The sequence below is a fragment of the Dendrobates tinctorius genome, unplaced genomic scaffold, assembly GCF_039654945.1.
Source record: "Dendrobates tinctorius isolate UK_male_01 unplaced genomic scaffold, ASM3965494v1 ptg000019l, whole genome shotgun sequence".
NCBI lineage: Eukaryota > Metazoa > Chordata > Amphibia > Anura > Dendrobatidae > Dendrobates > Dendrobates tinctorius.
The window spans coordinates 77,703,026-77,991,383 of record NW_027361687.1 but is presented as its reverse complement, the minus strand read 5'-3'; the positions used below and the strand labels follow the sequence as shown (position 1 = coordinate 77,991,383).

The 288,358-nt window shown below is 47.3% G+C and overlaps 1 protein-coding gene across 2 annotated transcripts; it reads right to left on the bottom strand.

The window, feature by feature from the left end:
- Window positions 1-45,634: 45,634 nt before the first annotated feature.
- On the bottom strand, window positions 45,635-286,320 carry LOC141083071 (receptor-interacting serine/threonine-protein kinase 3-like). 2 transcript variants are annotated; one of them, XM_073567244.1, is made up of 11 exons: window positions 286,023-286,084; window positions 229,127-229,328; window positions 212,004-212,334; window positions 211,044-211,183; window positions 193,788-193,837; window positions 193,507-193,665; window positions 77,646-77,752; window positions 77,196-77,256; window positions 76,466-76,560; window positions 75,469-75,523; window positions 45,635-47,581 (listed from the first exon to the last, which is right to left on the bottom strand). In XM_073567244.1, exons 3-11 carry the CDS (start codon window positions 212,283-212,285, stop codon window positions 47,424-47,426), a joined length of 1,107 nt encoding a protein of 368 aa, XP_073423345.1. In that variant the 5' UTR covers window positions 212,286-212,334; window positions 229,127-229,328; window positions 286,023-286,084; the 3' UTR covers window positions 45,635-47,423. The 2 variants fall into 2 exon arrangements, with proteins under 2 accessions (XP_073423345.1, XP_073423344.1); XM_073567243.1 differs by lacking the exon at window positions 229,127-229,328 and having other exon boundaries at window positions 286,023-286,320.
- Window positions 286,321-288,358: the final 2,038 nt, after the last annotated feature.

Genomic DNA, 288,358 nt, shown 5'->3' with positions numbered 1-288,358 from the left:
CCGCTGATAGGGATTGGGAGCACAGGCTGGCGAGTAACGCTATCCGCCATTGTTTATATAGAGATTCGTGTTCACATCCCTCAGACACATCTCATCCACATATATCGGTGGCAGAATAGTGGGCCTGCTATCAGAATATACTGGTTCTACCAATGCCTGGTAATCCTTCCCTCTGAGGCCTATGGCTGCCCGACACCAGATCAACGTTTCACATCTGGGGGGTATTGCAATGGGGAAAGCATCACTCACTCTGACACTACCAATTTCTCGCCAGAGAGTTCTACCTGTTGTCTTTGCATCAGGGCCTTGATCTCCTTCTGCAGGACTCATTGTTCACTGGAGCCAGCAGTCTCAGCCACCTGTTGCAACAAGACAATAACCTCGGAAAGACAATTTTCAATTACATTTGTACCAAGAGTCATCATGGGATTACATTCACGTCGATCAATATCCACAACTATCAGACCTTGAGATTTTAGCTCTACCCAACCCACTTTAACAGTAATCTCTTTACATCCAATCTGCGGCAAAGACTGACCATTACTGGCAACTACTGTCAGTTCATCAGTTGGGCCACGGGTGAGTTCAGAGTCATCCCAATACCACTTGTAGAGGATATAGGGCATAGTGGTCACCTGGGAGCCAGTGTCCAGCAAAACGTTCATGGGGATGCCGTCAATCACCACAGGAAGGATCGGTATCCCTCCCACATACTTGGCTCGCCAGTTCCTTGAGCCTTGTGATCCTACTCCTGGGGGTTGGCCCTCTGCCCCAGGGGTTGCTCGTTTAAAGGACAAAATCTTGCAAGATGACCTGCCTTGTAGCAGCGACGACAGATGGGACGTCCGTCCTGGTCATAGCGATCGTTGTTCCTTCCTAGGAGTGGCGGGGCTCTCCTCCTCCGTAGCCACGGGACATCATCTGGACTGGAAGCAAGCTGGATCTTTTCTTTGGAGGACACCTGCAGGGACTGCATGGTTTTAGTAAGTGCAGCCATCCCTTTGGTCAACTCCTGGACCTGAAGACGCAGCTCTTCTGTAGGGTCTTTATCCAGAGTCTGTGCATCAGCCTCCACAGGGATGGAAGGGAAAGATGTTGCTTCCTGGTGGTAGGTGATCGCTGGTCGCCTAGGGGGCGCTGGATGGCTGTCAGTTGATTCTTGCAGTACCCGAATAGCCCTGTCCTTAAAATCAGCAAAGTCCAGATCAGGGTTTTGCAGGGTTATAATACGCAACTGTCCTCTGTGGGTACTGGAGAGGAGTCCTTCAATGAAATGCTCCTTTAACAGTTTATCTTCCTCCTTCACACTTTCAGGATCAACTTGCTTAATTGCTCGCAGCGCCACCTGCAGGTTAAGAGCATAGTCCCTTATACTGTCCTGCGCTTTCTGTTTACATCCAGAGAATCGCATCTTGATTTCAGCTGCAGTGCGGGTGTCAAAGGTGCTTCTCAGCTTGGCTAGAATCTTTTTAACAGTCTCTTTGTCAGTGTCCTGCCAGGCTTCCACCTCTCTCTGTGCTGCACCCGTTAGCTGTCCAATAAGGATATTCACTTTTTGGCTTTCATACAGAGGGTATACTTTAATCAAACTGCACAGTCTCTCTTTAAATTCACTCAGGGTATGTGACTCACCCGAGTACTGCGGTAGCCAGGCCGCTCCCGGTATATAGGGCATAGACAGCGGTATTATGGAGACCGCTGCGGCGGGCGCTCCTCCCTGCGGTGCTGCAGGGTTGGCAACGGTGTCCACCGCTGCATTGTTGCTCAGTGCAGACATTCTCTTCCCCCCCAGTTAACGCTAGCCAGGGCCGTGGGTTGTGTGAGCTTACCAGCGGCCGCTTCGCAAGGCCCGACACTCCGGGCTCTAGGCCTCAGCTCCTCCCCTTCTCACGCCCTGTCCTCTCTTCCCACGCGGCACTTCACTTCTTCGTGCTCTGCGGCAGGCTCCACCCATGAAGGCCCGCCCCTCTTTCTTCCCGCACGTGCCAAGCAGCATGGCAATGGCGGCAATTGGCGCCAATTTCACACACAGTCTTTTACACAAGCACAGTCTATGGCACACAGGACCCGGGGGGTACCAGGCTCCGTAATCCTATTCGTGACGCCAAATTTATTCGCCCTCCCAGGGCTGTGGGGTACTCGGTACCGGGCAGGTGTCAACGGGATGTGTCACAGTAGTGGTGACCCAGTCCGTGGCCCTGGGCACCCAGGTAATGGGGGAATGGAAATCTTGGATTATAGTTAATGGAATAGTTCGGCAAGTGAGATGTTAAGCCGACGCTGCATGCAGATCCACTGGGACTGATAGTATGGTTCAGCAACGATGTAAAAGCTCCCCACAGGTGAAGCTATAGTCCCAGGGCAGTGTAGATGTGGTTGGCACAGGGATGTAACAGTGCCGGAAGGGTAGGAAGCAGACAAAGACATAGTGGGGTGCAGTTTCTGTACCTTTACTTGATAAATGCAGTCCAGGGTCCTGATTACAGATGGTACAGGAGCAGGCTAGCCTGGAAGTAGCTCAGGATTCTCTCTCAGCAGAAGGGCTGTGTAGTCTCCTTCCTAGCGCTTATTTCAATGAAGTACTCCTAGTACTGAGTTACACTGAAGTTCCTCCTAATTCTCTTCTACTAGCACGCCTCGTATGGCAGACAGCTGTAGCTGAATTCCTCTCTTGGCTCACTCCGTGCTGTTGTGCCTCCGAGTCTTAGATGAGAGTAGGGCATTTACAGCCTCCAACTCCTCTGGTTTCTGGTGCAGGACCGTCAGTATCCATACACCCGTGGAGACCAGGCTCCAGTTCATGCGCTCTCACTGGGAGGGAGAGCTCTTTCCTAGCTCAACCTCCAGCTTCTCTCCACATGTCTGCACACTTCACCCTCCGTATACTAACTGCCCACTCCTTCCTCTTGGCCCTCAGAGAGCACTCCTCCCTTCAATTCCGGTTCAGAGTCCCCCCTGCTGGCCTGGAGTGGAACTGTATTGCATGTATAGTTTAACTACGAGAAAGACCCTTCACTGCTTCCAAGCCAGGCATTACCCTCCCTGGAGGAAGGCAAAGCCACTGTGGGGGCCATACTCCTGGGGGTGCCAGAAGAGCAGCTCTGTAAGGCAGCAGTTCCAGCTGGCACCAAAAACAGCTGACTGGCAGGGGTGCTAGGTTTCGCACCACCCACTGATCAGACAGACATTGCTGACCTATTCTAAAGTTAGCCAGTGTTAGTGATTTATCTGCATCCGTATTTTTTCTGCAAATGGATGCAAATGCATGGAACTGCATCCTGATAAGGTTTTGGTTGAAAATTTGAAATTCTGACTTCTGGGGCAGAGGAGAGAGAGGGGAGGAGAGAGGGGAAAAAGTGAAAGAAAAAAAAATGGGGCTCCGAGTCTGCGCCGTATGAAATCCGCATGCAGATTGGACGCAGTCATCCTGATTCGGGTGCATCTACACTGACAATCATATGTTTTTTGACGCGTCGCCGCTGCCACGTATCAAGATGTCTGCATATTTTTTTAACACCCAAAATTTGCAACAAGCTGCGTTTAGGGAGGACATGAAAAATCCTGATGCATGCTGATGCAAACGCAGGTCCGTGCGTCCCTATGTTAAATATAGGGATGCAATCTGGATCAGGATGCATCAGGATTGCTACGCATCACAACGCACCGTACCAAAACACTAGTGTGAAAGCAGAGCCACTCGTGCAGCCCCTAACCAGGTGCCCCCATGTTATATACATGCTCCCAATACATTTTATTATCATTACCACACTGTAACACAGGGCACAAGCCCTTCTAGTGAGGTGGGAAAGATCACTGTATGACAGAGCAGCATGCGGACATAGTCTATATTATGACCAACAAACCCAATGAATATAATTAAGGCAAAAACTCAAAATACAAGTAATACACCAAAAGACATGAGTCTAAATTGCCAAATGTACAAATTTTATTAAATGCAATAGCATGATATACATCACTCAATAAAGAACATAAATAAAATAGGAACATTGCTATCCAAATAGGGAGCCTATATTGCACAATTGCCCAAAACAGTATGTACTAATAGAGTAAGTGCATAAAGACTTCATACATATGCTAAACAGAGGTTACAACCATGAAAAATACATCTGAACTGAAAAGGACTTTCCACAGTGGAAACAGGCATAACCAATCAGCAGGTTCATATGGATTCCAGGTATACATATTGTACAACTCAGCTATCACTAAGTACCTCGACCATATAGCATTACGATATGAACCCAATCAAAGTTTAGTAGATAAAAGGTATTTAAACCAAGGCACTTACATAGTTAAAGTGTGTGGCACTGGCTTCCCTGTCGCCCCAACGCGCGTTTCGCTTCTTCGTTCTTTTCAGGGATAAAAATTCTCCATTAAATGTCACCTGCTTAACCCAGCAGGAAGTACGGCGGCGTCTACAAATCTCTAAAATTGACAAATCCCCGGGCCCGGATGGGATACACCCCCGAGTACTGCAGGAATTAAGCACAGTCATAGATAGACCACTATTTTTAATCTTTAAAGATTCCATAATAACAGGGTCTGTACCACAGGACTGGCGTATAGCAAATGTGGTGCCAATATTCAAAAAGGGGATAAAAACTGAACTTGGAAATTATAGGCCAGTAAGTTTAACCTCAACTGTGGGTAAAATCCTGGAGGGTTTTCTAAGAGATACTATACTGGAGTATCTGAAGAAGAATAACCTCATGACCCAATATCAACATGGGTTTACAAGGGACCGTTCCTGTCAGACTAATCTGATAAGCTTTTATGAAGAGGTAAGTTCCGGACTCGACCAAGGGAATGCAGTGGACGTGGTGTACATGGACTTTTCAAAAGCTTTTGATAGGGTGCCACACAAAAGGTTGATACATAAAATGAGAACAATGGGGATAGGGGAAAATATTTGTAGGTGGGTTAAGAGCTGGCTCAGGGATAGGAAACAAAGGGTGGTTATTAATGGAGCACACTCGGACTGGGTCACGGTTAGCAGTGGGGTACCACAGGGGTCAGTTTTGGGCCCGCTTATTTTTAACATATTTATTAATGACCTTGTAGGGGGCATAGAGAGTAGAATTTCAATATTTGCAGATGACACTAAACTCTGCAGGGTAATTAATACAGAGGAGGACAATTTTATATTACAGGAGAATTTATGTAAACTAGAAGCTTGGGCTGATAAATGGCAAATGAGCTTTAATGGGGATAAATGTAAGGTCATGCACTTGGGAAGAACGAACAAGATGTATAATTATGTGCTTAATTGTAAAACACTGGGCAAAACAGTCACTGAAAAAGACCTGGGTGTATGGGTGGACGACAAACTCACATTTAGTGGCCAGAGTCAAGCAGCTGCTGCAAAGGCAAATAAAATAATGGGATGCATTAAAAGAGGCATAGATGCTCATGAGGAGAACATAATTTTACCTCTATATAAGTAACTAGTGCGACCACACTTAGAATACTGTGTACAGTTCTGGTCTCCGGTGTATAAGAAAGACATAGCTGAACTGGAGCGGGTGCAGAGAAGAGCGACCAAGGTTATTAGGGAACTAGGGGGTCTGCAATACCAAGACAGGTTATTACACTTGGGGTTATTTAGTTTGGAGAATCGAAGGCTTAGGGGTGATCTTATTACAATGTATAAATATATGCGGGGACAATACCAAGACCTTTCTAATGATCTTTTTACTCTTAGACCTGTGACGGGGACAAGGGGGCATCCTCTACGTCTGGAGGAAAGAAGGTTTAAGCATACTCACAGACGCGGATTCTTTACTGTAAGAGCAGTGAGACTATGGAACTCTCTGCCATATGATGTTGTAATGAGTGATTCACTACTAAAATTTAAGAAGGGACCGGATGCCTTTCTTGAAAAGTATAATATTACAGGGTATATACACTAGTCTCCTTAATATTGTGTTGATCCAGGGAGCTAGTCTGATTGCCGTATGTGGAGTCGGGAAGGAATTTTTTTCCCCAATGTGAAGCTTACTGTTGCCACATGGGTTTTTTTTGCCTTCCTCTGGATCAACATGTTAGGGCAAGTTAGGATAGGATATGGGTTGAACTAGATGGACTTAAAGTCTCCCTTCAACCTTAATAACTATGTTACTATGTTACTATGTTACTATGTTTATGCACTTACTCTATTAGTACATACTGTTTTGGGCAATTGTGCAATATAGGCTCCCTATTTGGATAGCAGTGTTCCTATTTTATTTATGTTCTTTATTGAGTGATGTATATCATGCTATTGCATTTAATAGACTATATTATGTCTGCATACTGGTCCCAAACAGCACATCCCTCGCTTCCGAGCATGCTCAGTGCCGCAGAACGGATTCCTGCACACGGAAGCACATGGATCCGTGTTCTCCTGGATCCGCGCTCCATAGAACTCCATGTTAATTCCAGATGTGTAGCCGCGGATCCGTGCATCTCCCTGTGCCTGCGTGTTTATCAGACGACACAAAACTGCAACAAATTGCGTTTTTGTGCGTCTGATAAAATATGCAGAGACACGGATCCATGGGAAAACAGTGACAACTGGACGCACACGCAAGTCCCATCTGTCACCACAGAAAGTCAATGGAGACGAAAACAGATCCATGTGTTTGCATAGTTTATTAGATGCACAAAATGCAACTTGTTGCAGTTTTGTGTTGCCTGAAAAACAACACAAGACATGGATGAAGCCAGCATATCTTTACATGGGACTCAATGTAACTCAGTCACATGCATTTATTTCCATTTCACATTTACTTGTCTCCTGACTGCTCCTCCCAGATGCGGCAGAGGCACAGTCAGGCTTCAAAGCTGAATCTGCTAAGGCCTCTTTCACACTTCCGTTTTTGACCATCAGTCAAAATCCGCCAGTTTTTGAAAAAAACGGATCTGCCATTTTTTTGGGCGGATCCGTTTTTTTTCCCCATTGAGTTGCATTACTGGCGGATCTTGACGGATGGCCATCCGTTGGATCCGTTTTTTTTCGGATCCGCCGAAATGTTTGCGTCCGCCAACATGCCTGGACGGACCCTGCAACATTTTTTTGGCTGTAGGATCCGTATTTTACAGTGCGCATGCCCGGAGAAAGGAAGTCAGCCGGGAATTTAACCCTGAAATCCTTTCTGGCGATGGAAACAAAAATTCTCTCTCTCTCTCTCATCCGTTTCCATCAGTTACAAACGGATCCGCTTTCCGCCATTTTGGCGGATTTTAATTGACAAGAAAAAATGGAAGTGTGAAAGAGGCCTAAGCTGCTGCTGCCACCTGCCAGGCACAGAAAAAAAAACTGGGCTCACTCTCACTGCAGAGCCAGCTGCTGTGTCCTGTCATTCACAGCAGGGAGCCAGCTCTTTATATCAGGGAGGAATGACACATCACTACAGAGCTGCAGCAGGCAGGAATATGTCAGGAGACCATGTTTACCTAACCTTCTGCTGTGTCCCAGGGAGCAGGAAGGACACTGCCACTGCAGCTCAGCCACCCCCAGGAACTAGTAAGTTGATAACAGTTACCTGGGCTGCTTCCAGGATGATATGGGGAGACAACATTAGGTGCTGTCTACACAGGCGGAGTGTGTCAATAGAGCACCAGAGCAGGGATTAAGGAGAGTCTGCCCAACATGTTCTGAGTGCCACTCTGCTGCCCCCTAGCATCAGGGAGGGAGGACTACCTGAGGCAGAGGACTCAAATTGCCTTATGGACAGTGCAGCCCTGCCTGCAGCTGCACAGCAGGAATCCAGAGCCGTGCATCCAGTGGTCTCCCATTCTCCACTGACCATTCAGGAGCCTGCACAGCAATCTCAGCATCCCAGATGCTCTCCTCAGACCAGCTCCGTAGGACTGGTTGTTGCTGCCACCTCTGGGTCAGCAATAGCAGCGCAGGCTGTCTTGCAGCAAGCCACTCCAGAGGCTAAGTCCTCTCGCCCCGCTACTAGGCATGCTCACGAGACGATCTCCCATTGGAGATCGGGAGTCACGTGCTCAGGTCCTTCTCCTGATCTGATTGGTCCATCTCAGAGATCTGGAAGGTCCCGGCAGCACACGGCTATAAAAGGCTCGCACGGCCGCTCGGCCATGCGCTAGTATAGACTCTTCTTGCTAGATGTGTGAATGGTGATGGATGTATGATTCTGGTGACTGACTTATTAAGATTCCCCTCCCTCTGATATTACGCATTTGGATAGAGAACTATAGAAAAAGTCAGCGCCATTCAGTGGCAAACCTTAGGCCACTGTTGCACACCGTACCTCTACACTAGGGTCCGGTGGTGTCATGTCTCTCACGGCACTATCGCATAGCGGCTGTGTCTGCCGCCGCGCTGCATTCAGCAGCACTTACCGGCATCCACAGTAGCGCCGCCGCACGCACGGTAGGTCTAGATGGACACCGTCCCCTGTCTTGGACCTGTGTCCAGATACCGTGCGTGCAATTTCGCTGAGACCTGTGAGTCTAACAGGCTCGGTGTTTATGTTTAAGTTACAGCGCCTCTGTGAGTCAACAGAGTCCGCTCTGCGCACATCAGGTGACGTTGAACCTGTGCGCATTATACCGCCATATAGCGCATCTGCCATTGTCTAGCAGCGGTTTTAACACCTACTGCACGGTGGACCCCGGGCGGCGAACGCACTTTCTATTATTTAATATTTAGTGTGTTCCGCCATCCCTAACACTTACATGGAAACCTGGATAACGCATTTGCATGGGTGTTTCAGCCCCACATTTGTAGGCTATTTTGTAGCAGTATTTAGCCACTCCAGTAACCCAGCATTGCTCCAGAGCCCCTAACTTCACGTTCTCAAAGTGGGCCAGTGGGTTGTTGTCTGTGCGCACCAGTACCTCAGACCCGAATAGGTATTTCGCAAACTTTTCTGTCATGACCCATACCAGTGCCAACAATTCTAGTTTGAATGAGCTGTAGTTGTTTGGATTCCATTCAGAGTCATGGAGGGAACAACTTGCATAGGCAATCACCCTCTCTTTTCCACCTTGAATCTGCGACAGTATGGCTCCGAGCCCATGTAAGCTCCCATTTGCCGTATGTGGAGTCGGGAAGGAATTTTTTCCCCAATGTGAAGCTTACTGTTTGCCACATGGGTTTTTTTTGCCTTCCTCTGGATCAACATGTTAGGGCAAGTTAGGATAGGATATGGGTTGAACTAGATGGACTTAAAGTCTCCCTTCAACCTTAATAACTATGTTACTATGTTACTATGTTACTATGTTTATGCACTTACTCTATTAGTACATACTGTTTTGGGCAATTGTGCAATATAGGCTCTAGATGGGTTAACTAGATGGACTTAAAGTCTCCCTTCAACCTTAATAGCTATGTTTCTATGTTACTATGTTACTATCTGTATGGAGAATGAAAAGTTGAGAAAAATTAGCATAGGCCAGGATTGGGGCTTCTGTCAGAGCCATTTTTAAGGCTTGGAACACTTTTTCCTGGTGCTCTCACTGAACCTTCCATTCTAATAATAGATTCATAATGTGGGTGAAGTCTTTCACGAACCGTCGATAATACCCAGTCAGCCCTTTGAAGGCCGCAAATGTTCTCATAGGACGGACGTATCTCTTCTGAGGAGACCACATGCCCCAAGTACTCAAAATGGGTGCGGAACAGGTGACATTTAGATAGTTTCACTCGCAGCCCATGTTTCTGGAGTCGGCTGAGTACTTTCTCAAGGCCCTGTAAGTGCTCTTCGAACGTGGGGGCGAACGATACTGTAGTGGTCGCCCACGTTGCGGGCAGGGCCGGGCCATATGTCCTAATTCTCCACAGATGTAACACATTGGGGGCTCTTTCCGACGAGATCCTCTTCCACCCCGTCGTGGTTCGGAGAGGGTTTTGCTTCCGGGGGTACGTAACGAGGTCACCTTCCTTTAAGTTTTGGTCAGTTCCTCCCTCATGGATTGGATCTCTTTCCATAAATCTTCCATCCATCCTGGTTCAGCAGCTGCATTTACGGCCACCACCCCACTCCGGACCTTCGCTGCCGGGACTGTCACCCCCTGCTCCTGTTCACGTGCACGCGCCTCGCTTCCCACCTCTGCAAAGGTCATATGTGGGTTCACGCGCAAACGTTCTCACAGGGCCTGCTTAAGCAACGCATTTCTCATCCCGGTCACTGATTGGTCTCGTAACACCACATCAGTCCCCTACCTGTGCCATCAGTCACTGCTTCCCCATTGCAATTCCAGCTACGCCTGTGACCGCAATGCATTCCCATAGCCTCAGTATGCCTCCATGCGCATCCTGGGGAGAACATGCAGCGCCCCCTAGCTGTAACAGAGGTCACTGACTCACAAACCCCACCATAGATTTTAACACTGTGTGTCTGAAAAATGGCCTGAAATTATAAAATAGTTCACAATAACAAAAGACTTCCAACAGGTCATCCTGAAAAACAAGTGTTCAGACTTAATTAACCCCTTTCCTACATTAGACGTACTATTCCGTCCATGTGACCTGGGACCTAAGTCCCAAGGACAGAATAGTACGTCTAGTGTAATCAGCTGTGCTCACGGGGGAGCGCAGCTGATCGCGGCCGGGTGTCAGCTGATTATCACAGCTGACACCCGGCACTATGTGTCAGGGGCGGTCACGGGGGGTTAAAGGAAGCATCGGCAGGGAGGGGGCTCCCTCCGTGCTTCCCTGCGACCCCCCACAGCAGCGCAATGTGCAGCGCTGCTGCGGGGGCCTCCCTTCCTGCAGGTCCCCAGATCCAATATGGCAACGGGGGCCTGCAGGGAGCTGGCTTCCACACTGCCTGCAGAGCGCAGGCATGAGGAAGCCTGCAGCACTGCCTGTGACAGATCGTTGATCTGTCACAGCGATCTGTGATGTGACAGATCAGCAATCTGTCACATGACAGTGATGTCCCCCCTGACACATTATAATAAAGTAAAAAAAAGTGTAAAAATAATTTTTAAAAAATCGCTAAATAAATAAAAAAAAAATTCCCTATTAAATTCATTTTTTGAAAATAAAACAAACAAACAATAAAAGTACACATATTTGGTGTTGCCGCGTCCGGAATGACCCACCCTATAAAACTGTCCCATTAGTTAACTCCTTTAGCGAACCCCTTAAAAAATAAAAATAAAAAACAAAGCAAAAAATAATGATTTATTATCATACAGCCGAACAAAAAATGCAATACCGCGCGATCAAAAAGACGCATATAAATATCCATGGTACCGCTGAAAACGTCATCTTGTCCCGCAAAAAACGAGTCACCACACAGCATCATCAGCGAAAAAATAAAAAAGTTATTGCTCGCAGACTAAAGTGATGCAAAAATAATTATTTTTGCTATAAAATTGTTTTCATTGCATAAAAGCGCCAAAACATAAAAAAAGAAATAGATGAGGTATCACTGTAACCGGACTGACCCAAAGAATAAAACCGCCTTATCAATTTTACCGCACGCGGAACGGTGTAAACGCACCCCCCAAAAGAAATTCTTGAAATGCTGGTTTTTGTTCATTCTGCGTCCCAAAAATCGGAAAAAAAAAATGTCACGTGCCCGAAAATGATACCAATAAAAACATCAACTCGTCCCGCAAAAAATAAGACCTCACATGACTTAGTGGGTCAAAATATGGAAAAATTATGGCTCTCAAAATGTGGTCATGCATAAACTATTTTTACAATAAAAAGCGTCTTTTAGCATATGACAGCTGCCAAACATAAAAACCCGCCATAAATAGTAAATCAAACCCCCCGTTATCACCCCCTTAGTTAGGGAAAAATAATAAAATATATTTTTTTTTTATTTCCATTTTCCCATTAGGGCTAGGGCTAGGGTTAGGGCTAGGGTTAGGGTTGGAGTTAGAATTGGGGGGTTTCCACTGTTTTGGCACATCAGGGGCTTTCCAAACGCGACCTGGCGCCCGATCTCAATTCCAGTCAAAAAAGTTAAATGGCGCTGCTTCCCTTCCGAGCTCTGCCATGTGCCCAAATAGTGGTTTACCCCCATATATGGGGTATCAGCGTACTTAGGACAAATTGCACAATAACTTTTGGGGTTGGGTTACTCTGGGAAAAATAAAATTTGGGGGTGAAAAGATCATCTTTGTGGAAAAAATATGATTTTTTTCAATTGTATGGCTGTACGTTATAAACTTCTGTGAAGCCCTTGGGGGTTCAAAATGCTCACCACATATCTAGATAAGTTCCTTGGGGGTCTAGTTTCCAAAATGAGGTCACTTGTGGGGGGTTTCCACTGTTTAGGTACATCAGGAGCTCTCCAAACGTGACATGGCATCCGATCTGAATTCCAGCCAAATTTGCAGTGAAAAAGTCAAACGGTGCTCCTTCCGTTCCGAGCTCTGCCATGCGCCCAAACAGTGGTTCCCCCCACATATCACGTATCAGCATACTCAGGACAAATTGCACAATAACTTTTCCAGTCCAATTTCTCCTGATACCCTTGGTAAAATAAAAAAATTGAACGTGAAGTAATTTTTTTTGTGAAAAAAAGTTAAATGTTCATTTTTTTTAAACATTAAAAAAAATTCCTGTGAAGCACCTGAAGGGTTAATAAACTTCTTGAATATGGTTTTGAGCACCTTGAGTAATGCATTTTTTAGAATGCTGTCACTTTTGGGTATTTTCTATATATAGACCCCTCAAAGTGACTTCAAATGTGACGTGGTCCTTAAAAATAAAATGGTGTTGTAAAAATGAGAAATCGCTGGTCAACTTTTAACCCTTATAACTTCCTAACCAAAAAAAATGTTGGTTTCCAAATTGTGCTAATGTAAAGTAAACATGTGGGAAATGTTATTTATTAAGTTTTTTTGTGCCATATCTCTGTGATTTAAGAGCATAAAAATTCAAAGTTGGAAAGTTGCGAGATTTTCAAAATTTTCGCCAAATTTCCGTTTTTTTCAAAAATAAACGCAAGTTATATGAATGAAATTTTACCACTAACATGAAGTTCAATGTGTCATGAGAAAACAGTGTCAGAATCACTGGGATCCATGGAAGCATTCCAGAGTTATTACCTCATAAAGGGACAGTGGTCAGAATTGTAAAAATTGGCCCGGGAATTAACATGCAAACCACGCTTGGGAGTAAAAGGGTTAAAAGTACAGTATTTGCATTGTGCAAAAAATAATAGACATAAAAATATAAAAAACTGAAGTCTGAACGAAAGTAAGTTAATGTGTATGCACAATGTGAGTGCATATTAACACATGACCATTAACCAGAGAAAACAAAAAGCAAAAAACACAAATATCCTAAAATAAAAAAGTAAAAAAATAAACTGCAAATAATGCATAAAGGTAATAATAATAATAAGGGTATTTAGTAAACATAATTTTGATCAAAATAATGTACAAGCCATCCCGCCACGTCACGGCAACCCTTGTGGGACAGTCCTACTCTAGAATTTAAAACCTTTTCACTTGCCAAGTGACGTGAATGTGAACAAGGATTGAGCGACTGAACCACTCATAAAAGCATAGGCCAGACGGGATGGTTTTCCCAGCTCAGAAAGAGGGCGGTCACACCCATATATGCACAGAATGCACAATGAAATGAATAAAAATATGAGTCTGAACTGAGAAAGTAAGTTAATGTGTATGCACAATGTAAGTGCATATCAACACATGACCATTAACCAGAGAAAACAAAAAGCAAAAAACGCAAATATCCTAACGTGGCGGGATGGCTTGGAAATAACACAATTTATTACCGTATGTATGTATGTATGTCTGGAATTGGCATCCGCACCGTCGCATTTACAGCCACAAAATTTGGCACAGTCACACGTGTGGACCCCCTGCGCGTTCCAATTCACCAAAAAAATTTGCCCCTATCTACATAATGGGGAAAAAGTGTATGTATGTATTGGCATCTGCACCGTCGTAGCTAACAGCCACAACATTTTTCACAGTCACAGACGTAAGTTCATTTATGTCCAACCTTGTTTCGGGAATCTACAGAATTTTGTCAAAAATTTGAGCATATACATAATAAGTGCTCATTTGATTTAATGACTTTGACTATTGAACATTTACAACGGGCTATAACAATATCCAAGGAGTCCATCAACAATATTGAGTCTCAGTTGAACACTATAGGTACTGTTGAAGAGCTCTCTGAACTTAAAACCCGTATAAAAACAGTGACTGATCAACATAGGAGAGATACAGAAAGCAGGAAGAGGGATAAATTCCAGCGTGATACGGACGATTACAAACAGGGCCGGGTATATCGGTGGCAATTCAGCTCTAATCCTCGTCCCTTTCGTAACAGGTTTACATTCAGGTCTTCAACTGATCAATCATCATCCGGCTCAGAGATAGAACAACAAGAATACCCCAACAAGCAGAGTCGTTTTTTAGGACAGAGACGAAGAAGACAACGGGGAAGAGGATCCGCAGGGGCAGAGGAAAGAAGAGATCCCGACTCCAGCAGAATAACCCGATCACAGGTACTAACCCGCTGGTGATAAATATTTCCTCCGGAGTTCTAAGTATAGCCGAACATTCTCTACTGCTGAAGGGTCTACCATTCTGTCCATCATACAAACTCGATACGTTCAAGATGGATATGGAGCTACAAAGGTTCTACTGCTCACTCAGATTAAAAGTGCATTTCTCTAAGGGTGACTCGTTAGGACCTCCACCCTTACCATCTCACATAGACCAATGTGTTATATCTGCTGCCAGTGTAGGTTTACGACCAAAGAGTTCATATATCCCCCCACATGGGTCACATGCCTTAGAGACTTTTATCGATTTTGTCAATAAGTCCTTCATTAAATTGAAGCAGGATATTACCAACAACAGACTCCATTATCCTTCTAACCTAGACTCCACTGATTTTCAGGCTCTACAAAGCCTACAATCTGATAAGAATATAATAATCAAACCAGCAGATAAAGGCGGGGCTATTGTAGTTATGAATAGATCGGATTATATGAGGGAAGTTTACCGCCAACTTAATGACCCTACAGTTTATATAAAACTAGAGAAAGATCCCTTACAGGACACAAGGGATTTAATTAGGGAAGCTCTAACTGAATTTTGCCATCATAAAAATATCGACATTAAAATGGTTGAATTCCTAACAAATTCACATCCTACAACCCCTGTGTTCTATGTCCAACCAAAGGTTCACAAGAGTCTGGATAACCCCCCCTGGACGCCCTATAGTGGCATCCACTGATTCCGTCCTGTCTCCCCTATCTGTTTTTATTGAGAAAATACTTACCCCCCTAATTAAGGACACATCTTCCTTCCTTCAAGATACGGGCGATTTTCTTAAGAAAATTAATGAATTGGACCCCTTACCAACTGGAGCTATACTGGCGTCCTTTGACGTGAAGGACCTTTACACCTCCATTCCGCATGACAACGGCATGCATTGTGTTCACAGCTTACTCATACGAGCCAATATACACAAAGACATAATCAACTTAACTTTGCGTCTCCTCAGGATAGTTTTGACACGTAATTATTTTATGTTTGAGGAGAATTTTTTCCTTCAGACCAAGGGTACTGCCATGGGATCGAACATGGCGCCTTCGTACGCCAACAGCTACATGGCCATATTTGAGGAGGAAGTGGTATACACTAATGTCCTTTTCCAAACCCATTGCTCTGTTTGGAAACATTACATTGATGACGTGTTTTGCGTCTGGACGGGTTCTCCTGAATCCTTAGAGATATTCTTTAATAGTCTGAATACAGCCTGGACAGGCCTTTCTTTTACCATCATGAGTAGTGAGTCACAGGTCAGCTTCTTGGATACCATGATTATAAAAGACGATCAGGGCAATTTGAGCTCTGATCTCTACACAAAACCAACGGATAGGAATAGCCTCCTTCATTATTCTAGCTTACATCCTCCCGCAGTGAAAAAGACAATTCCTAAATCTCAGTTTAGGAGAGTGCAGAGGATAGTTTTGGATCCTGAGAAACGTGAAACGCGATTACAACAAATGAATTCTAAGTTTATGGAACGTGGCTATCCTCAAAACATCTTAACAGAAGCCTTAGACTCACATATGATCACCCGTACAGAAATAACCTCTCGGTTACCATTTGTTCATACTTACCATCCATATGTCAATATTCTACACAAAACCATAAGGAAGCATTGGAACCTCTTATCTACTGCTTACCCTGATGTTCCAGAATTTTGCAACCCTTTTCTTCCATGGTACAAGAGACCCAATAACATACGTGATTCGCTTATTAGAGCGAACATTGGCCCTAGACAAAGAGTCTCTACCCAGAGATTTGTAAAAAAACCCCACACTGGTACGTACCCTTGTTTACATTGTCATCAATGCAATAACGTGCAAAAAGGAGATGCATTTTTTCATCCACACTCAGGCAAAAAATATCCCATCAAAGACTTTTCTACTTGTGACACTAATTATGTAATTTATCTCATTAAATGCCCATGTGGGCTCCACTACGTAGGCGAAACAACTCAGGCCATAAGAGATAGGATTAGTAAGCACAAATCCACTATCAGATGTAAGAATTTGCTTCTCCCTTTGCCCCACCATTTTCACACAAATGGACATAATGTTACACAATTAAAATTCCAGGTCATTGAACATGTCCCAAACCCTAGACGTGGGAGTGACCGGATTAGGATATTGAAACGAAGTGAATCCTATTGGATTCATGAGTTACAAACATTGACCCCCAAGGGATTAAACAGGGATTATGATCTATTGTCCATTATGTGATACTACTATATATTATTAACTATGATGCCTTGTAACACTATTCTCCCCTTCTTTCAAAGGGCTATAAGTTGGAGTATACCAAGATATAGGAACACAATATTTCCTATCATTGCATGGCTGATATCTTGAATATTAATACTGGTTTTCTTTTCATTTTAGAGTAGTCTCTACTGATTTCAAATTGGCTATCTTCACGTGTCACGTCCGTCTGGACCTCACTGTACCACTATTCTCACCCAACTGCAAATATTATTATTGGTATCAGCATTTTGGTTTCTCTTTCAGTACACCCGACTGTGTAATTATTTGAGAGATAATGATATCATATTTCCTTTAGAGATATTATGCATTTCTTCTCCACTCCACCATTTGTAAGCTCTTGTAAACAAAAAAATAATAAAATAATAAAAAAATGTTTTTCTAAAAAGTTTTTTCTTATATTAGATACATAACATATATAGTGACTTATAAATATAACCTAAGGGTGACATTAATAGGACTCATTTTTGGAGCCTCTCAAATCTGTCTAATTTTAGCATACATTACAATACAAGAGCGCTACATGTTTATCTTTTTTTTCTGTAATGCTACATTCTACCCTTGTTTATCTAACAGTTAATAGCCAGCTCTGTCACAGAACTCACTAGCTCCTCCCATCTTCCACACATGACCCACATTCATTCATTCCATTGGAGCAGGGCAGCTCCTATCTGCCTCTATAGTATAGGATGGCTCGCAAGTTGATGGTCATCTCTGACCGGGCATTTCCGGTTTCCCATTTCCTATTGGTGCGGACTTAGTCCCGCCTTCATGTTATTTAGATCTGCCAGTTTAGTGAACAGGGCTACCAAACGGCGGCATATACCGCGTTCAGCTCTGCACACCTGAAACCTACTTCTACATGGTAAGTGCTCTCACAGCAGCCCACTCTCTGTTACCGGTCACCACCACCATTATTCTATGGTTCATGATGTTTTTCTTCATTCACAGCCCCATATGGGCCTTTGGCTACCGGTCTTTGTACAGACATCACCTACAGGTATAAATTCATATAATATTATATATGCCTTGCTCACAGCGGTTAGCTGATTTTTAAAAAAAAAATTTTAAACAAAACGTTTCAGGCAAACTGCTTCAGCAATCCAGTGAAACCTCCCCTTTCCCCCCATGGAACATATTCTTTTAAACGCAACTTATATGGTTTACAATTGATTTACCAGGTATATATTTACTATCTTCTTTCCTTTCTCCCCCACTTTTTATGCCTCACAATTCATTATTTAATGTTCCTTGCTTTACTGCAGCACAGCACACCTCAAGGGTAGCTGGAAGCTCAACATATACCTGCACCACATTTTGAAGCAGGTATAATCATGGTATCATTCTCTCTAATAAAAATATCACTGTTATATGACACAATATTCTAATATCATTCCACTTACCTTGTTATAGAAATCCACACAGAATACTTTGTTTGTGGTCTTATGTTTAGTCATTTTACCGTGTTAGCAGTCGGGTATGTCCTTTTTTTCACAACCTTTTTTTTCACAATTTTTTTTCACAGTTTTTTTCACAGATTATCTCACTTATTTTCTCCTCCACTTTGTTCTTCTGACACATGGTTATTTATGTTCTGCAACATATTCTCTATGAAATTGTCTATATTATGTAGAGATTTATATTAATGTTAGATATCGACTGTAGAACATATGCTTGTCATTTTGTATTTGTCATGAGGACTTGTTATGACTTTATGCTTTTGTTTCATATTTGTCATGGCAGACTGACGAAGGCCAATTGTAGGCCGAAACGTCTTTTTCTAAGACTGCACACAAATAAAAACTTAATTTATAAAGGATCATTCAGTTGAGTGCCAAGTTACATTATTATCTACAAAATTTTGCCCAGTCACACGTCTGGACCCAGAGAGTGTCATAGCCTATGTTGTAAGGCAAAATTTTAACCCCGCGTGTTCCAATTCACCAAACAATTTTTCCCCTAGGTACATAATGGGGAAAAAATGTATATATGTATGTGTGTGGGCATGTCCGGGATTGGCATCTGCACTGTCGTATCTACAGCCACAACATTTTGCAGAGTCACACGTCTGGACCCCGAGAGCGTCATAGGCTATGTTGTGAGGGGAAATTTTAACCCAGCACGTTCCAATTCACCAAACAATTTTGCCCCTATCTACATAATAGGGAAAAAGTGAAAGGAAAAGTGTTGGAGGCAAATTCACAGCTGTCAGATGTGAACAAGGGGGACTTAAAGAATGAGAGCGATGGCGCCAAAGACTATATACCGGACAGTTGCTAAGGTGGGGCCCTGACATGGGATACTCACCACACTACCACGTGCTTCAACACATATACTACCCTCGGCACACATTTCACCACACATACACCAACCTCGCCACTAGAGTTGAGCGAAACGGGTCGAAAAAATTGAAAAGTCGCTGACTTTCGCCAAAGTCAGGTTTCATGAAACGAAACCCGACCTTAGCGTGAGGTCGGCCACGAGTTCGGCGACTTTAGCGCCAAAGTCACGTTTCAAAAGATGCTTGAGCGCCCTTTTCGCAGCCAATCAGGAAGAACGGACACTGTGGGCAACGTGATGACATAGGCAGCGGTCACCACCATCTTGGAGAAGGGCATGCAAGTGATTGGCTTGCTTTGTGGGGCGTAGCAGGGGGTATAAAAGGGCGGGGACGCCGACCGCCATGTTACTCATGCTGATCTCAGAATAGGGAGAGCTGCTGCTGATTCTGTAGGGAGAGTGTTAGGCAGGGAAGAAGATACCAAAAACTGATTCTGCTGCTAGCGATTTTGCCTGTACAACACACCAGTCACTGTGCAGTGCAAGGGGAGGCTATATTTTGGTGCATCAGCTCTGTTGGTTATTAGGCTGCCTTTTAAGGCTACCTGGTAGCTGCATTGCTGTGTGCCCACTGCTGCGCAAACTGCTTTTTTCAAAGCAATCCAGATTTTATTGTTTTGTCCTTGTGAGTTACTGAGCGTTCATTTTTCACACACCGTACAGTGGCGTACGCTCCTCTCTCAGTGTCGTAATGGCTGTTATCATGGCCACAGTGAAGCTATCTGTGTGTGACTCTGTAAGGATAAGTCGAGGAGTTGTTCCGTTCTTACAGACCTCTACCTTATAGTTTTGTCTGGTTTTCAAACAGTTTAGTATATTTGCTGCTTGATTACATTCAAAACTATAGAGAGCAGAGTGTGTCAGTCCGTATACTAAAACATGGAGCTTGACAATTTTACATACACTGGACAGCGGTGTACGTGCACGCTCCTCTCAGTGCCATGTAACGGCTGTTATCACGGTCACAGTGAAGCTATCTGTGTGAGACTCTGTAAGGATAAGTCGAGGAGTTGTTCCGTTCTTACAGACCTCCACCTTATAGTTTTGTCTGGTTTTCAAACAGTTTAGTATATTTGCTGTTTGATTACATTCAAAGCTATAGAGAGACAGCGTGTGTCAGTTCGTATACTAAAACACGAAGCTTGACAATTTTACATACACTGGACAGCGGTGTACATGCACGCTCCTCTCTCAGTACCGTGTAACGGCTGTTATCATGGCCACAGTGAAGCTATCTGTGTGTGACTCTGTAAGGATAAGTCGAGGAGTTGCTCCGTTCTTACAGACCTACACTGTAGGGAGATTCCTGTTCTGCCCAATTCTATATACACCTTGTAGTTTGTCATACACTAGGCAATTTCTGCCGGTCACATTGCGGTGTTAAATAAACAGGGCCTGACTGAATCCCACAGTGTCCTGAAGTGTAGAGACATTCCAATTCTCCACAGTCCTCTATACACCCTTCTAACAGCATAGAGAATCTGCCTGTCATATTGCGGTGTTAAATAAACAGGGCCTGACTGAATCCCACTGTGTCCTGAAGTGTAGAGACATTCCAATTCTCCACAGTCCTCTATACACCCTTCTAACAGCATAGAGAATCTGCCTGTCATATTGCGGTGTTAAATAAACAGGGCCTGACTGAATCCCACAGTGTCCTGAAGTGTAGAGACATTCCAATTCTACACAGTCCTCTATACACCCTTCTAACAGCATAGAGAATCTGCCTGTCATATTGCGGTTTTAAATAAACAGGGCCTGACTGAATCCCACAGTGTCCTGAAGTGTAGAGACATTCCAATTCTACACAGTCCTCTATACACCCTTCTAACAGCATAGAGTATCTGCCTGTCATATTGCGGTGTTAAATAAGCAGGGCCTGACTGAATCTCAGTGTCCTGAAGTGTAGAGACATTCCAATTCTCCCCAGTACTATATACACCTTGTACCTTGTTTTACAGTACCAGAGAGTTGGTGTAAATTTGGGTAAATTTTTCCAAAAAATGAGGACGTGTGGTGGAAGAGTCCGTGGAAGAGGTTGGGGGTTGGCAGCTGGTAATGATGGTGTTGGTGTTGGTGGTGGATCTGCTGGTAGTGGCAAAAGCAAAATAGCACCTAATACTGGAGGTGTTGAGGCTGTGCCATCGTCTGGCTCCACAAGGCCATGAAGGCTCCCTTTTCTTGGAGTAGGTAAACCGCTTCTAAAGCCGGAGCTTCAAGAGCAAGTTTTGGCTTACATTGCTGACTCAGCCTCCAGCTCTATTGCCTCCTCTTCTGAAGTTTTAAAAAATAAAAGCACTGAGTCGTCATTGGAGGCTCATGGTCATGAACCACACCTTTCCTTGTGTCCTTCACCCCTACCAAATTGAAGGATGCGGTAGGCCACACTACAGATTACTCCATGGAGCTGTTTTCACATACCATGCCTGGGTTATCAAGTCAAATCATGAATTACCCAGGCCAAGATGAATCTGACATGGAGTGCACTGATGCACAGCCACTGCTAGATTTATCTGCTGGTACATTCACTCAGAGCACTACATTGTCCTCGCAGTGTACTGAGCCAGAATCTGACCCTGATGAAACTCAGTTGCCCCTTCCCGCATACTATACCACCATACACGTTGACACAGAGGAAGGTGCACATGACAGTGAAGAGGAGGTGATGGATGACCCAGTTGTTGACCCAGATTGGCATCCATTGGGGGTAGAGTGTGCCGCTGCCAATAGCTCAGTAGAGGAGGAGGAGCATCCACAGCGGGCATTGACATCGCAACAGTTGTTATCTGGCAGGCCCGGAGCAGTCCAAAAACGGGTTACAAAAACCAAAAAAATTGCAGGACAGCTTGGCCAGACAGTCAAAAAAGCACAGCGTGCAAGGCCTCAAACTGTCTTCCCTAGTACGAAGAGTGCAGTGTGGCACTTTATTGAACAAAATCCTAATGATCAGGCAAAGGTAATCTGTAAGAAGTGTGCAAAGACCTTTAGCCGAGGGAAAAATCTGAGAAATTTGAATACCAGTTGCATGCTAAGACATTTAACCACCATGCACTTGCAAGCGAGGATGGACTACCAAAACTCACGTACCACATGTGCTACTGCTCCCAAAGAAGGTAGTCAGCAACGCAACATTGTTTCCCCCACTGTAAGTCCACCGGTTAAGCACACCACCAGCAGCAAATGTTGAGTAGTCGTCGCAAGGGCAAATCATTCAGGGAATCACACTGTTATTGCAACGAAAGACTGAATCTAGGCCATCAGAAAGAACACCAACTCCATCACCATCATCAACCCTCTCTCAGTCCACCATGTCCACCGCTACATCCACCATATCCAGCGCTCAAGTCCAGCTCACCCTACCAGAGACTATGAGTAGGACAAAAAAGTACTCATCCTCTCATCTGTGTACACTGGCTTTGAACACCCACATTGCCAAACTAATCTCGTTAGAGATGATGCCCTATCGGTTGGTTGAAAGCGCAGCTTTCCGTGAACTAATGGCCTACGCAGTTCCACGCTATGAACTACCCAGTCGCCACTTCTTTTCTCGCAAAGCCATCCCAGCCCTCCACCTTCATGTGAAAGACCGCATTGTCCATGCACTCAAGCTGTCAGTGAGTGGAAAGATGCACCTCAAAACTGATGCATGGTCCAGTAGGCATGGCCAGGGCCGTTATGTGTCCATCACTGCGCACTTGGTTAATGTGGTGGATGCAGGGTCCACAGGGGACAGCGGTGGTGGCACAGTGCTGCCTAGCCCACGGTATAGGAAACAGTTGGCTGTAGGCGTTTGACCCTCCTCCTCCTCCTTCTCCTCCAGTAGCGAAAGCTGGTCCACAGAGCGCAGTCGCACGAGCACTGCATCCGCAGTTGACAGTGTTGCAAACGAGGTGTCCCCCTATCGATCAGCTAGTGGAAAGCGTCAGCAGGCTATGTTACAGATGATGTGTTTGGACGACAGACACACCGCAGAGGTACTGGCCGACTACTTTCAGCGACAAACTGAGTCATGGCTGGGCAGTCTACATCTTGAGGCAGGCAAGGTAGTTAGTGATAACGGCCGGAATTTTGTGGCAGCCATAGCCCTTTCAAAACTCAGACACATACCTTGCTTGGCTCACACCTTGAACCTCGTGGTGCAGTGTTTCCTCACTAATTGTCCGGATTTAACAGGCCTGCTCCTTAAGGTTCGAAGACTGTGCTCGCACATCCGCCGGTCGCCGGTACACTCCAGTCGTATGCAGAAGCTGCAGTGATTGCTCCACCTTCCCAAGCACCGCCTAATTATCAACGTTGCAACAAGGTGGAACTCCACCCTGCACATGGTTGAGCGGCTGTGCGAACAAAGGCAGGCCGTAATGCATTTGTGGGAGGATACACGGGCAGGCACTTTGAGGGCAGACATGGAGTTGACAGGTGTGCAGTGGTCAAAGCTGAAAGACCTGTGTAAAGTCCTTCAGTGTTTTGAGGAATGCACACGGCTGGTAAGCGCTGACGACGCCATCATAAGCATGAACATCCAACTTATGCGTCTACTCAGGCAAACTTTGACGCACGATAAGGAGCAGGCGTCTGCAGCCGAGGCTGATGAGGAGGAAGAGGAGGAGGGAAGCCTTGATGACAGTCAGCCATTGTCTGGTCAGGGAACTGTCGTGGACGAGGTGGAGGAAGAAGAGGAAGAGGAGGAGGATGATGATGGGGATGATTATTTAGGGGAGGAGGATGCTTCTCGTGGGGCAAGAGAAAATGTTGGCTTTGCAAGGTCTGGTACAGGGTTTGTGCGTGACTGGAGGGATGTGGCTTTGCCAGAAAGTGCTCCTCCACCCAGCACTCGCAGTGCATCATTGACACCGGGAACATTGGCCCACATGTCAGATTATGCCTTGCAGATCCTAAAAAGGGACCCCCGCATAGCCAAAATGATGAACGATGACGACTACTGGTTGGCCAGCATCCTGGATCCATGCTATAAAGGCAAATTCCAAAACATAATGCCACAGGAGAACCTTGCCCTAATATTGGCTAACAACAAGCAACTCTGGTAAACAGATTGGTTGAGGCATTCCCAGCACACAGCAGCGGTGATGGTTCTCACATGAACCGTAGGGGCCGGGGGCAACTTGGAAGAGGTGTTGGTGGTGCAAACATCAGAAGTGGCGTTGGAGACAGGGGTTTCATGACCATGTTGTGGACTGATTTTTCAAGTCCCGCTCACACGACTGGTAATACTGCATCGATTGAAAGTGACAGGAGACAGCACTTGTCAAGTATGGTTACAAACTACTTTTCCTCCCATATCGATGTTCTCCCTCACAGGTCATTCCCATTTGACTACTGGGCAGCTAAACTGGACACCTGGCCTGAATTGGCACATTATGCCTTACAGGAGCTCGCATGCCCAGCTGCAAGTGTGCTATCGGAAAAAGTCTTCAGTGCTGCTGGATCAATACTGACAGAAAAAAGGATCCGTCTGTCAACCCAAAATATGGATGATCTAACCTTCATTAAAATGAACCATGCATGAGTTTCCAAGGATTTTGTCCCACCTTACCCTGATGACACATAGGTTGCCAGAAAAATTGTTTTCTTTGGTCCGCCTGTTCCTGGGACTTGACCAATTTTGCCTTTAGCAGCAGGAGAATATCCCACATCAACATATGCCATTTTGTAAACCTCCTTAACTGGGCAGCCTCCTCCCCCCAATGGCCGGGGTCACCACTGAGCGCACGCAACCGTGCGAGTGCCATTGCCCTGGACAGGTGGGTGGGCCGACTTGTGGGCGCAGGCACTGGCACAGGGTCCCTCATAGTGCAATCAAGTGTCTCTGACGGTGGTGGTGCATACCCGCCATCAGACACACCGCCGTACTATATGAGGGGCCCAGTGCCAGTGCCGACGCCCACGAGTGGGCCCCCTTGCTTGGGCAGGGCCCCAGCATTTGCAATGTTTACCTCTCCCTGCTCCTCTGCTGTGTAGTCTGGGCTGTCAAATCCATCACTGGGACTGGCACTTCAAATTTGGTGAACTGATAGAAGATGATGGTTAAGACATAGCTATGCCCTGTCCCGCTGGCCGGGATCCAGCTTCAGATGATCAATGGCTTCCATTTCTTATGGACGTCGACTCACAAGGAGATGCAGTGGTGGTTTCTCATCAGCTTTAACAGTTTTCCTACCCACAGACGTGTGACATTCCAGCGCGCAATTTTAAATGTGCCCTCCCTCTCATGCCAATCCAATTGAATCGCCTGTGGCTTCTGTGTTTTGCACTCCAAAGTTACGTGACAGATCATGATAGGCAGTGAGCACCATGTTTACATCTCTCCCTGTGATCAAAATTGGATGGATATGAGTAACGGCGATGGGATCAACGGTACTGCGATACAGCAACACTTTCTTCACAAAGAAAGGTTTTTGCTGTGTCCACACACTAATTAATTGAGGGTCAGCATCGCCTCTGAGAATTGTGACTGAAGTTGTTCCCGTGAATAGTAATTCGCAGATTTCTGCAATCACTAGACTTTAGGTAAATAATTGTATGCATCTAATTTCCTATTGCAGAGAGTATGGGCTGTCTTACTGAGACAGAAATATAAATGAAGATTTAAAAATACCAACAAAAGTGTATCATGAAATACATTTCCTTTTTTCTAGCTTTTAGATTGTTGTGTAATCCATGCAGAGAACATGGAGATTTTAAATGTTTAAACTATGCTCTATATACCTGCTGTTAGGCGTCGGATTCCTGGCACTGCACAGTGGGAATCCAGAGCCAGACATCCTGCGGTCTCCCATTCTCCGACCGCTCGGACTCCTGCTCAGCAATCACGGCGAGCCAGGTATTCTCCTCAGACTCGTTCTGTGAGCCTGGATGTTGCTGCCACCTCCGGTGCAGCAATGGTAGCGCAACCTGCTTTGCACTTAGCGCTCCAGAGGCTAAGTCCTCGTGCCGTGCTACTGGGCATGGCCGCAACGTGCCCTCTCAGTGGAGAGCAGGGGTCACATGTGCAGGTCCTGTGTCGGATCTGATTGGTCCTTCCCAAAGTATTGGAAGGTCCCGGAAGCGCATGGCTATAAAAGCCCCGCATGGCGGCTCAGCCATGCGCTAGTGTAGCATATTATTCTGTGTGTGTGTATGGTGATGGATGCATGGACTGGTGTCTGACTCATTATGAAACCCCTACCCTCTGATATTACGAGTGGTGACCGAGTGTGTATAGTCAGCTCCAGGGTTGTGGCAAGCTACACGCCACGTGCTCCACGCCTACACTAGCGTCCATCGGCGCCCGGTCCCAGGCGCCGACGCTTGCGGCTTTCTCTGCCGCTGCGCTGTAGTAACAGCAGCTATTGGTGTTCGCGGCTGCAACGCCACACGCAGGCCTCTGTGACGCTAACAGGGCCCGCGCCTTTGCGTTAGTGTTCGCCAAGCGACTCTGTGTTTGTACAGAGCCGCCCTTAGCGTTTGGGTGACGTTAACCCAAGTGCAGTACCACACCTACTAGGTGCATCTGCCATTGTTCAGCAGCGGTCTTGTCACCTACCGCACGGTGGACCCCGGGCGGCAAACGCACCTCCTATTATATATATTTGGTGCGTTCCGCCGACCCTAACATTACACTAGCGCCAGGGTCTGGCTGGCAATGGCAGACGTGCAGCAGCTGCAGCGCTACATTCGGCAGCTGGAGAGCAGGTTGGCGGCTATTGAGAGCACCAACTCAGCTGCGAATGCTGCGCTAGCTGTTGCTCAGACAGTCGCCGAGGCTGTCTCACGTGCGCCCACACTTTTGCCCTCGCCGACAATATCTCGCCTCCCGCTTCCCGATAAGTTTTCGGGTGACAGCGCCACCTGTAGGGGATTCGTTAGCCAGTGCTCCATTCAGCTGGAGTTGCTGGCTGCATGGTTTCCTGCAGAGCGGGCTAAGGTGGGGTTTGTCTCCTTGTTGTCTGGCCGGGCTTTACAGTGGGTCACGCCATTGTGGGAACGTGATGATCCCGTGGTTCAGGGACCTGCTCAGTTCCTCGCGGCTCTGAAGCAAGTCTTCTTGGGACCACGGGTCACACACGATACGGCTCTCCAACTGTTATCCCTAACACAAGGCTCACTCTCGGTTAGCCATTATGCTGTCCGGTTTCGGACACTGGCTTCCGAATTAGAGTGGCCGGACAAAGTCTTAGTCCCGGTGTTTTGGAGAGGCCTGGCTGAGCACGTCAAGGATGCTCTAGCCATTAGGGAGATTCCCACAAGTCTGGAGGAATTGATCGCCGTTTCCACCCGCATCGATCTCCGCTACACGGAGCGCGGGTTGGAACGAGCGCAATCCAGACGTAGGGTTAATTTGGCCCCCACCTTTACCGTGCCGCTGGAGGACTCCGCACAAGAGCTCTCTTCCTCTGAGCCTATGGAGGTGTCTCGCACTGGCACTAAGCCGCGTCCGATGCGAAGCTCTGTGCGCTGTTATCAGTGCCGATAGTTTGGCCATTCGGCTGGCACATGTCCTCAGCGACCGAAAAGACGACCACGTCCAGTGATCGTAGGTGGTGGTCAATCCAAAATGGGACCCTTTTCACCCAAACCGGTGTTCCGGGGTACTTTAGATAGTGGGTCCTCCACCTGGGAGGCAGAGGTCACCCTGGATTCCGGGGCCGAGGGGAACTTTATGTCCTCGACTTTTGCCCAGAGTCACGCTATCCCTCTGGTGTTACTCTCGCAACCTCTGTCCATTAGGGTGGTAAATGGGGCACCGTTATCGTCTCAGTTGACCCATCAGACAGTCCCACTCGGACTCTCTATTTCACCCTCACATCAGGAGACTCTGTCCCTGCTTATCATGCCCAATGGCATCGATCTGGTGCTCCTCGGAGTTCCCTGGCTTCGTTGCCACTCCCCTCACGTTGACTGGGTTTCGGGGAGGATACTGGGCTGGGGCAAGAACTGTGAGGGAAGGTGTCTAAGGGGTAGTGTTCAGGTGGCTTCCACTGAAGTGCCTGCGGATCTCTCCGCGCTCCCCAGGTCCTACCACCAGTACGCGGACGTCTTCTCTAAGAAGTCTGCGGAGACGCTCCCGCCACACCGTTCCTATGATTGCCCGATCGATCTCCTGCCAGGTACAGAGCCTCCCCGAGGCTGTGTTTATCCGTTATCACTCCCTGAGACGGAGGCGATGTCTCAATATATCCGGGAGAACCTGGCTAGGGGTTTTATCAGGAAATCTGTGTCACCGGCTGGTGCAGGGTTTTTCTTCGTACAGAAGAAGAATGGAGAGTTACATCCCTGCATTGACTACAGAGGTCTCAATGCTATCACGGTTAAAAACAAATACCCCCTACCGTTGATCGCGGAGTTATTTGACAGGTTGCGGGGGGCCCGGATCTTTACTAAATTAGATCTGCGGGGGGCATACAACCTGATCTGCATTCGCGAAGGAGACGAATGGAAGACGGCTTTTAATACCAGGGATGGCCACTACGAATACCTGGTTATGCCCTTTGGCCTTTGTAATGCGCCAGCTGTCTTCCAAGATTTTGTCAACGACGTCTTCCGCGACATGCTCTCTACCTCGGTGGTGGTCTATCTGGATGACATGCTCATCTTTTCGCCAGATTTGACCACCCACCGGAGAGACGTCTGCAGGGTCTTCGACCGTCTGCGGGCGAACTCGCTATTCGCCAAGCTGGAGAAGTGCCAGTTTGAGCAGGAGTCCTTGCCGTTCCTGGGCTATATCATCTCGGCCCTGGGGCTGGCCATGGATCCTGCCAAACTACAAGCGGTAATGGACTGGCAAGAACCCCATTCCCTTAAAGCGGTGCAGCGCTTTTTGGGGTTCGTGAATTACTACCGCCAGTTCATACCACACTTTTCCACACTGGTGGCTCCTTTGGTTGCTCTCACCAAGAAAGGAGCTAACCCCAGTGCTTGGTCGGAACACGTCTCCAAAGCCTTCTCGGCTATAAAATCGCATTTTACTGGCGCTCCCATATTACATCGTCCCGATGTGGATAAGCCGTTTATCCTTGAGGTAGACGCTTCTTCCGTCGGTGCAGGAGCAGTCCTTTATCAAAAGGATGCTCAAGGTCGAAAGCATCCCTGCTTCTTCTATTCCAAGACCTTCTCACCAGCGGAGAAAAATTACTCCATTGGCGACAGGGAGCTGCTAGCCATGAAGTTGGCTTTTTCCGAGTGGAGACATCTCCTGGAAGGAGCCCGGTTCCCCTTTCAGGTATATACAGACCATAAAAACCTGGTCTACCTACAGACGGCCCAACGCCTGAATTCCCGTCAGGCCAGGTGGTCGCTCTTCTTTTCCCGATTCCGCTTCACCCTGCACTACCTCTCTGGAGAGAAGAACGTCCATGCGGATGCTCTCTCACGCTCGGTGGTCTCAGCGGAAGAAGGAGAAGCTGAGCCTCGGTTAATTCTTCCGCCGGAGAGTTTTACGACCGTGGCTCCAGTCGCTCTCGAGTCAGTACCACCGGGCAATACCTTGGTGCCTCCTCAGCTACGGCCGGAGGTCCTCACCTGGGCACATGCCTCCAGGGTGGGTGGCCATTTTGGCAATAAACGGACCACCAAACTCCTGGCAAGGTCAAATTGATGGCCAAATATGGCTCGAGATGTCAAGGAATACGTGCAAGCATGCGTCTGGTGTGCTCGGAACAGACCCTCTAGACAGAGGCCGGCGGGGTTGTTGTTTCCCCTGCCAGTGGCAGATAGACCATGGGAGATGGCTGGCATGGATTTCATAGTTGGCCTGCCCAAGTCTGGTGGCAGTACGGTCATCTGGGTGGTCACCGACCATTTTTCCAAAATGGTGCATCTGGTGCCACTCGCACGCCTGCCTTCCGCTCGAGGTCTGGCCACCTTGTTCATTAAGCATGTATTCCGTTTACATGGCATGCCAGACAAAATCGTGAGTGACCGAGGTCCTCAGTTTGTTTCTCGGTTTTGGAGGGAGCTCTGCAGTTTACTTAGCATCGAGCTAAATCTATCCTCCGCCTATCATCCCGAGACGAATGGCTCTCTCGACCAAGCCAATCAGACCTTGGTCACCTATTTACGGCATTTTGTCTCTGCCAGGCAGGATGACTGGGCATCCTTGCTACCTTGGGCTGAATTTGCCCTAAACAATGCGGTGGCTGATTCCACTGGTCAGACGCCCTTTCTCCTAAACTATGGTCAACATCCACGCGTCCCTGTCCCGATGCCAGTGTCCTCCACTGACTCCAGGGTGGCAGACTGGGCAGTGGAGGCCCGGGACATTTGGGTTCGCACTCAGGATGCTATCCGGGCATCTAAAGAAAGGATGAGGGCGTCCGCCGACACGCCACAGCGGCCCGCGCCAAGCTTCTCCCCTGGCGACATGGTATGGCTCTCTACCCGAAATATTAAACTGCGGGTCGAGTCTCCCAAGTTCGCACCGCGATACATTGGACCATTCAAGGTCCTCGAGCGACTTAGCTCGGTGGTCTACCGCCTGGCTCTTCCTCCACATTTGGCCATTTCGGACGTGTTCCATGTGTCCCTCCTCAAACCAGTTCACATGATCCGGTTTTCTGAATCATCTGCCGGGTCATCAGACTTATCGTCTGACGAGTTTGAGGTTAACGCCATCGTGGGGCGCAGGTTTGTCCGTGGCAAAAATTTTTATTTGGTGGGCTGGAAGGGTCATGGTCCCGAGGCTCGGACCTGGGAGCAGGTGGAAAACATTCATGCATCGCTCCTGATCGCGGCCTTTGAGCGCAGTGAGGCTCAGAGGGGGGGGTAATGTTATTCATCGGATTCCTGGCACTGCACAGTGGGAATCCAGAGCCAGACATCCTGCGGTCTCCCATTCTCCTCCAACCGCTCGGACTCCTGCTCAGCAATCACGGCAAGCCAGGCATTCTCCTCAGACTCATCCTGTGAGCCTGGATGTTGCTGCCACCTCCGGTACAGCAATAGTAGCGCAACCTGCTTTGCAGGGAACCGCTCCAGAGGCTAAGTCCTCGTGCCGTGCTACTGGGCATGGCCGCAACGTGCCCTCTCAGTGGAGAGCAGGGGTCACATGTGCAGGTCCTGTGTCGGATCTGATTGGTCCTTCCCAAAGTATTGGAAGGTCCCGGAAGCGCATGGCTATAAAAGCCCCGCATGGCGGCTCGGCCATGCGCTAGTGTAGCATATTATTCTGTGTGTGTATGGTGATGGATGCATGGACTGGTGTCTGACTCATTATGAAACCCCTACCCTCTGACCTGATATTATGAGTGGTGACTGAGTGTGTATAGTCAGCTCCAGGGTTGTGGCAAGCTACACGCCGCTTGCTCCACGCCTACACTAGCGTCCGTCGGCGACCGGTCCCCGGCGCCGACGCTTGCGGCTTTCTCTGCCGCTGCGCTGTAGTAACAGCAGCTATTGGTGTTCGCGGCTGCGATGCCACACGCAGGCCTCTGTGACACTAACAGGGCCCGCGCCTTTGCTTTAGTGTTCGCCAAGCGACTCTGTGTTTGTACGGAGCCGCCCTTAGCGTTCGGGTGACGTTAACCCGAGCGCAGTACCGCACCTACTAGGTGCACGTGCCGTTGTTCAGCAGCGGTCTTGTCACCTACCGCACGGTGGACCCCGGGCGGCGAACGCACCTACTATTATTTATATTTGGTGCGTTCCGCCGACCCTATCTCAACTTTGTACAATCTGGTCTAATCCATACTGGGCCTGAGACCATCTGAGCCTGCCTCCTGATCGATACACATAGGTTTTTAATGTGTAAACTATGCAACATATATATGTGTTATCCGGTGAAACTGTACCCTTTATCAACTTTCTCGAATCTTGTTGAATCCATGCTGGGCCTGAGAACGGCTGCAGAGCTGTTAAGCAAGCTTCAGCACCTGTGGTTTGGACATGTAATGTTTTGCATTTTTTCTGGAATGGCGGTTAGGCCGAAATCAGGAATTGCTGTTGACCTGCACTTACTGGGAAATCATCGTTCACGGCGAATTATTGGAATCTCAGATCCCCATCACTAACGGTGTTCAGCGGGTTATCTGAACCTGTAAGCGACAAAAGATGGTCCTTTCAGTGTAGCGCCCATATAGCCCCGGACATGGAAGGCCATGATAGCCCTGTTATTGCTCGATCGCGCATGCCAGAGCCTCGCGTATCCCTCTAGTAAGCTTTACGCGTACTGCAGGGGCATTCCGGAGTCTCGTTCTTTAACGGAATAAAGCTGACAAATCGCTAGCACAACTACAAATGGACATACCACACCACACACACACAATCGACAAAGCTTTCAATGTGTGCATCCTTTTTTGAGGTGGCATGGTTGTGGTTTCCCGGGTGGAGTCCAATTAAGCCTCAGGCTCCACTCCTGGTGGTACTCTTTTGGACATTCCTTTAAGGTTCAGCTTTGCAATCATACTGCCCCCGGAAAGCAAACACTTTGGCTTCATGGACGCTGTTTGGAGGTTCATGGGAATAACGCCGCCCAATCGCCAGTTGCCATAATTTATTGGTGGGAAGTACGACGGTATATGATCGTATTCGTTTTCAGATTTTGTTTTTTTGGGTTTGATTTTTACATATTTAGTCCAGACTTTCTTCACTTCATAAGGGCATGACAAGCCTTGATCTGTGTCTCCTCCACCTCCTCCTTTTACTCCTCCACCTCTTTTGTAAATGTAGTTGCCCTTTTCCATATGTTATTTTTGGCTTCTGAGCATTTTGTCGGCTTTGGGACACCAAAATTGTAATTGTTTTGTATGTGTTAGTATGTGTTTGTGTTTGCCTGCCATTGTTTTCAGTGTGGTTCGACGAACATTCGACGAACTTGCCTCCTGTGCAACGAACCAAAACACTAGCGGGGTGGCTCAACACTACTCATGATATATAGACGTACATTGTTAATGTTTAAACTATGCTATATATACCTGCTATCTGATGATACTGTACACTTTATCTACTTTTTATACTCTTGTCTAATCCATACTGAGCCTGGGAGTGTCTCTGTGTGACTGATGAAATATATATGGAGATTGACAATTATCCTTTGACTGAATAGAGCTGTATGCTTCTTTTGTGCTACATTTTGAGTTTGGTGAAAGAGGACGTGGGCGTGGGGGGGCAGCTGGTGCTGATGGTGGTGGTGCATCTGCTGGTAGTGGCAAAAGCACAATAGCAGCTAAGGCAGGAGGTGTTGAGCCTGCGTCATGGTCTGTCTATGGAACGGCTGGAAGGCTACCTTTTCTGGGAGTAGGTTAATCGTTTTTAAAGCCGGAGCATGAGGAACTGGCTTGGGCTTACATTGCCGAAACAGACTCCAGCAAATATGCCATCCTCTTCTGAAGTTTCAAAAAATGCAAGGACTGAGTCATCAAGTGCTGGCTCCTGGTCAGGAAGAACTCCTTTCCTTGTCTCCTGCACCCCCACCCAAAGTGAATGATGCAGCAGGCCACACTTCACATTAGTTCATGTAGCTCTTTCTATCATACCATGCATGGGTTATCAAGTCAAATCGTGAATTCCCCAGTCCAAGATGAATCTGACATGGAGTGTGGGTGGCCAGGCAGGGCAGTGGGGTTAATCGGTACTGGGACGGTGTCTCCCTGGGATGTGTCCCAGTGGTGGTGACCCGTTCCGTGGCCCTGGGCGTCCATGCAAAGGGGTGAATTACGTTTATAGGTGAATGATACGTGACGCCACCTGTGGTTTCTGAGTAGATTGACCAGCGCTGCAGTGGCGCTTCTCTGGGACAGAAGTTGTGGTGCAGCTAAGATGTAGATGCCCTGCACAGGTATGGCCATTGTCGCAGGGCACATGAAAGAGTTGGTAGATGGTGTGCAGTGCAGGATGTGGCAGAGCTGTGAGCCAGGCACAGGAGAAAGAGGACAGACACAGTCGTGCAGTTCCTTTACCTGTACTTGGTAAGTGCCATCCAGGACCCAGAGTACAGATGGAGAAGGAGTTGGTCAGCCTGGAAGCCAATTTGGAATTCTATCTCTGCAGATAGGTAGTGTGGCCTCCGTTCTAGCGCTTATCTGAGGTACTCGCAGTGCTGAGTTCATTGAAGTTCCCCCTGTTGACCCTCTCTTGGAACTTTCTTGTATGTCAGGCAGTCGTAACCTTTTCCTCTTGTCTCCCACATGTCGCTGCTGGGGCCTCCGAGCCTTAGTTGGGTTCAGAGCATTTACAGCTGCTACTTCCTCCGGTTTCTGCTGCAGGAACGTCAGTGTCCCTACAAACTCAGAGACCGGAATCCGGACCATGCACTCAAGTTAGGAGTGAGCCTTAACTCTGCTCATCCTCCAGCTCCCCTTCTCACATCCACACACTTCCCCTTCCCTTCACAGACTGCCCTAACTTACCTCCTCCTGACCACAGACAGCAGCTCCTCAGCTGTCAGGTTCAGAGGTCTCCCTGCTGGCCTGGAGTGGGAAATGTGTTGTGTGTTGGTTTAACTGCTAGAGAGATCCTTCGTTGCTCCCAAGCATGACATCACACTCCTTAGGAGGAAGGTAATGCCACTGTGGCGACCGTACTCCTGGGGGCGCCACAAGTGCACTGAGATCCAGCCACTGCTAGATGATTCTGCTGGTACATTGACCCAGACCACTACATTCCCCTCGCACTCTACACAGCCTGAATGTGACCCAAATGAAACTCAGGTTACCCTTCCCATATACTGTACCACCTTACACGGTGACAAAAAGGAAGGTGCATCTGAAAGTGCAGGTTCGGCCCACCCGCCGTCAGACACACCGCCGTACTATGAGGGGCCCTGTGCCAATGCCGTCGTCAACGAGTGGGCCCCCCCTGCTTGCTCTGGATCTGTCATGTCGGACGCTATTCACTCCACAGCGTCCGGCAGGCAGCGGTAGTTCCATCTCCGTCCACTATAGCCTCAGTGGCGCCGGCTTGATTTTATTCAGGTTATCTGGGGTTAATCTAGCTGGAAATCAGGTGGGATGTTTGGTCACGCCCACGGTCTTTAAATAGTCATGGTGGCCTGTGGGCGTCGCCGATTATAGCTTGTGTTTTATGCCAAGTGGTTCCGGTCTGGAGAGGAGGTGTTGGAGAGAGAAATTCATATCTGGTGGCGTATGATCCGTTGTTACCTTTTCCCCTTCCTATATTTGTGCTTTGTTTTGCCCTGTTCACATTACAGTATTGTCCTGTGTGTTTGCGGCTCGGTGTGGTTTAAGTTCTCCCTGTCTGTCATTACTGTGTGGGCTTTGGTGGTTTGACAACTCACTGGGTGGAGGGTGGAGGTTTCAGCTTAGGGCTGAGCAGGAGATAAGGAAAGGTTGGAGGCTCAGGCATTTGCACCATTAGCAAAAACCCTGGGTTGAGGGTCAGACAGGGTTTTCCCTAGCTTGAGGGTCTCCGCAGGGGCCCCGGGTATTTCCGCCTCCTTGGACCTAAGCCCCGCATAACATTATAATCGGCCCAACATTTTTCCATGGATTCCATGACTTCCATAAACCGCCAGTTGGCGGCGCTGTCCTTACAGGTCACCGAGTTGAAGGGGGCAGTTCAGCAGCAGGGCCTGGTTATAGCTAATGTGCAAGTGGCTTCTGCTGGTGCAGGTGCAGAGCCTAAGATTCCGCTGCCTGAACGATTTTCTGGGGAACGCAGCAAATTTGTCATCTTTCGGGAGGCCTGCAAGTTATACTTTCGCATGCGCCCGGTCTCCTCAGGTAATGAGGCTCAGCGGGTGGGTCTGGTGTTATCATTACTGAGTGGGGACCCCCAAGCATGGGCGTTTTCCTTACCAGCCGACTCTGCTACGTTTCATTCGGTTGAGAATGTTTTTTCAGCACTCGGGCTCATTTATGATGATCCCGACAGATTGGCTTTGGCGGAATCTAAAATCCGCGCCCTCCGTCAGGCGGAACGTATGGCGGAAGACTATTGTTCAGAATTTCGCCGTTGGGCAGTAGACACACAGTGGAACGACCCAGCGCTGCGGAGTCAGTTTATTCAGGGGGTTTCAGAAAGAGTTAAACAGGCTCTCCTGATGTATGAGACTCCTGCATCGTTAGAGTCTGTCATGAGTATGGTTATTCGTATTGATCGCCGTTTGCGTCAAGGGGCGCAGGAGACGCTGCCCCTGGGGGAAAGCAGGGGTGCAAGTGTAGCTACTGCAGGTGAGCCCACGGAGCCTATGAAAATCGCTGGGGTATCACATGTGCAGCGTCGCGTTCCTGGGTTCAAGAAGCATGGAGCATGTTTTTACTGTGGTAAAAGAGATCATTATGTAAATGCTTGTCCTGTGCTACCAAAGAAAGTCGCACCGGCGGAAAACTGGTAAGCTCAGAGGGTATGGAGGAGGTCCAACTGAGCGTATGCATATCCTCCATGATGGTATCTCAATGTATGCTCCCTGCCAGGGTTATTATTGCGGGCAGAGAGCTACCCATATCAGTGTTTGTGGATAGCGGTTCCACCACCAATCTCATGGATGAGGAGTTTGCACGCATGACAGGTTTTTAGATTGGAAAACTCCCTCAACCTATTCGCGTGGTTACCATTAATGCCGCTCCCCTCCCACAGGGGGAGATTACGGAGTTTGTAGCTGAGGTTAAACTCCACATTGGGGTCCTACATTCTGAGTGGGTTACATGTAGGATACTCAATAATCTCCCAGCACAAATGGTCCTGGGTTTCCCATGGTTGTCCAAGCACAACCCGGTGATTGACTGGAGAACCCAGGACATAGTCCAGTGGAGTGGTTTCTGCCAGGAAAATTGCTTGGCCACATGTGTGTCCGCCGTGAAGTCCAGCCTGCTGGAGGCATTGCTGGATTTTGCGGACGTATTCTCTGAGAGGGGTTGCTCAGAACTACCTCCACATCAAGCCTATGACTGTGAGATTAGGTTAAAACCCGGGGCTAAATTGCCAAAGGCGAGGATGTTTAGTATTTCTGGTCCGGAGAGACAAGCTCTTAAAGACTACATCGCGAAGAGTTTAAGTAAAGGGCACATCCGGCCTTCATCCTCACCTGTAGCAGCGGGGTTTTTCTTCATTAAGAAAAAAGATGGGGGGTTACACCCGTGTCTGGATTTCCGGGAGTTAAACCAGATTACGGTCCGTGATCCCTACCCGATGCCTCTGATCCCTGATTTGTTCAACCAGGTGGCTGGTGCAAAGTGGTTTTCCAAACTTGACCTCAGGGGGGCATATAACCTCATAAGGGTCCGTCAGGGGGATGAGTGGAAGACGGCATTTAATACCCCTGAGGGTCATTTTGAAAGCCTAATTATGCCATTTGGGTTGACAACCGTGCCTGCTGTTTTTCAACATTTCATAAATGATGTATTCGCTCATGTGCTGGGGAAATTTGTGATTGTGTACCTGGATGATATGCTCATTTATTCGAGCGACCAGGACACTCATTTAGAGCATGTCAGGCAGGTGTTACAGTTGCTCCGTGAGAATAAGCTCTATGCTAAGCATGAAAATGCGTATTTTTTGTTCAGGAGTTGCCTTTTTTGGGATATATTGTATCCGCCGCAGGGTTTAAAATGGACGCTGCGAAGGTGCAAGCGGTGCTGCGATGGGAACGGCCTGATAATCTAAAAGCGCTCCAGCGGTTCCTTGGGTTTGCCAACTATTATAGGAAGTTTATTAAGAATTCCTCTACTATAGCCAAACCGCTCACGGACATGACGAAAAAAGGTACCAATCTCGCTATCTGGTCTGAGGATGCGGTGCATGCATTTGAGCTTCTGAAGAACCGTTTTGCTTCAGCCCCCATTCTGGTGCAACCGGACGTATCTAAACCTTTTACGATGGAGGTCGATGCGTCTGAGGTGGGAGTGGGGGCAGTACTGTCACAGGGCTCGTCCTTGAGCAATATGCGTCCATGCGCCTACTTCTCCAAGAAGCTGTCGCCTGCCGAACGGAATTACGACATCGGCAACAGGGAGTTGTTGGCCATCAAATTGGCTTTTGAGGAATGGCGACACTTCCTGGAGGGGGTGGCCCACCAGGTCACAGTCATCACCGACCATAAAAACCTGCTCTATCTGGAGTCGGCCAAGCGTCTGTCTCCAGGCAGGCTCGCTGGGCATTGTTTTTTACACGTTTTAACTTTCTGGTGACTTACCGTCCTGGGGCTAAAAACACCAAGGCGGATGCCTTGTCCAGGTGTTTTCCGGGGGGAGAACCTCGGGAGGATCCAGTACCCATCCTCCAGGAAGGTGTAGTGGTTTCGGCTCTCACGACTGAGGTAGAGGCGGAGATTGCCGAGGCCCAGGAGGAGGTACCGCCAGGACGTCCCGCTAATAAGTCATTCGTACCCCTTCATCTTCGTCTTGAAGTGTTTGGGGAACACCACGACTCTGTCCTGGCCGGTCATCCAGGGGTCAGGGGCACCTTGGAACTGGTATCGTGCCGCTTCTGGTGGCCAAAAATCCGGCAGGACATGGTCTCGTACGTGACAGCTTGCATCACGTGCGCCAGGGCCAAGTCGCCCAGAACCCGTCCTGCTGGCACTCTACAGCCTCTGGGGATACCTAGTAGGCCATGGACAGAAATCTCCATGGACTTTATCACGGACTTGCCTGCCTCGGCAGGGAACACGGTCATCCTGGTGGTTGATCGATTTTCGAAGATGGCGCATTTTGTGTCGTTGCCTTCTTTGCCCAACGCGAAGACGTTGGCTCAGGTCTTTGTGCAGGAGGTGGTCAGACTGCACGGAGTTCCGTCGGACATAGTGTCTGATAGGGGTACCCAGTTTGTGGCGAAGTTTTGGAAAGCTTTTTGCTCACGATTGGGGATCAAGTTGTCTCATTCGTCGGCGTTTCATCCGCAGTCAAATGGTCAAACTGAGCGCATGAACCAAAATCTGGAGCAGTATTTGCGATGTTTTGTGTCTGACAACCAAGAGGAGTGATCGACGTTCCTTCCCTTGGCCGAGTTCGCATTAAATAATCACCGCCAAGAATCATTGGGAGAGTCTCCGTTCTTTTGTGTTTATGGGCACCATCCTCAATTTTGTACCTTGCGTCAGGGGGGCTCTGGGAGCGTCCCAGAGGAGGACCGGTTAGGAGTTCAACTATCCTCGGTCTGGAGGAGTGTGAAACAGCGATTGCTGAGCATGAGTGCAAGGTACAAACGTTTGGCTGACACTAGACGCGTGCCAGGTCCGGACCTGTGTGTGGGTGATTGGGTGTGGTGAGCTACTAAAAACATAAAACTCAAAATTCCATCATTGAAATTGGGTCCAAGGTTTATTGGCCCTTTTAAGATTGCTGCCATCATTAACCCGGTTGCTTATCAGTTGGAACTTCCTGCGGTATACAGGATACACAACGTGTTTCACAGGGCTTTATTGAAAAAGGTGGTAGGCTCTGTGGACACGACGCCGATGCCACCTCCAGTCATGGTGGATGGCGATTTAGAGTTTGAAGTCTCCAAGGTGGTGGACTCTCGAGTACTGCGCCGTTCTCTTCAGTATTTGGTACACTGGCGGGGGTATGGTCCGGAGGAGAGGTCTTGGGTACCAGCCTCGGACGTACATGCGGTTCGGCTGGTCAGTTCCTTTCACCGCCGTCATCCAGACAAGCCGGGTCCTATGAGTCTTGAAGGCCCTGGGGTCCCTCGTAGAAGACGGGGTAATGTCATGTCGGACGCTATTCACACCACAGCTTCCGGCAGGCAGTGATAGTTCCATCTCCGTCCACTATAGCCTCAGTGGCTTGATTTTATTCAGGTTATCTGGGGTTAATCTAGCTGGAAATCATGTGGGATGTTTGGTCACGCCCACGGTCTTTGAATAGTCGTGCTGGCCTGTGGGCGTCGCCGATTATAGCCAAGTGGTTCCGGTCTGGAGAGGAGGTGTTGGAGAGAGAAATTCATATCTGGTGACATATGATCCATTGTTACCTTTTCTCCTTCCTATATTTGTGCTTTGTTTTGCCCTGTTCACATTACAGTATTGTCCTGTGTTTTTTCGGTGTGGTTTAAGTTCTCCCTGTCTGTCATTACTGTGTGGGCTTTGGTGGTTTGACAACTCACTGGGTGGAGGGTGGAGGGTTCAGCTTAGGGCTGAGCAGGAGATAAGGAAAGGTTGGAGGCTCAGGCATTTGCACCATTAGCAAAAACCCTGGGTTGAGGGTCAGACAGGGTTTTCCCTAGTTTGAGGGTCTCCGCAGGGGCCCCGGGTATTTCCGCCTCCTTGGACCTAAGCCCCGCATAACAGGATCACAGCACTTGCAAAGTTGAAATACTTACCTCTCCCTGCTCCACCGCCATGACGTCTTCCGCGTTTCCTGACAGTGATATTCTGATCAGAGAGCGCAATGACATCACATCTGTACGCCCAGACTAGTACAGGGATTCCCTAGCGAGGAGACTTATTTGAAGAGACTTATTTAATTGTTTTCAATGTTGGGACAGCAATTTTTGGGGAGCACTATACTCTGGAGAATGATATATGAGGCCCACCATACACTGGAGCATTCCAAAGGTGGACATCAGACTCTGGAGCAGCATTTACAGGGCCCATTATACACTAGAGCATTATAAATGGGGCCCATTATATGTAGAGCATTATTTGGGCCCATAAGACAGTGCAGCTTCATCCATGGGGACCAACATATACTGTAGCATTATGTGGAGCTCATCATATACTGTTTCAAACATTATATGGGACCAATGATTCTGTATGGTGAAATATATGGGCCTCATTACTCTGTATAGCGCATTATGCGCTGGCCATAATACTGTATGGAGTAAGATACTGTCCGTTTTTGGAGCTATTGGAGAATTTAAAATGGATATCAGTCATGAGATGTAAAAAGTGAATTATTTTTCATTGTACTATACCGCTATTTCTCTGCCGTATCGGACCATCATGAGTTGTGGTATGTGTTAAAGGGGCGCTCTTTGGCCCAGGGCACATGAAAACCTGGAGCCAGCCCTACCCCCCCACAAATTTAGCCAAATAACCCCCATTTTTCAGTACGTAACTAGTATTATGAAGTAAATTAAGGTTGAAAAGCTTCAGTAATAAGATTTGATGTTTTTGGCATTCAAAAGGGCACTGTAGGTGTTTCCTGGCCTCCACTCCCTGGCGACTTTGCTTCCCCATTGACTTGCATTGGGTTTCGTGTTTCAGTCGGCCTTCGACTTTTCACAAAAATCGTCCGATTTCGTTCAACCTGACTTTTGCGAAAGTCGGGTTTCATGAAACCCGAGTCGACCCAAAAATAGGCAAGGTTGCTCAACTCTGCTCGCCACATAAAAGTCGAAACCCAAAAGTTGCCACTCAAAACTCACCACGCTGTCCCAGAGCTGTTTAAAAGATGAAAAATGAGCTGTGATTGGTTGCTATCAGCACCAGTTTTCTTTGTAGACAGTTGTGGTAACTGAGGCCTATTATTCTTATCATTTCTATGGTGTTATCGTCCTTCTGTAAAGCTGGAAATAACACAATTTATTACCGTGCCAACAGACCACCCTCTGACACAGACTGCAGGGGGAGCCCAGTATCACACAGGATAGGATTAGATATACTGCTCAGCAGTCAGTATCACACAGGATAGGATTAGATACACAGCTTAGCAGTCAGTATGACACAGGATAGGATTAGACACATGGCTCAGCAGTCAGTATCACACAGGATAGGAATAGATACGCAGCTTAGCACACAGTATCACTCAGAATAGGATTAGATACACGGCTCAGCAGTCAGTATCACACAGAATAGGATTAGATACACGGCTGAGCAGTCAGTAACACACATGATAGGATTAGCTACACGGCTAAGCAGTCAGTATCACACAGGATAGGGTTAGATACACTGCTCAGCAGATGGTATCACACAGGATAGGATTAGATACACTGCTCAGCAGTCAGTATCACACAGGATAGCATTAGATACATGACTGAGCAGTCAGTAACACACGATAGGACTAGGTACACAGCTCAGCAGAAATTATCACACAGGAAAGGATTAGGTATACAGCTCAGCAGACATTATCACACAGGATAGGGTTAGATACACAGCTCAGAAACAGGATGTGCCAAAGGAGAGGACATTTTCATTCCAAGAATTCCACTCATTCCATCTGATTTGTTTTTTTATTTTAAACGCCTCCAGTTTCCAGTTCATCTGCTATTTGCAATGTCCATTAACAATGCTCAGGAACAGTCCTTGAAAGTAGTAGGGATCGATTTGCAATCTCCATGCTTTTCTCATGGTCAGCTTTACGTGATCTGTTCAAGAGTTGGAACTGCCAAAAATCTGTTCATCTTTGCACCGAAAGGAAAAACCAAAAATGTATTTTATCAAAAGGCTCTTGAATGAGTTTAAAGTAAAATACTATCAATACTTGGGTAATCGTTTAGTTAATTTGTGTTGCAAATCTGTAGTGTTGAATATATGATGTGAAATTTTTTTATGTGCAATATAATCATTATAATTTGTTATAACTAACCACAGTTGGTTACTCTGCCCAGGCAATGCTGGGCTCTTCAGCTAGTATATACTATATACGGTACCATCCCTTACATATTGGATTATATAGAGCCCTGTTTTTTATAACATACTGTCCTGTCTTGTTAGCTGTATAATACAATGATGGCTGATGGAGCATGGGAAAGCTTCCTTTCTAATGGAGGAGCTGATGGACTGGTAGTCTGGTCACCGGCTCCTCGATCAGCAGTCATTTTATATCTGAAAAGAGAGGGGACTGTGTAATAAAAGAGGGCGCTGTGAATAACAAAATTAACAAGAATACACTATGTAAGCGACAGCACTATACATAACAGCAGAGGAAGCTATATAATAATGGACGGCACCATATATATCTAGAGAGGATGGTACGTAATAAGGGACTGTGTTATACATAATAAAAGAGGAAACTATTTAACTAAGGAAGGTGTTATACAGAATTAGTGAGTATGCTATATGCTAAGGGACTGTGTTATACATGAGTACATACACTATATACTAATGGACTGTGTTAGATATAGTAAGCAATAATGTCTTCCTCCACCTCCCCTCTGTTCCTAAGGCCATTATAAGTCCCCCTTCCTCCCATCCCAATCACCCATACCCCTCATTGTCCTCCCCCCGCATCCAATTATTGTCCTCTCCTTACCCCATCCTTGCCCTCCTTGCACCACCTCCATAATTTTCTTCTCCCCCACCACTATCTTTGCTTTCTCCCACACCACTCCCATCATTGCCTATTCCACTACCTCCATCATTTCCTCCTCCACCACCATCTTTGCACTCTCCCCCACCACCCACATCATCATTTCTTTTCCCCCCACCACCCCATCATTGCCCTTTCCACCACCTCCATCATTGCCTTCTTCCCTACCACCCCATCATTGCCCTCTCCATCACCTCCATCATTGCCTTCCCCATCACCCCATCATTGCCTTCTCCCCATCACTCCCATCATAGCCTTCTCCCCATCACTCCCATCATTGCCTTCTCCATCACCCCGATCATTGCCTTATCCCCATCACTCCCATCATTGCCTTCTCCTTCACCCCATCATTGCCTTCTCTCCATCACTCCCATCATAGCCTTCTCTCCATCACTCCCATCATTGCCCTCTCCATCACTCCCATCATTGCCTTCTCCATCACCCCGATCATTGCCTTATCCCCATCACTCCCATCATTGCCTTCTCCCCATCACTCCCATCATTGCCTTCTCAATCACCCCATCACTGCCTTCTCCCCATCACTCCCATCATTGCCTTCTCCCCATCACTCCCATCATTGCCTTCTCCCCATCACTCCCATCATTGCCTTCTCCATCACCCCATCATTGCCTTCTCCCCATCACCCCTAACATTGCATCCTCCCCCATCACCCCATCATTGCCTTCTCACCATCACCCCCATCATCATGGCTTTCTCCCCATCACCCCCATCATGGCATTCTCCCCATCACCCCATCATGGCCTTCTCCTCATCACCCCCATCATGGCCTTCTCCCCATCACTCCTATCACCACCATCATGGCCTTCTCCCCATCACCCCATCATGGCCTTCTCCCCATCACCCCCATCGTGGCCTTCTCCCCATCAACCCCATCATAGCCTTCTCCTCCACTTATACACACACACATACACACACACACATACACAAATATATACATACATACACACACATACACACATACATATATACACACACAGCACCTCTCACCTGTCTGCAGCATCACTGGCACCTGCACTTCCTCGCTCTGGCACAAGAGCCGCTGAATGATGATGTCATCCAGCGGCGCTGATCTCTGTGTCAGAGACAGGAAGCGTTGGCGCTGGGGAGGAAGCAGGACGGATCCTTGCAGCTCCGGTCCTGCTATTTTCTCTTGCAGGCAGCGGAGCTGCTGTGATCACTCCCTGCTCGCCGCATATGAGGGCAATTTAGCCAGGGGCCCCCCGGAGCCTTGGGCCCAGAGAAACCAGCCAGATTGCCCTCATCATTAGCCACCCTGCAGGGGCCACCTGGAGCCTCTGGGCCCCGGTGCAGTCGCACCGGTTGAACCGGTGGTGTGTCTGCCCATGTCTATTGTACTATATATTGCAATACTTCTGGAGCAACTTAATGCTGCTGTGAAAGATGTCTGATTGAATCCGTCATATTGGATAACACTATCTGCCGATATAGGGTTAAGCTGCAGATAAATAGCATAAGAAAGGTTCCTGGCCTCAGTACTGAAAGCATTGCTCCCGGGGGGAAAATTAACTTTTATTACACCTGTGAGCCATCCAGCTTTCAGCCAGAAAGGCATGCTGGGGCGAGTCCAGTCACAACTCACTGTGACCAGCTAGAAGCACTTCCAGACACTGACAGCCGGCTCTGCATTGATGCGCTGTCAAGCAAAGCGCCGTGGCATGATTTTATCAAAACTGCAGCAGACACCCCAGTAAGGGACTCATCCCTAGACAAATAGTCACTACCCCCACATCATGCTGCTCTCAGATAGGGTAGCAAAAACCTGGTGACCGATTCCCTTTAAGAGAAAAAAATTGCCCTCAGTGTTGATAGAGAGCGTGAGCGTCCTGCTTTGGTATTGGAGCACTGGCTAAAGAGATCTGTTCTAGTCGGGCTGTCTTTTTTGAGGAATGGTGGACTCCTTTTTAAGGAAAAAAAAAATTAACTGTTAAAAGTTGATAAATTCTATATGTAGACTATTTAGATCTATTGTATTTCCTTTTTCTTTCAGTGTTGTGGTGGGGCATGAGGGGTGGATTTATAAAGCTGTTTTCATTCTTCTTGAGTACTACTAATTACTATTTGTATACTTATATCTTCTTTTTTATGATGTATTTCTAAAATAAAGATAAATAATAAGGAAATTAAAGAAAATAAATATTCCATTCATACTTTCATGTTTAGGACCAGCCCTATAGCGAACAATCATTTTTCATGCAATTTGTGAATGTCTTTATGTTTGCGATCTTTATATATATTTTCAACCAATCTTAGTTGTCCTTCGATTTCTTGTAGACTGCTTAGGATCCTGTGTTTGCTATGAAGATTAACATGATGGTGTCAATGTTTTCACTCTTAACTTGATAATAAGGTTTTAATTACATTTCAACATAAACAATTTACGAAAATTCATAAAAATTGTCCCAAAAGCAAAAAGCAGTAAACACTAAGAAAAAAAAAGTACATAATATAACAAGATGCAAAATCAAGGACCTTATTTTGGCCATATATGGTGCTGGTCTTCCACCCGATATCAAAATTAGTCTAGGAACTGCTCTCTGAATGGAGAGATATTCAGAACATTATAGAAAACAAGAACAGTTTGTATCTGAAAATAATGCTAACTAAACTGCTCTCCACAAAAGGCAAGTGATAAGTATAATAAAGAGCTGTACACATCAAACGTGTAATGAAAATGGGTGCAGCAGTTGCCATTACACCTGGTTCTTGGATCCTATTGAGGCCAAAATATCCTTTTGCCCATGCTGGATGACTAGTTCTACTAAAGGCTAATAGATAAAGATATTGCATAGCGACCCACAACCTTTAAGTTACACTTTCTGATACAGTACTAAAGTACTATGTTTACCAACAAGCTGCAAAAACAAAACGCTACCGCTCATTGACCTAGTAACAGAACAGTCCAGCTGACATATGCTATCTATAGAAGCAAAAAAAAATTTGAGCAACCATAATCGAAAGAAATGAGATGTAGATAATTTGCAAAGACTTTGCTCAATGTAGAAAATAACTGAAAACGGAAATAAAAAAAAAACAATTTTTTCAGTATAATCGACTTTTGAAAGAGGCAGTTCTGTAAGTTAAAACTAGAGTCCCAAAATCTGAAAGATGCCAACAAAGAGACACGGGGAGGTCAATGTCGAATTTGCTCACATTTGAAACACTTTGAAAGCACTCGTCAAATTTGGAGAGGCCCAATCTCGGAAAAGGCAGGCAGAAGTGAGATAATCAGTTCATTATGATGGATGAACTTGAATTATGTAAGCATGTTTTCAGTGGGATTGGTATTAAAGGCGTCCATGATCTTCTTAGCAGTGGCTATGGCTATCTTCCAAACTGTTATGCACCCTAAAGAATAATTTCACAGCTTTGTTGTAGCGAATGGTGATGGCCTTAGTTCTAGAACCCCATCTTTATGACATTTGAGAATTTTCCTGTGCCAAGTGGCTTGGTGTCTGAAGCAAGGCCTGCAGTGAAGATGGCTCAGTAGTGGGCTAAGCAATGTGAAATTGTGTCACAAAATTATGGCATTGCTGAAAATACTGGAACTATTCAGTTCTTGGTATACAAAAGCGTAGAAAAGTGGGTGGCAGGTGGTTCAGTCTGGTGGGTCTGTGGAAATGTAGAGCTCTTGCATAAGGGAGTATTAGAGGAATGTGGTATTGGCGCTAGTAAGACATTTGATCTACCTTTCTCTACTGAGGAGAACCAATCTTGCCCCAAGGTCTTACATAAATGTGAGGTGATTATAAAAATCATCTCTTCTTGGATCTGATTGACACCAGTACATGTTTCATAAAAATCAGCATCCACGATGGCTAAGTTCTTGTTTTCTTTCCTTGTAGGATAGGTGAATGAATGAAAGAGTTCTATTTCTTGGAACGCTGGCATCTATTTTGAATGTTTGGGGCCATCCTATCTCTTTCAAGGCTCTATGATATGTAGACTCTTGTCTTCTTTGTGTTTTGCCATTTGATATTGGTCATTATGTAACAGCACACCAAGATCTATAGGGCTTAATTAATACAGTACAGCAGTAATCAAACTCCCATTAAAATGGTTCCTTGGGATTGTCAGTGGTCAGTATATGCTTGAATTTTAATTAAGTCATGGTTTACAATTTCTTCAGAAAGGATAAAATCTTGTCAACATCCTTTCGATATTTGTTCAGTTCCGTTATTCCTTTAGGAATTTCATTATTAATAAACATCATCATCTTGTTATATCCTCCAAATCCCTTCATGATTGGCCAAATGTGATTTATTGCAAGCTCTGAAACAAAGACCAGACATTAGCACATAAATATATATAATATAATATAATATATACAGTTGTGCTCAAAAGTTTACATACCCCAACAGAATTTTTGCTTTCTTGCTTTTTTAGAGAATATGAATGATAACACCAAAACATTTTCTCCACTCATGGTTAGTGGTTGGGTGAAGCCATTTATTGTCATACTGTGTTTTCTCTTTTTAAATCATAATGACAACCCAAAACATCCAAATGACCCTGATAAAAAGTTCAAATACCCTGGTGATTTTGGCCTGAGAACATGCACAGAAGTTGAGACAAATGGGTTTGAATGGCTACGAAAGGTAACATCGTCAACTGTGACCTGTTTGCTTGTAATCAATGTGTGTGCATAAAAGCTGAGTGAATTTCTGGGATCCAAACAGACTCTTGCAACTTTCATCCAGCCACTGACGTTTCTGTGTTGTGAGTCATGGAGAAAGCAAAGAAATTGTCAACGGATCTACAGGAAAAGGAAGTTTAACTGTATAAAACAGGAAAAGGATACAACAAGATATCCAATTGTCAGGAAAATATGAGTTATTTCCTAATATCCCAGGTACAAATCTATAGATGAATTACTGCCCTTCCTCCCATTGGTTTGTAAAGAACAAGCTTCACAAGCGATTCCCACTTGCAGCTGCAGCCCCCCCAGGTCTGTGAAACACTAGCCACTCTTTCCCCCCTCCCTTCAGCAACTGGTCACTTTTATTGCTCTGGACAGTTACAGGCAGATTTTCCCTCCATATTTCCTTTGGCCATTCCAGGTCGAATTTAATAACACACAATAATCATAGAGACAAGAAAAAATTATGTCCGGAGTTGGTAGAATTAGGGCTACGCACGGCAGCATTTTGCAGCCAGTGCCCATCAGAATCCCGGAGAACAGTTTCTGCCTCCCAGTAGCACGAAGACATGTCATATTTGGTCTCACAGGAATGGTCACGTCGCAGGGGAAAAGGTAATGCCCCTGTCATCACCCTGTGGGCACTCCAACCAAAGTTATGGAAAGATAGGACTTTAAATAACTCGTCAAAAGGGGCAAGTGTCCTCTAACACAGCCCACAAGTGAGGTCAGCAAGGGAGAAGCATAAAGCTGAAATGCTCGATTGGGGAGGTGTCAGGTGCCCGGAGAGCCAGCTAACAAGACGCTGTGCTGATGAACCATTTTCCCTTGGGGAAGGCTCTCCTCTCCTTATCAACACATCATACCTGTGACTGAGATGTAGTAAGTTTCTTATTTGAATCCCTTTTATTTGTAATTGATTGTACATACTGTATTTTGTCTCATTTTGTAATATCTTTTGTATTTTTGTAAACACTGCCTATATTTTCTGGAGTAAACATATACATTTAATAGTTTCGTTCTCCGTGCTCTATGATTGAATCAACATGTAGCATGTTTTGGCACGGAGTACCTGTGGGTCGGTTCCTGACCCGATATAGGCTTTAGTATCAAACGAGGAACTGGTGGCAGCCTAGCATCCTGGTGGTATTGGGAAACCCTGGCAGTGACGGATCGGAGGTTTATGCATTTATTACCTGCCTGGGACTGGTGATACTCACACCGCCCTCATTACAGAGTGCCCAACAGCCAGTACGCAACAAGGCAGCCCTTCCGGCGACTAATTGTCCTAGGTATAAGTTTTCCCAAAACAAGGAATCACAAATTCATGAAATAACTCAGCTGTTCAACAAACACAAAAACTGCACCTAGCACAAGTAACACAAAAAAACCTTCAGATTGTGTGAATGACAAGAAAAGGTTAAAGTGTATAAAATATATTGAAGTTTATTAATCAAATAATATTGTTATAAAATTATATCAAATCAGAGTAGCACAAAAAAACATGGCTTAGGGGTAATAAATACATGAGCATAGCAGTATTATATATTTCTTTCTAGTAGAACAACCAGGCCAATATAAAAATTATATATATTACCCATCATAATCAATTGGTATATCACCCAGTTGCATTAATATATCAAGCTTTCCCACATGGGATCATGTGTTAAAAAAAGTTATAGTAACTTTTTACGAAGACTGGCGAAACACGGGTTGAGGTGGCAGTCATAGCTTCTACATATGCATTTAGATCTTTATCTGCTTATTTACACAGTGCGCACTGCTGCACTTTATGCTACATGTCTGCTACACTTTCCACAGCTCTCTCTCCTATGCATGACCCCCTATGGGACAGCTTTATATAAATAATATAATTAGGAAGTATTCTCACTCTGTTAATTTTTGCACATACATTTACATTTTTTTTGCCTAATTGCATAAGTGCGCATTACTGCATCTCATATTACACCCTTACTATAACTTTTTTTAACATGTAGGAGGAGAGGCCTCCGCTGAGTAGCCGGGCCGGAACCGAGGGGACCGTCTTCTGGGTTCCAGGGGTATCTGTTTCCAGGGAGCAGAGCTAGGGGATGGACCGCGGAGACTGACAGAGCAGTTGGGGAAGGAGCCCAGAGAGGGGGAGGTCGACAGGACAAGAGAGGAGGAGGTGGAGACTTGGTGAGGGCAAAAGAGTGGAAGTGACGAGCAGCGTCCGGAGGGGAGCACAGCAACAGGAGGGAGACTCTCGTTGGACCGCAGAGAGACGGCGCCGAGCTTACCGACAAAGAGAGATTGCTGCCTCACGCCAGCTATCGGCCGCGGTCTATCCTTAGCCACCTGCGGCCGACACCACCTCACTTCAGCTTGCGGCTGCGGCCCCCTCGCTGCTGCCTGCAGCCATTGCCGCTTCCCTCCTGGCCACGGCGGTGACTTCTCCTTCTCCGCCCGCAGCCGCCACCGCCCTGCTCCAGTCTGTGGCAGAGGCTGAGCTGGCACCCGCCACAGATCCTCCAGTGCACCCGCAGGCGGCGCCTCTGGCCTACCAACCATCACTGATCACTGCTGCTGTCAGCCCCTGTGAGGGAGTTGCGACCACCACTCTCCCACTCCCAGGCGGTATCCCACTGCCTCCGCTGAAGGAATCCCACCAAAGAACTCTCCATGGGCCTGTTGTGCCCCTACTTCCCCTGGGCACCGGAATGCCCAAAGACTACTCCAAATCTTCAGCAGCTGGGCCCAGTGGCTGCGACGCCGACACACCGCTGAACTGGACATCGAGGGTCGTCAGGATGGATAAGTGACATATAGTAACTAAGGACCCATAGCCGGCCATTCCACGGCCCCATAGTGACCGGTATATACCGGAGTAGTCGTGTTCTCCCGACCCTTGTTTACGTGTATTGGCTCCCTGCGAGGACAACTAGTGTTACTCTATTGCTTTACTTGAATTAGCCCTAACGGCAGTTAGATATAAAAGTTACTGTTCAAAGCCTTATCTGTCTCTCGTCTCGTCACTGCATCCTGCGTACCTGCTAATACTACAAACGCATGACCCCATGTGGGAAAGCTTAATATACAGTCATATGTAAAAGTTTGGGCACCCCTATTAATGTTAACCTTTTTTCTTTATAACAATTGTGGTTTTTGCAACAGCTATTTCAGTTTCATATATCTAATAACTGATGGACTCAGTTATATTTCTGGATTCAAATGAGGTTTATTGTACTAACAGAAAATGTGCAATCTGCATTTTAACAAAATTTGACCGGTGCAAAAGTATGGGCACCCTTATCATTTTCTTGATTTGAACACTCCTAACTACTTTTTACTGACTTCCTGAAGCACTAAATTGGTTTTGTAACCTCATTGAGCTTTGAACTTCATAGCCAGGTGTATCAAATCATGAGAAAAGGTATTTAAAGTGGCCACTTGCAAGTAGTTCTCCTATTTGATTCTCCTATGAAGAGTGGCATCATGGGCTCCTCAAAACAACTCTCAAATGATCTGAAAACAAAGATTATTCAACATAGCTTTTCAGGGGAAGGATACAAAAAGTTGTCTCAGAGATTTAACCTGTCAGTTTCCACTGTGAGGAACATAGTAAGGAAATGGAAGAATACAGGTACAGTTCTTGTTAAGCCCAGTAGCGTGGCTACGGACCATATATGGTGGCCAGGGTAGGTCACAGGTGGTGAATGCAGGGACCCGATTGGTCCAGAGCGGAAGGTCTCGTGCAATGAGATGTATGTCTTCCTAACAGAACGTGTGGACGCTGTGTTTAATGGCTGCAAGTGTCGGACAGTTCCCAGGGAAAGGGAATGAACGTCTACCATATGGATGAAGCAGCCATGAGGTAAAACCCTGACGGGGTGAGAACTGTGAGGCTAGAAAGCCTGCGCATTGGACATTTGCATAACCTGTGTGAGTACAGGATAACCAGAGTGAAGCTCTGTAATGGACGCTAAGCTGTTGTATATTGCTGCTGTGGGTTCATGATGGAGGAATAAACCGCATGGACTATGTTATGGTTTATGAAAACCCGGTGCCGGATGTGTTTTATTCGCTGCCAAGCGATTGGTCCCCTATCTGAATGACAACGCTACCTCACAAATGATGGAGAATTGCAAAGGGCAACATTGTAGCCTTGTTGCTGGGAGCAACGGAAGAGGACTGCAAAGTTCGGTGGCTAAGGGCAACACTGAGCCAGGATGGCTGATGGTTGTGGAAACTGTGTGATGTGCTGCTCACATGTGTGAGCAGAGGCTGTGACGGCCTGCAATTGGGGAAGCTACTGTCCGGCTGTGGTTCTGGAACTGTGGGGGGCCAAGCGAGTAAGGCACTGTCGGGATCGGTGAGCCCAGTGTGGCCGCTTCCCCAAAAGAAAGAGACTGGTGATTGCTAGGGTGCCTCTGCGGAGAAGAGGTACCCGAGGACCTGTGTGGCCGACACAGGTAACGGACAGGTGTTCGTGTTGTACTGACCTGGGTCAGTGGGAAAGACTGTGTACCTGGAGGATTCAGTTTTTTTCTTCTTTTCTCAACTCAGCCTGCGGTGGCTCAGTGGGAGTCAAGAAGGTGACAAGTGGCTTGCTGTAACTCGGCGGGGTTACGAAGGGGACAAGCGGCTTCCTGTAACTCGGCGGGGTTACGAAGACAACACCAGCAGCTGTGTGGGAACAGCAACCGGTGGTATCAGTGATTGGTGACAGCAGGAGCTGTGGTGGTGCCAGCAAGGACTTGTGTGGTATCGTGAGAGACACAAACTGTGTGGTGTGAACTGTGGTCTGAGAAGATTGGTATAACGGACATGGGGAGATCCCGAAAGTGGGTGGAGTCCCAGAAGGGGGCGGTGACCCAAATTGGGGTGGTAGTCCAAAAGGGGGGGGGAGTCCCAAATTGGGGTGGTAACCCATAAAGAGGTGGAGTCCCAGAAGGGGGCAGTGACCAAAATCAGGGTGGTAGCCCAAAAGGGGGTGGAGGCCCAAATTGGGGTGGTAGCCCAAAAAGAGGTGGAGTCCCAGAGGGGAGCAGTGACCCAAATTGGGGTGGTGACCCAAATTGGGGTGGTGACCCAAAAAGGGGTGGAGTCCCAGGAGGGGGCAGTGACCCAAAATGGTGTGGTGGTCCAGAAAGGGGCCGTGTTTGAAGAAATTACAGCACTGGGTACCTCAGCTAGTATGCCTGGGGAACTGCAGTTTGTGTGTATGACTTGGTCAGAATGTGGGATATCCTTTTTGGATAGTAACGATGGGCCGCAGGTGTGTACTGTGATGTTGCGCTGGAAAAGTCTCTGGTCGGCTGGACTCAAAGAGTCAGGTGACTCTGACAGGAACTTCGCTCACTTTCTGGCTGACTGAGAAAATGGTCCAGGTTCGCTGTAAACTCAGGGTCATGGTGAACTATGTGGTAGATAGAGTAATGTTTGACCCGTCCCATAGCGTTGAGTGCCAAGGGGGCGGGATACCACGGGACTTAGTCTATGCCTTGTAGTAGAGGGGCCGGGACTTTGTTTTAGAATCATAGAATCGTAGAGTTGGAAGGGACCTCCTGGGCCATCTGGTCCAACCCCCTGCTCAAAGCAGGATTCGCTAAATCATCCCAGTCAGATGTCTGTCCAGCCTCTGTTTGAAGACTTCCATTGAAGGAGAACTCGCCACTTCTCGTGGCAGCCTGTTCCACTCATTGATCACTCTGTCAAAAAGTTTTTTCTAATATCTAATCTGTGTCTCCTCCCATTCAGTTTCATCCCATTGCTTCTAGTCTTTCCTTGTGCAAATGAGAATAAAGTTGATCCTTCTACAATGTGACAGCCCTTTAGATATTTGTAGACAGCTATTAAGTCTCCTCTCAGTCTTCTCTTTTGCAAACTAAACATTCCCAAATCCTGCAACCTTTCCTCATAAGACAGGGTTTGCAGACCGGTCACCATTCTGGTCGCTCTTTTCTGAACTTGCTCCAGTTTGTTGATGTCTTTTTTAAAATGTGGTGCCCAAAACTGGACGCAATATTCCAGATGAGGTCTGACCAAAGAGGAGTAGAGGGAAATAATGACTTCACGTGATCTAGACTGTATGCTTCTGTTAATACATCCTAGAATTGCATTTGCCTTTTTTGCTGCTGCATCACACTGTTGACTCATATTCAGTCTGTGATCTATTAGTATACCCAAGTCTTTTTCACATGTGCTGTCACTTAGCCCTATTCCTCCCATTCTATATATGCTTTTTTCATTTTTATTGCCCAGATGTAGTACTTTGCATTTCTCCCTGTTAAAAACCATTCTGTTAGTTGCTGCCCACTTCTCCAGTTTATTTAAATCTTTTTGAATCCTCTCTCTCTCTTCTCTAGTATTAGCTATCCCTCCTAGCTTTGTGTCATCAGCAAATTTAATCAGTTTACCCTCAATTCCTTCATCTAAATCGTTGATAAAGATGTTGAACAATACAGGGCCCAGGACAGAGCCCTGTGGTACCCCACTTGAGACATTCTTCCAACTGGATGTGCAGCCATTTACGACTCTTTGGGTCCGATCACTAAGCCAGTTATGAATCCACCTAACAGTTGCCTTGTCCATTCCATACTTAGTCATTTTTTCAATAAGGATTGTATGAGAGACTTTGTCAAATGCTTTGCTGAAGTCAAGATATACTATATCTACAGCATTTCCTTGATCCACCCAATCAGTGATACCATCATAGAAGGAAATTAAGTTAGTCTGACATGACTTATTAGCTACAAACCCATGCTGACTCTGTTTAATCACTTCATTCTTATCCAGGTATTGACATACATGTTGTTTATAATTTGTTCAAAGATCTTTCCTGGTATAGAAGTCAGACTCACCGGCCTATAGTTGCCTGGGTCCACCTTCTTCCCCTTTTTGAAGATAGGAACAACATTTGCTCTTCTCCAGTCTTCTGGCACTTCTCCTGTTCTCCAAGAATTTTCAAAGATTATGGAGAGGGGTTCAAAAATTTCTCCTGCTATCTCCTTCAGTACTCTGGGGTGTAATTCATCTGGACCTGGAGACTTGAATTCATTTAGGTTAGCTAAGTGTTTCCTCACTATCTTTCTGTTTATAGATATCCTGGATTCTTCTATTCCCTTAATAGGACAGTGAATAACAGTTGATGTTACATTTCCTTTCTGAGAGAAAACAGATGCAAAATAGGAATTTAATAGTTCAGCCTTCTCAACAACCTGTCTTACCATTTCATCATTTTCATCCTGTAAAAATCCTATAGCATCTTTGACTTTTCTTTTACTTTTGACATATCCCCAAAATCCTTTATTATTGCTTTTGACATCTCTTGCAAGCCTCAATTCATTTTCAGCTTTAGATAATCTGATTTGTGCCCTGCAGGTTCTGCAGACAGCATTATATTCTTCTTTAGATATGCCTCCCTCTTTCCATTTTATAAACATTTTTTTCTTCCTTTTTAGCATGTGCTTAAGTTCTGTGTTCATCCATCCTGGTTTCCTTAAATGCTTCCTATTCTTCCCTCTTTTCGGAATTGTTAACAACTGTGCTTTGAGAATTTCATTTTTCAAGATTTCCCATCCTTCCTGGACATTTTTGTCTTTAAGGATATCCAGCCATTGGATCCCTCCAATTCTCTTTCTGAATCCCTTAAAATCTGCCTTTCTGAAATCTAACCTTGACGTCTGAGTCTTCACAGGTCTTCCGCCTCTAGTTATCCAAAATTCTAAAATAGCATGGTCGCTACCTCCTAGGGTCCCAGCCACTTTTACCTCCTCAACCATTTCCTCCCTGTTTATAAGGATTAGATCCAAGGTAGCAGTTCCCCTTGTTTTCTCCCTTACCTTTTGGAAGCTAAAGTTGTCAGCAAGAGAGGATAAGAATTTCCTTGACCTGTTAGTTTTGCCTGAGAGAGATTCCCAACAAATGTCTGGATAGTTGAAATCTCCCATGACAACTATGTCATATTTTTTGGAGAACTTGGCCATTTGATGCATAAAGAGTTCATCCATATCTTCAGCTTGCACAGGCGGCCTGTAGTAAATGCCTACAATGGTGTCCTTTCCATTGTTCTGTCCTTGTATTCTTACCCAAACAGTTTCCACAGAACTCCCAGTCTCTGAAGCTTCAATCTCTGTGCAGATATACGCGTTTCTAACATACAATGCGACACCCCCTCCTCGTTTATCAAGTCTGTTTCTTGCAAATAAGTTGTAGCCTTCTAGTCTTGTATTCCAATCATGTGTATTGTCCCACCAAGTTTCAGTGATTCCAATGACATCATATTTCTTTTCCTGTGTTAGTAGTTCCAATTCTCCTTGTTTGTTGCCCATGCTTTGTGCATTAGTATAGAAACATTTTAGTTTGTGATTGGTTTCTCTTTCTCCAATATTTTTATTAATTAGATTCTTTCGTCTTTGTTCTTCCTTTCCACTTCTAATAGCAGAGTTCTCAATAGCATTTGTCAGGTGTATGGCTTTTTCTGGTCTTTTGCTTCCCTTCCCATGTTGTTCTAGTTTAAAGCTCTCCTTACAAGTGTAGCAAGGCGACTTCCAAATACATGCTTTCCAGTCTTCGTAAGGTGCACCCCATCTCTAGCAAGTAGTCCATCGTATAAGTAGTTCATTCCGTGATCCAGAAATCCAAATCGTTGCTGACGGCACCATCGACGTAGCCAGTTGTTCACCTGCAGAATCTTATTCCACCTCCTTGTTCCATGACCATCCACTGGGAGGATGGAAGAGAAGACCACCTGCGCTCCCAGTTCTTTCACTTTCTTGCCAAAGTCTTCAAAGTCTCTGCAGATGGTTTCCAGGTCATTTCTTGCGGTGTCATTTGTCCCCACATGTAGTAGCAGGAATGGGTAGTCATCTGTAGGTCTGAAGAGTCCTGATATCCTGTCAGACACATCTTTAATTTTTGCACCTTGAAGACAGCACATTTCTCTTGAAGTTATATCCGGTCTGCAGATAGCGGCCTCTGTTCCTCTCAACAGGGAATCCCCCATGACCACCACTCTCCGTTTCTTCTTCACAACATTTTTCTTTCTCTATCTCCATCCATTTGTTTGATGTAGGGTCGGACGATGGAGACGTTTCGACTGTGGGGCCAGCAGACATTGAGACGGTGACGGCTCCTGACATGGACAGGTCAGAGGTAGAACTGACTGGAAGAAGAGGTACATCTGCCCAACGTATGGACCTGACGTCTCATGACATGACGGATGATGGGCTGAGAGATGAGACGACTTGACTAGACACACGGTCAGAGGGTGACTGGAGGGTCTACTCGACTGATAGGGCTGACCCAGTGGTACCCATTGAACATATAATTAGAGAAGTGGTGGTGCAACACGTGATAGCCAAAAAAGAACAAGACCATGAGATACAGTTGATAAAAGAGACAGTGGAAGAACATCTCGAACGAGAAAGGGTCCTGAGACAAATGGCCGAGCACAGGGTGCAGGGGCTTGAGAAAGAAGTCTTGGAGCTCAGAGGTCACCTGTCAACATGGCAAAACGTGAACAAGACCCTAAGGTAAGAGATGGAAGAACTCAGAGGAGTAGTAAAAGGTCTTCGGCAAAAGAGGAAGTTGGACGAAGACTTACCGCGGGTGAGCGCAAGTGATAACAAGATGGAACTGCCAGTTTCCATCTTGGCAAAGGGTCGTGAAGAGATAAAATCTTGTGAAGTTGGTGAGCAACGAACGGAAGAAGACAATCACCCGGTCGGGTCAACTGTAGTGAGGGAAGTGTCCATGGTAAAGCCAGAGTCTTCTGTCCAGGAAGAGAGCAAGGCCACGACCTTCAAATCTGTCATCGAGGTACCCGAAGACATGCAAGAAGCCTGTGCGGAGGAAGGTGTACATGAGGCTTTCAAAGAGGCGGTCAAGGCGTGTAAGGTGCACTGGGCACTTGAGACTCGGCAGTTGGTGATAATATCAGCCAGAGAAGATACCGCATACCAGGTAGCTGTCCTGAAAGAGATGCATTTACAATGTCTCCATGCCAAACAGCTGGTCAGGCGGAGTAATATGAAGGCTGCTCAACGCCTAGAGTTAGCGAAGGAGGCTATGGATCGGCTGGGTTTGTGAAAACATGTGGTTCCGGTACCCAAAGGTCTGATTGGGAGAATCATTGGAAGATCCGGGAAGGTAATGCAAGACCTTGTAAATATCTCCGGAGTGGTGAGGGTAAGGATCCCTCCTGATGATGTGGTGAGGGTAAGGATCCCTCCTGATGATGAAGACCAGGTATCCAGTGGAGAGGGTAGGATTCCCATCATGGTGGTTGGCTCCCTGGAAAATCTGAGAGACTTTTGGATGCTCGTAGAGTATCGAGTGGGGTACCTGTAAGAGATTGAGCAGTTGAGGCACGACCATCAGCAAATCAATAAAGAAGCACGGAACACCAGGTGGCGGCCGCCTTCAACCCAAGATGTAAGGACCCGAACGGTTCCTCCAAGAAGTGACATGGCAGATGGGCAAAGAATGTCAGCAGGTGGTAGTTCGACTGGCAGGATAACGTTGAGAGACCGTAGTTCCTGTGAAACGCTGAATGAGTCAGACTCAGGCCAGAAAGTAGGCTTAATTAAGACTTATGACCGTACCAACCGAGGGAGCTGGTCGGGGAACGGAACAGACAGGAATGGGATGACTAAACAGTGTCTGATGACGCAGACAGACTGTAACTGGAGGGTCAAAGATCGAGGCCGATTTTCTGAGCTCTGGGGGCGGGGGAGGCCTAACGCAGAGATGAGGCCGTATGACAGATGGAGACAGTTATTTTGACCTGAGGGGCAAAGTGTAGTGAGTGCCTGGTCTCGAGACCCTGGGGTGATGCTGCGTGTTCAACCCCACAGGTTTGAACAAAGGGGGAGGTATATGGTGTAGTGACCACTGTGTCCGCTAGGGGCACTGTGTGGGTGTCCCAGGACAGGCGTATAAGCATTTCCATTGTCCTAATAGGTGTAGGATGCTGAATGATCATAATGTATCTCAAGGTGGGTGGCCTTGAGATGGAGACTGATGCGTGTGTTGAGCTGCAGTGATACTGCTGAGGTGCAGTGGTAATGTGTGAGGGAGAAGTCTCCAGGTAACTAGGGAGACGGGCTAGCCTAGTTACCTACAAACCCACCCAGGGGGTGTGTTTAGTACACTATAGTAAAAGACTGTGAGTGTGTGAAGGACCTGTGATTAGGTCATAGCATGTGACCCGGTGGGCGTGGCTACGGACCATATATGGTGGCCAGGGTAGGTCACAGGTGGTGAATGCAGGGACCCGATTGGTCCAGAGCGGAAGGTCTCGTGCAAAGAGACGTCTGTCTTCCTAACAGCACATGTGGACGCTGTGTTTAATAGCTGCAAGTGTCGGACAGTTCCCAGGGAGAGGGAATGAACGTCTGCCATATGGATGAAGCAGCCATGAGATAAAACCCTGACGGGGTGAGAACTGTGAGGCTAGAAAGCCTGCGCATTGGACATTTGCATAACCTGAGTGAGTACAGGTAACCAGAGTGAAGCTCTGTAATGGACGCTAAGCTGTTGTTTATTGCTGCTGTGGGTTTATGATGGAGGAATAAACCGCATGGACTATGTTATGGTTTATGAAAACCCGATGCCGGATGTGTTTTATTCGCTGCCAAGTGAGTGATCCCCTATCTGAATGACAGTGCTACCTAACAAAATATATATATATATATATATATATAAAATTGTTTTCTTGGCAATTGGTGGAAGAGCGGTGGGATCATACAGCATTAGTGATCTGGTTTGAGCAATTATTCCTCTCACTAACAACTTGCATGGTTCTTGACAGGACCCTGAGCAAAAAGTTTGGAAGATCGTACTCAGTGTTTATTAGATCTGAGACAGTACTGTGTGTAGCAGTTACTCCCTCCCCTTCTCTTGGTTTTTCTGTCCTATCTTTTATTTGGCAATTATGGCTACGAAGGGAGAGCTCTGGTACACCCGGCAGAAAAAGGACACTCTTGCTGGAATATGTACGTACAGAGGCATTGACCCCTATCGCAAAAACTAAGACCAAATGGTCGCAGAACTGGTGCAACTTGAAGCAGATGAAGACCGTTAATAATAATAATAAATTTTATTTCTATAGTGCCAACATATTCGGCAGCACTTTACATTTCATAGGGGACTTGTACACATGATAGACATTACAGCATAACAATAATCACATATATCATAACAGATACCAAGAGGAATGAGGGCCCTGCTCGCAAGCTTACAATCTATGAGGAGAAAAGGTAGACACGAAAGGTGGGTGGTAACAATTGCCCTGATTGTTTGGACCAGCCATAATGTTAAGTGTGTAGCAGTACAGACACAGAGCGCTAATAGATGCATAAAGCATGTGGGAACATGATGCGGGGAACCTGGTTATGGTCAAACTTTTGACTGTGCCACACAGTGATAGTTAGGTTAATGTGTTGAGGCGGTGGGCCAGTCTGAATAATTGCGTTTACTAATCGTATTGACCTGGGAAGTGCATTCCAAAGAATTGTCACAGCACGTGTATAGTCTAGGAGACGGGAGTGGGAGGTTCTGATTATTGAGGATGCTAACCTCACGTCATCAGAAGAACAGAGGGCACGGGTAGGGTGGTAGACTGAATCGAGGGAGGAGATGTCGGGTGGTGCTGAGCCATGGAGAGCTTTGTGGGTGAGGGTAGTAAGTTTATACTGAATTCTGGAGTGGATGGGTAGCCAGTGTAATGACTGGCACAAGGTAGAGGCATCGGTGTAAAGATTGGCGAGGAATATGATCCTGGCTGCAGCATTCAAGACAGACTGGAGGGGGGAGAGTTTGGTAAGAGGGAGACCAATTAGAAGAGAGTTACAATAGTCTAGACTAGAATGAATAAGAGAAACAGTAAGAGTTTTTGCAGAATCAAAATTAAAAAAAGGTCAAATTCTAGAAATGCTTTTGAGGTGCAGATAACAAGAGAGAGCCAGTGATCAGATGTGGGGGGGCGAATGAAAGTTCGGAGTCAAGTATGACCCCAAGACAGCGGGCATGTTGCTGGGGAGTAATAGTGGATCCACACACAGAAATGGCAATTTCGGATATAGGTACATTAGTAGAGGGAGCAAACACAAGGAATTCAGTCTTTGACAGGTTCAGTTTCAGATATAGTGAGGACATCATGTGAGACACAGCGTTTAGACAATCGCTGGTATTTTCTAAAAAGTCAGGCGTGATATTAGGAGAAGAAGTGTATAATTGAGTGTCATCAGCATAGAGATGGTACTTGAAACCAAATCTACTGATTATTTGACCAATAGGGGCAGTATACAAAGAGAAGAGGAGGGGGCCTAGGACTGATCCTTGAGGAACCCCAACAGTAAGGGGAAGATGAGAGGAGGAGGACCGTTCCCAGAGCTCAGTGGAGGCAAGGGTCAGCCAAAGCATGCACGATACTGATCCAGAGGTCCAACTGGTGAATGCCAGCCCTACTAGCATCCAGGGAAGAGGGAACCACTGTGGTTAGCCTTGGAGCAACTCCCTGCAGACGATCATCAGAAACAGCTGAAGTTGATCCAGCAATACCAAGAGGCCGAGATAGCTAAGCGGCAAGCCCAAGCCCAGCTAGAGGCCAAGCAGGAAGAGAGACAGTATCAGCTGGAATTAACCCAAATCCAGGGGCAGAGGTATACCCAGCCCAGCAGTGAGTCCAGAAATGCTCATTTCCTCAAACGCCGGCCTGAGCATTTTCCTCTAATGGAGAAGGATGGGGACTTGGACATAGATCTGCGAGGATTTGAAAAAGTATACGGACAGTATCAGCTGCCTGAGAACCAATGGGCCTGATATTTAACCCCAGGGATAAAAGGAAAAGCTCTGGAGACGTTTGCTTCTCTCCACCAAGACCAAGATGGAGACTAAGAGGTCACCAAGCAGGCCCTGATACCAACTACCACCTGAGGTTTAACGTAAAAAGTTCTGGAACCTCCAACTTGGCCCACATGACAGCTACAGTGATGTGTTGTGTGGACTCAGAACCCATTTTGACCAGTGGGTCCAAGGACTGTCAGTGATCACCTTTGAGCAGCTGAAGGTAAAAGACCAGTTTCTACATCTCTGCCCAGCTGAGGTGCGACAGTTCGTAATGGACCGGGAGCCAAAAGACATGGACAAAGTAGCGCAGATCGTCGACACTTACAAGGCCAAATGTAAACTGGAGGTGCGGAAGCCAGTCACCACAAGTTGGAAAGGGGGTAAGCCATCAACCAACCCCAGTACCCTTACCAGCCGACCCACCGGAGGCCTTGTCTCCTTTGCCAGCGCCAGGCCTACAACCAATTCCTACATGTGATATTTTTGCAGTCGGACTGGACATCTCAGTGCCACTTGTCCGGAAAAGCAGAAGAGCCAAGGCCTCAGGGTCTAAAGCAGCAGTTCTTTTTGTGGGTGGGGCAGTTGGGAGGGCCTGTGAAAATTTGCAGAAAGTCACCGTGAGGCACACTGTCGCTATAGGCTTCAAGGACGCCAGGGCCGAACGAACCCTCATCCGACCCGAACTCGTGACCCGTGAAGAGATTATCCTGGGGAAAACCCTGACTGTCACTGGGATTGGGGGCGTCTGCTGTCCTTTGCTGATGGTCTGGGTTTTTATCGATTGGGGTGCCGGGAGCGAGGTGAAGGAAGTGGGGGTGTCCAAAAACTTGCCCACACTTGTTTTGTTGGGAACTGATTTAGGGAGGATGTTTGAATATTATGTCCTTGACATCCCTCCCCGATCTGATACTAAGGGTAATGTTCATGCTAATGATGTGAATATGCATGCTTTACCTGATAATGATGATGTATATGGAGGTACAGGAGTTCTCACCCACGTCACACTGCGGGGTGATATGGCTGAGGACAGGAGCATGTGTCGGTGCTAAAGGAAATGGGGAGAGGCACGGAACCATGAAGAAGGTGATGCCGTGCAACTGACCAGTGCCTCAAAGGAAGGTGACCTGGCCAAAGGTAACTGCCCCATATATAGCACTGCTCCTGAGGTAATGGAGGAGGATGGGGAGGTGGTACCCATAGCCGAGCAGGCTGATGGGACTGTGGTAGTCCCCAGGGAGATGGCCTACATGTCACCCGCAGTAAGAGTGCCCAGAATGCAGGTAACACCCTGCCTTCTGGACCCTCCTCAGTCAAAGGGATGACTGAACCAGAGATGGACCCAGAGCAGGTCCCAGAAGGTCCCGTGAGGAAGGGACCTTAACGTCACTTCTGGCTGCCTCCAGCCAGAAGTTCCAGACTGCTCTGCACTCCAATGCTAGCCTGGAGACCCTGAGAAACCTTGCCGAGAAGCTAACCTCCAAGACTGATAAGGAGAGGGTATTCTGGGAACAAGGGAGGTTGTACCGGGAGACTGTTCCCAGTAAAGCCCAACAGGAATGGTTAAGGAAAAGACAGTTGGTCATACCCTAACAATTTAGGGGTTAGTTGCTATGGATTGCCCATGAGATTCCACTCACTGGACACTTGGAGATCAGCAAAACTAAGGCCCGGCTGTCTCATCACTTCTATTGGCCCAAGATGGGGTCAGATGTAACCAACTTCGGCCTCTCCTGTATCACATGTCAGAGTGGGGAAGTCAGGGCCTGCTCCCAAGGCTCCCCTGATGTCTTTGCCAGTGATAGAGGAGCCTTTCCAGAGTATTGCTGTAGATATTGTGGGACCACTGGCCATACCCAGCAGCTCTACCCGGTGTCCGGAGGCAGTGGCTCTGTCCTCAACTAGGGCGGATAAGGTGATGGCTGCTCTGTTGGCCATCCTTTCCAGAGTAGTATTTCCCAGGGAGATGCTCACCGACAAGGGGACTCTATTCATGTCTCGTCTAATGGAGGCTCTCTGTAAGAAAATGCAGGTGAAGTGTCTGGTATCGAGCGCATATCACCTCCAAACCAATGGTTTGTGTGAGCACTTCAACGGTACCCTCCAACAGATGCTAAAAAAGCTGGTTGAGACCCAGGGACGTGACTGGGAGCTGTATCTCCCACACCTGCTATTTGCATACCGAGAGGTTCCACAGGTCTCGATGGGGTTCTCCCCCTTCGATCTCCTGTAGGGTAGGCTAGTCCGGTGACCCCTTGGGTTAATAAGGAAATCCTAGGAAGAAGAGCCGAGCCCCTCAGAAGTGTCCATCGTGGAGTATGTCATGCGCTTCCGTGACAAGATGCAGACCTTGACGCAGTTGGTGCATGACAGCATAGCGCAAGCCCAGGCTGACCGGAAGCACTGGTACAACCAGAATGCCCGGGAACGGACCTACCAGGAGGGTGAGAAGGTGTGGGTGCTGGTCCCCATACCAAAAGATAAGTTCAGAAGGCCTGGGAGGGCCGTACGTTGTACACCAACTGCTCAACTCAGTCACCTACGTGGCCACTCTTGACCACGCTCGGGGTAGGTGGAAGGCCTTCCACATCAATATGATGAAGGCTCATCAAGAACGTGGAGCCTGCGTCCTACCAGTTTGAAACTTGCCCGAGGATGGGGAGGAAGACCCTACTGGACATGGCCCAAGCAAATGCCAGTGGGTCCACAGAAAATGTGGATGTTAGCGCCTTGCTATCTGCCCTCCAGCGGTCACAGCTGCGAGCCACACTGGAATCCTTCCGGGCCATGTTTACCAACAGACCTGGAAGGACTGAGGTATTGGTGTACGAGGTGGACACCGGTAATCATGCACCAATCCGGCGGACATCCTATCGGATCTTAGATGAGATGCAGCGCGTCATGCGCCACAAGATTGATGAGATGTTACAGCTGGGGGTGATTAAGCAGTCCAAGTGTGCCTGGGCCTCACCTGTTGTCCTGATGCCAAAGAATGATTGGACCACCCGGTTCTGTTTGGACTACAGGGGGCTCAACGCTAAACAGCCTCCGACGCGTACCCAATGCCGTGCATCGAGGAGCTGCTTGAGCAGTCAGCTGGCACTCGCTCTCGATCCATTATGGATCTGAGCTGGGAATATTGGCAGATTCCACTGAAGCACAGTAGAAGTTCGCCTTTATCACCCCATTTGGACTGTACAAGTCCACGGTCATGCCTTTTGACATGAAGAATGCCCCTACGACATTCCAGCAGATGATCAACCACCTGCTCCAGGGACTGGAGAGGTGCACGGTGGCGTACCTGGATGACATTGCCGTCTTCAGTTCAACCTGGGAGGATCACCTCGAGCATCTCCAGGAGGTGCTTGGGCGCATCCAACAAGCAGGCCTGACCCCAGGCCAGTGCCAGAAAGGCATGAGTGAGGTCCACTACCCGGGGAACTGGGTAGGCGGTGTTACTATGAGGCCAGAGCCTGGGAAAGTGGATGCTATTACATCCTGGCACACCCTCAGGACCAAGAAGCAGGTGATGTCCTTTTTGGGCACTGCAGGGTACTATAGGCGTTTTGTACAAAACTATAGTAGCCTCGTGAAGCCCTTGATTTCATAGAATCATAGAATCATAGAATCGTAGAGTTGGAAGGGACCTCCTGGGCCATCTGGTCCAACCCCCTGCTCAAAGCAGGATTCGCTAAATCATCCCAGTTAGATGTCTGTCCAGCCTCTGTTTGAAGACTTCCATTGAAGGAGAACTCACCACTTCTCGTGGCAGCCTGTTCCACTCATTGATCACTCTAACTGTCAAAAAGTTTTTTCTAATATCTAATCTGTGTCTCCTCCCATTCAGCTTCATCCCATTGCTTCTAGTCTTTCCTTGTGCAAATGAGAAATTTGATGGACCTCACCAAGAAAAACCTACTCCATACAGTCGATTGGACAAACAACTGTGCGGGGGCCTTTTGGGCATTAAAACAGCCCTGAGCAGGTCTCCTGTGGTAAGGGCAGTCGACAGCAGTCGGCCGTTCTTAGTAGAGACTGATGTGCGCGAGTTTGGCCTCGGTGCTGTGCTCAGCAAGGTCGACTCAGGGAACCAAGATCACCCTGTGTTGTACCTATAATTAATAGCCAGAAAAGGCTATGCAGACAGCTGCAGGCTGATATTCATAGCCTAGAAAGGGGCCTTGGATATTGCCCCCCCCCGGCTACAAACGCCAGCCCGCAGCCACCCCAAAAATGGCGCATCTCTAAGATATGCCAATTCCGGCGCTTAGCCTCTCTCCACTGCCGTGTAGTGGTGGCACATGGAGTAATAAGGGATTAATGTCACCTTTGATTGTAAGGTGACATTAAGCCCGGTTAATAATGGAGAGGCGTCAATAAGACGTCTTTCCATTATTAAACCTATGAAAGGGTTAAAAAAAAGCCAGAAAAAAGTATTTTAGTGAAATAAAACACAACACAGTTTTACCATTTTATTATAATCCTAATCCGAGTGAAGCCATCGATCTCCTGTAAAAAAAAAAAAGAAAAAACAAACCAACTATATACTCCCTGATCCGACGTAGTCTATATACGAGTGTCCCACGATGAGTCCAGCTCTACTACATCTGGATGCATGACATCCAGATATAGCAGAGCTAGGTGACCACCGGAGATGTCTCCGGAGATGTCTCCTTGGAAGATCCATGGGTATTACCCCCTTCCCAGGCTATAAATATCAGCCCCCGGCCATCGGCTTTCCCACTCTAGACTTGAAAATTGTGCAGGAGCCCACGCAATTTTTTTTCCACTTGTTTTTTAAATTAAACATATTGCGTTTAACACTTGCTACACTTGCGAGAAACTCGCACAAGTCTCGCACCTCAATGCCCGGCACTCGGGATCGGTGTGTGCGGCTGCATGTATTTCTATGCAGTCGTATGCTTCGGTCCGAGTGCCAGCGGCGGTGCCAGGTATTGAGGTGAGAGACTCGTGCGAGTGTCTCGTAAAGTGTGACCCCGGTCTAACACAGATTTTTTTCTTTATATACTGTAGATCCATCTATGTATAGATATTTCTATCCATCTATGTATAGATATTTCTATCTATCTATAGTCCAAAAGAACGAAGGCAGCACTCGAATAGAAAAAATAAGTGTGAATTGTTTGCCCATGTGCGACTGTTATGAATGAGTCACCGTAGGAGGCAAAAACAGAAATACTAGCTAAGTCCAGAAAACCAGAGAAGTTGGCAGCTATCGGATTGCAGACCCCTGAACCTATCAACAAAAACTAGCAGTAGCTGTGGGGGGTTTCTACGGTGCAATAAATCTAGGTTTAAACTTAGGAGAAGCCACCTTCATAGCGATATTTTTTGATGATAACCAAACCATATCACCAACCTTAAACTGGGGACCAATGGTCCTATGTCAGTTGGAAAACCGCTGGGCCTTTTTCTGGGAGAGAGATAACTTATCCACCACTTGGTCCCAGATCTGGTGCATTCTCTCCACCACAGTGTCAACACCTGGGCAGGCAGAGGGCTCCACCTGCCCTGAAGAAAATTGAGGATGAAACCCAAAGTTACAAAAAAAAGGTGACATCAAAGTGGCAGAACTAGCTCTATTATTTAAAGCAAATTCAGCCAAGGGCAAAAATGAAACCCAATCATCCTGATCAGCGGAAATAAAACATCTCAAATACGACTCCAAGGTCTGGTTTGTTCTCTCCGTCTGCCCATTGGTCTGAGGGTGAAAAGCAGAGGAGAAGGACAACTGAATTCCCAGCTTGGAACAGAAAGTCCTCCAAAATCTAGACACAAACTGAACTCCTCTGTCAGATGCAATGTTCTCAGGAATCCCGTGCAAGTGAACCACCTCTTGCAAAAATAGGGGGACCAACTCAGAGGAAGATGGCAGCTTAGGGAGTGGTACAAGATGAACCATCTTAGAGAACCTATCACAAATCACCCAAATAACAGTCATTCTCTGAGAGACAGGCATATCAGAGATGAAATCCATTGAAATATGGGTCCATGGCCTCCTGGGGACTGGCAAAGGCATCAACAACCCACTAGAGCGAGAACAAGGTTTAGACCGGGAGCAAGTCCCACAGGACTGCACAAAATTCCTGACATCACGAGACAAGGCGGGCCACCAAGAAGACCGACTCACCAGATCTCTAGTACCAAAAATACCTGGATGACCAGCCAATGCAGAGCAATGAACTTCAGACATCACTCTCTTCTTCCACTGGTCAGGAACATACAACTTTCCACTGGGACAATGCTAAGATTTGTCCTCCTGGAACTCTTCCAGAGCAAGTCTCAAATCAGGCGAGATGGCAGAAAGAACTACCCCTTCGCCTAAGATGGTAGCAGGCTTGGTCACCACAGGAGAATCAGCAAAGAAGTTCCTAGAGAGAGCGTCTGCCTTGACATTCTTAGTGCCAGGAGAAAAGAGACCACAAAATCAAAACGTGTAAAAAACAAGGCCCACCTAGCCTGTCTAGGGTTCAAACGTTTGGCCGACTCCAGGTAAATCAAATTCTTGTGGTCAGTGAGGACCACGACTTGATGTTTAGCTCCCTCCAACCAATGTCTCTACTCCTCAAATGCCCATTTCATGGCTAACAGTTCCCGATTCCCCACATCATAGTTACGTTCAGATGGAGAGAACTTTCGGGAAAAGAAAGCACAGGGATTCATTTTAGATGTTACAGGATCCTTTTGGGACAAAACAGCTCCTGCACCAATCTCAGAAGCGTCCACCTCTACCTGGAACGGGAGTGAGACATCAGGTTGCCGCAAAACCGGAGCAGAAGTGAATCTTCGCTTCAGCTCCTGAAAGGAAGAAACAGCCTCCGGAGACCAATTCAACACATCAGCATCCTTCTTAGTCAGATCAGTCAATGGCTTGGCAATACTAGAAAATTTTGCTATAAATTTCCGATAAAAATTAGCAAAACCCAAAAACTTCTGGGGGGCCTTCAAAGTGGGCTGAACCCAATCATAAATGGCCTGTACCTTGGCCGGGTCCATTTCAATAGTTGACGGAGACAAAATAAATCCCAAAAATGAAATCCTCTGTACCCCAAAAAGGCATTTCGATCCTTTGACATACAGGGAATTCTCCCTCAAGATCCGGAACACAGTCCGAACATGTTCCACATGACAATCCCAATCCTTGGAGAAGATCAAAATATCTTCCAGATAGATGATCAAAAATTTATTGACAAAGTCTCGGAAAATGTCGTTCATGAAGCACTGGAAGACAGAAGGGGCATTAGTGAGCCCAAAAGGCATCACCAGGTACTCAAAATGTCCCTCCGGAGTATTAAACGCCGTCTTCCATTCATCCCCATGCTTAATGCGGATAAGATTATATGCCCCCCTGAGGTCAAGCTTGGTAAACCAGCAAGCACCTTTAACTCTGGAGAATAGATCTGAAATCAGGGGTAATGGATACTGATATTTAATAGTAATTTTGTTGAGGGCACGATAATCAATACAAGGCCTTAATGAACCATCCTTTTTGGCCACGAAAAAAAAACCAGCACCTAAGGGTGAAGAGGATGGTCTAATATGACCCTTCTCCAACGCCTCCTTAATATAGGATCGCATAGCCTCGTGCTCGGGTACAGATAAATTGAAGAGCCGACCCTTGGGAAATTTACACCCCGGGCTCAGTTCAATTGCACAGTCATATCTCCTATGAGGAGGCAAAGACGCAGACTCATTCTCACTAAATACATCATAAAAGTCCGCCAAATAGTCAGGAACATCATGCGACTGAGGAGAGGTGGAAAAAAACGGGGCCTCACTAAGGGCACACCGACAACCCCAACTCACTACAGACACAGATTTCCAATCCATAACTGGATTATGAATTTGCAACCAGGGAAACCCCAGAACAATGGTATCATGCAAATTATGCAACACCAAAAATCTGCAATTTTCTTGATGGTCTGGGGCGACCCGCATTACCACCTGGGTCCAAAACTGAGGTTTATTTTTCGCCAAAGGAGTAGCATCAATCCCCCTCAAAGGGATAGGCGTCCGCAGAGGTGTCATCGGAAATCCACAACGTTTAGCAAAATCCAAGTCCATTAGGTTCAGGGCTGCTCCCGAATCCACAAAAGCCTTGGCGGAAAATGTGGACAGGGAACAGATCAGAGTAATTGCCAGAAGAAACTTAGGTTGAACACCACCCACAGAAAACGTGTGTGCAAAACGTTTCTCTCGTTTAGCACAGACAGAAATAATATGCGAGGCATCTCCACAAAAAAAACACAGCTTATTATGCCTTCTGAACTCCTGACGTTGCTCCCCGGACAAAACTCTATCACATTGCATAGGTTCAGACACTTGTTCAACAGGTGGCAACACCTCTCGTGCAGTCTTGCATTCACGTAAACGCCGATCAACCTGAATGGCTAATGACATAGAATCGTCAAGACCAGCGGGAACAGGAAATCCCACCATAGTATCTTTTACGGCTTCTGACAAACCCTTCCGGAAGAGAGCTGCCAAGGCATTATCATTCCAGGTAGTAAGGACCGCCCACTTTCAGAATTTTTGACAGTACAATTCTGCAGAATCTCGACCCTGGCTCAATGCCAACAGGGTCTTTTCAGCCTGATCAATAGCATTAGGTTCGTCATACAACAACCCCAAGGCTTGAAAAAAAGCGTTCACATTAGTCAGAATAGGATCATCTGGTTTCAAAGAAAACGCCCAATCCTGGGGATCGCCACGCAGCAAAGAGATGACAATTTTAACCTGCTGCGCGGAGCTCCCTGACGAGTTAGGCTTCAAGGCAAAAAATAATTTACAATTATTTTTGAAATTCAAAAATTTATACCAATCCCCAAAAAACACATCAGGAGTAGAGATGTTTGGTTCAGCAGCATGTGAATTAGCAAGGTAGGCGGAAATTCCCGACCTGCGCCAAACGCAACCTGCTGCATTTTGGTTGCATCGGCGCACCGTCAAAAAGGCGCATGCGCCGCCAAACGCATACTGCGCACGGCCTGCGCCCCCTGTGATAAAGATAGGGGACGCAGGGCGCATGCGCCGGTGGGCGGAGCTACCGGCGGGGACGCGGCAGGGGGCGGGGCTTAGCGGCGGCCGTGCGCAGGCCGTCGCTGCGCTCCAAAACGCTAGTGTGAAACTAGCCTTAGCATATAAATGAGCATGAATCACCCCATAGTGACCATTGTAATCGCGCCAACATCAGTAGTAATCAATTAAAGAAATCACGTTCTAGCTCCTATGATAAAGATCGTCTAGATCGAAACGCATCACTTTTCTCTGACTTGGCAATCTTTTTTGGAGCATTTTCCGCCATAAATATTGTTTTTAATGGATCAATAAAGTACAAGACTTTTATAGGAGCTGGAACGTGACTTCTTTAACTGTTTGTACATACTGTATTTTGTCTCCTATTGTAATATCTTTTGCATTTTTGTAAACAATGCCTATATTTTCTAGAGTAAACATATAAATTTGCTAGTTTCGTTCTCCTTGCTCTATGATCAAACCGACACGTACTCTTTGCCAAATCTTGCAACCTGTGAGGCAGTTCCTGACCGGATGCAGGATTTAGTATCAAACGAGGAACTGGTAGCAGCCTTGCATCCTGTTGGTATTGGGGAACCCCGGCAGTGATGGATTAGAGGTTTATGCGTGTATTACCTCCCTGGGACTGGTGATACCCACACCGCCATCACTGCAGAGTGCTCAATAGCCAGTACACAACAAGGCAGCCCTTCTGATGATTACTCAACCTAGGTGCAGTTCCCTGACTGACCTGAGGATAAGGGGGGCACCAGAGAGCTGCAAGTTCCTAACTGGAACAGAAAGTGGGACCAAAAGTTGTGGGGTGATATAGCTTCTGACAAATTGTTTAATAATTCCTCTATATATATATAACTATTTTCTTGACACCAATGAATTGATAATGCCAGTCAGAATCGTTCAAACTGTGCTTAGCAAATGCAAAATCAGGGGCTCTGTAAGATCAAAACCACAGTCAGGTAGACCAGCAAAAATGGCATCCACAACTGCCAGGAAAATTGTTTGGCATGAAAAGAAAAACCCACAAACAACATCAGAGGTCAACAAGACCTATGTTGAAAGGAACACCATTCCTACTGTAAAGCATGGAGGTGTATTGCTGATGTTTTGGGGATGTGTGAACTATAAAGGCACAGGAAACTTGGTCAAAGTTGAAGGAAAGATGAATGCAGCATGTTATCAACCAATACTGGAGGCAAATTTGCACTCATCTGCCTGGAAGCTGCATATGGGACGTACTTGGACATCCCAACATGAGAACAATCTAAAGCACAAGGCCAAGTCGACCTGTCATTGGCTACAGCAGAACAAAGTGAGCAAAGTGAAGCTTCTGGAGTGGACAACTCAGTCTCCTGACCTCCATATCATTGAGCCACTCTGGGGAGATCTCAAGCGCTCAGTTCATGCTAGAGAGCCCAGGAATTTACAGGAACTGGAGGCTTTTTGCCAAGAAGAGAGGGCAACTTTGCCATCTGAGAAAATAAAGAACCTCATCCTGATTGATGTTAGAGGGGGCAATACACAGTATTAAGAAATGGGGTATGTGAAATTTTGATCAGGGTCATTTGGATGTTTTCAGTTGTCATGATTTAAAGAGAGAAAACACAGTAGCTTTACAATAAATGGCATAAACTTTTGATCAGGGTCATTTGAATGGTTTCGGTTGTCATTATGATTTAAAAAGAGGAAACACAGTAGTTTGACAATAAATGGCTTCACCCAACCACTAACCATGAGTGGAGAAAAAGTTTTGGCGTTATCATTCATATTCTCTCAAAAAAAGCCAAGAAAGCAAAATTTCTTCCGGGGTATGTAAACTTTTGTGCACAAATATATACACTGCTCAAAAAAATAAAGGGAACACTAAAATACCACATCCTAGATATCTCTGAATGAAATATTCCAGTTGCAAATTTTTATTCATTGCATAGTGGAATGTGTTCAGAACAATAAAACATAGCAATTATCAATGTAAAATGAATATCCCATGGAGGTCTGGATTTGGAATGATACTCAAAATCAAAGTGGACAATCAAATTACAGGCTGATCCAACTTCAGTGAAAATGCCTCATGAAAAGATGCTCAGTATTGTGTGTGGCCTCCACATGCCTGTATGACCTCCCTACTGTTCATCGCCTCGGCATGCTCCTGATGAGCTGGCAGATGGTCTCCTGAGGGATTTCCTCCCAGACAGGACTAAAGCATCCACCAACTCCTGGACAGTCTGTGGTGCAGCGTGACATTGGTTGATGGAGCGAGACATGATGTCCCAGATGTGCTCAATCGGATTCAGGTCTGGAGAACGGGTGGGTCAGTCCATAGATTCAATGCCTTCAACTTGCAGAAACTGCTGACACACTCCAGCCACATGAGATCTGGCATTGTCCAGCATTAGGAGGAACCCAGGGCCAAAAGCACCAGCATGTGGTCTCACAAGGGGTCTGAGACTCTCATCTCAGTACCCAATGGCAGTCAGGCTACCTCTGGCGAGCATATGGAGGGCTGTGCGGCTCTCCAATGAAATGCCACCCCACACCATTACTGACCCACTGCCAAACCGGTCATGCTGAAGGATGTTGCAGGCAGCAGATCACTCTCCATGGCGTCTCCAGACTCTGTCACGTCTGTCACATGTGCTCAGTGTGAACCTGCTTTCATCTGTGAAGAGCACAGGGAGCCAGTGGTGAATTTGCCAATCCTGGTGTTCTGTGGCAGATGCCAAGCGTCCTGCACGGTGTTGGACTGTGAGCACAACCCCCATCTGTGGACATCGGGCCCTCAGACCATCCTCATGGAGTTGGTTTCTAACCGCTTGTGCAGACACATGCACATTTGTGGCCTGCTGGAGGTCATTTTGTAGGGCTCTGGCAGTGTTCCTCCTGTTCCTCCTTGCACAAAGGTGGAGGTAGCTGTCCTGCTGCTGAGTTTTTGTCCTCCTATGACCCTCTCCATGTCTCCTGGTGTACTGGCCTGTCTCCTGGTAGCGCCTCTAGCCTCTGAACACTACACTGACAGACACAGCAGACCTTCTTGCCACAGCTCGCATTGATGTGCCATCCTGGATGAGCTGTACTGCCTGAGCCACTTGTGTGGGTTGTAGAGGCCATCTCATGCTACCACGAGTGTGAAAGCACAACCAACATTCAAAATTGACCAAAAAATCAGCCAGAAAGCATTGGTACTGAGATGTGGTCTGTGGTCCCCACCTGCAGAACCACTCCTTTATTGAGGGTGTCTTAATTGATGTACTTGGAGATATATTCTGTTGTATAAGTGTTCCCTTTATTTTTTTTTAGCAGTGTGTGTGTATATATATATATATATATATATATATATATATATATATATATATATATATATATATATCTGCATCTTGTTACCGAACTCTGGATTTTTTAAATTATCTGCAATAAAAATTCTTGGATTTTATTATACCACCTGAAGTTTCCGCTTGCTGGACTTTTCTGCCTTGATTTCTATATATATATATACATATATATATACACCACATATAATGTCTACGAGCTTTTTGGAGCAAACCTAGAGACATCCATGACAGGTTGCACAGTGAGACTATATAGTAATATCTGTCAACACATCACATATCACATATCACATAATATAGTGAAACCTCATTGGGATGACCTCCCATATTAAGTCAATAGTGGTCTTCCCTATGTGTCCTTTTAAAGAGAAAAGCCAAAATTCATGGTACATTAAGACATTGAATATTTTGTCTATATCTTCTGAAACGGGATGTCTTTTGAAGAGATTCTCTGTCATGCCAGCGACTCGCACAGGCGCTAAGCGCAGCTCTACTCACTGTGGACATTGTTTTGCTCTTCCCAGTTGCTGGTTGTCTCACTGAACTGCCTCTTGTAGCATTTCTAACACTGCTGCATCCTCCCTGCTGATGGTGAATCTCCACCTGGCTATAAGAAGGTGTGGCCACTTCCTGCAGGCTCCTGCAGGTATTTAACCCATCCTGTGCTGCAGAGGTGAGATGCTCTGGCCTATCCCCAAGCAGCAGGGGGTTTATTAGGCAGCTTCTCCCACCACTACTTGCATAATCTAAGATTCTAATTCAGTCTCTGTCTAGTTTCCTGTAAGGTACTGTCTTGTATTGTCTAACCTGCTATATGACTCGTCTTGCCTTCCCGTTTATTTTGACCTTTCCTCTCCTGACCTTAGCTACGTATATTAAACCTGTGCTGCCTGCCTTGACCCCAGATTGTCTAACTATATTTTTGACTCTGTCTGCCTGTAGCTCGTATCCATGTCTCTGACCATCTAGTCAGCTGCTGCAGACTCAGGGAGTTTCCTGAAGTGGCAACTGGTGTCTACTGGCAGCCTAGACTATCCTCACCATCAGAGGCTCTACAGAATGCCCAGTAGGTATGCCACTTAAGTGTATGCCTGGCCTGTGGTGCAGTGGGTCCACACCCACCAACGTTACCTTCTCCATAAATAGTCTTGACTCCTTATATGTTATGTATAGTCTTCCATGACTATCTTAGGCTTGTAGTCACACAGTGATTGTTTCACCATAGCTTAGTGATTTTGATGGAAGATACCTATTCTTGAACTTTAGCTCTTGGCTTTAGATTTGATCTATGATATAAGATTGATAATAACCTGTTGATGAATTGTTTTTGTTCTCATGTATGACTTCTGGAGGCTTGGAAGGGTCCTAAAAAAGAAAAAAGCTAGAGTAAGCATCTGCTAATATTTTTTATAAAAATTTATTAGCACATTTTAGAAGAGATTAAAACAAAAATGTGGAGAACAAAATTATGTTTTTGATATCCAAAATGGATTAAATCAATACATTATAGGCCGTAGTGATAGCATATTGAAAAATATCAGATTATATATCTGTTATCCCCAAAAATCTACTAGAAGTAAATGGGGGTAGGGATTGGAAGTAGAGTGTTTGCATGTCATATAGAATAAATGATGTGCCTTCCACTAGAGATGAGTGAATAAATAGAGTTGAATTCTTCTCAAGCATTACAAAAATCTGAATTTGCCAAATACTGATTTTTTTTGGAATTCGCTTCTATGAGGCTTCTGCAAAACAGTGCCGTTTAATGGTTAAAAAGAAAAATAAATTATACTCACTTTACCCATCACCTCTCCTGCCCTTCAGCACCACACCATCTCTTGTTTGATCCTCATATCGTATTCTTATCACCGCCGCTCACATTGATATCTCTAAGTCTCTTCATACTGACCTGGGAACTTCTGGCTCTAATGAGGCCCAGGATGTTTCCACACAAAGCTGCGGGACATGTCTTGATGCAGAACCATCTCAAACCTCATCAGAGCTAAAAGTTCCAGTCCAGCATGAAGAGGCTCCAGAAAGTAGTGCTAGTAGCAGTGATAAGAAGAAGTAATAAGGACTGTACGCGAGACAGTGAAGAGTGGAGGGGTCTTACATATTACTGATATTAGACCTTAGGGCATAATAAGAGGCATTCTAGTTGTGGAGAAACATTTATCTAAATTGAATATTCCTTGAAATTCTGTGCAGACAATTTCGAATGTTGCCTGATCAGTTCATCTCTATCTACCATCCATCCTGTAGCAGACCTCCCCTACTATAAAAGCTCTAGTGCCACAGAGAACGTGCCATATTGTCTTTCTCAGGTTCTTCATCTTTTGCTTTTTCGTCTCCCGATCTTGGCTCCTCAATTGCTTGCTTATTTGGAAGATCACCTCTGAGAGCTAAAAAAGGTAACCTATTATTAGCAGAACACAGCACATAATATTTGGGTGTTGTAGCACAATAGTAGATTTTACAATGAAGTTCTTAATACATGCAATGAATGGACAGGACTTTGATACCAGGATACAGCCGAGGCCTAGATGCATAATTTTTAGAGAAAAAAATTTGTAGAACTCAGATGCTAGCATTCTGGACACTTCTTGTGATCAAATGACACAAACAGCATTATGATGTCACAAGAGGCTTTATAGACTTGGCCTTATTTGACGTCATGTCATCAATTAGTCACGATGTGCTCAGGATGTCAGCATTCAAGTGCCAGCCGAGGATGTTTGAACCACCAGAATCCTCGTAATATTTTTACACAAAGGTCGTGGTGTTCTTTTAGTGCACTTCCTTACAGTATGATAAGTAGACTTTAGAGGGGTAATCACATACATATCAATGTATGGGACCTCTTGGAAGAACACTTGCTTATGAACCTCATCAGCTGATCCTAGCCCATCCTGGCAGACAGTTTCCACATTGGAATTAGGGGGAGATAGTTAGGTTTTGGCGCATTTATCTCCATATTATAAGAGTTAAAGAACCAAGTAAAGTGTTCTCCATTGGCTCCAAAAGTAGTTGAACTGACCTCTGATGAAACATTCGCCAGGAACACTGGGATGTGTTAATGTTTTAACTGGTTCTAGTAACTAAAACAAAAGAAATGAGATTAGAGGACTTTTTTTTACCCATTTGTAATTACGTTATAGTTCGCAATTTATCTATACATTAATGTATCCACTTCCAAAAGAGTATTATCTGTATATAAAACCAAAAGGAACTAGTCTAGACTAGTAGGTGTAGATTTACTTGATCCTACAACCATCTATAACATATGTGTGCCTATAGTCTACAGTTGTAAAATAATATATGAATTTATTTCCATTAGTAAAATATCAATAGATGATGAGTCTTTATCAAACCTAGCTTCTATCAACCTTGATGTAAATCAGACGGTCCAACAAAAATGTACAAATTGAAAGAAACCACCACTTGGTGAAAAGTTGACAGATACAACTGAACCAACAGTAGATTGTACCTTATCTTGGGAAGGCTTCTTATTGAGAAGATTTTCAACACTTCGAACAGCATCAATAACTTCATCTTTATATTCATCAAACATCATTGCAGTGAACACAGTACATTCTTAGGGGGAAAAAAAAACCATGGATGGAAGATTACAAAATAATAAATACCATAGCAGCAAGTTGTAAAAAGGGCTAATTACATGGAAAGTGCCCAGAACAGATACAAATTCAATTAGGAAAACAGTATTTCAATGGATAAAAATAAATAACAATGATATTCAATTCCATAACTGAATATTGAAGGAGAGAGTAAATCCAGAGTGAGCACTAACAGCTGAAAATTCAGGGTGAATAATGCAATGAAGTGCTAGATATACAGTGGGTACGGTAAGTATTCAAACCCCTTTAAATTTTTCACTCTTTGTTTCATTGCAGCCATTTGGTAAATTCAAAAAAGTTCATTTTTTTCTCATTAATGTACCCCGAAAAAAAGAGAAATGTAGACATTTTTGCAAATTTATTAAAAAAGAGAAACTGAAATATCACATGGTCGTAAGTATTCAGACCCTTGGCTCAGTATTGAGTAGAAGTACCCTTTTGAGCTTGTATAGCCATGAGTCTTCTTTGGAATGGTGCAACAAGTTTTTCACACCTGGATTTGGGGATTGTCTGCCATTCTTCCTTGCAGATCCTGTCCAGTTCCGTCACATTGGATGGTGAACGTTGGTGGACAGCCATTTTCTGGTCTCTCCAGAGATGCTCATTTGGGTTTAGGTCCGGGTTCTGGCTGGCTCAGTCAAGAATGGTCACAGAGTTGTTCTGAAGCCATTACTTTGTTATTTTAGCTGTGTGCTTAGGGTCATTGTCTTGTTGGAAGGTGAACCTTCGGCCAAGTCTGAGGTCCAGAGCACTCTGCAAGGGGTTTTCATCCATGATATCTCTGTACTTGGCCACATTCCTTCAATGTTTCCTTCAATTTTCAACCAGTCAGTCCTATCCCTGCAGCTGAAAAACAGACCCATAACATGATGCTGCCACCACCATGTTTCACTACTTGGATTGTATTGCGCAGGTGATGAGCAGTGCCTGGTTTTCTCCACATATACTGCTTATAATTATCATCAAAAAGTTCTATCTTCATCTCATCAGACCAGAGAATCATATTTCTCATAGTCTGGGGGTCCTTCATGTGTTTTTTAGCAAACTCTATGCAGGCTTTCATATGTTTTGCACTGAGGAGAGGCCTCCGTTGGGCCAGTCTGCCATAAAGGCCCTACTGGTGAAGGGCTGCAGTGATAGTTGACTTTGTGGAACTTTCTCCCATCTCCCTACTGCATCTGTGGAGCTCAGCCACAGTGATCTTGGGGTTCTTCTTTACCTCTCTCACCAAGGCCCTTTTCCCACGATTGCTCAATTTGGCTGGATGGCCAGGTCTAGGAAGACTTCTGGTTGTCCCAAACTTCTTCCATTTAAGAATTATAGAGGCCACTGTGCTGTTAGGAAGCTTGAGTACTGCAGAAATTTTTTTATAACCTTGGCCAGATCTATGCCTTGCCACAATTCTGTCTCTGAGCTCATTGGCCAGTTCCTTTGACCTCATGATACTCATTTTGTCCGACATGCACTGTGAGCTGTGAGCTCTTTTATAGACAGGTGTGTGCCTTTGCAAATCAAGTCATATTTGTTTAATTAAACACAGCTGAAGGAGTAGACCATCTCAAGGAGGATCAAAAGGAAATGGAAAGCATGTGACTTAAATATAAGTGTATGAGCAAAGAGTCTGAATACTTATGACCATGTGATATTTCAGTTTTTCTTTTTTAATAAATTTGCAAAAATTTCTACATTTGTTTTTTTCAGTCAACATGGGGTGTAGAGAGTATATTAATGAGAAAAAAAATGAACTTTTTTGAATTTACCAAAGGGCTTCAATGAAACAAAGAGTGAAAAATGTAATGGGGTCTGAATACTTTCCGTACCCACTGTATATCTGTGTTGTATCAGCATCAGTTTCCACAGTGGAAAAACCTCATGGAAAACATCCAAGGCAATATAAGGTAATGCAATAGTCACTTTACTATTGGTCAGCTACTATATTGTTTTATATGAATATGTTAATAAATATTTAAATATCAATTAGCCGTGTTTCTCACTATAGATTTCTCTTACTCTTTGTCCTTGGTACTTTGTTTTCAAACAGCAAACCAATTCCCCAGAGTCCTGTACCTCACAATATTGTTGAGTATTTGATGGCACATGATCACAATCCTGTTATGATTGAGTCACCGTAGGAGGCAAAAACAGAAATGCTAGCTAAGTCCAGAAAACCAGAGAGGTTGGCAGCTATCGGATTGCAGACCCCTGATCCTATCACAACAACTTACAGTAGCCGTGGGGGGTTCCTACGATGCCCTAGACCCCTCGATCACAGCGGGAGAATTAAATAGGCCTAAAGAAAGAAAGGGGAAATCTAAACTGCCCCAGAGCAGACCCCAAAGCAATAGGCAGCCCCCAACATATAATGACGGTGAAGCAAGATGAAAACACTAACACAGACAAAGATAGACTGAGCAAAGACGGGGCCCAAACTACCTAGATAGGAAAGGACAGGAAGGCTGCTGTCTGCAATCCGTGAAAAACCCTATGAAAATAAGAGCCAACAGACTGACAGTGAAAAAGGCCCTGAAGACGCTAGGCTTCAAAAAGCTATGTCAGTACTCAGGAATATTCTGAAGACAGAGCAACCGGCAAAAGGAGATCCAGCTCATCCCAGCAGGGAATGGCAGAATCCAGAAAAGCAAGGAAAACAAAAACAAAACATAAATGCAAACAGGCAAAGCAGAAAACTTAGCTTTAGGGAAGCAGGAGTCAGACTGGTGTCCTAGAAGTCCACAGAGAAATGACCCGTAGGGCAGAAGGGCGTCGGCAGCCTTATATCCAGTCAGTGACTCCACTCAGCCACTCATCCTCATTAGGCTCAGGTGCCTGATAATCAGGCTAATTACCTTCCTTTACCAGAATAGGGAGTTCACCAGACCTCAGTGACGAAGGGGAAAATGAACTCACAACAGTACCTCCCCCTTGAGGAGGGGTCACCGAACCCTCAACCACGCCACCAGGGCGATCAGGGTGAGCCCGATGAAAGGCACGCACCAATCTTTTGGCATGAATATCAGAGGCAGAGACCCAGGAATTATCGTCCTGACCATAACCCTTCCACTTAACCAAATACTGGAGTCTCCGTCTAGCCAGACGGGAATCCAGTATTTTCTCTACCTCATACTCCATGTTACCTTCAACCAATACAGTGTCTGGAGGTGCCACCCCAGGAACAACTGGTTCAACAAACCTCTTCAACAAGGACTTATGGAACACATTATGGATTTTAAATGTGACAGGAAGAGCCAAACGAAAAGAGACCGGATTAATAATCTCCAAAATCTTGTAAGGTCCAATAAATCTAGGCTTAAACTTAGAAGCCACCTTCAAAGCAATATTTTTTTATGATAACCACATCATATCACCAATCTTAAACTGGGGACCAATGGTCCTATGTCGATTGGAAAACCGCTGGGCCATTTCCTGGGAGAGAGATAACTTATCCACCACTTGGTCCCAGATCTGGTGCATTCTCTCCACCACAGTGTCAACACCTGGGCAGGCAGAAGGCTCCACCTGCCCTGAAGAAAATCGAGGATGAAACCCAAAGTTACAAAAAAAAGGTGACATCAAAGTGGCAGAACTAGCTCTATTATTTAAAGCAAATTCGGCCAAGGGCAAAAATGAAACCCAATCATCCTGATCAGCGGAAATAAAACATCTCAAATACGACTCCAAGGTCTGGTTTGTTCTCTCTGTCTGCCCATTGGTCTGAGGGTGAAAAGCAGAGGAGAAGGACAACTGAATTCCCAGCTTGGAACAGAAAGTCCTCCAAAATCTAGACACAAACTGAACTCCTCTGTCAGATGCAATGTTCTCAGGAATCCCGTGCAAGCGAACCACCTGTTGCAAAAACAGGGGCACCAACTCAGAGGAAGATGGCAACTTAGGGAGTGGTACAAGATGAACCATCTTAGAGAACCTATCACAAATCACCCAAATAACAGTCATTCTTTGAGAGACCGGCATATCAGAGATGAAATGCATTGAAATATGGGTCCATGGCCTCCTGGGGACTGGCAAAGGCATCAACAACCCACTAGAGCGAGAACAAGATTTAGACCAGGAGCAAGTCCCACAGGACTGCACAAAATTCCTGACATGAGACAAGGTGGGCCACCAAAAAGAGCGACTCACCAGATCTCTAGTACCAAAAATACCTGGATGACCAGCCAATGCAGAGCAATGAACTTCAGACATCACTCTCTTCTTCCACTGGTCAGGAACATACAACTTTCCACTGGGACAACGCTCAGGTTTGTCCTCCTGGAACTCTTGCAGAGCAAGTCTCAAATCGGGCGAGATGGCAGAAAGAACTACCCCTTCGCCTAAGATGGTAGCAGGCTTGGTCACCACAGGAGAATCAGCAAAGAAACTCCTAGAGAGGGCGTCTGCCTTGACATTCTTAGTTCCAGGAAGAAAAGAGACCACAAAATCAAAACGTGTAAAAAACAAGGCCCACCTAGCCTGTCTAGGGTTCAAGCGTTTAGCCGACTCTAGGTAAATCAAATTCTTGTGGTCAGTGAGGACCACAACTTGATGTTTAGCTCCCTCCAACCAATGTCTCCACTCCTCAAATGCCCATTTCATGGCCAACAGTTCCCGATTCCCCACATCATATTTACGTTCAGATGGAAAGAACTTTCGGGAAAAGAAAGCACAGGGATTCATTTTAGATGTTACAGGATCCTTTTGGGACAAAACAGCTCCTGCACCAATCTCAGAAGCATCCACCTCTACATGGAAGGGGAGTGAGACATCAGGTTGCCGCAAAACCGGGGCGGAGGTAAATCTTCGCTTCAGCTCCTGAAAGGAAGCAACAGCCTCCGGAGACCAATTCAACACATCAGCACCCTTCTTAGTCAGATCAGTCAATGGCTTGGCAATACTAGAAAATTTTGCTATAAATTTCCGATAAAAATTAGCAAAACCCAAAAACTTCTGGAGGGCCTTCAAAGAAGTTGGCTGAACCCAATCATAAATGGCCTGTACCTTGGCCGGGTCCATTTCAATAGTTGACGAAGACAAAATAAATCCCCAAAATGAAATCCTCTGTACTCCAAAAAGGCATTTTGATCCTTTGACATACAGGGAATTCTCCCTCAAGATCCGGAACACAGTCCGAATATGTTCCACATGAGAATCCCAATCCTTGGAGAAGATCAAAATATCATCCAGATAGATAATCAAAAATTTATCGACAAAGTCTCGGAAAATATCGTTCATGAAGCAGTGGAAGACAGAAGGGGCATTAGTGAGCCCAAAAGGCATCACCAGGTACTCAAAATGTCCCTCCGGAGTATTAAACTCCGTCTTCCATTCATCCCCCTGCTTAATGCGGATATGATTATACGCCCCCCTGAGGTCAAGCTTGGTAAACCAGCAAGCACCTTTAACTCTGGAGAATAGATCAGAAATCAGGGGTAACGGATACTGATATTTAAATGTAATTTTGTTGAGGGCACGATAATCAATACAAGGTCTTAATGATCCATCCTTTTTGGCTACAAAAAAAAAAACGGCACCTAAGGGTGACGAGGATGGTCTAATATGACCCTTCTCCAACGCCTCCTTAATATAGGATCGCATAGCCTCGTGCTCGGGTACAGATAAAAGAAGAGCCGACCCTTGGGAAATTTACACCCCGGGCTCAGTTCAATAACACAGTCATAACTCCTATGAGGAGGCAGAGACGCAGACTCATTCTCACTAAATACATCATAAAAGTCCGCCAAATAATCAGGAACATCATGCGACTGAGGAGAGGTGGAAAACACCGGAGCTTCACTAAAGGCACACCGACAACCCCAACTCACCACAGACACAGATTTCCAATCCAAAACTGGATTATGAATTTGTAACCAGGGAAACCCCAGAACTATAGTATCATGCAGATTATGTAACACCAAAAACCTGCAATTTTCTTTATGGTCTGGGGCGACCCGCATTACCACCTGGGTCCAAAACTGGGGTTTATTTTTAGCCAAAGGAGTAGCATCAATCCCCCTCAAAGGGATAGGCGTCTGCAGAGGTGTCATCGGAAATCCACAACGTTTAGCAAAATCCAAGTCCATTAGGTTTAGAGCTGCTCCCGAATCTACAAAAGCCTTGGCGGAAAATGTGGACAGGGAGCAGATCAGAGTAATAGCCAGAAGAAACTTAGGTTGAACACCACCAACAGAAATCGTGTGTGCAAAGCGTTTCTCGCGTTTAGGACAGACAGAAATAATATGCGAGGCATCTCCACAGAAAAAACACAACTTATTACGCCCTCTGAATTCCTGACGCTGCTCTCTGGAAAAAACTCTATCACATTGCATAGGTTCAGACATCTGTTCAACAGGTGGCAACACCTCTCGTGCAGCTCTGCGTTCACGTAAACGCCGATCAACCTGAATGGCTAAAGACATAGAATCGTCAAGACCAGAGGGAACAGGAAATCCCACCATAGTATCTTTTATGGCTTCTGACAACCCCTTCCGAAAGAGAGCACCCAAGGGATTATCATTCCAGGTAGTAAGTACTGCCCACTTTCGGAATTTTTGACAGTACAGTTCTGCAGAATCACGACCCTGGTTCAATGCCAGCAGGGTCTTTTCAGCCTGATCAATGGCATTAGGTTCGTCATACAACAACCCCAAGGCCTGAAAAAATGCATTCACATTAGTCAGAATAGGATCATCTGGTTTCAAAGAAAACGCCCAATCCTGGGGATCGCCACGCAGCAAAGAGATGACAATTTTAACCTGCTGCGCGGAGCTCCCTGACGAGTTAGGCTTCAAGGCAAAAAATAATTTACAATTATTTTTGAAATTCAAAAATTTAGACCGATCCCCAAAAAATACATCAAGTGTAGGAATCTTTGGTTCAGCAGCATGTGAATGAGCAAGGTAGGCGGAAATTCCCCGCACTTCCGCAGCGAGCTGCTCCACACGATCAGATAATTGCTTTATCTCCATTGAGAGAAAAAAAAAATTCCCCCTACGGCCTCAGAGATATAGAGGAAAAAATATACACTTTTTTTTTTTTTTTTTTTTACAATTCTTTCCTGCTATTGAGTACCCTAGAATCTGCGGTATGGCGGGTGATTCCGTTATGATTGAGTCACCGTAGGAGGCAAAAATAGAAATGCTAGCTAAGTCCAGAAAACCAGAGAAGTTGGCAGCTAACGGATTGCAGACCCCTGAACCTATCAACACAACTAGCAGCAGCCGTGGGGGGCTCCTATGATGCCCTAGGCCCCTCAATCACAGCCGGAGGACTACATAGCCTAAAGACAGAAAGGGAAATCTAAACTGCCCCAGAGCAGACCCCAAAGCAAAAGGCAGCCCCCCCATATAATGACGGTGAAGCAAGAAGAAAGAACAAAACACAGACAGAAAGATAGACTGAGCAAAGATGGGGCCCACGCTAGCTTAGATAGGAAAGGACAGGAAGGCTGCTGTCTGCAATCCGTGAAAAACCCTATGAAAATAAGAGCCAACAAACTGACAGAAAAAAGGCCCTGAAGACGCTAGGCTTCAAAAAAGCTATGTCAGTACTCAGGAATATTCTGAAGACAGAGCAACAGGCAAAAGGAGATTCAGCTCACCCCAGCAGGGAATGGCAGAATCCAGAAAAGCAAGGAAAACAAAACACTAATGCAAAAAGGCAAAGCAGAAATCTTAGCTTTAGATGAGCAGGAATCAGACTGGTTTCCTAGAAGTCCACAGAGAAATCACCCACAGGCCAGAAGGGCGTCAGGAGCCTTATATCCAGTCATTAACTCCACTCAGCCAGTCATCATCATCAGCCCCAGGTGTTTGACAATCAGGCTCACTACCTTTCTTCACCAGAAGAGGGAGTTCCCCGGGCCTCAGTAGTGAAGGGGAAAATGAACTCACAACAGTACCTCCCCCTTGAGGAGGGGTCACCGAACCCTCAACCACGCCACCAGGGCGATCAGGGTGAGCCCGATGAAAGGCATGCACCAATCTTTTGGCATGAATATCAGAGGCAGAGACCCAGGAATTATCCTCCTGACCATAACCCTTCCACTTAACCAAATACTGGAGTCTCCGTCTAGCCAGATGGGAATCCAGTACTTTCTCTACCTCATATTCCATGTTACCTTCAAACAATACAGAGTCTGTAGGTGCAACCCCCGGAACAACAGGTTCAACAAACCTCTTCAACAAAGATTTATGGAACACATTATGGATTTTAAATGTGACAGGAAGAGCCAAACGAAAGGAGACCGGATTAATAATCTCCAAAATCTTGTAAGGGCCAATAAATCTAGGCTTAAACTTAGGAGAAGCCACCTTCATAGCAATATTTTTTGATGATAACCACACCATATCACCAACCTTAAATTGGGGACCAATGGTCCTACCTATGTCGGTTGGAAAACCGCTGGGCCTTTTCCTGGGAGAGAGATAACTTATCCATCACTTGGTCCCAGATCTGGTGCACTCTCTCCACCACAGTGTCAACCCCTGGGCAGGCAGAAGGCTCCACCTGCCCTGAAGAAAATCGAGGATGAAACCCAAAGTTACAAAAAAAAAGGAGACATCAAAGTGGCAGAACTAGCTCTATTATTTAAAGCAAATTCAGCCAAGGGCAAAAATGAAACCCAATCATCCTGATCAGCAGAAATAAAACATCTCAAATATGACTCCAAGGTCTGGTTTGTTCTCTCTGTCTGCCCATTGGTCTGAGGGTGAAAAGCAGAGGAGAAGGACAACTGAATTCCCAGCTTGGAACAGAAAGTTCTCCAAAATCTAGACACAAACTGGACTCCTCTGTCAGATACAATGTTCTCAGGAATCCCGTGCAAGCGAACCACCTGTTGTAAAAACAGGGGCACCAATTCAGAGGAAGACGGCAACTTAGGGAGTGGTACAAGATGAACCATCTTAGAGAACCTATCACAAATCACCCAGATAACAGTCATCCTTTGAGAGACAGGCATATCAGAGATGAAATCCATTGAAATATGGGTCCATGGCCTCTTGGGGACAGGCAAAGGCATCAACAACCCACTAGAGAGAGAACACGATTTAGACCGGGAGCACGTCCCACAGGACTGCACAAAATTCCTGACATCACGAGACAAGGAGGGCCACCAAAAAAACCGACTCACCAGATCTCTAGTACCAAAAATACCTGGATGACCAGCCAAAGCAGAGCAATGAACTTCAGACATCACTCTCTTCTTCCACTGGTCAGGAACATACAACTTTCCACTAGGACAACGCTCAGGTTTGTCCTCCTGGAACTCCTCCAGAGCACGTCTCAAATCGGGCGAGATGGCAGAAAGAACTACCCCTTCGCCTAAGATGGTAGCAGGCTTGGTCACCACAGGAGAATCAGCAAAGAAGCTCCTAGAGAGGGCGTCAGCCTTGACATTCTTAGTTCCAGGAAGAAAAGAAACCACAAAATCAAAACGTGTAAAAAACAAGGCCCACCTAGCCTGTCTAGGGTTCAAGCGTTTAGCCGACTCTAGGTAAATCAAATTCTTGTGGTCAGTGAGGACCACGACTTGATGCTTAGCTCCCTCCAACCAATGTCTCCACTCCTCAAATGCCCATTTCATGGCTAACAGTCCCCGATTCCCCACATCATAGTTACGTTCAGATGGAGAGAACTTTCGGGAAAAGAAAGCACAGGGATTCATTTTAGATGTTACAGGATCCTTTTGGGACAAAACAGCTCCTGCATCAATCTCAGAAGCATCCACCTCTACCTGGAACGGAAGTGAGACATCAGGTTGCCGCAAAACCGGGGCGGAGGTGAATCTTCGCTTCAGCTCCTGAAAGGAAGAAACAGCCTCCGGAGACCAATTTAACACATCAGCACCCTTCTTAGTCAAATCAGTCAATGGCTTGGCAATACTAGAAAATTTTGCTATAAATTTCCGATAAAAATTAGTAAAACCCAAAAACTTCTGGAGGGCCTTCAAAGAAGTGGGCTGAACCCAATCGTAAATGGCCTGTACCTTGGCCGGGTCCATTTCAATAGTTGACGGGGACAAAATAAATCCCAAAAAAGAAATCCTCTGTACTCCAAAAAGGCATTTCGATCCTTTGACATACAGGGAATTCTCCCTCAAGATCCGGAACACAGTCCGAATATGTTCCACATGAGAATCCCAATCCTTAGAGAAGATCAAAATATCATCCAGATAGATAATCAAAAATTTATCGACAAAATCTCAGAAAATATCGTTCATGAAGCACTGGAAGACAGAAGGGGCATTAGTGAGCCCAAAAGGCATCACCAGGTACTCAAAATGTCCCTCCGGAGTATTAAACGCCGTCTTCCATTCATCCCCATGCTTAATGCAAATAAGATTATACGCCCCCCTGAGGTCAAGCTTGGTAAACCAGCAAGCACCTTTAACTCTGGAGAATAGATCAGAAATCAGGGGTAATGGATACTGATATTTAACAGTAATTTTGTTGAGAGCACGATAATCAATACAAGGTCTTAATGATCCATCCTTTTTGGCTAAAAAAAAAAAACCGGCACCTAAGGGTGACGAGGATGGTCTAATATGACCCTTCTCCAACGCCTCCTTAATATAGGATCGCATAGCCTCGTGCTCGGGTACAGATAAATTGAAGAGCCGACCCTTGGGAAATTTACACCCCGGGCTCAGTTCAATAACATAGTCATAACTCCTATAAGGAGGCAGAGACGCAGACTCATTCTCACTAAATACATCATAAAAGTCCGCCAAATAATCAGGAACATCATGCGACTGAGGAGAGGTGGAAAACACCGGAGATTCACTAAAGGCACACCGACAACCCCAACTCACCACAGACACAGATTTCCAATCCAAAACTGGATTATGAATTTGTAACCAGGGAAACCCCAGAACAATAGTATCCTGCAGATTATGTAACACCAAAAACCTGCAATTTTCTTTATGGTCTGGGGCGACCCGCATTACCACCTGGGTCCAAAACTGGGGTTTATTTTTAGGCAAAGGAGTAGCATCAATCCCCCTCAAAGGGATAGGCGTCTGCAGAGGTGTCATCGGAAATCCACAACGTTTAGCAAAATCCAAGTCCATTAGGTTTAGAGCTGCTCCCGAATCTACAAAAGCCTTGGTGGAAAATGTGGACAGGGAGCTGATCAGAGTAATAGCCAGAAGAAACTTAGGTTGAACACCACCAACAGAAATCGTGTGTGCAAAGCGTTTCTCGCGTTTAGGACAGACAGAAATAATATGCGAGGCATCTCCACAGAAAAAACACAACTTATTACGCCCTCTGAACTCCTGACGCTGCTCTCTGGAAAAAACTCTATCACATAGTATAGGTTCAGACATCTGTTCAACAGGTGGCAACACCTCTCGTGCAGCTCTGCATTCACGTAAACGCCGATCAACCTGAATGGCTAAAGACATAGAATCGTCAAGACCAGAGGGAACAGGAAATCCCACCATAGTATCTTTTATGGCTTCTGACAACCCCTTCCGAAAGAGAGCAGCCAAGGCATTATCATTCCAGGTAGTAAGTACTGCCCACTTTCGGAATTTTTGACAGTACAATTCTGCAGAATCACGACCCTGGTTCAATGCCAGCAGGGTCTTTTCAGCCTGATCAATGGCATTAGGTCCGTCATACAACAACCCCAAGGCCTGAAAAAATGCATTCACATTAGTCAGAATAGGATCATCTGGTTTCAAAGAAAACGCCCAATCCTGGGGATCGCCACGCAGCAAAGAGATGGCAATTTTAACCTGCTGCACGGAGCTCCCTGACGAGTTAGGCTTCAAGGCAAAAAATAATTTACAATTATTTTTGAAATTCAAAAATTTAGACCGATCCCCAAAAAATACATCAAGTGTAGGAATCTTTGGTTCAGCAGCATGTGAATGAGCAAGGTAGGCGGAAATTCCCCGCACTTCCGCAGCGAGCTGCTCCACACGATCAGACAATTGCTTTATCTCCATTGAGAGAAAAAAAAATTCCCCCTACGGCCTCAGAGATATAGAGGAAAAAATCTACACTTTTTTTTTTTTTACAATTCTTTCCTGCTATTGAGTACCCTAGAATCTGTGGTATGGCGGGTGATTCTGTTATGATTGAGTCACCGTAGGAGGCAAAAATAGAAATGCTAGCTAAGTCCAGAAAACCAGAGAAGTTGGCAGCTAACGGATTGCAGACCCCTGAACCTATCAACACAACTAGCAGCAGCCGTGGGGGGCTCCTACGATGCCCTAGGCCCCTCGATCACAGCCGGAGGACTACATAGACTAAAGACAGAAAGGGAAATCTAAACTGCCCCAGAGCAGACCCCAAAGCAAAAGGCAGCCCCCCACATATAATGACGGTGAAGCAAGAAGAAAGAACAAAACACAGACAGAAAGATAGACTGAGCAAAGATGGGGCCCACACTAGCTTAGATAGGAAAGGACAGGAAGGCTGCTGTCTGCAATCCGTGAAAAACCCTATGAAAATAAGAGCCAACAAACTGACAGTAAAAAAGGCCCTGAAGATGCTAGGCTTCAAAAAAGCTATGTCAGTACTAAGGAATATTCTGAAGACAGAGCAACAGGCAAAAGGAGATTCAGCTCACCCCAGCAGGGAATGGCAGAATCCAGAAAAGCAAGGAAAACAAAACACTAATGCAAAAAGGCAAAGCAGAAATCTTAGCTTTAGATAAGCAGGAATCAGACTGGTTTCCTAGAAGTCCACAGAGAAATCACCCGCAGGCCAGAAGGGCGTCGGCAGCCTTATATCCAGTCATTAACTCCACTCAGCCAGTCATCATCATCAGCCCCAGGTGTTTGACAATCAGGCTCACTACCTTTCTTCACCAGAAGAGGGAGTTCCCCGGGCCTCAGTAGTGAAGGGGAAAATGAACTCACAACAGATAGGCGTCTGCAGAGGTGTCATCGGAAATCCACAACGTTTAGCAAAATCCAAGTCCATTAGGTTTAGGGCTGCTCCCGAATCCACAAAAGCCTTGGTGGAAAATGTGGACAGGGAGCAGATCAGAGTAATAGCCAGAAGAAACTTAGGTTGAACACCCCCAACAGAAAACGTGTGTGCAAAGCGTTTCTCTCGTTTAGGACAGACAGAAATAATATGCGAGGCATCTCCACAGAAAAAACACAACTTATTACGCCTTCTGAACTCCTGACGCTGCTCTCTGGAAAAAACTCTATCACATTGCATAGGTTCAGACATTTGTTCAACAGGTGGCAACACCTTTCGTGCAGCTTTGCGTTCGCGCAAACGCCGATCAACCTGAATGGCTAGTGACATAGAATCGTCAAGACCAGAGGGAACAGGAAATCCCACAATAGTATCTTTTACGGCTTCTGACAACCCCTTCCGAAAGAGAGCAGCCAAGGCATTATCATTCCAGGTAGTAAGTACTGCCCACTAGAGTTGAGCGAAACGGGTCGAACAATTTCAAAAGTCGCCGACTTTTGCAAAGTCGGGTTTCATGAAACGAAACCCGACCCTAGGATGAGGTCGGCCACGAGGTCGGCGACTTACGCGCCAAAGTCGCGTTTCAAAAGTTTGTTTAGCGCTCTTTTTCAGCCAATCAGGATCCACGGACACTGTGGGCAACGTGATGACATAGGCAGGGGTCACCACCATCTTTCAGAAGGGCATGCAGAAATTCAAAATCTCCCTTATCCTGTAGTCACTTTTTTCACACCTGTGCCATCGAGCCTGTGACATAGCGCTGTGATATTCAGTGGGCCTCACACAATCCAAGTGTCCAGTGTCCACAAGTGTCTGCAGAAATTCAAAATCTCCCTTATCCTGTAGTCACTTTTTTCACACCTGTGCCATCGAGCCAGTGACATAGCGCTCTGATATTCAGTGGGCCTCACACAATCCAAAAGTGTCCAGTGTCCACAAGTGTCTGCAGAAATTCAAAATCTCCATTAATCTGTAGTCACTTTTTTCACACCTGTGCCATCGAGCCTGTGAAATAGCGCTCTGATATTCAGTGGGCCTCACACAATCCAAAAGTGTCCAGTGTCCACAAGTGTCTGCAGAAATTCAAAATCTCCCTTATCCTGTAGTCACTTTTTTCACACCTGTGCCATCGAGCCTGTGACATAGCGCTGTGATATTCAGTGGGCCTCACACAATCCAAAAGTGTCCAGTGTCCACAAGTGTCTGCAGAAATTCAAAATCTCCCTTAACCTGTAGTCACTTTTTTCACACCTGTGCCATCGAGCCTGTGACATAGCGCTGTGACATTCAGTGGGCCTCACACAATCCAAGTGTCCAGTGTCCACAAGTGTCTGCAGAAATTCAAAATCTCCCTTATCCTGTAGTCACTTTTTTCACAGCTGTGCCATCGAGCCTGTGACATAGCGCTGTGATATTCAGTGGGCCTCACACAATCCAAGTGTCTAGTGTCCACAAGTGTCTGCAGAAATTCAAAATCTCCCTTATCCTGTAGTCACATTTTTCACACCTGTGCCATCGAGCCTGTGACATAGCGCTGTGATATTCAGTGGGCCTCACACAATCCAAGAGTGTCCAGTGTCCACAAGTGTCTGCAGAAATTCAAAATCTCCCTTATCCTGTAGTCACTTTTTTCACACCTGTGCCATCGAGCCTGTGACATAGCGCTCTGATATTCAGTGGGCCTCACACAATCCAAAAGTGTCCAGTGTCCACAAGTGTCTGCAGAAATTCAAAATCTCCCTTATCCTGTAGTCACTTTTTTCACACCGGTGCCATCGAGCCTGTGACATAGCGCTGTGATATTCAGTGGGCCTCACACAATCCAAGTGTCCAGTGTCCACAAGTGTCTGCAGAAATTCAAAATCTCCCTTATCCTGTAGTCACTTTTTTCACACCTGTGCCATCGAGCCTGTGACATAGCGCTGTGATATTCAGTGGGCCTCACACAATCCAAGTGTCCAGTGTCCACAAGTGTCTGCAGAAATTCAAAATCTCCCTTATCCTGTAGTCACTTTTTTCACACCTGTGCCATCGAGCCTGTGACATAGCGCTGTGATATTCAGTGGGCCTCACACAATCCAAGTGTCCAGTGTCCACAAGTGTCTGCAGAAATTCAAAATCTCCCTTATCCTGTAGTCACTTTTTTCACACCTGTGCCATCGAGCCAGTGACATAGCGCTCTGATATTCAGTGGGCCTCACACAATCCAAAAGTGTCCAGTGTCCACAAGTGTCTGCAGAAATTCAAAATCTCCCTTATCCTGTAGTCACTTTTTTCACACCTGTGACATCGAGCCAGTGACATAGCGCTCTGATATTCAGTGGGCCTCACACAATCCAAAAGTGTCCAGTGTCCACAAGTGTCTGCAGAAATTCAAAATCTCCCTTATCCTGTAGTCACTTTTTTCACACCTGTGCCATCGAGCCTGTGACATAGCGCTCTGATATTCAGTGGGCCTCACACAATCCAAGTGTCCAGTGTCCACAAGTGTCTGCAGAAAATCTAAATCTCCCCTGTCCTATAGACACCTTGTACCTTGTTTTACATTACTATATAGTTTGTTGGATTTGGTCTACATTTCTACCAAAAATGAGGAAGGCTGGTGGAAGAGGCCGTGGAATTGGGCGGGGGTTGGCAGCTGGTAATGATGGTGTTGGTGGTGGATCTGATGGTAGTGGCAAAAGCAAAATAGGACCGAATGCAGGAGGTGTTGAGCCTGCATCATCGTCTGGCTCCATAAGGCTTCGAAGGCTTAGTTTTGTAGGAGTTGGCAAACCGCTTTTAACACCAGAGCATCAGGAAAAAGTTTTGTCTTACATTGCTGACTCAGCCTCCAGCTCTATCGCCTCCTCTTCTGAAGTTGTAAAAAGTAAAAGCACTGAGTCGTGATTGGAGGCTCATGTTCATGAACCACACCTTTCCTTGTGTCCTTCACCCCAACCAAGATTGAAGGATGATGCAGGCCATACTACTGATTACTCCATGGAGCTGTTTTCACATACCATGCCTGGATTATCAAGTGAAATGGTGAATTACCCAGGACAAGATGAATCTGACATGGAGTGCACTGATGCACAGCCGCTGATAGATGATTCTGCTGGTACATTCTCTCAGAGCACTACATTGTCCTCGCAGTGTACAGAGCCAGATTCTGACCCTGATGAGACTCAGGTGCCCCTTCCCGCACACTATACCACCATACACGGTGACACAGAGGAAGGTGCACATGACATTGAAGAGGAGGTGATGGATGACCCAGTTGTTGACCCAGATTGGCATCCATTGGGGGAAGAGGGTGCTGCTTCCAATAGCTCAGATGAGGAGCATCCACAGCAGACATCGACATCGCAACAGCTGTTATCTGGCAGGCCCGGAGCACTCCTAAGACAGGTTCCAAAAATCAAAAGAGTTGCTGGACAGCTTGTCCAGAGGGTCAAAACATCACAGCGTGCTAGGCCGCAAAATGTCTGCCAAAGTAGGAAGAGTGCAGTGTGGCACTTTTTTGAACAAAATCCTCATGATCAGGCCAAGGTTATCTGTAAGAAGTGCGCAAAGACCTTTAGCCGAGGGAAAAATCTGAAAAATTTGAATACCAGTTGCATGCTTAGACATTTAACCAGCATGCACTTGCAAGCTTGGACACAACACCAAACCTCAAGTGCCACATGTGCAACTGATCACAAAGAAGGTAGTCAGCAACGCTACATTGTTTCCCCCACTGTAAGCCCACCGGTTAGCACAGCAGCAAATGTTGAGGTGTCATTGCAAGGCCACAGCAGTCAGGGAATCCCACTGTTATATCAATGAAATACTGAATCTAGGCCATCAGAAAGAACACCAACTCCATCACCATCATCAACCCTCTCTGTCCGCCCTGTCCACCGCTACTTCCACCATATGCAGCTCTCAAGTCCAGCTCACCCTCCCAGACACTATGAGTAGGTCAAGAAAGTACTCAGTCTCTCATCCGCGTACACTGGGTTTGAACGCCCACATTGACAAACTAATCTCGTTTGAGATGATGCCCTATCGGTTGGTGGAAAGCGCAGCTTTCCGCGAACTCATGGCCTATGCAGTACCACGCTATGACCTACCCAGTCGCCACTTCTTCTCTCGCAAAGCCATCCCAGCCCTCCACCATCATGTGAAAGACCGCATTGTCTATGCACTTAAACAGTCAGTGAGTGGAAAGGTGCACCTCACAACTGATGCATGGTCCAGTCGGCATGGCCAGGGCCGTTACGTGTCCATCACTGCGCACTGGGTTAATGTGGTGGATGCAGGGTCCACAGGGGACAGCGGTGGTGGGACAGTGCTGCCTATCCCACAGTATAGGAAACAGTTGGCTGTAGGCGTTCCACCCTCCTCCTCCAGAAGCGAAAGCTCGTCCACAGAGCGCAGTCGTATGAGCACTCCATCTGCAGCTGCCACTGTTGCACACGAGGTTTCCCCCTATCGAGCAGCTAGTGGAAAGCGTCAGCAGGCTGTGTTGCAGATGATGTGTTTGGGCGACAGACACACCGCCGAGGTGCTGGCTGAGTACTTGAAGCGACAAACTGAGTCATGGCTGGGCAGTGTACATCTTGAGGCAGGCAAGGTAGTTAGTGATAACGGCCGTAATTTTGTGGCAGCCATAGCCCTTTCAAAACTCAGCCACATACCTTGCTTGGCTCACACCTTGAACCTGGTGGTGCAGTGCTTCCTCAAAAATTATCCGGAGTTAACAGCCCTGCTCCAGAAGGTGCGAAGACTGAGCGCGCACATCCGCCGGTCGCCTGTACACTCCGTTCGTATGCAGAAGCTGCAGCGATTGCTCCACCTTCCCAACCACCGCCTCATTATCGACATTGCAACAAGGTGGAACTCCACCCTGCACATGGTGGAGCGGCTGTGCGAGCAGAGGCAGGCCATAATGCATTTGTGGGAGGATACACGGCCAGGCACTTTGAGAGCAGACATGGAGTTGACAGGTGTGCAGTGGTCGAAGCTGAAAGACCTCTGTAAAGTCCTTCAGTGTTTTGAGGAATGCACACGGCTGGTAAGCACAGACGACGCCATCCTAAGCATGAGCATCCCACTTATGCGTCTGCTCATGCAAACTTTGACGCACCTTAAGGAGCAGGCGTCTGCAGCCAATGTTGACGAGGAGGAAGAGGTGGAGGGAATCCTTGATGACATTCAGCCATTGTCTGCTCAGGGACCTCTCCTGGATGAGTTGGAGGAAGAAGAGGAGGAGGAGGATGATGATGGGATGATTACTTAGGGGAGGAAGATGCATCTCGTGGGGCAAGTGAAAATGTTGGCGTGGCAAGGTCTGGTACAGGGTTTGTGCGTGACTGGAGGGATGTGGATTTGCCAGAAAGTGCTCCTCCAACCAGCACTCGCAGTGCATCATTGACACCGGGAACATTGGCCCACATGTCAGATTATGCCTTGCGGATCCTAAAAAGGGACCCCCGCATTGCCAAAATGATGAACGATGACGACTACTGGTTGGCCAGCATCCTGGATCCACGCTATAAAGGCAAATTACAAAACATCATGCCACAGGAGAACCTTGACCTAATATTGGCTAATAAACAAGCAACTCTGGTAAACCGGTTGGTTGAGGCATTCCCAGCACACAGCAGCGGTGATGGTTCTCACACGAGCCGTACGGGCCGGGGGCAGCTCGGCAGAGGTGTTCATGGTGCACACAGCAGAAGTGGCGTTGGAGACAGGAGTTTCATGACAATGTTGTGGACTGATTTTTCAAATACCGCTCACACAACTGGTAATACTGCATCGATGGAAAGTGACAGGAGACAGCAGTTGTCAACTATGGTTACAAACTACTTTTCCTCCCATATCGATGTTCTCCCACACAGGTCATTCCCCTTTGACTATTGGGCCGCTAAACTGGACACCTGGCCTGAATTGGCACAATATCCCTTACAGGAGCTCGCTTGCCCAGCTGCAAGTGTGCTATCGGAAAGAGTCTTCAGTGCAGCTGGATCAATCCTGACAGAAAAAAGGACCCGTCTGTCAACCCAAAATGTGGATGATCTAACCTTCATTAAAATGAACCATGCATGGGTTTCCAAGGATTTTGTCCCACCTTCCCCTGATGACACATAGGGTGACAGAAAAATGGCTTGCTTTGGTCCACCTCTTCCTGGGACTTGACCTATTTCGCCTTTTGCATCAGCTGAATGTCCAACATCAACATATGCCACTTTCTAAAACTCCCTAACTGTGCTGCCTCCCCCCCCCATGGCCGGGGTCACCACCTAGCGCACGACACCGTGCGAGTGCCGTTGCCCTGGACAGGTGGGTAGGCCGACTCTTGGGCGCGGGCACTGGCACAGGGTCCCTCATAGTGCAATCAAGTGTCTCTGACGGTGGTGGTGCACACCCGACGTCAGGCACACCGCCGTACTATGAGGGGCCCAGTGCCAGTACCGACGCCCATGAGTGGGCCCCCCTTGCTTGGGCAGGGCCCCAGCATTTGCAATCTTTACCTCTCCCTGCTCCTCCGCTGTGTAGTCTGGGCCGTCAAATCCATACTGTGCCTGACACCGTCTGAGCCTGCCTCCTGATGTATAGACATATATTTTGAATGTGTACGCTATCCATACATGTTTTCCGGGGATACGGTACCCTTTCTCACCTTTGTGCAATCACGTGCAAGCCATACTGGGCCTAACACCGTCTGAGCCTGCCTCCTGATGTATAGACATATATTTTGAATGTGTACGCTATCCATACATGTTATCCGGGGATACGGTACCCTTTCTCACCTTTGTGCAATCACGTGCAAGCCATACTGGGCCTAACACCGTCTGAGCCTGCCTCCTGATGTATAGACATATCTTTTGAATGTGTACGCTATCCATACATGTTATCTGGGGATACGGTACCCTTTCTCGCCTTTGTGCAATCACGTGCAAGCCATACTGGGCCTAACACCGTCTGAGCCTGCCTCCTGATGTATAGACATATCTTTTGAATGTGTACGCTATCCATACATGTTATCCGGGGATACGGTACCCTTTCTCACCTTTGTGCAATCACTTGCAAGCCATACTGGGCCTAACACCGTCTGTGCCTGCCTCCTGATGTATAGACATATCTTTTGAATGTGTACGCTATCCATACATGTTATCCGGGGATACGGTACCCTTTCTCACCTTTGTGCAATCACGTGCAAGCCATACTGGGCCTAACACTGTCTGAGCCTGCCTCCTGATGTATAGACATATCTTTTGAATGTGTACGCTATCCATACATGTTATCCGGGGATACGGTACCCTTTCTCACCTTTGTGCAATCACGTGCAAGCCATACTGGGCCTAACACCGTCTGAGCCTGCCTCCTGATGTATAGACATATCTTTTGAATGTGTACGCTATCCATACATGTTATCCGTGGATACGGTACCCTTTCTCACCTTTGTGCAATCACTTGCAAGCCATACTGGGCCTAACACCGTCTGAGCCTGCCTCCTGATGTATAGACATATCTTTTGAATGTGTACGCTATCCATACATGTTATCCGGGGATACGGTACCCTTTCTCACCTTTGTGCAATCACGTGCAAGCCATACTGGGCCTAACACCGTCTGAGCCTGCCTCCTGATGTATAGACATATCTTTTGAATGTGTATGCTATCCATACATGTTATCCGGGGATACGGTACCCTTTCTCACCTTTGTGCAATCACTTGCAAGCCATACTGGGCCTAACACCGTCTGAGCCTGCCTCCTGATGTATAGACATATCTTTTGAATGTGTACGCTATCCATACATGTTATCCGGGGATACGGTACCCTTTCTCACTTTTGTGCAATCACGTGTAATCCATACTGGGCGTGAGAACGGCTGGCGAGCTGTTAAGCAAGCTACAGCACCTGTGGTTTGCACACGTAAGTTTTTCATTTTTTCAGGAATGTCGGTTAAGCCTAATTCCGGAACTGCGGTTGACCTGCACTTACTGGGAAATCATCGTTCGCGAGTAATAATTGTAATCAGTGATCCCCATCACTAACGTTGTTCAGCGGGTTATCTGCACCTGGAAGCGACAAACGCTGGCCTTTTCAGTGTAGCGCACATGCAGCCACGGACATGTAAGGGCATGACACACCAGTTATTGGCCAATCTCATGTGCCAGAGCCTCACGTGTCCCTCTAGTAAGCCGGACTCTGACCGCGGGGCATGACGGAGTCTCGTTCATTAACGGAATTAATCTTGCAATGTGTGCATCTGTTCTGTAGCTGGCATGGTTGAGGTTGCCCGTGTTGAGTCAAATTACGCCGTAGGCTCCACTCCTGGTGGTGCCCTTCTGGACATTCCTTTAAGGTTCAGCTTTACAACCATACTGCCCACGTAAAACAAACACTTTGCCTTCATGAACGCTGTTTGGAGGGTCATGACTCGTGGGAATAACGCCGCCCAATCAGTTAACCTGCTAGAGAGATCCTTCGTTGCTCCCAAGCATGACATCACACTCCCTAGGAGGTAGGTAATGCCATTGTGGCGACCGTACTCCTGGGGGCGACACAAGTGCACTGATGCCCAGCCACTGCTCGATGAATCTGCTGGTACATTGACCCAGACCACTACATTCCCCTCGCACGCTACACGGCCTGAATCTGACCCTGATGAAACTCAGGTTACCCTTCCCATATACAGTTCCATCTTACACGGTGACAAAGAGGAAGCTGCAGATGAAAGTGCAGGTTCGGCCCACCCGCCATCAGACACACCACCGTACTATCAGGGGCCCTGTGCCAGTGCCGTTGCCAACGAGTGGGCCCCCCCTGCTTGGTCAGGATCACAGCACTTGCAAGGTTGAAATACTGTGCAGTGAGATGGAAGATGGGGATGACGAGGAGTCCAGACTAGTACAGGGATTCCCTAGCGAGGAGACTTATTTGATTGTTTTCAATGTTGGGACAGCAATTTTTGGGGAGCACTATACTCTGGAGAATGATAGATGGGGCCCACCATACACTGGAACATTCCAAAGGTGGACATCAGACACTGGAGCAGCATTTACAGGGCCCATTATACACTAGAGCATTAGAAATGGGGCCCATTATGTTTGGAGCATTATTTGGGCCCATAAGACAGTGGAGCTTCATCCATGGGGACCAACATATACTGTAGCATTATGTGGAGCGCATCATATACTGTTTCAAACATTATATGGGACCAATGATTCTGTATGGAGAAATAGAGGGGCCTCGTCATGAGATGTAAAAAGTGAAGTATTTTTCATTGTACTATACCGCTATTTCTCTGCCGTATCGGAGCATGATGAGTTGTGGTATGTGTTAAAGGGGCGCTCTTTCACCCAGGGCACATGAAAACCTGGAGCCAGCCCTACCCCCCCACAACTTTAGCCAAATAACCCCCATTTTTCAGTGCGTAACTTGTATTATGAAGTTAATTAAGGTTGACCAGCTTAAGTAAGAAGAATTGATGCTTTTGGCATTCAAATGAGCACTGTAGGTGTGTTTCCTGTCCTCCTCTCACTGCCGACTTTTATTCCCCATTGACTTACATTGGGTTTCGTGTTTCAGGACGACCCCGACTTTTCCCTATAATCGGCCGATCTTGCTCGACCCGACTTTTGGAAAAGTCGGGTTTCACGAAACGAAACTCAACCATAAAAAAACAAAAGTCGCTCAACTCTACTGCCCACTTTTGGAATTTTTGACAGTACAATTCCGCAGAATCATGACCCTGGCTCAATGCCAGCAGGGTCTTTTCAGCCTGATCAATGGCATTAGGTTCGTTATACAACAACCCCAAAGCTTGAAAGAATGCATTCACATTAGTCAGAATAGGATCATCTGGTTTCAAAGAAAACGCCCAATCCTGGGGATCGCCACGCAGCAAAGAGATGACAATTTTAACCTGCTGCGCGGAGCTCCCTGACGAGTTAGGCTTCAAGGCAAAAAATAATTTACAATTATTTTTGAAATTCAAAAATTTAGACCGATCCCCAAAAAATACGTCAGGTGTAGGAATCTTTGGTTCAGCAGCATGTGAATGAGCAAGGTAGGCGGAAATTCCCCGCACTTCTGCAGCGAGCTGCTCCACACGATAAGACAATTGCTTTATCTCCATTGAGAGAAAAAAAAATTCCCCCTACGGCCTCAGAGATATAGAGGAAAAGATATACACTTTTTTTTTTTTTTTTACCATTCTTTCCTGCTATTGAGTACCCTAGAATCTGCGGTATGGCGGGTGATTCTGTTATGAATGAGTCACCGTAGGAGGCAAAAGCAGAAATACAAGCTAAGTCCAGAAAACCAGAGAAGTTGGCAACTATCAGATTGCAGACCCCTGAACCTATCAACACAACTAGCAGTAGCCGTGGGGGGTTCCTACGAAGCCCTAGACCCCTCGATCACAGCCGGAGAATTACATAGGCCTAAAGAAAGAAAGGGGAAATCTAAACTGCCCCAGAGCAGACCCCAAAGCAATAGGCAGCCCCCAACATATAATGACGGTGAAGCAAGATGAAAACACTAACACAGACAGAAAGATAGACTGAGCAAAGCCGGGGCCCAAAACTACCTAGATAGGAAAGGACAGGAAGTCTGCTGTCTGCAATCTGCCAAAACCCTATCAAAGACAAAAGCCAACAAGCTGATATGAAAAAGGCCCTGAAGCAGCTAGGCTTCAAAAACTAAATCAGCACTCAGGTATTTTCAGAAGACAGAGCTAAATGAATTCAGCACACCCCAGCAGGGAATGGCAGAAATCCAGAAAAACAAAGCAAAACAAAGTCAAAGCACAAAAGCAAAAGGCAGAGCAGCAAACTTAGCTTTAGAGGAGCAGGAATTCAGACTGGTCTCCAAGGATCCCACAGAGAAATCACCCGCAGGGCAGAAGGGCGTCGGCAGCCTTATATCCAGTCCGTAACTCCACTCAGCCAGTCATCATCATCAGCCTCAGGTGTTTGATAATCAGGCTCACTACCTTTCTTTACCAGAAGAGGGAATTCCTCGGGCCTCAGTAATGAAGGGGAAAATGAACTCACAACACTCACCCTTGTTCATGTGACGACTCCTGGAGTGGACCCTCTGGGCCGTGATACCAACCCACCTCGGGCGAGCTAACCTAGTGAGGACCACCCCTTATACAGAGAGCGTCAGGGGCAGGCCCAGAGGAATAAAGTACCATGACTGCTGGAACCAGGTGGCTGCCTCGAAGGAGGCACAAGAGACAGTGTTTATCAGAGTGAAGACGGGGGCACGCAGGGTACAGGAATATGTAAAGCATGTACTCAGGGCACGCTGGGTACAGAAATGCATAGAACGTATACACCGGGGCTTGCAGGGTACAGTATGGTGCAGGACACGTACTGGGAAGCATGCCTTGGTACAGGATGGTGCAGGATGCGTACTGGGAAGCAAGCCTGGGTACAAGACAGAGCAGAGCGCGTGCTGGGAAGCATGTCTGGGTACAAGACAGAGCACAGTGTTAGGCGTCAGGTTTCTGCATCTGCTCTGCAGGAATCCAGAGCCTCACATTCTGTGGTCTCCTGCTGTCTTTCTACTTTGCAGCAGACCGTTCCAGAGACTAAGTCCCTCTGTATTCCTACTGGGCATGCTCACGAGACGATCTCCCATTGGAGATCGGGAGTCATGTGCCCAGGTCCTCTTCCAGATCTCATTGGTCCATCTCGGAGATCTGGAAGGTCCCGCACGGCTATAAAAAGCGTGCATGGCCGTTCCGCCAGGCACTAGTATAGACTATACTTGCTATGTGTGAATGGTGACGGATGTATGGTTCTGGTGACTGACTCATTATGAAACCCCTTCCCTCTGATATTACGCATATGGATAGGGAATTAGTTTAGCAGTCAGCGCCAGTCAGTGGCAAGCCTTAAGCCACTGTGCACAGCGCACCGCTATGCTAGCGTCCGACATTGCGCTTGCTTTCTGTCTTTGTCGTCGACCGGCAGTGTCCTACACCGCGCTGCAGTTGCAGCCCTTCTTGGCACTCGCAGAAGCGACGCTGCACACACGGTAGGTCTAGAGGGATGCAGCTCCTCTGTCTTTGGTCCTGCTCCTGTGACCAGATACCATGTGTGCATTTACCTGAGGCCTGTGTCACTAAGAGGCTCAGCGTTTTGTATGTTTTTGTTGTGGCACCTCTGTGTATGAGCAGAGCCCGCTCTGCGCACTCCGGGTGAAGTTGAACCCGTGTGCATTATACTGCCATATTGCTCCTCTTTCATTACCTAGCAGCAGTGTAACACCTACTGCACGGTGGATCCCGAGCGGCGAACGCACTTTACTATTTATTTTTATTTAGTGCGTTCCGCCGTTCTTAACACAGTGCATGCTGGGAATCATGCCTGAGTACAATACAGAGCCAAAGGCGTGCTGGGACGCACGCAAGAGTACAAGGTAGTGGATCTGAGTACAGAGAGCCACCATGCAGTCACCAAGAAGGCCTAGCAAGGAAGCAAAAGTGATAATCAGGCACTGCCTACAGGATTATTCAGTGGGAAGACGTGTGATTTTGGTCAGTAAGGAGGTGATGTCAGGTACAGATAGGTAGATGTGCGTGTCATCGGCGTAGTGATGAGATTGCAAACCGTGCCATTATTTATTATTATTTATTTATATAGCACCATTGATTCCATGGTGCTGTACAAGAGAAGGGGTTACATACAAATTACAGATATCACTTACAGTAAACAAACTAACAATGACAGACTGATACAGAAGGGAGAGAGGACCCTGCCCTTTCGGGCTTACATGCTAAAGAATGGTGGGGAAGGAGACAGTAGGTTGGTGGGTTGCAGCAGTTCCGGTTTTGGTTGAGGTGATATCACCAGTAGTGGTGAGAGAGAAGGAGGTAGCGGGGTCATTGCAGGCTGTAGGCTTTCTTGAAGAGGTGGGTTTTCAGGTTCCGTCTGAAGGATCCAAATGTGGTTGATAGTCGGACTTGTTGGGGCAAAGAATTCCAGAGAATAGGGGCTATTCGGGAGAAGTCTTGGAGGCGGTTGGGTGAGGAGTGAATAAGTGTGGAGGAGAGAAGGAGGTCTTGGGAGGACCGGAGATTACGTGAGGGAAGGTATAGCTTAGTTCAGATACATAAGGGGGAGACAGGTTATAGATGGCCTTGTAGGTCAGTATTAGTAATTTGAACTGGATATGCTGAGGGAATGGGAGCCAGTGAAGAGATTTGCAGAGGGGAAAAGCGGAGGAGTAGCGAGGTGAGAGATAAATTAGTTGGGCGGCAGAGTTAAGGATGGACTGGAGAGGTGCGAGGGTGTTAGCAGGGAGACCACAGAAAAGGATGTTGCAGTAGTCGAGGCGGGAGATGATGAGGGCATGCACAAGCATTTTAGTAGATTTGGGGTTGAGGAAAGGACGGATTCTGGAAATATTTTTGAGCTGGAGGCGACAGGAGGTAGAAAGAGCTTGGATGTGCGGTTTGAAGGACAGGGCAGAGTCAAAGGTTACTCTGAGGCAGCGGACTTCCGGTACTGGGGAAAGTGTTATGTCATTAATTGTTATAGCTAGGTTGGGTAAGGAAGATCTGTGAGATGGAGGAAAGATGATGAGTTCAGATTTGTCCACATTAAGCTTGAGGAAGCGAGAGGAGAAGAAGGAGGATATGTCTGATAGGCACTCTGGGATTCTGGACAGCAGAGAGGTGATGTCTGGGCCAGAGAGGTAGATCTGAGTGTCATCAGCATAAAGGTGGTAGTGGAATCCGTGGGACTTTATGAGTTGCCCCAGACCAAGTGTATAGATTGATAAGAGTAGGGGTCCTAAAACAGAGCCTTGGGGGACTCCAACAGAGAGAGGGTGGGATGAGGAGGTGGTGTGGGAGTGGGAGACACTGAGTGGTTGGAAAGGTATGAGGAGATCCAGGATAGGGCAAGGCCTTTGATGCCGAAGGAGGAGAGGATCTGTAGTAGGAGGCAGTGGTCAACTGTGTCGAATGCAGAGGACAGGTCTAGAAGCAGGAGTATAGAGTATTGTCCACTTAATTTTGCTGTAAGTAGGTCATTAGTAATTTTGGTCAGGGCTGTCTCAGTGGAGTGATGGGGGCGGAAACCAGATTGTAGATTGTCAAAGAGCAAGTTAGATAGGTGGGAGGAAAGTTCAGCGTGGACGTGCTGTTCCAGGAGTTTGGAAGCGAATGGGAGCAATGATATTGGGCGATAGCTGGACAAAGCAGTTGGGTCGAGGGTTGGCTTTTTAAGAATAGGCATGATCAGGGGCGGACCTACCACCCGTGCAGCCCATGCATTGCACGTGGGCCCCGGGGAAGAGGGGGGCCCTCCAGCACCGCATGGCTAATTATTCAAATTAGCCATGTGGAGCGCCAGGCGCAAGGAGGAGAGGAGCCAGCCCTGAGGTGAGATGATATCAGCGTCAGTCACTGCTGTGCTGCGCTGCTGCTGTGGGGGAGGAGAGGAGGAGACAGACTGTCTCACTCACTGTGCCTGTGGGCCGGCCCGACGATGGCTGCAGCCGCAGGTTAGTCAGCCACTTGTATTTGTATATGTGTGTATGATGTATGTCTGTGTGTGTATGTCTGTGCGTGTATGCATGTGTGTATGTCTGTCTATGTGTGTATGTGTATGCCTGTGTGTATGTTTGTATGTGTGTGTTTGTCTGTGTGTTATGTCTGTGTGTATGTATGTATGTGTGTGTGTATGTGTATGTCTGTGTGTATGTGTATGTCTGTGTGTATGTGTATGTCTGTGTGTATGTGTATGTCTGTGTGTATGTGTGTGTGTATGTATGTCTGTGTGTGTATGTCTGTGTGTGTATGTCTGTGTGTGTATGTCTGTGTGTGTGTGTGTGTGTATGTGTATGCCTGTGTGTATGTTTGTATGTGTGTGTTTGTCTGTGTGTTATGTCTGTGTGTATGCATGTATGTGTGTGTGTGTATGTGTGTGTCTGTGTATGTCTGTGTGTCTGTGTGTATGTCTGTGTGTGTATGTACATGTGTATGTCTGTGTCTGTGTGTATGTCTATGTGTGTATGTGTGTATGTATGTGTGTATGTCTGTATGTATGTATGCATGTGTGCATGTCTGTGAGCATGTATATACACTCACTGGCCACTTTATTAGGTACACCTGTCCAACTGTGTGTTAAGACTTAATTTCTAATCTGCCAATCACATGGCGGCAACTCAGTGCATTTAGGCATGTAGACATGGTCAAGACAATCTCCTGCAGTTCAAACCGAGCATCAGTATGGGGAAGAAAGGTGATTTGAGTGCCTTTGAACGTGGCATGATTGTTGGTGCCAGAAGGGCTGGTCTGAGTATTTCAGAAACTGCTGATCTACTGGGATTTTCACGCACAACCATCTCTAGGGTTTACAGAGAATGGTCCGAAAAAGAAAAAAAATCCAGTGAGCGGCAGTTCTGTGGCCGGAAATGCCTTGTTGATGCCAGAGGTCAGAGGAGAATGGGCAGACTGGTTCGAGCTGATAGAAAGGCAACAGTGACTCAAATTGCCACCCGTTACAACCAAGGTAGGCAGAAGAGCATCTCTGAACGCACAGTGCGTCGAACTTTGAGGCAGATGGGCTACAGCAGCAGAAGACCACACTGGGTACCACTCCTCTCAGCTAAGAACAGGAAACTGAGGCTACAATTTGCACAAGCTCATCGAAATTGGACAGTAGAAGATTGGAAAAACGTTGCCTGGTCTGATGAGTCTCGATTTCTGCTGCGACATTCGGATGGTAGGGTCAGAATTTGGCGTAAACAACATGAAAGCATGGATCCATCCTGCCTTGTATCAAAGGTTCAGGCTGGTGGTGGTGGTGTCATGGTGTGGGGAATTTTTTCTGGGCACTCTTTGGGCCCCTTGGTACCAATTGAGCATCGTTGCAACGCCACAGCCTACCTGAGTATTGTTGCTGACCATGTCCATCCCTTTATGACCACAATGTACCCAACATCTGATGGCTACTTTCAGCAGGATAATGCGCCATGTCATAAAGCTCGAATCATCTCAGATTGGTTTCTTGAACATGACAATGAGTTTACTGTACTCAAATGGCCTCCTCAGTCACCAGATCTCAATCCAATAGAGCATCTTTGGGATGTGGTGGAACGGGAGATTCGCATCAGGGATGTGCAGCCGACAAATCTGCGCCAACTGTGTGATGCCATCATGTCAATATGGTCCAAAATCTCTGAGGAATGCCTCCAGCACCTTGTTGAATCTCTGCCACGAAGAATTGAGGCAGTTCTGAAGGCAAAAGGGGGTCCAACCCATTACTAGCATGGTGTACCTAATAAAGTGGCCAGTGAGTGTATGTGTGTGTGTATGTCTGTGTGTGTATGTGTGTATGTATGTATGTGTCTGTGTGTACAATATGTCTGTGTGTATGTATGTGTGTGTATGCATGTCTGTTTGTGTATGTCTGTGTGTGTGTCTGTGTGTGTATGTATGTGTGTATGTGTGCGTGTATGTATGTGTGTGTGTGTGTGTATGTATGTATATCTGTATGTCTGTGTGTGTATGTATATGTGTATGTCTGTGTGTGTGTATGTCTGTGTGTATGTATGTCTGTGTGTATGTCTGTGTGTATGTCTGTGTGTATGTATGTGTGTGTATGTCTGTGTGTATGTATGTGTGTATGTCTGTGTGTGTATGTCTGTGTGTGTGTAGGCAGAGCCTGGCCCTGGAGGAGATGCGGACATGAGGAGAAGACTGTGATGAGGAGAGAAGGCCATGATGCCCGGGGTGATAGGAGAAGGCCATGAGGGGTAATGGGAGAAGGCCATGAGGGGTGATGGAAAGAAGGCATTGATGGGATCATGGGAGTGATGGGGAGAAGGCAATGATGGGAGTGATGGAGAGAAGGGAGTGATGGGGAGAAGGCAATGATGGGAATGATGGAGAGAAGGGAGTGATGGGGAGAAGGCAATGATGGGAGTGATGGGGTGATGGAGCAGGCAATGATGGGGGTGATGGAGCAGGCAATGATGGAAGTGATGGGGAGAAGGCAATGATAGGAATGATGGGGTGATGGAGCAGGCAATGATGGGAGTAGGCAATGATGGGAGTGATGGGGAGAAGGCAGTGATGGGATGATGGAGAAGGCAATGATGGGAGTGATGGGGAGAAGGCAATGATGTGAGTGATGGGGTGATGGAGCAGGCAATGATGGGAGTGATGGGGAGAAGGCAATGATGGAAGTGATGGGAAGAAGGCAGTGATGGGGTGATGGAGAAGGCAATGATAGGAGTGATGGGGAGAAGGCAATGATGGGGTGATTGAGAGAAGGCAATGATGGGGGTGATGGAGAGGGCAATGATGGGGTGGTGGGGAAAAAGAAATGATGATGGGGTGGTGGGGGAGAATGCACTGGTGGTGGTGGAAAGGGCAATAATGGGGGTGGTGGAGGAGGAGGAAATGATGGAGGTGGTGGAATGGGCAATGATGGGAGTGGTGGGGGAGAAAGCAAAGATAGTGGTGGGGGAGAAGAAAATGATGGAGGTGGTGAAGAGGGCAATGATGGGGTGGGGGAGAGGACAATAATGGGATGCGAGGGGAGGAGGACATTGAGGGGTGTGGGGGATTGGGATGTTAGGAAGGGGGACTTATAATGGCCTTAGGAACAGGGGGAGGTGGAGGAAGACGTTATCGCTTATTATGTCTAACACAGTCCCTTAGTATGTAGTGTACTCACTATGTCTAACACAGTCCCTTTGTATATAGTGGACTCACTAATTCTCTATAACACCACCCTTAGTTACAAAGTTTCCTCTTTAATTATGTATAACACGTCCCTTATTACGTACCATCCTCTCTAGTTATATATGGTGCCGTCCCTTATTATATAGCTTCCTCTGCTGTTATGTATAGTGCTGTCTCTTACATAGTGTATTCTTGTTAATTTTGTTATTTACAGTGCCCTCTTTTATTACATAGTCCCCTCTCTTGTTAGATATAAAATGACTGCTGATGGAGCAGCCGGTGACCAAACTACCAGTCCATCACCTCCTCCATTATAAAGGAAGCTTTCCCATGCTCCATCAGCCATCATTGCATTATACAGCTAACAAGACAGGACGGTATGTAATAAAAAACAGGGCTCTATATAATTCAATATGTAAGGGACGGTACTCTACATAAGACAGGGCACTGTGTAAGGGACAGCAATATACATAATAAAGGAGACTATGTACTATATATACATGTATGTGTGTGTGGCTATATAATATCAATATATATATATACACTCACTGGCCACTTTATTAGGTACACCATGCTAGTAACGGGTTGGACCCCCTTTTGCCTTCAGAACTGCCTCAATTCTTCGTGGCAGAGATTCAACAAGGTGCTGGAAGCATTCCTCAGAGATTTTGGACCATATTGACATGATGGCATCACACAGTTGGCGCAGATTTGTCGGCTGCACTTCCCTGATGCGAATCTCCCGTTCCACCACATCCCAAAGATGCTCTATTGGATTGAGATCTGGTGACTGAGGAGGCCATTTGAGTACAGTGAACTCATTGTCATGTTCAAGAAACCAATCTGAGATGATTCGAGCTTTATGACATGGTGCATTATCCTGCTGAAAGTAGCCATCAGATGCCTGTTCTTAGCTGAGAGGAGTGGTACCCAGTGTGGTCTTCTGCTGCTGTAGCCCATCTGCCTCAAAGTTCGACGCACTGTGCGTTCAGAGATGCTCTTCTGCCTACCTTGGTTGTAACGGGTGGCAATTTGAGTCACTGTTGCCTTTCTATCAGCTCGAACCAGTATGCCCATTCTCCTCTGACCTCTGGCATCAACAAGGCATTTCCGGCCACAGAACTGCCGCTCACTGGATTTTTTTTCTTTTTCGGACCATTCTCTGTAAACCCTAGAGATGGTTATGCGTGAAAATCCCAGTAGATCAGCAGTTTCTGAAATACTCAGACCAGCCCTTCTGGCACCAACAATCTTGCCACGTTCAAAGGCACTCAAATCACCTTTCTTCCCCATACTGATGCTCGGTTTGAACTGCAGGAGATTGTCTTGACCATGTCTACATGCCTAAATGCACTGAGTTGCCGCCATGTGATTGGCTGATTAGAAATTAAGTCTTAACACACAGTTGGACAGGTGTACCTAATAAAGTGGCCAGTGAGTGTATATATATATATATATATAGATATAGATATATATATATATACACACACATGTAGCTTTGACGCCATAAAAGGAGGGGGGCCCAGACACATTTCTTGCACAGGGGCCCCAAGCGTGATTGTGGCATGTTTGAAAGCAGAAGGGAAGGTACCGGGCGTTAGTGATAGGTTGAAGAGGTGGGTTAGGGATGGGATAAGTGTGGTGGTGAGGTTGGAGAGGAGGTGGGATGGGATGGGGTCGAGTGCACAGGTTGTGAGGTGCGATTTGGAGAAGAAACGATTAAGCTCCCCTTCAGTGATGTTGGAGAGTGAGGTTATGGGGTTTGGGCATTGGTCTGGTATAGAGTTGAGCGACTTTGGTCGGATCGGGTTTCGTGAAACCCGAATGAAACAAAATAAGTTTCAGATGAAACTCGTCCGACTAGAGCAAAACAAAGTCGGAGTTTCGTCCGAAACCCAACCCCAATGCAAGTCAATGGGAAATAAAAGTCGGACGAAACTCCGACTTTTTTTGCTCTAGTCGGACGAGTTTCATCTGAAACTTATTTTGTTTCATTCGGGTTTCACGAAACCCGATCCGACCAAAGTCGCTCAACTCTAAGTCTGGTATACAAAGGGGTTGTGGTGGTTGAGTGATGAAGACTTGCCTTGTTTGGTCAATCTTGTTTTTGAAATGTGTGGCAAAGTCCTCGGCAGAGATGAGAGAGGTTGTAGGGGGCAGTGGTGGGCGGAGGAGGGAGTTAAAAGTTTTGAATAACTGTTTGGGGTTGTAAGATACGAGGGTTGTGAAGTAGGCCTGTTTAGCAGAGGTGACGGCAGATTTGAAAGCGAGTGTTGCTTGTTTGAATGTGGTGAAGTCATCTTGCGAATTTGTTTTCTTCCAGCGCCGTTCTGCAATCCTGGACATTTGCCGGAGCTTTTTAGTGGTGTTATTGTGCCAGGGTTGTCTGTTGATACGTCGCATTCTGCCATGAACGAGAGGGGCAACCGCGTTAATAGCTGATGCGAGAGTGGCATTGTAGAAAACAGTGGCACTGTCTTGGGGTGAGGATATGGATGTCAGTGGTAGATTAGAGTCAGAGAGCGTGTGGGTGTCTAGGTGTGCAAGGTTTCTGCGGGGGTGCGCGTGTCGCTGGACATGGGTGCCAGGTGAGGAGGACAGGGATGAGAAAGTGAGTAGATGGTGGTCAGATAGAGGGAGAGGGGAGGTGGTGAAGTTAGAAAGAGCAGAGACGGGTGAAGACCAGGTCTAATGTGTGTCCGTCTGTGTGGTTGGCTGAGGAGGACCAAAGGATGAAGTAAGGGACAGGAGTTTGGAGGCTGTTGACTGAAGGATATCAGTGGGGATGTTGAAGGCTCCTATGATGATAGTGGGGGTGTCAGTTGAAAGAAAATGAAGAAGCCAGGTAGAGAATTGGTCAATGAAGGCAGTGGTCGGGCCTGGAGGTCGGTATATGACGGCCATTTGGAGGTTGGAGGGAGAGTAGATGCGGACAGAGTGGACTTCAAAAGAGGGGAGGATTAGGGAGGGAAGAGGTGGGATTGGGTTGAAGGTGCAGTTGAAAGAAAGGAGAAGACCCACTCCTCCACCGTGTCTGTTGCCAGGGCGAGGAGTATGGGTAAAGTGGAGGCCGCTGTAACACAGTGCAGCAGGGGAGGCGGTGTCAGAGGGTGTCAGACATGTTTCTGTGAGGCTGAGGAAGACAAGATTGTGAGAGAGAAAGAGGTCATGAATCACATGGAGCTTATTGCAGATGGAGCGGGCATTCCAAAGTGCTCCCTAGAGAGGGAGCAGGGGGTTAGGTGTCAATGGCACAGGTTTTAAGTTGGAAAGATTGTGGTAGTTCTTATTAGATAGGGAGTGGTAGGAAGAGGAAGTAATGGGGGGTATGAGCTGTGGGGGTACAGGATTGGGAGATATGTCGCCAGCAGTGAGGAGAAGCAGAGAAAGGGATAGCAGATGGGAGGAGAGTGGGCAGCTTGTTTTATGTTTCATTCGGATAGATTTGAGGTTGAGGAGCAGTTTAGCAGAGGAGGTCAGGTGGGGAGGAAAGAGGGAAGGGGAGATGATTATTTGGTTAGAGGGTGCTGGGGTTTGGGGATAGCGAAGGAGAGTGAGGATTAAAAGAGCAAATACTGTGAGGGCATACGTAAACATGGTGAAGAAATAAGATAGGTTAAGAAAAGCTAAGTCCAAGTTATAAGAAGGGCTTACTCAGCAGACATACCCAAAAGAGACAGGTAGATAGTGTGGGGTCATGACTCCTGCAGAGACTAACTGTCATAGTAATAACTGCATTTTCACAATACTTTTGCTGCAGTGATACTTATGCTGCAGGGACACACGTGCCTGACCCGCACACCTGCCCCCCTAGGCGGCATCTGAATATATAGGACTGAGTAGAGGATCAGGTGAGAGGGATTGTGGGAACTGATTTGGAATAAATTACCAATTGCCTAGCACATCAGGGGATGTTAGACAATCAAAGGCACAGGGCCTGGCTACATCCATAAGCTAGTAACACCTTACACGTGATAACATCTCTACTGGCCCCAACACTACATCAGCTGTCCCAGGCTGAAGGTGTAGATGGAGAAGAGTAGGGGTCCTAGAACTGAGCCTTGGAGAACACCGAAAGACAGATGTCAAGGTGAGGAGGTGGTGTGGGAGAGGGAGACAATGAATGTCCCCCTAACAGCCTTGTTGGTTTTTAAAGACTCTGCCAATAACCCCAAAAAGGCCATTTGCATCACCGGCCATGCCCTTGTGGGGAGGAGGACTCCCATGCAGTGACCGGGCAGGTACCCAGGGGACCGCCATCTGAGTTCCTGAGAGAACGATACTGGGAGAACAGTAAAGGGAGAGACTTGACTGAAGTTGTCAGGGAAACAGGGGGCGGGGCAAGGATAAAAGGAGCAGGGGGAGCGCTGAAGTGGCAGTTGACAGAGAGCCTGACTACTGACAGGAAGCCGTGTGAGAGAGAGAGGACCAAGGGAGCGGACGGTGTGTTTTGGAGAGACCGGCAGGGGTCTGTGAGGGGAAAGCCACGCACTCACCGAGAAGTGACATGTGAGAGACTTTCACCGGCGGCCACTCCCCGCATAAGGTCCCATACAGCCACTCCTGCTGTTTCCCGCCCTGCTGTGACAAGTCCGCTACCTCAAGTGCATTCAATCCGTTACAGCGGTCAGGACACTGCCCCCATGCCTTCTCCCACAGCCGCGTCCCTGTCATCACTGCCCCCTCGCTACAGGCGGCCGTAGGGGCCCCCGTTCAGTTTGCTGAAGGGCTCTTAGCAGAGGTTGGTGAACGGTTAGATTTAGAGACTGTGTCATGACTCCGCTGTGAGACGCCTGTTGCGCCCCACCAGTACAGTTTCTTCAGGGCCTGTTGCGCCCCACCGTCATCATTTCTTCAGGGCTGGTTGTGCCCCACCGCCATCATTTCTTCAGGGCCTTTTGCGCCCCATCGTCATCGTTTCTTCAGGGCCTGTTGCGCCCCATCGTCACCGTTTCTTCAGGGCCTGTTGAGCCCCACCGTCACCGTTTCTTCAGGGCCTGTTGTGCCCCACCGTCATCGTTTCTTCAGGGCCTGCAGCGCCCCACCGGCATTGTTTCTTCAGGGCCTGTTGCGCCCCACCGGCATCGTTTCTTCAGGGCCTGTTGCGCCCCACCGGCATCGTTTCTTCAGGGCCTGTTGCGCACAGTTTCATCCCGGAGTATCGAGGCATCAAGGCAGCCGCATCAGCGACCTCTACGCGGCTACGCCTGTGAACCTGACAGACCCCTGGAAGGATAATTTTATTATAGTAGATAAGGACCCCCAGTTTGGTCATATGTGGCCTATAGCACCCGGGCAAACCGGGTTAGTCACATTCACAATAAGAAAGTGTTGTTCGGTTTGTTGAGTCCCTGCGTGGACTGGTTATTGTTAAACCCTTTTGTTTGCTCAATATAGCCCCAGCGGCTACAGTTTATAAAAGTTGATTCCACAAACCACACTCAGTCTCGTGTCTTGTCACTTCATCCTGAGAACCTGCTGAACGCTACACTTGGCATAGTCGGCAGGATGCAGTCTCCGAGCACAGACAGTGGTGCCCCAGATCAGGGTAGAGCTGTAAACTCTACAAATGATGAGGGTCCCCATACCAGCATATCATTGGGGGTCATGCTGAACAACCTGCCTAGATTTTCCAGCTCTAATACTATGTTATGGAGCTGGACAGAGCGGATGCGGGGGCTCTTCCGGATGCACCCAATGACCCCTGATCTGGAGGCCGAGGTGGCACTCATGGCACTGGATGGGGAGGCGCGGAGGTCAGTGATGTTGAAACCTCCGGGGCACCATAACACTTTTGAAAAAGTGTTACAGATAGTAGAACAGACCCATGGGGACCCTACTGATGTGGGAGAATTAAGAACCCGTTTGTTTAGTCGGATGCAAGTAGAGAGGGAGACAATCACAGAGTATATGAATGTCCTCCAAGAATTGCATACGGCTATAGAAAGAAAGGACGGGGTAGGGGCAGGACCTGTTGACATTACCCTACGTGACCTACTGGTGACTGGTTTGCGGGATCCGTTAGTCAAACAGGCACTGCGGGAACAGATCAGAATGAATCCCCGAATAGATTTTTCAGAGGTGGGGAGTCAGGCGCGTGCTCGAGAGCAGGAGCAGGGATGGCGGTCCCCGTGGGGAAAGTCCGAGGTGTGGAGGCCTCCCCGAATGTAGTCAAGGAGCCTCAGTGGGTGGAAGAGGTGAAGCAAGAGCTGAAAAGTATTAAAGGCGAGTTGGCCGAAGTAAAGAGAAGAACCAAGATCGGGACTGGACGACCTAGCTTTAACCCCGGCTCCTGGGGATCACGCTCCCCGCGGGGTGGACAGCCTACACAGGCCCGGTGTTTCGAGTGTGGAGAACCAGGCCACTTTGCCCTGGAATGCCCGCGGCGTGGGAGATACCCACCCCGGCGGCCATTAAACTAAAGGGCTCCGGGCTGGGGGGACGCCGCTCAGAGCCGAAAACCACAACTAGGGGTGGTGGAAGTCCCGAAGATTTGGTAGCAAAATGTCTGGTGGTTTGGACAGAAATGGAGTGCTGGGCCGTCTGGTGCCTGGTGGACACGGGGTCACAAGTAACCACTATGCCCGCCACGTATTTTCAACAGAACTTCCCGGAAGCAGCAAGGCCTCAGTGGGGGCCCGTAATCAGACTAGTAGCTGCCAACCAACTGCCGGTCCCAGTTGCCGGGGTGGTGTGGGTGCAAGTGACGCTGTGCGGTAAATCCCTTGGTCGCAGAGGGGTGGTACTGACTCAAGGAGAAGCAACACCCCATCAACCTAGGCATGAATGTTCTACGAGAGTTCGGCAACCTACTGCTCAATGACCCTACACAGAGGATTCTGAAGCAGTGGGGTTCTCGCACAGCCCAGGGACAGGTATTCCAGCAGCTGGGGCGGGGAGCACGGGTACATCAGGACCGTCAGGAAGGCGAGGCTCTGGGTAAGGTCATCACGCCAGCAACTCCCCTGCTTGTGTTACCTCCTGGACAGACTGTGGTGGCCCTGCCCATTCGAGCCCTGATGCCCTTGGAGGGCGTGGAGGTGCAGGTGGAGCCGTGTCACTCAGAGCGCTTACCTCCTGGCATACTGATGGCCCATTCCCTGGCTACCGTGCAAAAAGGAGCCATCCTGGTGCGCTGCGTTAACAATGAAGACCGAGACACCGTTCTGAAAGCACAGACTGTACTGGCCAAACTAGTAAGGCCTTTAGAAGAAGTGCTGCCAGCTCCTGTGGTTCAATTACGAGTACACCCCGAGGACCCTTGGGAAGTAACAATATGAACCTTACAGGCCCACGAAGTCTCGGCACAAGAGAAGGGCCGAAATATTTTGGAGCAGATGCGGGCCGAGCTTTCTGGATTAACTGCAGCCCAACTCTCACAGATAAAAACATTGCTGGGACAGTACCATGAAGTATTTGCTAGTCATGAGGACGATTTTGGGTGTACCACCGCCATCACTCATGAAATCCCCACAGCAGGAGCGGCCCCTATCCGGGAACGATATCGACAGATTCTGCCACAACTTTATCTGGAGGTGAAAACTTTGCTGGCCCAAATGCTGCAAAAAGGGGTGATACGGGAAAGTCAAAGTCCCTGGGCGGCCCCAATCGTGTTGGTCCGGAAGAAAGATGGTACACTACGATTCTGTGTGGATTATCGTAAACTGAATGCTTGCACTATTAAAGACTCATATCCACTGCCCCGCATAGAAGAATCCCTGTCCACCTTGGGAAAAGCAACATATTTTTCAACCCTGGACTTGGCCAGTGGGTACTGGCAGGTGCCCATGTCAGAAGAAGATAGAGCCAAGACGGCGTTCATATTGCCCATGGGACTGTTTGAGTTTAATCGGATGCCGTTTGGGCTGGCCAACACCCCGGGACCTTTCAGCGATTGATGGAGCGGCGTGTGGGAGATCTCAATTTTGAGGCTACGTTGATCTATCTGGATGACATCATCGTCTATGCCGCCACCTTTGAGGACCACCTGAAGCGGTTGGGACAGGTACTCAGCCGGTTGCAAAAGTACGGGTTGAAGGTGAAGCTTCAGAAATGCCACCTATTTCGCTCTCAGAGTGAGTATTTGGGTCATGTCGTTTCGACAGAGGGTGTGAGGCCATCCCAGGAGAAGATGGCTGCTATCTAGGAATGGCCTACCCCCGAGACGGTGAAAGATGTGCGGGCTTTTCTGGGGTTAGCCGGATATTACCGCCACTTCGTAAAAGAATTTTGCATGTCGAGCTCAAGCCCTGCACGACCTGCTGAAGGGGGCTCCCGCTGGGGCCAATGGGCGAAAAATCCAGTGGCAACACCCTCAGGAAGAGGCCTTCTGAGACCTCAAGGCTGCGCTCTCGGATGCCCCAGTGTTGGCTTACGTGAATTTCTCTCAACCGTTCATCTTGCACACTGACGGGAGTCTTCACGGGCTGGGGGCTGTGTTGTCACAGGTTCAGGATGGCCGGGAGAGGGTGATCGCATATGGCAGTCGCTCAATACATGACTCTTAGCGTAACCCTGACAATTACAGCTCCTTTAAGCTCGAGCTCCTCGTAGTGGTGTGGGTTTTGACGAAGAGGTTCGCAGAGTGCCTAGCGGGCTCCGAGGTGGTAGTGCGAACTGACAACAACCCGCTGGCTCATTTGGAAAACGCCAAATTGGGGGCTCTGGAACAGCGATGGGTGGCCCAGATGGCGAAGTACAATTATAAGATTATCTACAAAAGAGGCGCCGAGAATGTCCATGCAGACGCCCTCTCCAGGATTCGACATACAACTCCAGGACAGAATCGAGATGAAGAATTAGAAGGAGAAGAAATACCATTCGCTCTCACTGCTGCCGTGCTTACAACTGACAATAAAAAAAATCTTCCTCTGAGACCCCAAGGGGCATATTGGAATAATCCCAGGATAAGTGGATACAACAGCAACAAGAAGACGAAGAGGTTGGCCTTCTCAGGACATGGGTCGCCGCTGGGCAATTACCCACTGACTGTCAACGGCAAAATTTGACTCAAGACCTGTTGCTTATGCTGCGACAATGGGAAAGGTTGGTTATCGAAAGGGATTATTGTACCATAAAGTAACATCGCAAACAACCTCAATGACGGTTTGGCAGGTGGTTACGCCCGGAGCTCAACTACACGAACTGGCTCGAGAAGCTCACGAAAAAGGGGCCCACTTTGGAGTTAAAAAGACTTTGCAATGGTTGCAACAGAAAGCTTATCCCCCACGCTTGCCGGCTGTTGTGGACGAAGTTTGCCGGGCTTGCCGCTTATGTCAATTGGCCAAACCGCCCGCTCAGCGAGCCGCAACACAGACAATTGTGACTTCAGCACCCCTTGAGCTCCTGACGGTGGATTACCTGACCATTGGTCCCGCATTCCAGGGATACGAGCACTGCCTCGTCATGGTGGATCATTTCACCAAGTTCGCGGTGGTCACCCCCACTCGGGTTCAGACCGCAGAGTCAGCTGCCTCCGCAATTTGTAGAAACTTTATACAAGTATACGGCTGTCCTCAACGAATACATTCTGATCAGGAGGCATGTTTTTTGGGAGTAGTCATGGAAGAACTACATCACCTCTATGGAATTGACAAATCCCGGACCACACCGTATCACCCGCAAGGGAATGGGGCTTGTGAACGATTTAATCGGATATTGATTCAGATGTTGCGCATTCTGGAGAGTGACAAGAAGGCCCGTTGGCCCGAATATGTTTCTGAATTAGTTTGGGTCTATAACAATAGGGTACATCGAGTGACTGGCTATACCCCCTATACCCTGTTGTTCGGACGAGAAGGTAAAGGGATCACGGAGGTGGAGTTAGACCCCGAAGAGCCTCAGCCCTGGACTGGAGTGTCGTCTTGGGTCCGAAATCATCGTCACCGGCTGCAAACTCTTCACCGAATTGTACACACCAAGCTCCGACACTGGGAGCACACAGGGAAGAATGCAACCCCACCTCCTCACCTCCAAAGCGGTGACTGGGTGCTTGTACTAGATCAACGCCCCCAGAACAAACTGGAGCCGCGTTGGGAAGAAAGTCCTTATCGGGTCTTACGCCGTATCCATCCAGACGGACCGGTGTATGAGATACGATCTGAGGAGGATGAAACACTGCCCACTCGTATTGTGCATCGTAATATGTTACGCCCATATACTTCCTCCGACCCGAAGCAACCGGAGCCTACCCCGTCGACATCCGTGCCGTCTTCCGTATGTTGGGACCCGGACGATGACGAAGATTGTCTCCCAGGACACAGAGACCCTCCACTCAGTAATGAATCATCTGACACGATTAGCCCGCCCGCACCAATCAACTCACCGATGTCCACCACCCCAGGCGACTCTACCCCAGTTGAACTTAGACGCTCTGAGCGGTCAACAGCCGGCAAACCCCCTGAACGGTATGAGCAAGATCAATTCATATGGCAACGAACATTGAAACCCCTACAGACCAATCTCAATAGACTAAGGCCCTCGCCCGAGGACTGGCGAGCTTACAGGGTGGAGGAGTGTGGGGAGGAGGACTCCCATGCAGTGACCGGGCAGGTACCCAGGGGACTGCCATCAGGGATCCTGAGGGAACGATACTGGGAGAACAGTAAAGGGAGAGACTTGACTGAAGTTGTCAGGGAAACAGGGGGCGGTGCAAGGATAAAAGGAGCAGGGGGCGCGCTGAAGTGGCAGTTGACAGAGAGCCTGACTACTGACAGGAAGCCGTGTGAGAGAGAGAGGACCGAGGGAGCGGACGGTGTGTTTTGGAGAGACCGGCAGGGGTCTGTGAGGGGAAAGCCATGCACTCACCGAGAAGTGACACGTGAGAGACTTTCACCGGCGGCCACTCCCCACATACAGTCGCATACAGCCACTCCCACTGTTTCCCGCCCTGTTGTGACAAGTCCGCTACCTCAAGTGACCGCTGCGACTACAGATCATTCCGTTACAGCAGTCAGGACACTGCCCCCCTGCCTTCAGGCATTGTTATGTGTGACAATGGCTGGAACCTGGTGGCTGCTCTGTGGTGAGGCGAGCTCACACACGTGCCATGCCTGGCTCATGCACTTAACCTCATTGTTCAATGTTTTCCTAAAAGTGACACAGAGCTGCCAGATCTGCTAGGAAAGTACAAAGCTCTGCGTATCCATTTTGGAAAGTCAGCTACAGCTTCATCCTCCCTTGCCATGTTTCAGCAGCGCTTGCAGCTTCTGGCTCACCAACTCATGTGTGATGTCCCCAGGTATTGGAACTCTACACTGTAGATGTTGAAAAGGATTTGTGAGCAGAAGAGGGCAGTTGCTGACTAGTCTACCAGCATCAACAAGGTTGTCGGTATTCAGTTCTGACGTCACACATAAGATCTCAGGAGTGGACATGGATGTCAGACATACGGACCATCCTCCCAAACTTTAAGGAACCCACCAAGATGGTGAGAGACAAGGACGCCATAATTAACATTTCCATTTGACGGTGCGCCGACATGCGCCAAACGCACCACGTTGCATTTTGGTGCGCTCGGCTCACCGTCAAAAGAACGGATGAGCAGGCAAACGCATGCTAAAGATAGGGTACGCAGGTCACATGCAGCATCATGCACCCATAGGCAGAGCTAACAGGAGGAGGTGTGGCTGGGGGCAGAGCTTAGCGGCAGCCGTGCACAGACCGACGCAGTTCCTACCAACGCAAATGTGAAAGTAGCCTAAGTAACAACGATAATTAACCCCCCCTAAAAAAAAACCTGCTCGTGACAACTTACAATCTACATGTCATGTCGCCGTCAGACTCGGGGGCTGCTGTTCCTGCCTCGGCCACTGGGAGGCGCTGGACTCCTTCTTTTGGTGGTGCCGGCAAAATGAGGGCTATGTCCTCATGTGGGTCCGCTCCTTTGATGCATGCCTCTGTCGTTGGGCATTCCCGTGGTTCTCCTGTGAGTGATGGTGGTGACAGAGAAGGGGCTCCAGTGCAGGCATCTAGTGGGCAGAGGTGAAGGTGTTGGTGCATCGCCATCTGACCTGGTTCTCCGGGCGGTCCAGATGAGGTCATCAGACTGTGAGCCTGTGAGGGCTAGCCTTATCCTTCACATACTTTGGAGCCTGTCCTGCAGGCCACCAGATATAGTCTTGGTTTCCCCAGTGTGCTAGTGTTGTATTTGCTATTTTTGACTCTGCCCTTAAGCCTGGATTTCTGACCATTCTACAGCCTGCCGATTTTGTACCTTTGCTATTCTCCCATTTTTTTTACTCTGACTTTGGCCTGGACCTTTGACCCTTCTTCAGCCTGCCGATTTTGTACCCCTGCTGCCCGCCTGGTTTAGACTTGGACTCCTGACTATGCTTTCGGTCCCATTTGTTAATCCCTTTCTGGCGACCGTCCTGCTCAGGTCCGCTGCTCTTCTACAGGCTACCTCTTGGGCTCCGCTGTAATTCCAGATCCCTGTATAGGGGTAATGGGTCTCAGGGTTGCTCAGGGTGCTGTCTTACTTGCAGCTCAGACTCGCACCGGATGGACATCACACTACAATGAGGTGGGGGAGATAAAAACAACAGGGGTGTATGTACAAAAATGTGTTTACAATGATGTTTGTACAATGCTATTACTGAGGTTAGTCGAAAGTTGTGGAAGCCTGAGGACAAAGAGGAGGAGGAGGAGAGCATGGTCAGTCATCCTCTTGGTGAGGACACAGAAGTATTGACTGTTAGCAGTCTTGCACACAAGGCTGAGTTTATGTTACGCTGCCTTTCACGTCACCCTCACATTCTCAAAATTTTGGGTGATGGGCAATACTGACTGGTGACACTTCTAGACCCACACTACAAGGATACAAGGAGAACTCTATATCTCTTATTCCAGAGGCAGACAGGTGTTCTAAAGTGTTGGAGGACCAGAGGGCCCTTCTTGAGAAATTGTTAAAAATATTCCCATATCAAAATGCTGGCAGCAGAGGTCACAGTTCATTGGCCAGTCAAGGTGTACAGGTGAGAGACACACAACTCCAATCCAGCAGAGGCAGTGGAACACTGCCAAAGTTCGGGGAGAGTTTTCTCAGACCCTCCCATTTCAGGGGACTCTCACATGGAGTTCAAGTTTTTGAAAATGCTGAGTGAGTGCCTTGCTCACCGTACCAATGCCCTCTGTCATTCCTGTGCCTTTTAATTATTGGTTATCCATGCTGAACGCGTGGCATGAACTGGCTCTCTCTATTGCGCACGTGCGCTGTACACACAGTCAAGGATTAAACGGCGCCTCACTCTCTGGCGGTTACTGGCCAAATGGCGCCTTTGTAAATGGCAGTACCGCTTTCAGTGGTGATAGACAATGGGAACTGTCCTTTGCAGCGCCACTGCTGTAAGGACGGAGCATGCTACTCAGCCTTCTATGCGCTGCTTGTCCACGCCAAAAATCTTTGATGTCTTGCCCCATTTCTGCTGTCCTCATGCCACTAGGTCACCGGGTCTGTCTGCTGCATTTTTCCGCAGCGTCGGCGCTTCGGGTGCATAGTGCAATGCCCCACTTAACCTCCTCTCCAGCCTCCAGCTAGAAAAGGTAGCACATCAGTCACAAGCTGGAAGCACTGCCTAATCAAAGTGGGAACAGGCTGTGCTGAAGCTAATATGGTTCTGTGGAAAATGTCACAATGCTGAAGAGTTGTGGACAGCTATGAAACAGCATGCATATCGGTGGATGAGAACGGTGAACCCACAGTCAGGCATGTTTGTGTGTGACAATGGGTGTAACCTGGTGGCTGCTCTTTGGTGAGGCAAACTCATACACGTACCATGGCTGGCTTAAGCGTTTAACTGAATTGATCAATATTTTTTGAAAAGCGACACGGAGCTGGCAGATCTGCTTGTAAAAATACAACTCTCTAAATACCCATTTTAGAAAGTCAGCTACAGCTTCATCCGCCCTTGTCGTGATTCAGCAGCGCTTGATGCTTCTGACTCACTGACTGATGTGTGATGCCCCCAGGCCTTGGAACTCTACACTGCAGATGTAGGAAAGGATTTCTGAGCAGAAGAGTGCAGTTGGTGACTAATCAACCATCTAGCTTCAACAAGGTTGTCGGTATTCAGTTCTGTCTTCACACATAACATCTGAGGTGTGGACATGCATGTCTGACATGTGTACCATCTTCAAAAAATTTGCGAAATCCACCAAGAGGGTGAGCGTCAATGACAACATAACTAAAGTCTCCATCATGCTTATCTGTGTACTAATTTAAATATTGAAAGTTATTATAGAGAGAAAACATATTCACAGTTTAACAGTTTCAAACACAACAGTCCTAAATAACAACAATAACAATAACCCAGTAATTAAACACAAATAAAACTACCCTGCTCATGACAGCTTACAATCTACACCAAGTAACAACGATAACAATAATTTAAACCAAACAAAACAATCCTGCTCGTGACAGCTAAGGGTACCGTTACACTTAGCGATGCACCAGCGATCCCGACAACGATATGGATCGCTGGTGAATCGCTAAGTGGTCGCTAGTGAGCTGCCACACAGGCAGATCTCACCAGCGACATAGCAGGGGTCGGGGGTCGCTACTTACCTGTCAGACGCGGCGATCCTGATCGGAGGTAAGTATCAGACATAGCGATATCGCTAGCAATATCGCTGCTACGTCACAAAATCGGTGACGTTATAGCGATATTGCTAGCAATATCGCTATGTGTAACGGGGGCTTAACAATCTCCACTAAGTAACAGTGATAACAATAATTTAAACCAAAGAAAACAATGCTGCTCGTGACAACTTACAATTTAAAATGCGGTGGGTGGGTGTAAAACTACAGGGGTGTATTTACAAGAAGGTATTTACAATGACGTTTGTACTGTGATCTTACTGAGGTTCCTTGTAAGTGTTGTAGGACTGAGGACAAGGAGGACAACATGGTCAGTCGTCCTGTTGGTGAGCACACAGAAGTGTTGCCTGTTAGCAGTCTATGACGCATTGGGCTGACTTTATGTTGCGCTGCTTTGCCCGTGACACTCACATTACAAACATTTTCGGTGACACTCATTACTGGTTGGTAGTGTTGAGCATTCCGATACCGCAAGTATCGGGTATCAGCCGATATTCGCTCTATCGGAATTCCGATACTTAGTTCCGATACTTTTTTCATATCGAATACCGGAATCGGAAGTTCCCATAATGCTATCAGCCCGCTCGATTTGATTCAGCCAATGGGGATCCTCAGAAGTGTGGGCACATTCTGTTAGGCATGTACAGTTGTGGCCAAAAGTATTGACACCCATGCAATTCTGTCAGATAATACTCAGTTTCTTCCTGAAAATGATTGCAATCACAAATTCTTTGGTATTATTATCTTCATTTAATTTGTCTTAAATGAAAAAACACAAAAGAGAATGAAGCAAAAAGCAAAACAATGATGATTTCACACAAAACTCCAAAAATGGGCCAGACAAAAGTATTGGCACCATCAGCCTAATACTTGGTTGCACAACCTTTAGCCAAAATAACTGCGACCAACCGCTTCCGGTAACCATCAATGAGTTTCTTACAATGCTCTGCTGGAATTTTAAACCATTCTTCTTTGGCAAACTGCTCAAAGGTCCCTGATATTTGAAGGGTGCCTTCTCCAAACTGCCATTTTTAGATCTCTCCACAGGTGTTCTATGGGATTCAGGTCTGGACTCATTGCTGGCCACCTTAGAAGTCTCCAGTGCTTTCTCTCAAACCATTTTCTAGTGCTTTTTGAAGTGTATTTTGGGTCATTGTCCTGCTGGAAGACCCAACTTTCTCACACTGGGCCCTACATTATGCTGCAAAATTTGTTGGTAGTCTTCAGACTTCATAATGCCATGCACACGGTCAAGCAGTCCAGTGCCAGAGGCAGCAAAGCAACCCCAAAACATCAGGGAACCTCTGCCATGTTTGACTGTAGGGACCGTGTTCTTTTCTTTGAATGCCTCTTTTTTGTCCTGTAAACTCTATGTTGATGCCTTTGCCCAAAAAGCTCTACTTTTGTCTCATCTGACCAGAGAACATTCTACCAAAATGTTTTAGGCTTTTTCAGGTAAGTTTTGGCAAACTCCAGCCTGGCTTTTTTATGTCGCGGGGTAAGAAGTGGGGTCTTCCTGAGTCTCCTACCATACAGTCCCTTTTCATTCAGACGCCGACGGATAGTACGGGTTGACACTATTGTACCCTCGGACTTCAGGGCAGCTTGAACTTGTTTGGATGTTAGTCAAGGTTCTTTATCCAACATCCGCACAATCTTGCATTGAAATCTCTTGTCAATTTTTCTTTTCTGTCCACATCTAGGGAGGTTAGCCACAGTGCCATGGGCTTTAAACTTCTTGATGACACTGCGCACGGTAGACACAGGAACATTCAGGTCTTTGGAGATGGACTTGTAGCCTTGAGATTGCTCATGCTTCTTCACAATTTGGTTTCTCAAGTCCTCAGACAGTTCTTTGGTCTTCTTTCTTTTCTCCATGCTCAATGTGGTACACACAAGGACACAGGACAGAGGTTGAGTCAACATTAATCCATGTCAACTGGCTGAAAGTGTGATTTAGTTATTGCCAACACCTGTTAGGTGCCACAGGTAAGTTACAGGTGCTGTTAATTACACAAATTAGAGAAGCATCACATGATTTTTCGAACAGTGCCAATACTTTTGTCCACCCTCTTTTTTATGTTTGGTGTGGAATTATATCCAATTTGGCTTTAGGACAATTCTTTTTGTGTTTTTTCATTTAAGACAAATTAAATGAAGATACTAATACCAAAGAATTTGTGTTTGCAATCATTTTCAGGAAGAAACTGAGTATTATCTGACAGAATTGCATGGGTGTCAATACTTTTGGCCACAACTGTAGGCATGTTAACTACTGGCATGACTGTGATTGGCTGCTGAAATGATGTCATGATGCACTATAAAAACTGCTGCAGCCGCCATTTCTGGTCACTCTGCTGTGAATTCAGTTAGGGACAGGCTGCTGTTGAAGACTGTGAGGGACAGTTAGAAATAGCGATCATCCAAAATATCTATTGCTCTACCCAGGCTACATAATCCACCACTGTAGCATTTTTGTAGCCCAGCAGCGCTGTTTTAATAGCTGTCTGCAAGGGCTGTGTGAGTGCAGACCCACGCTGTGTAGTGTGTCCTGCAGGCACGTCTGCTTGTAGGCCGCCCAGCGTGTGTCTCTGCCTCATACACATTTTTCTTTTATTGCTGCTTTTTTTTTCTCCTGTATAGTGTGCTTCCATACGTATCCATATACGTTGGTTGCAAACACTAAAGGAGTGGACAGCGGAGCCTTTCAGCAGCCTTTCAGTGCTATAGCCCATTTCTCTGCACTGTTTTTGGCTGTCTGATAGGTCTCTCTGTGTGTGAGTGCAGCTCACGTTGCAGTGTGTTCTACAGCCACCGCTAGCTGTAGTCCGCTCAGCGTACGTCACTGCCTCATACATAGTCTTTTTTTTGCAGCTAATTTAGCCAGATTTTTGCTCCTATATTAGTGTGCTTCCAACCGCATCCATTGTCATTGGTTGGTTGCAAACACTATATAGGATTAGATAGAGGAGCCTTTTTGCTGGCTTGTGCCCTTCAGGGCCAGCCAGACTAGTATCACCCTATTTTTTGGAGCCTCATCAATTGCATTGTAGGTTAGCTTCCTGCATTGTAATCGCTCCAAAAAGTTTGTGATACTATAGCTTTCAAACTTTGGTCACATCCTTTTCTTTCCCCCCCCAAAAAAAAGGAAATAAAGTTCACCAAACACTCCACTTTACAGTTGTCTAGGCCACATTAGATCATATTAAAGTGTAGTACACACACTCTTAGCCAAATTAGTGTTTCTTATACTGGTTAGCAGGTGTTCAGGAATAAGAACACTAAGCCACCCCTTTTTTACTTTTCTGCCTATCTTTATCAGTCTACCAAGATGAAGAAGGCAGGGAGTAAGGCACGTGGTCGTGGCCGTGGAGTTTCAGCAGGGAGAGGACGGGGGGATTCAGCAGGGAGAGGACGTGGGGATTCGGTGTCTGCTGCGGCCACCAGTGACCCGGCATCCCCCACTTTTACCAGGCAACAGTCCTTCATGCGCAGCTTTGTAGGACCTCGCCGTACCCCACTGCTGCGTGACGAACAAATTGAAGCCGTTGTCGGATGGATGGCAGCTAATGCATCCACTTCAATGACTTCCGCATCCTCCCAAGGCCAGAGCACTGAAGAGCAACCATCTGTCTCTTCACCACCTGCCAAATTGCCCAGGCAGTCTGAGAGCCCTGGATAGGAGCCATCTCAATCTTTACTTCTGTTCTCAGAATCTGTTGGCTTGGAAAGAGGTGGCCAGCCAAGCAGCATTCTAGAGCGTGAAGAAGAGGGAGTATGCAGTGATGCGCAACTGCTTTGTCCCTCTGAATCTGAAGAGGCGGGTGGGCCAGTGCCTATTGTCAGCACACCTCAGTGCTCATCTGATGATGATGAGACTCAGTTGCCAATTTCTGGTGCGTACGGTGCTGGCGAGACAACCCAGGACCAGCCGGTGCTTGAAGGGGGGAGTGGAGATGATGAGGTCCTTGACCCATCATGGCGTCAGCCACAGGAAGGTGGTGGGAGCAGCTCTGAGGAAGAGATTCCCCGAACGGCCAAAAGAGGAGGGAGAGGGCGGGGGCAGACTTGGTTGCCTGTAGCCTCCACTTTGGCACCTGTGAGGAGCAATCCTCTTCCAAAACACAAAACGGGCACTCCCAGGACTTGCAGTGCGTGGTCTTTTTTTGACACAGTTGCAGATGACATTTGCTTTGTCAAATGCAAGCTGTGTCATCAGAAAGTGAAAGGAGGGAAAAATGTGAGCAACCTCAATACCACAAATATGTGGAAACATGTGCGTACCAAGCACGAGGTGGAGTTACACAGACACACTGAAGATGTAGGCCAACCTTCAGCAGCAACTACCACCTCTTCAGCTCGTGTTGGGGCCTCTTCCTCCAGCTCACACACAGCTGGTTCGGCTTCCTCACTGGAACACCATGGAAGAACCACTGCCACTGTTGTCCAGAGACCCAGTGAAATTCCACCCACTGAACCACGTTCGCAGTCATCATCACACTCCCAGGCCACTCACCAGTAATCGGTAGCACAGGCATGAGAGAAAAAGCGGCCATACTCGGCAAACCATCCCCGAGCACTGGCTCTGAATGCCGGCATTGCCAAACTACTGGCCCTTGAGATGCTGTCATTCAGGCTGGTGGAGACTGACACCTTCCGGAACTTTATGTCATTGGCAGTTCCAGCCGCTTTTATTTCAGCAGGCAAGCCGTCCCTTCCCTGCAAAAGCATGTGGAGGGAAAAATTAAAAATGCGCTACTAAATGCCGTCAGTAGCAAGGTCCACCTGACCACCGATGCGTGGACCAGTAGCCATGGACAGGGACGATACCTTCCCCTCACTGCCCATTGGGTCAATGTTGTGGAGCCGGGTACAGATCTGGAGAGTGGCTCTGTACGTATTCTGCCAACTCCAAGGATTGCAGGAATGCAGTCTGTACATATTGAGTCCTCCTCCTACTCTAGTTCCTTGTACAGTTGAGCGAAACGGGTCGAAAAATTTCAAAAGTCGCCGACTTTTGGCAAAGTCGGGTTTCATGAAACGAAACCCAACCCTAGGATGAGGTCGGCCACGAGGTCGGCGACTTACGCGCCAAAGTCGCGTTTCAAAAGTTTGTTTTGCGCTCTTTTTCAGCCAATCAGGATCCACGGACACTGTGGGCAACCTGATGACATAGGCAGGGGTCACCACCATCTTTCAGAAGGGCATGCAAGTGATTGGCTTGCTTTGGTGGGCGTCACAGGGGGTATAAAAGGGCGTGCACGCCGACCGCCATCTTACTTCTGCCGATCTCAGTATAGGGAGAGGTTGCTGCTGATTCTGTAGGGAGAGCGTTAGGCAGGGAAGAAGACAAAAAAACTGCTTCTGCTGCTAGCGATTTGGCCTGCACAACACACCAGTCACTGTGTGTGCAGTGCAAGGGGAGGCTATATAGTGGTGTATCAGTGGTGTTGGTTGTTGGGCTTCCTTTTAAGGCTTCCTGACAGGCTGGCATTGCTGTTTACCCACTGCTCTGCAAACTGCTTTTTTAAAAGCAATCCAATCTCCCTTATCCTCTAGTCACTTTTGTCACAGCTGTGCCATCGAGCCTGTGACATAGCGCTCAGATATCAGTGGGCCTCACACAATCCAAAAGTGTCCAGTGTCCACAAGTGTCTGCAGAAATTCAAAATCTCCTTTATCCTCTAGTCACTTTGGTCACAGCTGTGCCATCGAGCCTGTCACATAGCGCTCAGATATTCATTGGGCCTCACACAATCCAAAAGTGTCCAGTGTCCACAAGTGTCTGCAGAGATTCAAAATCTCCCTTATCCTCTAGTCACTTTGGTCACAGCTGTGCCATCGAGCCTGTCACATAGCGCTCAGATATTCATTGGGCTCACACAATCCAAAAGTGTCCAGTGTCCACAAGTGTCTGCAGAGATTCAAAATCTCCCTTATCCTCTAGTCACTTTGGTCACAGCTGTGCCATCGAGCCTGTCACATAGCGCTCAGATATTCATTGGGCCTCACACAATCCAAAAGTGTCCTGTGTCCAAAAGTGTGTGCAGAGATTCAAAATCTCCCTTATCCTCTAGTCACTTTGGTCACAGCTGTGCCATCGAGCCTGTCACATAGCGCTCAGATATTCATTGGGCCTCACACAATCCAAAAGTGTCCAGTGTCCAAAAGTGTGTGCAGAGATTCAAAATCTCCCTTATCCTCTAGTCACTTTGGTCACAGCTGTGCCATCGAGCCTGTCACATAGCGCTCAGATATTCATTGGGCCTCACACAATCCAAAAGTGTCCAGTGTCCAAAAGTGTGTGCAGAGATTCAAAATATCCCTTATCCTCTAGTCACTTTGGTCACAGCTGTGCCACCAAGCCTGTCACATAGCGCTCAGATATTCATTGGGCCTCACACAATCCAAAAGTGTCCAGTGTCCAAAAGTGTGTGCAGAGATTCAAAATCTCCCTTATCTTCTAGTCACTTTGGTCACAGCTGTGCCATCGAGCCTGTCACATAGCGCTCAGATATTCATTGGGCCTCACACAATCCAAAAGTGTCCAGTGTCCAAAAGTGTGTGCAGAGATTCAAAATCTCCCTTATCCTCTAGTCACTTTGGTCACAGCTGTGCCATCGAGCCTGTCACATAGCGCTCAGATATTCATTGGGCCTCACACAATCCAAAAGTGTCCAGTGTCCAAAAGTGTGTGCAGAGATTCAAAATCTCCCTTATCCTCTAGTCACTTTGGTCACAGCTGTGCCATCGAGCCTGTCACATAGTGCTCAGATATTCATTGGGCCTCACACAATCCAAAAGTGTCCAGTGTCCACAAGTGTCTGCAGAAATTCAAAATCTCCCCTGTCCTATAGACACCTTGTACCTTGTTTTACATTACTATATAGTTTGTTGGATTTTGTTTACATTTCTACCAAAAATGAGGAAGGCTGGTGGAAGAGGCCGTGGAATTGGGTGGGGGTTGGCAGCTGGTAATGATGGTGTTGGTGGTGGATCTGATGGTAGTGGCAAGGGCAAAATAGGACCGAATGCAGGAGGTGTTCATCCTGCGTCATCGTCTGGCTACATAAGGCCTCGAACGCTTAGTTTTCTAGGAGTTGGCAAACCGCTTTTAAAGCCAGAGCATCAGGAAAAAGTTTTGTCTTACATTGCTGACTCAGTCTCCAGCTCTATCGCCTCCTCTTCTTCAGTTGTAAAAAGTAAAAGCACTGAGTCGTCATTGGAGGCTCATGTTCATGAACCACACCTTTCCTTGTGTCCTTCACCCCAACCAAGATTGAAGGATGACGCAGGCCATACTACTGATTACTCCATGGAGCTGTTTTCACATACCATGCCTGGATTATCAAGTGAAATGGTGAATTACCCAGGCCAAGATGAATCTGACATGGAGTGCACTGATGCACAGCCGCTGATGGATGATTCTGCTGGTACATTCACTCAGAGCACTACATTGTCCTCGCAGTGTACAGAGCCAGATTCTGACCCTGATGAGACTCAGGTGCCCCTTCCCGCACACTATACCACCATACACGGTGACACAGAGGAAGGTGCACATGACATAGAAGAGGAGGTGATGGATGACCCAGTTGTTGACCCAGATTGGCATCCATTGGGGGAAGAGGGTGCTGCTTCCAATAGCTCAGATGAGGAGCATCCACAGCAGACATCGACATCGCAACAGCTGTTATCTGGCAGGCCCGGAGCACTCCAAAGACAGGTTCCAAACATCAAAAGAGTTGCTGGACAACTTGTCCAGAGGGTCAAAAGATCACAGCGTGCTAGGCCGCAAAATGACTGCCAAAGTAGAAAAAGAGTGCAGTGTGGCACTTTTTTGACCAAAATCCTCATGATCAGGCCAAGGTTATCTGTAAGAAGTGCGCAAAGACCTTTAGCCGAGGGAAAAATCTGAAAAATTTGAATACCAGTTGCATGCTTAGACATTTAACCAGCATGCACTTGCAAGCATGGACACAACACCAAACCTCAAGTGCCACATGTGCAACTGATCACAACGAAGGTAGTCAGCAACGCTACATTGTTTCCCCCACTGTAAGCCCACCGGTTAGCACAGCAGCAAATGTTGAGGTGTCGTTGCAAGGCCACAGCAGTCAGGGAATCCCACTGTTATATCAACGAAAGACTGATTCTAGGCCATCAGAAAGAACACCAACTCCATCACCATCATCAACCCTCTCTCAGTCCGCTCTGTCCACCGCTACTTCCACCATATGCAGCTCTCAAGTCCAGCTCACCCTCCCAGACACTATGAGTAGGTCAAGAAAGTAACATACATAGTAACATAGTAACATAGTAATTAAGGTTGAAGGGAGACTTTAAGTCCATCTAGTTCAACCCATATCATATCCTATCCTAACTTGCCCTAACATGTCTCTCATCTGCGTACACTGGGTTTGAACGCCCACATTGCCAAACTAATCTCGTTTGAGATGATGCCCTTTCGGTTGGTGGAAAGCACAGCTTTCCGCGAACTCATGGCCTATGCAGTACCACGCTATGACCTACCCAGTCGCCACTTCTTCTCTCGCAAAGCCATCCCAGCCCTCCACCATCATGTGAAAGACCGCATTGTCCATGCACTCAAGCAGTCAGTGAGCGGAAAGGTGCACCTCACAACTGATGCATGGTCCAGTCGGCATGGCCAGGGCCGTTACGTGTCCATCACTGTGCACTTGGTTAATGTGGTGGATGCAGGGTCCACAGGGGACAGCGGTGGTGGGACAGTGCTGCCTAGCCCACGGTATAGGAAACAGTTGGCTGTAGGCGTTCGACCCTCCTCCTCCTCCAGAAGCGAAAGCTCGTCCACAGAGCGCAGTCGTACGAGCACTCTATCTGCAGCTGCCACTGTTGCACACGATGTGTCCCCCTATCGAGCAGCTAGTGGAAAGCGTCAGCAGGCTATGTTGCAGATGATGTGTTTGGGCAACAGACACACCGCCGAGGTGCTGGCCGAGTACTTGAAGCGACAAACTGAGTCATGGCTGGGCAGTGTACATCTTGAGGCAGGCAAGGTAGTTAGTGATAACGGCCGTAATTTTGTGGCAGCCATAGCCCTTTCAAAACTCAGCCATATACCTTGCTTGGCTCACACCTTGAACCTGGTGGTGCAGTGCTTCCTCAAAAATTATCCGGAGTTAACAGCCCTGCTCCAGAAGGTGCGAAGACTGTGCGCGCACATCCGCCGGTCGCCTGTACACTCCGTTCGTATGCAGAAGCTGCAGCGATTGCTCCACCTTCCCAACCATCGCCTCATTATCGACATTGCAACAAGGTGGAACTCCACCCTGCACATGGTGGAGCGGCTGTGCGAGCAGAGGCAGGCCATAATGCATTTGTGGGAGGATACACGGCCAGGCACTTTGAGAGCAGACATGGAGTTGACAGGTGTGCAGTGGTCGAAGCTGAAAGACCTCTTTAAAGTCCTTCAGTGTTTTGAGGAATGTACACGGCTGGTAAGCGCAGACGACACCATCCTAAGCATGAGCATCCCACTTATGCGTCTGCTCATGCAAACTTTGACGCACCTTAAGGAGCAGGCGTCTGCAGCCAATGTTGATGAGGAGGAAGAGGAGGAGGGAATCCTTGATGACATTCAGCCATTGTCTGCTCAGGGACCTCTCCTGGACGAGGTGGAGGAAGAAGAGGAGGAGGAGGAGGATGATGGGGATGATTACTTAGGGGAGGAGGATGCATCTCGTGGGGCAAGTGAAAATGTTGGCGTGGCAAGGTCTGGTACAGGGTTTGTGCGTGACTGGAGGGATGTGGATTTGCCAGAAAGTGCTCCTCCAACCAGCACTCGCAGTGCATCATTGACACCGGGAACATTGGCCCACATGTCAGATTATGCCATGCAGATCCTAAAAAGGGACCCACGCATTGCCAAAATGATGAACGATGACGACTACTGGTTGGCCAGCATCCTGGATCCACGCTATAAAGGCAAATTACAAAACATCATGCCACAGGAGAACCTTGACCTAATATTGGCTAATAAACAAGCAACTCTGGTAAATCGGTTGCTTGAGGCATTCCCAGCACACAGCAGCGGTAATGGTTCTCACACGAGCCGTACGGGCCAGGGGCAGCTTGGCAGAGGTGTTCATGGTGCACACAGCAGAAGTGGCGTTGGAGACAGGGGTTTCATGACAATGTTGTGGACTGATTTTTCAAGTACCGCTCACACAACTGGTAATACTGCATCGATGGAAAGTGACAGGAGACAGCAGTTGTCAACTATGGTTACAAACTACTTTTCCTCCCATATCGATGTTCTCCCACACAGGTCATTCCCCTTTGACTATTGGGCCGCTAAACTGGACACCTGGCCTGAATTGGCACAATATGCCTTACAGGAGCTCGCTTGCCCAGCTGCAAGTGTGCTAGCGGAAAGAGTCTTCAGTGCAGCTGGATCAATCCTGACAGAAAAAAGGACCCGTCTGTCAACCCAAAATGTGGATGTTCTAACCTTCATTAAAATGAACCACGCATGGGTTTCCAAGGATTTTGTCCCACCTTCCTCTGATGACACATAGGGTGACAGAAAAATGGCTTGCTTTGGTCCACCTCTTCCTGGGACTTGACCTATTTCACCTTTTGCATCAGCTGAATGTCCATCATCAACATATACCACTTTCTAAAACTCCCTAACTGTGCTGCCTCCCCCCCCCCATGGCCGGGGTCACCACCTAGCGCACGACACCGTGCGAGTGCCGTTGCCCTGGACAGGTGGGTAGGCCGACTCTTGGGCGCGGGCACTGGTACAGGGTCCTTCATAGTGCAATCAAGTGTCTCTGACGGTGGTGGTGCACACCCGCCGTCAGACACACCACCGTACTATGAGGGGCCCAGTGCCAGTACCGACGCCCATGAGTGGGCCCCGCTTGCTTGGGCAGGGCCCCAGCATTTGCAATCTTTACCTCTCTCTGCTCCTCCGCTGTGTAGTCTGGGCCGTCAAATCCATACTGTGCCTGACACCGTCTGAGCCTGCCTCCTGATGTATAGACATATATTTTGAATGTGTACGCTATCCATACATGTTATCCGGGGAAACGGTACCCTTTCTAACCTTTGTGCAATCCATACTGGGCCTAACACCGTCTGAGCCTGCCTCCTGAGACATATATTTTGAATGTGTACGCTATCCATACATGTTATCCGGGGAAACGGTACCCTTTCTCACCTTTGTGCAATCACATGCAATTCATACTGGGCCTAACACCGTCTGAGCCTGCCTCCTGATGTATAGACATATATTTTGAATGTGTACGCTATCCATACATGTTATCTGGGGATACGGTACCCTTTCTAACCTTTGTGCAATCACGTGCAATCCATACTGGGCCTAACACCGTCTGAGCCTGCCTCCTGAGACATATATTTTGAATGTGTACGCTATCCATACATGTTATCCGGGGAAACGGTACCCTTTCTAACCTTTGTGCAATCACGTGCAATCCATACTGGGCCTAACACCGTCTGAGCCTGCCTCCTGAGACATATATTTTGAATGTGTACGCTATCCATACATGTTATCTGGGGATACGGTACTCTTTTTAACCTTTGTGCAATCACGTGCAATCCATACTGGGCCTAACACCGTCTGAGCCTGCCTCCTGAGACATATATTTTGAATGTGTACGCTATCCATACATGTTATTTGGGGATACGGTACCCTTTCTAACCTTTGTGCAATCACATGCAATCCATACTGGGCCTAACACCGTCTGAGCCTGCCTTCTGAGACATATATTTTGAATGTGTACGCTATCCATACATGTTATCCGGGGAAACGTTACCCTTTCTAACCTTTGTGCAATCACGTGCAATCCATACTGGGCCTAACACCGTCTGAGCCTGCCTCCTGAGACATATATTTTGAATGTGTACGCTATCCATACATGTTATCCGGGGATACGGTACCCTTTCTAACCTTTGTGCAATCACGTGCAATCCATACTGGGCCTAACACCGTCTGAGCCTGCCTCCTGAGACATATATTTTGAATGTGTACGCTATCCATACATGTTATCTGGGGATACGGTACCCTTTCTCACCTTTGTGCAATCACGTGCAATCCATACTGGGCGTGAGAACGGCTGGCGAGCTGTTAAGCAAGCTACAGCACCTGTGGTTTGCACACGTAAGTTTTTCATTTTTTCAGGAATGACGGTTAGGCCTAATTCCAGAGCTGCGGTTGACCTGCACTTACTGGGAAATCATTGTTCGCGGGTAATAATTGTAATCAGTGATCCCCATCACTATCGTTGTTCAGCGGGTTATCTGCACCTGTAAGCGACAAACGCGGGCCTTTACAGTGTAGCGCACATGCAGCCATGGACATGTAAGGGCATGACACACTAGTTATTGGCCAATCTCATGTGCCAGAGCCTCACGTGTCCCTCTAGTAAGCCGGACTCGGACCGCGGGGCATGAGGGAGTCTCGTTCATTAACGGATTTAAGCTTGCAATGTGTGCATCTGTTCTGTAGCTGGCATGGTTGAGGTTTCCCAGGTGGAATCGAATTTAACCGTAGTCTCCACTCCTGGTGGTGCCCTTCTGGACATTCCTTTAAGGTTCAGCTTTGCAACCATACTGCCCACGTAAAACAAACACTTTGCCTTCATGAACGCTGTTTGGAGGGTCATGACTCGTGGGAATAACGCCGCCCAATCAGTTAACCTGCTAGAGAGATCCTTCGTTGCTCCCAAGCATGACATCACACTCCCTAGGAAGAAGGTAATGCCACTGTGGCGACCGTACTCCTGGGGGCGACACAAGTGCACTGATGCCCAGCCACTGCTCGATGAATCTGCTGGTACATTGACCCAGACCACTACATTCCCCTCGCACGCTACACGACCTGAATCTGACCCTGATGAAACTCAGGTTACCCTTCCCATATACAGTTCCATCTTACACGGTGACAAAGAGGAAGCTGCAGATGAAAGTGCAGGTTCGGCCCACCTGCCATCAGACACACCACCGTACTATCAGGGGCCCTGTGCCAGTGCCGTCGCCAACGAGTGGGCCCCCCCGTGCTTGCCCAGGATCACAGCACTTGCAAAGTTGAAATACTGTGCAGTGAGATGGAAGATGGGGACGACGAGGAATCCAGACAAGTACAGGGATTCCCTAGCGAGGAGACTTATTTGATTGTTTTCAATGTTGGGACAGCAATTTTTGGGGAGCACTATACTCTGGAGAATGATAGATGGGGCCCACCATACACTGGAACATTCCAAAGGTGGACATCAGACACTGGAGCAGCATTTACAGGGCCCATTATACACTAGAGCATTAGAAATGGGGCCCATTATGTTTGGAGCATTATTTGGGCCCATAAGACAGTGGAGCTTCATCCATGGGGACCAACATATACTGTAGCATTATGTGGAGCTCATCATATACTGTTTCAAACATTATATGGGACCAATGATTCTGTATGGAGAAATAGATGGGCCTCGTCATGAGATGTAAAAAGTGAGGTATTTTTCATTGTACTATACCGCTATTTCTCTGCCGTATCGGAGCATGATGAGTTGTGGTATGTGTTAAAGGGGTGCTCTTTCGCCCAGGGCACATGAAAACCTGCAGCCAGCCCTCCCCCCCCACAACTTTAGCCAAATAACCCCCATTTTTCAGTGCGTAACTTGTATTATGAAGTTAATTAAGGTTGACAAGCTTAAGTAAGAAGAATTGATGCTTTTGGCATTCAAATGGGCACTGTAGGTGTGTTTCCTGTCCTCCTCTCACTGCCGACTTTTATTCCCCATTGACTTACATTGGGTTTCGTGTTTCGGGACGACCCCGACTTTTCCCTATAATCGGACGATCTTGCTCGACCCGACTTTTGGAAAAGTCGGTTTTCACGAAACGCGACCCTAAAAAACCAAAAGTCACTCAACTCTAGTTCCTCGGAATCAGCACTGCGTGAGCCTGTTAGGCCAGATATGAGCACTAGAGATGAGCGAAACGGGTCGAAAAATTTCAAAAGTCACCGACTTTTAGCAAAGTCTGGTTTCATGAAACGAAACCCGACCCTAGGATGAGGTCGGCCACGAGGTCAGCGACTTACGTGCCAAAGTCGCGTTTCAAAAGTTTGTTTTGCGCTCTTTTTCAGCCAATCAGGATCCACGGACACTGTGGGCAACGTGATGACATAGGCAGGGGTCACCACCATCTTTCAGAAGGGCATGCAAGTGATTGGCTTGCTTTGGTGTGCGTCACAGGGGGTATAAAAGGGCGTGCACGCCGACCGCCATCTTACTTCTGCCGATCTCAGTATAGGGAGAGGTTGCTGCTGATTCTGTAGGGAGAGCGTTAGGCAGGGAAGAAGACAAAAAAACTGCTTCTGCTGCTAGCGATTTGGCCTGCACAACACACCAGTCACTGTGTGTGCAGTGCAAGGGGAGGCTATATAGTGGTGTATCAGTGGTGTTGGTTGTTGGGCTGCCTTCTAAGGCTTCCTGACATTCCTGCATTGTTGTTTACCCACTGCTCCGCAAACTGCTTTTTTAAAAGCAATCCCAATTTTTTTTTTTTGTCCTGCTGAGAAGAAAAAAAAACTGCTTCTGCTGCTAGCGATTTGGCCTGCACAACACACCAGTCACTGTGTGTGCAGTGCAAGGGGAGGCTATATTGTGGTGTATCAGTGGTGTTGGTTGTTGGGCTGCCTTTTAAGGCTTCCTGACAGGCTGGCATTGCTGTTTACCCACTGCTCTGCAAACTGCTTTTTTAAAAGCAATCCAATCTCCCTTATCCTCTAGTCACTTTTGTCACAGCTGTGCCATCGAACCTGTGACATAGCGCTCAGATATCAGTGGGCCTCACACAATCCAAAAGTGTCCAGTGTCCACAAGTGTCTGCAGAAATTCAAAATCTCCCTTATCCTCTCGTCACTTTTGTCACAGCTGTGCCATCGAGCCTGTCACATAGCGCTCAGATATCAGTGGGCCTCACACAATCCAAAAGTGTCCAGTGTCCACAAGTGTCTGCAGAAATTCAAAATCTCCCTTATCCTCTCGTCACTTTTGTCACAGCTGTGCCATCGAGCCTGTGACATAGCGCTCAGATATCAGTGGGCCTCACACAATCCAAAAGTGTCCAGTGTCCACAAGTGTGTGCAGAAATTCAAAATCTCCTTTACCCTCTCGTCACTTTGGTCACAGCTGTGCCATCGAGCCTGTCACATAGCGCTCAGATATTCATTGGGCCTCACACAATCCAAAAGTGTCCAGTGTCCACAAGTGTCTGCAGAAATTCAAATTCTCCCTTATCCTCTCGTCACTTTTGTCACAGCTGTGCCATCGAGCCTGTGACATACCGCTCAGATATCAGTGGGCCTCACACAATCCAAAAGTGTCCAGTGTCCACAAGTGTCTGCAGAAATTCAAAATCTCCCTTATCCTCTCGTCACTTTTGTCACAGCTGTGCCATCGAGCCTGTCACATAGCGCTCAGATATCAGTGGGCCTCACACAATCCAAAAGTGTCCAGTGTCCACAAGTGTCTGCAGAAATTCAAAATCTCCCTTATCCTCTCGTCACTTTTGTCACAGCTGTGCCATCGAGCCTGTGACATAGCGCTCAGATATCAGTGGCCCTCACACAATCCAAAAGTGTCCAGTGTCCACAAGTGTCTGCAGAAATTCAAAATCTCCCTTATCCTCTCGTCACTTTTGTCACAGCTGTGCCATCGAGCCTGTGACATAGCGCTCAGATATCAGTGGGCCTCACACAATCGAAAAGTGTCCAGTGTCCACAAGTGTCTGCAGAAATTCAAAATCTCCTTTATCCTCTAGTCACTTTGGTCACAGCTGTGCCATCGAGCCTGTCACATAGCGCTCAGATATTCATTGGGCCTCACACAATCCAAAAGTGTCCAGTGTCCACAAGTGTGTGCAGAAATTCAAAATCTCCCTTATCCTCTCGTCACTTTTGTCACAGCTGTGCCATCGAGCCTGTGACATAGCGCTCAGATATCAGTGGGCCTCACACAATCCAAAAGTGTCCAGTGTCCACAAGTGTCTGCATAAATTCAAAATCTCCCTTATCCTTTCGTCACTTTTGTCACAGCTGTGCCATCGAGCCTGTCACATAGCGCTCAGATATCAGTGGGCCTCACACAATCCAAAAGTGTCCAGTGTCCACAAGTGTCTGCAGAAATTCAAAATCTCCTTTATCCTCTAGTCACTTTGGTCACAGCTGTGCCATCGAGCCTGTCACATAGCGCTCAGATATTCATTGGGCCTCACACAATCCAAATGTGTCCAGTGTCCACAAGTGTCTGCAGAAATTCAAAATCTCCCTTATCCTCTCGTCACTTTTGTCACAGCTGTGCCATCGAGCCTGTGACATAGCGCTCAGATATCAGTGGGCCTCACACAATCCAAAAGTGTCCAGTGTCCACAAGTGTGTGCAGAAATTCAAAATCTCCTTTATCCTCTCGTCACTTTGGTCACAGCTGTGCCATCGAGCCTGTCACATAGCGCTTAGATATTCATTGGGCCTCACACAATCCAAAAGTGTCCAGTGTCCACAAGTGTGTGCAGAAATTCAAAATCTCCCTTATCCTCTCGTCACTTTTGTCACAGTTGTGCCATAGAGCCTGTGACATAGCGCTCAGATATCAGTGGGCCTCACACAATCCAAAAGTGTCCAGTGTCAACAAGTGTCTGCAGAAATTCAAAATCTCCCTTATCCTCTCGTCACTAGAGTTGAGCGACTTTTGGTTTTTTAGGGTCGCGTTTCGTTTCGTGAAACCCGACTTTTCCAAAAGTCAGGTCGAGCAAGATCTTCCGATTATAGGGAAAAGTCGGGGTCGTCCCGAAACACGAAACCCAATGTAAGTCAATGGGGAATAAAAGTCGGCAGTGAGAGGAGGACAGGAAACACACCTACAGTGCCCATTTGAATGCCAAAAGCATCAATTCTTCTTACTTAAGCTTGTCAACCTTAATTAACTTCATAATACAAGTTACGCACTGAAAAATGGGGGTTATTTGGCTAAAGTTGTGGGGGGGGGGGAGGGCTGGCTGCAGGTTTTCATGTGCCCTGGGCGAAAGAGCGCCCCTTTAACACATACCACAACTCATCATGCTCCGATACGGCAGATAAATAGCGGTATAGTACAATGAAAAATACCTCACTTTTTACATCTCATGACGAGGCCCATCTATTTCTCCATACAGAATCATTGGTCCCATATAATGTTTGAAACAGTATATGATGAGCTCCACATAATGCTACAGTATATGTTGGTCCCCATGGATGAAGCTCCACTGTCTTATGGGCCCAAATAATGCTCCAAACATAATGGGCCCCATTTCTAATGCTCTAGTGTACAATGGGCCCTGTAAATGCTGCTCCAGTGTCTGATGTCCACCTTTGGAATGTTCCAGTGTATGGTGGGCCCCATCTATCATTCTCCAGAGTATAGTGCTCCCCAAAAATTGCTGTCCCAACATTGAAAACAATCAAATAAGTCTCCTCGCTAGGGAATCCCTGTACTTGTCTGGACAGGTGCTGTAGCTTGCTTAACAGCTCGCCAGCCGTTCTCACGCCCAGTATGGATTGCACGTGATTGCACAAAGGTTAGAAAGGGTACCGTATCCCTGGATAACATGTATGGATAGCGTACACATTCAAAATATATGTCTCAGGAGGCAGGCTCAGACGGTGTCAGGACCAGTATGGATTGCACGTGATTACACAAAGGTTAGAAAGGGTACCGTATCCCTGGATAACATGTATGGATAGCGTACACATTCAAAATATATGTCTCAGGAGGCAGGCTCAGACGGTGTTAGGCACAGTATGGATTGCATGTGATTGCACAAAGGTTAGAAAGGGTACCGTATCCCCGGATAACATGTATGGATAGCGTACACATTCAAAATATATGTCTCAGGAGGCAGGTTCAGATGGTGTTAGGCCCAGTATGGATTGCACGTGATTGCACAAAGGTTAGAAAGGGTACCGTATCCCCGGATAACATGTATGGATAGCGTACACATTCAAAATATATGTCTCAGGAGGCAGGCTCAGACGGTGTTAGGCCCAGTATGGATTGCACGTGATTGCACAAAGGTTAGAAAGGGTACCGTATCCCTGGATAACATGTATGGATAGCGTACACATTCAAAATATATGTCTCAGGAGGCAGGCTAAGACGAAGTCAGGCACAGTATGGATTGCACGTGATTGCACAAAGGTTAGAAAGGGTACCGTATCCCTGGATAACATGTATGGATAGCGTACACATTCAAAATATATGTCTCAGGAGGCAGGCTCAGACGGTGTTAGGCCCAGTATGAATTGCACGTGATTGCACAAAGGTTAGAAAGGGTACCGTATCCCCGGATAACATGTATGGATAGCGTACACATTCAAAATATATGTCTCAGGAGGCAGGCTCAGACGGTGTTAGGCCCAGTATGGATTGCACGTGATTGCACAAAGGTTAGAAAGGGTACCGTATCCCTGGATAACATGTATGGATAGCGTACACATTCAAAATATATGTCTCAGGAGGCAGGCTCAGATGGTGTCAGGCCCAGTATGGATTGCACGTGATTGCACAAAGGTTAGAAAGGGTACCGTATCCCTGGATAACATGTATGGATAGCGTACACATTCAAAATATATGTCTCAGGAGGCAGGCTCAGATGGTGTCAGGCACAGTATGGATTGCACGTGATTGCACAGAGGTTAGAAAGGGTACCGTATCCCCGGATAACATGTATGGATAGCATACACATTCAAAATATATGTCTCAGGAGGCAGGCTCAGATGGTGTTAGGCCCAGTATGGATTGCACGTGATTGCACAAAGGTTAGAAAGGGTACCGTATCCCCGGATAACATGTATGGATAGCGTACACATTCAAAATATATGTCTCAGGAGGCAGGCTCAGACGGTGTCAGGCACAGTATGGATTTGACGGCCCAGATTACACAGCGGAGGAGCAGGGAGAGGTAAAGATTGCAAATGCTGGGGCCCTGCCCAAGCAAGGGGGGCCCACTCGTGGGCGTCGGTACTGGCACTGGGCCCCTCATAGTACAGCGGTTTGTCTGATGGCGGGTGTGCACCACCACCGTCACAGACACTTGATTGCACTATGAGGGACCCTGTGCCAGTGCCCGCGCCCAAGAGTCGGCCTACCCACCTGTCCAGGGCAACGGCACTCGCACGGTGTCGTGCGGTAGGTGGTGACCCCGGCCATGGGGGGGGAGGCAGCACAGTTAGGGAGTTTTAGAAAGTGGCATGTGTTGATGTTGGACATTCAGCTGATGCAAAAGGCGAAATAGGTGAAGTACCAGGAAGAGGTGGACCAAAGCAAGCCATTTTTCTGTCACCCTATGTGTCATCAGGGGAAGGTGGGACAAAATCCTTGGAAACCCATGCGTGGTTCATTTTAATGAAGGTTAGATCATCCACATTTTGGGTTGACAGACGGGTCCTTTTTTCTGTCAGGATTGATCCAGCTGCACTGAAGACTCTTTCCGATAGCACACTTGCAGCTGGGCTAGCGAGCTCCTGTAAGGCATATTGGGCCAATTCAGGCCAGGTGTCCAGTTTAGCGGCCCAATAGTCAAAGGGGAATGACCTGTGTGGGAGAACATCGATATGGGAGGAAAAGTAGTTTGTAACCATAGTTGACAACTGCTGTCTCCTGTCACTTTCCATCGATGCAGTATTACCAGTTGTGTGAGCGGTATTTGAAAAATCAGTCCACAACATTGTCATGAAACCCCTGTCTCCAACGCCACTTCTGCTGTGTGCACCACGAACACCTCTGCCAAGCTGCCCCCGGCCCGTACGGCTCGTGTGAGAACCATCAACGCTGCTGTGTGCTGGGAATGCCTCAAGCAACCGATTTACCAGAGTTGCTTGTTTATTAGCCAATATTATGTCAAGGTTCTCCTGTGGCATGATGTTTTGTAATTTGCCTTTATAGCGTGGATCCAGGATGCTGGCCAACCAGTAGTCGTCATCGTTCATCATTTTGGCAATGCGGGGGTCCCTTTTTAGGATCTGCAAGGCATAATCTGACATGTGGGCCAATGTTCCCGGTGTCAATGATGCACTGCGAGTGCTGGGTGGAGGAGCACTTTCTGGCAAATCCACATCCCTCCAGTCACGCACAAACCCTGTACCAGACCTTGCCACGCCAACATTTTCACTTGCCCCACGAGATGCATCCTCCTCCCCTAAGTAATCATCCCCATCATCCTCCTCCTCTTCTTCCTCCACCTCGTCCAGGAGAGGTCCCTGAGCAGACAATGGCTGAATGTCATCAAGGATTCCCTCCTCCTCTTCCTCCTCATCAACATTGGCTGCAGTCGCCTGCTCCTTAAGGTGCGTCAAAGTTTGCATGAGCAGACGCATAAGTGGGATGCTCATGCTTAGGATGGCGTCGTCTGCGCTTACCAGCCGTGTGCATTCCTCAAAACACTGAAGGACTTTACAAAGGTCTTTCAGCTTCGACCACTGCAAGCCTGTCAACTTCATGTCTGCTCTCAAAGTGCCTGGCCGTGTATCCTCCCACAAATGCATTATGGCCTGCCTCTGCTCGCACAGCCGCTCCACCATGTGCAGGGTGGAGTTCCACCTTGTTGCAATGTCGATAATGAGGCGGTGGTTGGGAAGGTGGAGCAATCGCTGCAGCTTCTGCATACGAACGGAGTGTACAGGCGACCGGCGGATGTGCGCGCACAGTCTTCGCACCTTCTGGAGCAGGGCTGTTAACTCCGGATAATTTTTGAGGAAGCACTGCACCACCAGGTTCAAGGTGTGAGCCAAGCAAGGTATGTGGCTGAGTTTTGAAAGGGCTATGGCTGCCACAAAATTACGGCCGTTATCACTAACTACCTTGCCTGCCTCAAGATGTACACTGCCCAGCCATGACTCAGTTTGTCGCTTCAAGTACTCGGCCAGCACCTCGGCGGTGTGTCTGTTGCCCAAACACATCATCTGCAACACAGCCTGCTGAGGCTTTCCACTAGCTGCTCGATAGGGGGACACATCGTGTGCAACAGTGGCAGCTGCAGATGGAGTGCTCGTACGACTGCGCTCTGTGGACGAGCTTTCGCTTCTGGAGGAGGAGGAGGAGGAGGAGGGTCGAACGCCTACAGCCAACTGTTTCCTATACCGTGGGCTAGGCAGCACTGTCCCACCACCGCTGTCCCCTGTAGACCCTGCATCCACCACATTAACCCAGTGCGCAGTGATGGACACGTAACGGCCCTGGCCATGCCGACTGGACCATGCATCAGTTGTGAGGTGCACCTTTCCGCTCACTGACTGCTTCAGTGCATGGACAATGCGGTCTTTCACATGATGGTGGAGGGCTGGGATGGCTTTGCGAGAGAAGAAGTGGCGACTGGGTAGGTCATAGCGTGGTACTGCATAGGCCATGAGTTCGCGGAAAGCTGTGCTTTCCACCAACCGAAAGGGCATCATCTCAAACGAGATTAGTTTGGCAATGTGGGCGTTCAAACCCAGTGTACGCGGATGAGAGACTGAGTACTTTCTTGACCTACTCATAGTGTCTGGGAGGGTGAGCTGGACTTGAGAGCTGCATATGGTGGAAGTAGCGGTGGACAGGGCGGACTGAGAGAGGGTTGATGATGGTGATGGAGTTGGTGTTCTTTCTGATGGCCTAGAATCAGTCTTTCGTTGATATAACAGTGGGATTCCCTGACTGCTGTGGTCTTGCAACGACACCTCAACATTTGCTGCTGTGCTAACCGGTGGGCTTACAGTGGGGGAAACAATGTAGCGTTGCTGACTACCTTCGTTGTGATCAGTTGCACATGTGGCACTTGAGTTTGGTGTTGTGTCCACGCTTGCAAGTGCATGCTGGTTAAATGTCTAAGCATGCAACTGGTATTCAAATTTTTCAGATTTTTCCCTCGGCTAAAGTTCTTTGCGCACTTCTTACAGATAACCTTGGCCTGATCATGAGGATTTTGGTCAAAAAAGTGCCACACTGCACTCTTCCTACTTTGGCAGACATTTTGCGGCCTAGCACGCTGTGATCTTTTGACCCTCTGGACAAGCTGTCCAGCAACTCTTTTGATGTTTGGAACCTGTCTTTGTAGTGCTCCGGGCCTGCCAGATAACAGCTGTTGCGATGTCGATGTCTGCTGTGGATGCTCCTCATCTGAGCTATTGGAAGCAGCACCCTCTTCCCCCAATGGATGCCAATCTGGGTCAACAACTGGGTCATCCATCACCTCCTCTTCTATGTCATGTGCACCTTTCTCTGTGTCACCGTGTATGGTGGTATAGTGTGCGGGAAGGGGCACCTGAGTCTCATCAGGGTCAAAATCTGGCTCTGTACACTGCGAGGACAATGTAGTGCTCTGAGTGAATGTACCAGCAGAATCATCCATCAGCGGCTGTGCATCAGTGCACTCCATGTCAGATTCATCTTGGCCTGGGTAATTCACCATTTCACTTGATAATCCAGGCATGGTATGTGAAAACAGCTCCATGGAGTAATCAGTAGTATGGCCTGTGTCATCCTTCAATCTTGGTTGGGGTGAAGACACAAGGAAAGGTGTGGTTCATGAACATGAGCCTCCAATGACGACTCAGTGCTTTTACTTTTTACAACTGAAGAAGAGGAGGCGATAGAGCTGGAGGCTGAGTCAGCAATGTAAGACAAAACTTTTTCCTGATGCTCTGCCTTCAAAAGCGGTTTGCCAACTCCTAGAAAACTAAGCGTTCGAGGCCTTATGTAGCCAGACGATGACGCAGGGTCAGCACCTCCTGCATTCGGTCCTATTTTGCTCTTGCCACTACCATCAGATCCACCACCAACACCATCATTACCAGCTGCCAGCCCCCGCCCAATTCCACGGCCTCTTCCACCAGCCTTCCTCATTTTTGGTAGAAATGTAGACAAAATCCAACAAACTATATAGTAATGTAAAACAAGGTACAAGGTGTCTATAGGACAGGGGAGATTTAGAATTTCTGCACACACTTGTGGACAGTGGACACTTTTGGATTGTGTGAGGCCCACTGATATCTGAGCGCTATGTGACAGGCTCGATGGCACAGCTGCCTGTGACCAAAGTGACGAGAGGATAATGGAGATTTTGAATCTCTGCGCACACTTTTGGACACTGGACACTTGTGGATTGTGTGAGGCCCACTGATATCTAAGCGCTATGTGACAGGCTCGATGGCACAGCTGCCTGTGACCAAAGTGACGAGAGGATAATGGAGATTTTGAATCTATGCGCACACTTTTGGACACTGGACACTTGTGGATTGTGTGAGGCCCACTGATATCTGAGCGCTATGTGACACGCTCGATAGCAAAGCTGCCTGTGACCAAAGTGACGAGAGGATAATGGAGATTTTGAATCTCTGCGCACACTTTTGGACACTGGACACTTGTGGATTGTGTGAGGCCCACTGATATCTGAGCGCTATGTGACACGCTCGATGGCACAGCTGCCTGTGACCAAAGTGACGAGAGGATAATGGAGATTTTGAATCTCTGCGCACACTTTTGGACACTGGACACTTGTGGATTGTGTGAGGCCCACTGATATCTGAGCGCTATGTGACACGCTCGATGGCACAGCTGCCTGTGACCAAAGTGACGAGAGGATAATGGAGATTTTAAATCTCTGCGCACACTTTTGGACACTGGACACTTGTGGATTGTGTGAGGCCCACTGATATCTGAGCGCTATGTGACACGCTCGATGGCACAGCTGCCTGTGACCAAAGTGACGAGAGGATAATGGAGATTTTGAATCTCTGCGCACACTTTTGGACACTGGACACTTGTGGATTGTGTGAGGCCCACTGATATCTGAGCGCTATGTGACACGCTCGATGGCACAGCTGCCTGTGACCAAAGTGACGAGAGGATAATGGAGATTTTGAATCTCTGCGCACACTTTTGGACACTGGACACTTGTGGATTGTGTGAGGCCCACTGATATCTGAGCGCTATGTGACACGCTCGATGGCACAGCTGCCTGTGACCAAAGTGACGAGAGGATAATGGAGATTTAGAATCTCTGCGCACACTTTTGGACACTGGACACTTGTGGATTGTGTGAGGCCCACTGATATCTGAGCGCTATGTGACACGCTCGATGGCACAGCTGCCTGTGACCAAAGTGACGAGAGGATAATGGAGATTTTGAATCTTTGCGCACACTTTTGGACACTGGACACTTGTGGATTGTGTGAGGCCCACTGATATCTGAGCGCTATGTGACACGCTCGATGGCACAGCTGCCTGTGACCAAAGTGACGAGAGGATAATGGAGATTTTGAATCTCTGCGCACACTTTTGGACACTGGACACTTGTGGATTGTGTGAGGCCCACTGATATCTGAGCGCTATGTGACAGGCTCGATGGCACAGCTGTGACCAAAGTGATGAGAGGATAATGGAGATTTTGAATCTCTGCGCACACTTTTGGACACTGGACACTTGTGGATTGTGTGAGGCCCACTGATATCTGAGCGCTATGTGACAGGCTCGATGGCACAGCTGCCTGTGACAAAAGTGACGAGAGGATAATGGAGATTTTGAATCTCTGCGCACACTTTTGGACACTGGACACTTGTGGATTGTGTGAGGCCCACTGATATCTGAGCGCTATGTGACAGGCTCGATGGCACAGCTGTGACCAAAGTGACGAGAGGATAATGGAGATTTTGAATCTCTGCGCACACTTTTGGACACTGGACACTTGTGGATTGTGTGAGGCCCACTGATATCTGAGCGCTATGTGACACGCTCGATGGCACAGCTGCCTGTGACCAAAGTGACGAGAGGATAATGGAGATTTTGAATCTCTGCGCACACTTTTGGACACTGGACACTTGTGGATTGTGTGAGGCCCACTGATATCTGAGCGCTATGTGACACGCTCGATGGCACAGCTGCCTGTGACCAAAGTGACGAGAGGATAATGGAGATTTTGAATCTCTGCGCACACTTTTGGACACTGGACACTTGTGGATTGTGTGAGGCCCACTGATATCTGAGCGCTATGTGACAGGCTCGATGGCACAGCTGTGACAAAAGTGACTAGAGGATAAGGGAGATTGGATTGCTTTTAAAAAAGCAGTTTGCGGAGCAGTGGGTAAACAGCAATGCCAGCGTGTCAGGAAGCCTTAAAAGGCAGCCCAACAACCAACACCATTGATACACCACAATATAGCCTCCCCTTGCACTGCACACACAGTGACTTGTGTGTTGTGCAGGCCAAATCGCTAGCAGCAGAAGCAGTTTTTTTGTCTTCTTCCCTGCCTAACGCTCTCCCTACAGAATCAGCAGCAACCTCTCCCTATACTAAGATCGGCAGAAGTAAGATGGCGGTCGGCGTGCACGCCCTTTTATACCCCCTGTGACGCCCACCAAAGCAAGCCAATCACTTGCATGCCCTTCTGAAAGATGGTGGTGACCCGAGCCTAGGTCATCACGTTGCCCACAGTGTCCGTGGATCCTGATTGGCTGAAAAAGAGCGCAAAACAAACTTTTGAAACGCGACTTTGGCGCGTAAGTCGCCGACCTCGTGGCCGACCTCATCCTAGGGTCGGGTTTCGTTTCATGAAACCCGACTTTGCCAAACGTCGGCGACTTTTGAATTTTTTCGACCCGTTTCGCTCAACTGTACTCGTCACTTTTGTCACAGCTGTGCCATCGAGCCTGTGACACAGCGCTCAGATATCAGTGGGCCTCACACAATCCAAAAGTGTCCAGTGTCCACAAGTGTCTGCAGAAATTCAAAATCTCCCTTATCCTCCGTCACTTTTGTCACAGCTGTGCCATCGAGCCTGTGACATAGCGCTCAGATATCAGTGGGCCTCACACAATCCAAAAGTGTCCAGTGTCCACAAGTGTCTGCAGAAATTCAAAATCTCCCCTGTCCTATAGACACCTTGTACCTTGTTTTACATTACTATATAGTTTGTTGGATTTTGTCTACATTTCTACCAAAAATGAGGAAGGCTGGTGGAAGAGGCCGTGGAATTGGGCGGGGGTTGGCAGCTGGTAATGATGGTGTTGGTGGTGGATCTGATGGTAGTGGCAAGAGCAAAATAGGACCGAATACAGGAGGTGTTGAGCCTGCGTCATCGTCTGGCTACATAAGGCCTCGAACGCTTAGTTTTCTAGGAGTTGGCAAACCGCTTTTAAAGCCAGAGCATCAGGAAAAAGTTTTGTCTTACATTGCTGACTCAGTCTCCAGCTCTATCGCCTCCTCTTCTTCAGTTGTAAAAAGTAAAAGCACTGAGTCGTCATTGGAGGCTCATGTTCATGAACCACACCTTTCCTTGTGTCCTTCACCCCAACCAAGATTGAAGGATGACGCAGGCCATACTACTGATTACTCCATGGAGCTGTTTTCACATACCATGCCTGGATTATCAAGTGAAATGGTGAATTACCCAGGCCAAGATGAATCTGACATGGAGTGCAATGATGCACAGCCGCTGATGGATGATTCTGCTGGTACATTCACTCAGAGCACTACATTGTCCTCGCAGTGTACAGAGCCAGATTCTGACCCTGATGAGACTCAGGTGCCCCTTCCCGCACACTATACCACCATACACGGTGACACAGAGGAAGGTGCACATGACATAGAAGAGGAGGTGATGGATGACCCAGTTGTTGACCCAGATTGGCATCCATTGGGGGAAGAGGGTGCTGCTTCCAATAGCTCAGATGAGGAGCATCCACAGCAGACATCGACATCGCAACAGCTGTTATCTGGCAGGCCCGGAGCACTCCAAAGACAGGTTCCAAACATCAAAAGAGTTGCTGGACAGCTTGTCCAGAGGGTCAAAAGATCACAGCGTGCTAGGCCGCAAAATGTCTGCCAAAGTAGGAAGAGTGCAGTGTGGCACTTTTTTGACCAAAATCCTCATGATCAGGCCAAGGTTATCTGTAAGAAGTGCGCAAAGACCTTTAGCCGAGGGAAAAATCTGAAAAATTTGAATACCAGTTGCATGCTTAGACATTTAACCAGCATGCACTTGCAAGCGTGGACACAACACCAAACCTCAAGTGCCACATGTGCAACTGATCACAACGAAGGTAGTCAGCAACGCTACATTGTTTCCCCCACTGTAAGCCCACCGGTTAGCACAGCAGCAAATGTTGAGGTGTCGTTGCAAGGCCACAGCAGTCAGGGAATCCCACTGTTATATCAACGAAAGACTGATTCTAGGCCATCAGAAAGAACACCAACTCCATCACCATCATCAACCCTCTCTCAGTCCGCCCTGTCCACCGCTACTTCCACCATATGCAGCTCTCAAGTCCATCTCACCCTCCCAGACACTATGAGTAGGTCAAGAAAGTACTCAGTCTCTCATCCGCGTACACTGGGTTTGAACGCCCACATTGCCAAACTAATCTCGTTTGAGATGATGCCCTTTCGGTTGGTGGAAAGCACAGCTTTCCGCGAACTCATGGCCTATGCAGTACCACGCTATGACCTACCCAGTCGCCACTTCTTCTCTCGCAAAGCCATCCCAGCCCTCCACCATCATGTGAAAGACCGCATTGTCCATGCACTTAAGCAGTCAGTGAGCGGAAAAGTGCACCTCACAACTGATGCATGGTCCAGTCGGCATGGCCAGGGCCGTTACGTGTCCATCACTGCGCACTGGGTTAATGTGGTGGATGCAGGGTCCACAGGGGACAGCGGTGGTGGGACAGTGCTGCCTAGCCCACGGTCTAGGAAACAGTTGGCTGTAGGCGTTCGACCCTCCTCCTCCTCCTCCTCCAGAAGCGAAAGCTCGTCCACAGAGCGCAGTCGTACGAGCACTCTATCTGCAGCTGTTAGGAGGTGTCCCCCTATCGAGCAGCTAGTGGAAAGCGTCAGCAGGCTGTGTTGCAGATGATGTGTTTGGGCAACAGACACACCGCCGAGGTGCTGGCCGAGTACTTGAAGCGACAAACTGAGTCATGGCTGGGCAGTGTACATCTTGAGGCAGGCAAGGTAGTTAGTGATAACGGCCGTAATTTTGTGGCAGCCATAGCCCTTTCAAAACTCAGCCATATACCTTGCTTGGCTCACACCTTGAACCTGGTGGTGCAGTGCTTCCTCAAAAATTATCCGGAGTTAACAGCCCTGCTCCAGAAGGTGCGAAGACTGTGCGCACACATCCGCCGGTCGCCTGTACACTCCGTTCGTATGCAGAAGCTGCAGCGATTGCTCCACCTTCCCAACCACCGCCTCATTATCGACATTGCAACAAGGTGGAACTCCACCCTGCACATGGTGGAGCGGCTGTGCGAGCAGAGGCAGGCCATAATGCATTTGTGGGAGGATACACGGCCAGGCACTTTGAGAGCAGACATGGAGTTGACAGGTGTGCAGTGGTCGAAGCTGAAAGACCTCTGTAAAGTCCTTCAGTGTTTTGAGGAATGCACACGGCTGGTAAGCGCAGATGACGCCATCCTAAGCATGAGCATCCCACTTATGCGTCTGCTCATGCAAACTTTGACGCACCTTAAGGAGCAGGCGTCTGCAGCCAATGTTGATGAGGAGGAAGAGGAGGAGGGAATCCTTGATGACATTCAGCCATTGTCTGCTCAGGGACCTCTCCTGGACGAGGTGGAGGAAGAAGAGGAGGAGGAGGAGGATGATGGGGATGATTACTTAGGGGAGGAGGATGCATCTCGTGGGGCAAGTGAAAATGTTGGCGTGGCAAGGTCTGGTACAGGGTTTGTGCGTGACTGGAGGGATGTGGATTTGCCAGAAAGTGCTCCTCCAACCAGCACTCGCAGTGCATCATTGACACCGGGAACATTGGCCCACATGTCAGATTATGCCTTGCAGATCCTAAAAAGGGACCCACGCATTGCCAAAATGATGAACGATGACGACTACTGGTTGGCCAGCATCCTGGATCCATGCTATAAAGGCAAATTACAAAACATCATGCCACAGGTGAACCTTGACCTAATATTGGCTAATAAACAAGCAACTCTGGTAAATCGGTTGCTTGAGGCATTCCCAGCACACAGTAGCGGTGATGGTTCTCACACGAGCCGTACGGGCCGGGGGCAGCTTGGCAGAGGTGTTCGTGGCGCACAAAGCAGAAGTGGCGTTGGAGACAGGCGTTTCATGACAATGTTGTGGACTGATTTTTCAAGTACCGCTCACACAACTGCTAATACTGCATCGATGGAAAGTGACAGGAGACAGCAGTTGTCAACTATGGTTACAAACTACTTTTCCTCCCATATCGATGTTCTCCCACACAGGTCATTCCCCTTTGACTATTGGGCCGCTAAACTGGACACCTGGCCTGAATTGGCACAATATGCCTTACAGGAGCTCGCTTGCCCAGCTGCAAGTGTGCTAGCGGAAAGAGTCTTCAGTGCAGCTGGATCAATCCTGACAGAAAAAAGGACCCGTCTGTCAACCCAAAATGTGGATGATCTAACCTTCATTAAAATGAACCACGCATGGGTTTCCAAGGATTTTGTCCCACCTTCCTCTGATGACACATAGGGTGACAGAAAAATGGCTTGCTTTGGTCCACCTCTTCCTGGGACTTGACCTATTTCACCTTTTGCATCAGCTGAATGTCCAACATCAACATATGCCACTTTCTAAAACTCCCTAACTGTGCTGCCTCCCCCCCCATGGCCGGGGTCACCACCTAGCGCACGACACCGTGCGAGTGCCGTTGCCCTGGACAGGTGGGTAGGCCGACTCTTGGGCGCGGGCACTGGTACAGGGTCCTTCATAGAGCAATCAAGTGTCTCTGACGGTGGTGGTGCACACCCGCCGTCAGACACACCGCCGTACTATGAGGGGCCCAGTGCCAGTACCGACGCCCACAAGTGGGCCCCCCTTGCTTGGGCAGGGCCCCAGCATTTGCAATCTTTACCTCTCCCTGCTCCTCCGCTGTGTAGTCTGGAACGTCAAATCCATACTGTGCCTGACACCGTCTGAGCCTGCCTCCTGATGTATAGACATATATTTTGAATGTGTACGCTATCCATACATGTTATCCGGGGAAACGGTACCCTTTCTAACCTTTGTGCAATCACGTGCAATCCATACTGGGCCTAACACCGTCTGAGCCTGCCTCCTGAGACATATATTTTGAATGTGTACGCTATCCATACATGTTATCCGGGGAAACGGTACCCTTTCTCACCTTTGTGCAATCACGTGCAATCAATACTGGGCCTAACACCGTCTGAGCCTGCCTCCTGATGTATAGACATATATTTTGAATGTGTACGCTATCCATACATGTTATCTGGGGATACGTTACCCTTTCTAACCTTTGTGCAATCACGTGCAATCCATACTGGGCCTAACACCGTCTGAGCCTGCCTCCTGAGACATATATTTTGAATGTGTACGCTATCCATACATGTTATCCGGGGAAACGGTACCCTTTCTAACCTTTGTGCAATCACGTGCAATCCATACTGGGCCTAACACCGTCTGAGCCTGCCTCATGAGACATATATTTTGAATGTGTACGCTATCGATACATGTTATCTGGGGATACGGTACCCTTTCTAACCTTTGTGCAATCACGTGCAATCCATACTGGGCCTAACACCGTCTGAGCCTGCCTCCTGATCTATAGACATATATTTTGAATGTGTACGCTATCCATACATGTTATCCGGGGAAACGGTACCCTTATTAACCTTTGTGCAATCACGTGCAATCCATACTGGGCCTAACACCGTCTGAGCCTGCCTCCTAAGACTTATATTTTGAATGTGTACGCTATCCATACATGTTATCCGGGGATACGGTACCCTTTCTAACATTTGTGCAATCACGTGCAATCCATACTGGGCCTAACACCGTCTGAGCCTGCCTCCTGAGACATATATTTTGAATGTGTACGCTATCCATACATGTTATCCGGGGATACGGTACCCTTTCTAACCTTTGTGCAATCATGTGCAATCCATACTGGGCCTAACACCGTCTGAGCCTGCCTCCTGAGACATATATTTTGAATGTGTACGCTATCCATACATGTTATCCGTGGAAACAGTACCCTTTCTAACCTATGTGCAATCACGTGCAATCCATACTGGGCCTAACACCGTCTGAGCCTGCCTCCTGATGTATAGACATATATTTTGAATGTGTACGCTATCCATACATGTTATCTGGGGATACGGTACCCTTTCTCACCTTTGTGCAATCACATGCAATCCATACTGGGCCTAACACCGTCTGAGCCTGCCTCCTGATGTATAGACATATATTTTGAATGTGTACGCTATCCATACATGTTATCTGGGGATATGGTACCCTTTCTCACCTTTGTGCAATCACGTGTAATCCATACTGGGCGTGAGAACGGTTGGCGAGCTGTTAAGCAAGCTACAGCACCTGTGGTTTGCACACGTAAGTTTTTCATTTTTTCAGGAATGATGGTTAGGCCTAATTCCGGAACTGCGGTTGACCTGCACTTACTGGGAAATCATTGTTCGCGGGTAATAATTGTAATCAGTGATCCCCATCACTAACGTTGTTCAGCGGGTTATCTGCACCTGTAAGCGACAAACGCTGGCCTTTTCAGTGTAGCGCACATGCAGCCACGGACATGTAAGGGCATGACACACCAGTTATTGGCCAATCTCATGTGCCAGAGCCTCACGTGTCCCTCTAGTAAGCCGGACTCGGACCGCGGGGCATGACGGAGTCTCGTTCGTTAACGGAATTAAGCTTGCAATGTGTGCATCTGTTCTGTAGCTGGCATGGTTGAGGTTTCCCAGGTGGAGTCGAATTTAACCGTAGGCTCCACTCCTGGTGGTGCCCTTCTGGACATTACTTTAAGGTTCAGCTTTGCAACCATACTGCCCACGTAAAACAAACACTTTGCCTTCATGAACGCTGTTTGGAGGGTCATGACTCGTGGGAATAACGCCGCCCAATCAGTTAACCTGCTAGAGAGATCCTTCGTTGCTCCCAAGCATGACATTACACTCCCTAGGAAGAAGGTAATGCCACAGTGGCGACCGTACTCCTGGGGGCGACACAAGTGCACTGATGCCCAGCCACTGCTCGATGAATCTGGTGGTACATTGACCCAGACCACTACATTCCCCTCGCACGCTACACGACCTGAATCTGACCCTGATGAAACTCAGGTTACCCTTCCCATATACAGTTCCATCTTACACGGTGACAAAGAGGAAGCTGCAGATGAAAGTGCAGGTTCAGCCCACCCGCCATCAGACACACCACCGTACTATCAGGGGCCCTGTGCCAGTGCCGTCGCCAACGAGTGGGCCCCCCCTGCTTGCCCAGGATCACAGCACTTGCAAAGTTGAAATACTGTGCAGTGAGAGGGAAGATGGGGACGACGAGGAATCCAGACAAGTACAGGAATTCCCTAGCGAGGAGACTTATTTGATTGTTTTCAATGTTGGGACAGCAATTTTTGGGGAGCACTATACTCTGGAGAATGATAGATGGGGCCCACCATACACTGGAACATTCCAAAGGTGGACATCAGACACTGGAGCAGCATTTACAGGGCCCATTATACACTAGAGCATTAGAAATGGGGCCCATTATGTTTGGAGCATTATTTGGGCCCATAAGACAGTGGAGCTTCATCCATGGGGACCAACATATACTGTAGCATTATGTGGAGCTCATCATATACTGTTTCAAACATTATATGGGACCAATGATTCTGTATGGAGAAATAGATGGGCCTCGTCATGAGATGTAAAAAGTGAGTATTTTTCATTGTACTATACCGCTATTTCTCTGCCGTATCGGAGCATGATGAGTTGTGGTATGTGTTAAAGGGGCGCTCTTTCGCCCAGGGCACATGAAAACCTGCAGCCAGCCCTCCCCCCCTACAACTTTCGCCAAATAACCCCCATTTTTCAGTGCGTAACTTGTATTATGAAGTTAATTAAGGTTGACGAGCTTAAGTAAGAAGAATTGATGCTTTTGGCATTCAAATGGGCACTGTAGGTGTGTTTCCTGTCCTCCTCTCACTGCCAACTTTTATTCCCCATTGACTTACATTGGGTTTCGTGTTTCGGGACGACCCCGACTTTTCCCTATAATCGGACGATCTTGCTCGACCCGACTTTTGGAAAAGTCAGGTTTCACGAAACCAAACGCGACCCTAAAAAAACAAAAGTCGCTCAACTCTAGTTCCTCGGAATCAGCACTGCGTGAGCCTGTTAGGCCAGATATGAGCACTAGAGTTGAGCGAAACGGGTCGAAAAATTTCAAAAGTCGCCGACTTTTGACAAAGTCGGGTTTCATGAAACGAAACCCGACCCTAGGATTAGGTCGGCCACGAGGTCGGCGACTTACGCGCCAAAGTCGCGTTTCAAAAGTTTGTTTTGCGCTCTTTTTCAGCCAATCAGGATCCACGGACACTGTGGGCAATGTGATGACATAGGCAGGGGTCACCACCATCTTTCAGAAGGGCATGCAAGTGATTGGCTTGCTTTGGTGGGCGTCACAGGGGGTATAAAAGGGCGTGCACGCCGACCGTCATCTTACTTCTGCCGATCTCAGTATAGGGAGAGGTTGCTGCTGATTCTGTAGGGAGAGCGTTAGGCAGGGAAGAAGACAAAAAAACTGCTTCTGCTGCTAGCGATTTGGCCTGCACAACACACCAGTCACTGTGTGTGCAGTGCAAGGGGAGGCTATATAGTGGTGTATCAGTGGTGTTGGTTGTTGGGCTGCCTTCTAAGGCTTCCTGACATTCCTGCATTGCTGTTTACCCAGTGCTCCGCAAACTGCTTTTTCAAAAGCAATCCCAAATTTTTTTTTTTTTTGTCCTGCTGAGAAGAAAAAAAAACTGCTTCTGCTGCTAGCGATTTGGCCTGCACAACACACCAGTCACTGTGTGTGCAGTGCAAGGGGAGGCTATATTGTGGTGTATCAGTGGTGTTGGTTGTTGGGCTGCCTTTTAAGGCTTCCTGACAGGCTGGCATTGCTGTTTACCCACTGCTCTGCAAACTGCTTTTTTAAAAGCAATCCAATCTCCCTTATCCTCTAGTCACTTTTGTCACAGCTGTGCCATCGAGCCTGTGACATAGCGCTCAGATATCAATGGGCCTCACACAATCCAAAAGTGTCCAGTGTCCACAAGTGTCTGCAGAAATTCAAAATCTCCCTTATCCTCTCGTCACTTTTGTCACAGCTGTGCCATCGAGCCTGTGACATAGCACTCAGATATCAGTGGGCCTCACACAATCCAAAAGTGTCCAGTGTCCACAAGTGTCTGCAGAAATTCAAAATCTCCTTTATCCTCTAGTCACTTTGGTCACAGCTGTGCCATCGAGCCTGTCACATAGCGCTCAGATATTCATTGGGCCTCACATAATCCAAAAGTGTCCAGTGTCCACAAGTGTGTGCAGAAATTCAAAATCTCCCTTATCCTCTCGTCACTTTTGTCACAGCTGTGCCATCGAGCCTGTGACATAGCGCTCAGATATCAGTGGGCCTCACACAATCCAAAAGTGTCCAGTGTCCACAAGTGTCTGCAGAAATTCAAAATCTCCCTAATCCTCTCGTCACTTTTGTCACAGCTGTGCCATCGAGCCTGTCACATAGCGCTCAGATATCAGTGGGCCTCACACAATCCAAAAGTGTCCAGTGTCCACAAGTGTCTGCAGAAATTCAAAATCTCCCTTATCCTCTCGTCACTTTTGTCACAGCTGTGCCATCGAGCCTGTGACATAGCGCTCAGATATCAGTGGCCCTCACACAATCCAAAAGTGTCCAGTGTCCACAAGTGTCTGCAGAAATTCAAAATCTCCCTTATCCTCTCGTCACTTTTGTCACAGCTGTGCCATCGGGCCTGTGACATAGTGCTCAGATATCAGTGGGCCTCACACAATCCAAAAGTGTCCAGTGTCCACAAGTGTCTGCAGAAATTCAAAATCTCCTTTATCTTCTAGTCACTTTGGTCACAGCTGTGCCATCGAGCCTGTCACATAGCGCTCAGATATTCATTGGGCCTCACACAATCCAAAAGTGTCCAGTGTCCACAAGTGTGTGCAGGAATTCAAAATCTCCCTTATCCTCTCATCACTTTTGTCACAGCTGTGCCATCGAGCCTGTGACATAGCGCTCAGATATCAGTGGGCCTCACACAATCCAAAAGTGTCCAGTGTCCACAAGTGTCTGCAGAAATTAAAAATCTCCCTTATCCTCTCGTCACTTTTGTCACAGCTGTGCCAACGAGCCTGTCACATAGCGCTCAGATATCAGTGGGCCTCACACAATCCAAAAGTGTCCAGTGTCCACAAGTGTCTGCAGAAATTCAAAATCTCCTTTATCCTCTAGTCACTTTGGTCACAGCTGTGCCATCGAGCCTGTCACATAGCGCTCAGATATTCATTGGGCCTCACACAATCCAAAAGTGTCCAGTGTCCACAAGTGTGTGCAGAAATTCAAAATCTCCCTTATCCTCTCGTCACTTTTGTGACAGCTGTGCCATCGAGCCTCTGACATAGCGCTCAGATATCAGTGGGCCTCACACAATCCAAAAGTGACCAGTGTCCACAAGTGTCTGCAGAAATTCAAAATCTCCCTTATCCTCTCGTCACTTTTGTCACAGCTGTGCCATCGAGCCTGTCACACAGCGCTCAGATATCAGTGGGCCTCACACAATCCAAAAGTGTCCAGTGTCCACAAGTGTCTGCAGAAATTCAAAATCTCCCTTATCCTCTTGTCACTTTTGTCACAGCTGTGCCATCGAGCCTGTGACATAGCACTCAGATATCAGTGGGCCTCACACAATCCAAAAGTGTCCAGTGTCCACAAGTGTCTGCAGAAATTCAAAATCTCCCCTGTCCTATAGACACCTTGTACCTTGTTTTACATTACTATATAGTTTGTTGGATTTTGTCTACATTTCTACCAAAAATGAGGAAGGCTGGTGGAAGAGGCTGTGGAATTGGGCGGGGGTTGGTAGCTGGTAATGATGGTGTTGGTGGTGGATCTGATGGTAGTGGCAAGAGCAAAATAGGACCGAATGCAGGAGGTGTTGAGCCTGCGACATCGTCTGGCTACATAAGGCCTCGAACGCTTAGTTTTCTAGGAGTTGGCAAACCTTTTTTAAAGCCAGAGCATCAGGAAAAAGTTTTGTCTTACATTGCTGACTCAGCCTCCAGCTCTATCGCCTCCTCTTCTTTAGTTGTAAAAAGTAAAAGCACTGAGTCGTCATTGGAGGCTCATGTTCATGAACCACACCTTTCCTTGTGTCCTTCACCCCAACCAAGATTGAAGGATTACGCAGGCCATACTACTGATTACTCCATGGAGCTGTTTTCACATACCATGCCTGGATTATCAAGTGAAATGGTGAATTACCCAGGCCAAGATGAATCTGACATGGAGTGCACTGATGCACAGCCACTGATGGATGATTCTGCTGGTACATTCACTCAGAGCACTACATTGTCCTCGCAGTGTACAGAGCCAGATTCTGACCCTGATGAGACTCAGGTGCCCCTTCCCGCACACTATACCACCATACACGGTGACACAGAGGAAGGTGCACATGACATAGAAGAGGAGGTGATGGATGACCCAGTTGTTTACCCAGATTGGCATCCATTGGGGGAAGAGGGTGCTGCTTCCAATAGCTCAGATGAGGAGCATCCACAGCAGACATCGACATCGCAACAGCTGTTATCTGGCAGGCCTGGAGCACTCCAAAGACAGGTTCCAAACATCAAAAGAGTTGCTGGACAGCTTGTCCAGAGGGTCAAAAGATCACAGCGTGCTAGGCCGCAAAATGTCTGCCAAAGTAGGAAGAGTGCAGTGTGGCACTTTTTTGACCAAAATCCTCATGATCAGGCCAAGGTTATCTGTAAGAAGTGCGCAAAGACCTTTAACCGAGGGAAAAATCTGAAAAATTTGAATACCAGTTGCATGCTTAGACATTTAACCAGCATGCACTTGCAAGCGTGGACACAACACCAAACCTCAAGTGCCACATGTGCAACTGATCACAACGAAGGTAGTCAGCAACGCTACATTGTTTCCCCCACTGTAAGCCCACCGGTTAGCACAGCAGCAAATGTTGAGGTGTCGTTGCAAGGCCACAGCAGTCAGGGAATCCCACTGTTATATCAACGAAAGACTGATTCTAGGCCATCAGAAAGAACACCAACTCCATCACCATCATCAACCCTCTCTGTCCGCCCTGTCCACCGCTACTTCCACCATATGCAGCTCTCAAGTCCAGCTCACCCTCCCAGACACTATGAATAGGTCAAGAAAGTACTCAGTCTCTCATCCACGTACACTGGGTTTGAACGCCCACATTGCCAAACTAATCTCGTTTGAGATGATGCCCTTTCGGTTGGTGGAAAGCACAGCTTTCCGCGAACTCATGGCCTATGCAGTACCACGCTATGACCTACCCAGTCGCCACTTCTTCTCTCGCAAAGCCATCCCAGCCCTCCACCATCATGTGAAAGACCGCATTGTCCATGCACTCAAGCAGTCAGTGAGCGGAAAAGTGCACCTCACAACTGATGCATGGTCCAGTCGGCATGGCCAGGGCCGTTACGTGTCCATCACTGCGCACTGGGTTAATGTGGTGGATGCAGGGTCCACAGGGGACAGCGGTGGTGGGACAGTGCTGCCTAGCCCACGGTATAGGAAACAGTTGGCTGTAGGCGTTGGACCCTCCTCCTCCTCCAGAAGCGAAAGCTCGTCCACAGAGCGCAGTCGTACGAGCACTCCATCTGCAGCTGCCACTGATGCACACGATGTGTCCCCCTATCGAGCAGCTAGTGGAAAGCGTCAGCAGGCTGTGTTGCAGATGATGTGTTTGGGCAACAGACACACCGCCGAGGTGCTGGCCGAGTACTTGAAGCGACAAACTGAGTCATGGCTGGGCAGTGTACATCTTGAGGCAGGCAAGGTAGTTAGTGATAACGGCCGTAATTTTGTGGCAGCCATAGCCCTTTCAAAACTCAGCCATATACCTTGCTTGGCTCACACCTTGAACCTGGTGGTGCAGTGCTTCCTCAAAAATTATCCGGAGTTAACAGCCCTGCTCCAGAAGGTGCGAAGACTGTGCGCGCACATCCGCCGGTCACCTGTACACTCCGTTCGTATGCAGAAGCTGCAGCGATTGCTCCACCTTCCCAACCACCGCCTCATTATCGACATTGCAACAAGGTGGAACTCCACCCTGCACATGGTGGAGCGGCTGTGTGAGCAGAGGCAGGCCATAATGCATTTGTGGGAGGATACACGGCCAGGCACTTTGAGAGCAGACATGGAGTTGACAGGTGTGCAGTGGTCGAAGCTGAAAGACCTCTGTAAAGTCCTTTAGTGTTTTGAGGAATGCACACGGCTGGTAAGCGCAGACGACGCCATCCTAAGCATGAGCATCCCACTTATGCGTCTGCTCATGCAAACTTTGACGCACCTTAAGGAGCAGGCGTCTGCAGCCAATGTTGATGAGGAGGAAGAGGAGGAGGGAATCCTTGATGACATTCAGCCATTGTCTGCTCAGGGACCTCTCCTGGACGAGGTGGAGGAAGAAGAGGAGGAGGAGGAGGATGATGGGGATGATTACTTAGGGGAGGAGGATGCATCTCGTGGGGCAAGTGAAAATGTTGGCGTGGCAAGGTCTGGTACAGGGTTTGTGCGTGACTGGAGGGATGTGGATTTGCCAGAAAGTGCTCCTCCAACCAGCACTCGCAGTGCATCATTGACACCGGGAACATTGGCCCACATGTCAGATTATACCTTGCAGATCCTAAAAAGGGACCCACGCATTGCCAAAATGATGAACGATGACGACTACTGGTTGGCCAGCATCCTGGATCCACGCTATAAAGGCAAATTACAAAACATCATGCCACAGGAGAACCTTGACCTAATATTGGCTAATAAACAAGCAACTCTGGTAAATCGGTTGCTTGAGGCATTCCCAGCACACAGCAGCGGTGATGGTTCTCACACGAGCCGTACGGGCCGGGGACAGCTTGGCAGAGGTGTTCGTGGTGCACACAGCAGAAGTGGCGTTGGAGACAGGGGTTTCATGACAATGTTGTGGACTGATTTTTCAAATACCGCTCACAGAACTGGTAATACTGCATCGATGGAAAGTGACAGGAGACAGCAGTTGTCAACTATGGTTACAAACTACTTTTCCTCCCATATCGATGTTCTCCCACACAGGTCATTCCCCTTTGACTATTGGGCCGCTAAACTGGACACCTGGCCTGAATTGGCCCAATATGCCTTACAGGAGCTCGCTTGCCCAGCTGCAAGTGTGCTATCGGAAAGAGTCTTCAGTGCAGCTGGATCAATCCTGACAGAAAAAAGGACCCGTCTGTCAACCCAAAATGTGGATGATCTAACCTTCATTAAAATGAACCATGCATGGGTTTCCAAGGATTTTGTCCCACCTTCCCCTGATGACACATAGGGTGACAGAAAAATGGCTTGCTTTGGTCCACCTCTTCCTGGGACTTCACCTATTTCACCTTTTGCATCAGCTGAATGTCCAACATCAACATATGCCACTTTCTAAAACTCCCTAACTGTGCTGCCTCCCCCCCCCCATGGCCGGGGTCACCACCTAGCGCACGACACCGTGCAAGTGCCGTTGCCCTGGACAGGTGGGTAGGCAGACTCTTGGGTGCGGGCACTGGCACAGGGTCCCTCATAGTGCAATCAAGTGTCTGTGACGGTGGTGGTGCACACCCGCCGTCAGACACACCGCCATACTATGAGGGGCCCAGTGCCAGTACCGACGCCCACGAGTGGGCCCCCCTTGCTTGGGCAGGGCCCCAGCATTTGCAATCTTTACCTCTCCCTGCTCCTGCGCTGTGTAATCTGGGCCGTCAAATCCATACTGTGCCTGACACCGTTTGAGCCTGCCTCCTGATGTACAGACATATATTTTGAATGTGTACGCTATCCATACATGTTATCCGGAGATACGGTACCCTTTCTAACCTTTGTGCAATCACGTGTAATCCATACTGGGCCTAACACCGTCTGAGCCTGCCTCCTGATGTATAGACATATATTTTGAATGTGTACGCTATCCATACATGTTATCCGGGGATACGGTACCCTTTCTAGCCTTTGTGCAATCACGTGCAATCCATACTGGGCCTAACACCGTCTGAGCCTGCCTCCTGATGTATAGACATATATTTTGAATGTGTACGCTATCCATACATGTTATCCGGGGATACGGTACCCTTTCTAACCTTTGTGCAATCACGTGCAATCCATACTGGGCCTAACACCGTCTGAGCCTGCCTCCTGATGTATAAACATATATTTTGAATGTGTACGCTATCCATACATGTTATCCGGGGATACGGTACCCTTTCTAACCTTTGTGCAATCACGTGCAATCCATACTGGGCGTGAGAACGGCTGGCGAGCTGTTAAGCAAGCTACAGCACATGTGGTTTGCACACGTAAGTTTTTCATTTTTTGCAGGAATGACGGTTAGGCCTAATTCCGGAACTGCGGTTGACCTGCACTTACTGGGAAATCATTGTTCGCGGGTAATAATTGTAATCAGTGATCCCCATCACTAACGTTGTTCAGCGGGTTATCTGCACCTGTAAGCGACAAACGCTGGCCTTTTCAGTGTAGCGCACATGCAGCCACGGACATGTAATGGCATGACACACCAGTTATTGGCCAATCTCATGTGCCAGAGCCTCACGTGTCCCTCTAGTAAGCCGGACTCGGACCGCGGGGCATGACGGAGTCTCGTTCGTTAACGGAATTAAGCTTGCAATGTGTGCATCTGTTCTGTAGCTGGCATGGTTGAGGTTTCCCAGGTGGAGTCGAATTTAACCGTAGGCTCCACTCCTGGTGGTGCCCTTCTGGACATTCCTTTAAGGTTCAGCTTTGCAACCATACTGCCCACGTAAAACAAACACTTTGCCTTCATGAACGCTGTTTGGAGGGTCATGACTCGTGGGAATAACGCCGCCCAATCAGTTAACCTGCTAGAAAGATCCTTCGTTGCTCCCAAGCATGACATCACACTCCCTAGGAAGAAGGTAATGCCACAGTGGCGACCGTACTCCTGGGGGCGACACAAGTGCACTGATGCCCAGCCACTGCTCGATGAAACTGCTGGTACATTGACCCAGACCACTACATTCCCCTCGCACACTACACGGCCTGAATCTGACCCTGATGAAACTCAGGTTACCCTTCCCATATACAGTTCCATCTTACACGGTGACAATGAGGAAGCTGCAGATGAAAGTGCAGGTTTGGCCCACCCGCCATCAGACACACCACCGTACTATCAGGGGCCCTGTGCCAGTGCCGTCGCCAACGAGTGGGCCTCCCCCTGCTTGCTCAGGATCACAGCACTTGCAAAGTTGAAATACTGTGCAGTGAGATGGAAGATGGGGACGACGAGGAGTCCAGACAAGTACAGGGATTCCCTAGCGAGGAGACTTATTTGATTGTTTTCAATGTTGGGACAGCAATTTTTGGGGAGCACTATACTCTGGAGAATGATAGATGGGGCCCACCATACACTGGAACATTCCAAAGGTGGACATCAGACACTGGAGCAGCATTTACAGGGCCCATTATACACTAGAGCATTAGAAATGGGGCCCATTATGTTTGGAGCATTATTTGGGCCCATAAGACAGTGGAGCTTCATCCATGGGGACCAACATATACTGTAGCATTATGTGGAGCTCATCATATACTGTTTCAAACATTATATGGGACCAATGATTCTGTATGGAGAAATAGATGGGCCTCGTCATGAGATGTAAAAAGTGAAGTATTTTTCATTGTACTATACCGCTATTTCTCTGCCGTATCGGAGCATGATGAGTTGTGGTATGTGTTAAAGGGGCGCTCTTTCGCCCAGGGCACATGAAAACCTGGAGCCAGCCCTACCCCCCCACAACTTTAGCCAAATAACCCCCATTTTTCAGTGCGTAACTTGTATTATGAAGTTAATTAAGGTTGACAAGCTTAAGTAAGAAGAATTGATGCTTTTGGCATTCAAATGGGCACTGTAGGTGTGTTTCCTGTCCTCCTCTCACTGCCGACTTTTATTCCCCATTGACTTACATTGGGTTTCGTGTTTCGGGACGACCCCGACTTTTCCCTATAATCGGACGATCTTGCTCGACCCGACTTTTGGAAAAGTTGGGTTTCACGAAACGAAAAGCGACCCTAAAAAAACAAAAGTCGCTCAACTCTAATGAGCACAGGTGTGGCCAAACGTCAACAGGCCGTCCTTAAATTAATTTCTTTGGGGAATCGGAGCCACACAGCACAGGAGCTCTGGAATGCCATCAAGCAGGAGAGCGATGTGTGGTTTGTGCCAGCGAATCTCCAGCCAGGTTTGGTAGTGAGTGACAATGGCCGAAATCTAGTGGCAGCTCTGGGCCTAGGCAACCTCACTCACATACCATGTCTGGCACACGTGCTCAGTTTGGTCGTGCACAGCTTTCTGAGGGACTATCCGGATCTTGATGCACTGCTGCACAAGGTTCGCCTAGAGTGTGCTCACTTGCGGCGTTCCAGCATGGCAAGATCGCGCATTGTATCTCTGCAACGCCGATTCCGCCTGCCAGAACATCGCATCATATGTGACCTCCCCACCAGGTGGAATTCAACGTTACATATGTTGGAGCGGTTGTGTGAGCAGCAGGCAGCAGTAATGGAGTACCAGCTGTATCAGGCGCAAACAAGTCGCACTGTGCGCCGGACACACTTCACCACCACTGAGTGGGCCACTATGAGGGACATCTGCCAAGTTTTGCGTGCCTTCGATGACTCCACGCGGATGGCCAGCGCAGATGATGCACTAATCAGCATGACTGTCCCCCTCATCTGTCTGCTTTAAAAAACCTTACAAGCACTAAGTGAGGAGGTTTTTGAACAGGTCGCGGATGAGCAGTCTGAACTGCCATCTGCTTCTGGCAAGTCTGCGCAACGTGCTTCCACACAAAGGCCCAGGCAGGGGACACTTAGTGAGGAGGATGACGAGGAGTCAATGGAGGAGGAGGAACACATCTCTCCAGAGGAGGGAGGTACACAAGGCTCTAGTAGTCAGTGTGTACAGCGAGGGTGGGGTGATGCTGAGCAGGCAGAGATGCTGCCTCAAGCTGGGGACAGCGTTTCCGGTCCAGTTGGCAGTCTGCAGCACATGGTTGATTTCATGCTGCAGTGCTTGTTAAATGACCGCCGCATCGCCAACATTCTCCACACGGCTGATTATTGGGTGTACACCCTCCTAGATCCTCGCTACCGGGACAACTTACAAAGCCTCATACCACAGTTGAACCGGGAGCGAAAAATGCGGGAGTACCAAGAAACACTTGTGCAGGCCATCATGTTCTTCATTCCCCCCGCAAGTGTTGCTGGTAGTGCTTTTCAAAGCAGCCATGTGGGTAGAGGCAGTGGAGGAAGCTCTGCACAAAGAGGTAGCAGAGACAGTGCCTCAGGACAAGGCAAGGCCAGTATGGCCCAAATGTGGAAAAGTTTTGTGGGACCGCCACAAACGGCTACACCATCACAGACGGCTCCAGTCAGCAGGAGGCAACGTTTCCGTCAGATGGTGACAGACTACTTGTCGTGCCCTGTTAGTGTTCTCCCAGAAGGCTCTTCCCCGTTCAAGTATTGGGTCTCTAAGCTGGATACATGGCCAGAGCTTAGCCAGTATGCATTGGAGGTGCTGGCTTGCCCTGCTGCCAGTGTATTATCGAAACGTGTCTTTAGTGCTGCAGGTGGTGTGGTAACAGACCCTCGCACACGACTATCCGCCGATAATGTTGACCTGCTTACTTTTGTGAAAATGAACAAGGCCTGGATCTCACCTGAATTTGCCAGTCCTCTTCCAGAATAAATAAATGGCTGGCAACAGGATCCAGGTCTCCTGTTGTGTTCATGTTTCTATGACCTGAACTTTATTTCCTGGGCTACAGCAACGCCCGTTGTTGCTCAGAAGTGCTGTCCACACAGACAAAACACTCGCTCATGTGAAAGTGGGGTTCGGTAACGTCAGCTGATCCCCTGCTGTGTGTATGGCAAAGTGTCCTGCTCCCTCCACAGTCAAACAACCTCAGATTTACACCTGGCTCCAAGTAGGCCTCGGCCTACTACCTGATTTTCCCTGGGCTCCGACACCGCCAGTTGGTGCTCAGAAGAGCTGTCCGCACAGACAAAACACTCGCTCATGTGTAAGTGGGGTTCGGTAACATCAGCTGATCCCCTGCTGTATGTACGGCAAACTCTCCTGCTGCCTACAACTTCTGACTACCTCTGATTTAATATGTTCTCTGATTTGCCCTCTGTCTCCACTCTGTTTTGAGTATTTCCTCCGGCCTACAACACCGCCTGTTTCTGCTCTCAAGTGCCGTCTGCACAATCCACACTTGTTCCTGTGTTACCTGGGTCCTGTAACATCTGCTCATCTCCAGAGGTGAGCACGGCAATGTCTCCTGCTTTGTCTACATTCCCACTACTTGTAGTGGAAATGTGGACAGAGCAGGAGACATTGCCTGACTCACCTCTAGGGAGAAGCTGCTGTTACAGAACCCCAGTAACACAGGAACAAGTGTGGGTTGTGCAGATGGCATTTCAGAGCAGCAACTGGCGTGGTTGGAAGCCAGAGGAAATACTCGAAACAGAGTGAAGACAGAGGCCTAATTGGAGTACGTTGACAGTTAGTAGTAGTCTAGAAACAATCGCAAACTGCCACCAAGTAGGCCTCGGCCTACTACCTGATTTTCCCTGGGCTCCGACACCACCAGTTGGTGCTCAGAAGTGCTGTCCGCACAGACAAAACACTCGCTCATGTGTAAGTGGGGTTCGGTAACGTCAGCTGATCCCGGGCTGTGTGTATGGCAAAGTGTCCTGCTCCCTCCACAGTCAAACAACCTCAGATTTACACCTGGCTCCAAGTAGGCCTCGGCCTACTACCTGATTTTCCCTGGGCTCCGACACCGCCAGTTGGTGCTCAGAAGAGCTGTCCGCACAGACAAAACACTCGCTCATGTGTAAGTGGGGTTCGGTAATGTCAGCTGATCCCCTGCTGTGTGTATGGCAAAGTGTCCTGCTCCCTCCACAGTCAAACAACCTCAGATTTACACCTGGCTCCAAGTAGGCCTTGGCCTACTACCTGATTTTCCCTGGGCTCCAACACCGCCAGTTGGTGCTCAGAAGTGCTGTCCGCACAGACAAAACACTCGCTCATGTGTAAGTGGGGTTCGGTAACGTCAGCTGATCCCCTGCTGTGTGTATGGCAAAGTGTCCTGCTCCCTCCACAGTCAAACAACCTCAGATTTACACCTGGCTCCAAGTAGGCCTCGGCCTACTACCTGATTTTCCCTGGGCTCCGACACCGCCAGTTGGTGCTCAGAAGTGCTGTATGCACAGACAAAACACACTTGTTCATGTGAAAGTGGGGGTCAGTAACGTCAGATGATCCCCTGCTGTGTGGAGGGCAAAGTGTCCTGCTCCCTCCAAAGTCAAAATACCTCAGCTTTACACCTGACTCCTAGTAGGCCTCGGCCTGCACCCTGATTGTCCCTGGGTTCCAACAACGCCAGTTGGTGCTCGTAAGTGCTGTCCACACAGAAAAACACACTCGTTCATGTGAAAGTGGGGTTCGGTAACGTCAGCTGATCCCCTGCTGTGTGTACGGCAAACTCTCCTGCTGCCTCCAAAGTCAAAATAACTCCGGTTTACACCTGGCTCCTAGTAGGCCTCGGCCTGCACCACGATTGTCCCTGGGCTCCAACAACGCCAGTTGGTGCTCGGAAGTGCTGTGCACACAGAAAAACACACTCGTTCATGTGAAAGTGGGGTTCGGTAACGTCAGCTGATCCCCTGCTATGTGGAGGGCAAAGTGCTGCTTCCTCCAAATTGTAACTACTTCAGATTTAAACATTCTCTGATTTGGCCTCTGTCTCCACTCTGTCTCTAGTATTTCCCCTGACCTCCAACACCGCCAGTTCCTGCTCACAGTTACCGTCCACGCATTCCACACGTGTTCCTGTGTTACTGGGGTTCTGTAACGTCAGCAGATCCCCCAATATGTGTCCGCCACTGTCTCCTGCACTGTCCACCTTCCCACTGCAAGCGGTGGGAATGTGGACAGAGCAGGAGACAGTGGCAGACACACATCAGGGGCTCTGCTGACATTACAGAACCCCAGTAACCCAGGAACACGTGTGGATTGGGCAGACAGCTGCTGTACGCATAAACTTGCGGTGTTGGTGGTCACATGAAATCCTGGAAACAGAGTGGAGACAGATGCCTAATTGGAGCACGTTGACAGTCTGTTGTAGCCTACAAACAATCAAAAACTGCCACCAAGTAGGCCTCGGCCTGCACCCTGATTGTCCCTGGGCTCCAACAACGCTAGTTGGTGCTCGGAAGTGCTGTCCACACAGAAAAACACACTTGTTCATGTGAAAGTGGGGGTCAGTAACGTCAGCTGATCCCCTGCTGTGTGGAGGGCAAAGTGTCCTGCTCCCTCCAAAGTCAAAATACCTCAGCTTTACACCTGGCTCCTAGTAGGCCTCGGCCTGCACCCTGATTGTCCCTGGGCTCCAACGCTAGTTGGTGCTCGGAAGTGCTGTCCACACAGAAAAACACACTTGTTCATGTGAAAGTGGGGGTCAGTAACATCAGCTGATCCCCTGCTGTGTGGAGGGCAAAGTGTCCTGCTCCCTCCAAAGTCAAAATACCTCAGCTTTACACCTGGCTCCTAGTAGGCCTCGGCCTGCACCCTGATTGTCCCTGGGCTCCAACAACGCAAGTTGGTGCTCGGAAGTGCTGTCCACACAAAAAACGCACTTGTTCATGTGAAAGTGGGGGTCAGTAATGTCAACTGATCCCCTGCTGTGTGGAGGGCAAAGTGTCCTGCTCCCTCCAAAGTCAAAATACCTCAGCTTTACACCTGGCTCCTAGTAGGCCTCGGCCTGCACCCTCATTGTCCCTGGGTTCCAACAACGCCAGTTGGTGCTCGGAAGTGCTGTCCACACAGAAAAACACACTCGTTCATGTGAAAGTGGGGGTCAGTAACATCAGCTGATCCCCTGCTGTGTGGAGGGCAAAGTGTCCTGCTCCCTCCAAAGTCAAAATACCTCAGCTTTACACTTGGCTCCTAGTAGGCCTCGGCCTGCACCCTGATTGTCCCTGGGTTCCAACAACGCCAGTTGGTGCTCGGAAGTGCTGTCCACACAGAAAAACACACTCGTTCATGTGAAAGTGGTGTTCGGTAACGTCAGCTGATCCCCTGCTGTGTGGAGGGCAATGTGCTGCTGCCTCCAAATTGTAACTACTTCAGATTTAAACATTCTCTGATTTGGCCTCTGTCTCCACTCTGTCTCTAGTATTTCCCCTGACCTCCAACACCACCAGTTCCTGCTCATAGTTGCCGTCCACGCATTCCACACGTGTTCCTGTGTTACTGGGGTTCTGTAACGTCAGCAGATCCCCCAATATGTGTCCGCCACTGTCTCCTGCGCTGTCCACCTTCCCACTGCAAGCGGTGGGAATGTGGACAGAGCAGGAGACAGTGGCAGACACACATCAGGGGATCTGCTGACATTACAGAACCCCAGTAACACAGGAACACGTGTGGATTGGGCAGACGGCTGCTGTACGCATAAACTGGCGGTGTTGGTGGTCACGTGAAATCCTGGAAACAGAGTGGAGACAGATGCCTAATTGGAGCACGTTGACAGTCTGTTGTAGCCTACAAACAATGAAAAACTGCCACCAAGTAGGCCTCGGCCTGCACCCTGATTGTCCCTGGGCTCAAACAACGCCAGTTGGTGCTCGGCAGTGTCTTTGGCACGGGTACTCCCTGTTGCCCAGCCTGTTTTCAGCACGCCTGCTGTTACCGGGTAGTGTCAAGGTCACTATGCCACCAATCCGTTGTCCTGTGGTCTTGCGGCCGGGTTAGCCGACTCTACGGTGCCTGCAGTTTAGATGACTCCTATGTGGGCTGCGGGAACTGGCACTGAAGGCTGGATCTGTAGTGCCAATGGGACATGGACCCCCTGTAGGACTGTGGGTTTCAGTAACTGCGGCCGGCTTGTGGCCTGGCTACTTTGCTTTGAATGGGTACCTTCTGCTACCCACCCGGGTTCCAGCACTGTCTGCTGGTTCTCGCCACAGCCTTTGGCCTAGGTGCCTCCATCTCGGTATCCGAAGTCCAGCACCGTCAGCTGGTCCTTGGTAGTGCTTTCTAGCACAGGTACCTCCTGCCTAGTAACCGTGGTCCAGCACCGTCAGCTGTTCCTCGGTAGTGCCATTGGCTCTTGTAGCTTTTGCTACCCATCTGGGTTCCAGCACCGTCAGCTGGTTCTCGACAGTGTCTTTGGCACGGGTACTCCCTGTTGCCCAGCCTGTTTTCAGCACGCCTGCTGTTTCCGGGTAGTGTCAAGGTCACTATGCCACCAATCCGTTGTCCTGTGGTCTTGCGGCCGGGTTAGCCGACTCTACGGTGCCTGCAGTTTAGGTGACTCCTATGTGGGCTGCGGGAACTGGCACTGAAGGCTGGATCCGTAGTGCCAATGGGACATGGACCCCCTGTAGGACTGTGGGTTTCGGTAACTGCGGCCGGCTTGCGGCCTGGCTACTTTGCTTTGAATGGGTACCTTCTGCTACCCATCCGGGTGCCAGCACTGTCTGCTGGTTCTCGCCACAGCCTTTGGCCTAGGTGCCTCCATCTCGGTATACGAGGTCCAGCACCGTCAGCTGGTCCTTGGTAGTGCTTTTTAGCACAGGTACCTTCTGCTTAGTAACCGTGGTCTAGCACCATCAGTTGGTCCTCGGTAGTGCCATTGGCTCTTGTTCCTTCTGCTACCCATCCGGGTGCCAGCACTGTCTGCTGGTTCTCGCCACAGCCTTTGGCCTAGGTGCCTCCATCTCTGTATCCGAGATCCAGCACCGTCAGCTGGTCCTTGGTAGTGCTTTTTAGCACAGGTACCTTCTGCTTAGTAACCGTGGTCCAGCACCGTCAGTTGGTCCTCGGTAGTGCCATTGGCTCTTGTTCCTTCTGCTACCCATCCAGGTGCCAGCACTGTCTGCTGGTTCTCGCCAGTTTCTCAGCCTTCTTGTACCTTCTGCTACATTTCCAAGATCAAGCTTTTTGAAATTGTCTTTGGTAATCCTTATTGATCTCCATGATGACGACCCTGATGACGACGACCCTGAAGACCACACCAAAGAAGACCAGAAATATGACCCTAAATAATAAGACCAAGAGGACAAAGAACATAAAGACAACCACCAAGATACAGAACAAAAGACAGAAGAACAAGAAGCAGAAGAAGCAAAAGCAGAAGAACAGAAAGCAGAAGAACAATAAGCATAAGACTAAAAATCAGCATAGAAGAAATCAAAATTATAAGCAGAAGAAGACTAAGCAGTAAATGGGGGTGAGTCCGTTCCTCCTCGTGGTGCCCCTGGAAAATGCCTGCTGCTGCAGGCCAAACTGAACGCGGACAAATCCTGTTGTAAATCTTTAGTGACAGGCAGAACGTAAGGTGTAATCTTATAACTTTTATAGATAAGTACTACAGGAATGCCTGTCACCATAAGAAAATGAAGACAAAGAAGAATAGGAAGAAGATGGAGAAATAGCATATTAAAATTAATAATAGCTGAATAAGAAGAATATGAAGAATGGAAAAAAAAAATTAATGGGAAGAAGATGAATAAAGTGAAGAAAAAGTTGATGAAAAAAATGCTACTGCTGCGGATCATGAAGGAGAAAGTGTGGGAGAAGTACAAAAGAAGGTGAAGAGCATGGAAGTTGTGAAACATACATATCTGACAAAATATAAAAAAGGTTAACATAGTCAATATCTTTATAACTCCGAACGTCTTGAAAAAAAAAATTGGAATTAATGCTAATCCATGTGATTTGAATAAACCACTATGCCTTTAATGTCTCCTCCACCTCCCACAATACATTCTACATGATTCTTATTTGTTTTCAATTATGTAGAATTAGCCAACAAGGAAATAAAGGGCTTTTTTTTAATTCCGATACCGGAAGTCCCATTGACTTGAATGGGACTTCCGGTATCGGAATCGGCGATACCCGATATTTTTTTCGTATCGGGCGATACCATCCGATACGATATTTTTGGGTATCGAACGGTATCGCTCAACACTAGTGGTTGGTGACACTACTAGACCCACGCTACAAGGAGAACTTTCAATATCTTCTTCCAGAGGCAGAGAGGTGTACAAAAATGTTGCTATATCAGAGTGCCCTTGTAGCTGAATTACTGTAAAAAATTCCCATCTGAGAAAGCTGGCAGCAGTGTCTGAGTTTATTGTACAACCAAGGAGTCCAACAGAGACAGAAATACAATGCAGCTAAGGCAGGGCAACAATGGCAACGTTCTGGGACACTTTTCTCAGACCCTCCCATCGAGCCGGCACAGAGGCAAGGGGTGCTGGCACAAGAATTGCAATGTTTGGGAATTATCACGATCCGTCCTGTGTGACGCGACCCACAGGCCGGTAACTAAAACAACAAGACGCGGCACGTGATACTGTCCTGTGTGACACGGCCCGCAGGCCGGTATCTAAAACAACAAGACACGGGAAAGGGGAAACAGTTACAACAGTGGGCCCTGCAATAGGGAGAGGGGACGTGGAGACCTCCTGCACTCCCCTGAGTCAGTGTCCCTAACACTCCTAACGTTCCCTATGCCGGTTCCACACCGGGCGCCGATCAGGATACCTGTCACCCTAGCACACCCTACACCTATCCCTTGCTAGGGAGCTGGGTGGTGCAGGCACTGGCCCCACCGCTGTACTAATACACACTAAGGAAAAACACAAACAGGGAAACACCTCTTAGCTTTACTCTGTTGCACTTGCTCCTGGCAACAGACTCCACCACCAGAATGCAGCTCTCCTCCTGAATCACTGCCACCAAGCTCTGTCAGAGCTACAAGGAAATCCCCTATGACTCCTTCCACACCAGGGCTAAGACAATGCTGCAAGGAACGCTCTCCCTCCAGCTCCTTCCTCCACCAAGGATGGTTGAAATGAACACTATCACCAACGCTGTTTGCAACACCTGTGACTCTTTTATAGCAGAGCCAGCAATCACACCTGCATTATACCATGTGCACTTAACTAAAGAAACTAGAGTGCAATGATGCTCACCACCACCGGGGGCAAACTTAGAACAAACGACACCAAGTGCAATAATCCCAATGGCCACCGGGGCAAAAAACAAACCTAAGCACAGCTTAAGAAAAAAAAAGGTTACCTGTGCTTATTATCAGTCCTGATCCAGCATGGAGCATGACAGGAATATGCTGAGGGAGTACCTTGCATATTGTACAAACGTCTGTCGGGATTCCTCTGTGCCTTTTATTTATTGGGTATCCAAGCTGGACACGTGGCATGAACTGGCTCTCTACGCCTTGGAGGTCCTGGCCTGCCCTGCTGCTAGCATTCTGTCAGAGGAGGTTTTTAGTGCTGCTGGTGGAATTACAACAGATAAGCGCATCCGCCTGTCAACTGACAATGCTGACTGTTAGGCGTCAGGTTTCTGTGTCTGCTCTGCAGGAATCCAGAGCCTCACATTCCGCGGTCTCCTGCTGTCTATCTACTGCAGAGAAGATTACTTTGCAGCAGACCACTCCAGAGACTAAGTTCCTCTGTGCTCCTACTGGGCATGCTCACGAGACGATCTCCCATTGGAGATCGGGAGTCATGTGCCCAGGTCCTGCTCCAGATCTCATTGGTCCATCTTGGAGATCTGGAAGGTCCCGCACGGCTATAAAAAGCGCACATGACCGTTCGGCCATGCGCTAGTATAGACTATACTGCTATGTGTGAATGGTGACGGATGTATGATTCTGGTGACTGACTTATTATGAAACCCCTACCCTCTGATATTATGCATGTGGTTAGGGAATTAGTTCAGTAGTCTGCACCAGTCTGTGGCAAGCCTTAGGCCACTGTGCACACCGCACCTCTTTGCTAGCGTCCGACATAGCGCCTGTTTTGTAGCTGTGTCGTCCAGCGGGAGTGTCCTGCGCCGTACTGCAGTTGCAGCCCTTCTTGGTGTTCGCCGTAGCAACGCCGCACACACGGTAGGTCTAGACGGACGCAGTCTCTCTTTCTTAGGTCCTGTTCCTGTGACCTTATACCGTGTGTGCATTTACCTGAGGCCTGTGACTCTAACAGGCTCAGCCTTTTGTATGTTTTTTTTGCGGCACCTCTGTGTGTGAACAGAGCCCGCTCTGCGCACTTCGGGTGAAGTTGAACCTGTGCGCATTATATCGCCATATTGCTCGTCTGCCATTACTCAGCAGCGTTTGTAACACCTACTGCACGGTGGACCCTGAGCGGCGAACGCACTTTATTATTTTTTTTATTTAGTGCATTCCGCCATTCCTAACAGGTGACAGGCTGACTTTTATAAAAATGAACAAGGCCTGTATTGGGACAGACTTCTGTACACCACCGAATGAAAGCAGTGAAACATAACCTCAAATACATTGTCTTTTTTGTGGAGGTGTATTCTCATGCACCTTTTCACAACCACACATGGGTATCCGCTTCCTGATTTGGTCTGTTTGATGTTATCCTCCTCCTTAGGCCTCTTTCACACATCAGGTTTTCGCCGTCAGGCGCGATCCGGCGCTTTTGACAAAAACTGGATCCGGCGAAATGCAATGCCGGATCCAGTTTCCCCCCATTGACTTGCATTTGCGCCGGATCGCGCCGGATGGCCATGCGTTTCATCCTGTTTTCGCCGGATCCGGCATTGTGTCTCAATCCGGCGTCTGGAAAAACGGCTACTGTAACGTTTTTTGTCTCCGGCGAAAAAGCCGGACACGCCAGATCCAGCGCGTCCGGCTTTTTCACACAATGAAAGCCTATGAGCGCCGCAATGCGCCGGATCCAGCGAAAGCCGGATCCGGCGGCCGGATCCGGTATTTTTGGTCTGAGCATGCTCAGTAGCTCTGCCCACAAGACACATATATAAAAGCAAGACAGTGGGACCCTCAGCCACACCCAACATGGCACCCAAGACAGCAACCAGGCGCACGACAAGGCAGGAAACATCTGCAGCAGCACCATCAGCACCACCACCACCCCAAATGGAGCAGCATGCTGAACAACGGGAGGGGAGTCCAGCAGCAGATGAGAGACGGTAATTATCAAATCCCCCATTCCTCCAAACTAGGGCCATGGAATATCAAGATATTCATTGCCCCTTTGTTTCTCTTTATTCAACAGCCGCCCAAGAGATGCAGCAGCAGCAGAAATGGCATCACTGGAAGCAGCAACAGCAGCAGCAATACCCACAGCCATGGAGTCTGGCCATCAACAGGACAGCACATCTTCTTCTGGGAGCCCTCCCTCGCATCGTCAGCGTTTGACGGTAAGTTTTTATTTCCAAAATCCATCATCTCTGTAATATATGTCTATTCATTGCCTTTTATTTCAAAACAGGAATCACAAGATGAAGAGGAGCTCCCAGAAGAAGAAGGAAGGGGTGGACAGACACCTGGAGTGGGCTCACAATTGGTAAGTTTTTGGCATCAAACGCAGAAACACAACATCACACTACACACAACACATAGAAAACAATGTTCTGCAGACCACACACAGCAAACAAATGCCTACATCCAAAGACATAACATTTTTTGATTTCTTCTCTAGTCTTCCCAATCTGGTGCTCGGCCAAGAGGTCCTCGCAGTGCCTCCCAGGGTCGTCGGCGACAGCAACGCGGCGGTCACCAGCGTGTAAGTATAAATATTTTTGCTTTGTTTTTTTGCACTTTTTATTTCATTTCTTTTGTGGAGGCTAATTATGTTATTTTTGTCTTTTTCTTTAACAGCCTTCACAGCGTGCTCCCGACTCTGACGGTGAGGATGGAGGACTCAATGTGGACCACCTCATCGATCTCATCAGAGAAAGGGAGCCACTCTGGAATATGGCTGACCGCCGCCACGCTGACCTGATCGTTACCCGGCGACTCTGGGAGGAAATCTGTTCGCTCCTTGTGGACCACTGGGAGGACCTCGATGCTCGGGCCCAGATTAAAGAGCGCAAGTATATACAGTACCGGTTGCTTGATGTAAACCAGTGTTTCCCGAACAACAGTCCTCGTGGTCCCCACGGATCATGTGTTCAGGATTTCTATTTACTATGGAAATCCTGAAAACATGACCCCTGGGGACCATGAGGACTGGAGTTCGGGAAACACTGATGTTGTATACTAACCACGTTGTCCTTTCTCATTTCAGGGGACAGAATTGTGAAGCGGTGGCGGTCTGTGAGGGATCGTTTCAAGAAGGAGTTCAATAAAGAGATGCGGGCCCCAAGTGGATCTGGAGGACGCAGGAGCAAGTACAAGTATGCACAAGCCCTGTCGTTCCTCCGGGAAACAATGGTCACTAGAAGGTAAATATTACACACCACATGTGAAAAAAAATGTTAGATGTAACTTTTTTTTTTCAGCCAGGGCCATACCATGTCACTATTTTAATTGTTTTTTTTTCTCTTTATTCCACAGCACGGTGAGCAGCACTCGGGAGCCTGCACGATTGGACCCTTCTGAGGCGATCCCTGAGGAGACCGGCACCGAGGGACACTTCGACCGCCCCGGTACATCTGCACCTTCCCACACATTCGACCCATCTGTCCCATCCACCAGCACAGGAGCATCGTGGCCGCCTACATTACATGAAGCTGCTGGTGAGGAGATCGATTTCCCTTTACCCCACCCTTCTGCCCCTGCCACCTCTAGTACACCTGCGGGTACTGGGCGGCAGCGGCAGAGGGGTCAGGAAAAGACTTATGCGCCAGAGTTCTTGCATCTGAATGCATCTTTCCAGAACTGTCTAAAAGTCTTGTCAGAGCAAATCTCCGCAGGCTTTCAGCAGATCAACTCCAGCATTCTGGAGGTGAAGGCACTTCTGCAAACCATGCATTCAGAAGCAAGATCTTCGCCAAACCACACCTTTTTCAGGTCTGTTGTGGAGCGCATGGAAACGCGCTCTCCTAGCCAGCAGATGCATGTAATGCATTCGTGCCACGGTGCTCTCCAGCAGGTTACCTCCCAACCTCCTCCTCCCACCACAGTAGTTCCTCAACCTGCACCCCCTCCAGCCACTTTCCATCATCCCCCTCCTATTACATCTGCACCCCCTCCAGCCACTTTCCATCCTCCCCCTCCTATTACATACCAGCAACCTCCCCAGTACCAGCAACCTCCCCAGTACCAGACATCTCCCCACTTCCAGCAACCTGCCCCGTACCATACTCCTTCCCCGTACCAAACTCCTTCCCCATACAACTTGCCATCAACATCATCTGCTCCTACAGTCCCTGCCCAACCCTCCACTCCACCGCCCACCACCTCTTCTGCCTCCCACATGTCCACCCATTCTGTAGCTTTTTCCACACCATCACCTCTAACTGTTCCTTCCCCACCACGATCCCAATCCTCTCTCCACACTCCCAGTGTCGAAGTGTCCCGCAGCCCCTCCAGCAGTATTTCCACCCCACACTACACAGATTTATGATGTGTTTTGTAATAAAAATGCCCAGTTGGTTTCAAACCTTTATTAAAAAAGTTTTTTTAACTTTAAAAACAGTTTACAAAAAAAAATATTTTAAATAAAAGTTAAATTATTGTTTACACTGGTTGTCTGTCATTTCTTTCTGCGGCGAAATATGTTTAAAAAAAAGGTTAAATACAGGGTATTTAAAAGGTAAAAAGGTATTCAAAACCAGGTATATAACTGTGGGTAAATTTTAGCTTTTTGCCACAGTTGTGTTCCTGGTTGTGTTTGAAGCAAAGTATTTCACCTAAAAAGTTGTGTTTATTGTTGGTGATTTCCTAACAATGTACACAACTTTTGTTAAAAGGTGAAATACTTTGCATAAAACACAACCAGGTACACACCTGTGGCCTAAAGCTAAAAATAGAGACCATGACAAGATAGCCAACTTTGGTTGGCAAAGGTATATACTGTTGGTACAGAAGGTACACAAGTTTGGTTAAGGGCACAAATCTTTCACACTCTGTCATCCTGCCAGTGTACTCTGCCTTGAGGTGACATAAAGTATAGTGCAAAATTGTCCCTCATTACTGAAACCGTCACAGAACTTCTAGTGGTAATGTCATGGTAATCTTGCAAGGTGGTTTCTTCAGAGGTGTCCTCAATGGAAATGGGTTCCTTGCAGATAACAAAATTGTGGAGTACCACGCAAGCTTTGATCACCTCGTCCACAGTTTCTGTCTTGAGGTTGATCGCAGTCAATAGGACCCGCCATTTGGCTGTCAGAATACCAAAGGTACATTCAACCATTCTTCTTGCTCTTGTGAGGCGGTAATTAAAAATGCATTTTGTTCTTGTCAATCCTCTGCTAGAGTACGGTTTCAAAAGGTGTTCTGACAGCTGGAAGGCTTCATCCCCTACACAGACAAATGGCATAGGTGGACCAGATGTTTGCGGCAGCGGTCTAGGGGGTGGGAACTGGAAGGTGTTTCCATACAGTTTACGCCCCATGGCAGACAGTTTGAAAACTTGAGAGTCATTGGAGCGGCCATAGGCCCCAATATCAACAGCAATAAATTTGTATTCCGCGTCAGCGATGGCCATGAGGACAATTGAAAAATATTTCTTGTAATTGAAATATTCCGATCCCGATCCGGCTGGCTTTACAATGCGGATAAGTTTCCCGTCCACAGCGCCCAAGCAGTTGGGAAACTGACATATCTGTTGAAACTTTTCTGAAATTTCAATCCACCTCTCTGTTGTGGGCTCTGGTAAAAACTCTTCAGCTAAGGAGTCCCACAGTGCACGGCATGTGTACTTCACTATTCCAGATATGGTGGAAATCCCGAGTCTGTACTGGAAATGCAGTGACGAAAGGGATTCTCCAGTTGCAAGAAATCTGTGGGGAATTAAAAAACAATCAATTAGTTTAAAATCACAGCATTACATACCAAAACTCTGCTATAACACTTGGAGATACAAACTACCACCAACAAGATTGCAGTGAAAGTGTGCTCTGATGCGAGCATATCCAATAAATGTGGCTTACCTTAAAGTCACCATCAGACGCTCTGCGGGTGAAACAGAGAAGCGGCAATAGGTGTCCGATTTTCTTATGAGGTGTGCAATGCGCTCCACCAAGTAATCAAAATTCTCCATTTTCATCCGAACATATCCAAAAAATGTATCCGGGTTTCGTCGAAGGTCCATGCAGAGTGTAGAATAGACCCCACGCGTCATTCTCTTGGCTGTGATGGGGTGAATCCACAAACGTCGTCTACGATGCCTGATGCGCTGCTGTCTCGCTCTCTCCTTCTCCAGAACAATCACCCTCAAACGATTCGCCTCCGCTGTAAAATCCGTCAAATTCTTCAAAATATTTCCATTGACAACATCCATCTTCGCCAGTAACTTGCTCTTCTCTCCAACCTGCACTTTCTCCTCTACAACCTGTCAAAGAAGGGCTGTAGGAACACGCTATATATAGTTTTCCAGTAGCCAATCCCGTTCGGAAGGCCACAAGGGGTGTTTTTAAAAACCGGATCCGGCATAATCCGTCGAAAAACGGATAGAAAAATGGATGAACCGGATGAGACGGATCCGGTTTTGTCTGTCAAGAACAAGACGGATCCGGCAGAAAACCGGATCCGTCACATCCGGTTTTACAAAACATTTGCCGGATCCGGCGTTCCGGCACGACGCCGGATCGCGCCTGACGCCGAAAACCTGATGTGTGAAAGTAGCCTTAGAGACTTCAGAGAAGGTATACTAATTATAGAGGGAGATTTCAATCTAGTCCTGGAACCTACTTTGGACACAACAAAAAAGAAAAGCGCAATCTCTTTGAGGAACCTAGGGAGAATAAAAGCTGCTCTCCACTCTCTGAACCTGGTAGACTTGGGGCGCTACATGCATCCAAATGTACGTGATTGCACATACTTCTCGCACCCACATGGCTCATACCATCGAATCGACTATCTATTTGTTCCCAGATCACTATTGTCCAACATTCAAATACTGTATATACTCGAGTATAAGCCGATCCGAGTATAAGCCGACCCCCCCCTAATTTTGCCACAAAAAACTGGGAAAACTTTTTGACTCGAGTATAAGCCTAGGGTGGGAAATGCTCCATAGATTATTCCCCCATATGGTGTCCTCAGAAGAAGCTCCATAGATTGTTCCCCCATATGCTGCCCCCATAAGAAGCTCCATAGATTGTTCCCCCATATACTGCCCCCATAAGAAGCTCCATAGATTATTCCCCCATATGCTGACCCCATAAGAAGCTCCTTAGATTATTACCCCATATGCTGACCCCATAAGAAGCTCCTTAGATTATTCCCCCATGTGCTGCCGCTGCCGCATGTTAAAATAAAAAAAATGACATACTCACCTCTCTGTCGCTGGGTGTCAGATACTCACCTGTCCTACGTCCATGGCTGCTCACCGCTATCTGCCATGTCATCGGTCAGTGACGTTCAGACTGCAGGGGGCGCGGCACGCACTAAACACGTCACCGCGCCCTCTGCTATCTGAAGTCACTGACCGATGACATACAGCAGCAAGCAGCCATGGATGCAGGACAGGTGAGTATCGCTATACTTACCCGTCCTGACGCTGTCTCTTGAGCCCCCAGCTTCTCCGCGCTCTCTCTTCCTGCATTCAGCGGTCTGTAACACCGCTCATTGAAACTCATGAATATGCGCTTTCACTGAAGGCAGAAAGAGAGAGCGCGGAGAAGCTGGGGGCTCAAGAGACAGCGTCAGGACGGGTAAGTATGACCTGATACCCCCGACCCCCCTCCCCCTCCAACCCCCCGGTGTATATGACTCGAATATAAGCCGAGAGGGGGACTTTCAGCCCAAAAAAATGGGCTGAAAATCTCGGCTTATATTCGAGTATATACGGTAGATATCGTCCCTTCCCTTTTCTCCGACCATTCTTATGTGACAGTTGATTTGCTTCTTTCTAAACAATTCTTGCCCTGCAGATCATGGCAACTAAATGAGTCTTTACTGGATAACCCCTCAGTTAGATCTCGTATCAGCAAAACTATTCAAACATATTTTGAACTCAACAATATCGAGGGGACTTCACGTTCAGTGCTATGGGAAGCCCACAAGACTGTGATAAGGAGGGAGTTTATCTCTGCAGCGTCTTACTTAAATAGAGCTAAAAATCAGGAAATAGATGATTTACTTTGAGACATAACAAAATTAGAGTCCCAACATAAAAAATCTTTATTGTCACAGACACTCCTAGAACTTACAGCCAAAAGGCAAAAACTGAAGGACCTCCTTAGCGAAAAATCTGTCAAGTTTTTTGCGTCTTGGAGGAATCGTTTGTTTGTCCATGGGGATAAAGCCACTAAACTTACCATGTCTTTTTACTCTTAGACCTGTGACGGGGACAAGGGGGCATCCTCTACGTCTGGAGGAAAGAAGGTTTAAGCATACTCACAGACGCGGATTCTTTACTGTAAGAGCAGTGAGACTATGGAACTCTCTGCCATATGATGTTGTAATGAGTGATTCACTACTAACATGTAAGAAGGGACTGGATGCCTTTCTTGAAAAGTATAATATTACAGGGTATATACACTAGCTTCCTTAGTGTTGCGTTGATCCAGGGAGCTAGTCTGATTGCCGTATGTGGAGTCGGGAAGGAATTTTTTTCCCCAATGTGAAGCTTACTGTTTGCCACATGGGTTTTTTTTGCCTTCCTCTGGATCAACATGTTAGGGCAAGTTAGGATAGGATATGGGTTGAACTAGATGGACTTAAAGTCTCCCTTCAACCTTAATTACTATGTTACTATGTTACTAATTAAGAAGAGACAGGCACGCACTTTCATACATGCCATTAAAACCAAAACTTGCTTCAGGACTCAAAACTACTCCGAAATGGAAGCAGAATTTATTCACTATTACAAATCCCTCTACCATTTGCGCCCGAACGAAACGGAGCAAGAAAAAATCCAAAGCAGTCAGGAAATTAAAACCTTCTTGCAAAATTTAAACCTTCCAAAATTAACGGACACACAGCAACAAAAACTCACCAGACCATTTACTCTTGGGGAGCTCCAGTCCGCCCTGTCTAATTGTCCAAAGGGGAAGGCCCCTGGGCCAGACGGCCTTACAGCATACTATTACAAATCCTTCCCTGAAGCATTACTACCCCTCCTCCTTAACACATGCAACGCTCTTCAAAAGGGTGAAGAGGCTCTGCGCCAATCTCTGGAAGCCAGAATCTCGCTGATCTATAAAGAAAGGAAAGATCCGGAGCAGTGTGGCAGCTATAGGTCAATTTCACTGCTAAATACGGACCTAAAATTGCATGAGAGAATGATGGCAAACAGAGTTGCGGTCGTGCTGCCTCTAATATTCTCTTTAAATCAATCTGGGTTTGTGAAGGGGAGAGAGGGAAAGGATAATACATATAAGATCCTGCACCTTATCCAATATGCAAAATTACGAAACACTCCGCTAGCATTAATGAGTATAGATGCTGAAAAAGCATTCGACAGGGTGGACTGGTTGTTCTTGCAAGAAACATTAATAAAATTTGGCTTCCCTCCCTCATTAATAACAGCAATTATGGGAATGTACACAGTGCCCACGGCAAGAATCAGACTCAATGGTTCCCTCACAAACTCATTCCAAATCTACATTGGACACGACAGGGATGTCCATTATCCCCACTGCTCTTTGTGATGTCATTAGAGCCTCTCCTACAGGCTATCCAGCAAAGCACAGAGGTGGAAGGCTTGTGTGTCCAGGACATCCACTATAAAACAACGGCTTTCGCTGATGACCTGCTACTAATATTATCTAAACCCTTGCGGGGAATTCATGCTGTGGTGGAGATCCTGGATCACTATAGTGTGACACCCCAGAGTCCAGTTGTCACAGTGACATTGCCTCCCTCTAAGAGGTAAAGTCATTCTTGGAGGCAGAAAGGGGCCCCCATGCCAGGTAACATAGATTAAACGATAACGATAACAACCCTGCTCGTTAGAGCTTACAATCTACAATGAGGTGGGGGAGATACAAAGTACAGGGGTGTATTTACAATGATGTATTTACAATGATAGGGCAGAGGTTACTCAAAAGTCAGGGATGGCCTGAGGACAAGGAGGAGGAGAGCATGGTCAGTCGTCCTGTTGGGAAGGACATGGAAGTCTTGCCTGTTAGCAGTCTGGCATGCATTTTTTGAGTTCATGTTACGCTGCCCTCGCGTTCTAGAAATTTGGGCTGACAGCCAGGCAATACTGAATGGTGACACTTCTAGACACACACTAATAGGAGAACTTGATATCTCTTATTCCAGAGGCAGACAGGTGTACAAAAATGTTGCAGTACCAGAGGATACTTCTTGCAGAATTTTAAAAAAAATTCCATCTCAAAACGCTGGTGGCAGAGGTCACAGTTCATTGGACAACAAAGGAGTACAGGTGAGAGAGACACAACTCAGCAAAGGCAGTGGAACGCTGACATGGTTATGGAAGAGTTTTCTCAGACCCTCCCATCGCCCTGGCCCTGAGGCATGGGGTACTATAATAAGGAGTGCAAAGTTTTGGAAGATGCTGTGGGAGTACCTTGCTGACCATACCAATGTCCTCCATCATTCCTCTGTGCCTTATTGGTTATCCATGCTGGACATGCTGCATGAACTGGCTCTCTGTACTGTGCATGTGCACTGTACTCATGGTCACGGAGCAAATGGAGCCTCACTCTCTGGCAGTACCGCTTGTAGCGGCAGGAGCTGACAGGAACAATCCTTCATGGCGCCAGTGCTCTAAAGATGGAGCAATCTGCTCAGCCTCCTACGCTCTCCTTGTCCCCGCCAGAAAACTATGATGGCGTGCCCACTTTCTCTTAGGCTCACCCCCTCCCTCTAGGTTACCAGATCTGTCTGCTGCAGTCCATTGCAGCGCTGGCGCTTCGGGTGCGTAGTGCGTTGCCCCCCTTGCTGCCTACACACTGACAGCAGGGGACTAACTACTGCTTTGCATGTTTTTTCCATCAGCTTCCGGCCAGGTTCCCTGTTTAAACACACCCCTTCTTCCTGGGTAATGGGGCCTGTTCGTTCCCCTATTCCTTCCCCTGGGAAACAGAGGACGCAGCCTTGACAGTTCCGGACCCGGCGCAGCACAGGTACCTGGGGCCCAGTCTTCCTGAGTCCATACATATTTGCCCAATCAGTTCTTTAATTCATTGATCATAGAAGGCATGTTCTAATTTTCCCCAACAAATTGTACATTACATCCAGAACAGTTTCACTTTGAAGGACTTTGTGGCTCACATCAATCCACAAGATGAAACTAGTCTCAGACTTCAAAATTATGGTGGTAAATCAGTGCATGTTATGACTTCTGTGATATCATTTGGGTGATAACTATTCATACCTATTTGCTTCATAATATATTCATCATCTTCTTCAATGCTTAGGAATATAATGTTGTAAAAGTGAAAGCAAGTTGGTGAAGTGTGTGGTAACTCATTGGTGAAAGTAATAGTAATCTTTACTATTTCTACATTGCGTGTGCGGCGAACCACCTCATTGATCTTATTTAGTTTCTTTGGCAAGAAAAGTACAGCTCCATCAAAACCACATGCTTTTCTTATTAATTCAATATGCTGGTAAAGTAGAGGTGAGATTAGGGATCTAGATAACATCTATGGACTATAGTCAACATGGCACTGTGACAAGACCCACTGGGGTCTAGCTATCAATTTGACATAGTCTGTGCACAGCTGAATAGAGTTTCGAGCAAAACCAGATTTTGATTCAATAGCATGTTGGATGGATTGTCTAGTGCAAACACCAATATCATAGAAGTCACATCTTCGACCACCACGCTCTCCATTTGACACATCTTGAAATTCAGCCGAAATGTCAAAATTTCTAGCTTCTGTTCCAGAAACTGCAGGGGCTCCTTTTTGATGTCCTCATCCAGCAAGCTTAGTATTATTAGGTGATGGATTGTCAGAATCCGGCCCAGGAACACCAGGCTACAGTAGTTTTGAGTCCTGGCCCCATGCTCTTCCATGTGCTCTTGCTCTGGCTCTTCCAGTCATGATTTAATCTAGAAAATTTTGCCTTCATAATCTAGAGACAGAGTACAGCACCGCCCAAGCGTTCACCCTCTGCTCCTCAGACTTTTGTATCTGCACAGTAACTGCCTCTAGGCTGAAGATGATGGTGATTAAATCAGAAACCAAGATCCAACAAATGATTTAGAAGTGCCAAATATCCAATACTCAAACCTGTCTGTCCCACTGATAGTATGAATTATCCAGGAACAGAAATAGCACTATACAAATTAGTAATAAAACATATTTTTATTGAAAACATATTAAAACAAGAAACTGATAAATCCTCTGTGAAAAGACACAAACACGGCTTATAATAATATATCACATGAAATAAAAATGAACAAATGGTGCCTTACAAAAATGCATATGAAATATGCATAATTAATAATATGCCATCGGAAACCACCTAACAATGCATTATAGCCATATAGCTTGAATTACTCATAGCTGGAAAAATCAAAAAAATTAAGTTCCCACGACAATTAGCTAAATTTAACCATACGCTCATAGCTTACATGAATAGAATAAGCCGCGTGTCCTATTCCCCGACGCGCGTTTCGTCCTCTTCCTCAGGGGGCGTGTCACTATTCATGTAAGCTATTTATTAGATTATTCAGTTCGCGGTTTTTGCTATTTATGATTCACACATGCTTCTTAAGCAGTGTTAATATATTTCGCATGTAGTCATGCTTTTTCATATTGGAGCAATAAGGAATAACCTGCGATCTTTATTACTATGAAAATAGAGAGTGAGCATATGGTTAAATTTAGCTAATTGTCATGGGAGCTTAATTTTTTTGATTTTTCCAGCTATGAGTAATTCAAGCTATATGGCTATAATGCATTGTTAGGTGGTTTCCGATGGCATATTATTAATTATGCATATTTCATATGCATTTTTGTAAGGCACCATTTGTTCATTTTTATTTCATGTGATATATTATTATAAGCCGTGATTGTGTCTTTTCACAGAGGATTTATCAGTTTCTTGTTTTAATATGTTTTCAATAAAAATATGTTTTATTACTAATTTGTATAGTGCTATTTCTGTTCCTGGATAATTCATACTATCAGTGGGACAGACGGGTTTGAGTGAAGATGATGGTGGTAGTATTTGGTGCATTTAAGACACAGTCATGAAGCAGCCATTACAATTTGAAACAGAAGTATTTTTACAGAGATACTAAACTGTTCAATACATGGCCTGAAATTTTGTTTTTGACAGCAGAATAGTGTTTCGAACTAGGGTAAGACACAGCAAAAACATTTGAATGGAGCCCTAAAATGCTACATTTTGTAGACCACATATACATAAGGCATGTCACGGAGATGCCATACTGTAAAATTAGATGGCCTGTATTTATATTTTTGACAGAAAAATAGGGTATAGAAATAGGGTAACAAACAGCAAAAAAATGTTTCATGGATTCCTGAAATGCCACAATTTGTAGGCCACAGATAGATCTGGAGTTTGCCGAAGATACCAGACTCGTCAATATGTGGCCTGAATTTTTAAATTTTGTACCCCAAAATAGTGTATAGAAATAGGGTCACAGACAGCAAATACAGTGGAATATAGCCCTGAAATGCCACAATTTGTAGGTCACAGATAGATCAGGCGTCTGACGGAGATAGCACACTGTTAAATATGTGGCCTGGATTTTTTTTTGGACACCAAAATTGTGTTAACCCCTTAAGCCCCAAGGGTGGTTTGCACGTTAATGACCAGGCCAATTTTTACAATTCTGACCACTGTCCCTTTATGAGGTAATAACTCTGAAACGCTTCCATGGATACCGGAGATTCTGACATTGTTTTCTCGTGACATATTGTACTTCATGTTAGTGGTAAAATTTCATTCAAATAACTTGCGTTTGTGAAAAATACGGAAATTTGGCGAAAATTTTGAAAATTTCACAATTTTCCAACTTTGAATTTTTATGCCCTTAAATCACAGAGACATAGCACACAAAAAACTGAATATTTTTTTTTGTTAGGAAGTTATAAGGGTTAAAAGTTGACCAGCGATTTCTCATTTTTGCAACACCATTTTATTTTTCCGGACCACATCACATTTGAAGCCACTTTGAGGGGTCTATATGATAGAAAATACCCAAAAATGACACCATTGTAAAAACTGCACCCCTTAAGGTGCTCAAAACCACATTCAAGAAGTTTATTAACCCTTTAGGTGCGTCACAGGAATTTTTTGAATATTTAAAAAAAAATGAACATTTAACTTTTTTTCACTAAAAAATACTTCAGGTTCAATTTTTTTTAATTTACCAAGGGTAACAGGAGAAATTGGACTGCAAAAGTTATTGTGCAATTTGTCCTGAGTACGCTGATACCTGATATGTGGGGGGGAACCACTGTTTCGGCGCATGGCAGACCTCAGCAGGGAAAGAGCGCCATTTGACTTTTTCAATGCAAAATTGGCTGGAATTCAGAACGGACGCCATGTCGTGTTTGGAGAGCCCCTGATGTGCCTAAACAGTGGAAACCCCCCCAAGTGACCCCATTTTGGAAACTGGACCCCCCAAGGAACTTATCTAGATATGTGGTGAGAACTTTGAACCCACAAGGGCTTCACAGAAGTTTATAACATACAGCGGTACAATTAAAAAATCATATTTTTTCCACAAAAATGATCTTTTCACCCCCAATTTTTATTTTTCCAAGGGTAATAGGTCCCTAAAAGTTATTGTACAATTTATCCTGAGTACACTGATACCCCATATGTGGGTGTAAATGACTATTTGGGCACATGGCAAAGCTCGGAAGGGAAGCAGCGCCATTTGACGTTTTTGGCTGGAATTGAGATTGGACACCATGTCGCGTTTGGAAAGCCCCTGATGTACCAAAACAGTAGAAACCCCCCACAAATGACACCATTTTGGAAACTAGACCCCCCAAGGAACTTATCTAGATGTGTGGCGAGAACTTTGAACCCACAAGGGCTTCACAGAAGTTTATAACATACAGCCGTACAATTAAAAAATCATATTTTTTCCACAAAAATGATCTTTTCACCCTCAATTCTTATTTTTCCAAGGGTAACAGGACCCTAAAAGATATTGTGCAATTTGTCCTGAGTTCGCTGATACCACACATGTGGGGGTAAACCACTATTTGGGTGCATGGTAGAGCTCGGAAGGGAAGTAACGCCATTTGACGTTTTTGGCTGGAATTGAGATCGGACACCATGTCGCGTTTGGAAAGCCCCTGATGTACCAAAACAGTAGAAACCCCCCATAAATGACACCATTTTGGAAACTAGACCCCCCCAAGGAACTTATCTAGATGTGTGGTGAGCACTTTGAACCCCCCAGTGCTTCACAGAAGTTTATAACGCCCGTGCGTGAAAATACAAAAATCGTATTTTTTCCACAAACATGATCTTTTAGTCACCAATTTTTTCATTTTCCCAAGGGTACAAGGAGAAATTGGACCCCAAAAGTTGTTGTCCAATTTGTCCTGAGTACGCTGATACCTCATATGTGGGAGAAAACTACTGTATGGACACACGTTGGGGCTCGGAAGGGAAGTAGTGACGTTTTGGAATGCAGACGTTGATGGAATGGTCTGCGGGTGTCATGTTGCTTTTGGAGAGCCCCTGATGTACCTAAACAGTGGAAACCCCCACAAGTGACCCCATTTTGGAAACTAGACCCCCTAAGGAACTTATTTAGATGTATGGTGAGCACTTTGAACCCCCCAGTGCTTCACAGAAGTTTATAACGACCGGGCGTGAAAATAAAAATATCGTATTTTTTCAACAAACATCATCTTTTAGTACCCATTTTTTTTATTTTCCCAAGGGTAACAGGATAAATTGGACCCCAAAAGTTGTTGTCCAATTTGTCCTGAGTACGCTGACACCCCAAATGTGGGAGAAAACTACTGTATGGGCACACGTCGGGGCTCGGAAGGGAAGTATTGACGTTTTGGAATGCAGACTTTGATGGAATGGTCTGCGGGTGTCATGTTGCCTTTGGAGAGCCCCTAATGTACCTAAACAGTGGAAACCCCCCACAAAAGACCCCATTTTGGAAACTAGACCCCCTAAGGAACTTATCTAGATCTGTGGTGAGAACTTTGAACCCCCAAGGGCTTCACAGAAGTATATAATGCCCAGGCATGAAAATAAAAAAATCGTATTTTTTCCACAAACATGATCAATGCAGACTTTGATGGATTGGTCTGCGGGTGTCATGTGCGTTTGGAGAGCCCCTGATGTACCTAAACTATTGAAACTCCCCACAAGTGACCCCATTTTGGAAACTAGACCCCCCACGGAACTTATCTAGATGAGTGGTGAGCACTTTGAACCCCCAAGTGCTTCACAGAAGTTTATAACGCCTGGGCGTGAAAATAAAAAAATCATTTTTTTCCACAAAAATGATATTTTTGCCCCCAATTTTTTATTTTCCTAACGGTAACAGGAGAAATTGGACCCCAAAAGTTGTTTTGCAATTTGTCCTGAGTATGCTGATACCCTATATGTGGGGGTAAAACACAGTTTGGGCGCATGGCAGAGCTTGGAAGGGAAGGAGCACCATTTGACTTTTTCAACGCAGAATTGGCTGGAATTGAGATCAGACACCATGTTGCATTTGGAGAGCACCTGATGTGCCCAAACATTGGAAACTCCCCAATTATAACTCCAACCCTAACCCCAACACACCCCTAACCCTAATCTGAGCCCTAACCCTAGCCCTAACCCTAGCCCTAACCCTAACCCTGGCCCTAACCCTAATGGGAAAATGGAAATAAATACTTTTTTTTAATTTTATTATTTTTCCCTAACTAAGGGGGTGATAACGGGGGGTTTGATTTACTATTTATGGCGGTTTTTATGTTTGGCGGCTGTCGCACGCTAAAAGACGCTTTTTATTGTAAAAATAGTTTTTGCATCACCACATATTGAGAGCTATAATTTTTCCGTATTTTCACCCACCGAGTTATGTGAGGTCTTATTCTTTGCGGGACGAGTTGACGTTTTTATCGGTACCATTTTTGGGCATGTGACATTTTTTGATCGCTTTTTATTCCGATTTTTCTGACGCAGAATGAACAAAAACTAGCGTTTCATGAATTTCTTTTGGGGGGGTGCGTTTACACCGTTCCGCGTGCGGTAAAATTGATAAAGCGCTTTTATTCTTCGCGTCGGTACGGTTACAGCGCTACCTCATTTAGGTCATTTTTTTATGTTTTGTCGGTTTTTTGCAATGAAAACAATTTTATATAAAAAAATAATTATTTTTGCATCGCTTTATTCTGCGAGCTATAACTTTTTTATTTTTTTGCAGATGATGCTGTATGGTGGCTCGTTTTTTGCGGGACAAGATGACGTTTTCAGTGGTACCATGGATATTTATATGCGTCTTTTTGATCGCGCGTTATTGCACTTTTTGTTCGGTGGTATGATAATAAATCATTATTTTTTGCTTCGTTTTTTATTTTTATTTTTTAAGGGGTTTGCTAAAGGGGTTAACCAATGGGACAGTTTTATAGGGCGGGTCGCTACGGACGCGGCGATACCAAATCTGTGTACTTTTATTGTTTTTTTTTTCATTTTCAAAAAATGAATTTATTGGGGAATATTTTTTTTTTTTTTTTACTAATTTATTTAGCGATTTTTTTTAAATTATTTTTACACTTTTTTTTTTTTTTTACTTTATTACATAGTCCCAGGTGGGACATCACTGTCCTGTGACAGATCGCTGATCTGTCACATCACAGATCACTGTGACAGATCAGCAATCTGTCACAGGCAGTTCTGCAGACTTCCTCATGCCTGCGCTTTACAGGCAGTGAGGAAGTCAACTCCCTACAGGCCCCCAAAGGCCCCCGTCGCCATCTTGGATCCGGGGGCCTGTAGGGAAAGAGCCCCCCGCAGCAGCGCTGCACATTGCGCTGCCGTGGGGGGCTCAGGGAAGCACGGAGGGAGCCCCCTCCCTGCCGAAGCTTCCCTTTAACTCCCGGTACACCGCGATCGTGTTTGATCGCGGTGTACAAGGGGTTAACGTGTCAGTGGCGGTCCGTGACCGCCCCTGACACATTGTGCCTGGTGTCAGCTGTGATAATCAGCTGACACCCGGCCGCCATAAGCGGCGCTCACCACGTGGGCGCCGCTGATCGCATTAGACGTACTATCCCGTCCATGGGAATTAAGTCCCAGGGCACATGGACGGGATAGTACATCTAATGGCAGAAAGGAGTTAAAAAGTAGGCTATGACAATGCAAAAAAAATTCTTTGTAAAATATTTATCGCAATAATATGCAATGCGAGTTGGCGGACAAAACACAGTGTTAAATATATGAACTGTAGCTAAATATTTTTTTGGCAGATACATTTTTTTTGGCAACTAAATATTTTTTGTCAGCAAAATGGTGTCAAAAATTTTTATAAGACACTCTAAATAAATACTACAGTACCACAAAAAATGCCAGAATTTTCCGCGCACTCAGATGTGATGCTTGGGACGGGCAAAGCCGTTTAAAATTGCTGGATTTTCACGCTGTAGTATTGCAAGATCTGGCTGTAGTCTGTAGTGTCAACAAGCAAATGGAGAAAAAAAGGGGGGTATGAATTGCTTTGGAATAAAATAATCAGAATTAAGGTGCCCATAAAAATATTCCTAGCCACTGATACCTGGAGCTATGTATATAAGTGATAGGCAGCAGCAGCAAACAGTAATGGACCCTTTTGATGTATACAATGATATCTATATACCCACATACAGTGCCTCCATGCCTTGTACTGATGTGCACACACGCACATACACTCCCTGCCTACCTAGCACTCTGCAATCTATATACCCTGTATTTAGTCCTTAGAAGGACTGTTGGTTTAGGAGGATTTGTGGATTCTATGATGGCATACCCACCCTAACTAATAAAAGCACAAATCTGTCCCTATCTCAGCAGCAGACGTGACTGTGATGAGCAGGGCAGCGGCAGGTCTTTTATACACCTGATGACGCTATGTGGCCAGCCAATCACTATAATAACACAACAAAGATGGCTGCGGCATTACAGTGCATGGCAGACAATCCCTGCATGTTGATTGGCACTCTAAAGAGCACCAAAATTGCAAGGCGGAGAACCAAGCTCCACTGAATAATCCCAGAAATGCTCAGTGCTCGCCGAGTACCGCGAGTATAGCGATACTCAGGCAAGTACTGAGTAGTGGCGAGCATGTTCGCTCATCACTAAACAAGACTAATAAACAAAATATAGGTAAAAATGACTATAGATATTATTAAGTGATCTAAATTACACCCTAAAATTTAGCTTGCCAATGTTGGTAAATTAAATTTTCGAACTTACCACGGAAACTGGGTCGGTCCTCTGCATTTTGGTTCCAACATCTAATCATTAAATCTTTAGCTTTAGTCACCATTTTGACCTCACTGTACTCATCTACATCGCTAATTCTAGGTCTTTGGCCTTCACCCACCAAGTGCCGGATATCAGCTGCATCTCTTCCTGTAATAGAGGGAGACAAATTAACTTGAAACCTGTTGAATATCTTGTCAGCAGAAAAATAAAGGAATGAAGTATTTTCCATGAATGTGCTATGTTGTCTGAATCTGAATACTGGAACCTACCATGGTATGGCTCTTCACGTGAGAACAATGTCCATATTAAGATTCCGTAGCTGAAATTCAGAAAAAATATAGAAATATCGTATATACATTATTAGTTATCAATAATGTCAGATGAGCTTCTGTCTAACAGTGCTTTGATAAGTTATTCATACCCCATGAACGTTTCCACATTTTTTTCACATTACACCCACAAACTTAAATGTATTCTATTGGGGTTTTATGTGATACCTAGACAAAGTTGCAAGTGTTTATGAAGTGTTAATGAAATGATATATGGTATGCTAATTATCTTAAATATATACATTCAAAAACTGTGAGATGCATTTGTATTAAGCCCCCCTGAGTCAATACTTTGTAGGACCACCTTTGCTGCAATTACTGCTGCAAGTCTTTTCAGGTCTGTCTCTACCAGCTTTGCACATCTAAAGACTGAAAACTTTGCCCATTCTTCTTTGCAAATGCGCTCTAGCTCATTGGATGGAGAGCATAGCGTTTTGCATTTAGCTCCACAAGTTCTACTCATCTTACCAGAGCCCATTGTTCCTCATGCTCGCTGAGTCAGCTACACTGCTTTTTGGAAACTGGACTTACTATAAAAAAAAAATTGCTTTATTCTTGCCTCTCTTCCATAAAGGCTATATTTGTGGAGTGTGCGACTAATACTACGTTCACACGTTTAGTATTTGGTCAGTATTTTACATCAGTATTTGTAAGCCAAAACTAGGAGTGGGTGCAAAATGCAGAAGTGGTGAACGTGTTTTTATTATACTTTTCTTCTGATTTTTCCACTCCAGATTTTGTCATGCAAATGTAATAATCTGCAGTTACGGAAGATGTTGCCACGGATCCGAGACAGACCAAGAGTTAAAGGTTTATTTACAGGGAATTTCTCTCCACGCAGGGAGGAGCAGTAGGGGGTTAAATGTGACAGAGTAAAACAGTAAAGCAGAACAATGGAGCTGAAGGAAACAATTAAACGGTAATGCAGCGTTTAAATGGTTAAACTCAGGTAATTATAACTTATCAGTCCGGGGAAAGCTTGATTGAAGAGTCTACTTCTCCCACATCGGCACTGGCAACAGTGGCACTTGCAGTCTCTAAAGTCCCTGCTCTAGATAAAGTTGGGTCCTCCAGGGGTTAAAGCAAGGAGCTGGGAGCTGATGCGAACCTGGGTCTCCCTGCTCTGAGTCTCTGTATGATACCTTGCCTGTCTCACCGCAGGAGCGATTCTGCACACACTGTTAAGTCTCTTTTTCACAAACAGGGGCTCAGGCTCATCACTGCGGTCCCTAGGACTGTGTGCTAATGTAATAACGTGCAGGAGAGGTATATGTCACCACAGAGCAGGCAGACTGTTGGAATAATGCATATTGATCTGTATGTATTGCAACAACTACTACTGTACTGTTTTATATATTGTGCATATTGTGAGATTGTTAACAAAGTTCAGTGACAAAAAAAAAAACAGACTCTTCCCTTCTTGTTGTTGTAATGCTTCTCCCTGTTATGATTGAGTCACCAAGGAGGAAAAAACAAAACACAAGCTCAGCCCAGAAAAACAGAGAGGTTGGAAACTAGCGGATTGCAGACCCCTAGTCCTATCACACAACCAGCAGTAGCCGTGGAGTGTTCCTACGGTGATCCTAGACACCTCGTCACAGCGGGAGATCTACATAAGCCTAAAGAGAGAAAAGGGAAAAACTGACTGCCCCAGAGCAGACCCCAAAGCAATAGGCAGCCCCCAACATATAATGACGGTGAAGCAAGATGAAAACACTAACACAGATAGAAAGATAGGTTGAGCAAACGATGGGGCCCAAGCTAACTAAAAAGGACAGGATAGAAAAGCTGCTGTCTGCAATCCGAGAAAACCCTGCTAAAAATATTACCAACACAACTGATAAGCAAAAAGGACCCTGAAGTCACTAGACTTCAAACCCTATATCAGCACTCAGAATATTCTGGAAGCGGAGCAAAAGAGAACACTGATCAAGGAAAGATAATCCAGCACACCCCCGGCACGGGGATGGTTGAACTCCAAAAAACAAGGTAAACAAAACCAAAACTAATAAGTTCAATAGCAGACAAAAACTTATCTTTGGGAAGCAGGAATCAGACTGGTCTCCAAGAATCCAGCAGAGAAATCACCAGCGACTCAGAAGGGCGTCGGCTGCCTTATATCCAGTCAGAAGTTCCCGTTACCCAGTCACCATCCACCTGATCAGGTGTTTGGTAATCAGCCTCACTACCTTCCTTCACCAGAAGAGGGAGATCCTCGCTACCTTCCTTCACCAGAAGAGGGAGATCCTCGGACACAAAAGATGAATGAACAGATGAGCTCACAACAGCTCCCATGCTGCAAGCCACAGCAGATACCAGACTGATCACATTTCATGCTGTAAGCTCTTCAACCTGGATATGAATAAATCTACATTCTGTGTTGCTGACTCTGGATGTTACGCTGATTAATCCGCTGCTAACAGGTTATGGGCCCAGAGTCCTAGAGTCCCAGATCCCCAGAGCACAGAGAAAAGAAAAGAAAGGAAGACAGGAAAGATGGCCACTAGCAGCAGCAACTCCATGAAGTTTACAGTACCAAGTCTCACTAACCAGAATTATCAATCCTGGAAATTCAAAGTGAAAATGCTGCTGATAAGAGAAGGTACGTGGAAATACACACAGGAGCCTAAACCTGACCCATTATCACAGGAGTGGATAGAGATGGATCAGAAAGCACAAAGTACCATATCACTCAGTATAGATGATGATCAGATTGTGCATGTGTGTAAAAGTGAAACTGCAAGAGAAATGTGGGAGCAGCTGCAAAAGGTGCCTGAGAGGATAAATTTAAGCAATAAACTTTATCTCATGAGAAAATTGTACCAGTCTAAACTACAGAATGGCCAGGATATGCAGGACTACTTAACAAGCATTCTAGAGATTGTAGAATGCCTGAGAGGCATTGGGGAAGATTTGAAGGACTTTCATGTAGCCGCATTACTGCTTAGTGGTCTTCCAGAAAACTATGACACGCTTGTAACCGCACTAGATGCGCGCCCAGATGATGAGCTTACATTGGGGTATGTCAGAGGGAAGCTCATAGATGAATATAAGCGGAAAGCGGAAGGTGTAAACAGCAGGACATGCGATGCAGAATCTGCTTTACAGACACAAAATCTAAATGATAACAGAAAGCACCTAAAAGAAACACGTGAATGTTTTGTTTGCAAGAAATCAGGACATTTGAAAGCCGACTGCAGTCTGGAAAGCTAGAATGAATCAGCTGAAAAAGCAAAGCAGTCTTCAAAGGGTTAAAAGTGCTGTGTCTGCAGAAAATGATTCTGTGAATACTGAAACTGCATTTACTGTCAGTGTAAATACATCAAAGCATGCATGGTGTATAGACTCTGGAGCAACTAGTCACATGACTAATAACAGGGACTTCTTTTCTAAGCTTAACCAAAGTAAGTCAGAGAAAGTGATTATGGCTAATGGTCAGTACATGACTTCACAAGGTATAGGAGATGGTTATATTGATTGTCAAATCTCACCAACACAAAGCAAGAAGATCCCTGTAAAAGATGTGCTCTATGCGCCTAGTCTTGAGAGTAATTTACAATCTGTGAAGAAACTCACAAAACAAGGAAATGAAGTTACATTTAAGCATGATAGCTGCATCATCTCAAAAGAGGGCCACACACTAGCAGAAGGAAAAATCACAAATGAACTTTACCAGCTGTGAGGTAGCGCTGTCATTCAAGGTTGGGGGACACTCGCTTGGCAGCCACACAATCAGATCCAGCTCAGGTTTTCATAAGCCACAACAGTCCATGAGGTTTATTTGTCATAAACCACAGAAGCAACATAAACAGCATTACAGCATAGCGTCCATTATAGCTTCACTCTGGTTAAGCCTGTGGTCACACACAGGTTACTCAATGTCCATACTCAGGCTCTTCAGCCTCATCATTATCTCACCCATGTCAGGGTTCTCTCATGGCTGTTGCTCCACGCTGCAGACATCCACTCTCTCCTCTGGGACTCTCAGACGCTGGCAGGTATTACACCCAGCCACACACAGGCTGTTAGTGAGGAGATCCTTCTCCTCACGGGACCTTCCAAACTGGACCAATCAGGTCCCAGCATTTACCCATGCGACCTACCCTGGCCACCATATATTGTCCATAGCCACGCCCACCGGGTCACATGGCTATGGCCTCATCACAGGTCCTTCACATACTCACATAGCCTTTTACTATAGGTGTTATCAGACACACCCCTGGGTGGATTTGTAGGCAGCTAGAACCCGCCCATCTCTCCAGCTGCCTGAAGGCTTCTCCCTAACACATAGGCACGAAAGATCAGCTCTGTTGATCAGCACATAACCAAGCCTTCATCTCAAAGCCACCCACTTTGAGATACACAACGGCCACTCAGTATTCTGCCACTCATCCTCTCTCTTGGGACATCCACACAGCACCCCCTAGCGGACACAGTAGTCATTACACCACATACCCCGCCCCTCTGTTCAAACTTGTGGGGTTGAACACACAATCTTACACCAGGATCTCGAGATCGGGCACTCATTTTACCTTGCCCCCCAGGTCGAGAGAACCGTCTCCATCTGTCATACGGCCTCATCTCTGCGTTAGGCCTCCCCCGCCCCCAGCAGTCAGAATATCGGTCATTGTCTTTGACCCTCCAGTTGCAGTCTGTCTGCGTCATCAGACACCGTTTAGTCACCACCCTCCTAGAGTGTGCTTCGTCACCTGACCGTTCTCCCACTGACCGGCTCTCCCGGTTGGTACGGTCATCAGTCTTAATCGGCCCTACTGTCTGGCCTGAGTCTGCCTCATTCAGCGTCTCACAGGAACTATGGTCTCTCACCGTCATCCTGCCAGTCGAACTACCACTTGCTGACACTCTTTGGCCATCTGCCCTGTCACTTCTTGGCGGAACTCTTCGGGTCCTTACATCTTGTTGGGTTGCAGGCAGCCGCCACCTGGTATTCCGTACTTCTTTATTAATTCGCTGACGGTCCAGCCTCAACTACTCAATTTCTCGCAGGTACCCCACTCGATATTTCACAAGCATCCGAAAATCTCTCAGGCTCTCCACGGAGCCAACCACAATGATGGGAATTCTACCCACTTCACCGGATACCTGGTCTTCATCATCAGGAGGGATCCTCACCCTCACCACACCGGAGATATTCACAAGGTCTTGCATTACCTTCCCGGATCTTCCAATGATTCTCCCAATCAGAGCTTTGGGTACCGGAACCACGTCTTTCCGCAAACCCAGCCGATCCATAGCCTCCCTGGCTAACTCAAGGCGTCGAGCAGCTTTCACATTACTCTGCCTGACCAACTGTTTGACGTGGAGACACTGCAAATGCATCTCTTTCAGGACAGCTACCCGGTTTGCTGTATCTTCTCTGGCGGATATTATCACTAACTGCCGCGTCTCAGGTTGCCAGTGCACCTCACATGCCTTGACCGCCTCTTTGAAAGCCTCATGTACACCTTCCTCCGCACAGGCGTCTTGCATGTCTTCTGGAACGTCAATCACAGTCTTGAAGGACGTGGTCTTGCTCTCTTCCAGGCCAGGAGGCTCTGGCCTTACCATGGACACTTCCCTCACTACAGTTGACCCGACCGGGTGACTGTCTTCTTCAGTTCTTAACTCATCAACTTCACACGATTGGATCACTTCATGACCCTTGGCCACTATGGCTACTGGCAGTTCTGTCTTATCACTCATGCTCACCCGCGGTAAGTCTTTGTCCAATTTCTCTCGCAGAAGACTTTTTACTACTCCTCTGAGTTCCTCCATCTCTTTCTTGAGGTTCTTGTTCACACTTTGCCAGGTGGACAGGTGTCCTCTGAGCTCCAAGATCTCTTTCTTGAGCTCCTCGACCCTGTGCTCAGCCGTTTGTCTCAGGATTCTTTCTCGTTTGACACACTCATCCACCTCCTCTCTGAGGGCCTTATTCAGTCCTTGCCACGTTACCATGTGGCCTTTGAGCTCCCAGACTTCTTTCTCTAGCCCTGCTATTGTGTGCTCCCTTTCTTTCTCAGAGCCACAGTCACCCCCAGAGATTAAGTCATCCCTTCAGTTACTCACAAATCATGTGACTACTTCCACCGTCTTATCCACCAGGTCAGCATCAGTTTTGTCACAAGTTTCAGTCAGCACAGCACTAGATTCTGTCCTAGTGGTGGCTACTGGCAACAACACGTCACAGTCACACCACATCATACGGTGAACCCCCAAGACACTCTCAATCCGTGTGTCAGCTCCGCTCTTTTTGTTTACCACACTATTCTCATTCACACTGTGGTACCCTTCAGGTGACATCAGGTCAGTAAATTCATCTGATGCAATTATTTCTCTGGTTGCCCCTACGTCTGGCCTGTCCACGTTAGGAGGCGTCAGCGTCTTCGTATTGGCTAGTCCAACAGTAGGAATGTCTCCACCCTCATGGCATATATCATCAAACCTGACAAAGTCCCGACCCCACTCCAAGGCATACACTAAGTCTGATGGTATACTGCCCCCTTGGCACTCACTGCCTTTGAGCACCTCAAACATTATTCTGCCTACCGCAAAGTTCACTGTGACCCCATGTGCACAGCGAACCTGGACCATTTTCTCGGTCAGACAGAAAGTGAGAGGAGTTCCTACCAGAGTCACCTGACTCTTTGAGACCAACCGTCCCGAGATTCCTTCCTGGTGCAGCATCACAGTACACACTTGCGGCCATTCATCACTCGGAAAGAATATCCCACATTCTGGAAATGACATACATGAACAGTGCAGTTTCCCAGACATACCCACTGAGCCAACCAGTGCTGCCATTTTTTCACACTCGGCCCCTTTCTGGACCACCACCCCAATTTGGGTTACCTCCTCCTTCTGAGACACCACCCCTTTTTGGGTTACCACCCCAATTTGGGACTCCACCCCCTTTTGGGACTCCACTTCTTTTTTGGTTACCACCCCAATTTGGGACTCCACCACTTTTTGGGCTACCAACCCGATTTGGGTCACCACCCCCTTTTGGGACTCCACCCCCTTTCGGCATCTCCCCATGTCGGTTATACCAATCTTCTCAGACCACAGTTCACACCACACAGTTTATGTCTCTTACGATACCAGACAAGTCCTTGCTGGCACCACCACAGCTCCTGCTGTCACCGATCACCGGCACCACCAGCTGCTGTTCACACACACAGTGGCTGGAGTCACTGCAGCTCCTGCTGCGCCGTCTTCGTGGACCCGCCGATCCACCGGAAGCCGCTTGTCACCTTCGTGACCCCATTGAGCCACATCAAGCTGCTTGTCAACTTCTTGACTCCCACTGAGCTACCGCAGGCTGAGTCGAGAAAAAAGAAGAAAAAAACACACCACAAAAAACTCAAAAACTCACGTGTCCTGACTGTGTGCTATTCCGGACGCTCCTGTCTCCACCTGAGACCGTCCAACACACAGGGCGCACCGAGTGTGATTCAGGGAGCGACCCTACTCCCAGGGTCTCCCCACACACCGGCCTCACCGGGTCCAGGGGCTCGGCGGGTGCTCTTCAGGACATCCGTCTCCGCCTGAGACTGCCCAACACTCACGCCTTACCAGGTCCAAGGTCACACCACATGCTCCTGGGATCCGACTCTGCTCCCAGGGCTGACCTTCCAGGACCTTTCCTCACTGAACCCTCCAGGACCACTGTCTTCCTCACTGACCCAGGTCAGTACCACACGAACACCAGTCCGTTTCTCCTGTGTTGCCCACACAGGTCCTTGGGTACCTCTTCTCCGCAGAGGCACACTAGCAATTACCAGTCTCTTTCTCCTGGGGAAGCGGCCGCACTGGGCTCACCGATCCGGACAGTGCCTTACTCACTAGGCCACCCCACGGTTTCCAGACCCACAGCCGGACAGTGGCTTCCCCACTTGCAGGCCATCACAGGCTCTGCTCACATGTGGCCGGTCAGCAGCACATCACACGGCTTCCACAACCGTCAGCCCTCCTGGCTCAGCGTTGCTCTTTGCCACCGAATTTTGCAGTCCTTATCCGTTGCTCCCAGCAACAAGGCTACACCACTGCCCATAGCCTTCTCCACCAATTGTGAGGTAGCGCTGTCATTCAAGGTTGGGGGACACTCGCTTGGCAGCCACACAATCAGATCCAGCTCAGGTTTTCATAAGCCACAACAGTCCATGAGGTTTATTTGTCATCATAAACCACAGAAGCAACATACAGCATTACAGCATAGCGTCCATTATAGCTTCACTCTGGTTAAGCCTGTGGTCACACACAGGTTACTCAATGTCCATACTCAGGCTCTTCAGCCTCATCATTATCTCACCAATGTCAGGGTTCTCTCATGGCTGTTGCTCCACGCTGCAGACATCCACTCTCTCCTCTGGGACTCTCAGACGCTGGCAGGTATTACACCCAGCCACACACAGGCTGTTAGTGAGGAGATCCTTCTCCTCACGGGACCTTCCAAACTGGACCAATCAGGTCCCAGCATTTACCCATGTGACCTACCCTGGCCACCATATTTGGTCCATAGCCGCGCCCACCGGGTCATATGGCTATGACCTCATCACAGGTCCTTCACATACTCACATAGCCTTTTACTATAGGTGTTATCAGACACACCCCTGGGTGGATTTGTAGGCAGCTAGAACCCGCCCATCTCTCCAGCTGCCTGAAGGCTTCTCCCTAACACATAGGCATGAAAGATCAGCTCTGCTGATCAGCACATAACCAAGCCTTCATCTCAAAGCCACCCACTTTGAGATACACAACGGCTACTCAGTATTCTGCCACTCATCCTCTCTCTTGGGACATCCACACAGCGCCCTATAGCGGACACAGTAGTCATTACACCACACAGCTTAAATGCAAAGAGTGTGTGTACACTGCTCAAGAAGAAAGGCACAATAACTGCATTCATGTATGGCATAGGCGCCTAGCACACAGAGACCCAGAAGCAATAAGGAAGTTAGTTCAAAGGCAACTAGCTGAGGACATTACAATTGATCTATGTAACCAGATAATGAAATGTACTAGCTGCATCAAAGGGAAAATGTCTAGAAAAGCTTTTCCTTAGAGAAGTACTACAAGAACAGAACAGACACTAGATTTAATACATACAGATGTCTGTGGCCCAATGAGCACTCTGACAAATGCTACTGAGAACTCTGCTATTAGAAGTGGAAAGGAAGAACAAAGACGAAAGAATCTAATAAAAAAAAATATTGGAGAAAGAGAAACCAATCACAAACTAAAATGTTTCTATACTAATGCACAAAGCATGGGCAACAAACAAGGAGAATTGGAACTACTAACACAGGAAAAGAAATATGATGTCATTGGAATCACTGAAACTTGGTGGGACAATACACGACTAGAAGGATACAACTTATTTGCAAGAAACAGACTTGATAAACGAGGAGGGGGTGTCGCATTGTATGTTAGAAACGCGTATATCTGCACAGAGATTGAAGCTTCAGAGACTGGGAGTTCTGTGGAAACTGTTTGGGTAAGAATACAAGGACAGAACAATGGAAAGGACACCATTGTAGGCATTTACTACAGGCCGCCTGTGCAAGCTGAAGATATGGATGAACTCTTTATGCATCAAATGGCCAAGTTCTCCAAAAACTATGACATAGTTGTCATGGGAGACTTCAACTATCCAGACATTTGTTGGGAATCTCTCTCAGGCAAAACTAACAGGTCAAGGAAATTCTTATCCTCTCTTGCTGACAACTTTATCTTCCAAAAGGTAAAGGAGAAAACAAGGGGAACTGCTACCTTGGATCTAATCCTTATAAACAGGGAGGAAATGGTTGAGGAGGTAAAAGTGGCTGGGACCCTAGGAGGTAGCGACCATGCTATTTTAGAATTTTGGATAACTAGAGGCGGAAGACCTGTGAAGACTCAGACGTCAAGGTTAGATTTCAGAAAGGCAGATTTTAAGGGATTCAGAAAGAGAATTGGAGGGATCCAATGGCTGGATATCCTTAAAGACAAAAATGTCCAGGAAGGATGGGAAATCTTGAAAAATGAAATTCTCAAAGCACAGTTGTTAACAATTCCGAAAAGAGGGAAGAATAGGAAGCATTTAAGGAAACCAGGATGGATGAACACAGAACTTAAGCACATGCTAAAAAGGAAGCAAAAAATGTTTATAAAATGGAAAGAAGGAGGCATATCTAAAGAAGAATATAATGCTGTCTGCAGAACCTGCAAGGCACAAATCAGATTATCTAAAGCTGAAAATGAATTGAGGCTTGCAAGAAATGTCAAAAGCAATAATAAAGGATTTTGGGGATATGTCAAAAGTAAAAGAAAAGTCAAAGATGCTATAGGATTTTTACAGGATGAAAATGATGAAATGGTAAGACAGGATGCTGAGAAGGCTGAACTTTTAAATTCCTATTTTGCATCTGTTTTCTCTCAGAAAGGAAATGTAACATCAACTGTTATTCACTGTCCTATTAAGGGAATAGAAGAATACAGGATATCTATAAACAGAAAGATAGTGAGGAAACACTTAGCTAACCTAAATGTATTCAAGTCTCCAGGTCCAGATGAATTACACCCCAGAGTACTGAAGGAGATAGCAGAAGAAATTTTTGAACCCCTCTCCATAATCTTTGAAAATTCTTGGAGAACAGGAGAAGTGCCAGAAGACTGGAGAAGAGCAAATGTTGTTCCTATCTTCAAAAAGGGGAAGAAGGTGGACCCAGGCAACTATAGGCCGGTGAGTCTGACTTCTATACCAGGAAAGATCTTTGAACAAATTATTAAACAACATGTATGTCAATACCTGGATAAGAATGAAGTGATTAAACAGAGTCAGCATGGGTTTGTAACTAATAAGTCATGTCAGACTAATTTAATTTCCTTCTATGATGGTATTACTGATTGGGTGGATCAAGGAAATGCTGTAGATATAGTATATCTTGACTTCAGCAAAGCATTTGACAAAGTCTCTCATACAATCCTTATTGAAAAAATGACTAAGTATGGAATGGACAAGGCAACTGTTAGGTGGATTCATAACTGGCTTAGTGATCGGACCCAAAGAGTGGTCGTAAATGGCTGCACATCCAGTTGGAAGAATGTCTCAAGTGGGGTACCACAGGGCTCTGTCCTGGGCCCTGTATTGTTCAACATCTTTATCAACGATTTAGATGAAGGAATTGAGGGTAAACTGATTAAATTTGCTGATGACACAAAGCTAGGAGGGATAGCTAATACTAGAGAAGAGAGAGAGAGGATTCAAAAAGATTTAAATAAACTGGAGAAGTGGGCAGCAACTAACAGAATGGTTTTTAACAGGGAGAAATGCAAAGTACTACATCTGGGCAATAAAAATGAAAAAAGCATATATAGAATGGGAGGAATAGGGCTAAGTGACAGCACATGTGAAAAAGACTTGGGTATACTAATAGATCACAGACTGAATATGAGTCAACAGTGTGATGCAGCAGCAAAAAAGGCAAATGCAATTCTAGGATGTATTAACAGAAGCATACAGTCTAGATCACGTGAAGTAATAATTTCCCTCTACTCCTCTTTGGTCAGACCTCATCTAGAATATTGTGTCCAATTTTGGGCACCACATTTTAAAAAAGACATCAACAAACTGGAGCAAGTTCAGAAAAGAGCGACCAGAATGGTGACCGGTCTGCAAACCCTGTCTTATGAGGAAAGGTTGCAGGATTTGGGAATGTTTAGTTTGCAAAAGAGAAGACTGAGAGGAGACTTAATAGCTGTCTACAAATATCTAAAGGGCTGTCACATTGTAGAAGGATCAACTTTATTCTCATTTGCACAAGGAAAGACTAGAAGCAATGGGATGAAACTGAATGGGAGGAGACACAGATTAGATATTAGAAAAAACTTTTTGACAGTTAGAGTGATCAATGAGTGGAACAGGCTGCCACGAGAAGTGGTGAGTTCTCCTTCAATGGAAGTCTTCAAACAGAGGCTGGACAGACATCTAACTGGGATGATTTAGCGAATCCTGCTTTGAGCAGGGGGTTGGACCAGATGGCCCAGGAGGTCCCTTCCAACTCTACGATTCTATGATTCTATGATTCTATGACTCCTGGGAAGAAGAGATATTTTCTCACATTTATTGATGATCATTCAAGATATACAGTTGTCCATCTGCTTCACAGCAAGAAAGAAGTTCCAGAGAAACTTGAAGTATATCTAGCTGAGGTATAGAGTAAATTTGGGAGAATGCCAAAGATTCTACGTGCAGATAATGGGACTGAATACACAATGAGACACAGAGCATTTTAAAGAAAAATGGAATCCTATTTCAGACCACTGTACCGTACAATCCTGAGCAAAATGGTGTCGCGGGAAGAAGGAACCGAACACTCTGTGAAAGTGGAAGAAGTATGTTGTTTGATGCAAATCTGCCCACAGCATATTGGGGTGAAGCAATCATGACAGCTTGCTATCTTTAGAACAGACTACCAGGTAAAGCTACAGAGAAAACTCCGTTTGAGCAATGGAACAGCAGAAAGCCAAAACTACATCATATAAGAATATTTGGAAGTAAAGCGCTTGTACAGGTTCCCAAAGGCGAACTAAGTGGGAATCTCACACTAAGGAAGGGATCCTGGTATGCTACAGTGAAACCCAGAAAGGTTAAAGGATTCTACACCCAGAAACAAACAAGGTCACAATAAGTAGAGATGTAGTGATTGATGAGAACTTTGTGTCCCCCAAGTTTTGTGACATCACGCCAGTAGTCCAGCTGAAGTCACAATTACAAGACAATAACAAGAAGGATGTAGAGGTCTGGCTGGATTCTTCAACCACTGAAGGAACAACAGAAAAATCAGGTGAATCTGAAATCAGGAGATCTTCAAGATCAAACAGAGGCGTACCAGCTAAACGTCTATCCTATATAGTCAAGACACTACCTGCATCAGAGCCGCAGTCATGGGATGAAATGCAAGAACTACCTGTCCATGAAAGAACAAAGTGGATCAATGCTGCTAATGAGGAAATCAAATCACTTCATCAACTTCAAACTTGGAAACTCACCAAAGCCATTGCCACGAGCCAGATTCCAAGAATTGAGAACCACACTGGGACTAAGAGGATAAGTAGTTGTTGAGTGGGGGTGTTGGAATAATGCATATTGATCTGTATGTATTGCAACAACTACTACTGTACTGTTTTATATATTGTGCATATTGTGAGATTGTTAGCAAAGTTCAGTGACAAAAAAAAAAATAGACAGGATGCACCCTCCTTCTCTTCCCTTGTTGTTGTAATGCTCACATGCTGCAAGCCACAGCAGATACCAGACTGATCACATTTCATGCTGTAAGCTGTTCAACCTGGATATGAATAAATCTACATTCTGTGTTGCTGACTCTGGATGTTACGCTGATTAATCCGCTACTAACACAGACCAACAGTAAAAGGGGAGGTATATTTACAGGGGATAATACTGGTAAAACAGACAGTATGAAAATGGATATGATATGAACAGATTATATCAACAGCAGAGAGACATATACCGGGGTTCAAACAGTAGAAAAGTTATCAGTCTTCAGTGGTCTTACTTGGAGAGTTCACTCTTGTCCAATGTTGGCACCGAGGCACCAGCGGTGCTTGCTGTCCTCTGTCTCTGGAGTCCTTAATGAAGTCCAGTTGGAGTATGAGGGGTTAACGCAGGAGCCAAAGGGGTATGAGGCTGACGATATCCCCCTGTGCTCCAAGTCCTTCTCTCTTACACGACAGCTGTGTTCTCCCACCGAGATCAGAGCACTGCCTTACACAGTCTCTCTTTGCAAGTCACTGTCCCATCACTGAATGCCCCTTGGTCACAGGGGAGCATCTTAGCACATAACCCGGTCTCTCTGCAGGGAAGCGTCTGGTTGAGGTATGCAGTCTCTTTGTCAGGCAAAGTCTCATAAAGGAGGGGAATCAGCAGCCTTCCTGGCAGTGCAGTGACAGGCTTTTCGTACTCACTGCCCACTGCCTGTGTCCGCGGTCTCTCTGACTGCTGCGGCTGTAACCATTTCCTCCTCTGGTGTCAGCGTCCTCTCTCCACTGGTCTCTGCGCTGCTCTGCAGAAAGCCCGCACAGTTTTCCAGCTCCCAGTCCTGCCCACTTCCTGTACCTGGCTTCAGTAACGCCCTGCTCAATGGTTCCGGGCACGGAGCTGAGAAGGCAACTCCCCCTCGGCTCCTTTGGTGCTTCACCCCCTTACATTCGTCTCTGTACTATCAGGGGGAAAGTCTCCTCTGGTCACGGAGGCTACCGAGTCCACATACTCACACATGGTGCTCACAACGCCTTGTCCTTCAGTCTCAGTCCTCAGACAGGGAATTCTGTCTCTATGGGAGCTTGGTGTAGCAGCCTGTTCTCTGTCCCGCGCGCTCTGCTTTCGCACCCTGATGCCACACAGTTTCCTGTCCACTGCCCCTTCTTTCCGGTCACTGCCCCCACACAATCACATGGTCTAGACGGTCCAGGTCAGAAAGTCTTCCCCCCGGCAACCCTGTTGTCTGGCTAGGTGGTTCCGGACATGGAGCAGGAGAGGTAACCCCTTTTGTGCTCTTCTCCCTCTTCACCTCCGTACACAAATACTAGCTTAAAGTACTGACTAAATACTGAACGTGGCCTTATAGTTGTCCTGTGGATAGATTCATCCACCTGAACTAGGGATCTCTGCAGCTCCTCCAGAGTAACCATGGGCCTCTTGACTGCTTCTCTTATTAGTGTTCATCCTAGGAATGCTAGTTTAGGTGGACGGTTTGCTGTTGCGACAAACGATTTTTATTTTTTGACGGTGGATTCAACAGTGCTCTGGAGATGTTCAGAGCTTCGACTTTTTTTATATATACAGTTGTGCTCAAAAGTATACATACCCCTGAAGAATTTTTGCTTTCTTGGCCTTTATTGAGAGAATATGAATGATAGCACCAAAGCTTTTCCTCCACTCATGGTTAGTAGTTGGATGAAGCCATTTATTGTCAAACTACTGTGTTTTTTCTTTTTAAATCATAATGACAACCCAAAACCTCCAAATGACCCTGATCAAAAGTTTACATACTCTGGTGATTTTGGCCTGATAACATGAACAAAAGTTCACATACCCTGGTGATTTTGGCCTGATAACATGAACAGAAGTTAACACAAATGGGTTTGAATGGCTACTAAAGGTAAAATCCTCACCTGTGACCTGTTTGTTTTGTAATCAGTGTGTACACATAAAAGCTGAGTGAGTTTCTGGGATCCAGACAGATTCTTGCATCTTTCATGCAGCCACTGACATTTCTGGATTGTAAGTCATGGGAAAAGCAAAAGAATTGACAACAGATCTACAGAAAAAGGTAGTTGAACTGTATAAAACAGGAAAGGGATACAAAAAGATTTCCAAAGAATTGATAATGCCAGTCAGCAGTGTTCAAGCTGATTAACAAATAGAAAATCAGGGGCTCTGTAAAAACAAAACAACGGTAAGGTAGACCAACAAAAATGTTATCTACGACTGCCAGGAAAATTGTTTGGATGCAAAGAAAAACCCACAAATAATATCAGCTGAAATACAGGACTCTCTGAAAACTAGCTGTGTGGCTGTTTTAAGATGCACAAAAAGGAGGGCACTTGAAGAAAAATGGGCTGCATGGTCGAGTCGCCAGGAGAAAGCCATTACTGCGCAAATGCCACAAAGTATCTCGCCTACAGTACGCAAAACAGCATAGAGACAAGCCTCAAAACTTCTGTAACAAGGTAATTTAGAGTGATGAGAACAAAATTGAACTTACATAAATGTTACATTTGGAGAGAGGTCAAGAAGGCCTAAGATGAAAGGAACACCAAAATATCAGGTGTATCGCTGATATTTTTGGGATGTGTGAGCTACAAAGGCACAGGAAACTTGGTCAATGTTGAAGGAAAGATGAATGCTGCATGTTACCAGCAAATACTAGAGGCAAATTTGCACTCATCTGCCCGGAAGCTGCATATGGGATGTATTTGGATGTTCCAAGTCGATCTGTCATTGGCTACAGCAGAACAAAGTGAAGGTTCTGGATTGGCCACCTCAGGCTCATGATCTCAATATCATTGAGCCACTCTGGGGAGATATCAAGCACGCAGTTCATGCTAGATATTCCAGGTTTTTACAGGAACTGAAGGCTTTTTGCGAAGAAGAGTGGGCAGCTTTACCATCTGAGAAAATAAAGAACCTTATTCACAACTATCACAAAGGAATTCAAGCTGTCATTGATGTTAGAGGAGGCAATACATGGTATTAAGAAATGGGGTATGTGAACTTTCAATCAGGGTCATTTGGTTGTTTTGGGTTGTCATTATGATTTAAAAATAGAAAACACAATAGTTTGACAATACATGGCTTCACTCAACCACTAGCCTTGAGTTGAGAAAAAGTTTTGGCGTTATTCATATTCTCTGAAAGAAGGCCAAGAAATCAAAAATTCTGCCAGGGTATGTAAACTTTTGAGCACAACTGTATACTAACCCTGCAACTTTATACCTGACATGTCTGTTGTGCTCCTTGGTTTTCATGATGCTGTTTGATCCATAATGTTCTCAAACAAATATCTGAGGTGTTCACAGAATAGCTGTAGTTACACTGAGGATAAATTACACACAGGTGGACTCAACTTACTAATTATGTGACTTCTGGAGGCATCAGACTACAAGAAGCTGAAATCAAATGCTCATTACGATTTTAAGAAAATAACTAAAGAACCATACTTCACGCATACTGGGTACTTTATGTTGTTATCACATAAAATCACAATAAAATGCATTTAAGCTTATGGATATAATGTGAAAAAATGTGGAAAACTTTACTGGGTATGAATAATTTTTTAATGCACTGCATTTGTCTTTCTAAAAAACCCAATGAAAGGGTCGTCGCAATATCTATTGACATATTTTGTGAAAGATTTGACATAAATGCTTATGACCCAGTGAGAAAAAAATGCAAAACCACTGGAGAGAGTATAATGGTAAGAATTATTATTCTTGTCTCGAAAAATGAAAAATCTTTGACCCTAACCATGTAAATGTACAAGCAAAAGACTATAAGGAGACATTCTAATGCCAAGTCAAGTTTTCAGTTTTTGTAAGCACCTCTTAATGATGCCAAATGTGTAAGTTTAATATAAAGAAGCAAAGATTGAAAGGATGTGTTGTTTAACAGTCGGAAAATCATCGATCTCTCACCTGTAAACATCATACGATTGAGCTGGACGATAGTTGATGTCATTCAGAGCTTCTGGTGCCATGTATGACCAAGTTCCAGCAAATGATGGAGTTGAAGAACTAGTAACCCCAACAGTCTTGGACAATCCAAAATCTGTGATCTTATGAAAAAAGATACATTTTCAAGCTGTATCATACAGAAAATATTTGGCACCATGGTTAGTAAGGATCCCATATACAGACCTTCACCGATCATCAAGAGAGACATATCAAAACAATATGCCATTATTTTTTGAGAATAGATATGTTGAAAAGGAACAATTATATGGTACAATTTTTATACCACTTTAAAAATCTTATTTTGAACACTGATTAAGCCTTTTGATACAAGTGATACTAAGGAGTAGCACAGAGCATAGGCAGTTCTTGGACAAAGACATTTCAAAACGATGATCTCAAGATCTACTGTTAAGGTCTATCCAACTTTTTAGAAAGTGGCTTCAAAAGGGAATGTCACAATGATTCAGTGGAGTCTGACTCAAACTGTATATTATCTACACTCTCGTGTCCACCTGTGTCCAGACAATGAGGCCCTACCACAGATGTGCAAGTTTACTGTTATTGCTTTGTTATTTGCTTCTCTTGATTTTCTGTATGTTTCATATTGGTCTCTATACATCTATCCTTATTATATAATTGAGTTTTTGTCTACACAACCACCTCCTTTTCCGGCAGAGCACAAGAGGCTTCTCAGGAGATTTGTTAACTGAGAGTATGTAAAGTCTATCCATTTTCCCAAACCTTTGCAAATTTTATTATGTATTTTAAGCTAAAAAACCAAGCATTTGAGGTGTATGCTCAGCAATTTTCTAGTAGGTTACCTATATCAGTATTTCCAGTTCAGAGGCATTTATTTGGCTAATACATATTTTTCTATGCCAATCAAATAATGCTTTGTAGTTGAGTAATGACTTTAATTACCTGTACATCTAAGTGCTTGTCCAACAGTACATTGCTCGGTTTCAGGTCTCGATGGATGATTGGTGGGTCAAGGCTGTGGAGGCAGTTCATACCCAGAGCCACCTGGTGAAAAATTTGAAACCTCAAGGCCCAGGGGACTTCAGGGATTTTGTCAAAGAGCGACAGTAAAGGGCCATTAGGCATGTACTTCATGACCAGTCCATATTCAGGAAGATCATCTTCAGGATTCCCATACACACCAATAAGTTGGAGTATGTGAGGGTTGCTGCTCGCCTTCTGCATTATGCATTGTTCCCTATTTAGATCCTTTATAAGTTTATTCCAATTGGACCTGGATAAAAGCAAATAGTGCATATAGTAATACATATTGGAAATGTACAATTATACTTTCATTATGATCACTGCCCCACCATCCAACCCCTGTCTGTGAGTAGTAATGCACATAATTGGAGCTTTGTAGCTCAGTTCAGTAGCTGTGCATGCCTCCTTCTCCATTACAGCTGATGCAGAAACAGAGGAAGGGGCTGACATAGCTATTGACCTGAGCCAAATAGCCATCCCTTAATCCCTTAAGCAAGGGGTCATATACCAACATGTCTATAGATTGTTTTTTACATTAACTTAGTTCTCTGCTTTTTTTTCCCAATTCCTATTACTATTTGTTTGAGAATCACCAGTGAATGATCGGATACTCAAAGGAATTGTCATCTCAAGACTTACACTGCTGTCCAGGGGCAAAATGGAAGAGAGGCCATCCAGCACTCATTTCAGCTGAATATGTGTCCGATAATGCAAATTCAGCTCTATTGCATTGTGAGGTACAGACCTGCTGGGTCCCTGAACTGTAATACACTCCACTTTCCAATAACGGCCAGAAGCTGATGTCAGTGTAAGGGGGTCACAGTAGCCGTTCTGACCCCTTAAGCATGTCCCGGTGTAGAGTGTATATAATGCATATATATATATATATATATACTGTATATATATATATTACTATATATATTTTTTTTTTTTTGCTGCCTCGTAAATGACTGTGTGCATTGATCCTTAAGATATTGTACAGATGTACATTATTTTCATGTGTAGATAATCAATTTGCGTGATGACAAGGGTATGCAAAGTACTCTTCCTAGGCCACTAGATGGGGGCATTTAGTATGGACTGGATAGCTGATAGTTTCTCAGTGTAAATAGTTAACGTACGAGGGGTCATGGTCAGCGTCAGACTGGAACACCTTGGGCCCACCAGAGAAAATCATTCTCGGGGCCCACTATGTAGCTACATAGAAATAAATACAAGACCACCAATTGTGCGGTAAAACACGCTAATATCCGGGTATAATATAAGGTAGTACATGTCTTAATTATGTTGCAGGAGTTGGGGCAGCCCCCTCATAGAATATAAAGCAGCCCACTCATATAGTATAATGTAGCCCCCTCATAGAATATAATGCAGCCCCCTCATAGAATATAATGTAACCCTCCATAGAATACAATGCTGCCCCCTCTTAGGGTATAATGCTGCCCCCTCATAGGGTATAACGCTGCCCCCCCACATAGGGTATAATGCTGCCCCCTCTTAGGGTATAATGCTGCCCCCTCATAGGGTATAACGCTGCCCCCTCATAGGGTATAATGCTGCCCCCCTCATAGGGTATAATGCTGCCCCCTCATAGGGTATAATGCTGCCCCCTCATAGGGTATAATGCTGCCCCCTCATAGGGTATAATGCTGCCCCCCTCATAGGGTATAATGCTGCCCCCTCATAGGGTATAACGCTGCCCCCTCATAGGGTATAATGCAGTCCACCTCATAGGGTATAATGCTGCCCCCCTCATAGGGTATAATGCTGCCCCCTCATAGGGTATAATGCACCCCCACATAGGGTATAATGCTGCTCCCCTCGTATGGTATAATGCTGCCCCCTCATAGGGTATAATGCTGCCCTCCTCATAGGGTATAATGCTCCCCCACATAGGGTATAATGCTGCTCGTATGGTATAATGCTGCCTCCTCATAGGGTATAACACTGCCCCCCTCATAGGGTATAATGCTGCCCCTCATACGGTATAATGCTGCCCCCCCCTCATAGGGTATAATGCTGCCCCCCTCATAGGGTATAATGCTATATATAATAATAAATAATAATAATAATCTTTATTTTTATATAGCGCTAACATATTCCGCAGCGCTTTACAGTTTTCACACATTTTCACTGTCCCCGATGGGGCTCACAATCTAAATTCCCTATCAGTATGTCTTTAGAGTGTGGGAGGAAACCGGGGTACCAGGAGGAAACCCACGCAAACAAGGGGAGAACATACAAACTCCTTGCAGATGTTGTCCTTGGTGGGATTCGAACCCAAGACCCCAGCGCTGCAAGGCTGCAGCGCTAACCACTAAGGCTACTTTCACACATCCGGTGTGTGGGGTCCGGCGGCGTGCGGCGAAAAGCCGGGCCGCCGGATCCGGCCTGCAGCCGTGACACCGGATGAGTATGCGGCGTCTGATACGGCTCCGACATTATTTAAAGGAGCCGCAAGACGAGGTGGACAGAGGCAGCCGATGAGAGACAGCTGCTGAAGGGGAGGGGAGGAGAGGAGAGGATAGGAGAGGGGAGGAGAGGGGAAGGGAGAGGGGGGTGGAGAGAGAGAGACATGGGGGGTTAACACTTAGTGTCCAGGCGAGAGAATCTCTCTCTCTTGCCGGGCACTTGTGGGGTTAACCCCACAGAGAGATCTCTCTCTCTCACCCAGACACTGTGAGTGTTAACCCCACAAGTGCCCGGCGAGAGAGATCTCTCACAAGTGTCCGGGTGACACAGAGAGATCTCTCTCTCGCCGGGCACTTGTGGGGTTAACATTCACAGAGTCCGGGCATGCGCTGTGGAAAAAGCCGGTACGGCGCTGACAAAAAAAGTTGCAGGGAACGTTTTTTGCAGATGCCGGACGGCTAATTTATGCCGTGTCCGGCAACAACCGGACACGACGCATAACCATCCGGCACGATGCGGCGACCATGAAAGCTTATGGGACAAAACCGGATCCGGTGCTGGATCCGGTTATTAAAAATTTCGCCGCATCGTGCCGGATGACCAAAACCGGATGTGTGAAAGAGGCCTAAGCCACCATGCTGCCCAGATATAGATAAATATAGATAGATATAGAGATAGATAGATAGATAGATAGATAGAGGATAAATAGATAGATCTATGGATAGATAAATAGATAGATAGAAGATAGATAGATAATGGATAGATAGATAGATAGATACAGTAGATATAGAGATAGATAGATAGATAGATAGATAGATAGATAGATAGATAGATAGATAGATAGATATGGGGTAAATAGATCTATGAATAGATGGATAGATAGAGAGATAGATAGATAGATAGATAGATATAGAGATATACAGTCATATGTTAAAGTTTGGGCACCCCTATTAATGTTAACCTTTTTTCTTTATAACAATTGTGGTTTTTGCATCAGCTATTTCAGTTTCATATATCTAATAACTGATGGACTCAGTTATTTTTCTGGATTCAAATGAGGTTTATTGTACTAACAGAAAATGTGCAATCTGCATTTAAACAAAATTTGACCGGTGCAAAAGTATGGGCACCTCAACATAAAAGTGACATTAATATTTTGTAGATCCTCCTTTTGCAAAAATAACAGCCTTTAGTCGCTTCCTGTAGCTATTAATGAGTTCCTGGATCCTGGATGAAGGTATTTGTGACCATTCCTGTTTCCAAAACAATTCCAGTTCAGTTAAGTTTGATGGTCGCCGAGCATGGACAGCCCGCTTCAAATCATCCCACAGATGTTCAATGATATTCAGGTCTGGGGACTGGGATGGCCATTCTAGGACATTGTAATTGTTCCTCTGCATGAATGCCTGAGTAGATTTGGAGCGGTGTTTTGGATCATTGTCTTGCTGAAATATCCATCCCCTGCGTAACTTCAACTTCGTCACTGATTCTTGCACATTATTGTCAAGAATCTGCTGATACTGAGTTGAATCCATGCGACCCTCAACTTTAACATGATTCCCGGTGCCGGCATTGGCCACACAGCCCCAAAGCATGATGGAACCTCCACCAAATTTTACTGTGGGTAGCAAGTGTTTTTCTTGGAATGCTGTGTTTTTTAGCCTCCATGCATAACGCCTTTCTGTATGACCAAACAACTCAATCTTTGTTTCATCAGTCCACAGGACCTTCTTCCAAAATGTAACTGGCTTGTCCAAATGTGCTTTTGCATACCTCAGGCGACTCTGTTTGTGGCGTGCTTGCAGAAACGGCTTCTTTCGCATCACTCTCCCATACAGCTTCTCCTTGTGCAAAGTGCGCTGTATTGTTGACTGATGCACAGTGACACCATCTGCAGCAAGATGATGCTGCAGGTCTTTGGAGGTGGTCTGTGGATTGTCCTTGACTGTTCTCACCATTCTTCTTCTCTGTCTTTCTGATATTTTTCTTGGCCTGCCACTTCTGGGCTTAAAAAGAACTGTACCTGTGTTCTTCCATTTCCTTACTATGTTCCTCACAGTGGAAACTGACAGGTTAAATCTCTGAGACAACTTTTTGTATCCTTCCCCTGAAAAGCTATGTTGAATAATCTTTGTTTTCAGATCATTTGAGAGTTGTTTTGAGGAGCCCATGATGCCACTCTTCATAGGATAATCAAATAGGAGAACTACTTGCAAGTGGCCACCTTAAATACCTTTTCTCATGATTTGATACACCTGGCTATGAAGTTCAAAGCTCAATGAGGTTACAAAACCTATTTAGTGCTTCAGGAAGTCAGTAAAAAGTAGTTAGGAGTGTTCAAATCAAGAAAATGATAAGGGTGCCCATACTTTTGCACCGGTCAAATTTTGTTTAAATGCAGATTGCACATTTTTTGTTAGTACAATAAACCTCATTTGAATCCAGAAATATAACTGAGTCCATCAGTTATTAGATATATGAAACTGAAATAGCTGTTGCAAAAACCAAAATTGTTATAAAGAAAAAAGGTTAACATTAATAGGGGTGCCCAAACTTTAACATATGACAGTATAAAAAACAAACCACAATACTCACCTCTCCTCCTCGCTCCCACACTGATTCCAGTGTGTGTCAGGACTAGAGTTGAGCGAAACGGGTCGAAAAATTTCAAAAGTCACCGACTTTTGGCAAAGTCGGGTTTCATGAAACGAAACCCGACCCTAGGATGAGGTCGGCCACGAGGTCGGCGACTTACGCGCCAAAGTCGCGTTTCAAAAGTTTGTTTTGCGCTCTTTTTCAGCCAATCAGGATCCACGGACACTGTGGGCAACGTGATGACATAGGCAGGGGTCACCACCATCTTTCAGAAGGGCATGCAAGTGTTTGGCTTGCTTTGGTGGGCGTCACAGGGGGTATAAAAGGGCGTGCACGCCGACCGCCATCTTACTTCTGCCGATCTCAGTATAGGGAGAGGTTGCTGCTGATTCTGTAGGGAGAGCGTTAGGCAGGGAAGAAGACAAAAAAACTGCTTCTGCTGCTAGCGATTTGGCCTGCACAACACACCAGTCACTGTGTGTGCAGTGCAAGGGGAGGCTATATAGTGGTGTATCAGTGGTGTTGGTTGTTGGGCTGCCTTCTAAGGCTTCCTGACATTCCTGCATTGCTGTTTACCCACTGCTCCGCAAACTGCTTTTTTAAAAGCAATCCCAATTTTTTTTTTTTGTCCTGCTGAGAAGAAAAAAAAACTGCTTCTGCTGCTAGCAATTTGGCCTGCACAACACACCAGTCACTATGTGTGCAGTGCAAGGGGAGGCTATATTGTGATGTATCAGTGGTGTTGGTTGTTGGGCTGCCTTTTAAGGCTTCCTGACAGGCTGGCATTGCTGTTTACCCACTGCTCTGCAAACTGCTTTTTTAAAAGCAATCCAATCTCCCTTATCCTCTAGTCACTTTTGTCACAGCTGTGCCATCGAGCCTGTGACATAGCGCTCAGATATCAGTGGGCCTCACACAATCCAAAAGTGTCCAGTGTCCACAAGTGTCTGCAGAGATTCAAAATCTCCCTTATCCTCTAGTCACTTTGGTCACAGCTGTGCCATCGAGCCTGTCACATAGCGCTCAGATATTCATTGGGCCTCACACAATCCAAAAGTGTCCAGTGTCCAAAAGTGTGTGCAGAGATTCAAAATCTCCCTTATCCTCTAGTCACTTTGGTCACAGCTGTGCCATCGAGCCTGTCACATAGCGCTCAGATATTCATTGGGCCTCACACAATCCAAAAGTGTCCAGTGTCCAAAAGTGTGTGCAGAGATTCAAAATCTCCCTTATCCTCTAGTCACTTTGGTCACAGCTGTGCCATCGAGCCTGTCACATAGCGCTCAGATATTCATTGGGCCTCACACAATCCAAAAGTGTCCAGTGTCCAAAAGTGTGTGCAGAGATTCAAAATATCCCTTATCTTCTAGTCACTTTGGTCACAGCTGTGCCATCGAGCCTGTCACATAGTGCTCAGATATTCATTGGGCATCACACAATCCAAAAGTGTCCAGTGTCCAAAAGTGTGTGCAGAGATTCAAAATCTCCCTTTTCCTCTAGTCACTTTGGTCACAGCTGTGCCATCGAGCCTGTCACATAGCGCTCAGATATTCATTGGGCCTCACACAATCCAAAAGTGTCCAGTGTCCAAAACTGTGTGCAGAGATTCAAAATCTCCCTTATCCTCTAGTCACTTTGGTCACAGCTGTGCCATCGAGCCTGTCACATAGCGCTCAGATATTCATTGGGCCTCACACAATCCAAAAGTGTCCAGTGTCCAAAAGTGTGTGCAGAGATTCAAAATCTCCCTTATCCTCTAGTCACTTTGGTCACAGCTGTGCCATCGAGCCTGTCACATAGCGCTCAGATATTCATTGGGCCTCACACAATCCAAAAGTGTCCAGTGTCCAAAAGTGTGTGCAGAGATTCAAAATCTCCCTTATCCTCTAGTCACTTTGGTCACAGCTGTGCCATCGAGCCTGTCACATAGCGCTCAGATATTCATTGGGCCTCACACAATCCAAAAGTGTCCAGTGTCCAAAAGTGTGTGCAGAGATTCAAAATCTCCCTTATCCTCTAGTCACTTTGGTCACAGCTGTGCCATCGAGCCTGTCACATAGCGCTCAGATATTCATTGGGCCTCACACAATCCAAAAGTGTCCAGTGTCCAAAAGTGTGTGCAGAGATTCAAAATCTCCCTTATCCTCTAGTCACTTTGGTCACAGCTGTGCCATCGAGCCTGTCACATAGCGCTCAGATATTCATTGGGCCTCACACAATCCAAAAGTGTCCAGTGTCCAAAAGTGTGTGCAGAGATTCAAAATCTCCCTTATCCTCTAGTCACTTTGGTCACAGCTGTGCCATCGAGCCTGTCACATAGCGCTCAGATATTCATTGGGCCTCACACAATCCAAAAGTGTCCAGTGTCCAAAAGTGTGTGCAGAGATTCAAAATCTCCCTTATCCTCTAGTCACTTTGGTCACAGCTGTGCCATCGAGCCTGTCACATAGCGCTCAGATATTCATTGGGCCTCACACAATCCAAAAGTTTCCAGTGTCCAAAAGTGTGTGCAGAAATTCAAAATCTCCCTTATCCTCTAGTCACTTTGGTCACAGCTGTGCCATCGAGCCTGTCACATAGCGCTCAGATATCAGTGGGCCTCACACAATCCAAAAGTGTCCAGTGTCCACAAGTGTCTGCAGAAATTCAAAATCTCCCCTGTCCTATAGACACCTTGTACCTTGTTTTACATTACTATATAGTTTGTTGGATTTTGTCTACATTTCTACCAAAAATGAGGAAGGCTGGTGGAAGAGGCCGTGGAATTGGGCGGGGGTTGGCAGCTGGTAATGATGGTGTTGGTGGTGGATCTGATGGTAGTGGCAAGAGCAAAATAGGACCGAATGCAGGAGGTGTTGAGCCTGCGTCATCGTCTGGCTACATAAGGCCTCGAACGCTTAGTTTTCTAGGAGTTGGCAAACCGCTTTTAAAGCCAGAGCATCAGGAAAAAGTTTTGTCTTACATTGCTGACTCAGCCTCCAGCTCTATCGCCTCCTCTTCTTCAGTTGTAAAAAGTAAAAGCACTGAGTCATCATTGGAGGCTCATGTTCATGAACCACACCTTTCCTTGTGTCCTTCACCCCAACCAAGATTGAAGGATGACGCAGGCCATACTACTGATTACTCCATGGAGCTGTTTTCACATACCATGCCTGGATTATCAAGTGAAATGGTGAATTACCCAGGCCAAGATGAATCTGACATGGAGTGCACTGATGCACAGCCGCTGATGGATGATTCTGCTGGTACATTCACTCAGAGCACTACATTGTCCTCGCAGTGTACAGAGCCAGATTCTGACCCTGATGAGACTCAGGTGCCCCTTCCCGCACACTATACCACCATACACGGTGACACAGAGGAAGGTGCACATGACATAGAAGAGGAGGTGATGGATGACCCAGTTGTTGACCCAGATTGGCATCCATTGGGGGAAGAGGGTGCTGCTTCCAATAGCTCAGATGAGGAGCATCCACAGCAGACATCGACATCGCAACAGCTGTTATCTGGCAGGCCCGGAGCACTCCAAAGACAGGTTCCAAACATCAAAAGAGTTGCTGGACAGCTTGTCCAGAGGGTCAAAAGATCACAGAGTGCTAGGCCGCAAAATGTCTGCCAAAGTAGGAAGAGTGCAGTGTGGCACTTTTTTGAACAAAATCCTCATGATCAGGCCAAGGTTATCTATAAGAAGTGCGCAAAGACCTTTAGCCGAGGGAAAAATCTGAAAAATTTGAATACCTGTTGCATGCTTAGACATTTAACCAGCATGCACTTGCAAGTGTGGACACAACACCAAACCTCAAGTGCCACATGTGCAACTGATCACAACGAAGGTAGTCAGCAACGCTACATTGTTTCCCCCACTGTAAGCCCACCGGTTAGCACAGCAGCAAATGTTGAGGTGTCGTTGCAAGGCCACAGCAGTCAGGGAATCCCACTGTTATATCAACGAAAGACTGATTCTAGGCCATCAGAAAGAACACCAACTCCATCACCATCATCAACCCTCTCTCAGTCCGCCCTGTCCACCGCTACTTCCACCATATGCAGCTCTCAAGTCCAGCTCACCCTCCCAGACACTATGAGTAGGTCAAGAAAGTACTCAGTCTCTCATCCGCGTACACTGGGTTTGAACACCCACATTGCCAAACTAATCTCGTTTGAGATGATGCCCTTTCGGTTGGTGGAAAGCGCAGCTTTCCGCGAACTCATGGCCTATGCAGTACCACGCTATGACCTACCCAGTCGCCACTTCTTCTCTCGCAAAGCCATCCCAGCCCTCCACCATCATGTGAAAGACCGCATTGTCCATGCACTCAAGCAGTCAGTGAGCGGAAAGGTGCACCTCACAACTGATGCATGGTCCAGTCGGCATGGCCAGGGCCGTTACGTGTCCATCACTGCGCACTGGGTTAATGTGGTGGATGCAGGGTCCACAGGGGACAGCGGTGGTGGGACAGTGCTGCCTAGCCCACGGTATAGGAAACAGTTGGCTGTAGGCGTTCGACCCTCCTCCTCCTCCTCCAGAAGCGAAAGCTCGTTCACAGAGCGCAGTCGTACGAGCACTCCATCTGCAGCTGCCACTGTTGCACACAATGTGTCCCCCTATCGAGCAGCTAGTGGAAAGCGTCAGCAGGCTGTGTTGCAGATGATGTGTTTGGGCAACAGACACACCGCCGAGGTGCTGGCCGAGTACTTGAAGCGACAAACTGAGTCATGGCTGGGCAGTGTACATCTTGAGGCAGGCAAGGTAGTTAGTGATAACGGCCGTAATTTTGTGGCAGCCATAGCCCTTTCAAAACTCAGCCATATACCTTGCTTGGCTCACACCTTGAACCTGGTGGTGCAGTGCTTCCTCAAAAATTATCCGGAGTTAACAGCCCTGCTCCAGAAGGTGCGAAGACTGTGCGCGCACATCCGCCGGTCGCCTGTACACTCCGTTCGTATGCAGAAGCTGCAGTGATTGCTCCACCTTCCCAACCACCGCCTCATTATCGACATTGCAACAAGGTGGAACTCCACCCTGCACATGGTGGAGCGGCTGTGCGAGCAGAGGCAGGCCATAATGCATTTGTGGGAGGATACACGGCCAGGCACTTTGAGAGCAGACATGGAGTTGACCGGTGTGCAGTGGTCGAAGCTGAAAGACCTCTGTAAAGTCCTTCAGTGTTTTGAGGAATGCACACGGCTGGTAAGCGCAGACGACGCCATCCTAAGCATGAGCATCCCACTTATGCGTCTGCTCATGCAAACTTTGACGCACCTTAAGGAGCAGGCGTCTGCAGCCAATGTTGATGAGGAGGAAGAGGAGGAGGGAATCCTTGTTGACATTCAGCCATTGTCTGCTCAGGGACCTCTCCTGGACGAGGTGGAGGAAGAAGAGGAGGAGGAGGAGGAGGATGGGGATGATTACTTAGGGGAGGAGGATGCATCTCGTGGGGCAAGTGAAAATGTTGGCGTGGCAAGGTCTGGTACAGGGTTTGTGCGTGACTGGAGGGATGTGGATTTGCCAGAAAGTGCTCCTCCAACCAGCACTCGCAGTGCATCATTGACACCGGGAACATTGGCCCACATGTCAGATTATGCCTTGCAGATCCTAAAAAGGGACCCACGCATTGCCAAAATGATGAACGATGACGACTACTGGTTGGCCAGCATCCTGGATCCACGCTATAAAGGCAAATTACAAAACATCATGCCACAGGAGAACCTTGACCTAATATTGGCTAATAAACAAGCAACTCTGGTAAATCGGTTGCTTGAGGCATTCCCAGCACACAGCAGCGGTGATGGTTCTCACACGAGCCGTACGGGCCGGGGGCAGCTTGGCAGAGGTGTTCGTGGTGCACACAGCAGAAGTGGCTTTGGAGACAGGGGTTTCATGACAATGTTGTGGACTGATTTTTCAAGTACCACTCACACAACTGGTAATACTGCATCGATGGAAAGTGACAGGAGGCAGCAGTTGTCAACTATGGTTGCAAAGTACTTTTCCTCCCATATCGATGTTCTCCCACACAGGTCATTCCCCTTTGACTATTGGGCCGCTAAACTGGACACCTGGCCTGAATTGGCACAATATGCCTTACAGGAGCTCGCTTGCCCAGCTGTAAGTGTGCTATCGGAAAGAGTCTTCAGTGCAGCTGGATCAATCCTGACAGAAAAAAGGACCCGTCTGTCAACCCAAAATGTGGATGATCTAACCTTCATTAAAATGAACCACGCATGGGTTTCCAAGGATTTTGTCCCACCTTCCTCTGATGACACATAGGGTGACAGAAAAATGGCTTGCTTTGGTCCACCTCTTCCTGGGACTTGACCTATTTCACCTTTTGCATCAGCTGAATGTCCAACATCAACATATGCCACTTTCTAAAACTCCCTAACTGTGCTGCCTCCCCCCCCATGGCCGGGGTCACCACCTAGCGCACGACACCGTGTGAGTGCCGTTGCCCTGGACAGGTGGGTAGGCCGACTCTTGGGCGCGGGCACTGGTACAGGGTCCTTCATAATGCAATCAAGTGTCTCTGACGGTGGTGGTGCACACCCGCCGTCAGACACACCGCCGTACTATGATGGGCCCAGTGCCAGTACCGACGCCCACGAGTGGGCCCCCCTTGCTTGGGCAGGGCCCCAGCATTTGCAATCTTTACCTCTCCCTGCTCCTCCTCTGTGTAGTCTGGGCCGTCAAATCCATACTGTGCCTGACACCGTCTATGCCTGCCTCCTGATGTATAGACATATATTTTGAATGTGTACGCTATCCATACATGTTATCCGGGGAAACGGTACCCTTTCTAACCTTTGTGCAATCACGTGCAATCCATACTGGGCCTAACACCGTCTGAGCCTGCCTCCTGATATATAGACATATATTTTGAATGTGTACGCTATCCATACATGTTATCTGGGGATACGGTACCCTTTCTAACCTTTGTGCAATCACGTGCAATCCATACTGGGCCTAACACCGTCTGAGCCTGCCTCCTGAGACATATATTTTGAATGTGTACGCTATCCATACATGTTATCCGGGGATACGGTACCCTTTCTAACCTTTGTGCAATCACGTGCAATCCATACTGGGCCTAACACCGTCTGAGCCTGCCTCCTGAGACATATATTTTGAATGTGTACGCTATCCATACATGTTATCTGGGGATACGGTACCCTTTCTAACCTTTGTGCAATCACGTGCAATCCATACTGGGCCTAACACCGTCTGAGCCTGCCTCCTGAGACATATATTTTGAATGTGTACGCTATCCATACATGTTATCTGGGGAAACGGTACCCTTTCTAACCTTTGTGCAATCACGTGCAATCCATACTGGGCCTAACACCGTCTGAGCCTGCCTCCTGAGACATATATTTTGAATGTGTACGCTATCCATACATGTTATCCGGGGAAACGGTACCCTTTCTAACCTTTGTGCAATCACGTGCAATCCATACTGGGCCTAACACCGTCTGAGCCTGCCTCCTGAGACATATATTTTGAATGTGTACACTATCCATACATGTTATCCGGGGATACGGTACCCTTTCTAACCTTTGTGCAATCACGTGCAATCCATACTGGGCCTAACACCGTCTGAGCCTGCCTCCTGAGACATATATTTTGAATGTGTACGCTATCCATACATGTTATCCGGGGAAACGGTACCCTTTCTAACCTTTGTGCAATCACGTGCAATCCATACTGGGCCTAACACCGTCTGAGCCTGCCGCCTGATGTATAGACATATATTTTGAATGTGTACGCTATCCATACATGTTATCTGGGGATACGGTACCCTTTCTCACCTTTGTGCAATCACGTGTAATCCATACTGGGCGTGAGAACGGCTGGCGAGCTGTTAAGCAAGCTACAGCACCTGTGGTTTGCACACGTAAGTTTTTCATTTTTTCAGGAATGACGGTTAGGCCTAATTCCGGAACTGCGGTTGACCTGCACTTACTGGGAAATCATTGTTCGCGGGTAATGATTGTAATCAGTGATCCCCATCACTAACGTTGTTCAGCGGGTTATCTGCACCTGTAAGCGACAAGCACTGGCCTTTTCAGTGTAGCGCACATGCAGCCACGGACATGTAAGGGCATGACACACCAGTTATTTGCCAATCTCATGTGCCAGAGCCTCACGTGTCCCTCTAGTAAGCCGGACTCGGACCGCGGGGCATGACGGAGTCTCGTTCGTTAACGGAATTAAGCTTGCAATGTGTGCATCTGTTCTGTAGCTGGCATGGTTGAGGTTTCCCAGGTGGAGTCGAATTTAACCGTAGGCTCCACTCCTGGTGGTGCCCTTCTGGACATTCCTTTAAGGTTCAGCTTTGCAACCATACTGTCCACGTAAAACAAACACTTTGCCTTCATGAACGCTGTTTGGAGGGTCATGACTCGTGGGAATAACACCGCCCAATCAGTTAACCTGCTAGAGAGATCCTTCGTTGCTCCCAAGCATGACATCACACTCCCTAGGAAGAAGGTAATGCCACTGTGGCGACCGTACTCCTGGGGGCGACACAAGTGCACTGATGCCCAGCCACTGCTCGATGAATCTGCTGGTACATTGACCCAGACCACTACATTCCCCTCGCACGCTACACGACCTGAATCTGACCCTGATGAAACTCAGGTTACCCTTCCCATATACAGTTCCATCTTACACGGTGACAAAGAGGAAGCTGCAGATGAAAGTGCAGGTTCGGCCCACCCGCCATCAGACACACCACCGTACTATCAGGGGCCCTGTGCCAGTGCCGTCGACAACGAGTGGGCCCCCCCTGCTTGCCCAGGATCACAGCACTTGCAAAGTTGAAATACTGTGCAGTGAGATGGAAGATGGGGACGACGAGGAATCCAGACAAGTACAGGGATTCCCTAGCGAGGAGACTTATTTGATTGTTTTCAATGTTGGGACAGCAATTTTTGGGGAGCACTATACTCTGGAGAATGATAGATGGGGCCCACCATACACTGGAACATTCCAAAGGTGGACATCAGACACTGGAGCAGCATTTACAGGGCCCATTATACACTAGAGCATTAGAAATGGGGCCCATTATGTTTGGAGCATTATTTGGGCCCATAAGACAGTGGAGCTTCATCCATGGGGACCAACATATACTGTAGCATTATGTGGAGCTCATCATATACTGTTTCAAACATTATATGGGACCAATGATTCTGTATGGAGAAATAGATGGGCCTCGTCATGAGATGTAAAAAGTGAGGTATTTTTCATTGTACTATACCGCTATTTCTCTGCCGTATCGGAGCATGATGAGTTGTGGTATGTGTTAAAGGGGCACTCTTTCGCCCAGGGCACATGAAAACCTGCAGCCAGCCCTCCCCCCCCCACAACTTTAGCCAAATAACCCCCATTTTTCAGTGCGTAACTTGTATTATGAAGTTAATTAAGGTTGACAAGCTTAAGTAAGAAGAATTGATGCTTTTGGCATTCAAATGGGCACTGTAGGTGTGTTTCCTGTCCTCCTCTCACTGCCGACTTTTATTCCCCATTGACTTACATTGGGTTTCGTGTTTCGGGATGACCCCGACTTTTCCCTATAATCGGACGATCTTGCTCGACCCGACTTTTGGAAAAGTCGGGTTTCACGAAACGAAACGCGACCCTAAAAAACCAAAAGTCGCTCAACTCTAGTCAGGACCAAGTGACAAACCTCACACACCTGACAGCTTCAGCTCTGCTACATCAGTATAAGATAGTTTTGTTCTGAAGTCCTATGTAAAACCACATTTTGACCAGGACTCTTGCTAAGTGACGAACTTCCCCTTGCACAGCAGACAAACTCAGCTCTGCTACAATTGTGCAGAATAGCTATTCACCACCGCTAAGAAAACAGAACAGGTTTTGCTGCTGTCCTATGTAAAACCATTGATGCCCCATTATGATAAGGTCATGCAGTCCTATGTAAAACTATGGATGCCACATTGTGATACTGTCATGAAGCACAGACCCCTGCCTCTCTTCACCTGAGCGGCTCAGCTCTGCTACATCCATATGGACGAGCTCCAGAGAGGATGCAGCGAGTCTGCCTGCAGTCCTATGCAAGGATCACGTGACCTGACCAACTCTGTGCCGTTCTCCTCTCCATCCACGCTGTGTGCCTGGTCTCACCTGCAGGTGCTGCTGGCACGGCCCTGGTGCGCTGTTCCCGGCCGCCTCTGCCACGCTGTTCCTGGCCACCTCTGCCACGCTGTTCCCAGCCGCCTCTGCCGCGCTACTGCCCAGACTGTCTGGATAGCATCGCCAGTCCTGGCTCCATCAACACCGTGCTGTGTCACTGGTGACTGCCGCTCCTCCCGCCGCTCACTGCTCTGGGTGCCGCCCACATGGCTGCCATCAATGTGCCCGTCCTGGTGCCCGCTGCGTGTCTGCCAGACACAGTGGTGCCGGCCCTGATTTAGGGCCGCATAGTGGCTTACTGGGCTGGGGGGGCGGGGCCCCTGGGGGATTGGAGACCATGAAATGATATTCACTGCTTCCCACGCCCATGTGGGCGTGGGAAGCAGTGAATATTCATTTCTCTTTAGCAGCGGGGACAGGGGTTCCTGCCTCCTGTCACCCACTGCTGGTCCGCTGGCACAGGGCCCCCATAGCAGCTGCATGGTGTGCGACACACCACTGGCTGGGGCCCCTGGAGCAGCAGGGGCCCTAGGCAGCTGGCACTGTATGCCAGCAGGTGCCAGGGTCCACCAGAGAATCCTCCGGTTCTCCAGTGGGCCAGTCCGAAGCTGGTCATGGTAGTTAATGGAAGGGAGCTTCCTGGTTAGAAGCAGAAGGGCGAGGGCACCCACAGAGCTTGGGTGAGCTATTAGCCTGGGCAACTGTAAGAAGCCGTAAAGTTAATTTCAAGGAAGTGCCCAGACATCCAATGCATGGGGGAACAGCACAGACACAGCTGCAGGAGTTACAGAAGATTGAGCTGCAAGTGTGGAAGCTGCAGAGACAAACAGGCGGGTTGCTCACCATGTGGCAGATCTTAGTCTGGGCTGATGCCCTCAGATCTGGGGCGAAATGGCAGAGGGAACACCCGGTGTCAGTGAGTCTGTACAAGGAGGACGCCGAGAAAATGTACATTATGGTACAACCCTATCACGAGCCTTGTGACAGAGAAGTGAAGGAAAAGCTGAAGTGACATGTAATGTGAAACCTGCTGAAGATGCTGTATTGAACCTGGATGTGCTGCGAAGATATGAGAGTAAAGTTTTACGTTTTGAGTTATAACTGGACTGTGTCTCTGTTATTCCACAAACAGCCAAAGGTGACCTTAGAGAGCAAAGGAAGAAAGGAAGAACCCTGATGTGCAGAGAATGGAGAGGCAAGTAAGCTGGGAGTGAAACATGATTTTTATGTAAAGGGAGGTCAGGGCCTGCAAATCCAGATAAGCTCAGCCACAACCATTGCCCTGGCCGACCTTTACATCAGCATGCAAGTCACTGGCTGTACATGCAGTGACATTTTGTGCTTCCTGTAGTTTGCACTCTGAAGTCAGCTGCCGGCTACAGAAGAGGACCCTGTGCTGTGTGGGAGCGGAAGAAGGTGAGTGGAATAGTTTATATTATGTGCTAAAGAAAATTGTCAGAATGGGGGACATATATATACACCAGGATGAGAGTCATATATACTAGGATGGGGAAACATAAAATGGCATGTAAAAGTTTGTGCACCCCTGGTCAAAATTACTGTTATTGTGAACAGTTAAGAAAGTTGAAGATGAAATGATCTCTAAAAGGTCAAAAGTTAAAGATGACACATTTCATTTGTATTTTAAGCAAAATATCTATATAAAAAAACTTCCTTCTCACGCCCAATGGGGTGGTCTTTGTGGTCCTTTCTCACTCTCGGGTCCTCTACCAGAGGCCTGGGAGTTTGATGGTTCTGCGCAGGATCTTAGTTGTTAACAGCATTATGCTTTTCTGGACAGAGAGCTCAGATGTTGCTCCTGGGATCTGTTGCAGTCATTTTCCAAGTTTAGAGGTCTAATCACCACAGGAATCACTGTTACCTTCACCTTCCATATCTTCTCCAGTTCTCCTTTGAGGCCCTGGTATTTCTCCAGATTCTCATATTCCTTCTTTCTTATGTTGCTGTCACTTGGCACTGCCACATCTATTACACTGTGATACCAAAGTTTTGTCTGTCGGACAATTTTGAGTGTTCCTGATAGATTTTTTCCACCTGATTTCAGAAATGACTTCAGATTTTTCCTATCACATAAGGGTTTTAGAGAAATGAAACGAAACATTATAATATTCTGTATAATTCTAAATACTCATATATGAACTTTTTCTGAAACAGTATATTTTGAATTTTCCACTGAAATAACATAAATCGCTGATCTACACATATGCAACCACTTATTATGCGAATTCCATGTGGGTACAGTGAATCATTCAGCTGACTGTGTACGGAGCATACCACATCTCCTGTGCAGGGGAGGAATCAAAAAACAATACTGACATACTTAGAGCATGGCTGAATGGATCATGACCTTCAATGCTGTTCACTGTCCAATGATATGGAGAGTGCAGAGAGATCATGTAACAGATTGCTACTTCTACCTTATAAATGTAACAGGATATACAGCAAAGAACAAAAAATCTGAAGAATATCCTAATCTTCCTTCAGCCATAAGACCAGTGGCACACAATGAAAGTCTTCATGTTCCAAAGCCGCCCAAAGTATGGATAATGGAGGGCGACGAAGATGAACTAGCAATGTCAGTGAAAAATTAAACTGCTGCAGACCCAGACTTTGAGCCTTCTACATCTAATCCTCATCTGTTCAGTCAAGCTGATCTGAGTGACTTGGTCAGAGATTTGAAATTGTCAGAGAGGCAGGCAGAATTATTGGGATCAAGGCTACAAGAATGGAATTGCTTATTATCAGGAACAAGAGTTTCTGTTTTTTGCAGTAGTAAAGAAAATCTTAATCAATTTTTCAACCTTGTCAACAGTTTAACCTTTTGCAACGACGTCTTGGGGTGGTTTGGTGCTCTTGGATGCAAACATGACCTGAAGAAATGGCGACTATTTATTTATTCGTCAGTTTTAAGTCTGAAAGCTGTTCTACTACACAACGGAAATATCTATCCTTCTATACCTATGAGACATGCAGTACACATGAAAGAAACGTGTGAGAATATGAAGTTACCGCTGACCCACATTAATTATAGAAATTATAACTGGAACATATGTGGTGATCTAAAAGTTGTTACACTTCTTGGACTGCAGCTTGGCTATACCAAGTACTGTTTTATTTGTGAGTGGGACAGTCGTGCACAAGAAATGCACTATTTCAGAAAGGACTGGCCAATCAGCGAAAACCTGGTTGCTGGACAGAAGAATGTTAAACATATTCCTCTCGTGGATCCAGCAAAGATATTTCTCCCTCCTTTGCATATTAAACTTGGGCTTATGAAGAATTTTGTCAAAGCAATGAACAAAGAATCGGAAGCCTTTTCTTACTTGCGGCAAAAATTTCCAAGAATAAGTGATGCAAAGATTAAAGAAGGTATTTTTATTGGCCCAAAGATCAGAGATATAATGAATGACATTAGCTTTGATGGTCTTTTGCAAGGTGCTGCACAAGTGGCATGGAGAGCCTTTAAAGATTTGACCTTCAACTTCCTTGACAACAGCAGGGCACTGAACTTTGAACAACTCGTGGACAACATGCTCACAGCATATCATTTGATGAAATGCAATATATCACTAAAAATGCATTTTCTAAACTCTCACTTGGACTTTTTCCAGCCAACCTTGGTGCTGTTAGTGATGAGCACGGTGAAAGATTTCACCAAGACATTGAGCTGATGGAGAAAAGGTACCAGGGAATGTGGAATATGTCAATGCTGGCTGACTATTGTTGGAATCTTATTCGAGAAGCATCTGACATGGATTATAAATGAAAGTCGTCTGCAAAACACTTTTGAACAATTGCTTTTGCTACTGACATCGATGCACATGTATGTAGTGTCTCGGACATCATAATGTAGACTATAAACTTGTTTCTCAAAAACATTACATGATACAGACTTTTTTAGCACGTATTCATGTTCAGCATATCAAAATCTATAAGATACAATAAAATTTTCTCAGGGGACAAGAACTTCCCTGAAATTTGTTGCGCAGAGTTATCATTGCTGTCTTCTGATCTTTGTCTACTATCACAATGTCTGGTTGGCTAGCCAACACCTGCTTATCTATCTGGATCTTGAAGTCCCACAGGATTTTAGCCCTTTCATTCTCCACCACTATATCTGAGGTCTCCCACCTGGACTTAGGGGGACTTAGCCCATATGCTGTGCAGATGTTCCACTACAGAATTCTTCTACTTGGATGTGGCATTTGGTATACGCTGTTCCTGCTTGCATTTTGCATCCTGCCACTATGTGTTGGACGGTTTTTGAGGATTCTTTGTATAGTCTGCACCTTGGGTCTAGTCTTGTGTGGAAGATTCTTGCTTGTATGGATCTGGTACTTAGTGCTTGCTCTTGTGCCGCCATGATTAGTGCCTCTGTGCTGTCTCAGAGACCAGCTTTCTCCAGCCATGGGTAGGATTTCTCCATGTCAGCCACCTTCATTATCTGTCAATGGTATATAGGGTCGGTGGCCGAGCTGGAGGGGTGGTCCCTCTTCTTACCGCGCAAAGACGAAACAGAGACAAGATGGAGACTGATTCTGGGTGCAACAGGTCCAAGCTTTATTCACTCGCTGTCCGACTGACAGCCTCACAGCACTCCGCAATTTTTCCTCAAGGCTCTCTGGTTACAATACGCCACAGAACACCGCACTTTTGCCAGGGACGTATATATACGTACCGTCCCTTTACTCTTGTTGACGCTTTTGACAGGTCCGTCACTGTGGCCTCCTTAGGCCCATAAACCAACAGTAATTTCACTGATCACAACGTCTTTCTTAACACGGTATCCGTAACCTCTGTGCCTCGTCGATATAACCTCTATGTCTCATCTATTTTGCGGTATTCCTGTCAGGACCTCCCCCTGAAGTTCTCTCTCCTCAGTCCCCCTGGTTTGGATTCTCTTCACAGCGCACAGACTGTCACAGTCCTCCTGTCACTGGAGCTCCCCCTGGGGACTGGAACCTTCTAGAACCCTCCCTCAGTATTTATAGCACTCCCAGTCCCCTGTCACTGTAACTCCGCCCACCATGACCAACGGTTTCTAAAGCCCTAAGCTGATGTCAAATCCTTTGCTCACACTCCTCCCTGCCATCTAATAGTCAACCCAAGGTACTGCACGTCCACTACACTTTCCTAGCTGTTTCCCCACTGTAGTAACTGACACCTGTCTAAACTGTGCAAACCTATCTTTCTCTATACTGACACGTCCGTCCGTCCATCAGGTCACCTTCCCTACAGGTACATCCTATGCAGCAGCTTGTCTTGCCATGGCGTATCATGTTCCTGCTTTTCCTTCCAGATCTGCTGTTGTTGCTGCCTTAGGCTTTCTTTCAGCATCTCATCTTTTGGTGCCATTTTTCTGATGTATTCCTGCATACTCCTTGTTTCATCTGTAGGTATATGCGGCAACTGGGGGGTGGTCCCTTTTTCGCCGAGAACAGACTGGAGAAAGAAACCAAAGTAGGTTCAACAGGTCTTCTTTATTGGTTGTCCTCCCAATGACAGCCTCCATACACACAGGCCCGGGTACCTTTCACCTCCTTCTCTTTCCTCCAATTGACATCCCTCGCGGTTCTTTCGCTGTGGCTGCCCTAGGCCTACCACCACAGCGCTTCGCCTGTCTGAGTCCGTCTGTCTGGTACCCCCGGGCTTCCTCTGTCCTGCGACTATCCTGCAGTCTCCTTCTCTGCTGAACTCCTCCTCCTTGAATGGTTCCCTTCTGGAACTCTCTCTCCCTATTTATTCCCCTCCCTGGGAATTCCCCTCTCGAGTTCCCGTAACTCCGCCCACCATGACTATGCGGTTTCCTAGCCTTAAGCTGCTGTTAAGCCCTTTTCTCACAGCTCCCTGCCTCCATCTTGTGGCCAAACCTTAGTACTGCACCATCACCTTTTTCTGCTGTTGTCTCCCCCTAGTGGCCAAAACCCAGTACTTTACTATCTTCCAGCCTTTCTAGCTGTCTCCCCACATATATACACCAGTCCACGTCAAGTACATTTATGGTACATCTTGCATTCACCTTCCTGCTGCAGACAGGTCCATAGCATACACATCTGTGGATGCTTATCAAGCCTCACCCACCCTCCTTTCTGCTGGTATACAGTCTTTGGTAGCTAGACTTAGGGTGGTTACCTCCATGTTTTGTGAGGAGCTTTTGTGACTTCACATCTGGAGCGTCCATCTCTTCTTTTGGCCAGCACACTATGCAAGCAGGGCATCTGATAACTGGCAGGGCATATGTATTGATGGCGCAAATTTTATTCTTCCAGTTGAGCTGGCTCTTCAGGACCTGTCTTACCCTTTGATGGTATTTGGATGTTGCTGCTTTCCTTGCCTCCTCATCAAGGTTACAATATCCCTGTGGGATGCCGAGGTACTTGTAGCATGTCTGTACATCTTCTATGTGCCCTGCTGGTAATTCCACTCCATCAGTCTTAACTACCTTGCCGCTTTTTATTACTAACCGGTCGCACTTCTCCAGTCCAAAGGACATCCTGATGTCTCTGCTGTAAATCCTTGTCAGGTGGATCAGTGAATTGATGACTCACTCGTTTTTGGCATACAGCTTGATGTCATCCATGTAGAGGAGGTGGCAGATGGTGCTTCCACTCTTAAACTTGTATCCATACCAGACTCTGTAAATATCAGATTGGGGGGGTTCAAGCCTATGGAGAACAGCAATGGTGACAGTGCATCACCATGGTATATGCCGCATTTGATGGTTACTTGTGCTAGTTGTCTTGTGTTGACTTCAAATGTTGTTCTCCATAGCTCCATTGAGTTTCTAGGGAAGGTTCTTAATTTCCTGTTGACATTGTAGAGAGCCAAGCACTCACAGATCCGTGTGTGGCATTTAGTCATTGAGCTTTCCTGTATTCAATCCAGGCTGTGCTGAGATTGGTGTGTCTGGATCTTGAGTCTTGCACGACTGCTCTATCTACTAGGAGCTGGTGCTTAGAGCCTCTGGTGTCAGTCCCAATGCCTTTCTGAGAGCTGGATTCATGTACTGGTTCATATGGTTCTGTAGCTTGGTGGCTATGGTGCGTGACAGGAGTTTCCATGTTGTTTTAAGGTAGATTATTGGGCAGTAGTTGGATGGAACTGTTCCTTTGTGAGGATCCTTCATGATCAGCATTATTTTACTTTGTGTTAGCCAATTTGGGTTGTGGCTTGCTTCTAACAGTTGGTTCATGTACCGCTGCTAATTTTCTTTAGCCAGTAGGTGTTCATCTCTTCATGTTCTTTACCAGCTGTTGGATGTCTGCTTCTGTAATGGTGACTGGTTCTTGCTCTAGGTCAGGGGTGGGGAACTTTTTTCCATCTGGGGGCCATTTGGAAATTTCTACCATCATTCGAGGGTCACACAAAAATGATCACCTTGAGGCTGTGTACCCACGTAAGTGTTTTTTTTCGCGTTTTTTACCAGCAAAAATGCTTAAAAGAAGCATCCCATTCATTTTAATGAATTCCGCACTTTTTGTGCATATTGATGCGTTTTTTTTCCATGAAAAAAACGCATTGCGGTAACAAACGCAGCATGCTCATTAATTTTGCAGAAAAATCCGCATTTCTAGCTATTTTCTATGAGACTGGGGACGCGCGGAATAAAAACGAGCGTTTTCTGGGAAGGAGTCCGGTTTTCATGCAGAAATTTTCTGCATACGTGGTTACATTGACTAAATATACCGGGGTAATTTTCAGGCTAACAATTAATTACAGTAACTCACCCTTAATGTGAAGGCTGGAGCTGCTTCTCCATCACTGGGGGCTATATATATCACAGGTGGTAGCATATACAGTATTCGGGGGGATATACAGCACTTTCGGGGTAAATGCAGCAGCTGTGGGGGATATATAGCACCGGGTGGAACAGGGATCGTCGGGGAGGCTCATAGATCACCGGGGGGGACAGATCACTGAGGGGTGACACGAAGATCACAGGGGTGCACATAGCTTTGGGTGACAGATCACAGGGGGCACATGGGAGCACAAACATCACAGGGGGTGCATAGCAAGTGGGCACATAGATAACAGGGGTGCACATAGCAAGGGGCACAGAGATCACGGGGGGCACATAGCTGGAGGGCACAGATCACAGGGGGCATAGATATCACATGGGGAAACAGCTGGGGGGGCACATAGATGGAGGGCACAGATCACGGGGGGTATATATAGGTGGGGGGCACAGATCACATGTGGAAACATAGCTGGGGGCACAGATCATGGGGTATATATAGGTGGGGGGCACAGATCACATGTGGAAACATAGCTGGGGCACAGATCATGGGGTATATATAGGTGGGCTGACTCCAGCTCTCATGGGGTTAATAAACAACTTCCTTTCTCCTGACTAAGGCTACTTTCACATTTCCGGATTTTAAATCCAGCGGGCTGCGGCGAAAAGTTGTCAAACCTGATCCGGTAGGAGCCGCAGCCCGCCGGATCATCTGTTTTTGCAGGATACGGTGCAGGAGAGGGAGAGGGAAAGAGAGTCTTCGCGCATGTGTTCTGCAAAATAGCGGTCCGGCGCTGTCAAAAAACGTTGCATGGAACGTTTTTTTTGCAGACGCCGGACAGGCATTTTTTGCCGTTTCCGGCTAAAGCCAGACACGCCGCATGGCCATCAGGCGCAATGCAGCGATAATGTAAGTCTATGGGAAAAAAGCCGGATCTGGTGGCAGCAGGCGCCGGATCCCGTTTTTCCATTTTTCGCCGCATCGCGCCTGATGCTTCAAAACGGAAATGTGAAAGTAGCCTTATTGTGCTCTAATACTACAAGTTCCATGAGGCATTGCACTGCTGGCTTACATGCAATAAGCACACCCACTCCAAACCACACCCAAACCCTCCCTCTTCTATCTTCAATCTTATTGTAAAGGCCCTGGTAAACATAGCGATATTGCTAGCAATATCGCTAAAGCGTCACCGATTTTGTGACGCAGCAGCGATATCGGTAGCGATATCGCTACATGTGACACTAACCTCCAACCGGCCCCCTCCGCTGGATATCGCAGATCGCACGAGATTGTGCAGCTCCATTTCTTGTCATCAGCTTCCTGCTGGCGAGCGACGCATGGACGCGGGCGGAAGAAGACATCATCGCTGCGCGTGACAGGTAAGTAACGACCCCTGAGCATTGCTGCATCGCGGCTGAGATCTGCCTGTTTGGCAGCTCACTAGCGACCATTTAGCGATGCACCAGCGATCCTGACTGGGTCGTATCGTTGTCAGGATCGCTGGTGCATCGCTAAATGTAACGGGGGCTTAAGGGTCTGTGCAGATGTTGTGTGGATTCTGCTGTGTTGTACAGTACCATAATTTCAATGTAAAACAAAAAATGCTGTGCACATGCTGCAGAAAAATCCGCAGTATAAACGCTGCGGGTTCATTTCTGCAGCATGTCAATTCTTTGTGCGGATTCCGCAGGTGAAATCCACACAAAAGCTGCAGGAAATCCGAATTGAATCCGCAGCATAAGGCTTTGTGCACACGTTGCGGAGTATCCCGCGGATTTTTCCGCACAAAAAACGCAGCTCTTGGCAGAAAACGCAGGTGCATTTTTTATGCGGTTTTGCCTGCAGATATGTATGCGTTTTTGTAAACAAAAAAAAAAGATTTGTGATGTCATTTCTGGTCCAACCTCCTCTTTTACATTGGTCCAACCCACACCCCATTACAGATAGATAGATAGATAGAATAGATAGAAGGAAGGATAGATAGATGGAAGGATAGATGGATGGAAGGATAGAAGGATAGATAGCTGGAAGGATAAATAGATAGATAGATAGATAGATAGATAGATAGATAGATAGATAGAAGGAAGGATAGATAGATGGAAGGATAGATGGATGGAAGGATAGAAGGATAGATAGCTGGAAGGCTAAATAGATAGATAGATAGATAGATAGATAGATAGATAGATAGATAGATAGATAGATAGATAGATAGATAGATGGATTGGCAGAAGGAAGGATAGTGTGCTGTTCCGTCTAAAGTTATGATTATATGGTTTCATAGATTGTTATTTTCCATGATTAACATCATGTTGACCTGCTCCACTACCAGCAGTATCCACTAGAGAGAGCCCTGCCTCAAAAGTCGGATTAAGAGAGTTCACAACAGGGTGGGACCCTAAGGCCTGAGCTGCCAAGGTGGAAGCCATTAGCAACTGGTGTAGACCCCAGACTAAAAAGCAGGTACTTGCATTTTTAGGAACTGCTGGTTACTATCAAAAATTTGTTTCTAATTTCAGCACCTTGGCCAAGCCCCTAACCGACCTGACCTGCAAGAACATGCCTAGGAATGTGACGTGGACGACTGCATGCGAGGATGCCTTTTCAGCGTTAAAGACCGCCCTCATCACTGCTCCTGTCTTGGCTGCCCCTGATTATAAGCACAGGTTCCTCATGCAGACAGATGCATCCACCTTTGGGATTGGGGCAGTACTTAGCCAAGTGAACGCCGCCGGAGAAGAACACCTTGTTGCTTTTGCCAGTCGAAAACTACTGGATCGGGAAGTTGCCTATGCCACTATTGAAAAGGGGTGCCTTGCCATCGTATGGGTGCTAAAAAAATTGCAGCCATACTTGTATGGCAGAGACTTTACAATTGTTACAGACCACAACCCCCTCACATGGCTGAACCGTGTATCCGGGGACAATGGAAGATTACTGCAGTGGAGCTTATCCTTACAACCCTACAGCTTCTCCATCCAATACAAGCAGGGAAGCCAACACCAGAACGCCGATGGACTGTCTCGACAAGAAGAACCATAGGCCCCCCAGGCCGACCTACCTCTGCCACTGTACAAGGAACTATGAACGACTGAGCAATGTAGACTAAAGTGAGCAGGCCAGAGGTCTGTGTAGACCTCATGGCGTGCTCAATTATTATGAGGGGGGAGAGGTTGTGATGGTGTGATATGTTATGTGGGTATCATTTTGTGTTTATTTATATTTTCTGGATTTCCATAGTGTTCTCTTGTTGCCCTGTATCATTCCATGTATTCCCCATATTGTTTAGAGTCTCAATTACCTTCCAAAAGTCTGATAATTGAATTAGCTCACTTACTGTCTGCAGCCTGACTGTATCTATGCCTCTTAATGAACCCCCCTGTAGTGCCTTAATCCCCAAGGCACCTTTGTCAGGTCTGGTAAGCCTGAATACCGCCCCAACCTGTCTGACTACCCCTGGACATAAGGAGGGGGCTGGGGAGGACAGGAGCTGGAGAAGTCAGACCCTGTGTTGTGATGATCGTGTGAAGACAGCACGTCAGAGAGAAGGGAAAGCATATGGACCCATTTTATCCTCTGCTGGATTATTGGACTCTCATCTCCTTGGACATTCATCCTGTTACTGAACAGCATTCGTGTTCTGGACTATTGTATCCTCAGTGTGGTGGATTGTTTATGGACCTGTTAGTTTTGCCTATAATAAAGGTCTTGGTCACACTTCCCTCGCTCTGTTGATTTTGTGGTATTGGAGAAGGACCCTGTTATGAATGAGTCACCAAGGAGGAAAAAACAAAATGCAAGCTAAGCCCACAAAACTGGAGAGGTTGGTAACTAGCAGCATGCAGATCCCTAATCCTATCCACAACAACTAGCAGTAGCCGTGGAGCGTGCCTACGGTGGTCCTAGATGCCTCGTCACGGCCGGAGAACTAAATAAGCCTAAAGAAAGAAAGGGGAAATCTAAACTGCCCCAGAGCAGACCCCAAAGCAATAGACAGCCCCCAACATGTATTGTCGGTGAAACAAGATGAAAACACAGACACAGGTAGAAAGATAGGCTGAGCAAACGATGGGGCCCTCACTAACTAGAAAGGACAGGAAAGAAAAGCTGCTGTCTGCAATCACGCAAAAAACCCTGCCAAAAAGAATGTCCAACACATCTGATAGAAAAAGGCCCTGAAGTCGCTAGACTTCAAATCACTATATCAGCACTCAGGTATATTCTGAAGACAGAGCAAAAGAGATCAACTGAAAATGGGGATTCAGCCCAGTCCCAGCCAGGGCTGGCTGAACACAAAAACTAAGTAAACCAGACAAAAACTCATATGAACAATAGCAGAGAAAACTTAGCTTTAGGAAGGCAGGAACCAAACTGGAAACCAGGAGCCACAGTCAGGAAAATCACCAGCAAGAAACTAGGGAGTCGGCTGCCTTAAATCCAATCAGAAACTCCTGATGTCCAATCGCAGTCTTCTTCCTCAGGTTGCCAGTCTCTGCCATTTAGATCAGCTTCATTACCTCCCTTCACCAACAGAGGGAGCCCAGATAGAGAACTCACTACTCCTCTGTCAGCACAGCCAGCTCCATAATCCTCACCAGAAGCCAGAGACGAACCCGAAAATGAGCTCACAACAGGACTCGTGACACAAGGATTTACTGAACAGGCAATAACAAGTAGTACTCCACGTAGGGAGGAAAAGACAATCAGTAAAAGAATATACGAAACAAGACAAATTATCGGCTGCAGTTCTGGCAGGGGAAAGACTGGAAAATCTCTCGGTGGCGTCTCAACTGATGTACAAAGTCTCTGACTGTGCTACAGAGATACGAGTAGCACTGCCATCTGACAGTGCTGATAGATTCAGTTCTGCTTGACTTGGGTGCGCTGAAACGTGGAAACAGTCCTTAATGTGGATTCCTCAGAAATGGCACCGGACACGGGTTGTGAGCATGTGTACAGTCGGCAACAGCCCACGGTCTTACGGAGTAGTCTCTAAGCAGTTTGTCCAGTATCTCAGGTAAAATACGGGTATCCAACAGTGCGGGAACAGATGGTAACTTAATAGCATCACGAGAAGTCTTAAGGTCAGCACACTGAGGTATGGTAAAAGTGGAGTTGTCAGCTCAAGCAGCGGAGAGGGAGTCATCCGTCTCCTGTCGCCTTCCCGCCAAGTCTGACCCATTCCTGCACTCAGGTCTCATTATATACCCCGCATTCCTTGCTGTCTGACAGAAAGGTCTCTCCCTTTCAGAGGAAACCTCACCTGCCAACAGTGGTGAGAGCCCCGATAGTTGCGGCCTTAAAGGGCACCGCACACTGCCGACTCCGTCTTGACTCATGTGACTCATGTGTAGTCTTTCATTTGGTCTGCTGCCACCTGCTGGTCTTTTTCTGTACAGCATCCTGCAGCTAATTAATTCTAGTACATGCCTTCCACTTCCGGGTCAGATCACTCCTTTTCTTCCTGCTTGCGGCCATTCTTAGTTTCATTTTCACTCGGGAGAGATGCGCCTGTACCAAGCTTTGAAAGGCATCAGTTTTTGGACCACCTTGCTCCAACTTTCTACCAATTTGCTGCACACCTTGCTGCACAAACATTGCTGTATCACCTTGGTTGTTACATCTGCATGTCTGGAGAACCTACTGCATTACCAATCACATGCTGTATGTCCAGATCTCCAAATAAACAAGTCTGGACTTCACAATCCTTGGTGTGTATCATCTCTCCGGACGCATGAACAGCAAAACAGCAACAATGGTACTGTCTGCCCTGCATTGAGGAAACGAAAGGTAGGAATCTCTCCCAGCCCCAATCAACTACACCTCCATTCGCCTCCTGTGGGGACAGAACAGTCAAAAAACTGCCTTGAAGCCTGGCAAAAAATCACCCTTATATCCTAACCCGTCTGCCTGCTCACATACTGCAGCCCTGCTCTGCTAAGAAACTCTGCAGCGTCACTCCATACCGCATTGTGCATAGAGACTCTCCGTATATTATACAACATCGCTGCAGATTGTCGGACTGCAAAACCCCACAATTCTCTAAAAACACATTGGGAATCTCATAAGGACGCCTTAACTAAGCTGCACTGCGATTTCCAGCCCCCAATTCAAAAGTTCAGTTTCTTAAAGAGACAGTACACTTTAAATCAAAATGACCGACAAAGACCCTGCACAGTCTCCCACTGCTGAAACAGAGCAAATACAACGCGATACTGTCCATTATGAAGAGGGGGAAACAGAGCCAGCTTCAGAAACAGACAAAGACACACGACCAAAAGGCTCTGTCAAACCAACCATAAAGGCTGTCGAAAACTATCACAATATAAAGGATGAGTTCAATGACAACCTGGACGACCTATGGGAATGAGTCACCTCCCTCATGTCAGGCATTCATCGCCACAAAAATGATGCAGCGAGTCTACAGGACACTATAAAACGGCTAGACACGGGCCACGGAATATACAAGAGACTGTCCGCAAGGTACGTTGCCTTCCTAAAAGACTCTAATATTGATGAAGCCTCATCAGATTTAAGCAAAGTAGATTCCATAGAAAGAGAAAGGGACGCCGCTGTGCAAGACGCCAAAGATAAAGCAGAGCTCTGTATTTCTCATCTGCAAGAATCAAGATCCCACAGGTCAGGCTCATCCAGACACTCTTCTCGATCATACAAATCATCCTGCTCAAGGACTTCAGCCCTCAGCGACAGAATCCTAGAGACCCGTTTAAACGCAGAGCGATCTAAACTAAGACGCTCCTACACAGAAAAGAAAGCAGAAGCAGAGGTAGAAGACAAGAAAGCAGAGGCAGAAGCCAAGAAAGTAGAAGCGGAGGCAGAAACTAGGAAAGCAGAACCAGAGGCAGAATCCAGAAAAGCTGAAGCACAGGCAGAAACCAAGAAAGCAGAGGCAGAAGCAAAGAAAGCAGAAGCAGAGGCTCAAGCAAAGATTCTTCAAACACAAATGGAGGAAGAAATCGCGCTAGCCGAAGTAAAAATACTCGAGCAAGTGTAGGGTCGGTGGGCCGAGCTGGGGGGTGGTCCCTCTTCTTACCGCGCAGAGATAAAAGCAGAGACAAGATGGAGGCAGAATCTGGGTGCAACAGGTCCAAGTTTATTTCACTCGCCATCCGGCTGACGGCCTCAGAGCACACCGCACTTTCTTTACCTCACGGCCCTCCGTTTCCAGGACCGCTTCTCACACACCGTACGTTACAATGGGGACGTGTATGCATACACCGTCCCCTCTTCGCTCGTCGACGCTCCTGACAGGTCCGTCACTGTGGCCGCCTTAGGCCCGTAAACCAACAGCACTTCCACTGATCAGTCGTCGTGTCAAATACGGTGTCTTACACCCAGTTCCTCGTCCCTTCTGCGGTTCTTCCTGTCAGGACCACCCCCCCTGACGTTCTCTTTCCTCAGTCCCCCTGGTTTGGATTCTCCTCACAGTGCACAGACTGTCGCAGTCCTCCTGTCACTAGAGCTCCCCCTGGGGACTGGAACTTTCTGGAACCCTCCCTCAGTATTTATATCTCTCCCGGTCCCCTGTCACTGTAACTCCGCCCCCCATTACCAACGGTTTCTAAAGCCCTAAGCTGATGTCAAGTCCTTTGCTCACACTCTTCCCTGCCATCTAATGGTCAACCCAAGGTACTGCACGTCCACTACACTTTTCTAACTGTTTCCCCACTGTAGTAACTGACACCTGTCTAAACTGTGCAAACCTATCTTTCTCTATTCTGACACGTCCGTCCGTCAGGTCACCTTCCCTACACAAGCATTGAAGCAAAACCTTGACCCGATTTGCCTACCACCAATGGAAGAAGAGGACCCAGCTGTCCGTACCAGTGATTATGTGCAGAAACAGATATCTGCAGCACACACCTTCTCCAGCGACGTTCAACCCAACAATGTGGAAACATCCAAGTCAGCCCAACTTACACTGCCAGTGTTACCCACAGCATCTGCAGAGACCCAAGACCAACGCCATAATGTGTCCCCTCAGGAGCAGCAATCATCACAAGACGACCACAAGGCACACTCCAGTCCATCTCCATAGTTCAAGCCGCAGTCATCAAAATCTCCAGAGGTTAAACCACAGCTCAACCCTGCAGCAACATCATTCTACCCTGGAACAATTCACCTTTCCATGCCACACAGCTTATACGCCCGAGGGGCAACACAAGCTAACACGGTAACAAGGAGTGAAGTGTTATGATTGAGTCACCGTAGGAGGCAAAAACAGAAATACAAGCTAAGTCCAGAAAACCAGAGAAGTTGGCAACTATCAGATTGCAGACCCCTGAACCTACAAACACAACTAGTAGTAGCCGTGGGGGGTTCCTACGATGCCCTAGACCCCTCGATCACAGCCGGAGAATTTAAATAGGCCTAAAGAAAGAAAGGGGAAATCTAAACTGCCCCAGAGCAGACCCCAAAGCAATAGGCAGCCCCCAACATATAATGACGGTGAAGCAAGATGAAAACACTAACACAGACAGAAAGATAGACTGAGCAAAGCCGGGGCCCAAAACTACCTAGATAGGAAAGGACAGGAAGGCTGCTGTCTGCAATCTGCCAAAACCCTATCAAAGACAAAAGCCAACAAGCTGATATGAAAAAGACCCTGAAGCTAGGCTTCAAAAACTAAATCAGCACTCAGGTATTTTCAGAAGACAGAGCTAAAGGAATTCAGCACACCCAGCAGGGAATGGCAGAAATCCAGAAAAACAAAGCAAAACAAAGTCAAAGCACAAATGCAAAAAGCCGAGCAGCAAACTTAGCTTTAGAGGAGCAGGAATTCAGACTGGTCTCCAAGGATCCCACAGAGAAATCACCCGCAGGGCAGAAGGGAGTCGGCAGCCTTATATCCTGTCAGTAACTCCACTCAGCCAGTCATCGTCATCAGCCTCAGGTGTTTGATAATCAGGCTCACTACCTTTCTTTACCAGAAGAGGGAGTTCCTCGGGCCTCAGTAATGAAGGGGAAAATGAACTCACAACAGTACCTCCCCCTTGAGGAGGGGTCACCGAACCCTCAACTACGCCACCAGGGTGATCAGGGTGAGCCTGATGAAAGGCACGCACCAATCTTTTGGCATGAATATCAGAGGCAGAGACCCAGGAATTATCCTCCTGACCATAACCCTTCCACTTAACCAAATACTGGAGTCTCCGTCTAGCCAGACGGGAATCCAGTACTTTCTCTACCTCATATTCCATGTTACCTTCAACCAATACAGGGTCTGGCGGTGCCACCCCCGGAACAACAGGTTCAACAAACCTCTTCAACAAAGATTTATGGAACACATTATGGATTTTAAATGTGACAGGAAGAGCCAAACAAAAAGAGACCGGATTAATAATCTCCACAATCTTGTAAGGTCCAATAAATCTAGGCTTAAACTTAGGAGAAGCCACCTTCATAGCAATATTTTTTGATGATAACCACACCATATCATCAACCTTAAACTGGGGACCAATGGTCCTATGTCGGTTGGAAAACCGCTGGGCCTTTTCCTGGGAGAGAGATAACTTATCCACCACTTGGTCCCAGATCTGGTGCATTCTCTCCACCACAGTGTCAACACCTGGGCAGGCAGAAGGCTCCACCTGCCCTGAAGAAAATCGAGGATGAAACCCAAAGTTACAAAAAAAAGGTGACATCAAAGTGGCAGAACTAGCTCTATTATTTAAAGCAAATTCGGCTAAGGGCAAAAATGAAACCCAATCATCCTGATCAGCAGAAATAAAACATCTCAAATATGACTCCAAGGTCTGGTTTGTTCTCTGTCTGCCCATTGGTCTGAGGGTGAAAAGCAGAGGAGAAGGACAACTGAATTCCCAGCCTGGAACAGAAAGTTCTCCAAAATCTAGACACAAACTGGACTCCTCTGTCAGATACAATGTTCTCAGGAATCCCGTGCAAACGAACCACCTGTTGTAAAAACAGGGGCACCAACTCAGAGGAAGATGGCAACTTAGGGAGTGGTACAAGATGAACCATCTTAGAGAACCTATCACAAATCACCCAAATAACAGTCATCCTTTGAGAGACAGGCATATCAGAGATGAAATCCATTGAAATATGGGTCCATGGCCTCTTGGGGACAGGCAAAGGCATCAACAACCCACTAGAGCGAGAACACGATTTAGACCGGGAGCACGTCCCACAGGACTGCACAAAATTCCTGACATCACGAGACAAGGAGGGCCACCAAAAAAACCGACTCACCAGATCTCCAGTACCAAAAATACCTGGATGACCAGCCAAAGCAGAGCAATGAAATTCAGACATCACTCTCTTCTTCCACTGGTCAGGAACATACAACTTTCCACTGGGACAACGCTCAGGTTTGTCCTCCTGGAACTCTTCCTGAGCACGTCTCAAATCGGGAGAGATGGCAGAAAGAACTACCCCTTCGCCTAAGATGGTAGCAGGCTTGGTCACCACAGGAAAATCAGCAAAGAAGCTCCTAGAGAGGGCGTCTGCCTTGACATTCTTCGTTCCAGGAAGAAAAGAAACCACAAATTCAAAACGTGTAAAAACCAAGGCCCACCTAGCCTGACTAGGGTTCAAGCGCTTAGCCGACTCTAGGTAAATCAAATTCTTGTGGTCAGTGAGGACCACGACTTGATGCTTAGCTCCCTCCAACCAATGTCTCCACTCCTCAAATGCCCATTTCATGGCCAACAGTTCCCTATTCCCCACATCATAGTTACGTTCAGATGGAAAGAACTTTCGGGAAAAGAAAGCACAGGGATTCATTTTAGATGTTACAGGATCCTTTTGGGACAAAACAGCTCCTGCACCAATCTCAGAAGCATCCACCTCTACCTGGAATGGAAGTGAGACATCAGGTTGCCGCAAAACCGGGGCGGAGGTGAATCTTCGCTTCAGCTCCTGAAAGGAAGAAACAGCCTCCGGAGACCAATTTAACACATCAGCACCCTTCTTAGTCAAATCAGTCAATGGCTTGGCAATACTAGAAAATTTTGCTATAAATTTCCGATAAAAATTAGCAAAACCCAAAAACTTCTGGAGGGCCTTCAAAGAAGTGGGCTGAACCCAATCGTAAATGGCCTGTACCTTGGCCGGGTCCATTTCAATAGTTGACGGGGACAAAATAAATCCCAAAAAAGAAATCCTCTGTACTTCAAAAAGGCAGTTTAGATCCTTTGACATACAGGGAATTCTCCCTCAAGATCCGGAACACAGTCCGAATATGTTCCACATGAGAATCCCAATCCTTGGAGAAGATCAAAATATCATCCAGATAGATAATCAAAAATGTATCGACAAAATCTCGGAAAATATCATTCATGAAGCACTGGAAGACAGAAGGGGCATTAGTGAGCCCAAAAGGCATCACCAGGTACTCAAAATGTCCCTCCGGAGTATTAAACTCCGTCTTCCATTCATCCCCATGCTTAATGCGAATAAGATTATATGCCCCCCTGAGGTCAAGCTTGGTAAACCAGCAAGCACCTTTAACTCTGGAGAATAGATCAGAAATCAAGGGTAACGGATACTGATATTTAACAGTAATTTTGTTGAGAGCACGATAATCAATACAAGGTCTTAATGATCCATCCTTTTTGGCTACAAAAAAAAAAAACGGCACCTAAGGGTGACGAGGATGGTCTAATATGACCCTTCTCCAACGCCTCCTTAATATAGGATCGCATAGCCTCGTGCTCGGGTACAGATAAATTGAAGAGCTGACCCTTGGGAAATTTACACCCCGGGCTCAGTTCAATTGCACAGTCATAACTACTATGAGGAGGCAGAGACGCAGGCTCATTCTCACTAAATACATCATAAAAGTCCGCCAAATAATCAGGAACATCATGCGACTGAGGAGAGGTGGAAAACACCGGAGCCTCACTAAAGGCACACCGACAACCCTAACTCACCACAGACACAGATTTCCAATCCAAAACTGGATTATGAATTTGTAACCAGGGAAACCCCAGAACAATAGTATCATGCAGATTATGCAACACCAAAAATCTGCAATTTTCTTGATGGTCTGGGGCGACCCGCATTACCACCTGGGTCCAAAACTGAGGTTTATTTTTAGCCAAAGGAGTATCATCAATCCCCCTCAAAGGGATAGGCGTCTGCAGAGGTGTCATCGGAAATCCACAACGTTTAGCAAAATCCAAGTCCATTAGGTTTAGGGCTGCTCCCGAATCCACAAAAGCCTTGGCAGAAAATGTGGACAGGGAGCAGATCAGAGTAATAGCCAGAAGAAACTTAGGTTGAACACCCCCAACAGAAAACGTGTGTGCAAAGCGTTTCTCTCGTTTAGGACAGACAGAAATAATATGCGAGGCATCTCCACAGAAAAAACACAACTTATTACGCCTTCTGAACTCCTGACGCTGCTCTCTGGAAAAAACTCTATCACATTGCATAGGTTCAGACATTTGTTCAACAGGTGGCAACACCTCTCGTACAGCTTTGCGTTCGTGCAAACGCCGATCAACCTGAATGGCTAATGACATAGAATCGTCAAGACCAGAGGGAACAGGAAATCCCACCATATTATCTTTTACGGCTTCTGACAACCCCTTCCGAAAGAGAGCAGCCAAGGCATTATCATTCCAGGTAGTAAGTACTGCCCACTTTCGGAATTTTTGACAGTACAATTCTGCAGAATCACGACCCTGGTTCAATGCCAGCAGGGTCTTTTCAGCCTGATCAATGGCATTAGGTCCGTCATACAACAACCCCAAGGCCTGAAAAAATGCATTCACATTAGTCAGAATAGGATCATCTGGTTTCAAAGAAAACGCCCAATCCTGGGGATCGCCACGCAGCAAAGAGATGGCAATTTTAACCTGCTGCACGGAGCTCCCTGACGAGTTAGGCTTCAAGGCAAAAAATAATTTACAATTATTTTTGAAATTCAAAAATTTAGACCGATCCCCAAAAAATACATCAGGTGTAGGAATTTTTGGTTCAGCAGCATGTGAATGAGCAAGGTAGGCGGAAATTCCCCGCACTTCCGCAGCGAGCTGCTCCACACGATCAGACAATTGCTTTATCTCCATTGAGAGAAAAAAAATTCCCCCTACGGCCTCAGAGATATAGAGGAAAAAATATACACACTCTTTTTTTTTTTTTTTTTTTTTTTTACAATTCTTTCCTGCTATTGAGTACCCTAGGATCTGCATTATGGCGGGTGATTCTGTTATGATTGAGTCACCGTAGGAGGCAAAAACAGAAATACAAGCTAAGTCCAGAAAACCAGAGAAGTTGGCAACTATCAGATTGCAGACCCCTGAACCTACAAACACAACTAGCAGTAGCCGTGGGGGGTTCCTACGATGCCCTAGACCCCTCGATCACAGCCGGAGAATTTAAATAGGCCTAAAGAAAGAAAGGGGAAATCTAAACTGCCCCAGAGCAGACCCCAAAGCAATAGGCAGCCCCCAACATATAATGACGGTGAAGCAAGATGAAAACACTAACACAGACAGAAAGATAGACTGAGCAAAGCCGGGGCCCAAAACTACCTAGATAGGAAAGGACAGGAAGTCTGCTGTCTGCAATCTGCCAAAACCCTATCAAAGACAAAAGCCAACAAGCTGATATGAAAAAGACCCTGAAGCAGCTAGGCTTCAAAAACTAAATCAGCACTCAGGTATTTTCAGAAGACAGAGCTAAAGGAATTCAGCACACCCACCAGGGAATGGCAGAAATCCAGAAAAACAAAGCAAAACAAAGTCAAAGCACAAATGCAAAAAGCCGAGCAGCAAACTTAGCTTTAGAGGAGCAGGAATTCAGACTGGTCTCCAAGGATCCCACAGAGAAATCACCCGCAGGGCAGAAGGGCGTCGGCAGCCTTATATCCAGTCAGTAACTCCACTCAGCCAGTCATCATCATCAGCCTCAGGTGTTTGATAATCAGGCTCACTACCTTTCTTTACCAGAAGAGGGAGTTCCTCGGGCCTCAGTAATGAAGGGGAAAATGAACTCACAACAGTGAAGGATCAGACATGTCCAAGTTTGCCAGGTTTATGGTGAGCAAAGATCTAATCAGCACTAGCCTCTCAAAGTTTGACAACTGTGCACAGAACTACAGAGCCTGGAAAGCAACCTTCAAGGCCACCATTGCTGACCTCAACCTATCCGCAGAACATGAGCTCAACCTCATGGTAAAATGGTTGGGTCCTGACTCCACAAACCGTATCAAGAGTCTTCGGACCATCTACGTGGGGCAAGCTGAAGCAGGTCTCGCTGCTGCCTAGCTGAGACTCGAAAGAACGTGGACATATTACACTCAAATGGCATTAACAGTGCTCTGATTTTTTATAACAAGCGATTAGCTTTGTCTTGAATTGTTAAAAGTGTATATCCACTGAATGGACTCTTTCTGCATTTGGGTGATCAATCTAATTTTTTTTGTGGTTTGACCCCGTGCTTGTGAAGCTATACCAGTTATATGGTCTGACTTATCTGACGAATGCTTGTTATACGCCATAGAATGCCATGTATTGCACCTTATTTGGTTCTGTTTGGTACCCTTGATAAGCTGTAAGCACTATAGCACCTTTATATCCCTTAAGCGCACCAGCTAGGAGTTATGAAACTTGGGTTTATTGACTGTCTCTATCACTATTACGTTTTTGCCATTTTCATACCTTACCCTCCTTTTCCCCTCCCATCACGTCCATTATCTATATGTGGTTATGGAGAGTTATAAGGGTAATTGTTAAGGGCAAGAGAGGGGCAGCCGACGTTGACTGTGGGCACCACTTTGCGCATTAATTTAGGGTGCCAACATCCGCAGCAAAGTAGGGACACTCAATTAGGGTGAGTGGAGGGTGAGCTTATTCAAGGTTTTTTTTTCCCTACCCCACCTATAAATCTCCAACAAAGAATTTTCTGGGTATCCAATTGTTAACACTGTTTTGTTTTGTTTTTTTAGAATTGTTTGGCTCCCTAGGAGGGATCTTTTCTCGTTCGGTTGTCACTAGTGTACAGACCATTAATTGTAAGGACATACCCTCCTTTGGTTCAATGATCAATAGCTACCTACATCATCCTTCTCTTCTTTTCTGGTCACCGTGGCACTTCCTTTCACTGAACATTGTATATCATGTTCTTTGTGTCTTAATTAGGGATTAATAGGTTGCATCCAGGGAGAGCCGACAGTGAGCAGGGGCGCCATGTTTCATACAAGGTAGGGTGCCAACCTCCGCTGCAAGATAGGGTGCAAATAAGGTCGGTTAGAGCCATTCAGGTTGCATTTGTTATCTATACTACCAATCCATATGGTTGGACCTGCTGATTGCGTGTATTTGATTAATTTGTCTATATTTATAATAGTTTTTTAATTGTTCAAATAAAATTTAATTTTAGGTAGCAGTTGAGATTTTAGCCTCTGGATTTACTGTACCTCACTAGCCTAGATTTTTCTATTTTTCAGGTCTCGTTTCCAGCCTGCATTGCCTTCTTGCTCTGCACCTTGACCACCTTTGAGAGTGATGGTGTGAAATCAATGGATCACCTGTAGCTGGAAGTCTGGTCATAGCCCAATGTTGTGCTAGTACCTTCTGATTGTTTTTGTAGATTTAAGGGTCGTCCACGACCGTAGTTGTGGCCGAGGACTCCGGAGTAATAGTGTCCTGGCTTCCCCTTACATAGATATGACAGCTTCCTGTAAGCATACCTGCAGCTCCATTCTTCTCAGGGCTTTCTGTAATGAGCTGCACGTTGTACACAAACGATGTGGAACAGAGTCACAGTCCTGTTCAACTTTAACAATAACAGCTTTACTCATTTTTGTAAATAGCACATCCATTTTCTTTACAGAGGTTACCTCAGATTCCACAGTACACACTTCTGTCACTTTCCCTATGCTCTCACTGTCTTCCTTCAGCATATCTCCAGGACATCCCATCCCGTTCAACATCACAGCATCCTCTCTGTCCGGCTTAACCATATTTGGGAGTTCCCCTGTCTGTTTCATCCCAGACAAAAAGGCGTCTGCCCACGTAGCAAGCTGGCTCATAATGAGCGATCTGTGCTGCCGTACCACTGCCAACTGTCTCACTACCATCTGTAGTGTAGTCATCTGCACTGCTATGTTCTGCGCTGCTGCGATCTGTGCTGCTGTGTTCTCCAGTGTTGTCACCCATAACCCTCAGGCCCTGGATGGCTGGACCCGTGTCTTTAACGTTACAGAGCTGACTGCCCTGTCAGGGCACTCCCGCTCAACTGATTCGAATCTCAGCTGTTCCTCATTTTAATGGCCGTTAGCTCCTCCTACTTTAACTATTTACAGGCTGAGTATGTGCTCCTACATTTCCCTACAACTATAACAGTAGTTATACATAGCATTAACATAAAAATACATTACAATTTTATCCCTTAAGGTAATACACAGAATAGTGTAGCAGTACCTATGTGACACACACATAATGGTAATACACATGGACGTGTAGCAGTACCAGTAAAATATGAGAAAGATAAAAGATAGACCAATAACATTTTCCATTCCCTTACATAGACACAGTTTGACCCATCAAGCTCATATCATGGCAGGCCTGGAGGTCTTTGTACGGAGGTTTTTCTCCTTCTGTATTACAACTTGCTATTGATGCTGTCATCTGAAGGGTTAAAGATCCAGGAACAGAATTAAAGGGGCTGTTCGCAAGTCTGAAAATTACCCACTCTCCAATGGATATGATATAACTTTCCTATTGCTGGGGATCAGATACTGATAACTGGGGCTCTGAACCCTGACTAAATGGAGCGGTGATCATGTGCGGTACAGCTCCATTAACTTTTAATGGGAACAGCAGAGATTTCTGAGTGCTGCCGCTCTGCTGGTCTTCAGCACTCCCATTAGTATGAAGAAACCTGCAGTGCACATGATCGACCTACCATCTTGCAGTCCTCAGGATCAGTATAGGTTTCACCTCGGTGACTGGTAAGTTATCCTCCATCCTGCGTATTGCCGATAACCAGTGGCGGATCTTAATAGGGGCGGATGGAGCGGTCGCCCCGGGCCCAAGGTTTTTTGGGGGCCCAGGGCAGGGGACAATCCGGTCGGCATCTGTGTGAGCTGCCACCGCCCAGTGGCGTAGGAAGGGGGTTGCGGGGGGGTGCGGGGGGCGGGCCGCCCCAGGCGGCACGTGTGTGGGGGCGGCGCAGCACGGCAGGAGCAGAAATTCCTCCTCTCTGTGCTGTGGGACTCGGGAGAGAAGCGTGGAGGCGGCCGGCCGAGGCACAGTGAGGAGAGAAGAGGACTGAGTATTAGCAGGAGATTTTGGCAGCGGCTAGCGCAGGTGGGTCACAGGTCACTCACCATTTGGGAGGAGGATGCTCTGCCTCTCCCCAGCCTCCCTCCATGCTCAGTCAGCTGCTGAGCTCTCCCTGCGGGCGGCTTCCTTCCTCAGTGTCATACAGAGTCACTCACACTCACACACACAGCAGCCAGGCAGTCGCAGGCAGCCTGTGTAAGGCTGTGTGCACACACTGCGGATTTTGCTGCGGTTCCGCAGCGGTTTTTGACATGTCAATTCTTTCTGCGGATTCTCCTGCGGTTTGCCATCTCCTCTTATATGTTAACACAAAAAAATGGAGTGAAAGTCCAAAATATTTTAGAAACCTAAGAAATTTATTTGAGGAACAACCCCGTTATCCCGTGCTAAAGTGCTTACCCATCATGTGCTCCAGGACTAGTGCAGCGCCGCCACCAGCGCAAGTGCAGCGTGGCGGCGCTGCACTTGTCCTGGAGGCTGGAGCACATGATGGGTAAGCACTTTAGCACGGGATAACGGGGTTGTTCCTCAGGGTGCGCACCTGGGTTCTTCCCTACACTTTGTGTCCCGGTTTTATGGCCCATCATTACAAGAAGCACTTGGCTCCTTTTCACTTAATATTATATGGACAGGACAATTAGCAGCTGATATTACCCGATTCCTTCATTGTAGATGTTGTTTATAATTGTCAGTGCGATTTTTATGTATAATAAATTTCTTACGTTTCTAAAATATTTTGGACTTTCACTCCATTTTTTTGTGTTAACATGTTATGTGGGAGTGTCCATTATCGATCCCCTTTGAGTCATAATTTTACAAATGGTGACTCGCCTGGGGTACATTGCGAATTGTTCCATTTGGTATTGTTTTATATATATATATGTAACTTATACTGCGGCCAGGGGCAGAGGAGGCGGAGCTGAGCCTGCACATTACTGTCTGTGCTGCCTGGGAGCACTGTCGCAGGCAGTGTGTCAGAAATGAATGTCTGTCTGTGACTGTGTGATTAATCATTAACATCCCTAACCAGTAGCCGGCCAGGCCGGTACCCCCTCCCAAGCGCGGCCATTTTATTCCTTTCCAGACCCCGCATCCGAGCAGGCCATTCACCGCCCAGGGGGGCGCCAAATTCGTGAACAGCCGATTTAATATTATTTATATTGTTTGACCATACAATACAATTTCTTGTGAGAAAAAAGTAATTTTTCTTTGTTTTTATGGTCTAATAAATGTTACAATTTGTATACCTAAAAATCAGCATATGCAGTGTTTTTGTGAGAAGAGCCACAAAATTTTGACAGAAAATGTTTTCCTGGGAAGTGGGTTACAGGGGCCCAGGTTTTATGAACAGCCCCGGGCGCATGGTCCACTTAATCCGCCACTGCCGATAACTTTCAGAATTGAGAATACCCCTTTAACTCTGATTCTGGCCTTTGCAGCTATATATATTTGCTGTATCATTACCTTGCTGTACAAGTACAGCATAATGCAGAAAGGGGTTAAAGAGGACCTGTCACTTCTTCTTTGTCTCCATAAATTTCCCATGAGAAAAAAAAAAATTCTTCTGAAATATGGATTTCTTTTTGTAATTGTGTGTTGTCAGACAGCATAAAGATGTGCCCTGATGATAGCAATCGTAATATCAAGGTATCAATTTATTAATATATTTCCAGGAGGAACAAGATAAAAGTTTTGAAAAAAAAATGTCTCCCGATTGATATTTGTAGTGTTTGGAGTCTGAACGGTGACCTGAAGGCACAATGCAAAGGCAGCATTCCTTCTTCCAAGCACTTTTTGCCATGTGTTTTTTCTCGTCTCTTCCCTCATGCTCGAAAGTGAAAGTATCTTGTGCCAGCGCCTTTCTTCTTCCTGCAGACATGTTTTTTTAAAAAAAAGCTCATAAAAAAGCAATGCTCCTCCCTATTCCAGGCAGGAATTTCCTGTTATTGCACAAGGTCAAGCGCTTCTCTGCAAAGTCTACACAGATGTAGCAGAGCTGACTTTGCAGCAGTAACATAGCAGTCGTGATGCTGGAAAGCATACAATACATTGTCTTTTCCGAAGATTACCAGCACAGTCATATGTTTTCCTCTCTGCATGGTGTAGTGTCGTGATGTCGGCGATAAAGAATTCAGAGACATACACCGATGTGCTCGTGCTTGGCTGCCAGGCCGTGCTTTTTTTTTATTCCTTACTTCCTCCTTCCTCTCCACGTCCCTCCCCCGACTCTTCCTCTCCCCTACATCACTGTTACTAGGCAAAGAATGCAAACAAGGGCAACAGCCCACAAACAGCAGGAGATGTGACAACATCACACCTCTTCTTTTCTCACAACAAAAAAAAAACTGAAACATTTGAAGAATATTGTCGTTCAAACATTAAGTCTCACTGCAGAACATAGTCTGTAAGGTGGGCAGGTGGTCTTCGATAGGTCCTAGTCGGATAACGGTGAGACAGCCCATCACCAGATGAGCCCTGAGTATCCCCGGAGACATCCCCTGTTAGGCTTACGGCATCTCCAGTTTCTGGCAGGGAGTCGTCGCTCTCCGCTTCCTCACTAGGTGTGGTTTTTGGGACGTGGCCCCGGAGTTTTTTAAAGTGGGACACATTCCGTGTGACCTGACGACTTTGATTCCGGGCAGTAACCATGGTGCCCTTAATGTCTATAACTTGAAAGGGTTCCGGATAGTACGGTGACACAAACTTGCTAGTCGCTTTTAACCTTTGTGCCAGGACCCAATCGCCCACCTGTATTGCCGGCTGTCTGCCTCGATGGTTGCGCTTATCTGCATACCGTTTCATCTTTTCCTTTGATATGGAGTCATTGATAGAAATCGGGGTCTGGACGGAGATTGCTGGAATGCTTGGAAGTTTGACCCGTAAGGGCCTGTTGAACAGTGCCGTTGCAGGTGGTATTCCCGTTGTAGAGTGGGGTGTCCCTGTACTGTCTGAGGAATGCGTTCAACTCTTGCTGTAAGTCCTTGTGCTCCATGGTAGCAATCCTTAGGGTCTTGTTGAGCGATTGCATGAATCGTTCGACTTCACCGTTGGCCTGAGGCCAGCAAGGAGTTATTTTCCGGTGTGTGAAACCCAGGTAGGTTGCGAAGGACTGAAAGTCTGTGCTATTGAAAGGCGGTCCATTGTCAGATTACACGATCTAAGGTATGCCATATGCTGAGAAGATCTTGTTTAATTTTGGTAAAACAGCCTTGGCCGAGGTTGTAGAAACATGTTCGATGACTGGAAACCTTGAAAAGTCATCCATGATCACCAGCAGATAGGAGCTATCTGGTAAACTGCAGAAATCGATGCTAACAGCTATCCATGGGCCGGCTGGCAGGGGTGTCATTTGTAATGGTGCACGTCTATGGGCAACTGTAGTGGCTTGGAACGGTATGCATGTTTCAACGAGTGCCTCTACCTTTTTGTCAAGTCCGGGAAACCACACTTTCTCCCGAAGTAGCTGCTTCGTTTTCACGACCCCTTTATGAGCTTCATGCGCCAGATCCAGTACCCTGCTCTGAAGTTTCTGAGGTATCACCAGGCGATTATCTCTTAAGAGCATATTTGAGTCTGATACTGATAGTCAATGTCTCGCATTAAAGAAAACCTCCAGGTACCCAGCCTGATCAGGAGGGTGAAGGCGGGCCTCAGCGAGAAAACTGCTCCAGTTCTTGGACCGAACCGTCTCTATCACAAATTGAAGCTGGTGATCGGCATCCAGCGCTTGCTTAATTTCCTGTATGGTCATAGCTTTCGGTACCGAATGGGCGACGACAAAGTTGACATGCTCCTCCGCCAGAGTCGTCGCGGGGATGTCGTCTGTGGTGGGCTGTGGTGCTGGGTGTCTCGAGAAATAGAAATATCAAAATTATTAGCAGGGGTATAACTACCAATGACGAGATGTATATTTTGTAGCAGATTGGTACGGACCAGTTTAACTAAAACTTAACTTTTAATGTACCTTTAAAAACATATAACAACAAAAAGTGCCATACAAAGTGCTCGTGCTGAAGTGATTAAAACATTGTTCAATGCCGCCTGAAATCACCCATATGGAACAATGGGGCATTCATTATATCATTTTATACCTTATTTACAACAACCTCCCAGTGTTGCATACGTATCGGGCCTCAGTCCCTAAATACAGATATAATGAAGAATGGTCTATAGCCCCACATATAAATTGTCCTTTTATGGTTATTGCTATTTTCTAGGCTCTAATACAGTCCGTATAGGACATTAATATAAACAGAAAAGTGAGCCACTGTACATATATCAAACACCCTCAGAAAGGAAATGTATAGAGTCTCCTTTAGATTACTGACCACAAATCACCTTTCTAGAGTATGAATAGATCATAATGTACTTATCTCAGATAACATTGCTTTCCATGACGGTACCCAAATACTGCTCACAGCTAGGGGGCTCCACATATCAGCGCATCGCTGGGAAGCTCGATTCCCTCTGTATATCTCCCAACGCGTTTCATCTACCACAAATTCATCAGGGGAGTAGTGGCATATAGTCCAGTGGCATTGCGCGCCATATCGCGCTCTCATTATCTTTTATATACTTTCAGAAGTCCCGCGGTCTATCCCTATTTCCGGACGCCGGGGTTGGCACTTCCGGTTTCCATCTTGCTCAGGCCCCTAGACTCTTCTCCTGCCCCACTTCCTGGGCATGTCTAAGGGACGAAACGTCACATCCGGTGACGCGTATTGACCAGATCATGTGCCCCACTTCCTGGGTTCGTCTGGACATCAATAGCGTCACGTCCGGTAAAAGCAGCGATGTAAACACATCGCATTCATGTGACTCGCCCGTGCCCATAGCAACCAGCCGCTATTGTGCATATCTATATAGCGTTAGGCATCTCCTTCTAAAGAGTAGGGCTCGGGCTAAAAAAATTATACAACTATTCCCATTTAGATATAACAAATATCGGTGGCTTAGAGACTTGTATAATTACAAGAGATCAGCAAAAACCATTTTTTATTTTTTGCTGATAACCCAAACAAGGGACATTTTCAGTGCATTCCTGAGTCCAAAAACAATTTTTTTACACCATATTCAGGATAAAAAACGTATGATTAAACTTTCCAGAAAAAATAGTCAATTGATTAATAGATGTTGCATGGTATATACTGGGCACCACGGACCTTTTTGGGAAGGATAGAGAAGGGTGCTCACTAGAACTTGCCCTATTATACCCTCTCTATATGTCACCTACCTAACGCGGAGGTTGGCACCCTAATTCCTGCGCAAATGGCGCCCCCACTCAACGGCGGCTCTCCCTATACTTTGATGGCCCTATTAAAGTACTCCCTACAAGAAGGAAGAATAGGTGAGAAGTTCATTAAGTCCCTTGGGATGTACTGTTCGTAGTGAGAAGATCCAGAAAGTTTCTCTCTGGAGGATTCGCTTATCCCAATCACCTCCTCTTTGATTTTTTGGGACTTTTTCAATGCCTATGAAACTGACAGCCTTAACATCCCCGTTGTGGGCCTGGTTGATGTGATTCGCCACTGGTGTGTCTCGTTTGTTTATGATGTCCCTATGGTGCTCTCCCACTCTCACTCTGAGCTCTCTCTTGGTTTTACCAACATATTCTAAACTGCATCTACAGGTAATCTTATACACAACTCCAACCGATCTGCAATTGATAAACTGTTGTATGGGAAAAGTTCTTCTTGTGACACTACTGCGAAAATTAGTGTCCTGTGTAATTGATGCACAGTATTTGCAGTTGCCACACTTAAAACACCCTTTGGGTTGGGTACCCAGCCAAGTAGATCTAGTGTTAGTGTTTAGGGAAAAATGGCTACGGACTAGTCTATCCTTGATGGAACGACCTTTTCTGAACGTAATTTGTGGGGTACCAGGTATAATTCCTAGAAGGTCTTGATCCATGAGGAGAATTGGCCAATGCCGGTTCATAATTTCCCTCAAGTCATTGGATCCATTAGAATATTATGTTATAAATCTGATCGTTCCTTCGTCTGTGTTTTTCTGTTTTGGGATTAATAGCTCTTTTCTATCTTTGACTACAGTGGTCTTAAATGCCTCCTTGAGGATATCATCAGGATATCCACGCTCCAAAAACACTAACACTAGATCTACTTGGCTGGGTACCCAACCCAAGGGGTGTTTTAAGTGTGGCAACTGCAAATACTGTGCATCAATTACACAGGACACTAATTTTCGCAGTAGTGTCACAAGAAGAACTTTTCCCATACAACAGTTTATCAATTGCAGATCGGTTGGAGTTGTGTATAAGATTACCTGTAGATGCAGTTTAGAATATGTTGGTAAAACCAAGAGAGAGCTCAGAGTGAGAGTGGGAGAGCACCATAGGGACATCATAAACAAACGAGACACACCAGTGGCGAATCACATCAACCAGGCCCACAACGGGGATGTTAAGGCTGTCAGTTTCATAGGCATTGAAAAAGTCCCAAAAAATCAAAGAGGGGGTGATTGGGATAAGCGAATCCTCCAGAGAGAAACTTTCTGGATCTTCTCACTACGAACAGTACATCCCAAGGGACTTAATGAACTTCTCACCTATTCTTCCTTCTTGTAGGGAGTACTTTATTAGGGCCATCAAAGTATAGGGAGAGCCGCCGTTGAGTGGGGGCGCCATTTGCGCAGGAATTAAGGTGCCAACCTCCGCGTTAGGTAGGTGACATATAGAGAGGGTATAATAGGGCAAGTTCTAGTGAGCACCCTTCTCTATCCTTCCCAAAAAGGTCCGTGGTGCCCAGTATATACCATGCAACATCTATTAATCAATTGACTATTTTTTCTGGAAAGTTTAATCATACGTTTTTCATCCTGAATATGGTGTAAAAAAATTGTTTTTGGACTCAGGAATGCACTGAAAATGTCCCTTGTTTGGGTTATCAGCAAAAAATAAAAAATGGTTTTTGCTGATCTCTTGTAATTATACATGTCTCTAAGCCACCGATATTTGTTATATCTAAATGGGAATAGTTGTATAATTTTTTTAGCCCGAGCCCTACTCTTTAGAAGGAGATGCCTAACGCTATATAGATATGCACAATAGCGGCTGGTTGCTATGGGCACGGGCGAGTCACATGAATGCGATGTGTTTACATCGCTGCTTTTACCGGACGTGACGCTATTGATGTCCAGACGAACCCAGGAAGTGGGGCACATGATCTGGTCAATACGCGTCACCGGATGTGACGTTTTGTCCCTTAGACATGCCCAGGAAGTGGGGCAGGAGAAGAGTCTAGGGGCCTGAGCAAGATGGAAACCGGAAGTGCCAACCCCGGCGTCCGGAAATAGGGATAGACCGCGGGACTTCTGAAAGTATATAAAAGATAATGAGAGCGCGATATGGCGCGCAATGCCACTGGACTATATGCCACTACTCCCCTGATGAATTTGTGGTAGATGAAACGCGTTGGGAGACATACAGAGGGAATCGAGCTTCCCAGCGATGCGCTGATATGTGGAGCCCCCTAGCTGTGAGCAGTATTTGGGTACCGTCATGGAAAGCAACGTTATCTGAGATAAGTACATTATGATCTATTCATACTCTAGAAAGGTGATTTGTGGTCAGTAATCTAAAGGAGACTCTATACATTTCCTTTCTGAGGGTGTTTGATATATGTACAGTGGCTCACTTTTCTGTTTATATTAATGTCCTATACGGACTGTATTAGAGCCTAGAAAATAGCAATAACCATAAAAGGACAATTTATATGTGGGGCTATAGACCATTCTTCATTATATCTGTATTTAAGGACTGAGGCCCGATACGTATGCAACACTGGGAGGTTGTTGTAAATAAGGTATAAAATGATATAATGAATGCCCCATTGTTCCATATGGGTGATTTCAGGCGGCATTGAACAATGTTTTAATCACTTCAGCACGAGCACTTTGTATGGCACTTTTTGTTGTTATATGTTTTTAAAGGTACATTAAAAGTTAAGTTTTAGTTAAACTGGTCCGTACCAATCTGCTACAAAATATGTGTCTCGAGAAATAGTCTGCGGGATTTCCAGCTCCCGCCTCGTATCTCAACTGGAGATGATAGTTCTGTAAGCGGCGCAACCAGCGTTCAAGACGCGGGGGAGGCTTTGACGAGGACTTATTGAAAATTGGAACGAGTGGCTTGTGGTCAGTTATCACTGTGAATTGACGTCCAAAAAGGTATAAATGGAAATGAAGGCACCCCCACACAACTGCCAGGGCTTCTCTCTCAGTTTGTGAATATCGCTGCTCTGTATCCGTTAGTGTCTTGGTGGCATATGAGATTGTGGATATGTCGCCTGCGCTAGACACTTGTGTGAGAATTGCCCCTAGGCCTACTGGACTAGCATCCACCAGTAGCTGTGTGGGTTTTGACGGGTCAAAATAGGCCATGACAGTGTCGCTGGTTAGGTTGGTTTTCAATGCGTCAAAAGCTGCTTGCTGCTCAGTACCCCATGTCCACGGAGAGTCTTTCTTTGTGAGCTTTCGCAGAGGTTCTGAAACAGTGGCTAGGTCAGGTATAAATCGCCCACAGTATGTGACCAGTTCTAGGAAGCTGCGAACGTCTGACACATTTTGCGGTGGGCTAGCCGATTTTATGGCAGCCACTTTCTGTGGGTCAGCTGAAACTCCTTGATCAGAAAAGATGTATCCAAAAAAAGTTAACGATTTTTGGTTAAATTCACATTTCGACGGATTGACAGTGAGATTGCAGGCTTGGAGTCTTTGAAACACTTGTTCTAGGCGATTGTCATGTTCCTCTTGGGTTGTGCCATAAATGAGAATGTCATCACTGACGTTGAGGACTCCTGCAATGCCAGACAGAACCTGGCTGATGATATTCTGAAAAATTTCTGCGGCCGATGAGATGCCAAAGTTCAATCTCTTAAATCTGCGCAGGCCCACATGCGTGCTAAAAGTTGTAATGTACCTGGAGTCTGGATGCAATTCAAGTTGATGATAGCCTGAGTTTAGGTCAATTTTTGAAAACACCTTCGCACCATTCAGGTCTGCGAGAATGTCATCAATAGTGGGCGTGATATGCCTTTCTCTTTGGATCGCCCGATTGGCGTGGCGCATATCCACACATAGTCGGATTTTACCTGGCTGCTTCGGTTTAGGTGCAACAACGATTGGTGAAACCCAGGGGGTCGGGCCTTCAATGCGTTCGACGACATCGGACGCCTCCAGGTCTTGCAGTTCTTTCTCCATAAGCTTGCGGACATGGAATGGAATGCGCCTGTGGGGCTGAATAGAGGGCTGTACTGACGGATCTATATGCAATTTTATTTGAACATCCTTTAGCTTACCTAGGCCTTTAAAGAGATTTGGGTACTTCTGCATAATGTGGTGGGCCGAAGGACCTGTAATGCTGTTGACAAGGTTCACAAGGCCCAGAGATATTGCACTGGTACAGCTGAGAAGTGTGTCCGCAGAGCATTCTACCACATAAAAGGTGTCAGTGATGGACTTTCCTTCAGCTGCAACTTCTGACTGAAATTTTCCGCACAGGGGCAGTGCAGCTGCTGAGCCATAAGGAAAAATCTTTATATTAGTACTTTGTAGAGTAGGTTTGTTTAGGAGCTGGTTGTAGACTGTATGACTGATGACGTTGACTGATGCCCCCGTGTCCACCAGGGCTTCTATTGGATTGCCATTCACTCGGATTACTCGTTTTGGATTAGTAACTGCGTGCACAGTATTAGATCCCTCTTCCGTCACGGAGAATAAATAGGTGCTGTGGGACTCGTCATTAATCTGCAGTGTTTGGATCTTCGGTGGCCTAGGTTGTGCGGTGGTATGAGGAGATTGTGGCTTGGATCTACACACCTTTGCAAAATGATTTTGCTTTCCGCAATTATCACAAGTTCCTCCCTTTGCTGGGCAGACATTCTGGTGAGGATACGATCCACCGCAATTGTAACATGTGGCTGCCTGCGTGCGAGGCACATTTGGTTTCTGTGTAAGCTTTGCTATAGAAGATGTCGCGTCTGGCTCATGCTCGATGTTCTCTATCAGTTTAGCTTGTGTGTCTGCAGCATCATTTATACGCGCTGTATCTAGCAACTTCACTAACGTCATGGTGGGGTCTCTGAGTGCTTGTCTCCTTAACTTGGAGGAAATACATCCTTGTACGATCTGCATTTGGATTTCTTTGTCTACTTCCGCAAATTCACAGTGCGCTGCAAGGTGTCGTAGCCGGACATGATACTCAGCCATGCTTTCTGTTGGCGACTGCTTTGACTGCCTGAACTTAAAAATTTCAAATGCCGGATTTCTGTGAGGGGAGAAGTGCTTGCTTAACGCAGCTTTGCTGAGCTCATAGTCCTTGTCCTCCCCTGTATTCGGCAGAGTAGTGAATATATCGTAAACCTGCTCCCCTGCGTAGTGTAACAGCATGGCTTTTTTCCGGGTATCATCAGAGACATTCATGGCTTGCAGAAATATCTCGAATCGCTTTAGCCATTTATCCCAAGATACTGCCAGGTTTGCTTGGGACTGATGCACATCAAAAGCAGGAAACGCGGGTAGACAAGCCATAGTGAGTGCTGATAGCCTTGTAGACTGTTCGTGGGACTGAAATACCTGTGGCTGATGAATGAACGCTTCCTCGTCGCCAGTTGTAGTGTCGTGATGTCGGCGATAAAGAATTCAGAGACATACACCGATGTGCTAGTGCTTGGCTGCCAGGCCGTGCTTTTTTTTTATTCCTTACTTCCTCCTTCCTCTCCACGTCCCTCCCCCGACTCCTCCTCTCCCCTACATCACTGTTACTAGGCAAAGAATGCAAACAAGGGCAACAGCCCACAAACAGCAGGAGATGTGACAACATCACACATGGCGATGCCAATACAGTGTTTTTTGAGTTTTTCAAAGGCGACGTACTTTTCAAGCTGAAACAGCAACAACTTTTTGGCAGGATGGGTAGGTGAAGGCTGGAGGAGTTTATTCTTTTCACTAGAGCGATTTTGAAGATTTTTGGTGAGAGTTTTACTTGCTGAGTTTATGGAGTAGAAAATATTCGAAGAGTGCGAGCACATAAGGTCTTTTTCAGGTGCTGTAGTCCAGAATCTACCTGAAAAAGCACTGCGAAACCACGGCAAAAAATAGTGCACAGCAATGTGAAAATGATATCACTATTCATATGTTCTGGCTTATGTCACTTCTGGTAACCACTTCAAGGTTTTGTGATCGTTGGCTATCACTAGAGTTGAGCGAAACAGATCGGTCAGATTCAAAAATCGCTGACTTTCACCAAAGTCGGGTTTCGCCGATCGAAACCCATCCCTAGCATGATGTCGGCCATGAGGTTGCCGATCAGCGCGCCAAAGTCGCGTTTCAAATGATGCTTTCAGCGCCTTTTCTCACCCAATGATGGAGGATGCACACTGTGGGCAACGCGATGACATGCACAGCGGCCAGCACCATCTTAGACAAGGGCATTGAAGTGATTGGCTGGCTTTGTGTGGCGTCACAGTGGGTCTAAAAGGCTGTGAACGCTGACCGCCATCTTACTTCTGCCGATCTTACAATAGGGAGAGGTGCTGCTGCTGATTCTGAATAGAGAGAACATTAGGCAGGGAAGAAGAAAAAAAACTGCTTCTGCTGATAGCGCTTTTTACTGTACAGTTAGTGTGCAGTGAAAGGGGAGGATTTTTGTTGTGTGCAGCAGCGCTGGTGGTGATTAGGCTGCCTTTTAAAGGTACCTGCTAGCTGCATTGCTGTGTGCACACTGCTGTTCAAACTGCTTTTTTCAAAGCACTCCAACTTTTATTATTTTGTCCTGGTGAGCGTTCATTTTTTCACACACCGTATAGCGGTGTACGCTCCTCACACACTACCATGTACTGGCCGGTATCACGGACAAATAGAAGCTGTGTGTGACTCTGGAAAAAAAAGCCGAGGAGTTTGTCCGTTTTTCCAGACCTACACCTTAGAGTCCTGTCCGTTTTTCAAACAGTTTCGTGTATGTGCTGTTTGATTACAGTCAAAACTAGACAGAGACAGCGTGTGGCAGTCCATATACAAATACACGGAGCTTGACAATTTTCCATACAGACACCGTTTAGCGGTGTACGCTCCTCACACAGTACGGTGTACTGCCTTCTAGCACGGACAAATAGAAGCTACCTGTGTGTGACTCTGGAAGAAAAAGCCAAGGAGTTTTTCCGTTTTTCCAGACCTACACCTTAGAGTCCTGTCCATTTTTCAAACAGTTTCGTATATCTGCTGTTTGATCACGGTCAAAACTACACAGAGACAGCGCGTGTCAGTCCGTATACAAATACACGGAGCTTGACAATTTTCCATACACACACTTTATACAGCTGTCCGGTTCTCAAACAGTATTGTATATCTGCTGTTCGCATTACAGTCACATTTATACAGAGTCAGCGTGTGTGTGGACACTGTGTAAATACATATACGGAGATTGTTAGTTACACAAAAAACATTTACAGCTGTACACTTCTGATACAGTTCCGTATATCTGCTTGTTGGATTACGGTCCAATACATACTGTGAGAGCGTCTGTTGATTTAATTTTTTTAATACACCTTACACAGCTGGACGCTCCTCATACAGAACCATCTCTCTGCTGTTTTTTTGGTACATTTTCCCAAACATGAGGAAGTATGGTGGAAGAGGCCACGGACGTGGGCAGGGGGGCGCAGCTGGTATTGATGGTGGTGGTGCATCGGCTGGTTCTGGCAAAACCACAATAGCAGCTAAGGCAGAAGGTGTTGAGCCTGAGTCATCCTCTGGCCCAAGAAGGCCTGTAAGGTTGCCTTTTCTTGTAGTAGGAAAACCACTTTTAAAGCCGGAGCATCAGGAACAGGTTTTGGCGTACATTGCCGAAACAGCCACCAGCTCTATTGCCTCCTCTTCTGAACGGTCGAAACCTGAAAGCACAGAGTCGTCAATGCAGGGTTCTGGTCATACAAAACCCCTTTCCTTGTGCCCTTCACCCCCACCAAAAGTTAAGGATGCAGCAGCCCACACTTCAGATTACTCTATGGGGCTCTTTTCACATACCATGCCTGGGTTATCCTGTCAAATCCTGAATTCCCCAGTCCAAGATGAATCTTACATGGAGTGCACTGATGCACAGCCACTGTTAGATGATTCTGCTGGTACATTGACCCACAGCACTACATTGCCCTCGCAGTCTATTGAGCCAGAATCTGACCCTGATGAAACTCAGGTGCCCCTTCCCACATACGATACCACCTTACACGGTGACACAGAGGAAGGTAAAAAGGAAGGTGCAGATGACTTTGAAGAGGAGGTGATGGATGACCCAGTTCTGGACCCGGATTGCCATCCATTGGGGGAGGAGGGTGGCCCTGGCAATAGTTCAGATAAGGAGAAGGATCCGCAGCAGGCATTCACATCGCAGCAGCAGTTATCTAGCATGCCCGTAGCTGTCCTAAAACGTGGAACAAAAACTAACTTGCAGGACAGCTTGACCAGACGGTCAACTTAGCACAGCGTGCAAGGCCAGAAAATGTTTACCATAATAGGAAGAGTGCAGTGTGGCACTTCTTTGTCCAAAATCCTACTGATGAGGCAAAGGTTACCTGTAAGAAGGGCAGAAGGACCTTGACGTTGGTAGTGTTGAGTTGCCACCAGACAGGCATGGGAACCATCTCACCCTGTCACCAAACCTCCCCCCCCCGCCTCACCTCCAATAATCCCCACCACAAGACACGGAGACTCGAAATTTCTTTTGGAATGTTATGGCCACAGCAGCCTTTATTATAAACACCAAAATACAAACAGTGAATCATAAATCACATTAACAATAACATGAACCTGAGAAGGAGTCCTTGAAGCCCCAAGATCTTGGTGAATAACCCCAAAAATTGCTGTGGACAAAAACCCCCTCATGATTGCTCCCAGCCGATACCCCACTGGCTCGGGAGCACCAACACCGATATATCTTGTCCACTAAGCTACTCGGGGATCCGCCACTTCCACTTCGGCCGGAAACTCCCCCACCACCTTTCACCAGATCACCCCCAAGATACCTGTTTAAACGAAGGAGACCCTAGACACTGAGTCTCCAAACCCAATTTTTACCGACTTCAAGGACTCCCCCCCTCTCGAAACCGCCACAACGAGGGCCCATTGAACACCTCAATGGCCCGAGACCCCCCGAACCCGCCATGCCATGGCCCGCTCAATACCCTCCTGGAGGCCGAGAGCCCAAATGTCAGAACCAACCGAGTTCAAATGAACCCCATCGGCCAGCCAGAAATCACCCTCGCCTTTTTCCAAATCAAAGTGTCGCACTTTCCGGAGCACGGTCCAACCGAACGCACTCGTATATCTCCGGCAAGACACGTCTCCACTCCATCCCCCTAAAACCACACCAACGCACCAAGGCCGTGTTCCTGGAAAAACCGAGCTGTCTGCCTTCGTTCCGGACATCCGCGCGCAACGCTCCCCAGTAAACGAAGGAATGACCAAAAATCCACACCAGCAACGGCTCGACACCTGGAATAAAAAAGGCGATGCCAACATCAAACACAAACACCATTAGCATGAACGCCCTCTGCCTCACCCATCACCACCCACCGACCTAACATAACTTCGGTAACGATTGTACGCCCAACCACCAATGCGCCGAATCGAAGCCGCATCCAAACCCCGAACTGCTGCTTCTGATGCCGCCCCAATCCTGAAGGAATGAGAAGCGAAACGGGATTCATCCAAACCCAGCAATCGGATGGACCTCTTGAGAACCGCACCAAACTGGTATCTCGACAAACTAGAGCCATCCACATGACACAAAAGGGGGCCGCTCAAACTAGGACCCAGCTCCCAAAACCCCCGCAAACACTGAACGGGACACATCAAAGACCTGGGCACATGGCCCAACACCTCTCGGCGACCTTTTCCCGCCTGATCCGTCTTAGACCGTCGCAACCAAAACTCAATGCCCAGCGCAGTAAACACAACATCCCTAGCCAAAATACCCCCGGCTGACTGCTTGTTCCCCGACACTAGTTCCCCTACTCTTAATGCGCCAAAAAATGCCAATGAAAAGGCTAAGCGAAATAACAAAACCTCATAGCGTGAAGAACACACCGTCTCCAAAATGCTGCCCAACCGTTCAAGCACCTCAAAAGATATCGGACGCCGCAAGTCGCTCCTGCTTTTTAACCGGCGAAACCCTTTCGCCGCTTGTTTCACCAAAAATGTTTTCGTCCAATCGCGGCAGCCGCACAAGCGAAATCCAAAGGACAAAGCCACTAAAACGCGCATGGCTTTTGCACCCGACCAACCCTCGGAGGCCCCCCACCCCAACCAAGGCAACAAAACTCCCTCCTGATCCAAGCCGGGCCCGACTGCTACACCGGCCGCTAACTGTTCCTCCCACTTGCACCATACAGCCCGGTAAGCCTCCCAGGTCTTTGGAGCCAAAGACGACTCAATCAGCGATGCCGCGGCCCGTAGGCCACTATCCATAGCTCCTCCGGACAAGCTAAACCCATGACCTCCGCCTCTGGCGCCAAAGAGCGAAACCGATCCCACTGTAAATGAGAGAGAGAGTCAGCGATATCGTTCTTGACACCTGGAACATGCGTTGCGGTCACTTGTGCATTCAGGTCCAAACAGAGGAGAACCAACCGCTGTAACACCCGAACGACTGGGGGAGACAATGCAGTAAGACCATTGATCGCGCACACAACGCCCATGTTATCGCAATTAAAACGCACACGCCGATCCCGAAACGCACGTCCCCACAAATGGACAGCTATCAGAATCGGAAAGATCTCCAGCAGAGTGATATTGCGTACCAAGCCATCCGCAACCCATTCCTTGGGCCACCGGGACGCGCACCACTGCCCCCGAAAGTAAGCCCCAAAACCAACACCGCCAGCCGCATCTGTGAACAACTCCAACACGTCACTGCTGACCACCTCTTCCATCAACAACGAACGACCATTGTACCCCTCCAAGAATGACTCCCAAATCGCCAAATCGGCCCTGAGTTCCGCTGACAACCTGATGAAATGATGAGGGGCCCGAACACCCGCGGTCGCACTGGCCAGACAAAGTGAAAAAACACGCCCCATTGGCATGACTCGACAGGCAAAATTGAGCTTTCCCAGCAACGACTGTAGATCACGCAACGACAACTTCTTGACCCTGCGCGCTCGGACCACCTCTGCCCGCAAATCAGCCAACTTATCCTCGGGCAGCCTGAACTCCCAATTCACCGTATCAATGACAATTCCCAAAAAACGCGAACATGTACAGGGGCCTTCGGTTTTTTCAGGCGCGAGAGGAACCCCAAAACGCTCCGCCACCCACTCGATGGCCTGTAACAGTCTCTTGCAACAATCGGAATCCGCGGAGCCCACGCACAAAAAATCATCCAAGTAATGAATAATCGAATCAAAACCGGAGACATCGCGCACGACCCACTCCAAAAAGGAACTGAAGGCTTCAAAATACGCACAAGACAACGAACATCCCATGGGTAGACACCTGTCCACAAAAAACACGCCTTCCCAATAGCAACCTAACAACTTCATGCTATCCGGATGAACCGGGAGCAAACGAAAAGCGGATTCCACATCCGTTTTAGCCATAAGGGCGCCCCGACCACATTTCCGCACCCACCGAGCTGCTTCATCAAAGGAGGAGTAAACCACCGAACAGATTTCCGGATCGATACCATCGTTCACAGAACCCCCGCGAGGGTACGACAAATGTTGGATAAGCCAAAACTTATTCGGCTCTTTCTTCGGAACCACTCCTAGAGGAGAAACAACCAAATCCGAAAAAGGTGGGGAAACAAAGGGGCCAGCCATACGTCCCAACGAAACCTCCTTTTGCAGCTTTTCTGAAACCACTGAACCATGTAACAAGGCCGAACGCAAATTTTTTAAAACCCGAGGAATAGCAAAAGGGGGGTGAGGGATCACAGAACCGTCCTTGAAACCCGCGTACAGCAAAGCCGACTTCTCCCTATCCCCATATCTATTTAGATAAGGGACCATCCTTTCCAGCCTCACTGGGGTCTCCCCCTTGGGAATTACCACCGCCGGTTCGGGGCTTCCCTTTCTTAAAGCACTTGGCGGCTCCATGGGACGCGCTATTGCAGTTGGAGCAAAGATGTTTAAATTTGCAGTTCGCCCCGAATTTACACGGGCCGTCGTTGAACTGCCAGCACACCCCCAACTTATGATTTCCCGTTTGAACCTGCCCGCCCCCTCCTGAGATGCCGGAACTGCCGCTATTCTGGCTGGTACTCCCAGCCCGCAATGAAAGGAGCTACCAAATTTATTTTGAGCTATGACCCGCATCCACAGCCCAATGTCCTTCTGGTCCCAATGGATAGCCGGACGGACGGCCTTCCTCTGCCGAAATTGCTCATCATAGCGCAACCAAGCCTGACCCCCGTACACCCTATAGACCTCCCCGATGGCGTCAAAATAACAAAATAACGCCGAGCAATTATCAGGGGACTTTTCGCCAATGACGCTCGCCAAAATAGCGAACGCCTGTTGCCAATTAACGAACATTTGCGGGATCAGACGCCATCTACGCTTCTCTTCATCCTCCTTTTTGCTATCCTCCTTCTTTCCCTTATCCAAATTAAATTTCTCTAATGGCAATAGGGAAAATATTTCCACATACTCGTCCTTCCAAATGCGCTCCTTTACTTCTTTCTTTAAATGAGCCCCCAACTGACCCTCAAAACAAACATACACCTCCCCATGCGCTCTATCGTCCAAGTGCACGCGACATTCTTTCTCTTTCTCAGTCTGCACCGACACCGACACCGGTTCACTTGCTCGCCCGGCCAAATCCTACCCACTCCGCCCCGCCGGAATCCCAGCTTGTGCCCAAGCTGCCACTGGTGACGGTGACGCGAGACCCCGCTCCAGACGTGACACTAAATTACGCATATCCGCAAGCACGTCGCTAACCCCCCCGGCCGCGTCTACGCCACCAAATCCCAACCCCCCGCTGACCCCGAGGGATTCCGCCAACGGCCCCCCACCCTACCAGGATGATGTTGCAATTGGATGACAAACAGGGGACACAGAGCCATACTCACCGGGCTGCGAGGGGGCTGTGTGCCCTCCAGCCGGAAAACCTGGGTCCTCGGATGTACCTTCGCCAGCTTGCTGTCGACCTCTGGGACTCCCCGCAGGAGGAGCCAAATGATGACTGGGCCCCCCGAGGGACCCCGATGACGGGACCCCGGCAATGGACGCTGACCGGGACACCGTGAGGTCTGCTCCCGCTGCCACGGCTGGCTCCTGCAGCGAAGCACTGAGGGCCTCCCGCTGCGCCTCCAGGCCCTCGGAAAAGAATCCATCGCCACTGTACATGGGCATCGCTGTTGGCGGCCCCACAGGGGAGCAGGCCGCGGTCCTGGTGTGGAGTCGTCCCCCTCCTCTTGTAGCGGCCCCTGAAGCGGACCGCCGATGCTGGGCCCCTTCGCCGCGGCCCCCTGCCGCACTCGGTGTTCCCCCACTGCCTGGGGATGATGCTGGCAGCCCTGCCAGGCTGCAGGCCGAAGCTCCCCCGACGTCCGCCCTTCTGCTGGAGGGGGAGGCAGGCAGCGCGGCGAGGAGGTTACCGCAGCGGCCTCCCGCTGATGCTGGAGCTTGCCGCCGCCCGGTGCCTGACAGGCCCGCCCCCCGCCTGGAAGTAGGCCGCGGCCTAGCCATCGCCGCGGGCCCTCACCTGGCCTGCGGATTCCTCCCGGGCCGGGTAGCGGCGACCGGCACAGAACGTTGCGCCCGGCCTGGAGTGTCCCCGGAGGGGCTCCGGCGGCATTGTGAGGCCCTGGGGGATGCATCGGGTGAGAGCCGCTCGGGAGGCCTCACCCGTCTGTAGCGCCGCTCCCTCCCCGCTGCTGCTGCAGACTCTCCGGACGTCCCAGGAGCAATGCTGGCCACCTGAGACACCAGCCAGCCTGGGGGCTGTGACCGCGCTGCCGCTAGCAGCTGCTCCAACACCAGCTCCACGTCCGACATGGTAAGGTGACTTCTCCTTGTGGGGGGCCAGATCCAAAGAGGAAGGGGACACCCACACCCCTCCTCTATATACCCCCCAACTCCAGGGTACTCCCCCTGGTAGCTGACCACCCCCCCCGTCATGCTGGCCTCCGCCTATGCCTCCTTGGGGGGGGGCAGGGGAGGCTCAGCTCCGGCCAATTCTTTAGCCGAGGTAAACAACTCAGAAATTTGAATACCAGTTGCATGCTTAGACATTTAATTTGCATGCACTTGCAAGCGTGGACGGACTACAACACCTGAGGTAGCACATGTGCACCTGCTCCGACTGAACATAGCCAACAAAGCTCCATCGCTTCCCCCACTGTAAGACCACCGCCACTGTAAGGCCGGAGTCACACTGGCGAGGAATACGGGCGAGTGAGAGGCGCTAAAAGCACGCATTAGACACGGACAAATGATTCTCTATGGGGTCACTCGCACCAGCCGTATATTTCTCATCCGTATCCTACGCTCCGTGCCAATCGCAGCATGCTGCGATTGTCAGCGTACTACGCCCGTAGTACGCCAATGCAAGTCTATGGGTGTGCAAAAAATATGGATTACACACGGACAACACATGTAACTTGCGAGAAATACGCATCCGGTGTCTTTTAGCAAAGCCGACAATTCAGTGCACTATACAGTAAACTCACACTGACAGGTTTAATAAGGAAACGAAAGAATAGATATACACACATAGAATATATATATATATATATATATATATACACACTATATGCATTCTATGTGTCTATATCTATTCTTTGGTTTTAGAAACCCTGTCACAGGGCTCCATTATATGTCCATTTTGCAAGCCTGTGAGAAAATCTCGCCATACGGATTACATACGGATGCTTACATGCGCAAAATACGTGACCACACCTTGATTACGGATGACATACGGAGCACTGTTTATGGGCCATTCATCCGTATTACGCCTGTAAAATACTGACCGTATTTTGCGTCGGTTAGTGTGACCCCGGCCTTAAGCACACCACCAGCACTAAATGTGGAGGTGTCGTCGCAAGGCCAAAGCACTCAGGGAATCACAATGGTTTTGCAACACAACACTGAATCTAGGCCATCACCACCAATACCATCACCAACCCCCTCTCACTCCATCCGGTCCACCGCTACTTCCCCCATATGCAGCTCTCCAGTCCAGCTCACCCTACCAGACACTCTGAGCAGGACAAGAAAGTACTCATCCTCTCATCCGCGTACACTTTGTTTGAACACCTACATTGCCAAACTAATCTCATTAGAGATGATGCCCTACCATTTGGTTGAAAGCGAAGCTTTCCACGACCTCATGGCCTATGCTGTCCCACGCTATGACTTACCCAGTCGGCACTTCTTTTCTCGAAAAGCCATCCCTGCCCTCCACTGGCATGTGAAAGACCGCATTGTCCATGCACTAAAGCAGTCAGTGAGTAGAAAGGTGCACCTCACAACAGATGCATGGACCAGTAGGCATGGCCAGGGCCGTTACGTGTCCATCACTGCGCACTGAGTTAAAGTGGTGGATGCAGGCTCCACTGGGGACAGCGGCAGTGGAACAGTGCTGCCTAGCCCACGGTATAGGAAACAGTTGGCTGTAGGCTTTCGATCCTCCTCCTCCTCCTCTATCAGCGAAAGCTCGTCCACAGAGTGCAGTTGCATGCGCACTACATCCGCAGCTGGCAGTGTTGCACACGAGGTGTCCCACTATCGAACAGTTAGTGGTAAGCGTCAGCAGGCTGTGTTAAAGATGATGTCTTTGGGCTACAACAGACACACCGCGGAGGTACTGGCCGACTACTTGCAGCGACAAATTGAGTCATGGCTGAGCAGTCTACATCTTGAGGCAGGCAAGGTAGTCAGTGATAGCGGCCGTAATTTTGTGGCAGCCATAGCCCATGCAAAACTCACACACATACCTTGCCCGGCTCACACTTTGAACCTGGTGGTGCAGTGCTTCCTTAATAATTATCCGGAGTTAACATCCCTGCTCCATAAGGTGCGAAGACTGTGCTCGCACATCCGTCACTCAGCCGTACACTCCAGTCGTATGCAGAAGCTGCAGCGATTGCTCCACCTCCCCAAGCATCGCCTAATCATAGACGTTGCAACAAGGTGGAACTCCACCCTGCACATGGTTGAGAGGCTGTGCGAACAGAGGCAGGCTGTAACGCATTTGTGTGAGGATACAGGCAGTTTGAGGGAAGACATGGAATTGTCGGGCGTGCAGTGGTCAAAGCTGAAAGACCTCTGTAAAGTCCTTCAGTGTTTTGAGGAATGCACACGGCTGGTAAGCGCAGACGACGCCATCACAAGCATGAGCATCCCACTTATGCGTCTGCTCATGCAAAGTTTGACGCACATTAAGGATCAGGCGTCTGCAGCAGAGGAGGAGGAGGAGAGAAGCCTTGATGACAGGCAGCCATTGTCTGGTCAGGGAACTGTCCTGGACGAGGTGGAGGAAGAAGAGGAGGAGGATGGGGGGATGATTATTTTGGGCAGGAGGAGGCTTCTCAGGGGGCAAGAGAAAATGTTGGCGGTCCAAGGTCAGGTACAGTGTTTGTGCGTGACTGTAGGGATGTGGATTTGCCAGAAACTGCTCCTCCACCCACCACTGGCAATGCATCATTGACACCTGGAACATTGGCCCACATGTGCGATTATGTCTTTTGGATCCTAAAAAGGGACCCCCGCATTGCCAAAATGATGAGGGATGACGACTACTGGCTGGCCAGCATCCTCGATCCACGCTATAAAGTCAAATTACACAACATCATGCCACAGGAGAACCTAGAGATAATATTGGCAAACAAACAAGCAACTCTGGTAAACTGTTTGTTTGAGGCTTTCCCAGCACACAGCAGCAGTGCTGGTTCTCCCACGAGCCGTAATGGGCACAATGGAAGTGGTGTTCGTGGTGCACACAGCAGAAGTGGCGTTGGAGACAGGGGTTTAATGACCATGTTGTGGAATGATTTCTCAAGTACCGCTCACACGACTGCTAATACTGCATTGATTAAAAGTGACAGGAGGCAGCAGTTGTCAACTATGGTTACAAACAACTTTTCCTCCCATATCGATGGTCTCCCTCACAGGTCATTTCCCTTTGACTATTGGGCCTCTAAACTGGATGCCTGGCCTGAATTAGCACAATATGCCTTACAGGAGCTCGCTTGCCCTGCTGCTAGTGTGTTATCTGAAAGAGTCTTCAGTGCTGCTGGATCAATCCTGACAGAAAAAAGGACATGTCTGTCGACCTAAAATGTTGATGATCTAACCGTCATTAAAATGAACCATGCATGGGTTTCAAAGGATTTTGTCCCACCTTCCCATGATGACACATAGGTTACCAGAAAACTGCCTCGCTTTTTTACTCCTCCTCCTCAGACTTGCCCAATTACGCCCTTTGCAGCAGCTGAATGTCCAGCCAACACATCAGCATATGCCAATTTTTAAATCTCCCTAACTGGGCTGGCCACCCCTCCCCCAATGGCTGGGGTCAAGACCTGGCACGCCCGGGGAAGTGCCGTTGCTCTCAACAGGTGGATGGGCCCACTGATTGCCAACGGCAATGGCACAGTGCCCCTCATAGTACAATACAGTGTCTCTGACTATGGGAGGGCCCACTCGCCATCAGACACACCAGCGTACTATGAGGGGCCCTATGCCAGTACTGTCAACCACGCTTGTGCCCCCCTGCTTGTTCATGGCCACAGCACTTGCAAGTTGCAATGCTTACCTCTCCCTGCTCCACCGCTGTGTAGTCTGGGCAGTTAAATCCTTCACAGGGACGGCCACTCGAAATTTGGTGTATTGATCAATGATGGTTAAGATGCAGCTATGGCCTGTCCTGCTGGCCTCTACCTTCAGATGATCAATGGCTACCATTTGAAATGGACGTCAACTTACAAGCAGATGCAGTAGTGGTTTATGATTACCTTTCACAGTTGTGATAGTCACAGACGTGTGACATTCCTGCCACCATTTTTCAATGTCTCCTCTCATGCCAATCCAATAGAATCGCCTACGGCCTGTGGCTTCTGTCTTTTGCACTCCAAAATGACCAGACACATCATGATAGGCAGTGAGGACCATGGGTACATCACTCCCTGTGATCACAATTTGATGGAGACGAATAACAGTGATGTGATCCACGCTACTGCGATAAAGCAATCCTTTCTTCACAAAGAACCTTTTTCACTTTCTCCACAGACACAGTAATTGAGGGTCTGCATCGCCTCTGCAACATCTACCGGGATGTTTTCCCGCGATGAGTAATTGCAAAATTTCTGCTAACACTCGACTTTCCGTCTATACTTGAATCCATGTAGTTTCCAGTAGCGGAGAGTCTGGACTGGCTTACTGAGATTGAAATATATACGAAGATTTAAAAGTACCACAACACTGTATACTGGTGTACGCTTTGAATACCTTTCCCTTTTTCTACTTTTTTAATTCTGGTGTAATACATAGTGAACCTGTGAGCGTCTGTGTCTGACTCCGTAAGTATAGACGGAAATGTAACCCTAGACTGGATACACCTGGTATGTGATGATACAGTACTTTGGTTCAAAAATTTGTATTAAGGTATCATCTGTAGGATAACCAACTGGGGGGGGACCCTCTTCTTGCCACAGACAAACACGAGACTGAGACAGAGTTTGTATTGAACAGGTACATTTTTATTGCCCATCATTCTGTCGGCAACAGCAATTCATCACAGCCGTTTCACATTTCTCTGTACACATGCCCCGGTACCTTCACTTCCTTTGTTACTATAATCGTGGCGTCCTCTGTGGCTCTTCCACTGTGGCTGCCCTAGGCCCATCCACCACAGCGCTGCACCAGTCTGAGCACACCATCCGTATGATTTCCCCAGGCTGTCTTTGTCTGCGGCTACCATCCTCTAGGCCACCCCCCCGTGACCGCCTCAACTGTAAGTCCTCTCTGGAGCCTTTCCACTATCTCTATTTCCTCAGCAGAACTTCCTCTTTACTGTGCCCCCTTCGCTGACTGACTCTTCCAGAACCTTCACTCAGCCTTTTATACTTCCAATTATGTTAACTCCGCCCACCATCACCTGACAGTTTCTCTGACCAATGGCAGTTAGTCAGTTCCACTCCTACACTCTCCACTGTCCTCCAATGGGCAAGCTAAAACACTGCACCCTTTCTCTTTATCTTAGCGGTTTCACACTTACACTACAATAAACCTCTGCTTCTCACTACAGGCTACATCATCCATAGTGAGTGAGAGTGTGTGGGTTACGCCTTCTATATATATGGTGAATCGGAGATACCAATTTTTACACTATACTCGATACAGCTTGTATCTTGCTATCCAGTACCTTTGTTCGACATTTAGCATTACGGTCAAATCCATACTGTGTAAGTGTCTGAGAGTGACTACGGGACTATTTATTCGGAGATTTCAATTGTACCCTAAAATATATATACTTGCTATCTTGTTATCCAGGACCTTCTTAACAACATTTTTTATTATGGTCAAAACCAAACTGTTATGGTCGGCGGAACGAACCAGATATAAAATAATAAGAGGTGCGTTCGCCGCCCGGGGTCCACCGTGCGGTAGTTGGTAAGACCGCTGCTGGATAATGGCAGATGCACCAGAAGGTAACGTAGTGCGCACGGTGTTGTGAGTTCATTTTCCCCTTCGTCACTGAGGTCTGGTGAACTCCCTATTCTGGTAAAGGAAGGTAATGAGCCTGATTATCAGGCACCTGAGACTAATGAGGATGACTGGCTGAGTGGAGTCACTGACTGGATATAAGGCTGCTGACGCCCTTCTGCCCTGCGGGTGATTTCTCTGTGGACTTCTAGGACACCAGTCTGATTCCTGCTTCCCTAAAGCTAAGTTTTCTGCTTTGCCTGTTTCCATTTATGTTTTGTTTTTGTTTTCCTTGCTTTTCTGGATTCTGCCATTCCCTGCTGGGATGAGCTGAATCTCCTTTTGCCGGTTGCTCTGTCTTCAGACATAGCTTTTTTGAAGCCTAGCGTCTTCAGGGCCTTTTTCACTGTCAGTCTGTTGGCTCCTATTTTCATAGGGTTTTTCACGGATTGCAGACAGCAGCCTTCCTGTCCTTTCCTATCTAGGTAGTTTGGGCCCCGTCTTTGCTCAGTCTATCTTTCTGTCTGTGTTAGTGTTTTCATCTTGCTTCACCGTCAGTATATTTTGGGGGCTGCCTATGGCTTTGGGGTCTGCTTTGGGGCAGTTTACATTTCCTCTTTCTTTCTTTAGGCCTATTTAATTCTCCGGCTGTGATCGAGGGGTCTAGGGCATCGTAGGAACCCCCCACGGCTACTGTTAGTTGTTGTGATAGGATCAGGGGTCTGCAATCCGATAGCTGCCAACTTCTCTGGTTTTCTGGACTTAGCTAGCAGTTCTGTTTTTGCCTCCTACGGTGACTCAATCATAACAGCACGGGTTAACTTCACCCGAAAGCTAGGAGCGGCTCTGTTCAGACACAGAGTCGCTTGCAAGAATTATATGCCACGGCGCTGGCCCTATTAAGGTCACAGGAGTCAGCGCGTGGCGTCGCAGCCGCGAACACCAATAGCTGCTGTTAATGCAGCGCAGCGGCAACTAAAGCCGCAAGCGTCAGCGCCGAGAACCGGGCACCGACGGACGTTAGTGTAGGCGAGGGAGCACTGTGGCATAGCTTGCCACTACCTGGTACTGACCTGAGAACATACTCTGTCACCAATCGTATTAACCGAGGGAAGGGGTTTCATAATGAGTCAGCCACCAGTCCATGCATCCGTCACCATTCACACACATAGCAAGATAAGTCTACACTAGCGCATCGCTGAGCCGCCCTGCGGGCTTTTTATAGCGATGCGCTTCCGGGACCCTCCATTAGCTTGGGAAGGACCAATCAGATCCGACGCAGGACCTGAGCATGTGACCCCTGCTCTCCAGTGAGAGGTCAAGTTGCGGGCATGCCCAGTAGCACGGCATGAGGACTTAGCCTCAGGAGCGGTTCCCTGCAAAGCAGGTTGCGCTGCCATTGCTGCACCAGAGGTGGCAGCAACATCCAGGCTGTCAGAGTGAGTCTGAGCAGCAAGCCTGGCTCACCGTGTTTGCTGAGCAACACCCGGAGCAGTCGAGGAAGAATGGGAGACCGCAGGATGTCTGGCTCTGGATTCCCACTGTGCAGTGCCAGGAATCTGACGACTAACATTACCCCCTCCCCTCTGAGCCTGACTGCGCTCAAAAGCTGCGATCAGGAGTGGTGCATGAATGTTCTCCACTGGCTCCCAGGTCCAAGCCTTGGGACCATGACCCTTCCAGTCCACCAAATAAAACCTTTTGCCACGGACAAACCTGCGCCCCACGATGGCGTTAACCTCAAACTCGTCAGACGATAAGTCTGATGACCCGGTGGATGGCTCAGAAAACCGGACCATGTGAACTGGTTTGAGGAGGGACACATGAAACACGTCCGATATGGCCAAATGTGGAGGAAGAGCCAGGCGGTAGACCACTGAGCTAAGTCACTCGAGGACCTCGAACGGTCCAATGTAACGTGGTGCGAATTTGGGAGACTCGACCCGCAGTTTGATATTCCGGGTGGAGAGCCACACCATGTCGCCAGGGGAGAAGCTTGTTGCGGGTCGCCGATGCGTGTCGGCGGATGCCCTCATCCTTTCTTTAGATGCTCGGATAGCATCCTGCGTGCGATCCCAAATGTCCCTGGCCTCCACTGCCCAGTCTGCCACCCTGGAGTTAGTGGAGGACACCGGCATTGGGACAGGGACGCAAGGGTGTTGACTATAATTTAGGAGAAAAGGCGTCTGACCAGTGGAATCGGCCACCGCATTGTTTAGGGCAAACTCAGCCCAAGGCAGCAAGGATGCCCAGTCATCCTGCTTGGCAGAGACAAAATATCGTAGATAGGTGACCAAGGTCTGATTGGCCCTTTCGACCAAGCCATTCGTCTCGGGATGGTAGGCGGAAGACAGATTTAGCTCGATGCTGAGTAAGCTGCAGAGCTCCCTCCAAAAACGAGACGCAAACTGGGGACCTCGGTCACTTACGATTTTGTCCGGCATACCATGTAAACGGAATACATGCTTAATGAACAGGACGGCCAGACCTCGGGCGGAGGGTAGGCGTGCAAGTGGCACCAGATGTACCATTTTGGAAAAATGGTCAGTAACCACCCAGATGACCGTGCTGCCACTGGACTTGGGCAGGCCAACTATAAAGTCCATGCCCACCATTTCCCATGGTCTATCCACTACTGGCAGGGGAAACAAGAGCCCCGCCGGCCTCTGTCTAGAGGGCCTGTTCCGGGCACACGACACGCATGCTTTCACATATGCCTTGACGTCTCGAGCCATATGTGGCCACCAATATGACCTTGCCAGGAGTTCGGTGGTCCGTTTATTACCAAAATGGCCACCTAGGCTGGAGGCATGTGCCCAGGCAAGAACCTCCGGCCGTAGCCGAGGGGGCACCAAGGTCTTGCCTGGCGGTACCGACTCGAGAGCGATAGGAGCCACGGTCGTAAAACTCTCCGGAGGGAGAATTAACCGAGGCTCCGCTTCTCCCTCCTCCGCTGAGACTACCGAGTGTGAGAGGGCATCTGCTTGGACATTCTTCTCCCCGGAGAGGTACTGTAGGGTGAAGCGGAAGCGAGACAAGAAGAGCGACCACCTGGCCTGACGGGAATTTAGGCGTTGGGCCGTCTGAAGATAGACCAGGTTTTTATGGTCCGTGAAGACCTGAAAGGGGAACCGGGCTCCCTCCAGGAGATGTCTCCACTCGGAAAAAGCCAATTTCATGGCCAGCAGCTCCCTGTCGCCGATGGAGTAATTTTTCTCCACCGGTGAGAAGGTCTTAGAATAGAAGAAGCAGGGATGCTTCCGATCTTGAGCATCCTTTTGGTAAAGGACTGCTCCTGCACCGACGGAAGAAGCGTCTACCTCAAGGATAAATGGCTTTTCCACATCGGGACGGTGTAAAATGGGAGCGCCTGCAAAGTGGCACTTTATGGAGGAAAAGGCCTTAGAAACCTGTTCGGTCCACGCCTTAGGATTAGCTCCTTTTTTCGTGAGAGCAACCAAAGGAGCTACCAGGGTGGAGAAGTGGAGTATAAACTGGCGGTAATAGTTAACGAACCCTAAAAAGCGCTGCACCGCTTTAAGAGAATGGGGTTCCTGCCAGTCCATAACCGCTTGCAGTTTGGCCAGATCCATAGCCAACCCCTGGGCCGACATGACATAGCCCAGAAATGGCAAGGACTCCTGCTCGAACTGACACTTCTCCAGCTTGGCGAACAGTGAATTCGCCTGTAGGCGGTCAAATGCCCTGCAGACATCTTTCCGGTGAGTGGGGAAATCTGGCGAAAAGATGAGGATGTCATCCAGATAGACCACCACCGAGGTAGAAAGCATGTCACGGAAGACGTCGTTGACGAAGTCCTGGAAGACAGCAGGCGCATTACAAAGGCCGAAGGGCATGACCAGATATTCATAATGGCCATCCCGAGTATTAAAAGCTGTCTTCCACTCGTCTCCCTCGCGAATACGGATCAGGTTGTATGACCCTCGTAGATCTAGCTTAGTAAAGAGTCGCGCCCCACGCAACCTGTCGAACAACTCGGAGATCAACAGGAGAGGGTACTTATTCTTTACCGTGATGGCATTGAGACCCCGGTAGTCGATGCTAGGGCGTAACTCTCCACTCTTCTTCTGAACGAAGAAGAAGCCTGCCCCGGCCGGTGACACTGACTTCCTGATAAAGCCCCGTGCCAGGTTCTCCCGGATGTATTGGGACATTGCCTCCGTCTCCGGGAGAGATAATGGGTAAACACAACCTCGAGGAGGTTCTGTGCCTGGCAGGAGGTCAATCGGGCAGTCATAGGGACGGTGCGGCAGGAGTGTCTCCGCGGATTTCTTAGAAAAGACGTCCGCATATTGATGGTAAGGTTCAGGGAGCGTGGAGAGATCTGTAGGCAGCTCCGTAGACGCTACCTGAAGACTGTCCCTGAGACACCTACCCTCGCAGTCCTTGCTCCAGCCCAATATTCTCCCCAAAGCCCAATCAATGTGAGGGGAGTGACAACGAAGCCAGGGAACCCCAAGGAGTACCTAATCGATGCCATGAGGCATAATAAGCAAGGACAGGGTCTTCCGATGTGAGGGGGACATGGTGAGACAGAGTGGGACCGTCTGATGGGTCACTTGAGACGGCAATGGTGCCCCATCCACCACCCTGATGGTCAGAGGTTGTGGGAGTAATACCAGAGGGATAGTGTGACTCTGGGCAAAACTCGAGGACATAAAGTTCCCCTCGGCCCCGGAATCCAGAGTGACCTCTGCCTCCCAGGTGGAGGAACCGTTATCTAAGGTACCCCGGAATACCGGCTTAGGCGAAAAGGACTCCATCTGGGACTGGCCACCACCTACAACCATGGAAAGGGGTCGTCCCTTCAGCCGCTGAGAACATGTGCCAGCCGAGTGGCCAAAGTGTCGGCAGTGATAACAGCGCACGGAGCCCCGCACCTGACGTGACTTAGTGCCGGTGCAAGATACCTCCATGGGCTCGGTGGAGGGAGACTCCTGTGCGGAATGGCTCAGCGGTTCGGTAAAGGTGGGAGCCAGGTTAATTTTACGTCTGGATTGAGTCCTCTCCAACCTGCGCTCCGTGAACCGGAGATCAATACGGGTGGAGACGGCGATCAATTCCTCCAGAGTTGTGGGAATATCTCGGGTAGCTAGAGCATCCTTGAAGTGCTCAGCTAGGCTTCTCCAGAACACTGGGACTAATACTTTGTCCGTCCACTCCAGTTCGGAAGCCAATGTCCGAAACCGGACAGCATACAGGCTAACCGAGAGTGACCCTTGTGTTAACGACAACAGTTGGAGAGCCATATCGTGCGTGACCCGTGGTCCTAAGAAGACCTGCTTCAGAACCGCGAGGAACTGAGCAGGCCCCTGAACCACGGGATCATCACGTTCCCACAATGGCGTGGCCCACTGCAATGCCCGGCCAGACAATAAGGAGACAATGAAGCCCACCTTAGCCCGCTCTGTAGGAAACCGTGCAGCCAGCAACTCCAGGTGAATGGAGCACTGGCTGACGAATCCCCTACAGGTGGCGCTTTCACCCGAAAACTTATCGGGGAGCGGGAGGGAAGAGATTGTCGGCGAGGGCAAGAGTGTGGGCAGACGTGAGACGGCCTCAGCGACCGTCTGGGTGGCAGCTAGCGCAGCATTCGCAGCTGAGTTGGTGCTCTCGATAGCCGCCAACCTGCTCTCCAGCTGCCGAATGTAGCGCTGCAGCTGCTGCACGTCTGCCATTGTCAGCCAGACCCTGGCGCTAGTGTAATGTTATGGTCGGCGGAATGCACCAGATACAAAATAATAAGAGGTACATTCGCCGCCCGGGGTCCACCATGCGGTAGTTGGTAAGACCGCTGCTGGGTAATGGCAGATGCACCAGAAGGTAACGTAGTGCGCACGGGTTAACTTCACCCGAAGACTAGGAGCGGCTCTGTTCAGACACAGAGTCACTTGCAAGAATTATATGCAACGGCGCTGGCCCTGTTAAGGTCACAGGAGTCAGCCTGTGGCGTCGCAGCCGCGAACACCAATAGCTGCTGTTAATGCAGCGCAGCGGCAACTAAAGCCGCAAGCGTCGGCGCCGAGAACCTGGCACCGACGGACGCTAGTGTAGGCGAGGGAGCACTGTGGCGTAGCTTGCCACTACCTGGTACTGACCTAAGAACACACTCTGTCACCAATCGTATTAACCGAGGGAAGGGGTTTCATAATGAGTCAGCCACCAGTCCATGCATCTGTCACCATTCACACACATAGCAAGATAAGTCTACACTAGTGCATCGCCGAGCCGCCCTGCGGGCTTTTTATAGCGATGCGCTTCCGGGACCCTCCATTAGCTTGGGAAGGACCAATCAGATCCGACGCAGGACCTGAGCATGTGACCCCTGCTCTCCAGTGAGAGGTCAAGTTGCGGACATGCCCAGTAGCACGGCATGAGGACTTAGCCTCAGGAGCGGTTCCCTGCAAAGCAGGTTGCGCTGCCATTGGTGCACCAGAGGTGGGAGCAACATCCAGGCTGTCAGAGCGAGTCTGAGCAGCAAGCCTGGCTCGCCGTGTTTGCTGAGCAACACCCGGAGCGGTCGAGGAAGAATGGGAGACCGCAGGATGTCTGTCTCTGGATTCCCGCTGTGCAGTGCCAGGAATCCAACGCCTAACACAAACTGAGTGAGCGTTTGAGGGTGACTATGGAAATATATACCGATATTTTCAATTTGGCTAGCACTGTATACATCTGTGGTGTAATCCATAATGAGCCTGTAAACGTCTGTCTGTTACTCCGGCAATATATTTGGAACTTTAAGATTACCCAAACACTGTATACAGCTGTATGCTTGTGCTACATTACCCGTTTACAGCATTTCATATTCTTGTGTAATCCACACTGGGCCTGAGAGCGTTTGTGTCTGCCTCCTGAAATGTATACAGAGAATCAGAATGTTTACACTATACTATATATACCTTGTATCTGGTGATACTGTACCCTTTTTCAACTTGTTATTTTATTGGGTAATCCATACTGAGCCTGTGAGCATCTGTGTATGACTCCTGAAATATATGCAAAGATTTACTGTTATCCATAGACTCTATAGAGCTGTACTCTTCTGATACAGTACCATATATCTGCTGGTATTTTGGGTCCATTTTCCAAAACATGAGGAAGAATGGTGGAAGAGGATGCGGACGTGGGCGTGGGGGGCCACCTGGTACTGATGATGGTGGTGGTGCATCTGCTGGTAGTGCCAAAAACACAATAGCAGCTAAGGCAGGAGGTGTTGAGCCTGCGTCATGGTGCAGCTCTCCCTTTTCTGGGAGTAGGTAGACCGCTTTTAAATCCGGAGTATCAGGAACTGTTTGTGGCTTACATTGCTGAAACAGTCTCCAGCTCTATCGCCTCCTCTTCTGAAGTTGTAAAAAATGCAAGCACTGAATCGTAACTGCAGGCTTCCTTGTGTCCTTCACCCACATCAAAAGAGAAGGATGTGGCAGCACACACTTCAGATTACTCCATGGAGCTCTTTTCACATAACATGCCTGGGTTAATTAAAAATAGGGCCCATCAGATACTGGAGCATTATAAATGGGGAAGATGAGACACTGGAGCAGCATCTAAGGGGCCCATTATACACTGCAGCATTACAAATGGGGCCCATTATATATGGAGCATTATTAGAGCCCATCATACACTGGAGCATCATCCATGAGGCCCATCAGATACTGGAGCATTATAAATGGGGCAGATCAGACACTGGAGCAGCATCTAAGGGGCCCATTATACACTGGAGCATTACAAATTGGGCCAATTATATATGGAGCATTATTAGAGCCCATCATACACTGGAGCATCATCCATGAGGCCCATCAGATACAGGAGCATTATAAATGGGGCAGATCAGACACTGGAGCAGCATCTAAGGGGCCCATTATACACTGGAGCATTACAAATGGGACCCATTATATATATGGAGCATTATTAGAGCCTATCATACACTGGAGCATCATCCATGAGGCCCATCAGATACTGGAGCATTATAAATGGGGCAGATCAGACACTGGAGCAGCATCTAAGGGGCCCATTATACATTGGAGCATTACAAATGGGGCCCATTATATATGGAGCATTATTAGAGCCCATCATACACTGGAGCATCATCCATGAGGCCCATCAGATACTGAAGCATTATAAATGGGGCAGATCAGACACTAGAGCAGTATCTAAGGGGCCTATTATACACTGGAGCATTAGAAATGGGGCCCATTATATATGGAGCATTATTTGGGCCCATAACACACTGGAGCATCGTCCATAGGGACCATCATATACTGGAGCATTATGTGGAGCTCATCATATACTGTATGGAACATTATATGTGACTAATTATTCGGTATGGAGAAATATATGGGGCTCATAATTCTGTATGGTTCTCAATGTGGTGGCCATAACACTGTATGGAGTAATATACTGTCCTGTTTTTGAGCTATTGTACAATTTAAAATAGATCAGTCATGTCATGTAAGCAGTAAAGTATGTGTCATTGTACTATACCTATGTTTCTGTGGCGTATCGGAGCATCATGAGTTGTGGTATGTGTTAAAGGGGCGCACTGACACTCTTTGGCCCAGGGCACACGAAAACCTGGAGCCAGCCCAACCGCCCCACAACTTTAGCCAAATAACCCCCAGTTTTCAATGCGTAACTATTATTAGGAAGTAAATTAAGGTTGACAAGCTTCAGTAATAAGAATTGATGTTTTTGGCATTGAAATGGGCACTGTAGGTGTGTTTACTGTCCTCCATTCCCTGCCGACTTTGCTTCCCCATTGACTTGCATTGGGTTCCGTGTTTCAGTCGGCCTCCGACTTTTGCCTATAGTCGGTCGATTTCGTTCTACCCGACTTTAGCAAAAGTCGGGTTTCATGAAACCCGACTCGACCCGAAAAAAGGCAAAGTCGCTCATCTCTAGCTATCACCATTCACCATCCTTTATGCATGTAACATAAGGGAAGAGTTCAACAGATCCGAAGAAGACTATGGTTAGTCCCGATTCCATTATTGGACGTGGCCACCAAACAGTAATGATTAATATCCATGATACAAGACAGTAGTAATATTAATGTTACCCACCTTCGTGAGCCCTGGACCATCTTTAGCGCTACTTCCATGTTCAGCTTCTCACTCCATCCTTGATATACAGCTGCAAACCCCCCATGACCCACCAGCTGCCAATGCTTCACATCTCCAGTTGGTAAAAGATGCATCTTACATGAGTCTGGAGGACGTGTCACCCCCACGAGAGCCCAGCATGTCTGATTCTGTGACGGAGCCTCTCTGGGTTTCCTGGTCTCTTATTTTGTGCAAGATGTTATAATGAAAGCGGCAGCTGCCGAGTAATGAACTGGGTGCAGCAAAGTAGTAATAGCCTAGGAAATTCCAGAAATTTTCCCATCTGCCTGTTCAGTCCTGTCTGCATATATCATAATAGTAACTGAAGGGATATAAACAACTTCTCAAGTCCCAGGCGATTTTCAGTTTTTTTCTGTTTTCGTTTTCTCCTGCCCTTATACCAAGATGAATAATTTTTTTTTAGTTTCCGTCAAAATAGCCATTTTAGAACTTGCTTTTTCGCGGAGCCAGTTGTCCTTTTGAATGACCATTAATTTTACCACACGATGGACTGGAAAGTGGAAAAAAAATAAAGTTCTCAAAATAGCAAAAAAAAAAGTCTGCAATTTTTTTCCTTTATTTACTTTACAGCATTGATTTTACAATAAAATTGACCTAGCAATATGATACTCCAGGACAGTGCGATTATGCAGATACCAAACATGTATAGTTTTTGTATAATTTAGGTAATGAAAAATATTAGAAATTTGTAAAATAAAATAAAGAAAATTTAGCTGGTGTCTCAACTTTCTCAGAGCCGAAACACTTTCAATTTTTGGGATATGGAGCCGTGTGAAAGCCTGGTTTTTTGCGCCCCAAATCAATGTTCTTATCAATATCATTTTATGGTAGATACAATGTTTTAATCGCCTCTTGCTATATTTTTTTCTGTCGTTGCAGCAGCTGAAAAACTGCAATTTCTTTGCATTTTTAGTTTTGCATTTACCGATCGCATTAATTTATTTGATATTTTTATAGATCAAACTTTTACAAATGCAGCTATACTAATTATGTGTATTTTTTCTTAATTTTTAATGGGGAAAGAAGGATGAATTGAACTTGCATATATTTTTTTTTTTCAAAACTTTTTTTGCTTGTTACTCTATTTGTTACAGCACTTAGGGGACTTGAAGCTGCGATCGTCTGATCACTTGTGCTATATACAGTGATGTCACAGCATTGCCGTATATAACAAAAGCCAGGGTCTCCTGTAAACATTGGTTTTCACAGGAGTACCATGATGAGAGATTCAGGGGTCTTCAGCAGACCTCTGGCTGTCATGGCAGTACATCGGCATCTCATGATCTTGTCGTGGGAGTGATGATGAAGTGGTAGAACAACGTGACCCGCTGCTGGTGAACTGGTAACGCCACTGTCACAGATTGACAGCAGCGTTTAATAGGTTAACAGCTGAGGGCAGAGCTATAATACACCCGAGGTTGTTAGAGGCAGATAGTGACTGAATACTTCCCTGCTGAGAAAGATACAGGCTCAGTGTGTGAGCCCATATCAAAAGCAAGGAAATTACTTATGACAGATATACCATTTTTTTCGAACTATAAGATGCACTTTTTCCCAAATTTTTTTTAGGGAAAATGGGGGTGCGTCTTATAGTCGGAATATCCTTACAGATACTGTGGTGGCGGTCACGGTCCGATGCTGCAGGGCGAAGCAGCCTACCTTCCCAGGCTGGTGTGGCAATGGTGCGGTAGTGGTGCTCCTCTGTGGGTTGGCGGCGGCGGCGTTTCTTCTGTGTGGGGCTGCGACAGCGGTGCTCTTCTGTGGGGCAGCGGGGCTCTGATGGCATTTTGTGAAAGCCCGGAGATCCAGTGCTGCAATGCGGTGGCCTCCGGGAAAATGGCCGCTGGAGGCGGCACATGCTTGAATTCAGATCTCGGCAACGAAATCTCGTCTCGAGATCTCATCTCCCAAGATCTCGGGGATGAGATCTCGTTGCCAAGATCTGAATCTGAGCATTGATCACTCTAACTGTCAAAAAGTATTTTCTAATATCTAATCTGTGTCTCTTCCCATTCAGTTTCATCCCATTGCTTCTAGTCTTTTCTCATTTGCACAAGGAAAGACTAGAAGCAATGGGATGAAACTGAATGGGAAGAGACACAGATTAGATATTAGAAAAAACTTTTTGACGGTTAGGGTGATCAATGAGTGGAACAGACTGCCACGAGAGGTGGTGAGTTCTCCTTCAATAGACGTCTTCAAACAGTGGCTGGACAGACATCTGTCAGGGATGATTTAGCGAATCCTGCTTTGAGCAGGGGGATGAACCAGATGGC

Bases quoted from the DNA above. Each gene is read 5' to 3' on its own strand.
- LOC141083071 (XM_073567243.1), bottom strand. From the start codon at position 286,156: ATGCATCTTTTACCAACTGGAGATGTGAAGCATTGGCAGCTGGTGGGT. The intron at 77,753-193,506 runs GTAAGTTCGAAA...TTTCCCCCTAAG, and splicing joins GGACCGACCCAGTTTCCGTG to AATGTACTGTGTTCACTGCA. The intron at 76,561-77,195 runs GTCAGTTCAACT...TACCTTTTTTAG, and splicing joins TGGCGAATGTTTCATCAGAG to CTCTCAGAGGTGATCTTCCA.